Source organism: Orcinus orca, chromosome 2 (genome assembly GCF_937001465.1).
Source record: "Orcinus orca chromosome 2, mOrcOrc1.1, whole genome shotgun sequence".
Lineage (NCBI taxonomy): Eukaryota > Metazoa > Chordata > Mammalia > Artiodactyla > Delphinidae > Orcinus > Orcinus orca.
Genome location: NC_064560.1, coordinates 189095070 through 189348229, shown reverse-complemented (window position 1 = coordinate 189348229; position 253160 = coordinate 189095070). Strand labels below are relative to the sequence as shown.

Below are 253160 nucleotides of genomic sequence, written 5' to 3'. Positions count from 1 at the left end.
CCTCACAGATAGTAAGTCTGGGGATAAGGAAGGTGGGTAATATTTTCTTACTCATAATGATGTAGTCGTATAGTGATCTCTCAGCAAGGTGCCTAATACTGTACACTTCCTAATACTATACACTTTTTCTTTTTACATAAGACACCTTGTCATAATTTAGATTTCCTTCAGAGAAATGTATACAAAATACTTATACTATCCTTCCCTTTCCTCCTTTCCTCACTCCCCTCCTTCCTCCTTCTCTCCCCCATCTCCGCTGTTTACCAAAACTCATGCTCAATTTTTGCTCTTTTCATAGAAAATCTGAAAACTAATTTGGTCAGTGATAATAAAATCATCGACTCTTGTGTCTGGACAAGACCTGAGGAGTCCTCTAGTGTAAATTCCCACCTACCTAGAATATAGGGATGTTTATTCAACAAATATTTGTTGGATAACTACCTTGTGCCACTCATTTTTAGATGCTGGGAATACACCTAATAAACAAAAACTGCCTTTATAAAGCTTATATTATAGTGAATATATCAGAACACACAGAATATTTCTGAGTAAAATTTGATGGATTTCAGTCAATGAATGAGCAAATACAAGATCAGAAAATCTGTTCCTGGTCTTCCTTCCGTATGACTCTTTCATATACTAATTGTCATCATTTAATTTCCTTCTGTCTTAGGTTACTTCAAATGCTCATGTTCATAATATATTGATGAGTTATCTGGGGTTTTTTTTCAAAAGAAGTACATTCGGAAGTATTATTTTCCTTGAGCTACTCTGAGCTAAAACAGGATGTACGTATATATCAAGTGACCATTTGAAAAGAATTACCTCAGAATTCTTAACCTAGGGAAGTACTGTGGTTATTGTAAGAACAATACCACTTGCAAATCAGTTTTTATCTGGGTTACTTGTATATTTGGGTTTTCCTGGCTTTAAAGATAGTAGAGATGAGGTTGATTTTCTTTCTTTCTTTTTAAAATAAATTTATTTATTTGTGGCTGTGTTGGGTCTTTGTTGCTGCACATGGGCTTTCTCTAGTTGTGGCGAGCGGGGGCTACTCTTCGTTGCAGCACGTGGGTTTCTCATTGCGGTGGCTTCTCTTGTTGTGGAGCACAGGCTCTAGGTGCGTGGGCTTCAGCAGTTGTGGCACGTGGGCTCAGCAGTTGTGGCTCGCGGGCTCTAAAACGCAGGCTCAGTAGTTGTGGCGCACGGGCTTAGTTGCTCCGTGGCATGTGGGATCCTCCCAGACCAGGGCTCGAACCTGTGTCCCCTGCATTGGCAGGCGGATTCTTAACCAGTGCGCCACCTGGGAAGCCTTGAGGTTGATTTTCTAAATGTGAATTTTTTTTTAGTTAACTTTAACCAAAAAAGACAATGGACGTCTTTGTATTGTAAGAGATTATTTTTAGAGTATCTGGGAAAGCCAAAGAGAAAGTATGCTCAGTTTTCTGCATTTACTTTCTCCGTGTGTGTGTGTATTCATACTTATACTCCCCAATGTAGTCACATATGTTAATTATTTTCTGTCTTTTCAGACTGGAAAACGAAGGAGAGGCAAAAGGCATCAGAAACATTTTCTTAAAATGTTAAAACTAGATTGTTTATTAACTAAGCACAGTTTCTTCTCTGGGACATTGAAAAAGTAGTCTTTTCTAAAAACATTTTATTTCTTTTTTTTCTTAAAGATATTTTTAATTTTTTGAAACATGGACAAGGCAAAAGGAAGAGTGGGCTAACGACAGGGGGCTTTTTCAGGGAAATAGTGTTATCGAGAGTCAAGAGAGTAACATTAAAATGGTAGGATTTGCCTTAAACTGTGTGTGTGTGTCCATGCACGCAACACACATGTCCTTTCTCTTGTAGAATTAGAAAAATGACATCTGTTTTCTTGAAAGTGAGGGGAATAAATGATTACAGCAGGGCTGGAAGAGTGATGGAAACATTATGACAGATTTGATCACAGTCAAGTTTGTTTCTTTTCCCAGTCCAGAAAACACTAAGCTTGAGAAAAAACAAAGGGGAAAAGTTTTCCTTTTCCTAGTCCAGAAAAAAGTAAGTTGCAGAAACAACAAAACAGGAAAATGTTTGGAATGATGTCATTGTTTTTTGGCTCAGAGTGTACAGTTCTAAGAGGCATGAGTGCTCCGTGTGTCTAGCATTTTGTCTCTGCTGTGGAGATAATAAATGCTCTGGGGGTTCCTATTCCTAGTTCTTTCTTGAAAGCTGACAGAATTTAAAAATTTTTTTTCCTAATGATATTACCTGGGTATATGAAACAAGATAATAGTTTTCACTTTTTTTCTTCCCCGGCATACCTGAGGGGTTTAACACACTTCGTCAGTAGCAGTGAGTCACAGTGGCAATAATTTGCATCCAGGTTGTGAATCTTGGCAGGGAAAAAAAAACCTCTAGGTGAATTTGTTATACCTATTATAGAATTTTAAGGGAACAGATTCTTTCACTCAGTGCTGTCTTTACCCGTTTTGTGGATTGAAAGTTACTGGAAAACAATATATCATCCACAGCATTAACCAATATGGCAGGGTAGTCATCACCAGTTTAGTATACACAGCATTATTTGCTAGAGAAGTTACAAATCCTTAGAGCTAAGCTACTGAGGAATTTACTTAATCTGAGATTAACCTTTCTGCTTACTGTCTCTAGGATATGGTCACAGTTACAGAAACCATCAATAAAATTTTTTGAAGGGAGGAGGGTTACTATAGTGTACTTATAAAAAACATCTGGAAGCTTACATTTATGGAAAAGACTATATCTGCTAAGATTCCAAATAATTTCGTCATAGATGTGGAGTGATAATGAAGAAACAAATACGTAGAAACAAAGTTCTAGTTTCCAAGCATGGAGGGAAAAACAGGAATAAAACATGACTTACCATCACCAAGCCAATTGGTCATAAGTGTAATCATGTCCATTTGAAGAAGTTCATATTCATACCCAAAGAAAATTATAAGCACATGAGAAATGCTTTATCTTATGCAGGTAAATGACTTAAGTAAATGTAGCTTTCAAATCAACTGTGGGTACAGGGTATCGATTATATGTGGGTTCCAGAGAAAACTGTATTTCTGTATTTTTTTCTTTTTTATAATTAAATCTGTGTGCCAGTCATTTAAATTTTTAACTTTTAATTTTTTCAGTGTGTGTTTATATATACTGCCTCACATGTATGTCTATGGGAAAGTGGTGGGAAGAAGTGCTCAACTGATTTTTGTGTAACTGAATGACCATTAATGGTTGGATGTCTTCCAAATTGAATCTGACTCAAGTTAAATAGCAATAGTTAATATTAACGAACAGAGATAAATTACATGCCAGAAGTCTCCTGAAATAGTCCTGAGAAAAAGAGAAGTAATTTGATGATATGTAAATCTATGGTCCTTGGGAATACTTATTTCTCCTTTTCTCAGGATACAGAGTAAGAGACAGACTCTGATAAAATCTCAATACCTGGTATCGTTAGCTTAGGTCTGGGGCTTTATGTGGGTGTCTCATATACATTCTTGCCCTCTGGAGCTATGCTCATGTTGTTTTCCTTTGCCTAAAACACTTCAGTCAGTGCCTTCCGCTTTCTTTCCCACTTCACCTACCTAATTTCTACATATTGTGAGTGTCTCAGAATCATTTTCTCAGGAAACCTTCTGCTTTAGTGTTCTCTAGAGAAAAAGAACCAATAGGATATGGAGATATAGAAATACATATTCATAATAATTTATCATTATAAATTAATTTATAAAATATATAATTATTTAATGTAATTAATATATTTAATAATTTTAAAATATGTACATACATATGCACACACAAACATAAATTGTAAGGAATTGGCTCACACGATTTTGGAGGCTGAGAAATCCAAAATCTGCAGTGTGGGCAGGCAGGCTCGAGCCCCAGGAGAGCAGATGGTGCAGTTCCAGTCCAAAGGGCAAGTAGGCAAGGACCCAGATGAGGTCTGAAAGTCACTGCTGGAGAGTTCCCTCTTGCTCAGAGAGCTTGGTCTTTTCATTCTATTCAGGCCTTCAGCAGATTGGTGAAGCCCACCCACATTAAGGAGGGCAATCTGCTTTACCCAAAGTGCACCAATTTAAATGTTAATCTAACCCACAAACACCTTCCAAGTTGATACATAAAATTCACCATCACACCTTGCCTCTTCTCACCCTAACCCAAGTTTGGGTTTAGGGCCCTGGATGCCTGAATTAATAATTATCAGTGCTATGCAACTTTTGCTTTTGAAGAAACATTAAAATAATTTATTTTATAAAATTAAGAAATTGCAGCATTTCTGGTTTGCAGTTAATACTAAATGTTCCAGACATGATCTGACCAGCTCATAGCACTTGCAAAAAGATGATTCCCTTCTGTGGTCTAGCTGCTATACTTCTGTTACTGTGACCCAGGATTTCATTCATTTTACCCCATTTTATCACTCTTTGGATTTGCAATAAAACCACTAAGTCTTAGGCCAATTTCCTTCCTCCTCTTCCAATCCTATTTTATACTAATTGATGACATTTAACATGAGGTATGTATTTTCAAATTATTATTCCTATTTTAATATATTAATAGCTACTTAGCCCATCTGATTGATCTTAGAATCATAGAACCTTAGAGACAGAGTGAACATTTTATAAAAAAAAGACTGGGATCTAAAAGTAAATGTTGCATAGATTTATCAGCTAATTTGTGACAGAGCTGAATCAAGTATTCATGTTTCCTGAAGTCTAGTCTGGTGATCTTTGACTCAACAAACATCAAGTACTTGTTACATCCCCAGGTAATGTGTTAACTGCCATATTTTGGCTAAAATCATTTTAGAATATATAATAACTTTATAACATAAGTTACTGCCCATTTTAGTTGTAGAAGAAATATTGAGATATCAAATATTATCCAGGTAATAAGCCTATGTCTTTGTATAATTCAAAATTTAAAAATCATTTTGTTATATCTTTGTGCCTTAGTTATTGATAAAGTTTTTAAAGCGGCCAAGGTAGAGATGTTGCTCAAATGTTTGCCACTAGGAGCTGTTCCTCTAATATGCATGTTTTAAGTATCATTGATTTAACCATTATTTAACCAATTAGAGATCTACCTAGTTGAATTACATTCATTCCCTTCTTTTTTTTTAAATTTTATTTATATTTTGGCTGGGTTGGGTCTTCGTTGCTGCGCGCAGGCTTTCTCTAGTTGCGGCGAGCGGGGGCTACTCTTCATTGCAGTGCGCGGGCTTTTCATTGTCCTGGCTTCTCTTGTGGAGCACGGGCTCTAGGCGCGCGGGCTTCAGTAGTCGTGGCACGCGGGCTCAGTAGATGTGGCACACGGGCTTAGTTGCTCCGTGGCATGTGGCATCTTCCCGTACCAGGGCTCGAACCTGTGTCCCCTGCACTGGCAGGCAGATTCTTAACCACTGTACCACCAGGGAAGCTCTGTCTCTTCTTTTTGAGTAATGAAATGGAATTATTTTGGCATGACTGGAAAGGAAACATAACTTACTATAAGCTTGTCCTTTGCCTTGACTTCTTGTTGTTTTTACATCAAATATTGACAAGTCAAACTGTGAAGAAATAAAGGAAATCTAGTTTTTGCGTTTATTATTATTTCTTAAATACCCCAAGTGGCCGTAAAATAGCCTTCATTTGAATTAGTACCCTCAGTGGCCTCCCTGCCTTTAAGAATAAGTGCATTTTGTAAAACATATTGGAAAATTTAGAGTTGAATCTCAAATGTTCATTCCATTCTCTCTGATGATATATAGTGTCCCCATGAGATGAAAGGTTATGGTAATTTGGGTTAAAAAATCATTGCTATTTCGTTTTTTAAGTTTTGCATTTAGTAACTGTTAGTGTAAATCACAGCTTTAAATGTTTGCTTTGCTGCTGGCTAAAACATGGACAGTTGTATTATTGAGAGTAAAGTCTCAGCTTTGAGACCTTAGATCTGAAAAGTCAAAACTCTGCGTTTCTGTTAAACATGTATTGGTTTGGCCATTGACAGCAGGTGTCAAAGTGCCTTGTGGTGTTATTGTGGTAGACAGAATCTAGGCCCTTCTAATGGGATCAATATGCCTCTCCTTGCCTGACTCCTGATGGGCAAGACTTAGGTGAAGTGCAGGGTGCAGGACATCCACCTTCGGAGCCAAGTGAAAACTTTGGGCTCCTTCTCAACTGTCACCCTACCTTGCAATTGACAGCAGCTAGTCTTTCAAAAATTTAAGCACCTTAGAAGCTTTTCTGATGCATATTTCAGTATATTATTTCAAAGATGAGAAAGAATTCATTATGTCAGACCTACTTCAAAAATTTTAAGTTTGTTCCTTAAATCACTTTCAGAGAAATAAACAACCCAGGAATGAATGTGTTCATTGTAGCCTACCTATTGTGGTGACTGGAATAGGGCACCTAACTAATAATGAAACTGAGAAACACTTTCATTCCTGGAACTTCCTGTTGGGAGTGTAGAGTTTTCTGAGCAATATGTAACATTGGCTAGTTATACAATATGTTGGATTTTACTGCCAGCTCTTTGTTTTAAAAGGGCGTGAGAGGTTTGGGCCAATAGGAATGTCAAGTCAAAGTTAAGTATGGAGTCATCGTACCACCTGTCACATGAATAGACCCGGATTCGTAAGCAAATATGTTGTACACTTAAATTTTTATCAACTCAGATAAGCCCGCTGTAGAATAATTAGTTTTCTCTAACTCTTACCTATGTATGATTTGGGGAAACTTTTTCGCTCTAAGAAAATGTTTAGAGGAGAAAACTCAGCCCCCAAGGTTGTATCCACAGGTTAATGGACACTTGAGGGAGGTTTCTTTGGTGGTTGCAGGGGAGAGGGATGCATAATCACAGAATATTTAAATCCCAATATGTGACTGAGAGTTGATTCTTCAGAATAATGTCCAACTTGCTGAGATTCAGGCCCCAGCTCTCCTCTATCTAGCTTCTTGGATAGGTGCTTAGTTCTGTCACATAACATTTCAAGATCTGTTTTGAATAAGCCCATCCAAATCTTAAATAGAAAAGAAGCTATAGTCTATGCTATTTTTAGGGATGTATTTAGAGACTATGCTATAGTTTCCTTCAATAACACATTGCCTCGTCTAATAAAGTCTAACAATCAGGAATGCCTTAAGTTTCCTAACTTCTCAGTGTCTTTTCCTACCATACCCCAAACCATGCTGGTTTGGCTTTAACATACTCGAACTCTCTACTTATGGGTATGTCCAACTACATGGGTTCTGTTAGGGCAGAGCCAACCATTTAGTAACCTACCCCATAGTGTGTACATAAAATCTGTAGTTATCCTTACAACTTGTACATATTGTTTTGGGTTGTTTTCCCAAAGTAACCCTGAGATGAAGACTTGTGTAAATGGTTTATCAGGAAATATTCTGTGGAAAGGGCAGTAGGGCAGTGGGGAAATGGACAGGGAAGAGAAAGAAACCAAACAAGGATACAATAGCAGGCAAACTTCCAAGGAGGTAATTTTAAAAATATTTTTTAATTTTATTGGAGTATAGTTGATTTATTGGAGTTTAGTTGATTTTTGTGTTAGTTTCAGATGTACAGCAAAGTGATTCAGTTATACATATATTCATTCTTTTTTAAGATTCTTTTCTCATATAGGTTATCACAGAATATTGGGTAGAGTTCCCTGTGCTATATGGTAGGTCCTTGTTGGTTATCTATCTTATATTTAGTAGTGTGTGTGTGTTCATCCCAAGCTCCTGATTTATGCGTCCTGTCCACGTTTCCCCTTTGGTAACCCTAAGTTTGTTTTTGATATGTATAAGTCCAAGGAGGTAATTCTAGTTCAGTCTCACAGGAGTGCTCTGGAGACAGCATAGGTCATATCTCAGAAGTATCCAAATCAGGTCCAAGAGAACGGGAGTGTTTATACTTCCCCGCCAATCAGTCATTGTTTAAGGTGGAGTTTCTGATAGTTCTTTGTTGCAAGGGTCTGTCCTATGCAGTGTAGGTGTCCAGCAGCATCCCTGGGCTTCTACTTGCTACGTGCCAGTAGTGACACCCCCTTCCCTACCCGGTAGTGACAACAAAAACTGCCTCTTAGACAGTTTGACCCCTGGAGGTCAGAATTGCCCCCAGCTGAGGACCACTGGTTTAAGTGTTGCCCCTGAGGTATGAATTCCCAGGAACCTCAGGCTGTCAGGCAAAGTGGTCTTTGCAGCCTGAGAGCAGCCCTCAGACAGAGACACAGGTGCTGGCTGTGGAAAGTGAAAGCCCCCCAGGAGCCAGTGTGCAGGAAATGTAAAAGTATCGCCACATTTAGATAGGAAAATTCAATATCATCATCATATTGATTTTCCATAAGTTAATCTGACTAACCCCAGGAGGGTGTTTTTGTTGTTGTTATTTTGTTTGGAATTGGACAAGCTTATTCTAAAAATCATGTGGAAAAATTAAGAAGTAACAATCACAGTAAGTCCCCTACATACGAACCTTCAAGTTGTGAACATTCAAAGATGCAAACGTGCGTTCGCATGTCCAGTCTCGTAAGTTAGTTCACATGTCTGGCATACATTGTCATGTGTGTGCATCCTCCACAAGTGGTTGTGCTTTTGTGTACTTTACTGTACAGTACTGTGTAGAGTACAGTAGTACAGTATCTTTATTTCAAGCCCAGGATGTGAGTGAGTGAAATTGCAGCTTGCCCTCCATCTCCTATCGCTGATGATCCTTCAGCTCTACCGTCTCCCACCTCCTCTCCCTCCTCCAGTCAGTAACTCTTCTTGCCACTCGATGCCAGCCCCTCTGTGCCAGCTGTTGTACTGTACTACTGTACTTTTCAAGGTACTATACTGTAGGGTTAAAAATGTGTTATTTTTTGTGTTTGTTTTTTGTGTATAATTTGTGTGAAAAGTACTATAAACCTATTACAGTACAGTACTGTATAGCCGATTGTGTTAGTTGGGTACCTAGGCTAACTTTGTTGGACTTATGAACAAATTGGACTTACAAATGCGCTATTGGAATGGAACTCGTTCATATGTAGGGGCCTTACTGTACCAGGAAAGTTCTGAAAAGAGAAGATTAATGAAAGGGCACTAACTGTACTAAATATAAAAACTTATTCTGCAATAATAAAAACAATGAGATACTGGTACATTTGTGAATCAACAATTCAAAAACAGACTAGAAAACCCAGAAACAGACCCAAAATATATACAGCAATTATATGAAGGTTTTATTTCAAAACGGTGGAGGAAAAGAGGATTATTCAGTAAATGGTGTTGGGACAACTGAGTAGCCATCTGAAAAAAAAAAGTTGGATCTCTACTTCACAGATTATACCAAAACGATTTCCAGATGAATCAAAGAAGTCATGTTAAAAAATGAAACCATAAATTACCACAAGATAAAAGAGAAAATCCATTTATTTAACTACAAAAAAATCATGTCACCATAAAAAAGACAAAGGACAGATGGAGGAAATTCTTTGTAATTCACCTCATAGACAAAGGGCTAATTTGCTTAACATATAAGAATGCTTACAAATCAGTAAGAAAGAGATCAACATTCCAGATAAATGGGCAAAACCTCAGAAAAAAGAAAGTATATACTATGAGAAATGCAAATACCGTGACAACATGGTATTTTCTGGGACATAATAGCTTGTGGTCAGTGAGGGTGTGGAGAACTGGCCCTCACGTGCTGTTGGTAAGAGTGAATATTAATTTCCACATCAGCAGTGATGGACGATTTGATAATGGTATAATTTTAAAAGCACTTTTTCTTTAAGCCAACAATTGCATTCCCAGAAACTTATAGCCATATTTACACAAGTGTGAAATGACATGTGGGTGAGAATATTCTTTACAATAGAAAAAGATTGGAAACAACTGCAATGTCTATCATAGGTAGCTGGTTATATAAATTATGGTACATCCACACGATGAAATAAACAGCCATTAACAAGGAATGGGGCAGCTATAAGGAAAAAGCTTCAAGATGCATTGTTAGGTTCAAAAGTATAGAACATAACAGGGTGTATAGGAAGATACTTTACAAGGAAAAGCAGAAGTATATGTGAAAACACACACTCACATACTATGTGAGATAAGTAGTAGTATTATCCCCGTTTTTCAGAGATGGAACCTGAGGGTTAGAGGGGTCAGTAACCTTTTCAAAGTAGCACAGTTAGTAAACACCATAGGAATAAGAGTCCAAGAAATCTAACTGCAGTCTCTTCTCTTTACTAATCTATATTGTCTCCATTGGGGAGGAAAATTTTATACACACACACAGAGATTTTTTTTTTTTTTTGCCAAACTGCACAGCATGTGGGATCTTAGTTCCCTGACCAGGGATCAAACCTGTGTCCCTGCAGTGGAAGCACGGAGTCTTAACCACTGGACCACCAGACAAGTCCTTTTTTCTTTTTTTTTTTCTACTTTTTCTTTTTTTTCATATATTTTTAAAAAGCTGTCCAAATGTTGCTTTCTTTTATTTAAAGATATACAAATATGTGGTAACAAAGTAGCACCAAAGAAATAATGATGAAAAGCAATAGTTTCAGGCTCCAGTCAGTTCTTGCCTTAGTCCCCCCTCCAGAGACATCTTTTCTCATAGTTCCTGTGTTCGTCCAATGATTATCCCCTATAACTTTACAAAATATGATTCCTCTATTTTTTGATTTGCCAACCTATGCTTTTTCAAAAAGTTCAGTTTAAACGTCAGAAACCAGTCAGTAGCATTTATTATGATTGTATTGGAGTTCAGCCAGAGAAGCAGAACCAGAAGGAGATTACCTCTCTGTCTGTCTATCATCTATCTATCATGTGTCTTTGTATAGAGACATATATGTGAATGTGCGCGCACACACACACACACACTACTTTGTTTATTATGAGGGAGTGGCTTATGCAAATGTGGGGGGCTGGCCAAGCAAGCCTGGTGTCTGTAGGGCAGGCAGTCAGAAAGGGAAGGTCGCAGTCAGCCTGGAGCCCAGGAGCAAGAGCTGAAGCTTGAAGCCTCTGAATTGATCAAGTTAGGTCAATCCAGGATAACCTCCCGTTTCGGTTAGGGTCTTTGCACCTGCAAAATCCCTTCACAGCAGTACCTAGATTAGTGGTTGAATAACTGGGAGAAGGTACATGGACTCTACAAAATGGCTGTGGCTTTCTGTTTGTCCTCCAGCTAGTGAGAAAATATCCCTTGTAGCCCAACCTAACTAGAAACGTGGTAGAAGGAGAATTCCAAGGAATGTAGCCAAGCTGACACATCACAAAGCCATCACAGTCTACCCCTTGTCCACTTGGCTTTCATACACATTTGCTTAAATCATACTTAATGTCCAAATAAAGACATAACAGAGTCATATTTCTGCCTCACATAATGCAGTTCTGCCCAGCACAACTGAAACAGGCTAACCTTTCCCCCAGAAGAGGACAGAGTCCTTCAGTGATTGCACTCTTCTCCTTTGCTATCCTGTAACTTAAGTACTGAGATGTAAAATTAACCTGCTAGATGATAAGGGGATGAGAGAGGGAAAGCACGAAAATATTTGGAGATATATATAATACTTGGATATATATATATTTATATATGTAAATATATATTTACACATATATATATACACAAACATTCATATTAAAATTAGGAGGAAATACTTATGGCTATTATCATCTTTGTTTCTATAACTGGTCATGTGGTCATTGTTGGTATGTATAACTACCTTCTTCACTCATTCCATATCTCCTTTGCCCTCAGCAAGCATCTCAGCTGACTGTACTTTTCTGCCTGGTGGTGTGACCCTACCTTCATTCCTGAAGGGTCTGGCCTATTAGCCATCCTGCCTGAATTGGGTTGTTGTACTTTTCCACTGACTCTAATCACAGGACATGAAAGTGCTAAAAGATGCTCTGGGGGATTCTCCTGTAAGCCATACATACCCCTGCTTACTCGCCTTTCGTAGGGCCAACTTGATTTCTGCTTGGTAGTCAAGATCAATCACCCCAGCCAGTAGACTAACCTCCTTCTTCATCTGTTGATTTGGAGGCAGAAGAACCTGGAGTGGCTGGGTAGCAGTCTCTACTTGCAGGTCAATGAAATCCTTGTTGTGACCTGTACTAATTCTCCACTGCTGTGTAACAAAGCACCACAGACTTAGTGGCCTAAAACAACACATATTTATGACCTCACAGTTTCCATGGGTGAGGAGTCCAGACACAAGTTAGCTGGTTCTCTGTTTAGAATATCATAGGGCTGCAATCAAGGTATTGGCTGGGCTGATTTTTCATCTGGAGGCTCAACTGGGGAAGAATTTTCATCTTAGCTCAGATTGTTGGCAGAATGTCTTTCCTTGTGGTTGTATAGTTGAGGGCCCTTGCTTCTCACTACCTGGGGATACCCTCAGTTCCTAATGGCTGCCTGCAGTTCCCTGCTGCATGGCCCTTTCCAGCGACTCCCAACATGGCTATTCACTTCTTCAAAGCCAGCAGGAAGATCCCTCCAGCCTGTTCAGTCTTCTTATATAATGAACCATCATCCTGGGAGTGACATACCATCACCTTTGTCATATAATGTAACCTAATCAGAGGAGTGACATCTCATCATCTTTGCCATATCCTATGGGTTAGAAGCAAGACATGGGTCCTGCCTACACTCAGGGAGAGGGGATTATACAAAAACATGAATCTTTGTGGGTCACCTTAGGTTATGTCAGCCACAATGATTGTGTAAATACTGTTCATTTCCAGTCCTGGATCTAGTGGGTCCAATGTCAACCTCTAGCCCATCAAAGAGAATGTTCCTAGATGGATGTTAACTAAACTTACTGTGATCATTTCACAATACAGTATACACAAATCAAATTATCATGTTGTACACCTGAAACTATCTAAATTTTAAAAAAGAATGTGCCTATCATCAAAATCAAGTGGATTTCTTCTTTACTACCCTCCTTCAATTCTTTAAATTCATGGCACATTTAGGATTGCTGTTCATTGGTTTTGAACACACATATTTACTCTCACTCCTACCAAACTGAACACTAAAGGGATTTCCAAAATGGCATAAACCCATAGGGACAGAGAGAACTGGAGAAATGACTGTAGGAACAAAATTTAGAAAGCTGCAAAGCAGATAGATAAATGGTAACTGAATTAGCAGACCTAGGAAAGCTAAATCCTAAACTGGCGTGGAGGCAAGATTGGAAGCAATGGGGTTTATACTGCAGGACCCCCAAAGGGCTCAGGACTTGTAGCAACAAGTACCTCTTGAACTGAAGATGAAAGTGGGGCTAAAAGTAGGATTGTTTAAATATACATGGAAGGAGTTTTTAGATCCTCAGTATTCTGTACCCTAGCAGCTGCCCTTGCCCACCCAGCCAGTGGCTGGAGGTTTATTCTTGGGAGAGGGTAAAGCAGAGGGTTGCTGGACTGATCGAAATCAATTTGAGAAAGGGGGAGGTGAATGCTTAAATACTAAATACACCCCAGAGTGCTAGCAGCCAGGCTTGTACTCTTTAGAAAGAAGATGGGAAGACCAGGGGAAATTTGAGAAGCCAAAGAGAAAAGAGCTAAAAACATTGAGATTGTTCCCAAATGAAACAACTTCTCCAGAACATGCTACTCTTTCTTATCTCTTTTCACAGTCGATAGGCTATTCTCTTGGATCCAGAACTTCAAGTAAACTTCTTAGTACCGGCTTTTAAATCTGAGAAAACAACCAAGGATCATGAAGAATGCTGGGAAAGTCTCAAAACTGAAAGACTTAGACCAGAAAAAATTAAAAGAAAAAAAAATGACTTGGAGGAATCTAGCTATGCAAAGAGATTATACAACAAGCAAACAAACACAGACACACCCTATCATTAATAGCCTCAGAAAAGAGAGAATGTTACATAAATGAAATAAGAATAGAATCTATGGAAAGGAAAATTCTGAGAGTAAAACAATTATTAGAAAATAAATATAGGAATTGTAAAAAAATTAATATAAAGGCTTTGGAAGACAAAATTTAGAAAACTCATAAAATTCAACAAAAAGGCAGATAGGAAATAGGAGTGGAAAGAAAATTAAATAAACAGATCAAAAGATAGTTGGATAATGGAGGAATGGAAAGGGTTCATATGTGTTGGGAGAGTGGAGGAGAAGAGAGCCAAATCGCCCTCTTGCAGAGTGGAAAGCCAGTAGATAATGCCTAAAATGAACACAGAACAAAGCAAAGCAACAAAAGATTGAAAGTGATTGTCTCTGGGTGGAGAAAATGGAGTGGAGGATACAAGGAACTACTGTATTTTTGCAATAAGCCTTGTAGAACTATTTGTGTGTGTGTGTGTGTGTGTGTGTGTGTGTGTGTGTGTATGCATATATAACTGATTTTTAAAAAACAGAAAAGTAAAGCACCCTAGCTTTAAGAAGTGTCATCTTTTATTATGATTTGGAACATTGCTTTATTGTAGAGCATTTGGATTTTTCTAGACTTTCTTATTCCCTTTCATTTTGTTGTTATAACAAGAAAATAATGTGCCTTTAATACCTTCAAGTTTTCTTTCTGAGTCCTAGTTGTATCAATTAGATCCTACAGTATAAATAGACTTGTAACTTAATCAAAAAGGAATTTATTTGAAGGATAAGAGGGTGCTCACTGACTCAAAGGCTGATGAACCAGGATTAGAAAAGATAAAGGTTAGGCATCTCCAGGGAGGATTATACAAAAAGTGCTTATCAATCTGGTTTGGAACCTGCTTCAAGAATGGACTCCCACCATCACCAGTCTTTTTGTCATTCTGCTCATGATTCCTGGTCCAGGAAAGGAGCACCTGTTTGTCCTGGCTTGAGGCACGTGCTTGTGCTTGCTAAGAGGCTAGATCTTAATTATTCCAGCCAGCTATGGAAAGAAGGCAGGGGTTCTTTTTTTCTTTTTTTTTTTTTTTTACTTTTTAAAGAAATTATAGTTGCTTTACAATGTTGTGTTAGGTTCAGGTGTACAGCAAAGTGATTTGGTTATATATATATAATTTTTTTTCTTTTTCAGATTCTTTTCCCTTATAGGTTTTACATAATATTGAGTATAGTTCCCTGTGCTATACAGCAGGTCCTGTTGGTTGTCTATTTAATATTTAGTAGTGTGTATATGTTAATCCCAAACTCCTAATTTATCCCTCCCCCGACCTTTTCCCTTTGGTAACCGTAAGTTTGTTTTCTATGTCAAGGCAGTGAATCTTGATTAGCAGTCCCACCAGACTATAGAGATAGGGTAAGTTCCCCAAAGAAAAAAAGCTATTTTAGACTCCATATATATGCATTAGCCTACAGTATTTTTCTCTTTCTGACTGACTTCACTCTGAATGACAGACTCTAGGTCCATCCACCTCACTACAAATAACTCAATTTCATTTCTTTTTATGGCTGAGTAATATTCCATTGTATATATGTGCCACATCTTTATCCATTCGTCTGACGACGGGAATTTAGGTTGCTTCCATGACCTGGCTATTGTAAAGAGTGCTGCAATGAACATTGGGGTGCATGTGTCTTTTTGAATTATGCTTTTCTCAGGGTATATGCCCAGTAGTGGGATTGCTGGGGCATATGATAATTCTATTTTTAGTTTTTTAAGGAACGTCCATACTGTTCTCCATAGTGGCTGTATCAATTTACGTTCCCACCAACAGTGCAAGAGGGTTCCCTTTTCTCCACACCCTCTCCAGCATTTGTTGTTCGTAGATTTTCTGATGCCCATTCTAACTGGTGTGAGGTGATACCTCATTGTAGTTTTGATTTGCATTTCTCTAATAGTGACGTTGAGCAGCTTTTCATGTGCTTCCTGGCCATCTGTTTGTCCTCTTTGGAGAAATGTCTATTTAGGTCTTGTGCCCATTTTTGGTTTGGGTTCTTTGTTTTTTTAATATTGAGCTGCATGAGCTATTTATATATTTTGGAGATTAATCCTTTGTCTGTTGATTCCTTTGCAAATATTGTCTCCCATTCTGAGGGTTGTCCTTTCATCTTGTTTGTAGTTTCCTTTGCTGTGCAAAAGCTTTTAAGTTTCATTAGATCCCATTTGTTTATTTTTGTTTTTATTTCCATTACTCTAGGAGCTGGGTCAAAAAAGATCTTGCTGTGATTTATGTCAAAGAGTTTTCTTCCTATGTTTTCCGCTAAGAGTTTTATAGTGTCCAGTCTTACATTTAGGTCTCTAATCAATTTTGAATTTATTTTTGTGTATGGTGTTAGGGAGTGTTCTAATTTCATTCTTTTACATGTAGCTGTCCAGTTTTTCCCAGCACCACTTATTGAAGAGACTGTCTTTTCTCCGTGGTATATATCCTTGCCTCTTTTGTCATAGATTAGTTGACCATAGGTGCGTGGGTTTATCTCTGGGCTTTCTATCCTGTTCCATTGATCTATATTTCTGTGTTTGTGCCAGTACCATATTGTCTTGATTACTGTAGCTTTGTATTACAGTATGAAGTCAGGGACTCTGATATCTCCAACTCCGTTTTTTTCCCTCAAGACTGCTTTGGTTATTCGGGATCTTTTGTGTCTCCATACAAATTTTAAGACTTTTTTTTCCAGTTCTGTAAAAAATGCCATTGGTAATTTGATAGGGATTGCACTGAATCTGTAGATTGCTTTGGGTAGTATACTGATTTTCGCAGTACTGATTCTTCCAATCCAAGAATATGGCATATCTCTCCATCTGTTGGTATCATCTTTAATTTCTTTCAACAGTGTCTTATAGTTTTCTGCATACAGGTCTTTTGTCTCCCTAGGTAGGTTTATTCCTAGGTATTTTATTCTTTTTGTTGCAATGGTAAATGGGAGTGTTTCCTTAATTTCTCTTTCAGATTTTTCATCATTAGTGTATAGGAGTGCAAGAGATTTCTGTGCATTAATTTTGTATCCTTCAACTTTACCAGATTCATTGATTAGCTCTAGTAGTTTCCTGGTGGCATCTTTAGGATTCTCTATGTATAGTATCATGTCATCTGCAAACAGTAACAGCTTTACTTCTTCTTTTCCAATTTGTATTCCTTTCATTTCTTTTTCTTCTCCGATTGCCGTGACTAGGACTTCCAAAACTATGTTGAATAATAGTGGTGAGAGTGGACATCCTTGTCTTGTTCCTGATCTTAGAGGAAATGCTTTAAGTTTTTCACCACTGAGAATGGTGTTTGCTGTGGGTTTGTCATATATGGCCTTCAGTATGTTGAGGTAGGTTCCCGCTGCCCACTTTCTGGAGAGTTTTTATCATACATGGGTGCTGAATTTTGTCAAAAGCTTTTTCTGCATCTCTTGAGATGATTATATGGTTTTTATTCTTCAATTTGTTAATATGGTTTATCACATTGATTGATTTGCATATATTGAAGAATCCTTGCATCCCTGGAATAAATCCCACTTGATCATGGTTTATGCCTTTATGATCCTTTCAGTGTGTTGTTGGATTCTGTTTACTAGTATTTTGTTGAGGATTTTTGCATCTATATTAATCAGTGATATTGGTCTGTAATTTTCTTTTTTTGTAGTATCTTTGTCTGGCTTTGGTTATCAGGGTGATGGTGGCCTCATAGAATGAGTTTGGGAGTGTTCCTTCCTCTGCTATATTTTGGAAGAGTTTGAGAAGGATGGGTGTTAGCTCTTCTCTAAATGTTTGATAGAATTCACCTGTGAAGCCATCTGGTCCTGGACTTTCGTTTGTTGGAAGATTTTTAATCACAGTTTCAATTTCATTATTTGTGGCTGGTCTGTTCATATTTTCTATTTCTTCCTGGTTCAGTCTTGGAAGGTTATACCTTTCTAAGAATTTGTCCATTTCTTCCAGGTTGTCCATTTTATTGACATAGAGTTGCTTGTAGTAGTCTCTTAGGATGCTTTGTATTTCTGTGGTGTCTGTTATAACTTCTCCTTTTTCATTTCTAATTTTATTGATTTGAGTCCTCTCCCTCTTTTTCTTCATGAGTCTGGCTAATGGTTTATCAATTTTGTTTCTCTTCTCAGAGAAGCAGCTTTTAGTGTTTTTTTGTTTTTTTGTTTTTGGTACATGGGCCTCTCACTGCTGTGGCCTCTTCCGTTGTGGAGCACAGGCTCGGACACACAGGCTCAGCGGCCATGGCTCACGGACCCAGCCGCTCCACAGCATGTGGGATCTTCCCGGACCGGGGCACGAACCCGTGTCCCCTGCATTGGCAGGCGGACTCTCAACCACTGCGCCACCAGGGAAGCCCCAGCTTTTAGTTTTATTGATCTTTACTATTGTTTTCTTTGTTTCTATTTCATTTATTTCTGCTCTGATCTTTATGATTTCTTCTGCTAACTTTGGGTTTTGTTTGTTTTTCTTTCTCTAGTTCCTTTAGCTGTAAGGCTAGATTGTTTATTTGAGATTTTTCTTGTTTCTTGAGGTAGGCTTGTAGAGCTATAAACTTCCCTCTTAGAACTGCTGTTACCACGTCCCATAGGTTTTGGAATGTCGTGTTATCATTGTCATTTGTCTCTAGGTATTTTTTGATTTTCTGTTTGATTTCTTCAGTGATCTCTTGGTTGTTTAGTAACGTATTGTTTAGCCTCCATGTGTTGTGTATTTTCAGTTTTTTCCCTGTAACTGATTTCTAATCTCATAGCGTTGTGGTCAGAAAAGATGTTTGATATGACTTCAATTTTCTTAAATTTATTGAGGCTTGATTTGTGACCCAAGATGTGATCTATCCTGGAGAATGTCCTATAAATATCTATTAAGTCTATCTGGTCTATTGTGTCATGTAAAGCTTGTGTTTCCTTAGTAATTTTCTGTTTGGATGATCTGTCCATTGGTGTAAGTGAGATGTTAAAGTGCCCCAGTATTATTGTGTTACTGTCAATTTTCTCTTTTAGAGCTGTTAGCAGTTGCCTTATGTATTGAGGTGCTCCTGTGTTGGGTGCATATATATTTATAATTGTTCTATCTTCTTCTTGGATTGATCCCTTGATTATTATGTAGTGTCCTTCCTTGTCTCTTGTAACATTCTTTATTTTAAAGTCTGTATTATCTGATATGAGAATTGCTACTCCAGCTTTCTTTTGATTTCCATTTGCATGGAATATCTTTTTCCATCCCCTCACTTTCAGTCTGTGTGTGTCCCTAGGTCTGAAGTGGGTCTCTTGTAGACAGCATATATATGGGTCTTGTTTTTGTATCCATTCAGGAAGCCTGTGTCTTTTGGACGGAGCATTTAATCCATTCACATATAAGGTAATTATTGATATCTATGTTCCTATTACCATTTTCTTAATCGTTATGGGGTTTTTTTTGTAGGTCCTTTTCTTCTCTTGTGTTTCCCACTTAGAGAAGTTCCTTTAGCATTTGTTGTAGAGCTGGTTTGGTGGTGCTGAATTCTCTTAGCTTTTGCTTGTCTGTAAAGCTTTTGATTTCTCCATTGAATCTGAATGAGATCCTTGCCGAGTAGAGTAATCTTGGTTTTAGTTTCTTCCCTTTCATCACTTTAAGTATATCATGCCACTCCCTTCTGGCTTGTAGAGTTTCTGCTGAGAAATCAGCTGTTAACCTTATGGGAGTTCCCTTGTATGTTATGTGTTGTTTTTCCCTTGCTGCTTTCAATAATTTTTCTGTGTCTTTAATTTTTGCCAATTTGATTACTATGTGTCTTGGCATGTTTCTCCTTGGGTTTATCCTGTATGGGACTCTCTGCGCTTCCTGGACTTGGGTGGCTATTTCCTTTCCCATATTAGGGAAGTTTTCAACTATAATCTCTTCAAACATTTTCTCGGGTCCTTTCTCTCTCTCTTCTCCTTCTGGGACCCCTATAATGTGAATGTTATTGTGTTTAATGTTGTCCTAGAGGTCTCTTAGGCTGTCTTCATTTGTTTTCATTCTTTTTTCTTTATTCTGTTCCATGGCAGTGAATTCCACCATTCTGTCTTCCAGGTCACTTATCCGTTCTTCTGCCTCAGTTATTCTGCTATTGATTCCTTGTAGTGTATTTTTCATTTCAGTTATTGTATTGTTCATCTCTGTTTGTTTGTTCTGCAATTCTTCTAGGTCTTTGTTAAACATTTCTTGCATCTTCTCGATCTTTGCCTCCATTCTTTTTCCGAGGTCCTGGACCATCTTCACTATCATTATTCTCAATTCTTTTTCTAGAAGGTTGCCTATCTCCACTTCATTTAGTTGTTTTTCTGGGGTTTTATCTTGTTCCTTCATCTGGTACATAGCCCTCTGCCTTTTCATCTTGTCTATCTTTCTCTGAATGTGGGTTTTGTTCCACAGGCTGCAGGATTGTAGTTCTTCTTGCTTTTGTTCTATCCATTTATTGTTTAATGGGTACTTAGGTTAAAAACTCATTTAATTTTCCTGTAAGGCCTTGAAGGCATTGCCCCATTTTATTCTATTATCCAGTATTGCTGATAGGAATTATGCCATTCTGATTATCTCTTTAGTGAGAATTTCTCTGTCCTGAAATTTCATGAGGTGTGTCCAGATATGTGCCTGTTTTCATCTTTTGTGTTGGCATCCTGTGTCTCCTTTCAGTCTATATACTTGAGTGTTTCTTTTGCTCTGAGGAAATGTTAGATTTTCTTTACTTTTTCTCCAATGCTTTTACTATTTTCTTTATTTCATATTGTCCTCTCAATAGTTTTCATTCCTCTTCTCTATGACCCTTACTATATTTCTGGTCGAAACTATTTTCCTTTGGGCCCCTTGAAATTTAATCTTTAATTTCTGAGATTATTTTGTCGTTTTCTTCTATTTCCTGAGTTTGGTCAACTCTCATTTCACATCTTCCTGTATTTTCTCTCTTTCTAGTCTGATTTATTTAGAACTTATTACTTAAGGTAATTTTTGTTTCAATGTGCAAATCCTTGTTTCAACATTTTAATTCAGGTTAGAGTGTTGTGTTACAGTTTTTTCTGTTTTATAGTTTTTCTGTTTCTTGTTTGAGGCAGAGAGAATATTCTTATCTGCTGAAATATTTGAATTCACATTTCTATCTTATAGCTTTGCATGGATATTTCCTGCTATTTTGTGTTCATTTTGAAATGTCATATGTTTTTTTGTACAAGTCTGCAGGTAGGGGGCAAGGTTTGAGTATCTATGTCCCTTTTTTCCCATGTGATTCTTTTATTTTTTTTCAAATTTTTAGAAAAAAATTTTAGAGCAGTTTTAGGTTTTACAGGAAAATTGAGAGGAAGGTACAGGAATTTCCTGTATACTTCCTGCCCTGACACATGCATAGCCTCCCCTATTATCAAAATCCTCCACCAGAGTGGTACATGTGTTACGACTAATGAACCTACATTGACATATCATAATCACCCAAAGTCCATAGTTTACCTTAGGGCTCACTCTTGGTGTTGAACATTCTATAGGTCTGGACAAATGTAAAATGGCAAGTATCCATGATTATCATATGATACAGAGTATTTTTCACTATCACCAAAATCCTCTGTGCTCTGCCTATTGACACCTTCCTCCCCACTGCCAGCTCCTGTCAACTACTGATTTTTTTTTTTCTTTTTGGCTGCATTGGGTCTTTGTTGCTGCATGCAGGCTTTCTCTAGATGCAGTGAGCAGGGGCTACTCCTTGTTGTGGTGCACAGGCTTCTCATTGCAGTGGCTTCTTGTTGCAGAGCACAGGCTCTAGGTGCATGGACTTCAGTAGTTGTGGCACACAGGCTCAGTAGTTGTGAGTCATAGACTCTAGAGTGCTGGCTCAGTAGTTGTGGTGCACAAGCGTAGTTGCTCCACAGCATGCGGGATCTTCCTGGACCAGGGCTCGAACCCATGTCCCCTGCATTGGCAGGCAGATTCTTTTTTTTTTTTTAACATCTTTATTGGAGTATAATTGATTTACAGTGTTGTGTTTGTTTCTGCTGTATAACAAAGTGAATCAGCTATATGCATATGTATATACCCATATCCCCTCCCTCTTGCATCTCCCTCCCACCCTCCTTATCCCACCCCTCTAGGTGGTCTCAAAGCACTGAGCTGATCTTCCTGTGCCATGCAGCTGTTTCCCACTAGCTATCTATTTTACATTTGGTAGTGTATATATGTCAGTGCTACTCTCTCACTTTGTCCCAGCTTATCCTTCCCCCTCCCTGTGTCCTCAAGTCTATTCTCTACATCTGTGTCTTTATTCCTGTCCTGCCCCTAGGTTCATCAAAACCGTTTTTTTTTTTATATTCCATATATATGTGTTAGCATATGGTATTTGTTTTTCTCTTTCTGACTTACTTCACTCTGTATGACAGACTCTGGGTCCAGCCACCTCACTACAAATAAGTCAATTTCGTTTCTTGTTATGGCTGAGTAATATTCCATTGTATATATGTGGGCAGGAAGATTCTTAACCATTGCACCACCAGGGAAGCCCAACTACTGATATTTTTGTTGTCTCCATAGTTTTGCCTTTTCCAGAATGTCATATAGTTGGAATCATAAAATAAGTAGCCTTTCAGATTGACTTTTTTCACTAAGTAATATGCATTTAATTTTCCTCCATGTAAAAAGCTCATTTCTTTTTAGTGCTGAATAACATTTCACTGTCTGGATGTACCACGGTTTAGTTATTCATTCACCAACTGAAGGACATCTTGGTTACTTCTAAGTTTTGGCAATTGTGAATAAATCTGCTATAAACATCTGTGTACAAGTATTTGTGTGAACTTAAGTTTTCATCTCCTTAGAGTAAATCCCAAGGAGTGCAATTGCTGGATCATATGGTAAAGTATGTTTAGTTTTGTTAAAAACTCACCAGGGACTTACCTGATGGCACCACTGTCAAGAATCCGCCTGCCAGCACAGGGGACACGGCTTCAAGCCCTAGTCTGGGAAGATCCCACATGCTACAGAGCAACTAAGTCTGTGCACCACAACTACTGAGCCTGTGTTCTAGAGCCCTCGAGCCACAACTACTGAAACCCGTGTGCCTAGATCCCGTGCTCCACAACAAGAGAGACCACCACGATGAGAAGCGCACGCACTGCAATGAAGAGTAACCCCCACTCTTTGCAACTAGAGAAAGCCCGTGTGCAGCAATGAAGGCCCAGTGCAGCCAAAAATAAAAAGATAAATAAATAAAAATTTTTTTAAAAAACCTCACCGAACTGTCTTCCAAGTGGCTGTACCATTTTGCATGCTCGCACCATTGGTGCTGTCAGCGCTCCAAATTTTGGTCATTCTAATAGGTGTGAAATGGTATCTCATTGTTTTGAGTTGCATTTCTCTGATGACATTTGATGTGGAACATGTTTTCATATACTTACATGCCATCTATATATCTTCTTTCATGAGGTGTCTGTTAGGATTTGTGGCCCATTTTTTAATCGGGCTGTTTTCTTATTATTGAGTTTTAAGAGTTCTTTGTATGTTTTAGATAACAGTCCTTTATCAGGTGTGTCTTTTGCAAATATTGTGTTGGCCAAAAAATTCATTTGGGTTTCTCTGTAAGATGTTACGGAAAACCCCAAATGAACTTTTTGGCCAACCCAGTATTTTTTTTCTCCCACTCCATGTTTTTTTTTCTCTTGACAGTGCCTTTCACATAGCAGAAAACTTTACTTTTAATGAAATTTGGTTTCTCAATTCTTTTTTTTTTAATTTTACAAACATTTTGTAGTGACATTTATTGGTTTTCTTTCTAATTTTATAAGCAATACACATTCATTGCAGACAACTAGAAATACATAAAAGCATAAAGTAAAAATCAACAATCACCCATAACCCACCCCCCAGAGATAACTGTCATTAGCATTTTAATACATTATTTCAGTGTCTACATTTTTTTTAATTGAAGTGTAATTGACTCACAATATTATGTTAGTTCCAGCTCTATAACATGATGGTTCAATATTTCTATACATTACAAAATGATCACCATGATATATCGAGTTACCGTCTGTCACCATAAAAAGATATTACAATATAATTGACTATTTCCCTGTACTGTACCTTTCATCCCTGTGACTCGTTTATTTTGTAACTGGAAGTTTGTACCTCTTAATCTCCCTTACCTATTTTATTCATACCACCACTCCCCTCCCCTCAGGCAACCACCAATTTGTTCTCTGTGTCTAGGACTCTTTTGTTATGTTTGTTCATTTGTTTTATTTTTTAGATTCCACATTCCATATACACTGACATATAAGTGAAATCATATGGTACTTGTCTTTCTATGACTTACTTCACTTAGCAAAATCCCCTCTAGGTCCATTCATGTTGTCGCACATGGAAAGATTTCATTCTTTTTATGGCTGAGTAATATTCCATTGTACGTATTTATATACACACCGCATCTTCTTTATTCATTCTTCTGTTGATGGACACTTAGTTTGCTTCTATATCTTAGCTATTGTAAATAGTGCTGCAGTAAACATAGGGGTACAAGTACCTTTTTGAATTAGTTGTTTACATTTTCTTCATATAAATATCCAGAAGTGAAATTGTTTGGTTGTATGATAGTTTTATTTTTAATTTTTTAAGGAACTACCATAATATTTTCCATAGTGGTTGCACCAGTTTAATACATTCCCACCAACAATGCACGAAGGTCCCCCTTTGTCTACACCCTTGCCAACATTTGTTATTTGTTGTTTTTTTGATAATAACAATTCTTTCTTTCTTTTTTTTGGCTGTGCCATGCAGCATGTGAGATCTTAGTTCCCTGACCAGGGATCAAACCCACGCCCCCTGCACTGGAAGTGTGGAATCTTAACCACTGGAATGCCAGGGAAGTCCCTGATAAAAGCAATTCTGACAGGTGTGAGGTAATATCTCACTGTGGTTTTGATTTTTATTTCCATGATGATTAGGGGGTTGAGCATCTTTTGATGTTGCTGTTGGCCAGCTGCATGTCTTTTTTGGGAAATGTCTAGTCAGGTCCTCTGCCCATTTTTTAATTGGGTTGTTTGTTTTTTTATGTTGAGTTGTGTAAGTTTTTTGATTACTTTGGATATTAACCCCTCATCAGGTATATTGTTTGCAAATATCTTCTCCATTCAGTAGGCAGCCTTTTCCTTTTGTTGATAGTTTACTTTGTTGTGCAAAAACTTTTTAGTCTGATGTAGTCCAATTTGTTTATTTTTGTTTCTGTTTCCCTTGCATAAGGAGACAGATCCAAAAACATATTGCTAAGGCCAATATCAAAGAGCATACCGCCTATGTTTTCTTCTAGGAGATTGATGGTTTCAGGTCTTACATTTAAGTCTTTAATCCATTTTGAGTTTTTTGTTTTTTTGGTTTTTTTTTTTTTACGGTGTGAGAGTGTAGTCCAGTTTCATTCTTTTGCATGTAGCTGTCCAGTTTTTCCAACACCAATTACAAAGAAGCTGCCTTTTCCCCATTATGTATTCTTACCTCCTTTGTTGTAGATTAAATTGACCATATAAGTGTGGGTTTATTTCTGGGCTCTCTGTTCTGTTCCATTGATCCATCTGTTTTTGTGCGAGTACCACACCATTTTGATTACTATAGCTTTGTAGTGTGGTTTAAAATCAGGGAGCATGATATCTCCAGTTTTGTTCTTCTTTCTCAAGATCATTTTGACTATTTGAGGTCTTTTGTGTTTCTATACAAATTTTAGAATTATTTGTTCTAATTCTGTGGAAAATGACATTGGTTCTATCTAGGTTTCTTAATTCAAAAGCATCCTCTTCTGTTGCTAAAGGGAAGTTGAATTTTTAAGTAGATGGAAACTTTTGGGGGTGGGGTCAGTGTGTTTCCCGATTTTGTGGTTCTCTTTTGTTTCTGTAAGATCTTTAATTTCCATTGTTTGCTTTCTTTTTTCTCTTCACCATCAAACATCTGAGAAATTCCTCCCCATTCAGAGGCTACCCTTTCTTCTGAATGCTGCCTTCCTAAAACTGCAAGGAGATTTTCAAACGAGTGTTCTAATCTACCAGTTCTCAAACCTTTTCTCAGTATTTCTTTTCTCAGGTAGAACTCTATTAGAGAGGATTTCACCTGTATCCTACCACTGCTATACTCCTGTGAACCTCTCTTCTTTTCCACACAGTCTCTACCATACTTTGGTGTGGACTCTGGATTTGATCCTGCTGGGTTTAGATGTTTATTTTTCTACTTTTATGTAAATTGAAATTCTTAGTAATATCTGTGCAATGGTTGCTCTAGGGTTGTTTTATTAATTCTCCTCTTTATTTATGTGATTTTTTTGGTGAATATGTGGAGAAATACAGTTTTGAGTAGCCACAATGTATCTTCCATAAAGTTTATATATTTATATATATTTTAAGACTGGCCTAGCTCCCAAATTATGGTTTCTAAATACCATTTCCCAGTAAAAGGAATCAGAATTCCATACAGAAATGACTGATCCTATGTTTGGGACAGAAGTGTATAAAGTGAGCCTGGAATATTTTGTCCTAGAAGAAGGGAAGAAAGCAAGCAATCAAAGACTCAAGTAGAGCCATGTCAAAAGGACTCAGGAGCCAACTTTAAGAAGACCATACCTGCCAAAAATCGGACACTTTGAGCATCAGTACGGATAGTAACTGTAACGGATAGAAACACTGAAATATATTTAAACAGAAAGCTATGAGTTCATAATGATACTTAAAAATAAATCTTATTGTTTGCTTCTATGAGGATGCTAGAAAATCAATTCTAGGGAACCAATGCTAGGGAATCAAAACTGGTAAATGAGGGAAAAGAATGAAGCATTTATTTTGTCTTTCCTTAGGAAATATACCTCTGGGTAACCAAATAGTTGGTGAAGGAAATTTTATCTTTATAGAAGTATTCCAGTGAATGAATAAAGAATGAATGATAAAATATCACCATCTTGCAACCTCCAGTGAATTTAACAGATCTAGGCAATAAATGATTGCTGGTGTATCATGGAAAGAGAGAACCAGTCATTATGTACCTCCTGTTAGACGTATTCAACACCACCTATGAAGTGTCCCTGCCAAAAAAATTAGCCTGAATCTGATCAAGCATTTAAATCTACTTTGCAAATTACATGACAAATGAGATAAACTTACTGTGTAAAAGATACCACGATGATGCAATCAGCAAAATCTAGAGGAAAACATTAAAACGAACTACTTCTTCAACTAATAAGTTGCAAGGAAAAAGAGAGAGAAAATGGGGGTGAAAAGGAGAGTTATCTGTGGATTTAACAACTTCAAAAATATATCAACCAATTGCAGAGATGAACCCTATTGGATCTTGATTCATACAAACTATAAAAAAATTTAAGAATGGTATACTGAAGAAATGAAAACAGTCACTGGGTAGATATCCAGAAATCATTATTATTTTAAGACATGATATGGTATTGTGTTCTTTTTTGTTTTTTATTAATTTATTTATTTTTGGCTGCATTGGGTCTTCGTTACTGCATGCAGGCTTTCTCTAGTTGCATTGAGCGGGGGCTACTCTTCACTGCGGTGCGCGGCCTTTTCATTTGGATGGCCTCTCTTGTTGCAGAGCATGGGCTCTAGGCGCACGGGCTTCAGTAGTTGTAGCACATAGGCTCAGTAGTTATGGTTCACGGGCTCTAGAGTGCAGGCTCAGTAGTTGTGGTGCACAGGCTTAGTTGCTCTGCAGCATGTGGGATCTTCCCAGACCAGGGCTCGAACCCATGTCCCCTGCACTGGCAGGCAGATTCTTAACCACTGCACCACCAGGGAAGTCCAGTATTGTGGTTTTGTTTTATTTTAATAATGTCATTTTTGGACTTCCCTGGTGGTCCAGTGGTAAAGTATCCACCTTACAATGCTGGGGACAAGGTTTTGATCCCTGGTGAGGGAACTAAGATCCCACATGCTGTGGGGCAACTAAGCCCATGTGCCACAACTACTGAGCTTGCTCACCTCAACTGGAGAGCCTCTGTGCCTCTAACTACAGAGCCCACACACTCTGGAACCCGCGTGCCACAACTACAGAACCCACATGTCCTGGAGCCTGCGTGGCACAAGTAGAGAAGAGAAAATCAGCACACCACAACTAGAGAGAAGCCTGCACGCTACAACGAAAGATCCCACACGCATCAACAAAGATCCCGTGTGCTGCAGCTAAGACCTGAGACAGCCATAAATGAATGAATAAATAAATAAATAATAAATTAAATTGTCATTTTCTCTTAGAAGTATGTACTGAAATATGTATAAATGTCTAGGATATCTTCAAGATTATCCTGAAGGAGGATGATAAATGGGTGTGTGTATTGATGAAACAGGACTGAAGCTAGATGATGGATACAAAGAGGCTGATTGTACAGTCTTTCTTTTTCTTTTGTTTGGAATCTTTTTCTAATGTTGGAATATCCCATAATAATTTTTTTAAACTGGTAGTAATGTTAATCTGGGGTGATCAAAATGTCCTTGTTATTTTATTCTTTGAACGTTTTGAGTCTTTAAATTTTTTCTTTAACATCTTTATTGGAGTATAATTGCTTTACAATGTTGTGTTAGTTTCTGCTGTATAACAAAGTGAATCAGCTATATGTATACACATATCCCCATATCCCCTCCCTCTTGCATCTCTCTCCCACCTTCCCTATCCCACCCATCTTGATGGTCACAAAAAGCATAAGAAAAGTATGTCTCTGGATGGGGGTAGACTTTGAAACTATAAGGCAACAGAAACAAAGGAAAATACTGATAAATTTGATTGCATCAGATTTGAATTACTATGTATCAAAACCCATTGTAAACAAAATTAAGTGACTAATTGGGTTTAATATTCATTGTAAGTATTGCAAGAAATTCTTTTACCATTTCACAAGCAAAACACTAAAATTCCAACAGAAAATGGTCAAGAATATGTCCAGATAATTTATAGAAGACAAAATGGCTAACAAGCATATCTTAAATATTAAATTGCACCAATATTTTAAAAAGTAAAACAATGAGATACTTTTTTGCCTATCAAACTGTTACAGATTATATCTAATTCTCAGCACTACATTTTTTCTTAACTGTATGTCCCACAGGCATTTCTTTTTTTTTCTTTTAATTAATTAATTTATTTATTTTTGGCTGTGTTGGGTGTTCGTTGCTGCGCACAGGCTTTCTGTAGTTGCAGTGAGTGGGGGGCTACTCTTCATTGGGGTGTGCAGGCTTCTCATTGTGGTGGCTTCTCTTGTTGCGGAGCACAAGCTCTGGGGCACGTGGGCTTCAGTAGTCACAGCTCACGGGCTCACTAGTTGTGGCTTGCGGGCTCTAGAGCGCAGGCTCAGTAGTTGTGGTGCGTGGGCTTAGTTGCTTTGAGGCATGTGGGATCTTCCCAGACCAGGGCTTGAACCCACATCCCCTGTATTGGCAGGTGGATTCTTAACTGCTGCTCCACCAGGGAAGCCCCAAACACTGCATTTTCTGGAAAGCAATTTTCCAACATATACCAAGAATCTTAAATATATTTATATCCTAAAGAAATATATTTAAATGCAGGGAAATATTTTTGTTCAGGATTATTCAGTTATACTATTCATAACAGGAAAACACTGGAAACAACTGAATGACTTATGTTTAAATAAATTGTAGTTATTTTAGATATGTAATTGTGAAAAAAATTTTTAAAGTTGAATTACATGAAAAAATGGTCAGAATAACAATGACTGAAAGCTATATACTGAAGCTATATACAGAAGGATCCTATATGAAACACATAAATGTGTAGGGAACAGATTGTAGAAATAGGTCAAAGTGTTAATAGTGCTTATATCTGATTGTTGGTTTATGGGTAATTAATTTCTCTGTACCTGTTTGTATTTTTCAAGTTTTGCACAATGAGCACTTTTATAGTCAGAGAAAAATTGCAGAAAAAGTCAAAGTCATCCTTCCAATGAGCCCCTTTCCTTGTCCCCAAATTTCCTAACTAGATGCCCCGTGCCTGTCTTGTTTTCCAGGGAGAAGAACATTTTCATTCTACTGTTACAGATAAAAGCTCTGCTATGGGAGCTTTCCTTCAAATCAAAGTGTAATTCAATAGTAACTGACTGAAAGCAGATCCTTACCCTTAATAGGGGAGGAACTGAGTCTTTATTGGGAGAGAGATTTTGTTGAGTTTTGCACATTGTTGCAGGTTGAGGAGTAACTTTTTTCTTTCAGTTAAAGTCACCAGAAAATGTGAGAGAAAGTTTTTCTTACATGGGCTCTTTAGGAATAGGTAACCCAGATAACCAGCTATCTTTCATGATATGGGTATAAGCAGATTCTACATGGCCATTTGAAGGGACTTCTGAAGGAAAACATGAATGTAAAGCAGGTTTTATTATCATCATTTAAAAAATTATTTGTTAGCTTCTGTGACCTTGATGACTAGTTAGGGTGCTAAGTAAGAAAGGTTCAGTCTCAGCCCACTGGTCAAAGGCAGGCTGAGTGGGTATAATCAACCCCACCAAGGACATTTACACAAGAATGAACCTGAAGAGCAGATTGGCATATCATTTGGTCTTACTGATTCCCATGCACAAGTAGTTCATTCCTATCTTTTTGCTCTGTGTATTTAATTTTCTTGCTTACCCTATCAATAAGGTCTTCATTCTTTTAAGTCCCACTCTTCCTTCAGGACACTGATGTGAACACAGAAAATGATCTTTGGTGCTCTTTGAAGAGGCAGTTAATTGGAAATTCCAACTGCCTGTCCTTTAGATTTTTCTAAGCATGCTTCTATACTTGGTAGCAGCTGATTGGCTGTTACCAGAGTTAAGTGGACTACTAAACCAGTAAACTGTGAAAACTCAGCTCCCAGTTTTGGGTCTTCTTTCTCAGCCTGTATAGAAGAAAGCTTGGGAAAATATAAAAAAGAAAAGTGCAACTGGTTGGGCACCCCACTAAGAAGGAATTACAGTAAGAAATAAGGGCCCTACTATAGTATGAATTTACAGTGTAATCACTCTTCCATGATAACAGAGTAACTACGAATGAACCGGTAGGTTCCTCCTTTGGGACAATTCCCAATATTTATTTGATGCCAGAGAATAGAAAATACCCAGATATATGACCTATATCTGACCGTTACATGAAACTCATAAGCATTAAATGGGAATAGTAAGTGGGGATAATTTGACTGTTAAGGATGCATAGGAGAGTGTGATGAAGATAAAGAAGTTGCTTCAATGTATAAAGATATGGATTCAGAGCTAATATTTATCAAGTGCTTAGTTTGTGTAAAGTAGCTAGCTGTTAGATGTTTTAGTATATTATTCATTTAATTCTCACAACAACCCTGTGAAGTGTTGTCCCTATTTTACTGAATAGAAAGTAAACTTGAAGAAGTTAAGTAACTTTCCCAAGATCAAACATCTCAGTGGGCAGAGCTGATCTTAGGCCAAAGTCTGTGCCTTTTTTCTAACCATGAGATAATTGTTGAAAGAAGGTAGTACCAAATTGAGAAAGTCATAATATTGAAGAAGGAGAAGAATGAGACTAATGTATGTATGAAGCAGAATTATGGTGAACAAATTTAGCAGTTTTGGTGAGCGGTCAAATCTACTCAAGAATGTTATGTGGAATAAGTTTTGAAATTTTCATTTTGTGGCATCTTTTTACGCTGACTAGATCAATTCAATCAGGAAACCTTGGTTCTAAGCCCAACTCTGTAACTAGCTAGTAACGGACTTTGGACATGTTACTTAATGTCTCATATGTCAACTCTAAAGTAAAGTACATTTCATCTCTAAATTTAAAAAAATTATATATATAATTATATATATAAGCTATAAATATGAATTTATATATATGGGCTGAATTATTAGAGTAAGGGAATGTGCAGCTAGCACAAAGCCATGCAGTGTTCAAAGATCACTCCTTGGCTGTCTTGCCCGTAAATATGCTCTCTCGGGTTTCCTTTCCTTAATGAAAGCATTTAAAAGCCTTTCAAATTAAGTTTTTAGTTTTTGACTCAAAGACAGGTACAGTCAAATCCACTTAAATGAAATTAGAGATCTTCTTATATTTACTTGAGAGAACTGAATTGGAGCAACTTTGAAGATAACTTATTAAGAAGTCATCCAAACTGGGGTCCTGGAATATAATACATTTCAGACAGTATTTCAGGGATGAGGAAAGCTTATGGGTTCTAATAATGGTGTTATGTCATTTAATTTGAATGTTTAGCAAAATAATACAAGATTTGCCTGATAAGGGCACTATTTTCAAAGTTTGTCTCTGGTAACTTCTCCATTTAATGTTGAATTCATTCTTATACCAAAAATAATATTGAGCCTAGCACCGTGCAGATGTAATTTTGATGGACCATTTATTTCCTCTTACCTTGTGAAAACAAGTTGTTTTCTTAGATGACTAAAAAATGCACTTAAAAAACAATTCTCCCCTAACCATGTGATAAGGGTGAGGAATTCAAAATCCAACAAATGTTGAGCTTTCTACTGTCAGTTAAATGTATTGAATCAAGAAAATCAATTTTGAGGGAAGAAAAACATCAGTTAAATTTAATTTACTCAGCAGTTGTCAGGAACCCCAAAGGAGCTGGAATTTACTCTTCCTATAGCTGGCGAGTCAGTCTGTTACTGTTTCTTGGGTGCTGGCAAAAGATACAGACTCCTGGGTCAGAGATGTAGGACTTTATCACTCACAGCAAAAGCAGTAGTCACTGTCAACATGATGTTCACTCCAGTTCTTCATGTCCCCTTCCTCCCTCCCTCCTCCCACCCTAGTCCCATGGAGTCTCATGCTGTATTAGTTTACTAGAGCTAGCAAGGTACCACACACTGAGTGGTTTAAGCAACAGAAATTTATTGTCTCACAGCTCTGGAGTTTAGAAATCTGAGATTATCCCGACCCTGGATTTGGGTCGGTTTCCCTGATGTGCAGCAAAACCAGTCTGACACCGGGTTGTGGTGAAGGAAAGTACGTTTATTGCAGGGTGCCAAGAAAGGAGAATGTGCAGCTAGTACTCAAAGGACCTGAACTCCCTGATGGCTTTCAGGGAAGGGTTTTTTAAGGCACCATTAGGGATGTGGGTTGCAGGGTGCCTGGTCAGTTCATGGACATTCTTCTGATTGATTGGCAATGAGGTAACAGGGTGATGTTTCCAGAGTCAACATCATCAACTTTCTGATCCCAATTGGTCTGGAGTCTACGCACTTATGGTCAGCTGTTTCCATCTGGTGGGAGTCTAGTTTCTGTAAAAACAACTTAAGAATGTGCTTCAGACATTGTTATCTATGTCCTTCATGGACGAACTAAAGGTCCTGTGACTCTGCTGTTATGGCTGATCTTTTGTTTAAATTGTTACCAGTTTACTTTCCTGGCCCAACAGTTATTCTTTATTATTATATGTTCACATTTTCCTAATCATTAACTCTTTAGCCAGCCTTTTGAGACTCGGGAGAAACCTGAAGACGTCAGGAGAAACCTCTTTTACTTTAAGAGATGTGGGGCACAGAGAGTCCCAAACGAAGTGAGAGGGTACCAAAGGGTCCTGCTCAGTTTCAACATCAAGATGTTAGCAGAGCTAGTTCCCTCTGAGAGTCACGAGGGAAGGATCTGTTCCAGGCCTCTCTCCTTGGCTTGTAAACGGCTGCCTTCTCCCTGTGTCTTCATATCATCTTCTACCTGTACAAGAGAGTGTCCAAATTTCACCTTTTTATAAAGACACCAGTTATACTGGATTAGGGCCTACCCTAATGATTTCATTTTAACTTAATTACTTCTGTAAAGACCCTATCTCCAAATATGACCACATTCTGATATACTGGGGGTTAGGACTTCAGCATATGAATTTGGGAGGGGGGAACAATTCAGCCCATGACAGATACTTGCTAACACACATAGTGGTGTGCATTACAGGAGAAGAACACGGAGTTGGGAGATTCACCATGGAAACAATCCTGTGCTTGTCCAGAGGATGTTACCTCATGCCTCAAGGTTGCTTGCTGCAAGCACAACTCTGAGAAAAGGGCCTTGCATTCCTGGCACACAGCAAGGATGTACAGGGGTGCTCAGGACTCACATGGATTGTCTCTCCCAAGAGCAATACTGTCACAGTCTCAGATCAAGGTACAACTGTACCATCCTGAGTCTTTATCAAGTCAGGTTGTGTTTTACACAGATGTAGAATTGATCATGCCTTTCTAACAGTTGCAGAAAACCCTGAGCCACAGCTCTTTAGTTTGCAATAATTATATTTATAAATATCTTTAATACCAGTTAAGGAGTAAGTGTAGAGCTTAGTCAATTGTTGTCTGCTTTTGTCACATAATGAGAAATATTTTTAATTCAAAGAAGAGATGATTTCTTTGCCATTGTTTATAGCAAAAGGAACTAAAAAATATCTTCAGAGTAATTGAATGGCAATAATTTTTTTCTTCCAACAGATGGAATTGCCACTTTTATATGTTATAATTTTACTTTTGAACATTTGTGATTTTTCATCAGGAATAACATATAATAAAGGTAAGTTTCAGACTCTTTTTACTCTCTAAAATAGAGAATATCTCTCAAGACTTCCCCTTTATATCCCTTCCTCACTAACAGTTAAAATATTTTTCTTTTAGTACTTCTTCTTTACTTTATCTTCCAGTTTTTCCCAGGTATTATCTATTGTACTCTGGTCCAGAGGTTTCTAATAATATCATTGTGTACATCGGGACTTTTCTTTTGTTATAGTATTTCATTACTTATAAGTCATAGAATATTTAAATTTTAAGGAACATTTTATATTTGCAAAACTTGAATTATTTGGATAGATCTTTTTGATTTTTCCTCCATGAATGTTTGCATGTAGGATGAATTGTAAACTGAATTATAGGCTAATAGACTGAGAATTTTCTGAAATTAATACATGGATTAAATTGCCCAATAGGACTTTCATGGTGTAAAACTTTACAAAAGGAATAAGACAAATCCACCTCCATTTGTGCAGATTGTATAGATTCTGTAGTATCCTGAACTGGATCTACCAGAACATAGTCGATGGTCAAAAAATTGTTGACTGAGTGGATGGAGAGACTCAGGGTCTCTTCTACACATGGGTGTGTTGCAGAATTGGGTGAGTTCTGGGATGAACCAGTTCTAATTCCTATATTCCACTAGAGAATATATTACACAAGTATGGACATAACCAAAGATTGGATAGTCACTGGCAAACTTATGAGATTTCAGAGAAGGGAGAATGTACTTCCAACTGGGGCAGGGGATGGAGTGAGTCAGAGAAAACACTGTATGAAAGGTATCAATCCATATTTGTCCCCCAAATGTCTGTACATGCATGGGGAAGAGCATCCTACAAAGACAACATCAGGTAAGTGATGAATAAAGTCGTAGAGGTAGGCAACCACAGAACATGAAGGGAGCAGTAAATAGTTCATTCTGACTTGAATGAAGGAATAGAAGAAGTAAAATATTTTGGAAAGATAGGAAACTGGCTTATATTATAGAGGTACTTGAATGCCAAGCTAAGGAATTTGGGCTTTAGTCTATATTCATTGGAAAGTCATTTAAGATGACTGGATAGGGGAGTAACATCTCAAAGCTACAGTTTAGGAAGATTAATGTGGCAGCATTATGTAAAGTAGATTGGTGAAGGGAAAGTTGGTAGGCAGAGAGAACAGACAGAAGACGATGACAGTAGTTTACACCAGATCTTCAGTCATGAAGTCAGTTTTTTGGTCATGCATTGCATCAGTTGGAAAAAAAAAAGTGCAAGCTTGGTTCTCCAATATTTTCTATTTATTTTTAAATTATGTACTTGTACTACTGTACTAATATATTGTGTACCTTGTAAACCTACACAAAAACCAGAAATTAAAAGGGGATGAAAAAGGATGAAATAATCTTTTTAAATTATTATAAAGTATACTGATCAACATCATAAAATTCTTTGAAATTTTAAGATTTTTGGTGAGAAAATGTGATGTAAATATATTTTTTTAAATCTTGGAGTCAAAGTTTATAGAGATTTGAATATCTGGCTCTAATTCAATTTATTTTGGTATTTAACTTAAATTAGCTATTATATTAAAAATATATCTCACAAATTTTTGTATATCTAAATGGGATAAATGCATGTTGGCTTAATGAATAAATCATGATACTCATTTTTCAATCCTATCTATCAACTTTGTAAAGGTTTTTATTGAAAAATTTTAGTAAGCTTTCAACTTTCTGTATGTCAATCAACTTTTTTCCATTTTAAGCAAATAGTTCCAAACTTCATTGAAATTCATTTGAAATATTTAAATCAAGTAAAAAAAATTTCCATTTTCAAGTTTCTAAAGTATTGCAGATATGACAGTTATTATAGATATATTTATGAGATTTCCAGTAACAAAATCACATACTAATGTGAACATTTCCAGCTGCCTATATTCAAAATGCTCTCTCCACAGCATGCATTTTTAAAGGTATTTAATTTAATGTTCATTGTTCAAATGAACCTTCAGTTTGAATGGATAGACTGAGTCCTGATTTACTTTTTGAAACTATGTGTCAGCATATTCCTGACAGCCATTTGTCATTTCAAAAAGATAAATGGAAATCAAAAAAGCTGGAGTAGAAATTCTCATATCAGCAAAAATAGACTTTAAAATAAAGACTATTACAAGAGACAACGAAGGACAATACATAATGATCAAGAGACCAATCCAAGAAGAAGATATAACAATTGTAAATATTTATGCAGCCAGCATAGGAGCACCTCAATACATAAGGCAAATGCTAACAGGCATAAAAGGGGAAATTGACAGTAACACAATAATAGTAGGGGACTTTAACACCCCACTTTCACAAATGGGCAGATCAACCAAAATGAAAATAAATAAGGAAACACAAACTTTAAATGCTACATTAAACAAGATGGACTTAATTGATATTTATAGGACAATCCATCCAAAAACAACAGAATACACTTTCTTCTGAAGTGCTCATGGAACATTATCCAGGATAGAGCATATCTTGGGCCACAAATCAAGCCTTGGTAAATTTAAGAAAAATGAAATTGTATAAGTATCTTTCCCGACCACAATGCTATGAGACTAGATATCAATTACAGGAAAACATCTGTAAAAAATACAAACACATGGAGGCTTAACAATATGCTACTACATAATCAAGAGATCACTGAAGAAATCAAAGAAGAAATCAAAAAATACCTAGAAACAAATGACAATGAAAACATGACAGCCCAAAACCTATGGGATGCAGCAAAAGCAGTTCTAAGAGGGAAGTTTAGAGCAATACAATCCTACCTCAAGAAACAAGAAACATCTAAAATAAACAAACTAACCTTATACCTAAAGCAATTTGAGAAAGAAGAACAAAAAATCCCCGAAGTTAGTAGAAGGAAAGAAGTCATAAAGATCAGATAAGAAATAAATGAAAAAGAAATGAAGGAACCCATAGCAAAGATCAATAAACTAAAAGCTGGTTCTTTGAGAAGATAAACAAAATTGATAAACCATTAGCCAGACTCATCAAGAAAAAAAGGGAGAAGACTCAAATCAACAGAATTAGAAATGAAAAAGGAGAAGTAACAACTGACACTGCAGAAATACAAAGGATCATGAGAGATTACTACAAGCAACTATTTGCTAATAAAATGGACAACCTGGAGGAAATGGACAAATTCTCAGAAAAGCACAACCTTCTGAGAATGAACCAAGAAGAAATAGAAAATATGAACAGACCAATCACAATCACTGAAATTGAAACTGTGACTAAAAATCTTCCAACAAACAAAAACCCAGGACCAGATGGATTCACAGGTGAATTCTATCAAACATTTAGAGAAGAGCTAACACCTATCCTTCTCAAACTCTTCCAAAATATATCAGAGGGAGGAACACTCCCAAATTCATTCTACAAGGCCACCATCACCCTGATACCAAAACCAGACAGAGATGTTACAAAAAAAGAAAACTATAGGCCAATATCATAGATGAACATAGATGCAGAACTCCTCAACAAAATACTAGCAAACAGAATCCAGCAGCACATTAAAAGAATCGTACACCATGATCAAGTGGGGTTTATCCCAGGAATGCAAGGATTCTTCAATATATGCAAAGAAATCAATGTGATGCACCATATCAACAAATTGAAGGATCAATACTGTATGATCATCTCAATAGATGCAGAAAAAGCTTTTGACAAAATTCAACACCCATTTATGATAAAAAAAATCTCCAGAAAGTAGGAAGAGAGGGAACTTACCTCAATATAATAAAGGCCATAAATGACAAACATACAGCCAACATCGTTCTCAATGGTGAAAAACTGAAACCATTTCCTCTAAGATCAGGCACAAGACAAGGTTGCCCACTCTCACCACTATTATTCAACATAGTTTTGGAAGTTTTAGCCACAGCAATCAGAGAAGAAAAAGAAATAAAAGGCATCCAGATCAGTAAAGAAGAAGGAAAACTGTCTCTGTTTGCAGATGACATGATACTATACATAGAGAATCCTAAAGATGCCACTAGAAAACTACTAGAGCTAATCAATGAATTTGGTAAAGTAGCAGGATGCAAAATTAATGCACAGAAATCTCTTGCATTCCTATACACTTATAATGAAAAATCTGAAAGAGAAATTAAGGAAACACTCCCATTTACCATTGCAACAAAAAGAATAAAATACCTAGGAATAAACCTACCTAGGGAGACAAAAGACCTGTATACAGAAAACTATAAGACACTGATGAAAGAAATTAAAGATGATACAAACAGATGGAGAGATATACCATGTTCTTGGACTGGAAGAATCAACATTATGGAAATGACTCTACTACCCAAAGCAATCTACAGAATCAGTTGTATCCCTATCAAACTACCAATGGCATTTTTCACAGAACTAGAACAAAAAATTGCACAATTTGTATGGAAACACAAAAGACCCCAAATAGCCAAAGCAATCTTGAGAAAGAAAGATGGAGTTGGAGGATTCAGGCTCCCTGACTTCAGACTATACTACAAAGCTACAGTAATCAAGACAGTATGGTACTGGCACAAAAACAGACATATAGATCAATGGAACAGGATAGAAAGCCCAGAGATACACCCATGCACCTATGGTCACCTTATCTTTGATAAAGGTGGCAGGAATGTACAGTGGAGAAAGGACAGCCTCTTCAATAAGTGGTGCTGGTAAAACTGGACAGGTACATGTAAAAGTATGAGATTAGATCACTCCCTAACAGCATACACAAAAATAAGCTCAAAATGGATTAGAGACCTAAATGTAAGGCCAGAAACTATCAAACTCTTAGAGGAAAACATAGGCAGAACACTCTATGACATAAATCACAGCAAGATCCTTTCTGACCCACCTCCTAGAGTAATGGAAATAAAAACAAAAATAAACAAATGGGACCTAATGAAACTTCAAAGCTTTTGCACAGCAAAGGAAAACATAAACAAGACCAAAAGACAACCCTCAGAATGGGAGAAAATATTTGCAAATGAAGCAACTGACAAAGGATTAATCTCAAAAATTTACAAGAAGCTCATGCAGCTCAATAACAAAAAAACAAGCAACCCAATCCAAAAATGGGCAGAAGACCTAAACAGACATTTCTCCAAAGAAGATATACAGACTGCCAACAAACACATGAAAGAATGCTCAACATCATTAATCATTAGAGAAATGCAAATCAAAACTACAATGAGATATCATCTCACACCAGTCAGAATGGCCATCATCAAAAAATCTAGAAACAATAAATGCTGGAGAGGGTGTGGAGAAAAGGGAACACTCTTGCACTGCTGGTGGGAATGTGAATTGGTTCAGCCACTATGGAGAACAGTATGGAGGTTCCTTAAAAAACTACAAATAGAACTACCATATGACCCAGCAATCCCACTACTGGGCATATACCCTGAGAAAACCAAAATTCAAAAAGAGTCATGTACCACAATGTTCACTGCAGCTCTATTTACAATAGCCAGGACATGGAAGCAACCTAAGTGTCCATCAACAGATGAATGGATAAAGAGGATGTGGCACATATATACAATGGAATATTACTGTCAATGGAATATAGTCTGTCATACAGAGGAGTGAAGGAAGTCAGAAAGAGAAACAGATACCGTAGGCTAACACATATGTATGGAATCTAAAAAAAAGAAAAAGGTTCTGAAGAACCTAGGGGCAGGACAGGAATAAAGATGCAGACATAGAGAATGGACTTGAGGACATGGGGAGGGGGAAGGGTAAGCTGAGACGAAGTGAGAGAGTGACACTGACATATATACACTACCAAATGTAAAATAGGTAGCTAGTGGGAAGCAGCCACATAGCACAGGGAGATCAGTTTGTTGCTTTGTGACCAACTAGAGGGGTGGGATAGGGAGGGTGGGAGGGAGATGCAAGAGGGAGGGGATACGGGCATATATGTATAGGTATAGCTGATTTACTTTGTTATACAGCAACAACTAATGCAACAATGTAAGGCAATTATACTCCAATAAAGATGTTTAAAAAAAAAGGGTCAGAAAATTTAAAACACTTTTTAAAAAGTAATATAAAAATATCCCTAACTCATCTTTAGACAGTTTTTTAAGAAGTACTTTGCCATTGTATACCACCAAAACCCATGTTTGTTACAAAAGATGCTTGTAGTCACCCTTCATCTAGCCTTACGTCTGATGTCCTTCAGTACTTTTGCAGCATCTGGCTTCAACTTCATTGAGACATAGAAAACCAGAGCTGGACAATATTTAAAGCTGTAAAACTACAATTTTTTCAGGGACTGTTGCAATTGAGGAAAAAAGATCTCAGTATAGAACTAGTCTCAATTCCAAATACAACATAGGCAAGTGGGAATTTATAGCCAAGGAGCAGGTTCATTGTGGGGGAAATTGTGTCTTTGTATGGAAAATTACTAAGAGGAGACATCAAGAGTAGGGAGGATTCTTGCTCAGCTAACCAAACAGTATTCTTGCTGAGGGCAGGCCAGCATGACCATTTGGGTGGATGGTAGGGGATGAGGAATTTGAGTAGATATTGAGAGTGGTTAGATATCAAGGATGGGGCGGGCTTCCCTTGGTGGTGCAGTGAAGAATCCGTCTGCCAATGCAGCATACACGGGTTCGAGCCCTGGTCTGGGAAGATCCCACATGCTGCGGAGCAGCTAAGCCTGTGCGCCACAACTACTAAGCCTGTGCTCTAGAGCCTGTGAGCCACAACTACTGAAGCCTGCAACAAGAGAAGCCACCACAATAAGAAGCTTGCACACAGCAACGAGGAGTAGCCCCTGCTCACCGCAACTAGAGAAAGCCCGTGTGCAGCAACAAAAGACCCAATGCAGCCACAATAAATAAATAAATTAATTAAATAAATTTTAAAAAAAGGATGGGGGGCGTTTCTCTCTAAGATGACTTAGTAGGATTCTTGTGAAAATAGCTATACAGGTCTAGCAAGGGATAGGGCCTATCCTCTTCATCAAATCAAGTCCTGCCTTTTTCCAAGAAGGAGTCTGAATTTATGCCCCAGATTAGAGGAATACATATGACATTGATGAGTGGTCCCATCACAGCCTCTTTCCTCAAACTCAAGATAAGGAGAAGGGATAGAGGATTCTGGGAAGATGGCAGAGTGAGAAGCACAAGAAATCTGCCTCCCCAACTGGACAACAACTGCACTGGCCGAATCTGTCTGATACAACTTTTTTGGAACTCTGGAGTCTGCTGAAGGCTTAGAACTTCTAGGGGAAGGCTTGGACAGTAAGTTGCAGTTAATTTCAGTCATTGTCAACTCTTATCACAGTAGAAACTACCCATGCCCCACCCTCAACCTCATGGCATGCAGCTGTGCACGTGTTACTGGAGCAGTCACACACAACTTGCAGAAGCTAGGATGGGCAAAAAGGACCCTGTCTTCCAAATATTGAGAATCTGTACTCTGCTGCTTCTGATCACAGAGGTGCAAAGAGGCAGGCAGCCATTGTTGTTGTACCTCCCCTCATTGTTGCAAACTCTTCTCCCTCAGCTGAATAGATTTTCAAGGGACTTAAAGGACCAGTGCCCTTTTTACTCCCTTTTTCATTTTTTTCCTCTTTGGGAGCCAGACATTAAAGACTATCAAAAAAAACACAAACCAAAAAAACTGCATTTAAGGGGATAAATTACAAAGTGACAACACATGCCCAGGGAAAAAAGACACAGGCTCATAAAAGACCTAAGAAGACCTTAAATTTACACCTGAGGTTGATCCTTGATACAGAGACAGCCTACAACAATTTTTTAGAAATACGAAAGACAAAAACAGTAACAAAAAAAAGCAAATCCTGGGGAATGAGGAGAATCTAATTTCCAGAGTTACCACACTATTAGATTCAACTGTCCAGTTTTCAACAGAAAATTATAAGACATACAAAGAAACAGGAGAGTATGGCCCATTAAAGGAAAAAAATAAGTCACCATAAATTATCCTGAAAAAAGATTGGATGGCAGATCTACTAGACAAAGACTTTAAAACAACCATGTTAAAGTTGCTTCCAAAACCAAAGAAGATGTGGAGAAGGTCAAGAAAACAATGTATGAGCAAAATGGAAGTATTAATAGAGGAATAGAAAACCTGAAACGAAACCAAGAAGAAATGCAGGGGCTGAAAAGTACAATAACTGAAATGAAAAACTCACTAGAGGGATTCAAAGGCAGATTTAAGCAGGCAGAAGAAAAAAACAGCAACTTGAATGTAAGACAGTTGTAATTATCAAGTCTCAGGAACAGAAAGAAAAAAGGTTGAAGAAAAGTGTAGAGTGTAAGAGACCTCTGGGAAACCATCAAGTGGACCAACACACATTGTGGAGTAACAGCAGAAGAGAGAGAGAAAGGAGCAGAGAGACTATTTGAAGAAATAATGGCTAAAAACTTCCTAAATTTGATGAAAGGCATAAATATGTATAATATATATATATATATATATTCAGGAAGTTAAGCAAACTCCAAGTCAGATGAACTGACAGAGACCTACACCAAGACACACTATAATCAAACTTTCAAAAGCCAAAGAAAAAGAGAGAATCTTGAAAGCAGCAAGAGAGAAATGAATAACCACACACAAAGAATCCTCAATTAGATAATAAGCAGATTTCTTATCAGAAACTTTGGAGTCCAGAAGGCAGTGGACTGATATATTCAAATTGCTAAAAGAAAAACCAGTCAGCCAAGAATCCTATATCTGGAAAAACTGTCCTCAAGAGTGAGGAAGAAATTAAGGCATTCCCAGGTAAACAAAAGCTGAGGGAGCTTGTTACCACTAGATTTGCCATGTAAAAAATGCTCAAGGGAGTCCTGCAAGGTGAAATGAAAGGACACTAGACAGTCACTTGAAGCAGTAGGGAGAAATAAAGGTAAATATGTGGGTAATTATATTGTAACAATGGATTGTAACTCCACTTTTTATTTTCTACATGATTTAAGAGACTAATACATTCTAAAGAAAAAAATTGTTAGTACAAAAGTTACTATCATTGTAATTTTGGTTTGTAACTCCAAATCTTGTTTTCTACATAACTTAAGAGACTAATGCATTCAAAAGAATTATTAGTTCTTGTTTTGGGGGCACACAATATTTAAAGGTATAATTTTATGATATCAACAACTGAAAGGAGTGGGGATGGAGCTTTAAAGGAGCAGAGTTTTTCTATGTTATTGGAGTTAAGCTGCTATAAATTCAAATTAGGGTAGTATACCATTAGGATGTTAAATGTAATCCCCATGGTAATCACAAAGGAAATAGCTATAAAATATACATGAAAGGAATTTACATGTTTCACTACAAAAAGAAAATCAACTAAATACAAAAGAAGGCAGTAATGCAGGAATGAAGGACAAAAAAGTTATAAGGTATATAGAAAACTAATAGCAAAATGATAGAAGTAAGTCTCTCCTTATCAGTAATCACTTTAACTACAAATGGATTAAATTTCCCAATCAAAACTGGGAGATTGGCAGAATGGGTAAAAACACATGATCAAAAACAAAAACAAATAATCACACATGATCCAACTCTATGCTGTCTATGAGAGACTCTTTTATTTTATTTTATTTTATTTTTTTGGCCATGCCACAGCATGCTGGATCTTAGTTCCCTGACCAGGGAGCAAACCCATGCCCCCTGCAGTGGAAGCGCAGATTCCTAACCACTGCACTGCCAGGGAATTCCCAGAGAGACTCACTTTAGAACAAGATAAGAAGGAGGGATCTTCCTCCCAACACTCCCACCCTTTGGGGAGAGGAGTCATATCAGTAGCTCTCTATCAAAACATAAATTCACTCCAATCTCCAACTTCTGTCCCTTTTATATGTTCACCAAGGTTGAGGAGTTTAAGAGTGAAGAACTGGTTTTTGGCCACCTCTGAAAATCTGTATCATAGCCTAGCATGTGTTATATTTTATTTTAGTGCTCAGTCAAACCTTTCTTTTTAGTGTCCTGATATTGTATCTTTAAAATGAAAAAATAAAGTGGAAAATTTAAACTTTATCTAGAGTGATGTGAATTTAAAATATACAATTATAATTCTTATACTTTAAAAATATTTTCTGTTTAAAAAATATGGTTCTTTTAATGGGAATTCTTCATTAGTGACCTAAAAATATATATATATATGTTTGTGTTATTTAGGTGATACGGAGAAACGCTTTGCTTGTGCTAGCGAAGGATTCCCCCAAAAGAATGAAATAATCAAGTTGTATCTTTCCTCTGGTGACTTGGTAAGGTCCACTAATAGCATGTGCTACACGCCCTCATATTCCTTTTAAGTGCATAGGTGAAACCATTAGCACTGTATGCTCTTCAAATACCTTCTACTATTTTCAGACTTGGGGAGGTGAAATTTGATATAAATAATCCTTTCTATCCTTTCTATTTCATTCCACTTGGATCAAGTAAAATATTTCATTTAGCCATTGAACACCCTGGGTGGTTTGCTTTTTTTTTTTTTTAAGATGGCTCCATCCCTTTTTTAAAAAGACTGGCTGTAATGCTCTTCATTTTTTATGGTTCTGATCTGTCCATCTGAAGTTTGACAGATGTAGCCTGTTAGTGAAAGAACGTTACCTCACATGACCTTGGGAAAGAATCTTTCCCTTTTATAACAAGTACCACATTGTAGGTGTCATTTTGGGTAGGGGATTATTTGACTCCTTTGATTCAAATAATGGCAAAATTTTTAAAAACACAACAAAATAAGATGTACTGTTAAGATAGTCATGCAGCAAATGCTAACAAAAACATAAATTAATAAAAATTGCACAGATTGTCTAAAAGTCTATGATAAATATAACAAAACGAAGAAAAACACCCCATGAGGACAAATACATTTATCCTAAAGTCTGTTTTGACTTGGTTCCCGGTTCCTTCTTAATATGCCAAACGTATATTTAGTTTTTTATTTACAACTATTGTGAAGTGCAAGCCCTTTGAGTCACACGTGTCTTTCCTATTTGTGATTAAATATTATGGAAAAGGAACGGGCTCTATAGGAAGAGAGACCTACAGAGCTGGGGTCAAATTTTGGTTCTGCCATATATGGTATGTGTGCCCTAGGGCAGGTTACCTAACCTCTCTGATCCTCAGTTTTGTCCTTTTGAAAGGGAAGTATAATCTACTTTTTGGATAGTTGTGATGTGGTAGTTCTAGAAGAAGTACTAGTAGAAATAATAGCTAGCATTTATAAAGTGTTTGTCAGGCATTTTTCAAAATGTTTTATGTTCATTATGACATTTAATCTTCTGTAAGATAAGTACTGTAGGGGAGTACTGAACCTCCCCTCTTAGGTTCAGTGGCTGGAGCCTGTAAAACAAACTGACAAAAGACAGATTAAGCAGGAGATAAAAATGAAGTTTGGGAATTCCCTGGCAGTCCAGTGGTTAGGACTCAGTGCTTTCACTGCTGTGACCCAGGTTGAGTCCCTGGTTTGAGAACTAAGATCCTGCAAGCCTCACGGCACAGCCAAAAAATCCCTAAAAAACAAAAACAAACAACAAACAAAACAAAAAAAGCAGAGTTTATTTACACATGCAATGCACATACCCATGGGAGAACTCAACGATGAGTAACTCAAAGGGATCCTTAGAATTGGGAGCTTATATAATATCTTAACAAAGTGCAATAAATTGTGGAGAAGTTGAAGACAAAGGAAAAGGGTTTGAGTTTATCTCCCTGCCAAGCCCCATTAGAAAATAAGTTCCATTAGGTCAGGGGTTTTTGCCTGTTTGGTTTAATTCTGTTTCACCAGCACCTATAACACTGCCTGATTCATGCTAAGGGGTCAGTAAATATCTTTGGAATGAACATGTTTCCCCATTTTATAGATAGGGAAACTGAAATTCAGATAGGTAACTTGCCCAGAGGGATCTTAACTACTAGGAGAACTAAGTTAGATGAAGCTCTTCTTATCCATATTGGTTTTCAGGGAAATCCACCATTTGTGATTGCTACCTTTTCATATACCTTCTCAAAACTGGGAAATATTCAATAAAAATGCAGTAAAATGAGTTTTGCTTTATATATTTGCTTTTTTATTTAGACACAAAATAATGATTTTAATAAAATAGGAATTTCTACATGTGATAGCATGTGACTTTGAGTCTATGTTTGTTAAACATAATAACTCTATGACCATTTCTATGACAGAAAAGATTATTATAGGATGAATTGAAACCTATGATGACACTGGCATAATAGGCTGATGGGTTCTGAAAGTGTACTTTTCAAAATAGAGTTTTTTCCAAGTTAAAGACTAGAATTACTAGAGATAGCAATCTTCAGCAGCATCTACTTTTCATAGATTTCTCCTCACTTTCAAATTAATGTAAAATATGCTCTTCTCCATCAAATTGTCACTACTTGTTTTTTTTCTCTTTCCTGAAGAAAATCCAGTGTTTTTTCCAATCTGAAATTGAGCTTACTTCAAAGGAATTTCTAAGCGTGTTCACATCAGGAGGACTTGCTCCAAGCTTGGGAATCATAAATAGTACATATACGGGCATCTTTCACTTTAATTTAACTTTGGTAATTACATTTTATTTTATTTTGTGGTATGTTATTAACAAGAAGAATACTCTTCCTTTTAGTATGTGTTTTTAAAAACAGCTAGTCCAGTAATATTACATCTGTATGTGGTTTAAACCCAATAATACATTGTTATACTTTTTACTTTAAAGTCATTTTTTAAAGAAATTAAGAGAAGAAAAGAAAAAGATTCATGTGGGGTTTTTTTTTTTTTTACTTTTTATTGCCATCCAGTGTCTTCAGCATAAAGAACTTGTAGCATTTCTTACAGTGCAGGTCTGCTGGCAATTAATTCTCTGGAAGTTGTTTCCCCTTTATTTCACCTTTTTGTGTGTGGGGTGAACAACTTCATTAAGATATAATTTATATACCATACAATTTGCCTATTTAAAGTGTACAATTAAATGGTTTTTAGTATATTCATAGAGTGCAACCATCACTACTATCTAATTTTAGAACACTTTCATCACTTCCAAAAGACAGCCCATACCCATTGACAATCACTCCGCATTCTACCTTCTACTCCCCAGTCTTAAGCAACCACTAATCTACTTTCTGTCTCTGTAGATTTGCTTATTCTGAACATTTCATGTAAATGAAGTCATATAATATGCCGTCTTCTGTGACTGGCTTCTTTCGGTTAGAATAACGTTTTCAAGGTTCATCCATGTGATAGCATGTATCAGTACTTCACTTCTTTTTATTGCCAAATAATATCCCACTGTTTTGGTACCATATTTTGTTTATCCATTCATCAGTTGATGAACATTTGGGTTTTCTCCACTTTTTGGCTATTATGAATAATGCTGCTATGAACTTCTGTGTACAGTTTTTGTGTGGAAATTTTGGTTTTTTATTTCTCTTCTGTATATAAGTAGAAAATGGAATTGCTAGGTTATAGGGTAACTCTATATTTAACTTTCTGAGGAACTGCCAGACTGTTTTCCACAGTGGTTGGACTCTTTTACATACCCATCATCAGTATATTTGGGTTCAAATTTCCACATTCTCACCAACACTTGTTATTTTCTGTTTTTTGTTTTGTTTTGTTTTGTTATAGCCATCCCACTGGGTGTGAAGTGCTATCTCATTATATTTTGATTTGCATTTCCCTGATGATTAATGATGTTGAGCATCTTTTCATTGCTCAACAGTGTTTATTGGCCATTTGAATATCTTCTTTGTGAAGATATCTATATAGATTATTAATTGGGTTGTCTTTTTATTGTTGAGTTGTAAAAGTTCTTTATACATTCTCAATTCAAGTCCCTTATCAGACAAATGACTTGCAAATATTTTCTTCCATTCTGTGGGTGGATTTTTTATTTTCATGATACTATCTTTTGATGCACAAAAATGTTTTTGATGAAGTCTTAGGTATCTATTTTTTCTTTTGTTGCTTATTCTTTTAGTGTCATAAATAGGAATCCATTGCCTAATCCAGAGTAATGGAGATTTACCCCTATGTTTTCTTCTGAGAGGTTCATAGTCTTACCTTTTACATTTAGGTCTTTGATATATTTTGAGTTGAATTTTGTGTGTGGTGTGGGATAGGGGGGTCCACATTCATTATTTTGTATGTGGATATCCAGCTATCCTAGCACCATCTGTTGAAAATACTATTACTGTTTCCCTACTGAATTGTTTTGGCACTTTTGCTGAAAATCAATCAACTCTAAATGTGAGGGTTTATTTCTGGATTATCAAATCTATTGCTTTGATCTATACATCTACCCTTATTCCAGTACCAACTCTAAATGTGAGGGTTTATTTCTGGATTATCAAATCTATTGCTTTGATCTATACATCTACCCTTATTCCAGTACCAGTACCATGTTGTTTTGTTACTGCTGCTTTGTAGTAAGTTTTGAAATTGAGAAGGAAGAGTCCTCCATCTTTGTTCTTCTTTTTCAAGATTGTTTTTGCTAGCCTCCATATAAATTTCACTAGTTTCCATATGAATTTTAGGATAAACTTGTCAGTTTTTACAAAGAACCCAGCTGCAATTCTAATAGGGATTGTGTTGAGTCTGTAGATCAGTTTTGGGAGTATCACCTTTTTAGTAATCTTCCAATCCATGAATATGGGTTGTCTTTCCATTTATTTACATTTTCTTGAATTTCTTTCAACAGTTTTTCGTAGTTTTCAGAGTATAAGTTTTGCACTTCCTTTTTTTTTTTTTTTTTTTTTTTTTTGTAGTACTTGGGCCTCTCACTGTTGTGTCCTCTCCTGTTACGGAGCACAGGCTCCGGGCGCACAGGCTCAGCAGCCATGGCTCATGGGCCTAGCCGCTCCACGGCATGTGGGATCTTCCCAGACTGGGGCACGAACCCGTGTCCCCTGCATTGGCAGGCGGACTCTCAACCACTGCACCACCAGGGAAGCCCTGCACTTCTTTTGTTAAATTTATGTCTAATATTTTATTCTTTGTGATGCTGTTGTAAGGAGAATTGCTTTCTTATTCTCATTTCCAGAGTGTTCTTTGCAAGTGTATAAAAAATACACTTAATTTTTGTATATTTATCTTATATCCTGAACTTGCTGAACTCATTTATAAATTCTAGTAGTTTTTAGTGGTCACCTTAGTTTTTGAATGATTATTTTGTCAGATATAGAATTGCTGGGTGACTTCATTTGCTTTCAGCATTTTGAATATGTCATTCTGCATTTTGAATATGTCACCTGATACCATTGTTTCTGAATGAGAAGTCAGCTATTAATTTTATTATTGTCCCCTGTATGTAATGTGTTATTTTTCTCTGGGTGCTTTTAAGATGTTCTCTTTGTATTTACCCTGAGAGGTTCTCTGGGCTACTTGGATTGAATTTGGAAAGTCTTCAACCACTATTTCTCCAAAGAAATGTTCTACCCCTTTCTCTGTCTCTTTGCCTGACTGGGACTCCAATTAGGCACATTTTGGAACACGTTTTATTGACCCACAGATCTCTACGGCTCCATTTATTTTTCTTTAATCATTTTCCACCTTTTTCAAATTGAATAATTTCAATTGTTATATATCTAAGTTCACTTATTCTTTCTTTCTTTTTTTAAATAAATTCATTTATTTTATTTTTTTATATTTGCATTGGGTCTTTGTTGCTGTGCACGGGCTTTCTCTGGTTGCGGCAAGCAGGGGCTACTCTTCGTCACGGTGCATGGGCTTCTCACTGTGGTGGCTTCTCTTGTTGCGGAGCATGGGCTCTAGGCACGCAGGCTTCAGTAATTGTGGCATCCAGGCTCAGTAGTTGTGGCGCACAGACTTAGTTGCTCCATGGCATGTGGGATCTTCCTGGACCAGGGCTTGAACCTGTGTCCCCTGCATTGGCAGGCGGATTCTTAACCACTGTGCCACTAGGGAAGCCCTAAGTTCACTTATTCTTTCTTTTGCCATCTCCAATCTATTGAACTCATCTAGTAAATATTTTATTTCAGTTATACTTTTCAGCCTCACTATTTCCATTTCGTTTTATTGTTGTATTTTTCATTTCGGTGCTGGATTTCCTATCCATTCCCTCATTAACACATTTTCCTTAAATCCGTTTGCATATTCGTAATAGCTGCTTTGAAGTCTTCATCAGTATCTGAACTCATTCTGAGTCAGTTTATGGTTTATCTTCTTTTCCCTGAATATCAGTTACATGTTCTTGTTTCTTTCCATGTCTTGTCATTTTTGGAAGAAAAGTGGACATTGAAGATAATAAGCTGTAACAACCCTGGATTCTGCTATTTTCTTATAAGAATTTGCTGATGTTTTTGTTGGTGGTGGTCTAAAAGGCTATTAATTGCCCTGGCACAAATTGCAAAATGTCTTACCTATGGTTTCAGCAGCTGCTATCTCTGCTCAGTTCTACTAACTTCCACTGCTGAGTTTTTTTTTTCACATGGCCTTCTGAGGATCTCCCCTGCACTTGTGTTGCCCAAGGATATGGAAAGAGTTTATATTTAACTCTTAGATCATTATTTTTAAAGTTCCCTTGTGCCTGGGATTTTCCTCTTACATTCCTAAATTTTCTGTCAGCAGCAGGTTCTGTCCTCTGACACATCAAGCCAGTAATGCTTGAGCTTTGTGCTGTCTGAGCTTGGCTGTATGATATTCCATTTTGTGGCTATATTCTTACACATACCTGATGAATACTTTAGTTATTTCCAGTCTTGTACTATCACAAACAATGATGAAAAATATCCTTGAACACATTTCATTTCACACATATGTGAGTATAATGCAGGATAAATTCCCAAGAGTGAAATTGCTGGGTAAAGGACATATACATTGGATGTTTTTGTTTAATTCTCGTTTTTAAAATATAGGGTAGAATATGCCAAAATAAGTGTTGCTATTAACATTGTAAAACACTGTTTTCTGTTGTCTTCTTTGTTCAAGTTCAGTGATCGAGTTTATTGGTTGATTGATATTCCCAGAGAAAACATTACAAAAAATACAGGTAAGAATGATCTGAATTCACTATTTTACACATGGGTCTGGATTGACAAATTTACCAAATAAAAAACATTTATTATGTTAAAAAATTATGTTATTTCATGTTAATGTCTCCTGTGGTATTTGCGACATACATACTTACTAAAAACTAGTGATTCATCTGAAATTCAAATTTAACTGGACTTCCTGTATTTTACCTGGCAGTTTTATTATAGATAGATGGCTCTGACATACATAGCATTTATATTATTCTTTAGTTAAAGTAAACTCATTTTCTAGAACTTGAAATTCATAGTATTGAGAAAGTCAGGTACCAATTAATTTTAATGAAATGGAATCATTAATTTTAAAATGTAATATGTAGTGTATTAGTTTACTATTGGGTCTACTATTAAATGCTATGTGTCAGCCTAGTTTATATACTACTGTAAATACCAAGAAGGAAAGAGCAGGAAAGTCAAATTCCAGAAGGTGTGAGTATTGAGCTAGTGAACTGAGCTAGTAGATCTTCAGGCATGAGATACAGACCCATAGTTTAAAAATGATAAAGGGTATATTATTCTAATATGGTAGGTGCAAGAAATAGAAACCATCCTGACCTCGCTAAAGGAAAAAGACTAAATTTCTTTTTGTTGTGGAACCCAAAGACAAAAGTGAAGCCAGATTATAAGAAGGAATTAGAAGTAAGAAATGGAGAACCATCAAGAACCCAGGGAATAATTTTACCCTGTTTCTCTTATCTGTATTTTCTGTGCATCTATAATTATTTTTCCTTTTATGCAGACTAGTTTCCTAAAGCTGCCTCACTGCTGTCAAAGTTTTATATATATTTCCTAGGGGCCAGCCCAATTCCAAATCCCTAGGAGAGTATCTTCAATTGGCCTAGAATTGATCCTGCACCCACTTGTGTGCCAGTCAAATGTAGCAGGTGATGATGAATTGGGACAGTGAGATGGTGGGATCATACAGGCAAACCCCTGTAAGTATGGGAATGTTAAAGGACGAACCAAATTGTGGGTCCTACAGAGTAAACGGCAGGGGGAAAGTGAGAATAAGGCAGAAAGGATAGAAAAGACTCTATATAAGGAAGCATCAAAGATAAAAACTGCAAAAGAAGCCCCAGTATTTATAACAGCTAACATGGATTATATCACTATTTTTATCCTTTATTTATCTCAATTTTTTCAAATTAATCTATCGGAACTTTTTGTGATTTTTTTTCAAGGAATTCATCCTGAAGATTGTACTCCTTTAAAAAAAAAAAAGGGAGTACAGTCTAAAGATGGATTGTTCTAGCTGCTTGCCTAATATTGACATTAGTTTGACAATCGAAGAAGTGAAGATCACTTGTTATTTTCACTTCTTCTATTTATAAAATTTAATTTCAGAAATGCATTGATTCAAAGATCACCCAGGCAAGAACAAAGGTGATCTGAAAACTTAAGTATTTTATGGAAAGAGACCAAATTATCTCTGCCTATCTTGACACAACTTCTGGATTGAGTAAAAAGAAATATATTTGAGCTTATAATGTAATAGAAGAGAATGGTCTAATGTTAGTAATATGCTAGAAATCATGAAAGAAAATCTTAAGGGGGAAGGAGACCATATTTGCTCATTCACTTTTTACTCCTTAATCGTATCTTATTTGCTGCCATGCCATGAATTTGAGTATTATGTATCTGTAAAATCTTGGGAAGGGTAGTTTACGTAACATCAACAGCAAAGGTAGCAAAATAATCATCGTAATAGTAGTAGAACTTGCCGGTAGCATTTACTGAATTCTTATATTTTTAGCATGACTCTAAACACTTTACCTAACTAAATTCATTTATTACTCCATGTGTGTTAGTTACTATTGTTAGCTCCATTTTCGAATGTTTTAACTGAGGCCTATGGAGCCATATGGAGATTTGGTGATAGCTAGAAAGTGGTGAAGGCAGTTTGAAGTTTGAACTACCTAGAACTGTTGAAGGTAAAAAGAGTCCCTCCTTAATTTATACTTCACAATTTGTTCTTTTTTCATTTTAAAATAAGGTATAATTTACATTCAGTAAAATATACCCTTTTTAGTGCCTAGCTCTATAAGTTTTCACAGATGTATACAATTGTGTACTCATGAATCGAGATTTAGAACAATTCCATCATCCAATAAAATTAACCCCACCAGTAGTGAACTCTCTGTCTCGTGAACCCCAGGAACCACGGATCTGTTTTCTGTTCCTATTATTTTGTTTATTCCAGAGTCATATAAATGGAATCATCAAATATGTAGTCTTTTGAGTCTGGCTACTTTCACTTAGCATAATTCATTTGAGATTCACTATGTTGTAGTTTTTTCTGTTTTCTTACTGGGTAGTATTCCACTGTATGGATGTACTATAGTTTATGTTGTTGCAGGGCATTTGGATTTTTTCAGTTTTTGGCAATTATGAATAAAGCTGCTATAGGCATTCTCATACAGATTCTTGTGATGAACACAAATTTTTGTTGCATTTGGCTAATACCAGATAGCAGGATTACTGTTTCATATGGTAAGTGTAAGTTTAACTGTATAAGAAATTATCAAACTATTTTCCAAAGTAGCAGTATCATTTTGCTTTCTCACCACCAGGTTATCTGGATCCATGCCAGCACTTAGTATATACAAGTGTGTGTGTATGTTTGTATACATGTATACATATACATTTATACATATATGTATATTTATACAATATGTATATATGTATACTTATATATAAATATATTTTAATATGTATAAATATGTATGTTTTCATTTAGCCATTCTAATAGGTGTAGAGTGCTATTTAATTATGGTTTTAATTTGCATTTCCCTAATAACTAATGACAACGAACAACCTTTTTTGTGCTTATTTGCCATTTGGCGAATTATCTATTCAAACCTTTTGCAAGTTCATTGTATGTTCTGGATACAACTCCTTTATCAGATATATGATTTATAAATATTTTCTCCTAGTCTATGGCTTGTATTTTTAATCTCTTAAGAATGTCCTTTGTAGATTAGAGTTTTTAATTTTGATGAAGTCTAATTTATCAGTTTTTTATTTTATCGATTGTACTTTTGGCATCGTACCTAAAAAATCTTTGCCTAACCAACAAAAAAGTTCTCCTATATTTAATTCTAGAAGTTTATGGTTCTAGGTTTTGTATTTAGGCCTATGACGGAATTTAAGTTAGTTTTTGTACATTATATGGACTGAGGGTAATTTGGGGGAAATATGGTTATCCAATTATTCCACCATCTTTGTTGTAAAAGCTATTTTGTGTCCACTGAGTTGCTATTTCTGGGCTCTCTATCCTTTACCAATGCCACACTTGATTACTTTAGCTTTATAAATAATAAGCTTATAATGAGTAATACTAACCCTTCAACTTTGATCTTTTTCTTTTGTTCTTTTAGTTCTTTTGTCTCTCCATGTAAATTTTACAATCAATTTGCTTAGTTCTACAAAAAATTCTGCTGTGATTTTTTAAATCTCAATCAGAATTGCATTGAATCTATAGATTAGTTTAGGGGGAACTGACGTCTTAACAATATTGAGTCTTCCAATCCATGGACACGGTATATCTCTCCATTTATTTACATCTCCTCTGATTTATTTCATCAGGGTTTTGTCGTTTTCAGCATAGAGATCTTGCATATACTTTAAGAAATTTATATCTAAGTATTTCATGGGTTTGATGTTACTTTAAATGGTTTTTTTTGTTTTTTTTTTTCGGTACGTGGGCCTCTCATTGTTGTGGCCTCTCCCGTTGCGGAGCACAGGCTCCAGATGCACAGGCTCAGCGGCCATGGCTCACAGGCCTAGCCGCTCCGCGGCATGTGGGATCTTCCCAGACCAGGGCACGAAGCCGTGTCCCCTGCGTCGGCAGGCGGACTCTCAACCACTGTGCCACCAGGGAAGCCCTAAATGGTTATTTTTAATATTTTCATTTCTAATTGTTCATTAATAATATGTAAATATGTAATTGATTTTTGTAGATTGACCTTATATCTTGCAACTTTGTTAAATTCACTTATTAGTTCTAGTAGTCTTTTGTATATTCTTTGGGATTTTCTACATGGATAAACATCCATCTAGAAATAGAGATAATTTTATATATTTCTTCCATTCTAATATGATTCATTTTATTTATTTATATATGTATTTACTTACGTACTTACTTGTTTATCTTTGCCTTATTGTGCTGGTGGGATCTCCAGTACAATGTTGAATAGGAATGGTGAGAGAGGACATCTCTGCCTTGTTTCCAACTTTAGGGAGAGAATATTCAGCCTTTCCTCATTAAGTATGATGTTATCTGTAAGTATTTTGCAGATGCCTCTTATCAGGTTAAGGAAGTTCCCTTCTATTCCTAGTTTGCTGAGTTCAAGAATTGGTGTTGAATTCTGTTAAATGCTCTTTCTGCATCTATTGAGATGATTATGAGGATATTCTCCTTTCATCCCATGATATGAAGAATTCCATTGATTCATTTTTGAATTCTCAACCAGCCTTGCAATCCTAGGATAAACAACTCTTAGTTACAATGCATTATCCTTTTTGTGTATTGCTGGACTCATTTGGCTAGTGGGTTCTTGGGGTTATCAGTCTGGAGTTTTATTTTCTTGTAATACCTTTATCTCGTTTCGGTATCAGGTAATGCTGTCTTTATCAAATGAGTTGCTTAGCTGCTGCTGCTGATGAACGCTGGGGGCGGTGCTCAGCTTTAAGCTGAAAACCAAGGGCACACAGGGCTTTGGGCAGGAGTTGAGGGAGCCCAGCACAGGTGATACCAGACTTGAGTTCATACTGAGCTTAAGAAACTTTAGAATCTTCATTGCCCTGGGGAACCTTCCATGAGTCCCACAGGATCCTGCTGTTGGCTCTTGAGCCCCAGATATGGAACCCGGAAGACACGCGCTTCAGACACCAAGTCTCCATTCCTCTGTTCCCTACGAGTTCAAGAATGTTTTTGATGGGAAAGCCAAGCCAGTGACCTTTTCAGAAAACCCAGGCTCGTGGTGGGTGGGAAAACGTTGATGCACATGGTTTTCCAGCCACATCACTGTTTTCATTTCAAAGGTATTTCCACTTTGATTTCTGAACTGAAATGCTGTCTATAAGGAGTATCAGGAGGGCTCGTGTAAGGGGCTGATAGCACTGCATTCTCCATAGACAAAAGGAGTTATCTAGATCGTTTTAATCGTATTGGAATCCGTCTTCCAACAAGCTTTTACTAGAAAGTTGTTTCTATTTCTTGATTTTCTTTTAAATAATCATCTTTTGGTCTGAATTACACAGATTTTTAAAAATCGTTTTTATCCAGGAATCTGAGCAGAAAATTTAGTTTCTGAGTTTCATGGTAGCCTCTTTATTGGACAGTGTTTATGAGTAAGGAACAAGTTCATTGTTTCTGGGTCTGACAGCAGTGCTGGGACCAGCAAGGATCCCTTTGTCTACATTCCTTCCTGGTGGGATCTGGCTCTGCTTGCCAGGTGGGGTCGTCTCCAGGACTTTAAGAGTGAAGTATTGCTGATTCCCACGGAAAACAGTTGGCAGATGCAGACAGGGGTGTTTTGAGAAATTTTGCCTTGCCTTGAAGCCCTCTGTTAAATAAAGGAAATTTGGGGGCTATTAGCTATACAATTGCTAGAATGAAAGTGACTTATGTGGTGATATTGGGACTGAGTTCTAAAAGCTGGGGTTTCTGGATCTGCTTTTTAAGTGGGTGAATTCAAGATGGGAAAACAATGAGCCTCATTCTAGGAAATAACGGCGTTTTGCACAGAAGCTTCTTTCAAAGGGAGTCCTGGTTTAATTGCCAAAATGAAACGAAGGTGGGCGCTGTCCATAATCTCAAAGGTGTTTGATTTGCTTGTGGTTTTTGAAATCCTGACTGGTAGGTAAACCTGGTCAGAGGACAAAGTAAGTATGTAGGCTTTTAGATCTAAATTGCATTGAAATAAAGCTCATTTCTAAAAAAGGGAAATACATAAATAAATATGAGTTGAGAAGAGTTCCCTCCTATATTATGGAAGAATTTTCGCAGAATTGGTATTTTTTTCACTAAATGTTTGGTGGGATTCACCAGTGGAGTTTTCTGGGCATGGAGTTTTCTCTGTGGGAAGGATTTTAACTACAAATTCAATTTCCTTAATAGATACGGGAATATTCAAGTTTTCTGTTTTTTCTGAAGTGATTTTCGGCAGTTTGTATTTTTCAAGGAACTTCTCCATTTCATCTAAATTGTTGAATTTGTAACTTAGGTGTTTTTGTGATATTCTTTTATTAACCTTAAAGGGTCTATAGTGATGTGCCCTATTTCATCTTATTGATGTTTGCATCTTTATTTCCTTCTTGATTCATCTGGCGGAAGCTCATCAACATTATTGATCCTTTCAAAGAAGCATCTTTAGATTTCATTGATTGTGATTATTGTTTTTTTGGTCTTCATTTCGTTGATTTCACTGTTTCATCCTTCTACTTCCTTTGGGATTCATTTGCTCCTTTTTTTCTAGTTTCTTAAGTTGGGGACCTTTAGATCAGCGGGTGGCAAACTACAGTTTGCAGACCAAATTTGGTCTGCTGCCTGTTTTTGTAAATAAGTTTTATTGGAGCACAGCTGTGCTCATTTATTTATGTTTTCTATAGCTGCTTCTTGGCTACCATGGCAGAGTTGAAGTGTTGAGACAGAGACCACATGGTCCACAAAACCCCAAATATTTACTATTTGACACTTTGTAAGGCCAGTACTATCTTTTAATCCCTGCTTCAGATAATTGATTTGAGATCTTTTTAAATATATTTTACTACTATATATTTCTCTTTAGCACTGCTTTATCTGCATCTCATAAATTTTTATGTGTTTTCATTTTCTTTCAAAATATTTTCTAATTCCCCATGCCACTTTCTCTTTGACCTGTGGTTATTTAGAAATGTGTTGTAAAATGTCCATATATCTGGGGATTTTCCAGATCTTTCTGTTACTGATTTTTCTAGATTAATTCTATTATGTTCTGAGAACATATTTTGTATGATCATTTGTTAAGATGGTTTTTATGGCCTATTTGGTGAATCTTCCCTGTGCACTTGAAAAAAATACTTACTTTGCTGTTTGTCACTGGAGTGCTCTATAAGTGTGGATTGGGTCAGTTGGTTGATAGTGTTATTCAGCTTTTCTATATCCTCACTCATTACTCAGTTATTTAGAGAGGAGAGTTGAAATATCCAACTATAATTGTTGATTTGTTTATTTCTCCTTTTAGTTTTATTAGGTTTTTGTTTGTTTGTCTGTTTGTTTTGGCCATGCTGCACGGCTTGTGGGATCTCATTTCCCCAACCAGGTATCGAACCTGGACCAATGCAGTGAAAGCCCGGAATCCTAACCACTAGACTGCCAGGGAAATCCGCAGTTTTATCAGCTTTTGATTCATGTATTTGGAAGCTCTGTTAGGCATGTGCACATTTAGGGCTGTCATACCTTTTCAGTGAATTGATCCCTTTATCATATGTATTTTTCCTCTTTATTCTTGATATTACCTTGATCTGAAGTCTCCTTTGTCAGATACTGATATAGCCATTACACCTTTCTTTTGATTAGTATTTGCATAAGATATATTTTTCATTCTTTTACCTTTTTTCCCCAAGACAACTTTTAGAATGCATTAAGCAACAGAATAGAAGTAAACAAGTGAATTTTAAAGTAAAATCAGTGCATCAATGAGTGCGATCTAACACAAAAGTACAGATGCCTCACAATGGTGGAGGAAGGCATAAATCTAAACCAGAGATTGGAGGAGAGATGCATATAAGGGAGGAAGGACCTTGGCATACTGACTTATCAAGGTAGATTCAACTGATGTCTTTAACTTCCAAATACCTTGGTCCCTAATTGGTAGTCTGAGATAAGCATGATACTTGGTCACAAAGAGCAACAGTAGGTATCTGCTGTGTCTGGAAAGGGGAAGAAGTTCAGAATCCTGAAGAGACTGTGGACACTCAACTCTATAATAATGAGGTGGAGGGTATGAGGCTACAAGAACCATAGGGAGACTGCGCTCTTCTATGTCAGGCACTAACCACACTGCAGCAAGGTACAATGAAAAGTTACTCAAGTTACTAGTTTAATGGAAGAACAGGAGTAGCTGTAGGAAGGACTCCATGGAAAACGTCCAGCTGATATAGAGAAAATAAACATTCGGTCAGTGGAATAACTATGGTACTATTTTTCAGAATAGGTACCATCACCTTAGTCACTGATCTAATGGATGTGTCTTCTTAACCCAAAGTAACAAAGGTTTTAACAGCCAGATAGCCCTCTTTTCTGTAACTCTTGGTGCAGTTCTATTGTTGTTCTCACTGAGTTGTTAAATAGCATATGAAACAGATATGAGATCACATAAACTACCTGAATAGGTTTGCCTGGAGCTTTGGCATTGACCTCTTCAACTTCCAGCTCTGGGTCTACCAGTTGACACTATCCACACAGTCTCTTGGCTGCTTCATATACATCTTTCACTGTATGAGCCACATTACAGGTGGGATTAATATTTCCTGTGTGTTTAGGATGAGCAGGGTTAGTATCACCACCAAACAGAAGTGTGTGCCAGTTAATATGCATGTGGAAAGAGATACAGTTGGTATAAAACCAATCCAGAAAATATTGGCTCTTACTTGCTGTTGAAACCCATACTTTCCCTTACATTCGATCACTCCATGTACCATTATAGGAACCACATTGTTGTTTCTATTTGTGATTTTTATCAAGACTTGTATAAAGTTATGCAAGACCTGTGGATTCTCAGTGCCCTTATTTTCATATTTCAGAAGTTCAAGAAAGCTATGCCTATACCAACTTTGAACCAGGCACAATGAAGGCCAGTTGTTACCCATCAGAAGATTGACTTCTCTCATTGTGCTGGCCAGTTGTGCAGGAAGCTCTTTTTGTAGAAACATATAGGATATTTTCTTATACCATTATCTTTCCCCCAATCCAGGTATTGCTTGATAAAGAGCAGTGACAGCAAGAAGCATAAATAGCACTTGATCTACTTATTTAGCTGTTTAAGCAGCCACTAGAAGAGCCATATCCTCGCCAGGGTGGTGCACAGATCCACCTAGAGGCCTGGATGGACATGAGGGCTTGTGTAGCTGAGTGTTCGGGTCAGGCATGTTCTTCGTGAGCACGCCCTGGTTTCAGCCTCGACTTATGGGTACAACTACTGCAGCACCCAGGCTGAGTTCATCACCTTGGCTTCCCCAGGCCCACCCATTCTTTAACTTTTAACTCAGTTATGCTTTTGTATTTAAAGTGGGTTTCTTAGAGTTAGCATGTCTTTCAGTCTTGATTTTCACATCTAATCTGGAAATCTGTCTTTTAATTAGTATTTTTAGGCCATTTACATTTAATGCAATTTTTAGTATGGCTGTACTGACATCTACCATTAGGGTTTTTTCTATTCTATCTCTTCTGTTTTACTTTTCTTTTTCTTTCTTCATCCATATTAATTATTTTTTATGATTCTGTTTTGTCTCAACTATTGGTTTATTATTCTTTAAAGAAATTTTTTGGTGTTTGCCCTAGGGTTTATACTATTTATTTTATTTATTTATTTTTGGCCATGCCATGCAGTTTGTGGGATCTTAGTTCCCTGACCAGGGATTGAACCTGTGCCCTGGGCAGTGAAAGCGCAGAGTCCTAACCACTGGACCACCAGGGAATTCCTGATATACTAAATATTTTAATTAATCATGGTCTACTTTCAAAAAATATTATACCACTTCACCTGAGTGTCACAATCTGCTTCTTACCAAGCTACAAGAGCTCTCAGAGAAAAATTATAATCTAAAATATTATTGTCTGGGTTCATTGCTGTGTTGGTAAGATCACTTCATAATTCTTTTTTCCTTATTTTATCATCAAAATGTTTGCTGGGAAAACATATATAAATGCAATCAAAATGATTGGGAAATAAAAGGTAATTATGGTTGGTAATGTTCATATAGTCTTAAATTTCACCAACGTGACATACAAAAAAATAGCTGATTGTTTGCCTTTTGTTTTCAAACAGATATTGCAGCTGTAGAAGAATGGTTAGTAAGGATCACTTTGCAACATGGATTAAATATTTATACTACTGAAGGAACACTATTGGATAGTGTTCGAGGTAAATGCCAGTAGATAAAAGTGAAGTGAAAATTTGTAATATTCTTTCAACAAACCTTGTAAGCTATGACACGCCAGACTCTGTGCTAAGTGCTGGAGATAGATAAATAAGAGATGATCATGACTCTTGAAGGGCTTACAATCTGATGAGGCAAAGAATTAAATACACATGGGTAATTGTTAATAGAGCTCAGTAAAGAGTGCTATAGAGGGCTTCCCTGGTGGCGCAGTGGTTGAGAGTCTGCCTGCCAATGCAGGGGACGCGGGTTTGTGCCCTGGTCCGGGAGGATCCCACATGCCGCGGAGCGGCTAGGCCCATGAGCCATGGCCGCTGAGCCTGTGCGTCCAGGGCCTGTGCTCCGCAATGGGAGAGGCCACAACAGTGAGAGGCCTGCATACCGCAAAAAAAAAAAAAGAGTGTTATAGAAATATGGAAATATATGTTTTCTATAGCCATATTGGGGGGTCATCATAAACAATGGCTTTATAGAGTTAGTTTTTGCATCTTCTGTAAAGATGTTATAGAAGATATTGTTTATTGCATCACAGTCTACTTTATGAGGGCCATCAAGCAAAAAGTTTTGCTCAGTCTTAGTAAGAACATTTGTATTTCTTCATAAAAAAATTGGTTGTTTTAAGGTTATGAGCACTGAGGCATATAACTGACTAGGCTTTTCTTTTTCAATTGTCTGATCTATAGCCCAATTTTTGGGTCAGCCATAGTATATAGAAAAAAACCTCCATCCTGGAGTTTGTATTTATTCTCATTTTCCTCACCTTCCCTTTTTACTTTTATTCTTTTGCACCCACTTTGATATGGTGCTATGTAGAAGCCAGAGTAAAAATAAATATTTCATCTTATGGAAAGAAACACCTGGGTAGCTTTAAGAAAATAATGATTATTCAGGGCCAAAATGGTGAAGTAGGAAGACCCTGAACTCACCTCCTTCCATAGGCACACCAGAATTACAACTATTTACAGAGCAACTATCTATGAGAATGACCAGAAGACTAGCAAAAAAGATTTCCCGCAGCTAAGCAAATAAAGAAGGAACCAAAATATAATGAGTGGGAGGGGTAGAGACACTGTATAGTCAAGACCAACATCCCCAGGTAGGCAACCCACAAATGAGAGGATAATCACACTTTCAGAGGTCCTCCCTAAGGAGCAAGGGGTCCAAACCTTACATTAGGCTCCCTAGACCAGGGGTCCTGCACTGGGAAGACAAGCCCCCGGAACATCTGGCTTTGATAGCTAGTGGGGCTTGTGTGTGGGAGAGCCAGAGAGCTGTGAGAAACAGAGACTCTGCTCTGAAAGGGCACACACGAAATCTAACATGCTCTGAGTCTCAGTGCAGAGGCAGTAATTTGAAAAGAGTCTGGGTCAGACTCACTTAAGAGATCATCAACTTAAAATAATCATGTATATTATCATGTAAATAATAATGTACGTAGGTTGTTATATATGAACCTCGTGGTACCCACAAACCAAAAACCTATGATGGATAAACAAAAAAGAGAAATGAATCCAAATATAATACTAAAGATAGTCATCAGGCACAAGGGAAGAGAGCAAAAGAAGAAGAGAGGAACAGAAAAAAGAAAAAAACCCACAAAACCAGAAAACAACGAACAAAATGGTAATAAGTATATACGTTTCAATAATTTTGCTTTAAATGCAAATGGACTAAATGCTCCAATAAAAACACAGTGGCTCAATGGATTAAAAAACAAAAACACGAGAATTCACATTGTTAAAATGACCATACTGCCCAAAGCAATCTACAGATTCAATGCAATCACTGTCAGAATACTAATGGTGTGGGGGAACTTCAAGACAGAGGAGGAGTAAGATATGGAGATCACCTTCCTCCCCACAAATACATCAAAAATACATCTACATGTGGAACAACTCCTACAGAACACCTACTGAACACTGGCAGAAGACCTCAGACTTCCCGAAAGGCAATAAACTCCCCACGTACCTGAGTAGGGCAGAAGAAAAAAGGAAAAACAGAGACAAAAGAGTAAGAATGAGACTTGCACCTCTGGGAGGGAGCTGTGAAGGAGGAAAAGTTTCCACACACTAGGAAGCCCCTTCACTGGTGGAGATGGGGGATGGGCGGTGGGGAAGCTTCGGAGCCACGGAGGAGAGCATAGCAACAGGGGTGCAGAGGGCAAAGCAGAGAGATTCCCACACAGAGGATCGGTACCGACCAGCACTCACCAGCCCAAGAGGCTTGTCTGCTCACCCGCTCGGGCAGGTGGGGGCTGAGAGCTGAGGCTCGGGCTTTGGAGGTCAGATCCCAGGGATAGGACTGGGGTTGGCTGAGTGAACACAGCCTGAAGGGGGCTAGTGTGACACAGCTAGCCAGGAGGGAGTCTGGGAAAAACTCTGGACTGCCCAAGAGGCGAGAGATCATTGTTTCAGGGAGCATGAGGAGAGGGGATTCAGAGCACCACCTAATGGAGCTCCAGAGATGGCACGAGCTGTGGCTATCAGTGCAGACACCAGAGATGGGCATGAGACGCTAAGGCTGCTGCTGCAGCCACAAAGAAGCCTGTGTACAAGCACAGGTCACTCTCCACACCTCCCCTCCTGGGAGCCTGTGCAGCCCGCCACTGCCAGGGTCCCGTGATCCAGGGACAACTTCCCTGGGAGAACGCACGGCACACCTCAGGTTGTTACAATGTCATGCCAGCCTCTCCCGCCACAGGCTCGCCCCACATTCCATACCTCTCCCTCCCCCAAGCCTCAGTGAGCCGAGCCCCCTAATCAGCTGCTATTTTAACCCTGTCCTGTCTGGGTGGGGAACAGATGCCCTCAGACGACCTACACGCAGAGGCAGGGCCAAATCCAAAGCTGAACCCTGGGAGCTGTGCGAACAAAGAAGACAAAGGGAAATTACTCCCAGCAGCCACAGGAGCAGCAGATTAAATCTCCACAACTTCATATACCCTGCATCTGTGGAATACCTGAATAGACAACGAATCATCCCAAAATTGAGGCAGTAGACTTTGGCAGAAACTGTAGACTTGGGGTTTGCTTTCCTCATCTAATTTGTTTCTGGCTTTATGTTTATCTTAGTTTAGTATTTAGAGCTTATTATCATTGGTAGATTTGTGCATTTATTTGGTTGCTCACTTCCTTTTATATATATATATTTTTTCCTTTTTCTCTTTTTCTGAGTGTGTATGTGTATGTTTCTTTGTGTGACTTTTGTCTGTATAGCTTTGCTTTTACCATTTGTACGAGGGTTCTCTCTGTTTTTTTTGTTGTTGTTTGTTTTGTATAGTTTTTAGCACTTGTTATCACTGGTGGATTAGTTTTTTGGTTTGGTTGCTCCCTCTTTTTGTTTTATTACTTTTTAATTTTTTTATCTTTAACAATATTTTTTATCTTAATAACTTCATTTTATTTTTCTTTCTTTCTTTCTGTCTCTTTTTTTTCTCCCTTTTCTTCTGAGCCATGTGTCTGACAGGGCCTTGGTCCTCCGGCTGGGTGTCAGGCCTGAGCCTCTGAGGTAGGAGAGCCGAGTTCAGGACATTGGTCCACCAGAGACCTCACAGCCCCACGTAATATCAAACAGCGAAAGCTCTCCCAGAGATTTCCATCTCAGCACTAAGACCCAGCTCTATTCAATAACCATCCAGCTACAGTGCTGGACACCCTATGCCAAACAACTAGCAACACAGGAACACAACCCCACCCATTAGCATAGAGGCTGCCTAAAATCATAATAAGTTCACAGGCACCCCAAAACACATCACTGGACTTGGTCCTGCCCAACAGAAAGAAAAGATCCAACCTCATCCTCCAGAACACAGTCACCAGTCCCCTCCACAAGAAAACCCATACAACCCACTGAACCAACCTTACCCACTGGGGGCAGACACCAAAAACAACAGGAACTACAAACCTGCATCCTGCGAAAAGGAGACCCCAAACACAGTAAGTTAAGCAAAATGAGAAGACAGAGAAAGACACAGCAGATGAAGGAGCAAGGTAAAAAGCCCACCAGACCAAACAAATGAAGAGGAGATAGGCAGTCTACCTGAAAAAGAATTCAGAGTAATGATAGTAAAGATGATCCAAAATGCTAGAAATAGAATGGAGAAAATACAAGAAATGTTTAACAAGGACCTAGAAGAACTAAAGAGCAAACAAACAATGATGAACAGCAGAATAAATGAAATTAAAAATTCTCTAGAAGGAATCAATAGCAGAATAACTGAGAAAGAAGAGTGGATAAGTGACCTGGAAGATAAAATAGTGGAAATAACTACCACAGAGCAGTATAAAGAAAAAAGAATGAAACGAATTGAGGACAGTCTCAGAGACCTCTGGGACAACAATAAATGCACCAACATTTGAATTATAGGGGTCCCAGAAGAAGAGGAAAAAAAAGGGACTGAGAAAATATTTGAAGAGATTATAGTTGAAAACTTCCCTAATATGGGAAAGGAAATACTGAATCAAGTCCAGGAAGCACAGAGAGTCCCATACAGGATAAATCCAAGGAGAAACACTCCAAGACACATATTAATCAAACTATCAAAAATTAAATACAAAGAAAAAATATTGAAAGCAGCAAGGGAAAAACAACAAATAATATACAAGGGAATCCCCATAACGTTAACAGCTGATCTTTCAGCAGAAATGCTGCAAGCCAAAAGGGAGTGGCAGGGCATATTTAAAGTGATGAAAGGGAAAAACCTACAACCAAGATTACCCAGCAAGGTACTCAGATTAGACTGAGAAATTAAAACCTTTACAGACAAGCAAAAGCTAAGAATTCAGCAACACCAAACCAGCTTTACAACACATGCTAAAGGAACTTCTCTAGGCAGGAAACACAACAGAAGGAAAAGACCTACAATAACAAACCCAAAACGATTAAGAAAATGGTAATAAGAACATACATATTGATAACTACCTTAAATGTAAATGGATTAAATGTTCCAACCAAAAGATATAGACTGGCTGAATGCATACAAAAACAAGACCCATATATATGCTGTCTACAAGAGACCCACTTCAGACCTAGGGACACATACAGACTGAAAGTGAGGGGATGGAAAAAGATATTCCACGCAAATGGAAATCAAAAGAAAACTGGAGTAGCAATTCTCATATCAGACAAAATAGACTTTAAAATAAAGACTATTACAAGAGACAAAGAAGGACAGTACATAATGATCAAGGGATCAATCCAAGAAGAAGATATAACAATTGTAAATATTTATGCACCTGACATAGGAGCACCTCAATAAATAAGGCAAATGCTAACAGCCGTAAAAGGGAAAATTGACAGGAACACAATCATAGTAGGGGACTTTTAACATCCCACTTTCACCAATGGACAGATCATCCAAAATGAAAATAAATAAGGAAACACAAGCTTTAAATGATACATTAAACAAGGTGGACTTAATTGATGTTTGTAGGACATTCTATCCAAAAACAATAGAATTCACTTTCTTCTCAAGTACTCATGGAACATTCTCCAGGATAGATCATATCTTGGGTCAAAAATCAAGCCTTGATAAATTTAAGAAAATTGAAATCATATCAAGTATCTTTTCTGACCACAACACTATGAGAATAGATATCAATTACAGGAAAAAATCTGTAAAAAATACAAACACGTGTAAGCTAAACAGTACACTACTAAATAACCATGAGATCACTGAAGAAATCAAAGAGGAAATAAAAAAATACCTAGAAACAAATGACAATGAAAACATGCCAACCGAAAACCTATGGGAGGCAGCAAAACCAGTTCTAAGAGGGAAGTTTATAGCAATACAATTCTACCTCAAGAAACAGGGAAAATCTTAAATAAGCAACCTAACCTTACATATAAAGCAATTAGAGAGAGAATAATAAAAAATAAAAGTTAGCACGAGGAAATAAATCATAAAGATCAGATCAGAAATAAATGAAAAAGAAATGAAGGAAATGATAGCAAAGATCAATAAAACTGAAATCAGGTTCTTTGAGAAGTTAAACAAAATTCGTAAACCATTAGCCAGACTCATCAAGAAAAAATGGAAGACTGAAATCAACAGAATTAGAAATGAAAAAGGAAAAGTAACAACTGACACTGCAGAAATACAAAGGATCATGAGAGATTACTACAAGCAACTATTTGCTAATAAAATGGACAACCTGGAAGAAATGGACAAATTCTCAGAAAAGCACAACCTTCCGAGACTTAACCAGGAAGAAGTAGAAAATATGAACAGACCAATCACAAGCACTGAAATTGAAACTGTGATTAAAAATCTTCCAACAAACAAAAACCCAGGACCAGATGGATTCACAGGTGAATTCTATCAAACATTTACAGAAGAGTTAACACCTATCCTTCTCAAACTCTTCAAAAATATAGCAGAGGAAGGAACACTCCCAAACTCATTCTACGAGGCCACCATCACCCTGATACCAAAACCAGACAAAGATATCACAAAAAAAGAAAACTACAAGGCTTCCCTAGTGGTGCAGTGGTTGAGAGTCCGCCTGCCAAAGCAGGGGAAACGGGTTCGTGACCCGGTCTGGGAAGATCCCACATGCCGCGGAGCAGCTGGGCCCGTGAGCCATGGCCGCTGAGCCTGTGCGTCCACAGCCTGTGCTCTGCAACGGGAGAGGCCACAACAGTGAGAGGCCCATGTACTGCAAAAAAAAAAAAAGAAAGAAAGAAAACTACAGGCCAATATCACTGATGAACATAAATGCAAAAATCCTCAACAAAATGCTAGCAAACAGGATCCAACAACACAGTAAAAGGATCATACACCATGATCAAGTGGGGTTTATCCCAGGAATGCAAGGATTCTTCAATATATGGAAATCAATCAATGTGATAAACCATATTAACAAATTGAAGGATAAAAACCATATGACCATCTCAATAGGTGCAGAAAAAGCTTTTGACAAAATTCAACACCCATTTATGGTAAAAGCCCTCCAGAAAGTAAGCATAGAATGAACTTATCTCAACATAATAAAGGCCATATATGACAAACCCAGAGCCAACATTGTTCTCAATGGTGAACAACTGAAACCATTTCCACTAAGATCAGGAACAAGACAAGGTTGCCTACTCTCACCACTATTATTCAACATAGCTTTGGAAGTTTTAGCCACAGCAATCAGAGAAGAAAAATAAAAGGCATCCAGATCGGAAAAGAAGAAGGAAAACTGTCACTGTTTGCAGATGACATGATACTATACATAGAGAATCCTAAAGATGCTACCAGAAAACTACTAGAGCTAATCAGTGATTTTCATAGAGTTGCAGGATACAAAATTAAGCACAGAAATCTCCTGCATTCCTATACACTAATGATGAAAAATCTGTAAGAGAAATTAAGGAAACACTCGCATTTACCACTGCAACAAAAAGAATAAAATATCTAGGAATAAACCTACGTAAGGAGATAAAAGACCTGTATGCAGAAAACTATAAGACACTGACGAAAGAAATTAAAGATGATATAAATAGATGGAGAGATATACCATTTTCTTGGATTGGAAGAATCAACATTGTGACTTTGTGAAAATGACTATACCCAAAGTAATCTACAGATTCAATGCAATCCCTATCAAACTACCAATGGCATTTTTCACAGAACTAGAACAAAAAATTTCACAATTTGTATGGAAACACAAAAGACCCTGAATAGCCAAAGCAATCTTGAGAAAGAAAGACAGAGCTGGAGGATTGTGGCTCCCTGACTTCAGACTATACTACAAAGCTACAGTAATCAAGACAGTATGGTACTGGCATGAAACAGAAATATACATCAATGGAACAGGATAGAAAGCCCAGAGATAAACCCATGCACCTAAAGTCACCTTATTTTTGATAAAGGAGGCAAGAATATACAATGGAGAAAAGACAGTCTCTTCAATAAGTGGTGCTGGGAAAATTGTACAGCTACATGTAAAAGAATGAAATTAGAACACTCCCTAACACCATGCACAAAAATAAACTCAAAATGGATTAAAGACCTAAAGGTAAGGCCAGAGAGTATAAAACCCTTCAAGGAAAACATAGGCAAAACACTCTATGACATAAATCACAGCAAGATCCTTTTTGAGCCACCTCCTAGAGAAATGGAAATAAAAACAAAAATAAACAAATGGGACCTAATGAAACTTAAAATCTTTTGCACAGCAAAGGAAACCATAAACAAGATGAAAAGACAACCCTCAGAATGGGGGGAAATATTTGCAAACGAAGCAACGACCAAAGGATTAAACTCCAAAATATACAAGCAGCTCATACAGCTCAATATCAAAAAAAAAAACACAACCCAATCCAAAACTGGGCAGAAGACCTAAATCGACATTTCTCCGACGAAGATATACAGATTGCCAACAAACACATGAAAGGATGCTCAGTATCACTAATCATTAGAGAAATGCAAATGAAAACTACAGTAAGGTATCACCTCACACTGGTCAGAATGGCCATCATCAAAAACTCTACAAACAGTAAATGCTGGAGAGGGTGTGGAGAAAAGGGAACCCTTTTGCACTGTTGGTAGGAATGTAAATTGGTACAGCCACTATGGAGAACAGTATGGAGGTTCCTTAAAAAACTAAAAATAAAGCTACCATATGATCCAGGAATCCCACTCCTGGGCATATATCAGGAGAAAACCATAATTTGAAAGGATATATGCACCCCGATGTTAATTGCAGCAGTATTTATAATAGCCAGGACGTGGAAACAACCTAAATGTCCATCAATGGAGGAATGGATAAAGAAGATGTGGCACATATATACAATGGAATATTACTCAGCCATAAAAAGAAATGAAATTGAGTTATTTATAGTTAGGTGGCGGACCTAGAGTCTGTCATACAGAGTGAAGTAAGTCAGAAAGAGAAAATCAAATACCATATGCTGACACATATATATGGAATCTAAAAAAAAAAAAATGTTTCTGAAGAACCTAGGGGCAGGACAAGATAAAGATACCAATGTAGAGAATGGACTTGAGGACACGGGGAGGGGGAAGGGTAACCTGGGATAAAGTGAGAAGAGTGGCATGGACATATATACACTACCAAATGTAAAATAGATAGCTAGTGGGAAGCAGCTGCATTCACAGGGAGAACAGCTTGGTGTTTTGTGACTACCTAGAGAGGTGGGATGGGGAGTGTGGGAGGGAGATGCAAGAGGGAGGAGATATGGGGATATATGTATATGTATAGCTGATTCACTTTGTTATACAGCAGAAACTAACACACCATTGTAAAGCAATTATACTCCAATAAAGATGTTTAAAAAAAATAGTTAAAAAAAAAAATAGTAATGGCATTTTTCACAGAAGTAGAACAAGTAATTTTAAAATATATATGGAAACACAAAAGACCCTGAATAGCCCAAACAATCTTTTTTTTTAAACATCTTTATTGGAGTATAATTGCTTTACAATGTTGTGTTAGTTTCTGCTTTATCACAAAGTGAATCAGCTATATGTATACATATTTCTCCATTAAAACAATCTTGAGAAGAACAATGCTAGAGGTATCATGCTCCTTGATTTTAAATTGTTGTACTGTAAAGTTATAGTAACTAAAACTGTGGTACTGGCTCAAAAATCAGACACATAGAGCAATGGAACAGAATCAAGAGTCCAGAAATGAATCTACACTTAGGCATTCAATGCATCTACCGAACAAAAAAGGAGGCAAGAATGTACAGTGGGGGAGAAGACAGCTTCTTCAATAATTAGTTTTGGGAAAATTGGTAAGCTACAGGCAAAAGAATCAAACTGGACTAATTTCTCACACCTTATACAAAAATAACTGAAAATGGATTAAAGACTTAAATGTAAGACCTGAAACCATAAAACTCCTAGAGAAAAACGTAGGCAGTACAGACTTTGACATCAGTTGTAGCAGTCTTTTTTTGGATCTTTCTCCTCACACAAGGGAAACCAAAGCCAAAAACAAATGGGACCACATCAGCTATTGTAAAAGGCTTTTGCACCGTGAAGGAAATTATCAACAAAACCAAAAGCCTACTGAATGGGAGAAGATATTTGCAAATGATATATCTGATAAGGTGTTAACATCTAAAATATACAAATAACTCATACAGCTCAACATAAAAAAAAAATGAAAAACCTGATTTTAAAAATGGGCAGAAGAACTGAACAGACATTTTTCCAAAAAAGACATGCAGATGGCCAACAAGCACATGAAAAGATGCTCAACATCATTGATCATCAGGGAAGTGCAACTCGGAACTACAGTGAGCTATCACCTCACACCTGTCTGAATGACTATTATTGTAGAGTCAAGACGTAACAAGTGTTGGCAAGGCTGTGGAAAAAAGGGACCCTTGTGCATTGTTGATGGGAATGTAAATCGGTCCGGCCACCGTGGAGAATGAATAATTCTTAAAGGTTGCAGCTGCAGAGAGGAGGCCAGTGTCGTCGGGGCACAGTAAATGACAGAGTGGTGTGGGGTGAGTGTAGAGAGACTGGCAGAGACCACGGTAAAGTGTGGATTTTATTCTAATTATAATGAAAAGCCACTGGAGTATTTTAAGCAGGGCAGTGATAAATTCCGACTTCTGCTCTATGAAAAAGATCACTTTGGCTGCTGTGTAGAGAACTGACTGTCGAGGAAGGAGGAGAAGAATGGAATAAAGGAAATTGATTGGCAGCTGTCACCACGGTCCACGCAGGAGATGGTCTGCGGTACTTGGGCTGTGGGACGAGCAGTGGAGATGGTGAGAAGTTAGAGTCTTCAGGATAGAAGTAGAGCTGATATGACCTCTGGGTGGACTGGGGATGAAGGACACAGATATTAAGGATGAATCCTAGATTTCTTACTTGAGCAATGAAGTGGATGGTGGTATCATTTTCTGAGATGCTGAAGACATGAGGAGAAAACATTGGGAAGTGGCAATCAAGCATTAAGGTTAGAGTTACAGTTGGGAACCTTTCTTCATTACCTATCTCAAATGAGATGTTGAAAAATATTGTCCCTACTTCCTCATCTCTGATCCGGAGTCCAGACTACTCCACTAAAATTGCTCTTAATACAATCACCAGTCACTTTCACATTGGTCACTTTTCCATCTCCTTTGTAGCTTCTCAGCAGCCAAGACTTTTGATCACTCCCTCATTCTTAAAACGTTTAAAATAGACCACATGGGTAAAGAGGCATTTTCGATTCAGTGCAATCATGTCCCAGATACAAGCTCAAATCTCCCTGTCCTTTAAGATCTGGTCATTAATTGTACACATATGCTATACCCTGGAAAGTCAACTGCCTTACCCCAGATTTCTTTGAATTTCAGAGTGAATTAGTTTGGTTATAAATTGTTTCTCTTCTTCTTCTTGGCTGTCACTGTGCTACACTATGTCAACCCAGATGGAAACTTAGCTCCTTTTCTTGCTTTGCACAAAGGGAAGCATATATCACCTAAAGTCTTTGGCTTTGTAGCAGATTTTATTGAGAGTTTGATGAGGAGATGGAGGAGATTCACGATGCAGAAATGTAAACAGCTACAGAGTGATTGTGTCTGTATTCTTAAAAGTCCTTTGACTATTTTTGAAATTCAGACAACAGTACTCTGTCAAACTGTCCTTGCTTACTTTTTGTATTCTCTTTTCTCATTTTTTCAGAAAAAAAAAACCTCCCATTTCTCATGCTTTAAAATTTGACTTTATCCAACTCCAACCCTTTGTATATCTAAGAGTAGATTGCTGCATTGAAGGGTTGGAGATGTCCTACCTCTGATTGGTTTTTCCTGTTTGTCCCTCCCTAACTCCTTTGTATCTTCCAGAAATCCTTCTAAGTGTCTTGGCCACTGATGACAACTTTCCCTGTTCCCTATTGCTTTTCTAGATTTATTCTTTTATATATATATATATATATATATATATATATATATATATATATATATATATATATATATATCCTGCTCTCTATGGGATTGGGAAAGTGAACAGAAAGTAAATGTGTGGCCTCTCAAAGCAGAAGTTATTCTCTATGCTATAAATGTGCAAACCCTGTGGTCCAGCAACTCCATTTCTAGAGATAGATCCTGTGACCAATTGTATTTTCCAAAGATGTTCAAAGCAGTATCTCCCACCTCACCTGCTCTTCTGCAGTATGACCTTGCCAGGCCCCCTTCAAGGAAATTAGACTTCATTCCTCCTACTCTGGAAAATAAGAATCAACAATCTATTTTTAACTGATGAAAAGTGAGGTAATACACCCATTTTTTAAAACAATGGAACAGTTCCTTTACATAGTGCCTTTAAAACCCATAAAAGAAAGCAGTTATGAATTATCAGAGAAATGCAAATCAAAACTACAATGAGGTACCACCTCACGTGGGTCAGAATGACCATCATTAAAAAGTCTATGAATAACAAATGCTGGTGAGGGTGTGGAGAAAAGGGAACCCTCCTACACTGTTGGTGGGAGTGTCAGTTGGTGCAGCCACTGTGGAAAACAGTATGGGAGTTCCTCAGAAAACTAAAAATAGAACTACCATATGATTCAGCAGTCCCACTCCTGGGCATATATCCAGACAAAACCATAATTCAAAAAGGTACACGCACCCCTGTGTTCATAGCAGCACTATTCACAATAGCCAAGACATGGAAACAACCTAAATGTCTGTTGACAGATGTACAGATAAAGAAGATGTGGTACATATATACAATGGAATATCACTTAGCCATAAAAAATAACGAAATAATGCCATTACAGCAACATGGATGCAACTAGAGATTATTGTACTAAGTGAAGTAAGTCCAACAGAGAAAGACAAATATCATATGATATCACTTATATGTGGAACCTAAAGTATGACACAAATGAACCTATCTAAGAAACAGATCATGGACATAGAGAGTAGACTGCTGGTTGCCAAGGAGGAGGGGGGTGGGAGAGGGACGGATTGGGAGTTTGGGATTAGCAGATGCAAACTGATATATCTAGAATGAATAAACAACAAGGTCCTACTGTATACACAGAGAACTATATTCAATAGCCTGTGACAAACCATAATGGAAAAGAATATGAAAAAGAATGTATATATATGTATAACTTAGTCACTTTGCTGTACAACAGTAATTAAGACAGCATTGTAAATCAACTATATTTCAATTTATAAAAATTTTAAAAAAACTTTTTAAAGATAAAAACAAAAAAGAAAACAGTAGTGTTCTATTTTCAAGAGTGCTGCCACAACTTAAACACCAAAACTTGATTTCCACAGAACCTATTCTTCAGTGGAAACTTGGGACTATAATGACAAAAAATGACATCAGTAAATTATATCCACATGTGGTAGATCTCAAAACAGCAAAGTGCCCATGTGCCAATGATGTAGTGTTACTTGGCTTCATTATGAACACAACACTTGATGGTAAGTTTGCAGCTTTATTCAAATTTGGAGGTGGTGTTTTGTATTTTATTACAGTGATGTTTAACTGGCAGTACAAGTTAAACACAGAGGCATGATGGAGTGAAAATGTCTCCAAAAAACACCTAAGAACTTACTCTTCATCACTTTCCCTTGTCTACTTGCTAGTGTGATAAACTTTTTTCTCTGTGACTTTTGCCATGTTACTAGTGACTTTAGTGTCTCTCCAAATTTCCTTGATACTCTGCCCTCTGTTAATATGTTCCTCCCTCCCAGAGATTATTCACTGCATTTCTAATCCATCTTCTATGCCTGCCATACGTGAATAGGTAAAGTTGTTCTAAGGTATCACATTATTTTATTTGTTACATATGTGTTTTTCAGTTACTATTGTAATATTTAATAGCATCCTTACACATTTCAATTACTAATCATCTTGTTCTAGTTTGTTTTTCTTAGGTGATTGATGAACTCCTAGTCCCCAAATCTAATAAATATGAGTGAAAAAAAGAATTAAAAGATAAGAAACAAAATTTTATTACTCATAGATTATATGTGTATCTATATAAATATCCAAAAGAATCAACAGACTATCAGAACAAATATGGGAGTGCTATGGAATTGAGGAACATATCAACAATATACAAAAACCACTCCACCAAAGAGTAATTAAAGATTATAATTTTAAAAATCCTATTCAGAAAGTAATAAACCCCAATAGGGACCTAGAAATAAACAAAAAACGACTTGCAAGGCCTTTTGTATAGAAATTATAAAACTTTAATGAAGGCTATAAAAAAAGACAAAAAAGATATTTTATGTTCATGAACAGGAACTTCTGGTATTGTAAAGATGTTAATTCTCTCCATGTTTATCAATCAGTTTGATACAAGTCCAAGCAAAATTACAGCAGTATTTTGTGTGTGTGGAAATTGATAAACCAATCCCAAAATTCAGGTGGGAGAATAAAGCAACATGAATAACAAGCATAATTTTAAAGAAGAATAAAAAGCACAATAGGTTGCCTACCATGACTTATTATAAAGTAATAGATTCAAGCAGTATGCACTGGTATAGGAATAGACAGATAGCCTTGCCCCAGATTTCTTTGAATTCCTAATGTCTTGTAGTCTTTTAGATACCTCTAGCTTGGAGTGCCTGCTTGTGCTGAATTAGTTTAGAGAGCCTGTGTCTCTTTTTCCTCTCTCTCAACCAGATGGAAACTCCTTTTCTACCTTTGTTCCATGGATGCCAGGCTAGGGCCCCCTCCTCCTCTCGGTCCAAACCTGCCTTACTTTTGTGAGTCACAGGAAAAGAGCCAGTCTCTGCATCCTGCCACACCCCTGAGAGTCATAGGAGAGAAGGGGCAGTCTCAACTCCTTGGGGTCTCACTCACCCGATCGCTTCAACGTCTCAAGAAAAGAAACAGTTTGGAAACCTGTTTTTAGATGAAACCACCTTTTCCCCCAACTGGCCCCCACTGTGCTGAAGCAGAAAGTAAGTTCCCACAGTATCAAGCCTAACTAGCAGTTTCTTTATGAGGCCCTGGTTTGTCCACACACTGTGTTTCATCCCACATGGAGTTAATGGTGGGAACAGGTATCGAGGAGCCCCGTGTGTTCCAGTTTCGACTTATTACCCACCTTTCTCCTCTGTGACACTCCTAACGCCATCATGACTCTCACCCAGTTCTATGTCACCACCAGAAACCTAAGTCTCCAGGTCACTTATGGTTACTCTATCCCACATACTGTTCTGGACTTCCTTTAAATTCACCCAAACTTCTGTCCCTCTCCATCTACCCAAATCCATTCATTGGAATTTGTGGTCTGTCATCAGCAAATTCCCCTGTACTACTAATCGTTTCTCAGAATGGTCCCTTAACTTTCTTGCCATAAAGAATAATCTGGCCACTCCCAGTTAACATTCTTTCCCCTGCGGCCCTCTCACATGTCACATGCCTGAGTCTCAAGGGGCATTGTCCTTGTTCCTTAAGGGCTACTTATTAATAATTACTCCTGTCTTCTCATTCAGAATGCCTAGTTCCTTTGAACTCAAACTTTACTCCCTCTAACTCTTCTTGGTTGGCAGCCTATGATGACCTTCCCATCACTCACACTCATGGATGAGTTTAGCGTCTGGACCCCTGCCTTCCTCTGCACCTTATTTTTGTCACTATGTTTGGTGATTTCACCACCCATATGGACCCATGCTTTCACGACCTCCTCTCCTCCAATGATCTTTCCCCCATCTTACTTCTGTGGTCATTTTCTTGACCTTGTTGTCTCTGATGTTACTGTCTCCAAAATCTTCACTACAACCATCCCACGCTCTGCCCACTACTTTCTATTCTTTCAGTCTACCCTAGTACTCACACTCTGACATCTCTTTGATTTCATGGAGACTTCAATATGTTGTTTCTACCACTTTTTTCACTCCTCAACATCCTTAACTTTTTCACCATAATTTTCATAGTCTCTCCTTATAAATACTTCTGTAACTTCTTTGCCTGCACAATCCCAACTCTCCTTAAAACCACCTCTATGCCACTGGAATAGCAGAATATTACTAGAAAAAAGTTGCATACCAGTCTCACTTTAAAATTCCACGAAGTGGTCTCACTATAAATTCATGATCACAAGTCCCAAGTGGGTACTCAGCACTGCCCAGAAATCTTATCTCTCTTCCCTGGTATGTTTATTTTCCCACTCTGCAAAATGACCTTGTCACACCTCTTCCCACTCCTCAAACACTCTACCTCACCTCCTTTCCTTCTCCGGTCTCAGCTGTGCCTTTAATACTTGATGTAGAAGACTAAGACTGATCGCAAGGCACTCCATCATCGCTCCTGTGCGCATCTGCCATCCTACTTGCCTTTGTACTTGCGTGCTTTGCCTTCTTGCCTGTTGCATCGTGAGAAGTGTCTCTGCTGCTACCAAAGGCCACTCCTCACCCCTCGTGTCCTGCATCCCATTCTCCCCAGTCATCTGGAGAACCTCGCTCCTGCATCTGTCCCGCAGTTCTCACCTTTCTGTCCCGTATCATCATGCTTTCCCTCTTTACTGACTTAGAGGCATTAGCATACAAACATACCCTAAAATCCCCCATCTTAGCCAAAATCTTCATTTATCTCACTTTACCACTATCCCTCATCCCTCTGTTCTCCTTCAGACAAAATGTATGGGAAGAATTTATTGTAGGTGGTGCTACATTTTCCACCTCCCATTTTATCTTCGTTTCACTGCGTATCGGATTGTTGCCATCACTGTTCTGAAACAATTCTTCCCAAGATCGCCTGTGATCTCCATGTTGCTGATTCCAACAGCCAATTCTTTATCCGCATTCTACTTTCCCTCCCAGCAGAATTTGACACAGTTAACCACTTTATTTCTCCTCAAAACACTTTATTCTCTTGGGTTCTTGACACCACCTTCAGTTACATTTATCTTACCTCATTGATCACTCCTTAGTTTTCTAAGCCTGCTCTTTTGTTGTGACCTCTGAAGTGTCGATGAAATGGGGCTTTGTCCTTGACTCTCCTTCCTTATGTAACCAGATTCTCTCTGGGAAACTTAATCCAGTCCTCTGGTAATAATGCCACCTTCAGGCTAATGATCCCTGAATTTGTATTTCTGGTGCTGACCACTTCCTTGAAGCTAAATTCCTATATTCAGTTGTCTGTTTTACAATTCCCCTTGATGCCTCTCAGCTATAACAAGTCCAAGCCAGAACTCTTGATTCATCTCCCTCTAAAATCTGTTCTCCTCCAGTATTCTTCATCCCAATTCATATCCAATTACTCAAAAATAAAATCTAGCGTACACTCTTGACTGTTCTTACTCTGATGGCATTCCAGGACGATGCCACATCCAGTGTCTATCCTCAGTGTGACCACTTCTCTCCTCTGCTAAAATCTTTGTCAAGTCAGCACTGGTTTTCCACGAGACTAATTCACAGCCTCTTAAGTGGTCTCCCTGTTTCTAAACCCGGTACAACTCACCCTCCATATAGCCACCACAGTGATCTCAAGTGTAAAACAAATCACATCATTTTCCTGCTTCAGACATTCCAGTGGCTTCCCTTTGCCCGTTAGAATAAAATCCAAAATCTTTGCAAAATCTGCATCAGCTTCTGTAACCCTGGGATGCAATTGTGGCCAGTGTGTCATAGAGAGTGGCCTATAACTTAATTTCAGGCTAAAATATCAACCAGAATAAAGCATTTATTTTACTGCTTACTGCTCCATTAAATATTTCTAGACTCTGCAGGAATCCGGTCATGTGATATGCTGGATACCTATAATCATCCCCACTTAGAATATAGTGTAGTGTTATCTGCAGAACTAGATTTCATGCTTAGAAAGGCACAAGCTTGTCTTTAGCTTTCCTCTTTCTGGAAAAAGTGGATGATGATAACATTTCCTTCTACATCTTTCCCTACACAGAAAAGAGCTGGGAGTTAAAACACACACTTCACAATACGAGTGATCCTACATTCATCTTTTGGAAACAAAGCATGTGCATTGGATTATCAACTCTCTTCAGGCTCCCTCTACCCTCCACCACCCCCACAGTTATGCCTGTTGACTAGACTTCAGATTAATGTTCTGCATTTAAAACACAAAAGACTCGGAACTTCCCTGGCGGTCCAGTGGCTAAGACTCCGCGCTTCTACTGTAGGGAACGTGGGTTCGATCCCTGGTGGGGGAACTAAGATTCTGTGTGTTGTGTGGGCGGCAGAGCCAAATAAATAAATAAATAAAACCAAAGAACAAATATTAAAAAAAAAAAACTAGGTAAGAATTTAAAAAGTAAATAAAACACAAAAGACTCTAAGCATTCCTAGCTATGGCCAAGGAAAGGTGAGACCAAGGAGCAAAGCGCTTTCGCTATTTCCAACATGCTCAGCCTCCTTTTAATAAGTTCTCATAAGTTTTAATAGGTTTAATATTCTCATATTAACAGGTTTTTTTTCTATTTTTAAAATCACAAATATTAAAGTAAATCACTTTATAAGTAAATCAAACATAGTTTCTTCCCTCTTGGGGTTCACATTTTAATTTTCTTCTTTGGAGTTTTTGTACTGTTGACTATAATTATATTCTTGAAATAGGAACATATTTTTACTTAGAAGGATATTCTCAGGGAGGAAAAGCTCTTCCTGTACCCTCTTAGGTTATGATTGGGGGCCTACCAATTAACCAAGACATTAGCAGGAGAAAAGACATGCAATTTTTATTAATATTTATATTCACAAGAGTTCACAGAAAAGAAATTCAAAGAAGTGGTTAAACTTGGGGACTTATGTACCATCTTAACAAAGGAAAGGGGTCTAGGCCTCAAGGGACAAGAAACTGTGGAGAAGTGACAAGGAAATATGTGGGTGGACTAATGGGAGATAAGAGTTATTTTAGTAAAGTCTGTTTATGCAAACTCATCTTGGTGTCAACTCCCTGTCTCTGGTGATAAGATTGCTCTCTCTTCTCTTCCTGATACAGAGTGAGGTGGTTAGAAAATGCCCTGCTTTTAGGCAGGCAAGGGGAGGCACAGAACTCTTCCTGCATCAGTTGATTCTCAGTTGCCTCCAGCTCAAAATAATCCTTCTGCCAAAGTGCCATATTCTGGGGGTGGCATATTCTGATCCCCTTCAATACAAAACAAAATCCTTAATAATTAGATGGTTGGCTAAACTCCTGTGGTGTAACCCAAGTTACTTTATCTTCCAGTGCTGGGGGAAGTGAGATTCAAACTGAAGGAGGGGAGTTGAGGCAGGGGTGGAGAGTGAGCTGGAAGGTGGAGTAGATGCAGGCTCTGCCCACTAAAGACCTAGCACCTTAGGAGTTGGTTATTCACTTTGCAAAGTTGTGTTGCCTTAATTTCCCTTTTCTCTCATGGTAGGTGTTTACATAGGCCTCAGCTTTTCTGGATTTTGGAATTATGATGATACCACGTGGTATAACCTGACAGACATGGTCTCTTCCCAAGTTGGAGAAGGTAATTCCTCTAACAGTGCCTTCATCGTCAGCATTTCCTTTACATCAACACTTGATGGATATTTATGAAATGTCTTTGCTTTGCTGAGGACGTCACTTTTTCCTTACTTTTTAACCCATGGTATGATTTCTTCCTTTAGAACGCACAGAGCTTTCCATGGTGGATATGGTTTTAACAAATCATTTTTTAGTTATCCTCACCTCTTTGGGTCTTTTTATAAGTGGAGATCTTCGCTATCCATCCTCCTCTGTCTTAATGGTAGGTGAATTGCTCTGTAACTAATAACCTTAAATATCTTCTGTGACATAAAGTAGAAATAGTGGATACTTGAGTTATGTGTGGTGTATCTTAGAACTAAAATGCTTCTTCCTTTTAAAAAACGTAAGAGCGTAATATAGTGACATTTTCCTTTGCCTTATAGTGTTGAATACATCATTTGGAAATGGTGCTAGCTTTATTGCTATACAAATTTATGAGGCGTTTCAAATAATTCATATAGAAAATACCCTATATACTTATAAATAGTCATATATGTTCCCAAAATGCTTTAAGGTACATAAAGCCAGATATAATATTACAAAATAACATAAATTAAAATTATGTCCTTCTGATGAGTTTTCTCTTTTTATTCTTAACTGGCTGTATCAAAGTTTCGATACCATGTTTTTTGTTTTAAAGCACTTCCTCAGCTTCTGCTTTGTCACTCCCATCTGCTCCAAAATAAGGCATTGAAAAGAGACATTAATTAATAAATAAATAAAGTAATTAAAAGTAAGTTTTGGGATTGAGAGAAGGAAAATCAATTCTTAAATATGTTAATAAATAGCTCTCAAAATTACCTCAACAGAAATAAGAACAGTAATAAAGACTTAGGAACAGTAGGAGAAAAGATTGGGGAAGTGTAGAAGGGATGATTGTATTGGTTAAGAAGTAGTTATTTCTTATACATGGTAATTATTACCTTTTTTCAGGTTTACAAATATTCACAACCTTCCTTCTTCCTCATTATCTCTAAGAAAGTATCATTTGTTGCTCAGACAACTAATAGATCTGGCCTTTTATGTGCTTATCATGTGGTTGCTAAAGAAGAGAGTTGAAACAGCCAGGAGCAGTGACCTGAGGTCAAAGCACAGAGAGTTAGGTGTGGGCTGTACATCCTGAGGGCCTGGTCGAGGAGCTGCACTGGGCTGGGCAGAAGACAGAGTGGCCATGGAGAAAATAGTGGGATAAGGATGTGCCTTCCTAAACCCCAGTCGGTGGCCGACCTAGTTTCTTCCTATACACTTCTTAACTCCTCCATTTAAATCATTAAAAGGTGGGGTTTTGAACTCAAATCCTTTCTGGAATTAAGTTAAAGTATAAATAAATTAATCAAATGGTGGAACAAGGCAAAGACTGAGGGGGAAATCTCCAAGATACCCTGCAAACTACTTAAGAAGCTGGTTTTAGTGTTTGATACTCCTAACTGCTGGGATGTAAAAAACGTCATCTCCTTTAGTATAATTTAAATTGCTGTTTTGTTATGCCTTCCGATTTACAAGCAAAGATTAAAATTCCTTTTTTTCTTTCTTCTAGTTTTCAAGGGCAGACTTTTGTGGTTTCGAAAGGGTAAGAAGCTTTCAATTTCCAAGGGTTGGTTAAAAGATATGTTTCCTTGGTGACCTAAGAGATGAGGTACAAGACAAGAATTCATAATATAGATTATTATTGCTGATACTATAATATTATTTACAGTTTGAACTAAAAAGATGTATTTCCAGTAACCATTAAGCAATGATACCCCCTTCTGTTTCAAAGGAGGAAATGCCCCCTCTTTGTCTCTGAGGTGGTCCCCATCCCATCTTTATATGTTCTGTCCAGGATTGCTGTGGTTGTTCAGTGCGTTCTGCACAAGGACACCCAGCTGAAAAGATAGTGAGAGCCGAAATATGGCTAACACTTGACTCCCCAATCCGCTTACCCCCCACCCCCGTGTGGGTCTGTGCCTACCTTATCTTTCTTTTTTTTTTTTATAAATTTATTTATTTTATTTATTTATCTTTGGCTGCACTGAGTCTTTGTTGCTGCGCGCGGGCTTCTCATGCGGTGGCTTCTCTTGTTGCGGAGCACAGGCTCCAGGCACGCGGGCTTCAGTAGTTGTGGCGCACGGGCTTTAGTTGCTCCGCAGCAGCATGTGGGATCTTCCTGCATCAGGGCTCAGAACCCGTGTCCCCTGCCTTGGCAGGCAGTTTCTTAACCACTGCACCACCAGGGAAGTCCCGGGGCACTCTTTCTAATTTGATACAAGTACCATGTAAACTCTGATTCTACAGCTCTGATTCTGGATTTTGTTCCATCAGTTATCTCCCCTCTCTGTTATGAGGTCAAGTTCTGAGATTCAACTAAGTCATTCCCATCAACATATAAGCATGCTTTAGTTTGGAAAGCACAACAAAATTATGAGCATTTCTAGCCTTTTGCCATGTCTCCTCCCCATCCTGTCCTCATACAGGCCTGTGGACACACACCCACCTGTGCATACACACGCACACTCACTCACACTGTCTAAAGCAAAGGGGCACTTATTTCTCAGGAAACAAAAGGAACTGACTTCTTGCTGTATTGATTGGAAGAAACGTGAAGCTGAGAACTGGGAAGGCCAGGTAGGCAAAAGTGATTTACATCAGAAAGAGCAAGGGGGAAAACTGTCAAGAGAGAATTCCAAACCTAGCTAAACTATAACATTCAAGAATGAGGGTGAAGAAAAGAAATTGTCACAGATAAGGCATCAGGAGAGCTTACTATCCAGAGACTCCCGTGAAGGAGTGGGATGCCAGAAATAAAGACAGACCTAGAAATGTAAGCTGTAAGTGAGACAGGAACCTTGTTTGTGCTTTTTACCAGACCTAAGCCTGCCCTTCTTTTTTTTATAGCTGCAAATATTCCGTTGTGTGAACTTAACCAGAGTTTACTTAGCCTGTCTCCTATTGATGGATACTTGGGTAGTTTTCTAATCTTTTGCTTTTGTATTACAAACAATGCTGCCATTAATAATTTATACCGAACAAGTTTGTACATGTCTGGGTATATCAGTACAATACATTCCTGGAACTTGGATTCACACATCAAGGAGTAAATGCTTGTGCAATATTAAAAGACAATCACAAATTGCCCTTCATAGAGGTTTTTACCGTTCACAAGGATATTAAAATAAATCCTCGTGAGCTAAAATGTTTCAGCAAAACACAGGGGTTTCTGGTAGTGATGAGGGAGAGGGGAACTACAAGTGTCCCAAAGATAGTGAGGTCGTGTGGCAGGGGAAAGAAAGGGGGAAGTGAACTTATTCTTAAAAGTGTAGGGATTTACCTTTGGGAAAGACATCTTCTAAAATGATTGAAGGAAGGATAGTAAGAATGGGGTGTATGTGGCTGTCCAGCCAGGAATTTGAAGGAGTTAATACTTGGTGATTTATTCATTCACTTATTCATCTATTCAACAGATGTTTGTTGAGCCAGGCTTATTTAGACAAAGAAGATTCCATAGTGAGCAAGACAGATAAAGTCCTGACTCTCCTGTAGCTTCCCATTCTCCTGAGGGAGCTAGACCATGAACAAGTACACAAATATATGCAGAATATGATTGTAGAGAGTAACAAGGGTTTATTGAAATTAAAGCAGGAAAGAGAAGTAGAAAGTGAAGGGAAGATAATATTGTATTTAAGCATGGTGATTATAGCAGGCCTCTCCAAGGAGGTGAAATTTAAGCAGAAACTCAAATGATTTGAAGAAATGATTTCGACAAAATATGTCCAGACAGAGGTGCAAAGGCCCTAAATTGGGAACTTTGCGTGAGGCAAAATCTGTTATACATCTATACTCAATGTATATTGAGTGCAGTATGCAGTCTCAAACCTCTCAATACCAATTGCTGTCATTTGTCACCCTATTTTATCCATTGAGCCCTCTGACTAACCTCACCAGACTTTAGGTTTTGTGTCAAGAACTATCCTATTTACTATTGTATGCTATTATTAGGCTGCCTTGTAGATAGGCTGTCTCAATAAATATTTGCAGAATCCATGAGTGAATAAATGAAGATGGACAGGAGTCCAATCTTGGATGAGCTTAGTAGCCATGCAGCATGGAACTTTGAGCAGTCATATACCTCTCTGGGCCTCAATTTCTTCATTTTAAAATGGGCATGACAATATCTACCTCTTAGAGGTGAAGTGATTAAATAACATTACATAAGAAAAACCTCAGCCCGGTTCACGAATCAAAGTAGCAACTTTAAAAAAAAAAAAAAAAAAAAGCTGGGTTTTCTCCCCAGACAGATAGTCAGAAACTTCTGAAGGCAAATGACAGAAACCAAACTAAAACTGATTTTAGCAAAGGAGAGGAAGTTGTTGGCTCATGTGAACAGGGAATTCAAGGAGTGAATGAATCCAGCTTCCAGACATGACTGGATTTAGTGCCTAACAGATGTCCGTCCAACCCTGTCTTCTCAGCATTTGAGTCTGTTTTCCTCTACATTAGCTTCATTCTCAGTGGGTTTTCTCCGATTGTCAGTAAGAATAGCCACCAGGTTTATGTGCCATCAGTTTAGCACTCCCCACAGGAATAAAGTATCTCTTCCCCGGTGGTTCCAGCAAGCCTCAGCGCCGACTCATTAACCTGACTTGGATATGTGTTCATTCCTGACCCGCCTTTGTGACTCTAAATCAGGCCTGGGGCATGAGCTCATCCTTGGAATAAAGTCAGCCTGATCAGATTAAATTATCCCCAAGGATATTCACTGGACTATTACGAGTTTTATTCCAGGTAGGAAAAAACAAAAAAAAGAAGGGATCTAAAGAGTAAAAAAGGAATCAGGGCCCGATAAAGATTCTATACTAATTGCCCAGCTATAATCATGATAGTTATGGCATCCTGAAAAACTGCAGATTAATATGAGAACTCAAAAGCTCATTGATATAAAACCATAGGTTGAAATTCAAATAAATTATTGTCCACTCCATTTTAAAAGGCTTTTTTGTTTGTTCAGTGGTTTTATCAATATATAATTCATATAGCATAAAATTCACCCACTTAAAGTGTACAATTCAATGGCCTTTAGTATATTCACAGAGTTGTGCAAGCATCACCACAATCTATTCTAGAACATTTTAAAGGCTTTTAATGCACAGATTATGCAGATTTTATTACTGGTCTTTAAATATGTAAGAAGGTCTTCCTTTTGTCTCAACAATAATATGAGAGTCAGAATCTTCCTATGTTGACCAAAAAAATACACAGGGCTTCCCTGGTGGCGCAGTGGTTGAGAGTCCGCCTGCCGATGCAGGGGACACGGGTTCATGCCCCGGTCCGGGAAGATCCCACACGCCGCGGAGCGGCTGGGCCCGTGAGCCATGGCCGCTGAGCCTGCGCGTCCGGAGCCTGTGCTCCGCGATGGGAGAGGCCACAACGGTGAGAGGCCCGCGTACCGAAAAAAAAAAAAAAACACACACACACACAACCTAGAAGTTGAGTTATGTTTTATTCAGTGGACAAAACTGAGGACATAAGCCTGGGACACAGACTCTCAGATAGCTCTGAGAGACTACTCCTAAGAGGTAAGGGAGGAGGAGGATATTTAGGAGTTTTTGCAACAAAGACCAGGTAGTCAGAACATCAAAAGATTACTGTTAATTAAAGAAAACCAGATATCTCAAGTTAAGGAATTTAGTCCTTTTTCTATGTACGGAAAGATGCAAGAGTCTGGGCTCCCTGAAATCATTCCTTTGATGTGCACCTCAGCTATTTGGGGCCAGTATCCTGTGCTTTGTCATCCTGAGTCTCCTCAGGGTGCATCCTTGGGAGGTGGCTGCAGTGACTGAAGGCTTGGCAGTGGGCAGCTCATTTGTCTCCGTCCTGAGTTCCCTCAGGGCTCACCATCGGAGTGGCTGTACTGGCTTGATGGCTGCAACATCCTTTGTTTACTGATATGGCAGGCAACATTTTTTCAATGACACCTATAACAAAACCATCTCAAATTCTTGCATATAATTCATATCCAACATCTATAATCTTGCCTTCTTGGAAGCTTCTCCTGTATGACCAATTTTCCAAAACCTGTATTTTGTGGCTTTTTTTCTTATTGCTTCTTGCTGCTGTCAGGCCTCTGGGAAGTCTCCTTAAACCTAGCTCAGCTGAAGGAGAATAAAAGATAAGCATGTGGCCCATTTTAACTGTAATGAAAGATCAACAGCTCCTGAGAGCCTGGGAAAGACAGCTCATAGATAGTAGCATCTTCCATTAACATATGTCAATCATGCGAAATTTCTTTTTATTCCTTTTTTGTGTGTTGTTCAAAAAGCATATTCTTGTTTCTTGTCCTCATTCTACGAACTTTTATTTTGCTGGCATACAGTTTTCCTTTTTTTATTTGCCTCACATCCCTGAACTATTGAACTTTTAAAATTTCTTATAAGTTTTTCTATTTTTACATCTTAAGGCTACATATTGCCTAAATGACATTTTTGTTTATTTATGTAGGTTGACTACATCAAAGGAAAACTGTGGTATAATGAAAGATGTTTTGCTAACAGAGAACATTTTGAAGGTAAATTTTAGTTAAAGAACTATTAATAAGTTTTTTTCAACATAGCTAGCATATATAGATTAGATAAAATGAAATAAAATAAAAATAGAATTAAATATGAAGATAGGTTTGTTTTGTATAAGTTAATGGCCTAAAACTGGGGGAAAAATTAGTTTAAATCTGACACAATAGGCATGCCCTGTTGTAAGTGCAAGAAAATTGTATTGTAAATGATACAATTTAATTGTATCATTTAATTAGTGATACGTTTAAAAATATAGATCCTACTTATAATTTCTGTACCTTTATATTTTATAGTTGATTATGTTACTATCACCTTTGAGAGAAACAGGACCCTAAGTGAGGTATGGTATTAAATATTTCAAAAAGTAAGAAATTTTATGGTGCATGATTTCATAGGTTGTTATTTACCTAAAAAATGGCAATTTTTAGACTCAAAAGCTTAACAATCACTCTTTGCTCCCAGTGGCGCCTGTACTTAGATTTAATGGTAATTAGCTAATTATGTTAAATCTAGACCCACACAGTGGTTCTAGAAAAACAATCCATGCCAGAAAGGGATGCTTTACAGTGTTTTCTAGACTCATATCCCCCAGAAGAGAAACACAGGTATTAAAGATATATCACTATTATTTGTGGCCAGTCATGACAACACAATTAGTGTAGTTCATTAGTTTATTTGCCTGCAAGAACTAATTAGGACTTCTTTAGTTCAAGAATGGCATTAACTTTTCCTTTGTCTTTTTGTAGGCAAGCTCTTGTTTTTATAGTAAAGAACCATTTCTTGAATGGTTACCTTGCTTACCCCCCATTTCAAAAGGAATGAAAACTATTCTTTCAACTGTGGTAACATTTCTTGTTGACCAAGAGCAAAGTTCTGGAGTCTACCTCTTCCATAACCAGGTAGGCCTTATAGCCCAGAGGTGATTGCTGTTGACACCACAATAGTGAAAACTTACCTTTGCAAAACTTATTTCCAAGTTCTTTTTATCTTTGACAATAGAAGGTGATAAAATTGGCTACAGTGAAATTATTTATGGTTAACAATATAGTTTGATACTTCATAGATGTCTTGCCTCTTATTGTCATTCAGTTTGATGAAAATGGAAAATACAGAGCCGTTTGTGTAGTAATGCTTCTTTGCTTATTCTTCAGGAGAATGTAAGCTGAGTTTGGTCTATATAAATTTAAGTGTCTGTAGAATGGTTAGTTTAAATGAACAAAAAGTGGAACTAGCCCTACCCTCATGATTTTAGGGGAGAAAGAAAATAATTTTCCTCTGCCCTCTTATGTTCAGTTTTAGGGGCCCTGCAAATTAAACTGACAAAAGACAGATTAACAGGAGAAAAGAAAACAATTTCTTTATGCATGCAGGGCCCATACATGCGAGTGAAAGTCAGTGATGAATAATTCAAAAGGTAGTTAAAATTTGGAGGTTATATGCCATCTTAATAGTTTAAGGGGTTGAGTGAGAAAGGTACTTAAGGGAAAACAAATGAAAAGATAATGGTTTACAGGAGAACAAACAGGAGGTAAGGAAGTTTGTGATGTTTGTTTGTACAGGTATGCGTGGTCTTTCCGTCTCCTTCAGGGCCATGAAACTCCCCTGGAGAAGGGATTTGGGGTAGGTTTTGTTCACATTCTGCCTTCTGGGAGTAGATCTGCTCTGAAGAGGAATTAATGGCAGCCTTTTATCCCAGAAGTTGCTGCTTTTCGTCAGATAAGGGAAGGATTTTGTCTGCATCTCTTGAATCTCAAATATCTTCAGCTTAAAATAATCTTTATACCAAAGTGGCATGCCTTGGGGGTGCATATGCTGATCCCCTTCAAAATCATGATCTGACAGAATTGGAGTGTGGCCTAGGCATCCACACTTTTAAAAAGTAGTTTGACATTATAGTTATGAGCATGGGCCTTGGAGTCTGTTGAGTTCAGTAATGATTCTACAATAAATCCCCCCATGACATTTATTATTTAATAATAATAATTAAATTATTATTAATTAAATTATTATTATTAAATAATAAATGGGAAAATTATTTAATCTCCTTTACTTCATGTTCAACATCTATAAAGTAGACATGTATGGTGGGGGGAGGCAGAGTAAAGAGATACCAATAGTTGCTAATCCTTCCAGTTCTATGCTGTGTTAAGTGTTTTGTTGCTATCTTAATCCAAATCCAAGTAACAGGAAACTCTAAAAATTGTAACATAGACTAGTACTATTGGTGGAAAAATTCTTATGATTTGCTCCTGCTTTGTTTATCTATTTCTAGAAAAATACCACTGTCTCTGTGAGGATCCTAAAAAACAACAAACCAAGATTAATACAAAAATTTCCAATTTTCTTTTTTCCTTCATCATTCTCTTCTCCTGTTGGAATGACATTCCACCCACGAAGCCATTTTCTGTATGCTTATGGTAATCAGGTGTGTATGAAACTTCACACTCTAGTATAGATGTAGATCATTCACTTGCTCTATGCTGAGTGGTTATACATCAAGTAAAGAACAGGGTTGCTCTGATGGTCAGGGAGGTGGAAAGCCTGATGAAGAGAGAATGAGAAGAGAGGAATTAGTGACAGTGAATACAAACAAATATTTTGCAAAGTTTTGCTGAAAAGTGGAGCAGGGAATTGTGGCAGTGTTTGAAGAAAGAAAGGTCAAAAGAAGAGTTTTTTTAAAGATAGGAGGAATTACGTTGTGTGCTTATGGGACTTATTTGGTAGAGAGGAAAAGCTGACGATGCAGGAAAGAGAGGAAAGAAATTTCTGGAGTGACATTTCTAAAGAGGTGAGAGGAGATGAGGTCTATGAACTAGTGGAGAGATTGGCCTTAGGAGCACAGACAGTTGTTCTATAGTAACGGGAGGAAGGAAGGGTTTTCGGGTTCAGAAGCTGGTAGGTAGGTTGGTAGCTATGGTAATGGAAGTTGTGGGAATTTATCTTCTATTTTCTCAACAAAAATCAAAGTTATTGTTTACTAGTGAGGATGGAGGAGGAATGTTGAGGGGTTGAGGAAAGAGAGAACAGAGTAAAATAGTTGCCTAGGAAGATGGGAGAATGAACTGAGTAAGGTAATCCAGTATGATTGCCTGAGCTTTGTGCTCATGAATTCAATATGTGACCAGTTCAGCATTATCAAATGTTCTTTTCCACATTCAACTGTGGAAAAGGCAGGGGGTTGTATTAACCACAATACAACAGTTTCTTGGAGTTCTACCAAGAAACTATTAAGAAGTGAAAAAGCATACAGAGGGGAATGCAATAAGACAAAGGAAAAAACTTAAGAAATCAAAGGCATGAATTTTAAAAAGTAGCGAACAAAATCTATTGACTTGCAGAAAATCTGATTGTCTATATAGAAAATCTAAAAGATACATACAAATTACTAAAACAAGATGGGAGTTAAAGTTAAACTAGGCAGGAGGTAAAGTCGATTTCATTTCTGCACACGATCAACAATAAATTTGAAAACACAATTTTTAAGACACTATTTACAATAGCAGAAACAAAGCAAAACAAAACAGAAATCCACAAACAAAAACTCTAAGTACCTAAGAATTAATCTAAGAAAAGATTTCTAAGACCTATATGTAGAAAATTATAAACTTCACTGAAGGACATTTAAAACTTTATAAAGAAATGAACATAAACATGCTTGTGGACAAGAAAACTTGACTTATAATACCAATTCTTCCTTAAATTAATCTGTAGATCTAATACAACTCTAATCAAAATCCCAAGATTTGTTGTGGAGTTTAAGTTGAGTCTAAAATATATATGGTATATGTCAATTATACCTCAATTAAAAATTTTTTTAAGTAAAGCAAAAAGAAAAAAAATAATTATACATGGAAAAACAAAAGACCAAGAGTAACCAAGACACTTCTGAAGAAGAATAAGAAGGAGGGACTTGTATTACCAGATATTAACACTATTTTAAAAGTTGTAATAATTTTGGTAATGCAGTTTTGGGCCAGGAATACACAAATTGACCAATGGGATAAAATAGCCCACAAGTAGACCCATGCAAATCTAGAATATTGATAGAGGCCAAAGTGACATCACAGGGGGAAATAAGAGACTGCTCAAAATGGGATGGGAAGTTTGGTTATACATATGGAAACTGTTGAAATATATCCCCACACTGCAACATACATCAAGCTCAAGTTCTGACAGATTACTAATTTAAATATCAAAACTTTTAGAGGGAAAGAAATGAATATCTTTCTGAACTCAGTGTGGGAAAGCATTTTAAAACAAGACTAAAAAAACAATAACCACAGGGCTTCCCTGGTGGCGCAGTGGTTGAGAGTCTGCCTGCCGATGCAGAGGACACGGGTTCGTGCCCTGGTCCAGGAAGATCCCACATGCCGCGGAGCGGCTGGGCCCGTGAGCCATGGCCGCTGAGCCTGCGTGTCTGGAGCCTGTGCTCCGCAATGGGAGAGGCCACAGCAGTGAGAGGACTGTGTACCGCAAAAAAAACCAAAAAAAAACCAATAACCATAAAAGAAAAAGAGAACTTCACCTTCATTAAAAAGAAGAATTCTGGATCAGCAAGGTGGCAGACTAAGAAGCTTCAGGCCATTGCTCTTCCACAGAGACACTGAGTTAGCAACAATATACAGATCAGAGTACCTTTACAAGAACTTTAGAGACCAGTTGAGAAGCTACAGCACCCAGACCAACATAAAACCAAAAAAGGATTCTAACAAAGGGGTGGGAAAATTTGCAGTGTTTGCCCATCTGTCCTGCCCCCATTCAATCTGGCATGGCACAACCAGGAAGAAACCTCCCACACCAGGGATCCTCCCTTGGAAGAGAGACAGAAGAGTGGGCCTTGTGTCCAACATTCTGGCTTGTCTGGGGGCTGCTCAAGGGACTGGTTTCTGTCTTGCCTAACTCAGAACACTGATGCAACATGCAGCATTGTTTGGAAACTGCTGAAAAGGGGGAGTAATATTGACAAGATGGCAGGCTAGGAAGTTTCAGGCCCTCACTTTCCCCCAGAACCACAAAGATAGCAATATACAAACCAGCATACCTTTGCAAGAACTCTACAGGCCTGTTGAGAAGCTACAGCACCCAAACCAAGCTAAAACCAAGAAGGGATTCCAGCAAAAGGGATAGAAAAACTTGCAGCATTTTGCACATATATCCATGCCTCTCCTCCTATTTGGCTTAGTGCAGCACAGCTTGAAGGAAACTTCCCACACCGAGGAGTCTCCCTCAGGACAGAAACAAAAGAGCTAACAGTGCATCCAGTGTTCTGGCCAGACCAGGGGCTGCCTGACAGACTGGAATCTGTCTCACTTGACTCAAAGCACTGATGGAACTGGCAGCCTTGTTTGGAAACTGCTGAAAACAGATATGATCACTACAACATGTTAAAATTGCAGTTCTGCAGGCAGATGCCAGCGGCGGCAAGAGCTTATGGGCTTCTGAGAAGAAGCAGGGATAAGCAGTTTAGGGAATTTGAGACAACTAAAAGCACAGAACAAGCCAGAGAAGACACATCCTCAGAAAGGATTTCAGAGGTCCTAGAATCTCTAACTGGGCAGATTGGTAAAGGTCTGCATAAAGCCAGTCCATAAAAACTGGAAATGTGGTTGCTTTATCTGATGCCCAAGTCTCAAAACAACAACAGCAACATCAGAAGGCATACAAAGAAACAGGCATACATGATCCAATCAAAGGAACAAAATAAAACTCCAGAAAATGACCTTAAAGAAATGCAGATCTATGAGATGCCTGACAAAGAATTGAAAACCACTGTCATAAAGGTGCTCAATGAGTCAGACAAGAACACAGATAACTAAGTGAAATCAGGAAAATAATGCATGGACAAAATGAGAATATCACAAAGAGATAGAAATCATTTGAAAAGGTCAAACAGAAATTCCGGAACTGAAAAATACAATAACTGAACTGAAAAGCTCACTAGACAAGTTTAACAGCAGACTAGATCAAGCAGAAGAAAGAATCAGCAAATTGAAGAGAGGTTATTTGAAATCATCAAGTCAGAGGAGCAAAAAGAAAAAAGAATGAAGAAAAGTGAAGAGAACCTCAGGAATTTACAGATACTATCAAATGGGCCTACATATGCAATTATGGGAGTCCCAGAAGGTGAAGAGAGAGAGAGAAAGGGACACAGAGCTTATTTAAAGAAATAATGGTCAAACACTTCTCAAATTTGAGGGGGAAAATGGACATACACATTAAAGAAATTCCAATCAGAATAAGTCCAAAGAGACCAACACTGAGACACATTATAATCAAACTGTCAAAAGTCAGAGACAGGATCTTGTAAGCAGCAAGAGAAAAGTGACTTTGTCACATACAAGGGAACTTTCATAAAATTATCAGTGGATTTCTCAGCAGAAGCAGTGCAAGCCAGGAGGGAGTGGGATGATATATTCAAAGTGCTGAAAGGGAAAAAAAAACACAAAAAACTGTCAATCAAGAATACTGTAGGGCTTCCCTGGTGGCGCAGTGGTTGAGAGTCCGCCTGCTGATGCAGGGGCACAGGTTCGTGCCCCGGTCTGGGAGGATCCCACATGCCGCGGAGCGGCTGGGCCCGTGAGCCATGGCCACTGAGCCTGCGTGTCCAGAGCCTGTGCTCCACAACAGGAGAGGCCACAACAGTGAGAGGCCCATGTACTGCAAAAAAAAAAAAAAAAAAGAATACTGTATTTGGTAAACTGTCATTCCAAAATGAAGGGGAAATTAAGATTTTTCCCAGGTAAACTAAAGCTGAAGGAGTTCATTACAACTATACTTGCTCTGCAAAAAAAAAATGCTGAAAAGAGTCCTTCAAGACAAAACTAAAGGATGCTAGATAGCAACATGAAGTCACATGAAAATAAAAAGTTTTGCAGTAATATAAAAACATGGACAAATACAGTAACTTGTATTAATGTTATTTTGGTGCGTAAGTTCACTTTTAATTCTTGTATAGGATTTACATGAGAAAAATATTTTAAAAACTATAAATATGTTAACAAGTATATAATATAAAAGCATGTAATTTATGACATCAGTAACGTAAAGTGTGGGGGTGGAGCTGTATAGGAGGTGATTTTGTATGCAGTTGACGTTAAGTTGTTATCAGATTAAAAATAGAATGTGGGCTTCCCTGGTGGCGCAGTGGTTGAGAGTCTGCCTGCCAATGCAGGGGACACAGGTTCGTGCCCCGGTCTGGGAAGATCCCACATGCCATGAAGCAGCTGGGCCCGTGAGCCATGGCCGCTGAGCCTGCGCGTCCAGAGCCTGTGCTCCGCAACGGGAGAGGCCACAACAGTGAGAGGCCCGCGTACCGCAAACAAAAACAAAAACAAAACAAAACAAAAAAATAGAATGTAATATTTTATGTAATTGCAGTGGTAACTACAAAGAAAAATATATATGTGGAATATATACACAAGAACACAAGAAGGAAACCAAAGCATGTCACTACAAAAAAACACAAAGCAAGATAGTAAGAGAGGAAAGGAGGGACAAAAAGCTACAAGACATACGAAACAATAAACAAAATGGTAATAGTAAATCCTTCCCTGTCAGTAATTATTTTACATTTAAATAGACTAAATATCCCAATCAAAAGACATAAATTAGCTGAACTGATTTAAAAAAAAAAATGCAAAAAAAGGATGCAATTATATTCTGTCTACAAGAGACTCACTTTAGATCTGAGAACATAGGCTGAAAACAAAAAGGTTGAAAAAATATTTCATGCAAATGGCATCCAAAAAGCAGGGATGGCTATACTGTTTTGTAATCATACAAAATAGACTTTAAGTCAGAAATCATTGCAAGAGACAAAGACATTATATAAGAATAAAAGGTCAGTTCACCAAGAAGATATAACCATTATAAATATTTATGCATGAAACATCAGAGCAAACTTTGAATATAAATATGAAGCAAACTTTGAAAGAATGAAGGGAGAAATAGATAGCAACATAATCGTAAGAGACATCATACTCCACTTTCAATAATGGATAGAACAACCAGACAGAAGATAAATAAGGAAACAGAAGACATGAACAACACTGTAGACCAATTGCACCTAACCGATGTAATCAGAATACTGCACCCAGCAACTGCAGAATAAATTCTTCTCAAATACACACAGAACATCCTCTAGGAAAGATCATATGTGAGGCCACAAAACAAGTCTCAACACACTTAAAAAGATTGAAATTATACAAAGTATATTTTCCAATCACAGTGGAATGAAACTAGAAGTCAATAGAAGGAAAACTGGAAAATCCACAAGTATGTGGAAATTAACACATTCTTAAACAACCAGTGAGTCAAAGAGGTAGTCATAAGGGAAATCATAAAATACCTTGAGAAAGTTAAAATGAAAACAAGACATATTGCAGCACTATTTACAATAGCTAAGGTGTGGAAGCAAGCTAAATTTCCATCAACAGATAAATGAATGAATAAAGAAGATGTGGTGTATATATACACAATAAAATACTACTCAGCCATAAAAAATAATGAAATAATGCCATTTGCAGTAACGTGGATGGACCTAGAGATTATCATACTAGGTGAAGTAAATCAGACAGAGAAAGATAACTATCATATAATATCGCTTACATGTGGAATCTGAAAAGAAAAAAAAAAGGATACAAGTGAACTTATTTCAAAAACAGAGACTCACAGACATAGAAAACAAATTATGGTTACCAAAGGGGAAAAGGGGGTGGGGAGAGGGATAAATTAAGAGGTTGGGATTAACACATATACACTACTATATATAAAACAGATAAACAAGGACTTACTGTCTAGCACATGGAACTATACCCAGTGTTTTTTAATAACCTATAAGGAAAGAGAATCTGAAGAATATATATATATATATATATATATATATATATATATATATCTGAATCGCTGTGCTGTACATCTGAAACTAACATGATATTGTAAATCAACTATACTTCAGTAAGAAAATAAAAAATAATCTGTGAATAAAAACTTATGGGATGCAACAACAGCAGTACTAACAGGGAAGTTTATAGCTATAAACACATATTAAAAAGAAAAATCTCAAATTAACAACCTAATTTTACAACTTAAGGAACTAGAAAAAGAAGACCCACCAAACCAAAGCTAGCAGATGGAAGGAAATAATAAAAACTAGAAAAGAGATAAATGTAATTGAGAATAGAAAAACAATAGGAAAAAAAGCAATGAAATTAAGAGCTGCTTTATTGACAAGCCTTAGCTAGATTAACTAAGAAAAAGAAGACAACTAAAATTGAAAGAGGGGACATTACAATTGATGTCACAGAAATAAGGAGGATATGAGAATATTATGAACAGTTGTATGCAAACAAACTGGATAACCTAGAAGAAATGGGTAAATTCCTAGAAACATACAACCTACTAATTCTTAAATTGTGAAGGCATGGAAATCTGAACAGACCAATAACTAGTTAGGAGATTGAATCAGTAATCAAACCTCCCAACAAAGAAAAGCCCAAGATGGGATGGCTTCATTGGTGAGTTCTTCCAAATATTATATTTAAAGAAGAATTAACACTAATCCTCCTCAAACTCATACCAAAAAAAATGAAGAGGAAGGAACACTTCCAAGGTCATTCTATGATGCCACCATTATCCTGATACCAAAGCCAGACAAGGATACTACAAGAAAGGAAAACTAGAGACCAAATCCCTAGAAAACACTGATGCAAAAATTCTCAACAAAATACTAGGAAACTGAATTCAGCAGCACATTAAAAGGATTATACATACCGTGACCATGTGGGATTTGTTCCTAGAACACAGAGATGGTTCAACATATGAAACTGATCAATGTAATACACCTCATTAACAGAATGAAAGAAAAAAAAATCACAGCATCATCTCAATTGATACAAAAGAGCATTTGACAAAATTCAACATATTTTCAGGATAAAAATACTTAACAGACTAGAAATAGAAGAAAACTACCTGAACATAATGAAAACCATATATGAGAAACCCACAGTGAGCATTATGCTCAATGGTGAAAGACTTAAAGCTTTTCCTCTAAGATCAGGAAGAAGGCAAGGAAGCCCACTCTCAACACTTGTATTCAATATAGTACTGGAAGTTCTAACCAGAGCTATTAGACAAGAAAAAGAAATTTAAAAGTATCTGCATATAAAAGGAAGAAGTAAAATTATCTCTATGCACAGATGATATGATCTTGTATGTAGAAAACTCTGAAGATTCTACAAAACAAACAAAACAAAAACAAAAAAACCTGATTAGAACTAATAAAGGAATTCAGCACAGAAGTCTCATTTTAATATGGATAAGCACTCTCCTCCATATCCAAATACATCCAACACATCATCCTTTTATGAGCAAGGAGGACCAGTTGGGAGATGATGGAATAACTTTGTTCTTTGGTACATTCACAATGCATACTGTTTAAAACTGAAGACTGCCATGTACACTTTTGCACAAACTCTAGGAAGGAAATAGACGGTTGACCAAGTAGGTAAGGAGTCTGTCTGTACGTCTGTGTGTGGGGGATGGATGTGGGAGTATAGTCATGGTGCATGACTTTTCTTATGTAGGAAGATTAGGTAACTGATGACTGTTACATGGCAGCTCTTTAGTGAGGTATTATCTTTTTATTCCCTTAGGTATGGCTTTCAATTGATGGCGGCAACACCTTTGAATTAATAGCTGACTTTCATGATGATATCATAAAGAATACTTATCATAGTTTTTATACTTCAGCTATTACTTTTGTTTCCCGAAGTGGAAAGGTTTACTTGACAAAGGCAGGTGAGGAATTCACTTTTATTGGTATAAGCACTACCTGTGAGCCAGGGATTAGAAGATTTATTTTAAAATCTGCCATATTAATGAACTAATCCTAAGGTCACAGACCTATTAGGGGTGATGGATTTAAAAAAAAATTTTACTGTAATAAAAATAAACATAACAAAATTTACCATCTTAACCATTTTTAAGTGTATAGTTCAGTGGTATTAAATACATGCAAATATTCTGCAAGTATCTCCAACATCCATCTTCATAACTCTTTTCATCTTGAAACTCTATACCCTTTAAAAAATAAATCCCCACTTCCCTCTTCCCCACAGCCTCTCACAGCTACCATTCTACTTTCTGTCTCTATGATTTTGACTACTTTGGTACCTCATATAAGTGGAATCATACAGTGTTTGTCCTTTTGTGACTAGATTATTTCACTTAGCATAATGTCCTCAAGGGTCATCTATGTAATAGCATATGTCAGAGTTTTCTTCATCATTAAGGCTGAATAATATTCAGTTGTATGGTATATATGACATTTTGCTTGTCCCTTCATACATCAGTGGACAATTGGGTTGCTTCCATGTTTTAGCTATTGTGAATAGTGTTGCTATGAACATGGCTATACAGATATATCTTTGAGACCTGCTTTTATTTCTTTTGGGTATATACTCAGAAGTGGGATCGCTGGATCATATGATAATTCTATATTTAATTTTTTGAGGAACTGCAATACTGTTTACACAGCACTGTACCATTTTACATTCTGACTCCCAGTGCAAAAGAGTTCCAGTTTCTCCACATCATTGCCAACCCTTGTTATTTTCTGGTCTTTTGATGGTAATCATCCTAATGGATGTGAAGTGGTTTTTCATTATAGTTTTGATTGCATTTCCCTAATTATTAGTGATGTTGAGCATCTTTTTATGTCCTTATTGGCCATTTTTTAATCTTCTTTGGAGAAATGTCTTTTCAAGTCCTTTACCTGTTTGTTAATCAGATTGCTTGTTTTTAGTGTTGAGTTTTAAGAGTTTTCTATCTATTCTGCATATTAATCCCTTGTCAGATATATGATTTGCAAATATTTTCTCCCATTCTGTGGGTTACCCTTAACTAATTTGGTTATTTCTTAAGTAGTTTTTTGATGCTATTGTAAATGGAATTGTTTTCCTAATTTTGTCTTCTAATTATTCATGTTAGTGTACAGAAATGCAACTGATTTTTGAGTGATGATTTTATATCCTGCTATTTTGCTAAATTCCATTATTAGTTCTAAAAGGTTTCTTTCTTTCTTTTTTTTTTTGTAGAAACTTTAGGGATTTCTACATATAAGATCACATCATCTGTGAACAGAGATGATTTTACTACTTCCTTTTCAATTCTGATGCTTTTAACTTCTTTCTCTTGCCTAATGGCTCTGGCTAGAACTTCCAGTACTATATTGAATAGAAGTGGTGAGAGTGGGCTTCCTTGCCTTGTTCCTGATCTTAGAGGAAAAGCTTTAAGTCTTTCACCCTTGAGTATAATGTTTACTGTGGGTTTCTCATATATGGTTTTCATTATGTTTAGTTAGTTTTCTTCTTTTTTTATAATTTTTATTGGAGTATAGTTGTTTTACAATATTGTATTAGTTTACACTGTACAGCAAGGTGAATCAGCTATACATATACATATATCCCCTCTTTTTTGGATTTCCTTCTCATTTAGGTCACCATAGAGCACTGAGTAGAGTTCCCTGTGCTATACAGTAGGTTCTCATTAGTTATCTATTTTATACATAGTATCAATAGTGTATATATCTCAATCCCAACCTCCCAATTCATCCCACTCACCACCTCCCATAGTTTTTTTCTATTTCTAGTCTGTTAAGTTTTATCATGAAAGTATGTTGAATTTTGTCAAATGCTCTTTTGTATCAGTTAAGATGATGTTGTGGGTTTTTTTCTTTCATTCTGTTAATGTGGTATACTACATTAATCAGTTTTCATATGTTGTTTGCATTCAATGTTCCTTGCATTACAGGAATAAACCCTACTTAGTCATGATGAATAATCCTTTTAATGGGCTGCTGAATTCTGTGTGCTAGTATTTTGTTGAGGATTTTTGCATCATTACTCATCAGGGATATTGGTCTACAGTTTTCTGTTTTCTGTTTTGATAGTGTTTTTGTTTGGCTTTGGTATCAGGATAACACTGGCTTCATGGAATGAGTTGGGAAATGTTCCCTCCTTTTCAATTTTTTGGAAAAGTTTGAGAAGGATCAGTATTAGCTCTTCTTTAAATGTTTTGTTGAATTCACCAGTGAAGCCATCAGGCCCAGGGCTTTTCTTTGTTGAGAGATTTTTTATTACTAATTCAATCTCCTTACTAGTTTTAGGTCTATTCAGATTTTCTATTTCTTCATGATTTACTTAGTCTTGTAGGGTTTTTTTTCTAGGAATTTTTCCATTTTATTTAGCTTATCCAATTTGCTGGTGTACAGTTGTTTATAATACTCTCTTATAATCCTTTATACTTCTGTAGAAGTAGCAGTAATGTTCTCACTTTCACTTCTGATTTTAGTAATTTGAGTCGTCTTTCTTTTTTTCTCAGTTCATCTAGGTAAAGGTTTATTGATCTTTTCAAAGAATCAACTTTTGATTTTATTGATTTTCTGTCTTGTTTTTTGACTCTCTATTCCATTTATCTCTGCTCTAATCTTTATTATTTCCTTTTTCCTTGCTAGCTTTTGGTTTACTTTGTTCTTCTTTTTCTAGTTCCTTAAGTTTTAAAGTTAAATTGTTGATTTGAGAAATTTCTTGGTTTTTGTTTTAACAATTTTAATTGAGGTATAATTGACATATAACGTTATATTAGTTTTAGGTATACAACATAATGATTTTATATTTGTAGACATTGCAAAATGATTACCACAATAAGTCTGGTTAACATCCATCACCATACATAGTTACAGATTTTTTTTTCTTGTCATGAGAACTTTAAGATCTACTTTCTGAGCAACTTTCACATATGTAATACAGTATTATTAACTATAGTAACCATGCTGTACATTACAGGTATATGTAATTTTATTGTGCTTAGCTTTATTGCACTTTGCAATATTGCTTTTTTTTAACGAACTGAAGGTTTGTAGCAACCATCCATTTTCAGATGATGGTTAGCATTTTTCAGTGATAAAGTATTTTTAAATTAAGGTATATACATTGTTTTAAAGGCATAATACTATTACACCCTTAATAGACTACAGTCTAGTGTAAACGTAACTTTTATATACACTGGGAAACCAAAAAATCCATGTGACTTGCTTTATTGCAATATTTGCTTTACTGTGTTGGCCTAGAAACAAACTTGCAGTATCTCCTAGGTATTCCTGTATATCTCCATGACTTATTTATTTTATAGTTGGAAGTTTGTACTTTTTGGCTCCCTTCACTCATTTCTTCCTCTCACTGTTGTGGCCTCTCCCGTTGCGGAGCACAGGCTCCGGACGCGTAGGCTCAGCCGCCATGGCTCACGGGCCCAGCCGCTCCACGGCATGTGGGATCCTCCCGTACCGGGGCACGAACCCGTGTCCCCTGCATTGGCAGGCGGACTCTCAACCACTGCGCCACCAGGGAAGCTCTCTTCCTTATTTTTAATGTAAATATTTAGAGTAATAAATCTCCCCCTTAGCACCACTTTCACTTCATCCCATAAGTTTTGGTATATTGTATTTTCATTTTCATTTGTCTGTAGGTATTTTACAATTTCCCTTGTGATTTCTTCTTTGGTAGGTTGCTAGTTCAAATGAGTGTTGTTTAGTTTCCACAATTTTGTGAATTTCCAGTTTTCTTTGTTATTAATTTTTAACTTCATCTCCTTGTGATCAGAGGAGATACTTTGTGTGATATTTATCTTCTTAAGTCTGTTGAAACTTAATTTGTGGTATAACATATGGTCTGTCCTGGAAATTGTTCCACATGCCCTTAAGAAGTGTATGTACTGTTGTTGGGTGGAATGTTCTGTGTATGTCTATTAGATCCAGTTGGTTTACTGCACTGTTTAAGTACTTGATGTCCTTACCTATCTTCTGTCCGGTGTTCTGTCCATAATTGTGAGTGGGGTATTGAAGTCTCCAACTACTGTTGTTTCAGCTGTTGATGTCACAAAATTACATCCTTATACATTGTGTGCCTCCAAACATAAATTAGTAATTCTTTTAAATGCATAAGTCTCCTAAATTATGTAGAAAATGAGATTTGGAGTTACAAACCCAAGGTAACAGTAAGTAATACTAGCTTTTACATTAATCATTTTTTTCTTTAAATGTATTAGTCTCTTAAATCATATAGAAAACACAAGTACACTTACAAACCATTATTCACTTTGCTTCAATGATTTTTCTTTCTGTTCCTCAGACTCGCTAATTTTCATTGTCCTATTTTCAAATTAACTGATTCTTCTACCTTTCAATCCCTCTAGCAAATTTTTTTTTTTTTTTGCAGTACGCGGGCCTCTCACTGTTGTGGCCTCTCACGTTGCAGAGCACAGGCTCCGGATGCGCAGGCTCAGCGTCCATGGCTCACAGGCCTAGACCCGCTCCGTGGCATGTGGGATCTTCCTGGACCAGGGCATGAACCCGTGTCCCTTGCATTGGCAAGCGGACTCTCAACCACTGCGCCACCAGGGAAGCCCCCCTCTAGCAAATTTTTAATTTCAGTTATTGTGCTTTTTCAGCTGTAGAATTTCTTTTTGGTTGTTTTAGCTTTTCTATCTCTTTATTGATATTTCCATTTTGTTCATGTATTATTTTCTTGACTTTTTCCACATCTTCCTTTAGTTTTTTGAATATCTTTAAGATGGAACATTTCTGTTGATTTAATTTTTTCCTTTGAATGGGCTATATTTTCTGTTTTTTTTGTATGCCTTGTGATTTTTTTGTTGAATACTGGACATTTGAATCTAATAATATAGTAGATCTGGAAGTCAGATTCTCCCCCTTCCCCAGGGTTTGCTTTTTTGTTGTTAATGTTTTTGTTTTTTTATTGTTGTGGGCTGTCTCTGTGCCAAGGATTAGCCTGAGATGTAAACTCAAGACCTTCTTAGGTCTTTCCTGAGCCTGTACCTTTCCCCAAGTGTATGTGGTCAGTTTCTAAATTTTCCTTGTGTATGCAGTTGCTTTTGAATGTCCTAGTCTTTCTCCCCAGCTTTACTGAGATATAATTGACATAATATTGTGTAAGTTTAAGATGTACAGTGTAACGATTTAATATATGTATATATTGCAAAACGATTATCACAATAAGGTTAGTTAACACATCAGTCATCTTACATAGTTATAATTTTTTTGTGTGATGAGAACTTTTTAGACTTACCCTCCTAGCAACTTTCAAATATATGTATAGTATTGTTAACTGTGTCACTGTACTGTATGTTGCATCCTCAGAACTTATTCATCTTATAATTGGAAATTTGTCCCCTTCAACCACCTTTACCAATTACCCATTCCCCATTCCCCTGCCACCACACTCCTGGCAACCACCATTCTGCTCTCAATTTCTATTAGTTTGACTTTTTAATAGATTCTACATATAAGTGAGGTCATACAGCATTTGTCTTTCTTTGACTTATTTCACTTAGCATAATGCCTTCTGTTTCATCCATTGTTGCAAATGGCAGGGTTTCCTTCTTTTTAATGGCCAAATAATATTCTATTGTGTATATATACCACATTTTCTTTATCCATTCATCTGTTGGTGAACACTTAGGTTGTTTTCCTGTCTTGATTATTCTGAATAATGCTGCATTGAAAATGGGGATGCAGATATCTCTTTGAGATAGTGATTTCATTTCCTGTGGATATATACCCAAAAGTTGAATCACTGAATCATACGGTAGTTTTATTTTTGATTTTTGTGGAGTCTTCACACTGTTTTCCACAGTGGCTACACCAATTTACATTCCCACCAACAGTGTTCTCTTTTCTCCACATCTTCACCAACACTTGTTGCCTCTTGTCTTTTTGATAATACCTCAAATGTCCTAGTCTTTAATGTCTGGTTCCCAAAAGGGAAAAAAAAGAGACAAATGATGGGGTAGATAAGGGGGAAGGGCTCAGACCTTTAAATTCCCTGGAAGTCATTTCAGCCAGTGGGGAGTAGACTTGCAACACTGAAAGAGGTGCAACAAGAATGGCCACCCTCCTTTTTGTCTGCACCTCTGTGATAAGAAGCTGCAATCAGCAAACAGAGCACAGATCCCCAATATTTGGAGAACAAGGTCCTTTTTGCCCACACTGGCTCCTGCAAGCTGTGTGCAACAGCCCCAGGAACACATGCATGACTGCCTGCCCTGAGGCTAGAGGTGGAGGATGGGTAGCTTCTACTGTGCTAAGGGCTGAAATTAACCACAATTTACTACCCGAGTCTTCCTCTGGAAGTTGCAAGCCTTCAATAGACTCCAGAGTTCCCAAACTATTACATCAGATAGATTCTTCCAGTGCAATTGTTGTCCAAGTGGGGAGAGAGATTTCTAGTACATCCCATCTTCCCAAAATCCTCTGGTGGGGGGGGTGTGTGGTGATGATGGATTTTTAGGATCTACAAAAATAGGATCCTATGAACAACCCTAAAGCAGGGGGACTCTGAAACATCATGCTTTATTCTCATTTACAATTTCAGTGATTTTTTTTACCCTCCCAAAGACAAATAATAATAGCTCCCACTCACTGAGCTACTATAGTTGTACTCAGCATGTTACGAATATCATCTCATTTAATATTCACAACAACCAAGTTGAAATAGGTAATGTTAAATTACTTTTACAGTTTAAATTGATATGATTAAACTCACACAGCTTGGGCTTCCCTGGTGGTGCAGTGGTTAAGAATCTGCTTGCCAATGCAGGGGACACGGGTTCGAGCTCTGGTCCAGGAAGATCCCACATGCCACGGAGCAAGGAAGCCTGTGTACCACAACTACTGAGGCTGCGCTCTAGAGCCCACGAGCCACAACTACTGAAGCCCATGTGCCTAGAGCCCATGCTCCGCAACAGGAAACCACCGCAGTGAGAAGCCTGCGCACTGCAACGAAGAGTAGCCCCCGCTCACCGCAACTAGAGAAAGCCCATGTACAGCAATGAAGACCCAATGCAGCCATAAATAAATAAATAAATAAATTTATAAAAATTAAAAAAAATAAAGTCACACAGCTTGTAAGAGGTGGAGGTGGGTAAATGATATATGGCTCTCCATTTACTTGGTTTGGTAATTTTGTCATTGATGTCAAATTTCATCATTGATGTCATTGATCAAGCCTACATAGCTCCTCTCAGTTTGCACAGTTGAAAGGAAAAATTCATATTGATTGATCTTATTGACAGATGCCTCCCTGCTTCCAACACAGTTAAATTTTGTTAACCTGTCTTGGAGCCTAGAATGATAAAGGGACATGGCTCTCAATTTATTTCTCTATCTCTATGATCTGCCTTTTCATGTTGTCATTCAGTTATTGAGGCTTTGAGATCTTGTCTTGTTGAATCTATTATTTCATTAAAGTCTTTTGATGCAAAATACAGAGGAAATTTTACCTTATCTTGGGATATGCTTTGTCCGACTGGATTCTTTATATCTCTTATATGCTATCAGTGCCTTCCTATTCTGCCTTTTCCTCTCCCCTTCCCTCCCCTATTCTACCTTCTTCTTTACCCCTTTCCTCCCTCACATCTTCTCCTCCTTCTCTTCCTCCTCCTCCTCTTTTTCTCTGGTTCATCACTAAAGTGTACAGCACTGGTAGATCTTCAGTTTGCTCTGATGCAATGTGGGTAAATTATTCTTGAGACTGTTTGCTTCACCTCATCTAGGTAGCACTTGATTCATTCCCTCAACTCAGTAAAGGACCTTGGAAGGTGGTGAACCTGACTTCACTTAAGAGGGCTGGTTTTTCCCTTTGCTTTTCCTTTGGAAACCATCTCATCCACTGTCAACCTCTGTCTCCTTAGGAGGATATTACTGAGAGTCCTCAGGATTTTGTTGATTTACCTTCCTTCTCTCTATATTGCTTTAAAGGGTTAGACATAGAGTAGTGTGACCTGTTACATCAGAAGTTTCTCTTCCTTTCCTTAGCTCATACTTTTCTACCTTTTGGCATAATATGGTTCTTTTGTTGTTGTTGTTGATTCCTGCTGGTGGTTTTGTTTACTCCAATTTATTTATTTGTTAAAATATACACAACACAGATTTTAACATTTTAATTTCTTTTAGGGGTATGGCTCAGTAGCATTAGGTATATTCACATTGTTGTGCAACCATCATCACCATCCATCTCCCTCCAGAATGTTTCCATCTTTCTAAACTTAAACTCCATAGCCATTAAACAATAACTCTCCATTCTCTCTTCCCTCCAGCCCCAGGCAACTACTTTCTGTCTCTCTGAATCTGACCACTCTAGATACCCCATATAAGTAGAATCATACAGTATTTGTCCTTTTGTGACTGACTTATTGATTTAATATGCCTTCAAGTTTCATCCATGTTGTAGCATATATCAGTACTTCATTCCTTTTTATGGATGAATAATATTTTATTATATGGATTTGGCACATTTTGTTTATCCATTCATCAGGATATTTGGGTTGATGTACATTTGATGTTTTTTACACTGTTTTGGCTATTATGAATAATACTATTATGAACATCTGTGTACAAGTGTTGTGTAGACATATGCTCTCAGTTCTTTTGGGTATATACTTAGGATTCTCATTGCTAGGTCATATGGTAACTCTATGTTTAACGTTTTGAAGAACTGTCAAACTATGGCTGTACCATTTTACATTCCCACCAGCAATGTATGAGGATTATTTCTCTACATCCTCACCAACACTTATTATTATCTGTCTTTTTAAAATTTTAGTTACTGTAGTGGATGGGAAATTGTATCTCGTGGTTTTGATTTGCATTTCTCTAATGACTAATGATATTAAGAATCTTTCCATGTGTTTATTGGTCACTAATATATCTTCTTTGGAGAAATACTTATTCAAATCCTTTGCCAATTTAAAATTGAGTTAATTGTTTTTTTATTGGTGAGTTATAAAAGTACTTTATATATTCTGAATGTAAGTCCCTTAAGAGATATATGATTTGCATGTATTTTCTCTCATTCTATGCATTTTTTACATTCCTGATGGTGTTTTTTTGTGGCACAAACGTTTTAAATTTTAACTAAGTCCAATCTCTTTTTCCTTTTGTTGTTTGTGATTTTGCTGTCTTATCTAAGAAACCATTGCCTAATTCATGAGCATGAAGCTTTACTCTTAATGTTTTCTTCAGAGAGGTTTATATTTTTCATACATTTTAAGGTTCATTTTTTCAGGTGTTCATGAGATAATAAAACTACCAATTGTGAAAAAAATAATGCTGAAATTCAATAACTTAATAGGCAAGGAAGATCTACCTTCACTACTAGTCTCCTACTAGCCATCCATTTTACATTTGGTAGTGTATATATGTCAATGCTATTTTCTCACTTCATCCCAGCTTCCCCTTCCCCTAATAGGAAGCTACCGCATAGCACAGGGAGATCAGCTCCATGCTTTGTGATGACCTAGAGAGGTGGGATGGGGAGGGTGGGAGGGAGGCTCACAAGGGAGGGGATATGGGATGTTTGTATACATATAGCTGATTCACTTTGTGGTACAGCAGAAACTAACACATTGGAAAGCGATTATACTCCAATAAAGGTTTAAAAAAAAAAAAGAAATACAGTTTCCCTGAAGGTAGATCTCCCAATGTTCAAGTACACTTTTATAGATCATTGGGTAAGTTTGGAGATTGGGTAAACTTGGAGATACCTGATTAGGTATAACCAGAGTAGGAAATATACTAATTGTCTCCAAGACAAGAATGAGTCTGGGGGTTTTTGTTTGTTTCTTTGTTTTTAACATTGCCAGCATTCTTGACTGTCCAAGCTTAAAACCAGGTTCTTCTGGTCTTGTAAGTCTATGATATGATTCTAAACAACAAGCTTTCTAAAAGTTTCTGATATGACTTCATAAAGCATGGCTTCTAAGGCCTTGATCCTGTGTCCTTGATGCTCACCAGCAGGAACAGTTTTACCATCATAATATCTCCTCAATGGTCCTTCCTTATTCAAGGATAAGTAGAGAGCACAAAATTCTGATTCTAGTCCCTCAGATCTTCGCCACAATGTTTACTTATTCTCGTTTCTGTCAATAAAATTTTGTTCAATTTATGTTGGTATCAAGGTTAATCTTGTGGTTAATTTGTCTGAATCATTTGTTGAGACAGAAGGTGTGCAGTAGTAGCATTTAGAATTCTGACAATCAAGCATCCTGTGACTGTGAAATAAACAAAAATAACTATCAGTATCATTGGGAGGGGTTGGAAAGTAGAGCAAGCTATGGAACATTCCCAGTACTCTGGAAAGGTCCCACATGCCTTTTCTTATCAGTATACTTCTAAGGGTAGCCATTATCCTGACTTCTAATACCATAGATTAGTTTTGCCTGGTTGTGAACTTCATATAAATAGAATTATGTGGTATATATATATGTATATATATATATATATTTTTTTTTCAGTTCACGGTCCCTCACTGTTGTGGCCTCTCCCATTGCGGAGCACAGGCTCCGGAGGCACAGCCTCAGCGGCCATGGCTCACGGGCCCAGCCGCTCTGCGGCCTGTGGGATTTTCCCAGACCAGGGCATGAACCCGTGTCCCCTGCATCAGCAGGTGGACTCTCAACCACTGCGCCACCAGGGAAACCCCTGTGGTATATATTTAATGTCTGACTTTTTCCAGTCAATATTATGACTTTGAGATTCCTCCATATTGTTACAAGTATTAGTAATATGCTCTTTTTCACTGCTGCGTGGTCCTCCATTGTCTGAATATACAACAATTTATTTATCCATTCCACTGCTGGTAGGTATTTGAGTTGCTTCCATTTGGAGCCTATTACAAATAAAGCAGTTATGAACATTCTTGTATAAGTTTTGCTAGACAGAGCTTTCATTTCTGTTGGGTATAAATGTCAGAATGGAATTACTACATCATAAAGTATATGTTTGTTTAGTTTTTGTGAGAAAAAATATTAAATGCTGCCAACATTTTTCCAATGTGATTTTATCAATTTACTGTCCCACCAGCAATATGAAGGAATTCCAGTTGCTCCCTCTTCTGGCCAACACTTAGTATTGTCTTTTAAATAGTAAGCCATTATGGTGAGTGTGTAATGGTATCTCATTGAAGATTTAGTTTCCACGAACAATAATGTTGAGCACATTTTCACATGTTCACTGGCCAATCTTTTTTAAAAAATTTTATTTATTTTTTGTCTGCGTTGGGTCTTCGTTGCTGCACACGGGCTTTCTCTAGTTGTGGCGAGCGGGGGCTACTCTTCGTTGCGGTGCGCGGGCTTCTCGTTGCGGTGGCTTCTCTTTGTTGCGGAGCATGGGCTCTAGGCGCGGGGCCTTCAGTAGTTGCAGTGCTCAGGCTCTAGGGCGTGCAGTCTTCAGTAGTTGTGGCACGTGGGCTCAGTAGTTGTGGCTTGTGGGCTCTAGAGTGCAGGCTCAGTAGTTGTGGCACACAGGCTTACTTGCTCCACAGCATGTGGGATCTTCCTGGACCAGGGATCGAACCCGTGTCCCCTGCAATGGCAGGCGGATTCTTAACCACTACGCCACCAGAGAAGTCCCTCACTGGCCAATCTTTGTATCATTTTTTGTCAATTATCTCTTCAAGTCTTTTTAATAAAATTTCATTGGATTGCCTTTTTTCTTATTGATTTGTATGAGTTTTTAATGTATTATGGATATGAGTCCTTTTTTAGAAATATAATTTGCAAACATCTTTTCCCAATTAGTGGCTTGTAATTTTTATTCTTTTCATGGTGTCTTTGGATGAACAAAATTATTAATTTTTTTAAAAATAAATTTATTTATTTATTTTTGGCTGCACTGGGTCTCCGTGGCTAAATAGGCTTTTCTCTAGTTGCATCAAGCGGGGGCTACTCTTCGTGGTGCATGGGCTTCTCATTTCGGTGGCTTCTCTTGTTGCGAAGCACGGGCTCTAGGCGTGCGGGCTTCAGTAGTTGTGTCATACGGGCTCCGTATTTGTGGCTCGCAGGCTCTAGAGCGTAGGCTCAGTAGTTGCAGCACACGGGCCAAGCTGCTCCGCAGCACGTGGAATCTTCCCGGACCAGGACTCAAACCCGCGTCCCCTGCACCAGCAGGCAGACTCCCAACCACTGCGCCATCAGGGAAGTCCAAAATTATTAATTTTTAGATGATCAATTTCTCAGCCTTTTCTTTATAGTTAGTGCTTCTTGCTTTGTATATCCTGTTTAAGGAATCTTTGTCTATCCCAAACTTATGAAGATATTCTCCTGTTTTCTTCTAGGAGATTAATTATTTTAGATTGCTTATATAGGTCTGTTTAAAATTCCTGATTTTGTGTGTGGTGAGGTAAGGTTCCCTCTTCCCCATACAGCTGTCAGGTTCTCTACACTGGCCTTGAGCTGGATATTCAAGGTCATAAGTTTGTTGTTTTGTTGTTGTTATTGTTTTTGTTAAGCTTTCTAATACATCTAATAAGTCATACTAAAAACTATGATTGTTATTGTAATCAAGCACAGCCACCCGATTTGATCACCTGAAGTCTTGCCCTCCACAGACCTACTCCATCCAATATAATTTGAGTAATTGTGTTGCCCGTGCTTGGTACGGATTGCCAGTTCACAATATCTGCCAGGCATAACAAGACATCTTTGCATTCCTTAAATGTATAAGCTACTCAGTCCCAGAATCCCATTTTGATACTGTTTCTAGGGACATGTCTGGTAAAAAAAAAAAAAATACTGTATCAGTAATAATCCTGGCAAGAACCTAATACCACTCAAGTGTTTCACCTGAAGAGCCTTTATAAGGGAATTATTTGCAGAATGGTGGACAGAGTTAAAGGAACCAATAATAATATTAAAATACCCAGAGACTAGCAATGGAAGAAAGCCATTACAGTCCCTTTAGTTAAAGGGGTAATGCAAATAAATAGATGATAGATAGATTGATAGATAGACAGACAGACTTCTCTTTCCTTCCCTTGTTATTATCTCCTGCTAGTGCCTTTCACTGGCCAAACCCATTCAGAATCCAGCTGGAAACAGAGTGGAAGTATTGAAATACACAGGGGTGAGCCTTTCAGTGCACCAAATAGGGAAGAGGAAGTCTGAGAATGGATCCAGGGGAATGGGCAAATAGAGAATAAACACATATTATGAAACAGAAGTCAACATAGACTAAGCAAGATTACTTTGAAAATAGTAAAAATATTTAATACCTCAGAAAACTAAACTAAATTGGCAATATAAATTATTAAAAATTATAGATATAAACTATAGAAACATGTCCACATATAGAATGAATAAATAATTAGAAAGAATCTCGGATGACAAATATAGATGCTAAAGATTGAGAAATTGCAAGTGGTAGGGATTTTCAGTGATGAACAAAGGTGGTGGCTCTGTATTTCTCTTCCTGGCACATTGTGCCCCTCTGATATGAATGAATGGATGTATAAATACTGAAAATAGGAAGAATAAAGGAAACCAAAATTGATAAAACATTAATTTTTTTAACTAAAAGCAAAACCAATAATAAAAGCAAAAACACTTCTGAATTATTTGAAATAGAAAATGTAAAGCCAGGGACTCCCCTGGTGGCACAGTGGTTAAGAATCCGCCTGCCAATGCAGGGGACACAGGTTTGAGTCCTGGTCTGGGAAGATCCCACATGCCGCTGAGCAACTAAGCCCGTGTGCCACAACTACTGAGCCTGTGCTCTAGAGCCTGTGCACCACAACTACTGAAGTCTGCACGTTCTAGGGCCCATGAGCCACAACTACTGAGCCCATGCTCTGCAACAAGAGAAGCCACCACAGTGAGAAGCCCGCACATCACAACGAAGAAGAGCCTACACTCGCCGCAACTAGAGAAAGCCCGTGCACAGCAATGAAGATCAAATGCAGCCAAGAAAAAAAAGAATTTTTAAAGCACAGCAAAACATCAAGGCAGCCTTGGATTTTTCTGCTACAACAATGAATATCACATATTCTTTTAAAGAACTTTCAGAGAAAAATATTACCTAAGAACCAACTCAACTAGTTGTTCATATGCAAAACTAACAGAAGAATGTTGTAAACATATTTCATCAAATGTGAGCTTCATTGAGTGTAAGATGCACTTTGTTCTATTAACACAAAGAAAGGAAAAACTCTTCCAATTAAACTTTAACACAGTGTTTTAACAGTGATCGTGGATGATGCATGGACTGTGCTGACATTTCCCCAGCGTTCTGTGTGATAAGGCAATAATTTCATGTGTATCTCCATAGTAAAACATAATGTCATTTCATCTACTTGTAGGTTTCTTTTTTCTTAGGTCTTATAAAATACCTGGTGATTGTTCTACAAGAAAATATGGCAGTGTGGTAATTCTTTAGCGACTTTTGCTTTATTGATAAATCTATGCCCTGCTTTGTTTTTCTCTCTTGCTGAACCCATAATAATTTTGTTTCAATACCAGATTATAATGTAATATTTTAAGGCATTTTAAGCAGCATTAAAGCTCAGCATGTATTATACCAGTGATTCAGTAAAGTGATGACAGTATAAAGAGCGGAGACAAAGTATAATACATACATGTGTAGCCAATTGACTATTATGGCGTGAGTGCCACCTATTGGACAATGATTATAAGACAGATCAATTATAAAATATCTCCATTTCCACGATGTGAAAATGTGAAGGAAAAAAAAGTGTATCTTATGTTTATAGATGAAATATGGCATATTGAACCTTAACAATTGTAATGGTTAATTTGATGTGTCAGCTTGACTGGGCCAAGGGGTGCCCAGATTAAACATTATTTCTGTGTGTGGCCGTGAGGGTGTATCTGGATGAGATTAACATTTGAATCCATAGACTGTCCTCCTCAGTATGGGTGGGCATCATCCAATCTCTTAAGGGCCTAAGTAGAACAAAAAGGTGGAGGCAAGAGGAATTCACCCCTTTTGCTTCTTGCCCGTCAGCTTGAGCTTGGACATCATCAGTTTTCTCCTGCCCTCCCACCCCACAAACCCAGTTCTCAGGCCTTTGGGCTTCAACTGGGAGTTACACTATCAGCTCCCCTGGTGCTTGGGCCTTTGGTTCTCTACCTTACAGACAGCAGATCATAGAACTTCTCAGCCTCCATAATTGCATGAGCTCATTCCTCATTCTAAATTTCACAATAAATAAATATATATATTGGCTTGTCCAGGGTGATTGTGGTGAGAAGTGGCTGCATTCTATATATATATTTTTTGAGGCTGACGTCAGTAGGATTTGCTGATGGATTAGACACAGGGTGTGAGAGGAAGAGAGGAATTAAGAATGGCTGTATGATTTTTGGACTGAGCAGCAGGAATAACACAGTTGCCCTTACTGGAAATGAGGAAGGCTGAGGATGGAGGGGGTTTAATGTGAGGATTGGGAGTTCCGTTTGGGATGAGTTCCATGTGAGATGCTTGGCTGACATGCATATGGAGATGTCATTAGGCAGTTAGATAAGTCTGGAGTTCAGGGAAGAGAATGAGATGGGAGGTTTAAATTTGGGAATCATCCACATAAAAATGGATTTAAAATCCTGAAAGCAGAAATAGAGACACAGACATAGAGAACAAATTTATGGATATCAAGGGGGGAAGGGGAGGTGGGATGAATTGGGAAATTGGGATTGACATATATATACTACTACATATAAAATAGATAACTAATGAGAACCTCCTGTATAGCACAGGGAACTCTACTCAGTTCTCTGTGGCGACCTAAATGGGAAGGAAATGCAGAAAAGAGGGGATATATGTATACGTATAGCTGATTCACTTTGCTGTACAGCAGAAACTAACACAACGTTGTAAAGCAACTATACTCCAATAAAAATTAATTTAAAAAAATAAAGTAAAATCCTGGAACTGGATGAGATCTCCAGAAATAATGGTAGAAGATATCTAAGAACTGAGTCCTGGGGCACTCCAGTGTTTAGGGGTCAGGACAGGAGAAACTAGGGAGGATTAGGGAGCTTGGTGGGCGGAGGGGTTGGAAATCAACCTTTCTCATCCTGAAACCTCAGCGTTCACTCTGTCTCCATCCTCCATCCAGGAGAGGGGACACTTTCTTTGTCTGGATCAGTGTTTGGTTCAGTGAATGTTGCTGCATCACCAGATGACTGCCAGTTCCTCTCAACACGTTGCCCTAAGACACAAGAGAAACGCAAAACACCAAGTTTGGTTCAACATATTAATCCTAGTATACCTAATGACCCAGTGGTCTCTACTGATAATTCCCCCTTGCCTCCCCAAGGGTTATTTTCTCACTGCCTTCTACCTACTCAGGAGTCTGATTTCAGTGTTAGGAAGAGAACCCACTGCCGGAGGAGCTAACCTCTTTTCCTCTATACTTCTAGACACCCCCTCACTCTGTCCTTCACCTACTTCAGCAAACAGGTTCTGTAATGAAATGGAGCTTGAAAAAGACTTTCCAAGGACTTACCAAAGACTATCATGAATTTTGCTAATTCTGGAGTCTCAGAGCCCTTCTCCCACCTCTTAGTTTAAATAGAGTTTTTATAAGGTATAGCTTTTAAAGTTCTCTAGTTGTATCGTATCAATATCAAGAGATGTCTGTTCCTTTCCTAACAGGGTTAGGAAGATATAGTAAAATTGGATCTATTTCTGATAAAATTTTCACATTATACTATGACCACATGGGATTCATACATAAACTGACTCCGGATCATTTTGAAGCTGGTGGGTCACTTGCTGCCTTTGGAAATTCTAAAGGTATTTTTGGACAGGTCAGTGATATAATGCATTGAAACAGTTTGTCTTGTTTTAAGTGGAAATGGGAAAGTGTTTTCCTTACAAACTCTTATTAATGCTCTTTGCTCTATTTAACTAAAGGAAAAACCTCCATATATCAGGGAACATCTCCAAAATCTTTCAAGTCACATACAGAGCTATATAGATTTATATCCACCCAGAATATCTTCATATAAATGTCTTCACAGCAAACCACCAGATATTCTAAGCTAGATCCAACCCAGATCCATGGTGGGTTTGACTCTCTGCCTCTCAAGGTTGACCTTGAAGAAACATGAGTTCTGTTTTTTCCCAATATTTGACCTTTCTTCTTTCATATTAACCCTGCCCCCTTGTTTCTTCCTTTTCTAATGCTAACAGAGAAAGGTGTTATGTGTGTCACAGAAGATACTTCATGCAGATTTTTCTAATAATTTTAATGTATAATGTGCCGCTTATGAAGGTATATATGCCTAAGAACTCATCACGGGGCACATAATCATGAATTAATAATAATTAATAATGAATTTTCATCAATGTATCAGCAAAGAATCAAACCTATTTTTTGACTGGGACTTAATAAAACCTGCCCTTTGGCTTAAAGGAAACAGAATAAAGGAGGACTCAAGGATGACTGTTTTAACTGCGGTTCAGAACATGGTGTTTTAACTTCCCTGTCTGTCCGAGATATTTGTAGAGAGTAAAGTGGAACTTTCTAGTGACAGTAAGATGCCATCACGCGACTCCTTGTGTATTTATTTGCCCATCTGTTGTGTGGCTCTGCATAGAAATAAATCAAATCACGTGAGCGGGAGGGTAGCACTAACCACAAAAGCAGTTACCTCAATTTTCACTAACTTCACAATTTGTAGGAAATGTCTTAGTTCTCTTATGTGAAAGTTTAAATTATTAAATCAAAAGCCAGTGGGGGTTTTTATACTCAGGGCGAGTGAGTTCAAGGAACTTACTCTCAATATTACGACCTCCCTCTCCCTAAACACACTATACATATATTGTCTCTGGATACAAATGATCCCTAGACCTTATTTGGCTCTGACTAGGTGCCAGGCACTGTCATGAACACTTAATCTTTATAACAATTATTTACCCTCATTTTACCCATAAGGAAAGTGAAGTGCAGGGAGGCTAAATAATTCACCCCAAATTACACACATCACGGGTTAGTCACTGGAATCAGACATCGAATCAGGCAGCAAGCTTTCAGTCATTCTGCGGCCTTTCCCTGGACTTGCACATTCTTTCCATGGGATGTTCTTGGCACTCCCAGTCTAGAGTGTCATGCAGAACCCTTAAAGCATTGTCAGTAATTTTCAAGACTCCTTAAGCCATCTGTTCAGTCCCACATGTATTCTCCTGGCATCTGTTTCCCACTCTCTCTTCTCCATGGGTTCCCAACTTTTAGAGGCCAGAGGAAAAGGCATGACAGAAAATGGGTCTGGAAGGCACTACTTGATGGTGGCGTCCCAACCAGTCTGTACCATCTACCACCCCTCCTCCTGTCATAGCAACAAGGGTGACTCCAGCATCCCCCTGGGGGCTGGTCCCTACCTGTCTTCTCACCCCTGCAAGTTCCCAAATCTGGACAAGATCAGGATCAGAGAAGGGTGTGTTGGAAAGAAGACCTGTGGGTCAGAAATCTGGTCCAAAGGTGCCCGTGTTGACAGTGAGGGAAAGCCTTGTGAACCACCAGTGTTGGGGACTCAGCGGCAGCTGTGCAGAGTCACCAGCGTGAGATTGCGGGGCGAGGGGGGCAGCTCTCAAGTGACGAGAGGTTCTTCCCTGCCCCTCGCTTACAGAAAACTCCAAATAGGAACTGAATTCTAGAATCTGCGCCTCCAGACTCCTCCCACACACACAAGACAAGACATTCACATCTCCCACTGCAGTCTTCTACGTGGGAATCTTAAACTGAACTCAGAATTTCTTTTCCTCCTCAACAGAAAAGTGTGTTTTCCCTTGCACATGCGTGGACATTCAGACAGAATGTGTTGAACTAGTCCTCCTATTGATAAGCAAAGCAGTATTGTTTTGATGTGAACTGGAAGCAAATCTTATTTTCATTTTGCCATAATGGAAATTTAAACTCGTTTAAATTCAGTACTTTCTTTTTTCGTGTTCCAGGCTCCTGACATGGGCTTTGAGACTGTCCTTGCTCCACAGTATATCACCTTAAATGAAATGATCTTTTATGCATATGTGCCCGAGAATGAACCGAAGGAAAGTATATACACCAAGAAATTCAATGACATTCACCTTGGAAAATTGATACACTCCAGGTAGGTACTGATTATCTTCACATTTTACTTAGATTGCACACCAGTATTGATATTCTAAATTTTGAGCCTATCTTTTGGAGTAATCTTCCTAGTCAAGGAGAGTAAGTCTTTTTTGGAGACCTCGCAAGGCCAAATACATTTACTTATAGACTCTAAGGTGCCTTGCACTATGCCCCAGTTTGAGAAACATGGGGCCAGTTATGTCAGCACCATCTGGTCAGGCTAAAGAAATGTGTGTTTGTCGTCCTGAGTATCAAAAATGTCTGGGCTACACTGGATACTGCTTATCCTCTGAGTTCACTCCCATGGTAGTTGTCATATGTCCTAAAGACAAGCACATCTAACGTAGAGGAGGCCATTCTGCAAGAAATATTGCATGGCAAGATATGCAGAGTTCTGAGGAACGCTTACTTCGAAGATGTTGGCAAGAGCCAGGGACCCTGAAAGCTTCCTTTAAGGCCTGAAATCTTTCTTTGGAAAACAATATAAATTCTATAACCCCTCACCCCCACATCTAACAACCAGAAAAGAAACAGTTTCAGATTACCAGAAACTCACCTGTCTCCAAAGTGGTTAGCCCTGTTCCACCAGGTTGAAATCTATTATACATGCTTTGGGCTGTCAACTAGGATCTTGTCCCATAGCCAACAACTCCAGCTCTACGGGACAGCTCACTCAGAGGTAGAGATGGGGAAAAGAATCAAACATAATATAGCAAATGCTGGCATTAGGGTTTTCTTCCACAAAGACTGTAGAACCTTCAGCCTCTGAGAAAAGTATCTGTGATCACCTAGAACTATTTGTTTTTGATGGCTTTTGGATGTGTGATATTCCAGATCAATTAGTGCATGTTTACATAGGTAGGTCCTTGTAGAAAACATAGAGAATCACTCTTTAAAATTAACATATGATTAACATCATCTCAACATTAATATCAATTTCTTATATCCTAATTATTTTTAAAAGCATATGATAATTCTCTAAAGAATCAGAATATTTGAAAACCAGCACAGCATGTTCTGTGATCAAATTCAATAACTGTGCTCCACTTGCACAGAAACTAGAGAATGAGCATCTCCGAGGAAGGAAATGGGAGCAAAGAGCCAGGATCAGGGAACTGGAAGCAAGTGGGACTTCAAGCAGGAAGGTCAAGGTTGTGGGAGCCGGAAGTTATGAGGTCAGCTGTGGGCCAAAGGCAGATATCTAGATAGTCAGAAGGAGAAGCAGGGTGAACCCTTCATTCTTCTCTTCCACAAATAGTTATTTAACAAGGTACTCTGGAAGGTGCTATGATAGAGAGTGAGGAAGACGTTCAAACCCATGTACTCCTGGAACTTGTATTCTAGCACAGGACATAGACAGTTGTGTAATTACTGTTGATGTAAGTCTGCAACAGAGGAGCATGGAGCATTGAGAGAGTGAGTTCCGGGGGGTTGAGCCCTTATTTGGAGGATCTTGGAAGGTTTCCCAGAGGCAGTGGTGCTTATGATGAGATCAGGAAAATGAGGATGAAGGAAGGGGATCGGGTAGGGGGAAGGTTCCAGCCTGAGAGCACAGAGTGGAAAAGGCCCCCAGGCCAAAAGGAGCATGACGTGTGCTTGAGAAGCCCAAGAAAAACCAGAGTGACTTCAGTGTTGTGAGCCAAGGAGAAAAGTCATTCGAGACCAGGTCAGGTGGGGCCTTCTGAGTCCCAGTAGGGAATGTGGATGTTATTCTAAGGGAGGGGGAAGCATTGAAGGCTTCAAATTAGGTGAATAACCAGATCAATTATGTGTAATTTGTTTACTGAATCAGCTGGATGTCAACTTTTTTTTCCTCCTGTCTCTTCAGACCACCTCTGTGGACCTATTTCCTTTCTGCCTCTAGATGAAGTATCAGCAAGTCCCATAGCTTTTCCCTTAGAGAGTAAATAAATATTTCCTTAGCTTAAAAAAGTCTAAGTCAGTCAATTACCACATGACTCCGTTCCTGCCCAGTGTTTTAAGAAACTTAAAATCCTTATCCAATTTAAGTTTGTTTTACGACCCCTGTTTTAGCCGGACCCAGCCTGGGGAGTCTGGAATGTGGGGAGGTGGAGAATTTCCTCATTCTTATTATTTTTAGATTCATATCCCCCCTCCCTCATAGCTGATGGTTTCCAGCCCCTTCTGGAGTTTGGGTGAGAAAATGGAGGTGAGATAAAGGGACAAGAGGTCTGCTGATGGGGGTGACACTTCTACCTGGAGACAACTGCCCCTGTCACCTCTGGGCCTCGGGAAGTCTTCCACTCTTTTGGGGCCCCTGCACCCTTCCAGCTGTGCTTCTGTGTAGTTTTCCTTTGCTTTGCTGCCTCTTCCCCACCCCAACACTCTGCCTCCTCAGAAATAAGCATTACCTTGAATTTTGTGTAAACATTTTAAGAAATGTTTCTCTATAGCTTTAACATATATGTGTATTAAAATATATTGTTTAGGGCTTCCCTGGTGGCGCAGTGGTTGAGAGTCCGCCTGTTGATGCAGGGGACACGGGTTCGTGCCCTGGTCTGGGAAGATCCCACATGCCACGGAGCGGCTGGGCCCGTGAGCCATGGCCGCTGAGCCTGCGTGTCCGGAGCCTGTGCTCACAACGGGAGAGGCCACAACAGTGAGAGGCCCTCATACCGTAAAAAAAAAAAAAAAAAAAAAAAAAAATATATATATATATATATATATATATATATTAGTTTTGCCAGATGTGTTACTTAGCAATGTATACCTTTTCCTGTGACTTGCCTTTTTCATACAACCTTATGCTTTTTAAATTACCCCATATGCTTTAAAAATGATTTGGTATTGATGTATGTGTCTGTATTCACTCATATGAATATACCACAATCTATTTAGCTATTCTCCTATTTTGTCTTATAGTTTTTAACTTTTGCTTTGTATTTTTAAGTTTTTAATCTGTCTAAAATTGATGTTGAGTGTAGTATGAAGTGGGAATCTGATTTCTTTCTTTTTTTATATATATAGATAACCACTTGTGCAAACAAGACCCATCTTTCCCCCTGATCTGCAGTGTCACCCCTGTGATATATCCTAGTTCCACATGTACATCAATCTGTCTCCGTCTCTCTTCTCCTTCGTTGCTGTATTTGCCCTTCCCTAGATCACAATGACAAAATTTCTCTAACCAGGTAACTCCTATGAATAGCACCCCCTCTTGGATTTTCTTGGCCTTTGTTCTTGCATTTAAATGTTAGATTCAGCTTGTCAAGTTCCATTAAGAAAAAAAAGCACAACAACCTGTTAATAAAAATTACCTCTTGCAGCCAAATTCTGCCTTGTACCTGCAGTTAGATCTTAGGTGGAGATTTCTGATTCTTCCTGCAGCAGGATAACTCTATTTGTTCTCCTAGAATTTTAGGCCCAAGACAGCTCCCTGACTCTCCATAAGGATAGAGAGTTATCATTTTAGCTTCCCTTATCCATAATGTGTCTTTGCCTGTGCCCCAGTGATGGGTGGCTTTGCTTCCTCTCTCTCAGTAGCTTCAAGCTTCTGCTGTGTAGGGGATAAGAGGGAGGGAGGGAGCCAGGGCTTCAGTGCCAGCACCCCCCAAGCACTTCCCCCCAGCATGGATCACCTCTTTTGAGACCTGTGTGCAGCTGTTGAATGCCCAACCTCCTGTAGCTTAAGACTTTTGCTTCTTATGAAAGAAGGTTCAGGGAAGCGAGTGATGCTTGCTCCCATCCTCTCCACCCACTCCCCACAGTGACCCCTCCCACACTCCCTTGATGCCTGCACCACCAGCAGGGACTGTCTGGTCTATTCCCTGCCCCATCTTTCTCCTGAGCGTCCAGGGAAACCCATGGGAAGGAGCTTGCAAGTGAGTACAGGCTCCGTTTTGAAAGATGCCCCAGCATTTCCAGACTCACATACCAGCCCATACTTGGCCTTTGACAGTTTTTTACAATTTTAGCTATTTCTTACTTGCTTCTTTTGTGGCAGCACTGTTTCTCCCTCTCATGCTCTTCCATAAGTGAGACTGTTCCTGTGTTCAGATTCTCCTCAGAATGGCTTATTCCCTTGGATTTCAGGTTAGTTGGTTATCTTGTGACTTTAGTTATCTGATGGCTTAAGGAAAATGATGACTTAGTGATTTATCTGTTTTGTTTCTTGTTAGGTTGCTTCTTTCTGCGTTGAAAGCAAAAACAGATGTCTTGTAATTGACTTTTGTGTAACAATCTTTTTTTTTTTTAATTATTTCGTTCATTTATTTTTGGCTGCATTGGGTCTTCGTTGCTGCTCATGGGCTTTCTCTGATTGCGGTGAGCGGGGGTACTCTTCACTGTGGTGCGCGGGCTTCTCATTGTGGTGGCTTCTCTTGTTGCAGAGCACGGGCTTTAGGCATGCGGCCTTCAGTAGTTGCAGCACGCGGGCTCAGTAGTTGTGGCTCACGGGCTGTAGAGCACAGGCTCAGTAGGTGTGGCACACGGGCTTAGTTGATCTGCGGCATGTGGTATCTTCTCGGACCAGGGCTCAAACCCATTTCCCCTGCATTGGCAGGTGGATTCTCAACCACTGTGTCTCCAGGGAAGCCCTTGTGCAGCAATCTTAAATGTTTCAAATTTGCTACATTCTTTTGATGATTCCAGTACTTTTTCTATATATTCTTTTGGATTTTCTGAGTAGAGGTAAATATTTTTCTAAGCAGATAATCACATCACCTGCAAATAATTTGTTTCTTTAACATTTCTTAGCATATTATACATTTTTTTTTTCTGTCACAGTATCTAGGAGCTCATTAAATAGAAATGAAGATAGTGGGTGTCAGTCCGTTCAGGCTGCTATAATCAAATTTCAAAGACTGGGTGGCTTATAAACAACAGAAATGTATTTCTCATAGTTCTGAAGACTGGAAGTCTAAGATTAGGGTGCCAGCATGGTTGGGTTCTGTGCAAGCTCTCTTCTGGTTGTAGACTGCCAACTTCTTGCCCTGTCCTCGCATAGTTGAAGGGGGCAGGGGATTGCTCTGGAGCCCCTTTTATAAGGGTAGTAAACTGATTCACAAAGCCTTCACCCTCATGACCTAAATCACCTCCCAAAAGCCTCACCTCTGAATACCATCACTTTGGGCTTTAGGTTTTCAACATAGGAATTTTAGAGGGATACAGACATTCGGACCATAACAGTGGGCTTCCTTGTTCCTGACTTTTAAAAGAATTTTTTAAACATTTCACCATCACGGATTATCCTTTCCATAAATTTTTAAAACGCTTCTTCATTTATAGACAGTTATCTTTTTTCAGTTTAACAGGTGTTTTATTTTTGTTTTTAAATGTTTCTTCTATATCTATTGAGCTTATCTATAGATTTTTTTCCTTTAACTTTTTACTTAATGTTGTAAATTATATTATGGATTTATTGCTGAACCAGACTTGAAGTCATGGAATAAACCTATCTTGGTCATTGTGTATTATCTATGTTTATACATTTCATACATTGTTGAGTGCAATGTTAGTATTTATTTGTTAGATTAATCTTGTTAATTGTGATTTTTCAATCTTCTGTATCCTTACTGATTTTTTTTCTGTGTGACCTATCAATTATTGAGTTATGTTAAAATTTTCTGATGTGATATTGAATTTGTCAGTTTCTTTTGTAGTTCTGTCAATTTTGCCTTATATATTTTGAGGCTGTTATTAGATACATATAAGTTTAGAATTGTTACATCTTCTTGATGAGTTGAACATTTTATTGGTATTTAATTATTATTTTTATATTTTAATGCTCTTTTGCATTATAGTACTTTGGTTGTAGTAAAATATGCATAACATAAAATTTACCATTTTAACCATTTTTAAGAGTGCAGTTCTGTGACATTAAGTATATTCACATGGTTGTGCAACCATTGCCACTATCCATCTCCAGGACTATCTCATCTTCCCCAACTGAAACTCTGTGCCCACTAAACAGTTCATTCCCCATTCCCCTCTCCCCACAGCCTCTGGCAACCTCTGTTCTACTTTCTGTCTCTGTGAATTTGACTATGAACAATTGTGGATACACCTAGATCAGTTACATAGGTGGAATCATACAGTACATATCTTTTGAGACTGGCTTATTTCAATTAGCATACTGTCCTTAAAGTTCATCCATGTTATAGCATGTGACAGAATTTCCTTCATTTTTAAGACAATAATATTCTGTTGTATGCATATGCCACATTTTGCTTATCCATTTCTCTATTGATGGGCATGGGTTGCTTCCACTTTTTGGCTATTCTGAATAATGTCGCTATGAACATGGGTGTGCAGCTATCTCTCCGAGACCATACTTTCAGTTATTTTGGGTATACCAAGAAGTGGAATTGCTATATCATATGGTAATTCTATATTTAATATTTTGAGGAAACTCCATACCATTTTCCACAGCAGCTGCACCATTTTGTATTCCCACCAACAATGTACAAGGGTTCTAATTTCTCCACATCTTTGCCAACATTTTTTATTCTCTATTTTTTTATTTTATAATAGCCATTCTAATGATATCTTGTGGTTTTGATTTCCATTTCTCTAATTATTAGTGATGTTGAGCATCTTTTAATGTGCTGATTGGCCATCTGTATATCTTCTTTGTAGAAATGTCTAATTAAGTCCTTTGCTCACTTTTCAATCAGATTATCTTTTTGTTGTTACCATGGTTTTTGTTTTATTTTTGTTGTTTTTAATCTGTTATTCATGTAGTTGCACTAGCCTTCTTTGGGTAATATTTGTCTAGTATATGATTTTGATTCTTTTACTGCCACCTTCCTTATGTATCTCTCATAAAAAACATATATAGGTTTTGTGGGCTATTTTTTAGCCAATCTCTGTCTTTTAATTGGAGAGTTATGGAAAAACCCGAATGAACTTTTTGGCCAACCCAATGTATTTGAATTTATTTGTACCATCTTCTTTTTAAACTCATAAACTCCCATTTATCTCAAATGGCCTAGCTTTTGTTTAGAATACCACTCTGCTGAGGTGGGGAGAAGGAAGTAGAGGGTGACAACTGTGGATGCACTGAGAGCAGTTAGAAGGATTTTGCAATAGTATAGGCTAAAATTTTTCGTGTTTCAGTCTAAGATGTTGATAGTAGAAATGGAGAGGAATGGATTGATTTGAGAGATATTTGGGAGGTAGACTCAACAGGGCAATGGATCCAGAGTAATTTCCATTCCTTTACTCTATTGCCTGGCTCTTTGCTTTATAAAACACATCTATGCTTGTCTCCTGTGTGCCACATCCAGCCACATCTTGTCTTATTATTGTGAGGGAATCTGAGGTTCTCATATTGTGCTTAAGAAGACAGGTACTTGTGGTAGACAGACTGTTGGGTGAGGAATCATGCAGTGTGGAAATGACAGTCTCTTGGAATTCAAAAGAGGAAAAGAGGAATAAGAGGAACTAAGGTTAGATGATGGAAACAGACAAACAACAAGAACCTACTGTATAGCACAGGAAACTATATTCAATATCTTGTAATAACCTATGATGGAAAATAATCTGAAAAAAAAACATATATATATATATATATATATATATATATATATAAAACTGAATTACTTTGCTGTACCCCTGAAATTAACACAACATTGTAAATTAACTATACTTCAATTCCTAAAAATGGTTTAAAGAAAGATTCAATGGTGGAACACAAGGGATTCAGAACATTAGCAAAGATTTTGGATTTTGGGGGCACTACCTACGAGATGTTGGATACTGAATCAAAATCCTTTCCACAGTGGGAGTTGATTATATACTCACAGATAAAAAATCTATATCTGCTTGATAATGGGAAGTATAGTCGTTCCACAAATGGTGAAGTATTGAGAAGGAACTTCTCTCATTTCATAACAAGGTCAGTTGTTTTTAAGAATCTCCACAAAATCCTAAAAGTGATAACTTAATGTCAATAATTCTACTAAACTGCTCAGAAAGAAAACAGCATCAACATTTACACAAAGTTTTGGTAAAGCTATTTGTTAATTCCATGAATATTATTGAGTGACTATTTCACGTTAAGTCTTATGCTAAGACCGGGAATATAGTGGTGAATAAGATAGACAAGGTCCTTGCCCGCATGGAGGTGACATTCTAATGAAGAGAGACAGATGATAAACAGGTAAGCAAAAAACAAAATAGTTTTAGATCTAATACATGCTATGAAGAAAGTAAACACGGTGAGAGAGGGAGTGAGAAGGATAAGCAAACAGCTGAGAACAAAGAACGAAGAGCTTTCCAGGCAAAAGAAATTGCAAGTGTAAATGCAGTCAGGCAAGAAAATACGTGGGTGTATTTAATATACAGGAAGGAGGCTGGTGTGGATGGTGCAGAGTAAGATGGTGTGGTGGAAGGTGAGCGAGGGGGTAGGTAAGTGCCAGACCATATAAGGCATCGTGGGCTGCATGAGGAGTTTATTCTTGGTGCCAGGGGAAGCCATTGGAGAGTTTTACATAGGAGAGTGAAATTATTTTTATTTTCGAAAAGATCACTCTGCTGTGAAAAGTATAGGACAGAATGAGAAGTCAAAGTTTCCAGGCTATTGGAAAGCTATTGAGGTAATACAGGTGAGAAATGAAGGCAGTTGAAGCAGGTGCACTTGAGAAAAGACAGGATTTGATGACAGATTGCCTGGTGTGGGTATTAGCAAGAGAGCAATCAAGAACTATTTAGGTTTTTGGTTTGCAGCTAGGTAGATCATGCTGTCATTTTATGAGACGAGGAATGCAGAGTTACTCAGGGTGAGTGAGAGTTCCATATTAGAAATATTAATTTTGAAATGCCTGTTAGGTACCCAAGTGAAGATGTGAAGTTGGCAATTGCATGGATGTACTAATGCATAGCACACAGGGTCAGAGCAGGAGCTCTTCATTTGACAGTTGTTCCTGTATAAATGGATGTCTGTAGGGAAGAAAAGGCCTTGGGCACTCCAGGAAGAGAGATTAGGCAGAAGAGGAGGCCCCAGCCAAGAAAACCAAGACGGAGCAGCCAGTGAGATAGGAGAAAAACCAGGGAAATGTGGGATCCTATAAGCCAAGGGAGGTGGGTGTTTTGGAAAGTATGGAGTGCACCACTGTGACCCATGCGGCTGAGAGACTGAGTAAAATAAGAACAAAGAAGTGAAGTGACCTTTGGATGTGGCAACATTCCAGGCTGTAGTAACCTTGATTAAAGCAGCTTCATTGGCATGGGGTGAGGGCAGTGGGCTGGGGAAACAGCATGGGTACTGGAATGGGAGCTTAGCATTACAGGCAGTTAAGTTTGATGGTGATTGTCTTTTTGCAGTGTTTTCCCCCCTCAACAGATATTCCTCTCCACCTCAGGAACTCCCTAACTCCTAATTTTAAGCCCATCCTTCATTGCCCAAACCCCATTCCCTCCTTTAAAAGCTGACTTCTTACCTCTCCTGGAAGACTGGAGCTTGATTACCCCCCAAAGCCATCCTAGACACTTGAGTACAAGAGGCTCATTTACCTCGCCAGTGGTGAGAGAAGTGGGAAGACAGGTTCAGTAATAGCCTGGCTATTGGTCAATGACTTCAGATACAAAGAGGTTAATTTTTTTAAATTACGGTAATAAACTTTACTTTTTAAGAGAAGTTTTAGGATCACAGCAAAACTGATCAGAAAGTAGAGTTCCCATATACCCCCTCTCCACACATACCTCCCTCACTATTGATGTCCTACACCATAGTGTAGGACACTATACTATAATATAATGTAGGTACATTTGTTACAATCCATGAACCTGTACTGACACATCATCAGTCACCTGAAGCCCATAGTTTACATTAGGGTTCACTCTTGGTGTTGCACATTCTATGGCTTTTGACAATTATGTAATGACACGTATCCACCTTATACTATTAATATCATACGGAATACTTTCACTGCCCTAAAAGTCCTCTCTGCTCTGCCTATTCATCCATCCATCCCCACTAACCCCTGACATCTATACTGTCTCCATAGTTTTGCCTTTTTCAGAATGTCATACAGTTGGAATCACACAGTGTGTAGCTTTTCAGATTGGCTTCTTTCGCTTAGTAATGTGCATTTCAGCTTCCTTCATATCTTTTCATGACTTGATAACTCATTTCTGTTTACCACTGAATGACATTCCATTGTCTGGATGTACCACAGTTTTTTTATCCATTCACCTACTGAAGGACATCTTGGTTGCTTCCAGGTTTGGGCAATTTTGAATAATGGTGCCATAAACATCCTTGTTTAGGTTTTGTGTTTAACTCATTTGAATAGATACAAAGGAATTTGATTGCTGGATCTTAGGGTAAGTGGCTTTCAAAGTGGTTGTACCATTTTGCATTCCCAGCAGCAATAAATGAGAGTTCCTCTTGCTCTACATCCTCACCAATATTTGGTGGTGTCAATATTTTGGACTTTTGCCATTCTAATAAGCGTATAGTGGTATCTCGTTGTTTTAGTTTGTATTTCCCGATGATATATCATGCATATAAGCATCTTTTCATATGTTTATTTGCCATCTGCATGTTTTCTTCAGTGAGGTGTCTATTTAGACCTTTTGCCCACTTTTTAACTGGGCTGTTTCTTTTCTTACTGTTGAGTTTTAAGAGTTGTTTGTATTGTAGGGGATTGGCATATGGCAATCCAAAATATACCACTTTGGCATAAAGATTATTTTTAGCCTAAGGCAATTAAGAAGAAGCAGACATATGAAAAAATCCCTTGCCTTCCACCTCTCTACCAAGAAAGGCAGGATGATTCCTAATCACCAGAGACAACTGGAGACTCTTACCAGTTCAGAGACACTGAGAGGAACCTGCATAACAAGCATTACTAAAAACAACCTTATCTTCCAATAGTTTCTCCCATATATTTACTTTTTCACTGTTTGCCACCCCTAAAAGCCTTAGCCCCTTTTTCTTTGTCTTGTCACTTCTCCACAAATTTATTGTTCTTTATTAAGATGCTAGACAAGCTCCAGGTTCCAACCACCCCTTTGAGTTACTCATCACTGAGGTGTCTCCCCTGTGTAAGCATGACACACATTAATCAAGTGTTCGTTTTTTATTGTTAATCTGGCTTTCATCAGTTTAATTTCTAGGGCCCCAGGCACAGAACCTAGGAGGGTAGAGGAAAAAGAGGTTTTATTCTTCCCCTACAGTTTATTTTGGATAACAGTCCTTTGTCAGATATGTTTTTCACAACTATTTTCTCCCAGTCTATGGCTTGTCTTCTAATTCTCTTGACAGTGTCTTTCACAGAGCAGAAGTTTTTAATTTAATAAAGTATGGCTTGTCAATTTTTTTCTTTCATGGATTGTGTCCCTAGCATTGTATCTAAAAAGTCATCGCCATACCCAAGTTCATCTAGGTTTTCTCCTATGTTCTCTTCTAGGAGTTTTAGAGTTTTGCATTTTATGTTTAAGTCTGTAATTTATTTTGAGTTAAATTGTTTGTGAAGGGTGTAAGGTCTCTGTGTAGATTTATTTTTTGCACATGGATATCTTAGCTTAACGTTTTAAAAATGGATGTTTTTTCTTGATTATAAAGAACATGCTCACTGTAGAAATTTCCTAAAAGGCAAATATAAAGAAGACAATTGAAATCATGACTGTTAACACCTTGATGAATTACTGATTAGTCCTTTTCAACATGCATTTCAACATTCTTCACTATGCTTCTTTCATTTTGACATTATAATGTGACCACTTTCCTTAGGTAATTAAAAACTCTTTGTAAGTAGCATTTTAATAGATGTATTTTGCCTAGGTAGATCAGGTATTATCATTTACTTAATTTTCCTATTGTTGGCATTTTTATTTCTAGCTTTTATCATAATGCTGTGATGAACATCTTTGTATGGAAAGCTTTTCTCCCCCTCCCCCTCTGTGTTTCAAGTTCTTTCCTTAGGATAGAGAACTATCGGTAGATTTATGGAATCAGAGTGTGAAAAAAATAATATTAGAGCTCTTAATGCATAATGTCAAATTGCTTTCTAGGAATCTTGTACCAGTTTACAATCCCATTAGTGCCTATCTCCACTAAATTCTTACCACTATTAAACTCTGCCTTTAAAAAACCTTTCCTAATTTGATAGGTGAAAAATCATATCCCATTGCTGTAATTGACATTTCATTGATTACTAATGAGGTTGAACAAATGTTACTCAAATATTCATTTGTTAGCCATTTGTGGTAAATTTTATTTATAAATTATATAGTTATGAACTTGTTAATTTAAGCCACTGTTTTACCCAAGTTGCATGATGTTTGTTGGTTTGTTTTTAGGAAAACTGGAACAGCTTACATAAGAAAGATATTGCAACATAACACGCCTAAAGGATTTTTGTCGTCAGTTATTGCAGAAATTATAGACCCTTTTGGAATAGAGGAAGTGAATGAAAGCTCTTGTTTGTCTAGTTCCCTTTCCATTAATCAAGCTGGAAATTTCTCCTATAAGCTTACTCTTCAATTACAAAGTAAGTGTAGTAATATATCTCTCTGATGGCTGGGGAAAATGAGAAATTATCTTTTGGGAAAAGTGTTCATGCTCTTTTATAGAACAATAGATTTCAAAATTTAGTCCAATTGGTAATCTACAGAAGTCTACATATACTTAGATTCCTGGAGGAATTCTTTATTTCTAATATAATGAAACCTAGCTATCACTTCATTGATATTTCATCAATAGTAATACCTATCATTTATTTCTATAATATGATGTTATTTTGTCTTTAACAGTGCTCAGGAACAGTGAGAAAAGTCAAGAAGTCCAGACTTTACCCTACGTAATGAAATAATTTTGAATCACTGTCATGTAGCATATTTCTATTTCAAAGGATTATATGATAGATACATAGCAAAAGTTAGTATAGTTTATTATAAGGATTTGGGTTTTACTCTGAGTAAATGGCAAGGCTTTGGAGTGTTTTGAGCAGAAAGTGACATGATTGAACTAGCTGCTCTGTTGAGAACAGACTGGGCATGTGACAGAGAGGGCAAGAAGGAAAGCAGAGAAATCACTTAAGAGGCTATTGCAATAATCAGGTGAGAGATCCTATTAAATATAAGATGTCTGTTACTCATCCAAGTGGAGAAATAAGGTAGATATATAGAAAGACAATTCTGGAGTTCAGGAAAGACCTCTGGACTGGAGAAATACATTTGAACAGTCAGAAGGAGAAGAGAGAGAGAAAGGAGCAGAAAAATTATTTGAACAAATAATGGCTGAAAACTTCTATAACCTGGGGAAAGAAACAGACATCCAGATCCAGGAAGCCTATAGAGTTCCAAATAAGATGAACCCAGGGAGACCCACACCAAGACACATTATAATTAAAGTGTCAAAAGTTAAAGACCAGAAGAGAATCTTAAAAGTGGCAAGAGAAAAATAACTCATTACCTACAGTAGAACGCCCCCATAAGACTATCAGCAGATTTTTCAACCGAAACTTTGCACATCAGAAGGGAATGACATGATATAGTCAAAGTGCTGAAAGAAAATATTGCCAACCAAGTATATCTATCTACCAGCAACTTTGTCATGGAGAATTGAAGGAGAGATAAAGAGTTTTCCAGACAAGCAAAAACCAAATGAGTTCATCATCCTAGACTGGCTTTACATGAAATGTTACAGGAATTTCTTTAAGGTGAAACAAAAGAGAGCTAATCAGTAATAGGAAAATGTGTGAAAGTATAAATTTCACTGGTAAAGGCAAATATATAGTAAAATTTAGAATAATCTTATGTTGTAAATGTGGTAGTTAATCACTTATAAAGCTAGAATGAAAGTTAAAGACAAAGGTAGTAAAAAAACTAACTACAATGATTAGTTAATGGATACACAAGATAAAAATATGTAAATTGTGATATCAAAAACATAAATTGAGGGGGATAGAAATGTAGAGCCCTAGAATGCATTCAAACTTAAGTTGTTATCAACTTAAAATAGACTATTATAAATATAAGTTGTTTTATGTAAGCCCAGTGGTAACCACAAAGCAAAAACCTATAGTAGATACACAAAACAAACAGGAATCTAAGCCACTACAGATAACCACAGAAAATCATCAAATCACAAAGAAAGAGAGCAAAAGAAGAAAGGAACAGAGAAAGTATAAAACACCTAGGAAACAATTAACAAACTGCCAATAAATACATACCTATCCACCTTAATACATAAGGTGGTATGTATTCGGCCTTAACATATACATTCTTTGGTGCAGGTATGTATTTATCCACCAGTAAATACATACCTTCACCTTCCCTGGTGGTGCAGTGGATAAGACTCTGTGCTCCCAACAGGAGGCCCAGGTTCGATCCCTGGTCAGGGAACTAGATCCCACATGCATGCTGCAACTACGAGTTCACATGCCACAAGAAAGGAGCCCCCATGCCGCATCTAAGGAGCTGGTGAGCCACAACTAAGGAACCCTGGAGCTGCAACTAAGACTCAGTGCAACCAAATAAATAAATATTAAAAAAAAGACAGGAAATAAAAATTGTTGGGGAGGATGTGTAGAAAAGGGAATCCTTGTGCACTGTTGGTGGGAATGTAAATTGGTGCAGTCACTATGGGAGACAACATAAAGGTTCCTCAAAAAATTAAAAATAGAACTACCATATGATCAATCAATTCCACACCTGAGTATTTATCCACAGAAAATGAGCATGCTAACGTGAAAAGATATATACTCCCTCTTGTTCATTGCAACATTATTTAGAGTAGCCAAGATATAGAAGCAACCTGTGTCCATTGATAGATGAATGGATAAAGAAAATTGGGGGCTTCCCTGGTGGCGCAGTGGTTGAGAGTCCACCTGCCGATGCAGGGGACACGGGTTTGTGCCCCGGTCTGGGAAGATCCCACATGCCACGGAGCAGCTAGGCCCGTGAGCCATGGCCGCTGAGCCTGTGCGTCCGGAGCCTGTGCTCTGCAACGGGAGAGGCCACAACAGTGAGAGGCCCGCGTACCACAAAAAAAAGAAAAAGGAAAAAAAAAAGAAAATTGGGTGTGTTCATATATATATACATTAAAATATTATTCAACCATAAAAAAGGAGGAAATCTTGCCATTTGCAACAACATGGATGAATTTTGAGGGCATTATTGTGAGATAAGTCAGACAGAGGAAGACAAATACTGTATGACGTCACTTATATGTGAAATCTAAAAACAAGCAAACAACAAATAAATAAACTCAGAATAGATTGGTAGTTGCCAGAGGTGGGGGTTCGGTGAAGGGATCAAAAGATATAAACTTGTAATTATAAAATAAATAAGTCTTAGGAATGTAATGTAAAACATGGTGACTATAGCTAACACTGCATTGTATATTTAAAAGTTGTTAAGAGAGTAGATCTTAAAAATTTTCCTCACGAGAAAAAAAGTTGTAACTATGTGTGGTGATGGATGTTAGCTAGATTTTTGTGGTTATTATTTTGCAATATATACAAATATTGAATTGTGTTGTACACCTGAAACTAATGTTATATATCAGTTATATCTCAAAAAAGGGGGGGGAATCAAGTGGTCAGCATATATGATAGTTAATGCTATGAGATCAGATGAGATCACTGGGAAAGCTAGTGTAGGTATAGAAACGAAAAAGTCTGAGGTCCAACAGTTAGTGGTCAGAGAACAGGAAGACCAGATGCTCTGCTAGGAGAAGAACTAAGAGAGAGCATGTCTCAGAAACCAAGTGAAGAAGGTACTTCAAGAAGGAGGAAATGATGATGCTGTGCTACATGCTGCCAAGAGGTGAGGTAAGATGAGGAGAGAAAAGTGCCCAATGGATCTGTGTCAAGTCATTGGTAACCTTGATAAAAGCTATTGTTGGGTGGAGTCTTGTAGACAAAAGTCTGATTGGGTTAGGTTTATAAACTTCTGAGAGGCGAGGAATTGAAGATAGTGAATAAAGGCAGCCCTTTCAGGGAATTTCACAATGAAGGGGAGGAGAGAAATGATGTGGTAGTTGGAGGGAATGTAGGAAAGGATTTTTGCTGGTTTGTTGAAATGGGAAAAATTAGAGCGTGTGTGCATAATAAAGGGAATTATGAGATTCTCTTCTGACTACTTCTACTTATTTTTTCAGAATGAGGTGAGTATCATTGTTGACATGTTTCAAAAACATTTAAAAATGATGACTTCCCTCTCCTTCAAACAGCCATCTTTTGGCTTCCCTCATATCCTCTCTGATGGATTTTCTCCAGTCATTTCTTCTTTGTCTCCTTTGTGGAGTTTTTTTTTCCTTCCCATTTTTACATCATGGTGTTCCTTATGGTCCTGCCCTCAAGCCTCTTTTCTTCTAAATCTTCATGCTCTTCTTAAGCAATCAATTATTCATTTATTCAACAACTATTTATTGAGCATCTGCTATGTAATAGGCAGATCTTTAGGCCCTAGGGAAAACACTAGCTACATTATCCTTCTCTTATAAAATCACAATAAAGACTCTGGGTTATTAAGGCTCTTACCAGTTCTATGGTAAAGAAATCAGATTTCTTATAATTACTTAGCGCTATGTGGTTTTTTTTCTGCTGAGAATTTTATAGAACTAGTTTCACAGTAAAAACTGTGCTTGGCATATTTGCAATACACTTTCTACAAAATAATTTGAATTATAACCTGAAATCTGGCAAATGTGTCCTCTAGCTAAGACCATAATTTAAAAACTCAACTAGTGTATTCCTCAGTTATGTCCACCAGTATTACTTGGAGAACATTGGCTGTTTTATTTTATACCAAATCATTCCTGTTTTAGCTTCAGGTGTTACTTCCTCATTTCAAGATTCGGATATAGAAAAGACTGTGGTGATTCCCGGTTACAGCAGCTTCCTGATCACAAGGATTTTAGATAATGAGAATGCTTTAGCTATCGCTACCATGCCTGAAACAGTACCCCACAATATGACCTTTCTACAAGGCTCTTGGTTCTTATACAACTTTGGGCAAAGGGATGGACGAACATGGAACATACGTTCAAAACCGTGTAATTACTGGTTTCAACAACGTGATAATTCACTATCCCTCAATGTCCTGAAATACATTGATCTGGGGAAATCTCATACTTTAAAAATTAAAGTCATACCTAATACAAAAGGTAAGTTTATTTTTATTGGAAAATATCAAAAGGAAATGTTATTACTTTTCTTGAATGTAAAATATACTCTTTGATATTTCTTTTATCTTTGGTTTCTGTAGTAGGTGGAATTCTACCAATAACAGTATTAGCTCTAATTATTGAGCACTTATGCAAAGCTCTGTATTAAATGATTTTTTTATTCATTTTAAAATTTAATGTTTGTAACAACCCTAAAAGTCTAGATTTTAATCCTTATTTTATAAATGAGCTTAAATTACCAGCCCAAATATACACAGGATTTTAGTTTAGATTTTTGCTGCCCTCTGAAAAGAAAACATTACAATTACCTTTGTGTTGTTATAATCATTTCAAGTATTTATTTTAAGCCAAAAAAAAGACTTTTAAATAGAATTCTATACTTTGCTCCATTTTTCAAGATATTTATTTATTACAAAACTAATATAAAACTTACTAAAAATGATGGGGAAATGGCATGCTGGAAAGAAATAAAACAAAAAATTTTAGTAAATTACTGAGCTAGAAATTGAGGGAAAAATATGGAAGGAAGGGGAGGGAAAAAAGAAAATCCTGTCACCAGAAATGAAAAGGGAACCAAAGTCGAAAAAATTAGCTAATATGTGGCTCCTGGAAGGTTTTGAGGCTCACACATAGGCCATATAGGCAGTGGGATGAATTTTAATGCCCAAGCATTAGTAGAAGATGTAGACCTTTAGACATTTCTACCTTGTGGTAGGAAGTTGGAAATGAGAACATTAAGTAAAGCTGGAACCATCAAATTGTGAAGGGTGAAGCGAGGATAAGGAAAATGCTACCCAACAACTCAAAGAAAGAGGTAGGGAGATTGTCATCTCCACGGAACTCAAAGAATTTCTTGTAAAAAACCCAAACTCCAAGACTGTGTAACACCTAGATACTACCCACCAAATACAAGAATCCCAAACTGAGACATCATTAAAATGCCTGGGTCCCAGCATAAGGAAGCACAAAACCCTCTGTAGGAATACTTTCATAAACAAGGTAACATGGAATTCCACAGAAAAATCAATCTTCATGAACATAAATTGAGGGAAAGAATTTTAAAACCATGTAAGGAAATGACCCAACATAAGAGAAGCTCAACAAGCATAGGAAACAAAGTTTTAATCTTGAGTTGATGGAAAAATCAGAAAGACACTATAAAAACAATTGTAAAGTATAAAATATGTAAAACTCTTAAAGAGATAAAAGAAAGCATATGAACCATAATGAAAGGACAAAACACTATTTAAAAAAAAACAAGCTTATTTGAAAAACATAACCAAGTGCAATTTATAAAAATAAAAATTATAGGCTTTGAAAAAAATTGGAGACAAGTATTTCTATTTCCGTCAGTATTGTGAACTAAATATTCTGAAAAAAACTTCTTTCTGAAACCCTTAGAATCCTTTCTGTTTGATTATATGACTAATTGTCCATATTTCCTTCAAGTAATTTTAGGGTTTTAATTTTATGGCTTTAACTTTCCACCTAATTATTTAATTTATCTACACTTTGTTTTGGTGTATTACAGGTGGTTAGGTAGTTGTTCCAACATCACTTATTGAATAATGTATTTTTTCTTCACTGATTTTTAAAAACAATGCAATTTACCTATTATTTTGACCATTTCTGGGTTTTAAAAATTCTGTTCCTTTGTTATTTCTCTGTATTCCAGTACAAATCCCAAATGTTCTAACTACTGTAGCTTTAATTGTATTTAACAACTAATTTGTTATATTTTAAACTTGTTCAGTTTGAAGAAACAAATAATAATCAGCAAATCAACTCAGTTGCCTCTTTGAAGAAAAACCTAGTCCATGCTATTCAAGATGTGGTTCCTGGACCAGCTTCATTGGCATCACTTGGGTGCTTGTTAGAAATGCACAGTCTTTGGTGGTTGCAAACAAATTTTAGGTTTTCTTTTGTATTTCTGCGAAAAATGCCAATGGAATTTTGATAGGAATTACAATCAATCTGTAGATTGCTTTAGGGGTATGGACATTTTAACAATATTAATTCTTCCAATTCATGAACATGAGATGTCTTTCAGCTTATTTGTGTCATCTTCAGTTTCTTTCACTGGTGTCATAGTTTTCAGTGTACATGTCTTTCACCTCCTTCGTTAAATTTATTCCTAATATTTTGCTCTTTTTTTTTTTTTTTTGCGGCACGCAGGCCTCTCACTGCCACGGCCCCTCCCTCCACGGAGCACAGGCTCCGGACGCGCAGGCCCAGAGGCCATGGCACACGGGCTCAGCCGCTCCGCGGCATGCGGGATCCTCCTGGACCGGGGCACGAACACGCGTCCCCCGCATCAGCAGGCGGACTCCCAACCACTGCGCCACGAGGGAAGCCCTATTTTGCTCTTTTTGATGGTGCTATAAATGGGGTCATTTTCTTAATTTCTCTTTCAGCTAGTTCATTGCTAGTGTACAGAAACACAACTGATTTTTGTGCATTGATTTTTTATCCTGCAACTTTGCTGAACCTTTTTATTCTAACAATGTTTTGATAGAGCCTTTAGGGTTTTCTAAATATAATATTCTGTCATCTGCAAACAGACACAATTTTACTTCTTCCCTTCTGATTTGGATGACTTTTTTCTTTCTTAATTGCTCTGGGTAAGTCTTCCAGTACTGTGTTGAATAGAAGTGGTGAGGGGGAACATCCTTGTCTTGTTCTTCATCTTAGAGGAAAAGCTTTAAGCTTGAGTATGATAAGTATGAGTATGATGTTAGCTATGGACTTGTCACATATGGCCTATATTGTGTTGACGTACGTTCCTTCTAAACCTAATTTGTTGAGAGTTTTATTCATGAATGGATGTTGAATTTTGTCAAATGCTTTTTCTATATCTGTTGAGATAATAATTTTTATCTTTCATTCTGTTAATGTGGTGTATTCGCATTAAAGACCCTGAGTAGCCAAAACAATGTTGACAAAGAACAAAGCTGGAGGAACCACACTTCTTAATTTCAAACTCTATTACAAAGCTATATTAACCAAAACATTATGGTAATGGCATAAAAACAGATGCATAAACCAATGGAACAGAATAGAGATCCCAGAAATAAACTCATGCATACACAGTCAACTAAGTTTTGACAAGGGAGCCAATGGAGAAAGAATAGTTTCTTCAATAAATGGTGCTGGGAAAACTGGACAGCCATGTGCAAAAGAATAAAACTGGACCCCTATCTTACACCACTCACAAAAATTAATTCAAAATGGATTAAAGACTTAAATGTAAGACTTGAAACCATTAAAATCCTAGAAAAAAAAAAAACATGAAGGAAAAGCCCCCTTGACATTGGTCTTGGCAATGACTTTTTTTTGGATGTGACACCACAAGCAAAGGAAATAAAAGCAAAAGTAAACAAATGGGACTATATCAAACTAAAAAACTTTTGCACAGCAAAGGAAACAAAAGACAAAATGCAAAGGCAATCTTCAGTAAGTGTGCTGGGAAAACTGGACAGCTACATATCAGAGAATGAAATTAGAACACTCCCTAACACCATGCATAAAAATAAACTCAAAATGGATTAAAGACCAAATGTAAGGCCAGACACTATCAAACTCTTAGAGGAAAACATAGGCAGAACACTCTATGACATAAATCACAGCAAGATCCTTTATGACCCACCTCCTGGAGAAATGGAAATAAAAACAAAAATAAACAAATGGGACCTAATGAAACGTAAAAGCTTTTGCACAGCAAAGGAAACCATAAACGAGAAGAAAAGACAGCCCTCAGAATGGGAGAAAATATTTGCAAATGAAGCAACTGACAAAGGATTAATCTCCAAAATTTACAAGCAGCTCATGCAGCTCAATATCCAGAAAACAAACAACCCAATCCAAAAATGGGCAGAAGACCTAAACAGACATTTCTCCAAAGAAGATATACAGATTGTCAACAAACACGTGAAAGGATGCTCAACATCATTAATCATTAGAGAAATGCAAATCAAAACTACAATGAGATATCATCTCACACCAGTCAGAATGGCCATCATCAAAAAATCTAGAAACAATAAATGCTGGAGAGGGTGTGGAGAAAAGGGAACCCTCATACACTGTTGGTGGGAATGTAAATTGATACAGCCACTATGGAGAACAGTATGGAGGTTCCTTTAAAAACTAAAAATAGAACTACCATATGACCCAGCAATCCCACTACTGGGCATATACCCTGAGAAAACCATATTCAAAGAGAGTCATGTACCACAATGTTCATTGCAGCTCTATTTACAATAGCCAGGACATGGAAGCAACCTAAGTGTCCATTGACAGATGAATGGATAAAGAAGATGTGGCACATATATACAATGGAATATTACTCAGCCATAAAAAGAAACGAAATTGAGTTGTTTGTAGTGAGGTGGTTGGACCTAGAGTTTGTCATACAGCATGAAGTAAGTCAGGAAGAGAAAAACAAATACCGTAGACTAACACATATATCTAAAAAAAAAAAATCTAAAAGTCTAAAAAATCTAAATTTTTAGATCTAAAAATCTAAAAAAAAAAAAAAAAAAAAAAAGGTCATGAAGAACCTAGGGGCAAGACAGGAATAAAGACGCAGACCTACTAGAGAATGGACTTGAGGACACAGGGAGGGGGAAGGGTAAACTGGGACAAAGTGAGAGAGTGGTAGTATATATATGGACATATAAACACTACCAAATGTAAAATAGATAGCTAGTGGGAAGCAGTCACATAGCACAGGGAGATCAGCTCAGTGCTTTGTGACCAGCTAGAAGGATAGGGAAGGTGGGAGGGAGGGAGATGCAAGAGGGAAGAGATATGGGATATATGTATATGTATAACTGATTCACTTTGTTATAAAGCAGAAACTAACACACCATTGTAAAGCAATTATACTCCAATAAAAACGTTAAAAAATAAAAAGGAAAGGCAGCATGTAGAGTGGGAGAAAATATTTGCAAACCATATATCTGATAAGGGGTTAATATCTATAATATAAAAGGAACTCATACAGCTCAATAGCAAACAAACAAATAATCCAATTAAAAATGTGTAAATGACCTGAATAGACATTTTTCCAAAGATATGCAAGTGGCCAACAGGTATATGGAAAGGTATTCAATATCACTAATCATCAGGGAAATGCAAATCAAAACTATAATGAGATATCACCTCACACTTGTTAGAATGGCTGTTACAAAAAGACAAGAGATAGTGAAGTGCTGTTGAGGATGTGGAGTAAAGGGAACCCTTGTGCACTCTTGGTAGGAATATAAATTTGTTCAGTCACTGTGAAAAATAGTGTGGAAGTTTCTCAGAAAAGTTAAAAATAGAGCTACCATATGATCTAGCAATCCCACTTCTGGGTATTTATCAAAATCAGTATCTTGAAGAGGTATCTGTACTCCCACTTTCATTGCAGCATTACTCACAATAGCCCAGGTATGGAAACAACATAAGGGTCCATCAACAGATGAATGGATAAAGAAATGTGGTATATATGCACAAAGAAATACTATACAGCCATAAAAAAGAAGGATGAACAACATGGATGAACCTGGAAGACATTATGCTGAGTAAAATAAGCCAGAGAAAGACAAGTAGTGTGTGATCTCACTCATATGTGGAATCTTAAAAAAAAAAAAAATGTCTAACTCATAGAAATAGAGTGCCAGTTGACAGGGGCTGGAGGATGGAGAAAATGGGCAGATGTTGGTCAAAGAGTATAAACTTCCAGTTATAAAATAAATGTCTTGGGGATATAATACATAGCACGATAACTATAGTTAATAATACTGTACTGTATAGTTGAAATTTGCTAAGAGAGTAGATCTTAAGTGTTCCCACCACACACACACACACACACACACAAAATGTGAGGTGGTGGCTGTATTAATTAACTTAATTATGGTAATCATTTCACAATGTATAAGTACAACAAATCTCCACATTATACACTTTAAAAATATACAATTTTATTTGTCAGTATACCTCAATAAAGGTATGAAGGGGACAGGATGTGGAATCTCAGCCCCCTCCTCAGAACTGTTAAATCAGAATTGGCATTCTAACAAAATCCCCAGTTATAGTTTAGGAAGCACTGGCCAGATCATTTTGGTTTAAGGGAAACAGCTAGAGCTGAGACTTAGGGCAACTTATTTACTACTCAGCTCTGATTTACTAATTAGTAAAGATGGCAATTAGATTACATGGTCTTCCAAATCTCTCTTTCCATTTAATTTCTCAGTATGGAGAGGTTGCAAACAGAGGCCCTGAAGGCAGGAAATGGCCTAATGACGTATTGTGTTAAATGCCTAGGGTTTTTCTCTTGGCAGCACCTGATTGACAGCCCTTTAAATTGAGCGTGTATTCTCAGTTTCTCTACTGTGTGGACCAAGACTATCCAAGTGACTGCCTTCGAGAATCTGGCTGAGGAATGAGGGGTGGAGGGGAGCAATATTTCTGTGAAAAAAATTAGGAGAAAATATTTGCAAAGTTAAATTTTTCTAAGAACTATTAAAGTTAACTCTGTATAAATAGATTCTGTAGATGTTCTAGAATTCTGATCAGCCAGTCATTATGAAATTGCTTAAAATTTTCATGTTCACTCTTGGCTTTGTTTCCAAAGGTGTTCAAACACTTGAAATCCCACTACTGAAAGTAGTCGTTGGAAACCCAAATTTGTTGGAAGTTAAAGTTGAAGGCCATTTTGATGACACTGATAGTTATCTAATGGAAATTTCTGCAGCCAGCAAAACTTTACGTCAAGTAAGTTTTTCTTTAATTATTAAAAAATATCTATGGATTATAGAAAATTTAGAATATAAGATAAGAAAAAGAAGGAAAATTTATGCATAATCCTACCTATCAAGGATGACTAAACACTTTTAACATTTTGGGAATTACGAAAAGGCTGTATGTCATAGAGATTAAAAAAGTGAGCTCTGGAAAAGACTACCTGAGTTAGTTTTCACTGCTGGTACTGTTTTTGTGAGCTTAGGAAAGTTACTTTACTCTAAGTTTCCTCATCTATAAAATGGAAGTGATACTAATAATACCTACCTCTTAAGATTGTTTTGAGAATTAAATGTGATAATTCAGGTAGGCCATCTAAAACAATGTCTGGCACATAGAAAATGCTCAATCACTATGAACTTACAGTATTTTCCTTTTTTCCCCCTAAAACTGGGAGAGCATTGTATATACAGTTTTAAAAATTTGCTCCTTCCACTTAATTATATAGTTTAATCCCTTTGTGTCAATAAATATTTTTCAGCAAATTCTACAATCTGTTTATCATGAAAAATTTCAGATATAGACAAAAGAAGAATTTCCATATACCTATTTCTGAAATTAAACAATAGTCAAGGTTTTGATACTTCTGTTTTATCATCTCTAATTTTTTTGGTTTATATTCTGACATAGTTTTAAATGAATAGCAGACATCATGTCATTTCACTCCTATATGCTTCCATACATATCTCCAAAAAATATGTGTATTATCTCTCACATAACAAGAATGCCATTATCATCCCTGAAATTTTTTAAACAAATTTTTTTTTGGTACCCTATAAAACCCAGTCCATAATCAAATTCCCGCAATTTTCTCAAAAAAAAAAAAGTTTAGGGTTGGTTTGTTTGAATTGGCATCCAAACAAAAGTCACACAGTATGTGGTTATTTATTAATCTCTTAAGTTTCTTTTAGTTTAAGGTAGGTATGACTCCATTTTCTTCCCCTGCCATTGAATTGTAGCAATTGAGTCAGTTATGTTGTAGAATCTCCAGTATTCTAGATTTTTCTGTTTACTTCCTTATTTCTTATTGAACTAGTGTTACCCACCCCAAATTTCCTTTAATAATAGAACCCTGCTTAGATTCTGGTTCAATGTGTTTTCACAAAAATTCATTAAAAATAGATTATTTTTAATGGCTTACAGAGTATAGAGATGGAGGCAAAACTACTAGAGCCTACTATATCAGTAAAATTATTAGTATTTCTACATTTTTTAATTTCAAGAAGTACTTAAAAATTTCAAACAGAATTTATCAAATTTTGTTGAATGTTTAATATCATGCAAGGTTCAAATATGGTTTTTGTACATAAATTTCTACTAAAAACATATCTTTGTGAAATACAGTGGTTGCTAAGTGAGTATCTTCTTTTCAAAATGTATACCAATGGAAGTTATTTTACTCATATTATCCAAGCAAATGTCAATGCTCATCAATGAATGAGGGAAGCCTTGCCATTCTAAGTTGGATTTACATCCAACTGCATCCAATAATAGTGTTTATTTAATAATAAACACTTGATCCTTGCTCATTTCCAAATGTCACCCACAGGCAATTAGATTGGAATGTATTTCTTCCTGGAAAAGAATATGTCTTCTGTTAAGATTTATCCTCAAACAGATCGTTATGATCAAACTTATGATTCTATTTCTGTTTTCTATTATCATTCTTTTTCTATTTCTTTTCATTTTCATTTTCTGTATTCTTTACTTGGGTACTGTGCTAGTTTGCCAGGGCTTCCATAACAAAATACTATGGACTGAGTGGCTTAAACAACAGAAATTTATTTTCTCACAGTTCCAGAGGCTAGAAGCCAAGATCAAGGCATTGGCAGGGTTGGTTTCTTCTAAGGCCTCCCTCCTTGGTCTGCAGATGGCTGTCTTCTCCCTGTGTCTTCACATGGTCTTCCCTCTGTGTGTGTCTGTTTTCAAATTTCCTGTTGTTATATGACACTCATCATATTGGATTAGAGCCTACCCTAATGATCTCATCTTAACTTAATTGCCTCTTTAAAGGCCTTATCTCCAAATACAATCACATTCTGAGATACTGGAGGTTAGGACTTCAACATATGGAGTAGACACAGTTCAGCCGATAACAGTTACTTTAAATAACCTTCATTTATTTGGATATTTCCAGGGTTCAACTTCACTGGCGTTTATTGTGTGGGGAGCATCGACTGAGTGTCTTGTTACAACATTCGTGCCAATGTTGAAAAGCAGCTGTAGTTATCTCAAGTCTATGCATCACATTCCTAGTGAAATTATCCCATTGGAAGACTGGATGAGTGGAGTTCACATGGACAGTCAGGGTTTTAATATGATCAAAGTTTTGCCAGTAAGAAACCTAAGCAGATTGTTTGAAGGGTACCAGTGATAGATTACTTTTGTATGATCGGCTGGCCATTCAGTCTTAGCATTTCTTTCCTGAAATGCTCAAAACACTCCAGTTATTTTTCAATCCTCATGTCATTTTGAGGATACGATGACTAAAATGTGAAAACTTTCTGAAATAATGATTTTTCTTGGTAACTTAGTCTTATCATTTTTAATATCACATTTTATGCTATATTATGGTGGCATAATCTTGGGCTTTAACAATATATACAGTTATTTGCCCTTAAGTTGACTCATTCTCATCCTGAGCTGATATATCTTACAGGTCCCATTTCAATATAATAACAATTTTAATTTTTGCCTTGTCAGACTCTGTGACTCTTTTTAAAATATCTTTGTTAACTTATTACTTATCATTTTCTTTGTGACAAAAAAAATAACCAAACTTGAAGAATTATTTACTAAATATGTCACTAAGCCTCTTTATAAGGTGTTTAAACTTTATTGCATTGACTTTATGACAGCTACTTTAGGTTCTAAAACATTTTTCACTTATTTACAAGGTCCAAGTTGTATTACCATGGGTTGAGGGAGTGCTGGGGAAAGAGAAATTTACTTAAATACCAGGAGCTGAAAGTGAAATATTTGTTTTGAAAGCTTTTCTGGAAAATCAAGATTTTTAAATGAAAGACTTAGTAAATAATAATGAATTTTACACTAACTTTGTTTAATCATTTTCAGATAAACTACAGGCCTCCCTCTAATATGGGAATAGCTATTCCACTTACAGATAATTTTTATCATGCAGATCCTAGCAAACCCATACCAAGAAACCTATTTCACAAGTCAAAGGTAAATATTTTTTCTGCAAATATACTAGTATTCATTTGAATTCAAGAAATCATTCAGTAAAATTACACGTGGACAGACCTAGCTGTGGAGATTAAATGAGAAGGTGCATTAAGCATAATCTGCCCTGATAACATCACTACTTCTTCTCCCCCTCCCTCTCCCCCTCCCCTTCCCTCTCCTCCTCCCTCATTACTACTACTACTACTACTAATACTACTACTACTACTACTACTACTGCTATCCCTGTTCCTCCTCCTACTGCTGTAGCCTTTTCTTCTCTTACTGCTACTCCTGGATACAGTTTTGGAACCAAGAAGTCTAAATGGACTCTTTCCCCTTGACCTCTCCCTAGCTCCCATTTGAATTTCAAAGAGCATAGATAGAGTGAGAACATGGTTTTTTAAATGAAAGGGGCCTCAGACCCATCTCACAGCTCTGTGAAAGGAATGATGTCCAAAAAGAGAGAAGAGTGTTTGCTCCAACATAGACTCATTTGAACTCCTGCCGAGGATCCGCCTAGAAAATAACCAAACCCCAGCAGCACTCTGCCTCTCTGGAGTCAGGGAGAGCAAGGTAGAACAGAGAGAAACCACTAGGCTCAAAAGAAGAATACTTCAGGACTTCCTTGGTGGTCCAGTGGGTAAGACTCCGAGCTCCCAATGCAGGGGGCCTGGGTTTGATCCCTGATCAGGGGAACTAGGTCCTGCGTGCAGGTCGCAACTAAGAAGCCCGCATGCATATGTAACTAAAGATCCCGCGTGCTGCAGTAAAGACCTGGTCCAGCCAAACTAAATAAATACTTCTTTTAAAAAGGAAAAGTACATCATGGGGTGGCTTCCCAAGGAAACCTCACAGATACCTGTAATATCTCTCTTGAGAAAAACACACCTAACTGCATATACATATGGACAAGCAGACATTCATATCCATTCAGGAACATACACACACACGCAAAGACAGAAAATCGTTGTTTCTTTTGTTCAAAATTCTTCATCATCTTCCCATCTCTTTCAGAGTAAAAGCCAAATTCTTACAATGGTTTATAAGGTCCTCTGTGGTTCAGCCTTAGCTTCATATCTGACCTGATTTCCCTCAGGTCACTCTGTTCTGCACACATTGGCCTCCTTGCTGTTCTTCAAGTATACCAGACATATTCCCACCTCAGGGTCCTTAAGTTTCAAAACTTTCCTCTGTCTGGAATGTACTTCTGCCAGATATCACATAGCGCATTCCATCACCATCTTCAGATTTTTGCTTAAATGTCACCATCATTGTGAGACCTTCCTTGGCCACTCTATTTAGGATTGTAACCTCCACCTCCACTGATGCCCACTCCTGTCCCCCTTCCCTGCCTTATTTTTCTTCACTGCACTTTTACAATTTTACATATTTTACCCATTTATTTATTGTATTTCATTAAAAGGTAAGCTACATAAAGCAGGGTTATTGTTGGGTTTTTTTAAAATCTATTCTATTCTCTACAATATCTTTAGTACCCAGAAAAGTGCCCGACATAGGGAGTGCTTAAAAATTGTTCAACAAATGAATAATACACATTTATACACATATGATTACACACACACACACACACACACACACACACACACTCACACACACACAAGGTTGACTTCTTGTTGAATCTTGGATTTCAAGGTAAGCAGCTCTGCTCCAGGCAATGAGCAACTCAAATATTGAATTCTTCAATTGCAGTTTCTTCCAAAGATAAAGTCTGATACATCACTAGATGCAAGCCTCATCTATTGAAATATGAGTTTAATATATTTACATGGAAATCCTTCGTTTGGATTTTTTTTTCTTCTGGATTTTCTTGGGAGTTGAATAGGAAATGTATCTAATTTACACATAAGTAAATAACAGGTTTGGGGGGGGCACCTTTTATACATTCAACAAATGTGAATTTCAGCATTTCCAGAGTTATCAGAAACTGTACAAACAGATATTCTCTGGGGAGACAACAGTGAACAAGATAAACATGACATCTTCGTGGATCTTTAATGGGGGAGAATAAGCTTTAAAAGTTATACAAATTAAATAGCATCATCTAGTGGAGCAGACTACTCAAAATTTATGTAATTCTGCCTCTGATCACCTCAAAATATAACAGCTGGGAAAAAAGTACATCTGAACCAACACTGTGACTTCTTGTTATGCTGACATCATCCCCTTACTAGACAATCATGTGTGATGTCATTCCACATACAGAGTTGGCAGTTAGACTCTCCAAGGATAAGCAGACAACTGTAAAACAACAAATATTTGAAGAAAACTTCCACAATAAAAAAGAAGCATAAATCTAAACAACTAAAAAACTCATGCCTTGGAAAACAGTATCATAAATACAAGCAAACTTTAGAATAAGCAAAATAATTATTTCAGAACAGTTTAGGTCATATTGCAACCATGAAAAAAAAAATTGGAGACAGACATCACACACAAAAAAAAGATGTCAGAAATTTAAAATGTAATCATGAAACAGTTCAAAAGATTGGAAGAGCTGAATAAACCTAACTAAGCAGCAAATTAGTTCTGAAATTAGATAGTGGTGATGACTGAATAACATTGTGAGTATACTAAGACCCACTGCATTGTACACTTAAAAATGGTAAATGTTATCTCAATAAAAAGAAGAAAAAAGAAGCAATGAGGACGAGAATGGTAATCTTAAAAGAAGTAGAAGGAAGAATAACGTTTTTAGAAATAGAGTTGATTATCAAAATCAAAAGCCAGTTCTTTGAAAAAATGAATAAACCAATAAAAAAACAAATAAAAACCAATAAACCAATAAACCAAGCAAGAGTGATCAAATGAAAAAATGAATGACAAGTGGATAGTTATAGCGGAGATTTTAAACAGCCTTAGTAACTGCTATGAGGAGAGATACGTACAAAATGGTAGGTTTGGAGAGTATCCATAGTCAGCAGCCCATCATATCAAGTCTGTTCTTTTAGGTCTCAGTTTCCATGCCAGCGATGGAGGTGGGCATCTTAATTACTGCATTCAGAAAGACACAGACTTTCTGGGTCCCATGCATGTTGACTATCAACTGCCCTGAGGAAAACTGGCAAGCAGCTGAGTGATACTTGGGTTCATTCCAAGCAAATAGACAAAATTCAGAAATACTGTGCTTTTACCTTATTATTAATGGATTTTCTCCCTTTTTAACTTCTCAGGGATTTTATTCATTCAGGTAACAAATATTTATTGCACATTTACTCAGTTTGCATAAATCCTGCCACCAAAAAAAGCATGTCAACCTATTTTAATTCTATTTGCAGAAATCTGGTAAATTCAAACAGTGTGCAAATGTGTCTACTCGGGAGGAATGTAATTGCACAAATGATCAGAAGTTTTCACATGCTGTTGCTTTCTCAGATTGCAGAGAAAAGGTAAGATAATCTTTAATTTCCTGAAGACAGTATTTTCATATTAATGACTTTGAAATGCACATTTTGGTTAAACATGAAAACTAAGACATAGAAATACTGTTTTATTATGACATAGAATTAAATATGACATAGAGCTAAAAATATTTGAATTTAAATGTCCCCAGACACAGTAATTAACCTCATCTGTAGAACAGAATAATATCTGCATTGCCTTATTCAGTTCACAGGTTCTTATAAAGATACACACACACACACATGCTTCTATCTATGTGAAAACAATGTATAACCTGTCAAACGTTACACTAGGTTATGGTGAATATTGATTCATTTTAAAAAGTATTGACTATCAAACATGTATCAGGTTCTGAGAATATAGAACTTAAAGCTCAAGGTACTAGTGACAAAATAGAAGACAGTATAATATGTTGGTTAGGAGAATGGGTTCTGTGTCAAATACTTCCTTCTGTTAGGCTCCAAACATTCAAACATGTATCAAGTTGATGTTGGTGTCTGCATTAGCTGACTTACCTGTGCACTTGGTATGACTTTCGAGTAGATCTATTTCAAAGGCCTTGTTGGACTGTATACAGCATTATTTTAAATGATTTTATACAAGGATAAAAATCGCTTACTATAATACTGGGCATAGAGTCAGCAGTCAATAAACTATGAGGGTTGCTATTGTATACCTCCACAACTCCACCCTTGTTGAATTCCAGTATTTCTTGAGAATTTACTGTCTACCATGTACTGCTCTAAGGCTTCTCCATAACTTGTCTCATTTCATTTGAGGCACAGAGAAGCCTGGTAATTTGCTAAAGACCACATCATTAATATGTGATGGAGCTAGATTTGAACTCCAGAGCCTGAGTTTAATGAGTTTGGTTGAAAGATCATGACTGGGAGGGCAGCCAGCAGAAGCAAGAAGAACTACAATACTGCAGCCTGTGGAACAAAAACCACATTCACAGAAAGACAGACAAGTTGAAAAGACAGAGAGCTATGTACCACATGAAGGAACAAAATAAACCCCCAGAAAAACAACTGAATGAAGTGGAGATAGGCAACCTTCCAGAAAAAGAATTCAGAATAATGATAGTGAAGATGATCCAGGACCTCAGAAAAAGAATGGAGGCAAAGATCAAGAAGATGCAAGAAATGTTTCACAAAGACCTAGAAGAATTACAGAACAAACAAACAGAGATGAACATACAATAACTGAAATGAAAAATACACTAGAAGGAATCAATAGCAAAATAACTGAGGCAGAAGAACGGATAAGTGACCTGGAAGACAGAATGGTGGAATTCACTGCTGTGGAACAGAATAAAGAAAAAAGAATGTAAAAGAAATGACGACAGCCTAAGAGACCTCTAGGACAACATTAAACACAACAATATTTGCATTACAGGGGTCCCAGAAGGTGAAGAGAGAGAGAAAGGACCCGAGAAAATATTTGAAGAGGTTATAGTACGAAAATTCCCTAACATGGGAAAGGAAATAGCCACCCAAGTCCAGGAAGCACAGTGAGTCCCATACAGGATAAACCCAAGGAGAAACACGCCGAGACATATAGTAATCAAATTGGCAAAAATTAAAGGCAAAGAAAAATTATTGAAAGCAGCAAGGGAAACACGACAAATAACATACAAGGGAACGTCCATAAGGTTAACAGCTGATTTCTCAGCAGAAACTCTACAAGCCAGAAGGGAGTGGCATGATATACTTAAAGTGATGAAAGGGAAGAACCTACAACCAAGATTACTCTACCTGGCAAGGATTTCATTCAGATTTGATGGAGAAATCAAAAGCTTTACAGACAAGCAAAAGATAAGAGAATTCAGCACCACGAAACCAGCTCTACAACAAATGCTAAAGGAACTTCTCTAAGTGGGTAACACAAGAGAAGAAAAGGACCTACAAAAACAAATCCAAAACAATTAAGAAAATGGTCATAGGAACATACATATTGATAATTACCTTAAATGTGAATGGATTAAATGCTCCAACCAAAAGACACAGGCTTGCTGAATGGATACAAAAACAAGACCCATCTATATGCTGTCTACAAGAGACCCACTTCAGACCCAGGGACACATACAGACTGAAAGTGAGGGGATGGAAAAAGGTATTCCATGCAAATGGAAATCAAAAGAAAGCTGGAGTAGCAATTCTCATATCTGATAAAACAGACTTTAAAATGAAGAATGTTACAAGAGACAAGGAAGGACACTACATAATGATCAAGGGATCAATCCAAGAAGAAGATATAACAATTATAAATATGTATGTACCCAACATAGGAGCACTTCAATACATAAGGCAACTGCTAACAGCTCTAAAAGAGGAAATCAACAGTAACACAATAATAGTGGGGGATTTTAACACCTCACCTACACCAATGGACAGATCATCCAAACAGAAAATTACTAAGGAAACACAAGTTTTTAATGACATAATAGACCAGATAGATTTAATCGATATTTATAGGACATTCCATCCCAAAAGAGCAGGTTACACTTTCTTCTCAAGTGCGCATGGAACAGTCTCCAGGATAGATCACATCTTGGGTCATAAATCAAGCCTCAATAAATTTAAGAAAATTGAAGTCATATCAAGCATCTTTTCTGACCACAATGCTATGAGGTTAGAAATCAATTACAGGGAAAAAATATGGAAAATACACAAATGCATTGAAGCTAAACAATACATTACTAAATAATCAAGAGATTACTGAAGAAATCAAAGAGGAAGTCAAAAAATACCTTGAGACAAATAACAATGATAACACGACATTCCAAAACCTATGGGATGCAGCAAAAGCAGTTCTAAGAGGGAAGTTTATAGCTATACAAGCCTACTTCAAGAAACAAGAAAAATCTCAAATAAACTATCTAAACTTACACTTAAAGGAACTAGAGAAAGAAGAACAAACAAAACCCAAAGTTAGCAGATGGAAATAAATCATAAAGATCAGAGCAGAAATAAATGAAATAGAAACAAAGAAAACAATAGCAAAGATCAATAAAACTAAAAGCTGGTTCTTTGAGAAGATAAACAAAATTGATAAACCATTAGCCAGACTTATCAAGAAAGGGAGGGAGAGGACTCAAATCAATAAAATTAGAAATGAAAAAGAAGTTACAACAGGCACCGCAGAAATACAAAACACCTTAAGAGACTACTACAAGCAACTCTATGCCAATAAAATGGACAACCTGGAAGAAATGGACAAATTCTTAGAAACGTATAACCTTCCAAGACTGAACCTGGAAGAAATAGAAAATATGAACAGAACAGTCACAAGTAATGAAATTGAAACTGTGATTAAAAATCTCCCAACAAACAAAAGTCCAGGACCAAATGGTTTCACAGGTGAATTCTATCAAACACTTAGAGAAGAGCTTACACCCATCCTTCTCAAACTCTTCCAAAATATAGCAGAGGAAGGAACACTCCTAAACTCATTCTATGAGGCCACCATCACCTTGATACCAAAACCAGACAAAGATACTACAAAAAAAGAAAATTACAGACCAATATCACTGATTAATATAGATGCAAAAATCCTCAACAAAATACTAGCGAACAGAATCCAACAACACACTGAAAGGATCATAAACCATGATCAAGTGGGATTTATTCCAGGGATGCAAGGATTCTACAGTATACGCAAATCAATCAATGTGATACACCATATCAACAAATTGAAGAATAAAACCCATATGATCATCTCAATAGATGCAAGAAAAGCTTTTGACAAAATTCAATATCCATTTATGATAAAAAAAAAACTCTCCAGAAAGTGGGCATAGAGGGAACCTACCTCAACATACTAAAGGCCATATACAACAAACCCACAGCAAACATCATTCTCAATGATGAAAAATTGAAAACATTTCCTCTAGATTAGGAACAGGAAAAGGATGTCCACTCTCACCACTGTTATTCAACATAGTTTTAGAAGTCCTAGCCATGGCAATCAGAGAAGAAAAAGAAATAAAAGGAATACAAACTGGAAAAGAAGAAGTAAAACTGTCACTGTTTGCAGATGACATGATACTATACATAGAGAATCCTAAAGATGCCACCAGAAAACTACCAGAGCTAATCAATGAATTTGGTAAAGTTGAAGGATACAAAATTAATGCACAGAAATCTCTTGCATTCCTATATACTAATGATGAAAAATCTGAAAGAGAAATTAAGGAAACACTCCCATTTACCATTGCAACAAAAATAATAAAATACCTAGGAATAAACCTACCTGGGGATACAAAAGACCTGTATGCAGAAAGCTATAAGACACTGATGAAAGAAATTAAAGATGATACCAACAGATGGAGAGATATACCATGTTCTTGGACTGGAAAAATCAATATTGTGAAAATGACTGTACTACCCAAAGCAATCTATAGATTCAATGCAATCCCTATCAAATTACCAATAGAACTGGAACAAAAAAATCTTAAAATTTGTATTTTTTTATGGAACTAGAACAAAAAACCTTAAAATTTGTATGGAGACACAAAAGACCCCGAATAGCCAAAGCAGTCTTGAGGGAAAAAAGCAGAGCTGGAGGAATCAGACTCCCTGACTTCAGACTATACTACAAAGCTACAGTACTCAAGACAATATGGTACTGGCACAAAAACAGAAATATAGATCAATGGAACAAGATAGAAAGCCCAGAGATAAACCCACGCACCTATGGTCAACTAATCTATGCCAAAGGAGGTAAGGATATACGATGGAGAAAAGAAAGTCTCTTCAATAAGTGGTGCTGGGAAAACTGGACAGCTACATGTAAAAGAATGAAATTATAACACTCCCTAACACCATACACAAAAATAAACTCAAAATGGATTAGAGACCTAAATGTAAGACCAGACACTATAAAACTCTTAGAGGAAAGCATAGGAAGAACACTCTTTGACATAAATCACAGCAAGATCTTTTTTGATCCACCTCGTAGAGTAATGGAAATAAAAACAAAAATAAACAAATGGGATCTAATGAAACTTAAAAGCTTTTGCACAGCAAAGGAAACCATAAACAAGACGAAAAGAGAACCCTCAGAATGGGAGAAAATATTTGCAAATGAATCAACGGGCAAAGGATTAATCTCCAAAATATATAAACAGCTCATGCAGCTCAATATTAAAAAAACAAAGAACCCAGTCCAAAAGTGGGCAGAAGACCTAAATAGACATTTCTCCAAAGAAGACATACAGATGGCCAAGAAGCACATGAAAAGTTGCTCAACATCACTAATTATTAGAGAAATGCAAATCAAAACTACAATGAGGTATCACCTCACACCAGTTAGAATGGACATCATCAGAACATCTACAAACAACAAATGATGGAGATGGTGTGGAGAAAAGGGAACCCTCTTGCACTGTTGGTGGGAATGTGAATTGATAGAGCCACTTTGGAGAACAGTATGGAGATTCCTTAAAAAACTAAAAATAGAATTACCTTATTGACCCAGCAATCCCACTACTGGGCATATACCCAGAGGAAACCATAATTCAAAACGACACATGCACCCCAATGTTCATTGCAGCACTATTTACAATAGCCAGGACATGGAAGCAACCTAAATGCCCGTTGACAGATGAATCGATAAAGAAGGTGTGGTACATATATACAATGGAATAATACTCAGCCATAAAAAGGAATGAAATTGGGTCATTTGTAGAGATGTGGATGGATCTAGAGACTGTCATACAGAGTGAAGTAAGTCAGAAAGAAAAACAAATATCATATATTAACGCATATATGTGGAACCTAGAAGAATGGTACAGATGAACCGGTTTGCAGGGCAGAAATTGAGACACAGATGTAGAGAACAAATGTATGGACACCAAGCGGGGAAAGTGGCGAGGGGGGGTGGTGATGGTGGGATGAATTGGGAGATTGGGATTGACATGTATACATTGATGTGTATAAAATGGATGACTAATAAGAACCTGCTGTATAAAAAATAAATAAAATAAGATAAAATTCAAAAAAAAAAAGATGATGACTGGCAGAGAGAGGGTCGTTAAGGGATTTGGGCAAGACCTAATTCATGCAGTATCTTAGGGTATATGGGTTGGCCGAAAAAGGGTGGATACTATAATAGCAAATTCCTGTGAGAAAAGGCCGACAGAAAGGCAGGAGTTTTGTTACCACAGTCTTTGTGCACTACTTTTGGAGTTCACAGCGATTCTACTATAAGACAGATTTTTTTTTTTTTAATGCTCTGTGAAGGCAGAAACCCTCAGAAGCACATTTCATATAGAATAGACAAATTCTTGGGAATACATCTATTCATTCTTTACCAGGAAATGAAGAGTTAGTATTGAATTTTCCAAATTTACCTTCATTCTTGGCATTTGCATTTTAGGTTCCTCGTTTTAAGTTTCCAGTTACACAATATCCAATTTCTTTGAAAATTTACAGTGAGGATGGACATATGCCAGTGGAAACTCCATACCTGGTTACTGTGACTGAAGTGAATAACAGGGAAAACTGGAACCTAAGTAAGGTTTGCTTTCTTCTACAATTATTACAGCTATGTGTACTGTTGTTATTATGTAGAGAAGTGGTTTACAAAACTGTTTACACAAAAGATAGTTGAGAGTTCTTTGGAAAAGAAGTCGAATCACTTGTCATGTTGCTGTTCACACTGCTTCTATCATCTCACACTTTTTTTTTTTGAAGTATAGGTAATTTACAATATCATGTTAATTTCAGGTGTACAGCACAGTGATTCAGTTATATATATATATATATATATATATATATATTCTTTTTCAGATTCTTTTCCCTTGTAAGTTGTTAAAAAATATTGAGTAGAAAAAAAAATATTGAGTAGAGTTCCCTGTGCTATACAGTAGGCCCTTGTTGGTTATCTATTTTATATATAGTACTCTGTATATGTTAATACTCACCTTCTAATTTATCCCCTCTCCACCTGCTTCCCCTTTGGTAACCATAAGTTTGTTTTCTATGTCTGTGTGTCTCACACTTATTTCATCATCACTTCCAGTGACCTGGACTCAGAGCCATTATGTAGATTAGCAGCAAAAATGATTGAATTTGTGCTACACGTTGGTCTGGTGTCTCCTTTCATTGCTTTTGCAGTGTTATGGAGGGAGATATAAAACGTGTTGCCAGATTATCTATAGGATCTATCTTCTAATTATATGAGAAAAGTTTCTTAAATATTTTATGGTAAAATAATTGAAAGGATGCAGAAGTATTTCTAAATAAGTAAAATAAAATCTACCACAATTCAATTTTACCTCAAATATATACTTCTTTGTTGCACATCTGTGTTTGTTCACGAATGCGTACTTTTAAGGAGATCAATAGGTAGATAGATTGATAGATCAATAGATAGAGTCAAATGAAATTTCCAAATGTAATCAAGCATCCAGACATTTGGTATTCAGTGAGAGTCTTACTCTGCCCAACATATGCATTTTTGAATTGAAAAACTGAGCAAAGAGAATTAGTAAATATTTTGCTTTAACTAACATCCTCATTTTCTATGGTGTGCTGGAGTCTGCTCTTTTTGAGCACTGATTGTTAAATATTCAAGCATATGGCATACTGGTTGTTAAACCATTCGTCGCTTAAAATTAGCCATGATGATATTCACATCCTGTATGGAGAAAAGGGAGAAAAGGGATACTCCTGAGAAGATGCAGTGTCAGATGTTTTTTCCCCTAAATATATTTCCCCTAAATATATTTTCCCTAATATATTTTCCCTAAATATATTCTCCACAGAGTCAAACAGAACTAAAATTATGTATAATTTAGCCATGTTATGGAGTGGAATCTTTCATTGTACCTTACTGTATTTAAGAAGCTTTACATAGAATGAGAAAATAGCATACATGTGCTTAAAATATACTTTGTGTAATTTTAGAACACACTGTGCCAGAAAATGTAAAAAAAATGAAAGACTACTTAGAATCGATTCTTCATGCTCCAGTGTATAATCCTTTAGGCCTCAACCTAAGTATAAAGGTAAGTTGACAGCATTTTTATTTTTCCTGTTTTGAGTTTAGATAAAACCTGTATGTCTTTGTCTTTAGTTTTAAAGGATAGGTATCCATGAATGGTGGAAATAGCATCACTATTTGGAGTTTATTTTTCCTCCATTTCCCTTGATGCTATTATAATATTTAAAGATATCTGAATGTTGAATTTAACATTAACTTACCATGTTTTGAGCTAAAATGCAAGACTAGTAGATTATCAAGGTGGAGCAGAAAAAGTGTTTCCAAAAGTTAGGGGGAAATGGGCTCAGTATTCTTCACCTGGACATGTACAGACACATGTCTTCTGGGTTCAGCTGCCCCTAAGAACACATCAAGTTGACATAATCTAGGTGATTGTTGTGAAAGCCAATAAAAGTTAGGGGACGTCTCAAAACCATGAATATGTGGATTAGCCCAAAGTACTCATCAAGGCCATGTTGGATTTTATGTTTCTGTTTCTTCATTCAAAAAGAAAAAAGTGTCAGCTATCGAATCCCTCTGTTTCTAACTCTTGTCCTTCTCCCTCCATTTTTATTTTGATACATGAAGTATATGCCCAAGAACCTTAGAAAAGAGGTTGGAATTTTTCTATGCAGAATCTGTAGGGAAAGTGGCCCCAGTGTATATTTTTACTTAAAAGAACATACATGTCAATGTTGCTAATGCCTGGTGTGTTTCTTCCACAGGGCTCTGAGCTCTTTCACTTCAGAGTGTCTGTTGTTCCAGGGGTCTCTTTTTGTAACTTAGGTGAAGAATTTCAGGTATAGTGAAGGCACAGGTATCCAGTGGTATCCAAGGGAGTGATGGCTGGGGACATAATATGACAGGCATCCATCCAGGAGACACTTAAGAGAAAAAAATGGGAGAATTTGTATGATAGACAAGGCCTGGAGATGGGGGATCCTGGAGACTGGTGGTGACATTATCAGCAGTGATGAAGTTAGGGCCCTTGATAGGTTGCAGGACCAATTAATGCTGGGAAAATTTTAATAAGTGCCTGTATTTGTTTTTGTTCCATCTCCACCTTCCATATTTAGCTTGGTTTTCTGACACCCCCCCCAACTCCCCACAGAGACCTATGTCTGTAACACTTTAGTTTCCAATATTATCCTCCCTTTGGTTATTTGCATTGTAACGGTAGAGTCTTAAATACTCCCAAAGCCGTCAAGATCCAAAAGAACTGGAAACCAAAGTCAGTCTCTCCAAATCACCCTATGATGTTCAATGACTCATTTTTGTTTATTCATGTAATGATATCTGCTGCCTGTGGCGGGTGGGATGGAATAAGGATTTGATTAAATTGATTAATGGCTCATTCATTGTCAAATACTGGTACCACATTATCAAAAACAAAATCTCTTTCTCTTTTTTCCTTTCTCTATCCTGGCCCTGCCTCAGTAATGAATCTGCACAACTGCGGTGATGGGTGCCATGGCAGCAGTGCAGACATCTAAGACCCTGAGAGAAAATCCATCCCACTAGATCTAGGAAAAGAAGCATCTGTCATAGGAGGAGCATGAGAGAAAATCCCCATTACCTTTCTCTCTTTTTCCTCATCTCTTTGTCCCAAGGTCAGCCCCAGTTTCATAGAACAGCACAGCAGTACAGAAGGCTAAAACTGTAATGAATCCCAGCTTTCTTCCCAGAGGCCTAAGGAAAAGGGCCTCTAGGAGTAGAGAGTGTGGGGGAAATCCCTAAGAGAAGAGAGCTGGAGGAGGAGATTCCTAATTGTGTATATGTACTAGCGCGAATACCAAGCAGCACACGAGTAGAACACACCTAAAGAAGCTTAGCAAAGGCTTCAAAATAAAACGACAATATAACCACCCACTTAAGTTCCCCTAAGTGGCAAAGGAGACAGGAAGACATGATAGCATAGCTAAGGCTTTTTTTGAAAACTGAGCAGACATTGGAGCCATACCCACAGACAGTAAGGCATTACTTGTGATCTGAATGCAACCAGTGTGATTGACTGCTGAAACAAACAAAAGATTCAACATTTTCCAGAGAATTTTTAACAGGACCCAAAGTCTCTAAACGTAATATCTTAAATATCCAGGATACAATCCAAAGTTACTCAGTATACCAAGAATTAAGAAAATATAAGCAATTCAGGGAAAGAAAAGACAATCAGCAAATGACAGCAAATGGAGTTATCAAGACAGGTATTTTAAGCCAGCTATTATAACCATGCTCTAGGTAAAGGCAAGCACTTCTGAAATGAATGGAAAGGGAAAGGAAGAAATTCTCAGCAGAGAAATAGAAGCTATTAAAAAAAAAAAAAAAACCCAATGGAAATTTTAGAACTGAAAAGTACAGATATTTAAAATTTTAAAATCACTGGATGGACTCAATAGCAGAATGGGTATTGCAGAGAAAAGAATCAGTGAATTTGAAAATAAATCAGTAAAAATTCAACCTGAAGAAAAAAGATTTTAAAAAGAATAGCCTCAAGGATCTATGCGACAGTATCAAAAGGTCTAACACTTATGTCACCAGAGTCCATGAAGGAGAGGAAAAAAGAGATTGGTACAGGGAAAAAACAGAAAGAAAAGCTGAAGAAATTAAGGCTGAAAATGTCCTAAATTTGGTGAACACAAAATTGACAAATTCACAAAGCTTAATGAATCCCAAACAAGATGAACTTAAAAAAATCATGCCTAAACACTACACCTGAATGCCTAAATCATAATCAAACTACTAAAAATCAAACACAAAGGAAAATCTTGAAAGCAGCCAGAGAAAAACACTACATGTAAGTGAACAACAATTTGAATGACTGCTGACTTCTCATCAGAAACCACAGAAGAAGAAAGTTGTACAACATCCTTAATGTACTGGGGACAGTTGTAGTGTAGGAAGAAGGACTGTCAACCCAGAACTCTATAGCTAGTGAAAATATCCTTGAGCAATGAGGGGAAAATAAAGGTCAATTTCAGATGAAGGAAAAATAAGATAATCCACTGTAGGCAGAACTTCTCTGAAAAAATGCCTAAGGAAGTTCTTTGGGCTAAAAAGAAGTGTCAACAGAGAGAAACAAAGCTTCAGGAACGAAGGAAGAACCACGACAATGAATAAAAGAAAAATAGGAAGTGATTGCACAGTTAATAAAGGAAGAGAATCATTAAGAAACAATAGCAAAATACAAAGGTTCCTGAAATCTACTTTTGCAAGTATCCTGAAACAATGGAATACAAAGCATGATCTTGGATTTTCTCTCATCCTAAAGGACATTATTGGAATCATTGATAAAATTTGAGTAAAACCTGGAGATTAGATAATAGCGTTGTCTCAGAGTTAATATCCTTGTTTTGATAATTGCACTCTGGTTAAGTGAATTCTTTGCATTAAAGAAGCACAAATTGAAGTATTTTGATGATAAAAAGACATTGTGTCTAGACATACTCTTTTATGATTCTGGAGTTCAACTTTTCTTTAGACATGGCATGGAATATTTAGATAATCATAGAAGATTGGGAGGGAAACATTTAAAGAAAAAACTGTTTTCAAGAACTTTAGAGATAGCAGTTTAGCTGGAGAATACAGGATTCACAGGTGATAGAGGTTTCTACTCTTAGAAATATAGTAGATGACTTAAGCAAGTGAAATTTTTATATTTTCTGATAAGGTGACTGAAATTTTGTTTTAGGCAGAAATGGGTAAGGAAGGCATTCTGGGTGGAAAGAATAACAGCAGCAAAGACACAGATATAGGAAGTCATAAAGCAATCTCTTCAATAGTAGATCCATTTGGCTGGAATGTAAGGTTATATATAAGAAAGTGGGTAGGTTAGGGTCCCATTGTGGGAGACCTTGAATGTCTGGATGAGAACTTTGGAACATTCCTGTCAACAATGAGAAACTATTAAATATTTTGAAAAGGGGTGTTCAGGGATGATCACATGATCTACGCCTGCCCAGTCAGAGTGAATCACAGGACTTTTGCTCAAAGTGCTGGGACATGGACTTGCTCTTTCTTAATGACATTGAACAAGGAAGTTTGCAGCCCCAGGAGCTACTGTCAGCCATAAGGACTGTTGGGACTATGGAGGGAGTTATCCAACACTGAGGAAGCAGAACGAGAAAAAGATAGATTATGATTACAGTGGGTAGTTTCCTCTGGCTCTTCCTAACTTTAGCATAGAAAAGAAAATTCCGTTTTGAGATTACATGTAGCGCACAATTGTCTCTCTCATTTACCACAAACAGACTAGATCATTCTTACAAAGCTTATTATCCAACCTCCTCTGATGGGCCACCTTTAGAAGAAAGATTTTTGGTATCTTGTAGCACCATATTGAAAAATACAAGTAGCATATCATATCCAATATATAATATGTGTCTATCAAGTCCCCAATAATTCCAGTAGCATTGGGCACATTGTCTGAGCCTCCAAGTACAATAGGACATGGTTAAACCAGCTGGTCCATTACCATGAAGATAATTATCTCCCAGATTGGAAAGCACAGTTTCTCACTGCTTTCCACACCACTTGGCCAGATCCACCTTCTGAATTCTGTTGCTTACAATACTCCATTTCTGGTACCAGTTCTATATAGTCAAGATTCTTCTCGTCACAAATGAAGCAATCTCTCTTTGTTTAAAAAAAATTTTTATAGACAGACTGATGTTTTACGAAGATTAATCTGGCAATGTTATTATGTCAACATGGACTGACAGCATGGAAAGCTGTTAGGGGAGCCTATTTATACAAAGTGAGGTATTAAAACTCACAATAGCGGTAACAAAAGTGGAAGAGAAAGAATGAATGTGAGAGAAATTATAAAAGAATTCATAGCTTATGGGACTGTTTCTTAAAAAACAGATACATCCTTAGGTCACTGGGAGGATGGAGATACCTTTATCTTGATCTATACCCTAAAGCAGCTTTTTAATCCTTTATCTTGTCCTGGCATTTTCCCACATTCCCGCCACATTCATCTCTACTTTCTTCTACCTCCAAACATGATCTTCCTTCCTACTTCACTGGGAAAACATAAGCTTGAACCACCTTATTCTCCACATGCCCCCACTTCTACTTGTAACGTCTATGGCACCCATCTTTGCCTCTAGTCTCAGATAAAAAGACGACTCTATGCCTCTGTCAACGATCCTGTCTCCCCTCTAGGAACTTGTTTTTATTAATTAGCCATTCAGGCAGAGGAAACATTTTGAATATACAGAAATTTCCCAATGTCAGCACTTGTACAGAGGATTTCTAAAGAGAAGATAGTTTGGAAGAGCCCATGCTTATTCCCTCTACCTTGAATGTACCTTCTCCTCCTTCTCTTATTCTTCAAGATCCAGCTCAGGAAGCACATTACCTGATAACTCTAAGCAGTTAGGCACTTCTAACCATGTTCCTGCAGCACTTTGCCTGTTCCTCTGTAACTGAACACAGAACGATTTCCTGCTGTGTAAGTGTTCTATCTGCCCACCTCTGCCACTAAAGACATAGGATAAAGGAATAGGATATAAATCGATTTCCTATTCCCTATGTATCATGTGGAAATTCACCACCTGTCAAATTGTCAAGAGACCGTTTGTAAGCTTTGTGGAAGCTAAATATCTATATTAGTCTGGACAGAATGTTGCTAAATGAGTAACAATGTCTCCACCACTGTGGGAATCATGTCAAGCTCAGGGTTTTGAATTACTGGGTTCAGAAAGCTTAAAGACTTTGCTTTTTCTGTTGCAGATTTATGTTGACGAAGCCCCTCTGCCATTTCCAGGACACGCACTTATTGCCCTCGCAACAGCTGTACTGCTAGGGGGATTAATTTTTATAGCATTTATGTTCCAAATACGTAACATCCACCCATGGGATACATGCAAAAAATTGATTAGGACAAACAATGTGAATTAAACAAATATTACTGCTAATTAGCTGGTTCATCGATTGAAAATCTGAATAGTGAACAAATGGTAATCATAATTTTCTCTTTATTTCCTAGTTTCATTAGACAACTCCTAGAAAAAAATATATTTAAATGTTAATGTAAAAACTCGCTAAAATACTATAGAATTACCATTTTAACTCAAATTGCTATTTGTCAACATGTTTACCATTCCATCCTCTTATATTGAATACATGGAAAATTTCTTATGTCAACACTTATAATAGAGGATTTTCCTTGAGGTTTTTAGAAAAATACAAAATGATAACCATCTCTGTGTGGAACGGGTTTTCTGTATTTTTCAGCTTTTGTTGACTGGAGCCCATTCTGGGCCTTGCCCTTTTCAGATTGGAATATGAGTAGAATGCAATCCTGCCAGGGAAGGTTGGGTGATAAAGGAGGCTCCTGTCCATGTGTGCTTTCAGAGCCTCATGGAAATTAAAGATGAAACCATTTGGGTTTCTTGAGGCAACTTCAAAACCAGACTGTAGCACCTAAAGAGAATGAATTGTGGCCCCATCGTGGGGTTGGATGAACACGGGGTCTGGGTGAGGTTCTTATTTACAAAACTACATGCAACATGTAGAATTCCAAAAGATTCACCTCTGTGTACTTTCAGAGCACCTGTCCACAGGTAGTCAGAAGATGGCCACTGCATTTGGAGATCAGAGAGTGACACCCTCCTGGAAAAGCTCAGGAGGAGCCGCAGACTGCTCTTGACAACATAGGGAGAGGCTAGGCATCCAGTCCAGGAGAGCCCAGCTCTGAGAACTGTAAACAGTGGCCGTATCTGTATATCATGAAAGTTCTTTTGAGAGGATAGTGGGCAAGGTAAATCCAACAATTAGACTCCGGAGCCAGACGTCCCAGGTTTGCCACTTCCTAGATGTGTGACCTGAGCACATTATTTAATTTCTGTGTGCCTAAGTGTTTTCACCTGTAAAATGGGGATAATATTAATACCTACCTAATAGGGCTGTTGTGAGGGTCAAATGAATTAATACATGCAGAGTAATCAGAAGAGTGCCTGGCTCTGTGAATACTGTAAGTGTTAGCTGTTGTTGTTAGGTTGTAAGTGATAGAAAGCCATTCTGTCTAATTATAATAAAAAGGGAAATTTATTGGAAGGATACTACAGAAAGCCAGAAAATCAAAGCAAAATCTGGACAATCAGTTCTTGTCCATGGGGAGGAATGAGAACCATTCTGGAGACCTAGGAAAACAGGAGTTTGTCAACACCTCAGAACATCACTTGGGCCAGGGCTCTAGAGATAAAACATGGCACAGAAGTTAGAAGTGTAAGCTCCAGAGTCTAACCTGTGTTTCTTCTTTTAATAAACTTTTTTTTTAGAATAGTTTAAGATTTACCGAAAAGTTGTGAAGGTGGCACAGAGGGTTCTCGTATAACCCACACTCATTTGTCCCTAGTATTAATGTCTCACAGCCTGGTTTTTATCTAGCTCCATCACCTACTAGCTGTGTGATCTTGGGAAAGTTATTTAACCTGAGATTCTGTACTATGGTCTATACACGTCATCTTTTGGCTATTTGAGCATGTAGATGCATGCCGTGTCCACATCTGTCTTCCTGTGTGTTCAAAGATGCCCCTGCTAAGATAATTCACTCTACATGTAACCACAAATTCATTCACCTCTTCCCCCAAAAGACACCACCCAAAGTCATATCTAATGATGGGGTCTAGAAGTAACGTCATAGAGCCACTGTTCTTGGGAGTCCAGAAGCTCTAGGTGCTATCAATTTCTCTTCATTTCTGTTGAAAAGGAGGAAATGGTGATGATTATCATACTTTAGCAAAACTCAAGAAATGTGAATTATTTGTGACCCTGTAACTAATGCTAAAGCTGGCATTAGATTTCTCTCTCCACCACACATTCCATGTGCTGCCCTGCCTCTGAACAGCACCTCACCTGATTAGGATCCTTTGCCCAGAAGAATGAAATGTCTTCATTTGTGAAGGATCCGAGCCTTTGGTAAACCTGCCCTTTGGTAATCAGATATCTATTACTCTGTAAGTTAGTTTCCATTGATCTTTATCCGGGGGTATTGGTAGTAGAAGTTTGTGGCCTTGGATCCACCCAATTGATCTTGGTCCTCAGTGTGTTATAGCATCTCTATTTTTCCTCAGTAAGGTTGATTATCCTCTGTTGTGCCTGTTTTCTTAATACACCAGGAACCAGAAATGGTTACATGGATGTCTTGGTTTCCAATTCAGTGGGATCATTATTGCTTTCACTGGTATTTCTACACTGGTTACATAGGCCACTTGATTATCAGAGCTCAAAGTTTAGAACACAAAAAAGCAAAACTTTTGGTAGGTTTATTAAGTGAAATCTAAAAATAACCATTCACTCTCCACCCCTTATTTCCCAGATTAATGTGTTCTAGCTAGCAAACATCCCTGTATACTGGGGATTTCCAACATGGAACGTATATTTCATCCAGCCAGAGAAATCGCAGTGTCCAAGAGACCACAGTGCATGAACGTTCAGTAGGCTTCCTTATATTGTAAGACCACCTGTTCTGGATGACAGAGTAACAGTAATGCAATGAATCCCCAAAGCATCCACCCATTGCCTCACACCTTTTCATGAAGTGAGCTGAGGATAGGGCCAGAGGCAAACTGTGAGGGATTAAACTGTTTAGAGTCCCAACGTGCTGAAAAGATTGTTCTGTCTCCCTATGGGTAATAAAAATTTAAATGTTTGATTATAACACAGCACTTAAATATACGTGGAAATTAGAATAACTTCTTTCCAGATTTTCTGATTGGAAAATTCTGAATAGGGCTTCCCTGGTGATGCAGTGGTTAAGAATCCACCTGCCAATGCAGGGGACACAGGTTTGAGCCCTAGTCTGGGAAGATCCCACATGCCACGGAGCAACTAAGCCTGTGCGCCACAACTACTGAGCCTGCGCTCTAGAGTCCGCAAGCCACAACTACTGAGCCTGCATGCCACAACTACTGAAGCCCGCATGCCTCGAGCCCATGCTCTGCAACAAGAGAAGCCACTGCACTGAGAAGCCCACGCACTGCAATGAAGACCCAACGCAGCCAAAAATAAAGATTCTAGTTCCCTAAGTTCAGGGTTCCTTTCAGGTAATGCAACTCACCATATGTGCACGTGTCATCTGGCCCGCTTTGTGTTACCCTGGGGCTCAGGGTGCTGCGAAGATGCTAATACTCTGGCTACTGCTGTTGTTGGAAGTAATAAACAGTCCTTTGTTTTGTCTCAGGTGGCTTTTGTCCTCACCCAGCATTCCCAGAACTACCTCATTAGTTAGCAAGTAGGATAAAAATCTCAGATCCTTCACAGTTCTTGGCACAAACAAGGCTTAAATTTGTTCACAGGTCTGCTGGGTCATGAGAGAAGAGTAACCAATTTGTACTGCAGCCTGAGTTGGGCTAGGTCCCACTCAAAGCTGTCCATCTTTGAACCAAAATTATTAGAGCAGGAATTCTAAATGGTATGCGGTATGTACGGCCTCACATTTCCAGGTATTGTTTGTCTTCATGGTAGGGAATGTGTGGTGCTCTGGCCTGTTCTTTACTTTGGAATGGGAGATCCTCACAGGCTCCAGAATACTGAATTAATCCAAACTTTGCTACAGCATATTCTTATCAACTTTGATCTTCTATTTCATCACACATGAATCTTACCAAGATGTCTTAGGAAGTTGTTTCTTTATGCTCTTCAGGTCCTTGCAACATAATATCCTATTGCATAATGAGGTGATCACCTTGCTCCCCACTGGACTGGGACACAGAGCCAGAGTGGCAGAATAGTAACAGTGTACTGCTACCCAGCCAGGGGAAGGCCTGTGCTTGACATGGAGCAATAGGCCAGGGCCCTCAATGGTTGTCTCTGTACCATGATTACTGTGCCCACTCTGCTGTCACTATAATGAGCACACAGGGTGTAGTCATCTTAGGCACCTCTCATTTCTATCAGTATCAGGGATCCAGTTTCCAACTGTGTCATCTTGAGAAAGTTATTTAATTTCTCTGTGTCTCAGTTTCTTTGTCAGTATAATAGTTGTTACTTGCCTCATTTGGTTGCTTGGGAATTGAAGGAGTTAATATATGTAAAGTGCTTCGAACAGAGCCTTGCCCCTAGAAAGTGCTGTGGAAGTGTTAGCTATTATACAGGGAAGGTCAGGGAGCACATCTTAAAAGATTCAGATGCTTCTCTTTTCGATCTGCCCCCTAATGACAAGAAAGGGGAGAGAGACTTCTGGGTGCTGTCCGTCTTTGAACTCTTCTCTCTCTGCTGGGTCAGGTGCTTTCTGGTCTTTCAGTGTCACCTAGCGTGGTGCAGGTATTGGGCCAGATTTGCATTAATCAGTCCAGTCCCTTAGAACCCCAGCCAGCAGCCTTAGCTAGCATATCAAATACAGTATCACTATGACAATGAATTGAGAATGATCACATATTATATTCTTCAATCTTTGGTTGAGCATATTAGTCAGTTTTTACAGCAGTATCAACCCTCAAATCTCAACTCTCAGTGGCTTGTGACCATAAGCATCTGTTTCTTGCTCACCGGTCTCTGGATTGGCTGTGCTGGTTCTGCATCCGCTAGATCTGCCCCACATGTCTGTCATTCTGGAACACAGGCTAAAGAGCAGGGCCCACCAGGGCAGCTCTTCTAATGGCACAGGTCCAGACACAAGAGACCCAGCGAAACCATCTGAACTATATAAAGCCCGTGAGGGATGGACATCATGTGTGCTCATATTCCATTATGAGATCAAATCACATGGCCAAGCCCAACACCAGCAGGACAGGGTTGGTTACTACTCTCATTCTAGATGTCAAATATTAAGATCTCCCTCTTACCTCATTGCTTTATCTATTGCTATGTAACCAACTCCACAATTTAGTGACTAAAATCAACCACCATTTTATTTGTTCAAGATGGTAGCCTGGGCTGGACTTAGCTGGGTGATTCTGCTGGTCTTGCCAATGGTCCCTCTTGCACATCCTTCAGCTGGCACGTTGGCTGGTGGCTGGGCTCAGCTGGGCACCTGATTTCTGAGCTTCTTTTAAAAATGCGAAAGTACCAACAACAGTGAATCAACAAGGTAAAACAGAAGCCCAATCTAAAAGAGGAAGAGAGAAAAACAAGCCTTGGCTGTGGCGGCGGAATTTCGGTGGGGGTGGAACCTAGGCAGGGGCAAGGTTTAGGGTGGGGTGGGACCTAGGCAGGCGGGGGGGTGACGTTTGCGCGTGGGGTGGGGCCTAGGCAGGGTGGCGTTCAAGCGTGGGGCGGGGCATCTGCTGAGGCCCTGCGCAGAAGGGGAGAGGCAGCATTTGGAAAGGAGGGCCTCTGGAGTGTGGAGTTCAGGAGTTCGGAGGTAAGGCCCTGGGTGAGGGTGTGTGGGTGGGGTTTAGGCCCGTTGTGTTGGAGGGGGACTCCGAGTGTAGAGGTGGGGCCCTGGGTGGGGGCGTAGGGGCGGGGCTTGGGCTCTGCATGGCAGGAGGGAGGCTCCGAGGGCAGAGGATTAGGCCCGGGAGCCCAATAGGCTCCCCGGTGCCTAAGTGGACAGGGAAAGCACTGGCCCCGCTCCCTTCTGTTCCTTTGTGCCCCTCCCCCACCATCTCCCCCAGGTTCTCCCCCATCGCCACTGGACCCCTAACCATGGGTGAATCCTGCTGGGTGTAGGAACTCCTCCCCTCCCCCAGCCACCCCTCAGGGGTGCAGGTCCCGGAGGTCCGGCCTTTACTTTTGCTGCCCCTCCCCTCCCTCCCGCTCCCTCAGGACCCACATGGCAGGAGGGAGCCTAGGAGGGCAGAGGATCAGGCCCAGGATCTCAACAAGCTCCTGGGGGCCCAAGTGGGCAGCGGAAACCTGGCCACGCTCCCTTTTGATCCTCTGCCCTCCCGATGGTTCCCCAGTTTCCCCATTCGGGCGTGGGATCCCTTCCCCTCCCCCAGCCACCTCTCAGGGACACCAGACCCGTCCCGCCTTCACTTGTCCTCCCCCTTCACTCCCCCTCACACCCCACGTCCTACCCGGTCACTGGGGACTCCTCCTGCCCCCTTAGGTGTCCGTGGTCCCCCACCGGTGCCTGGTAGGTGCCCTAGTTGTGAGGAGACATGAATCCCGCATCCTCCTAGTACGGCATCTTGACTCCGCCCCCCAAAAAGTAATTTCTTATACTTTGTGCTCAACGTAGTAACGAGGTGAAAAGGAGGTGTTATTGCAGCAGAGAGGAAGAAACAGTTCAGTGATGTTTGAATTGAATCTTGAAGGATGATAAAGGTTTTGAGAGGTCAAAAACAGAGCAGAATGCAGGCAGAAGATAGTAACAAAGGAGTAGAAGAAAGAAATTCAGGGAAATGAACATTGAGCAGCCTTGTGTAGTACAGGAGAGCATGGTAGGATGTGTGCAAAATATTTGAGGCTGTGTATGGATTTGAATCTCTTAAGGGAACGCTTGTGCACTGTTGGTGGGAATGTACATTGTGCAGCCACTGTGGAAAATAGTATGGAGATTCCTCAAAAAACTAAAAATAGAACTACCGTACAATCCAGGACTTCTATTTCTGCTACTTATTTGAAGAAAATGAAAACACTAATTAGAAAAGATATATGTACCCCTATGTTCATTGCACCATTATTTACAATAGCCAAGATATGGAATCAACCTAAGCATCCATCAGTAGACGAATGGATGAAGAACATGTGATACACAGAGACACTGAAATACTAGTAAGCCATAAAAAAAATGAAATCTTGTCATTTGTGACAACGTGGATGGATCTAGAGGGTATTATGCTAAATGAAATAGAGACAAACAAATACCATATGATTTCGCTTACATGTGGAATCTTAAAAAAAAAAGGGGGGGGCTTCCCTGGTGGCGCAGTGGTTGAGAGTCCGCCTGCCGATGCAGGGGATGCAGGTTCGTGCCCCGGTCCGGGAGGATCCCACATGCCGCGGAGCGGCTGGGCCCGTAAGCCGTGGCCGCTGGGCCTGCGCGTCCGGAGCCTGTGCTCCGCAACGGGAGAGGCCACAATGCTGAGAGTCCCGCGTACCGGAAAAAAAAAAAAAAAAAAAAAGAACAAAGAAAGCAAAACAGAAACAGACTCATAGTTACAGAGAACAAACTAGTGGTTGCCAGAGAGGAGGGGCTGGAAGGCAGTGAACGAAATAGGTGAAGAGGATTAAGAGGTACAAACTTCCAGCTCTAAAATAAATAAGTCATGGGGATGTAAAGTACGGCACAGGAAGTATAGTCAATAATATTGTAACAACTTTGTATGGTGACAGATGGCAACTGGTCTTATTGCACTGATCATTTCATAATGTATAAAAATATAGAATCACTATGTTGTACACCTGAAACTAATTTTATGTGGTACGTTAATTATAACTCAATAAAAATTTTTGATTAAAAAAAGACATTATTTACTTTCAGTTTGCATGTCTGCAAAAAGATGCCAAATGATCTAAGGTTTTCTGACAATGAAAACAGAAATAGGAGCTGTCCCCTGCTCCTATTATAAATGTAAACAACCTTGTGAGGACCCTTCTATGCCTCTTTTTCTGCTTGTGTATCATCCCACCAGCCCAGCATAACTGAGCTGAATGTCTTTGAAAGGAGTGATTGTGGGAGCAAGAGAATAAATGAATGCAGGCTCTGTTCTCAATGATCTTGTACTTTTTCCATGTCAATAAAAAAAAAATTGTACTCCAGCATCTGTTAGAATGCCGCTGTATCTTCCAGCTTTCACTTGAGGTGGAATGCCTTGACTTCAACATTTTTAGTAGGACCCATACATTTAAACCTCTTAATAAAGCGGCTGCTGTCCTACTCATAGAAAATATTCAGATTTGCCCTCAAACTGAAATCAGTTTTAACAAGTACTAATCACTCATTTGTGCATCCAGCACTAGTTTGGTTTCTGCAGGGAAAACTGAAGAAGTCGGTCACAGTCATTGCCTTTGAGGAGTTTCTTAGTTCATTTTTATGAATAAATTTTAGTTCATTCCATATTCTAAACAGGGCTGTTCTCATGCATAATTTTTTTTTGGTTACACACGTCATTCCAGGTAAAAGATATAAGCATCACTGGAACACCTTTAAAACCATAGAGGAAGCGGGATCAGGGACCCGCCGCGTGCGACCACATCTCTCCACTGGTAACTCTCCGCTCCACGCTCGGTGACCATGGCTGTACTGGCGGCCCTTCTGCGCGGTGGTGCCCGCAGGCGCAGCCCCCTGCTTCGGAGGTGGATGCAGGAAGTAAGATATGTGGAACGAAGTTATGATCAAAACCCACTTTGAATGAAGTGGTCATAGTAAGTGCTACAAGAACACCCATTGGGTCCTTTCTAGGCAGCCTTTCCTCTCTGCCAGCCACTGAGCTTGGTTCCATTGCAATTCAGGGAGCCATTGAAAAGGCAGGGTTTCCAAAAGAAGCAGTGAAAGAAGCATACATGGCTAATGTTCTACAAGGAGGTGGAGGACAAGCCCCTACAAGGCAAGCAGTACTGGGTGCAGGCTTACTTATTTCTACTCCATGTACCACTGTAAACTAAAGTTTGTGTCTCGGGAATGAAAGCTATCATGATGGCCTCTCAGAATCTTATGTGTGGACATCAGGATATGATGGTGGCAGGTGGGATGGAGAGCATGTCCAATGTTCCCTACGTAATGAACAGAGGAGCAACACCATATAGTGGGGTAAAGCTTGAAGATTTGATTGTAAAAGATGGGCTAACTGATGTCTACAATAAAGTTCATATGGGCAACTGTGCTGAAAATACGGCAAAGAAGCTGAATATTGCACGAGATGAACAGGATACTTATGCTGTTAACTCCTATACCAGAAGTAAAGCAGCATGAGAAGCTGGAAAATTTGGAAGTGAAGTTGTTCCTGTCACAGTTACAGTAAAAGGTAAACCAGATGTAGTGGTGAAAGAAGATGAAGAATATAAACATGTTGACTTTAGCAGAGTTCCAAAGCTGAAGACGTGTTTCCAAAAAGAGAATGGTACAGTAAGAGCTCCCAATGCCAGCACACTGAATGAAGGAGCAGCTGCTATGGTTCTGATGACTGCAGATGCAACAAGAGGCTCAATGTTAAACCACTGGCAAGAATAGCAGCATTTGCTGATGCTGCTGTAGAACCTATTGATTTTCCAGTTGCACCTGCATATGCTGCACCTAAGATGCAGGTGCATCTTAAAAGATGCAGGATTGAAAAAAAAGTATTACAATGTGGGAAATAAATGAAGCCTTTAGTGTAGTCATACTAGCAAACATTAAAATGCTAGAGATTGATCCCCCAAAAGTGAATATCAATGGAGGAGCTCTTTCTATCGGACATCCAGTTGGGATGTGTGGAGCCAGGATTGTCGTCCATTGGCTCATGCCTTGAAGCAAGGAGAATGTGGTCTTGCCAGTATTTGCAGCGGAGGAGGAGGTGCTTCTGCCATGCTGATCCAAAAGCTGTAGACAACTTCTGTTGTCTAAGGCAACAACCCTATGTAGCCAGAAAGGCCTGCTGTAATCAGGGTGACTGATTACCCTGGGTCAGCTTGTATGAAAATAATCTGTTTCACTCTTTATTATTTTCAACTCTTTTTAAAAAATAAGATAAAAAGATCAAATCCCAAAACCTGTTGAGATTACAAAATAATTTTTTCTTCTACTTTACAGTTTTTATAATCTTGAACACATTTTTGTTATAAAGCTATACTTTTAAAATACCATTGTGCAATATTAGTGACTTATAAGTAGCTAGAAGCTTCCATTTTAGAGAATAAATCTTAATTTACATTTTTAAAAAAACCATAGGGAACATAGATAAGTACTTAGTATTTAGAGACACTTAAACTTTTAGCATAATGGTAAAACTTTAGGGTCAGAACAGTAATGACATTAAGGCCCTTTGTTTTGATGATAGCTAACCTTATCCAGTTTGTGGCAACCAGCACTCTCCTTTCTAGAGTGGCCAAACATTTTTCCCTCTCTTCAATTCAGGACCTAGTGAATACATTAGTGTATCTAGTAGAGAGCTAGTGATCCTCAGGATCTCAGTATTTACAATGAGGGAAGCCTCCTCTCTGACCTCGGGGAGGTTACTAGTTAATTATGCTGACTGTAGTCTCTTGGGCATGTTGAAGAAAAGGTGTATTTTTCTAATGGAAAAGTTCTTTTCTGGCAGAGGAAAAATTATGGCCAGTCTTTCTGTCTTGTAGACTTGCAAACTGACCGCACGTGAACCCTTCTTGTGTTCCTTGATTGCTAACACACTGTTGAGTCTGGCTAGCTAATATTTTATTCTGGATCTTCACAACTATAAATGTAAGTGAAATGAACCTATTATTTTCTTTTCTGGTACGATCTGTATCTAGTTTTGGCATAAAAGCAGTTCAGTCATAAAATGAGTTTGGCAGTTTTCCCTCTTTTATGGAAGTGTTCATTTAAGGTACGGATTATCTGTTCCATTAAGATTTTATAAGCCCACCAATAAAATATCGATGGTAGGCCTCACTAGGCTTCACTCTTCTTTCTACTCTACACAACTTCCTGGATTGATTTATTTTTAATTTTACTAAGTACTATTTTTTAAATCCCCATTTTCTACTGCAGTGCCTTCTAGGAACGTTTCTTCTCTTGATCCCCTAGCTTACTGCTTTCTTCTTCAACTATCAGTTTGATCATTTATTCCCATTATATTGACTTTCTTGATTTGATATTATTCACTTATTTGACAAATATTTATTGAATGTCAGACACTGTTCTGGACACTCACTAATCTGTATAGACCTTTATAAGGACTCCAATAGATCTTTTTCCCTCAGTGACAGTAGTGACATTTTGTCCCTTGGTTGAGCCCCTGTTTTATATTAGAACAGATATGTTTCTTTGTAGTACTTCTGTCTTTAATTTTATTTTTATTCCATACTAAAAATACTTCTCTTTTTCCCTAATACAGTAATACCTATTTCAGGGTTGAAGTGCTCATTTTCTTTCATTTACTCGGAGTTTAGAAATAGCATATACATCATGAAGCAACAAAACTGTGGGATTCTGATAGTTTTAATTTTGTAAAATAATTTTCCTTTTGTTTTTTTTTCTAACTTGAGAGTGTTGATAACTACTTATTCACACATATCCATTCATTCGTTTAGTGATTCTTAATTTGTTTATCTAGCATGTTCTGTGTACCAGACCACGTGCTGGCTGTTAGGGCTATAAAGATGCTAGAAGCGTGTTCTCTTCCCTTATAGAACCTGGAATCTACTGTGAGGGAAAAACATATAAGTTTAACCAAAATATTCAGATATGATGCCATCATAAGGAAATTGAATAAGTTAAAAGGAAAGGAAGATTTCAAGTCAATAAAATTAGCCAGGAGTTTAGGTAAGGGAAAGGCCTTGCCCTGTCTATACTTGCCAGGGAATGGTGTGCATATGAGTTGGGTCTTGAATATGAAGAAGGAAGGGTATTGACACACGGGAAGAGTAAGTTATTGCATTGTTTTTACTTTCTCTCTATGGTATTTTTTTCCAGATTATGGTTAGATTTTGAATAATGTTTGGGCACTGCTAACCTTACTAGAAATAAAAAGACAAATGGAGTTAGAAGCCCTCCCATTCATAGCAATGCTGACCATCATCATGGCTCTCTAGGTCAGTTTTTATCAAAATATGTCCCTTCCCCACCCACTTTATACAGAACAAAAGAGTAATACGTGAAATCTGATTTATTTACTTTTAATATTGTCTATAACAGGTGCTATTAAGATTATAAACCCTTTTATGATGTGTCCTTTGTTAAAGAAAACCAATAGGAAAAGAAAAAAAGAAAACCAATAGGAACCCTCCTACACTGCTGGTGGGAATGTAAATTGGTGCAGCCACTATGGAGAACAGTATGGAGATTCCTTAAAAAACTAAAAATACAGCTACCATATGATCCTGCAATCCCACTCCTGGGCATATATCTGGAGAAAACCATAATTTGAAAAGGTACATGCAGCCTAGTGTTCATTGCAGAACTATTTACAATAGTCAAGAAGACATGGAAGCAACCTAAATATCCATCAACAGATGAATGGATAAAAAAGTTGTGGGATGTATATATACCATGGAATATTACTCAGCCATAAAAGAGAATGAAATAATGCCATTTGCAGCAACATGGATGGACCTAGAGATTATCATAGTAAGTGAAGTAAGTGAGACAGAGACAGACAAATATCATTTGATATCACCTGTTTGTGGAATCTAAAAAAAATGATACAAATGACAATTTGGGATCCACCCCAAAAAAATTAGTTTCAGAAGGATACTATCTGGTTTCCAGAGATTTTTTAATGTGAGAAAATCAGAAGAAAAGAAAAAAGAGTAACTCTCTGAATGTATGCTTAATCCAAGGTTAAAATCAGAGGATCTGTAACAATGGACGATCATTCAGCCCTTTAGAGAAATGCCTCTTATTTTTATAAGAATTGGGCAGCAGGCTGATGGCACCCTTGCTCAAAGGCCCTGGAATGGAGCTATGTTAGGCCAATGATTACACAGTGAGAGAATCCTCATTGGTCCAACTATCTCTAACATGTGCCTACATAGAAAGCCATCCCCTGTCCCCCACCAGACCCTGAGAGGTGAGCTAAGCCAGTGCTTGTGCACTGGGCAAGAGTTTCCTCAGAAAATAATACTTAACCTATGAGCAAATTATTAAAATTTGTTTTGAGGAATATAATTAATCTTTCCACAACATGAGAAATCAGCTATACTTCAATAAAATAAATTTAAAAAAATAATCTCTCAAATGCTGAAGGAAATGATAATTGCTTACAAAGTTTATTTAGTTCTAAAGGAGCAACAAGGAACAGAACACTTTGGGTATAAGGTGTTTAACTTGTCCGACTTTTTTTCAGAATGAAAGACAGTGTGGCAAAGGAGAGTGATCTGGACTTTGCCGTTTGAGGAAATAAGCATTTGGAGTTACTGGAGTGCTGAGATGTACAGAATCTTAACATTAAAATGTAACAAGGGCTTCCCTGGTGGCGCAGTGGTTGAGAGTCCGTCTGCCGATGCAGGGGACACGGGTTTGTGCCCCGGTACGGGAAGATCCCACATGCCGTGGAGCGGCTGGGCCCGTGAGCCACGGCCCCTGAGCCTGCGCGTCCGGAGCCTGTGCTCCGCAACGGGAGAGGCCACAACAGTGAGAGGCCCGCGTACCGCAAAAAAAAAAAAAATGTAACAAGAAATTGGTAAAGATCGAAAACATAATAATACCTAGTGTTAATGAGAACGGCTATCTGAGTCTAACTTGGTAGAATCTTACAGGAAGGTAAGTTGGCAATATATTCATACTGTTTGTCTCAGCAGTTCCACTTCAATGAATTTATCCTAATGAAACAACATTAACTAAACACTAAGAATTAGGTAGAAGCAGGGCTTATATTCAACCACTGGTAGTATAGGATCGCCAATCACCATGACCATCTATTAAATCAGAAGAGTTGCTGCTTGTAAACATCCACTTTTCTTATACCAAAGCCTATGAGCCAAATGTCAGCCTCTATTAGAGGGTGTTCACTGCAGGATTGTTTATAATAGTAATCAGTTAGAAACCACTTAAATGTACAGTAGGAAATTGGTTAAATTTGCTTTGATATGTCCATATGGTAGAATGCAACAAAGTCAGGTTTTGTTTTGGTTTTTTTTTGTTTGTTTTTGGTTGTTTTTTTGGTTTTTGCGGTACACAGGCCTCTCACTGTTGTGGCCTCTCCCGTTGCGGAGCACAGGCTCCGGATGCGCGGGCTCAGGGGCCATGGCTCACGGTCCTAGCCGCTCCGTGGCATGTGGGATCTTCCCGGACTGGGGCACGAACCCATGTCCCCTGCATTGGCAGGCAGACTCTTAACCACTGTGCCACCAGGGAAGCCCCAAAGTCAGGTTTTTAAGGAAAAAAATCACATCATAAACTCATTTAATACAGAGTTAAGGAAATAAAAAAATTATAAAATACTACATACTATAGACTCAAATATGCAATACAATCCAACTTTTATTTAAGACATTAAAAATTGAGAATATAGACCACAAAATTAATAGTGGTTATACTCTGGGTAAGAGGATACTAGCTGTTTTTACTTTTTATGTTTTATAAATTTTACAATGAATTTGTATTAATTTTATAAAAGACAAATGTATTTGGCCATATTATGAAAAGATACTTTTCATATTTTCTGTTTTTCTCTAAGTAATCAGCCTTTGTTTGCAGACAAGTCTGTTGCTCCCAACTAGTAGATAGTAATTCATATTATAAGTGTGCATTGACCACATTTCAGGTATCCATTTCCCTAATGATAAAATCTAGATTTCCTCCAACTTCCCCAACCATAAACACCACCATAAGAAGCACCCCAGTACGTGCCACCCTAAAGGCATGAGTGGAGGGCCATCACATATAGCCCTTGAAGTGGATTTGCTGGGTCAAAGAGAATTCACATTCTTAATGTCACTAAGGACCTCCAGATGATTATTTTTAGAATGACCTTACAAGTTTATACTTTCGTCAAAACTGCAAGAGTTCCCATCTTCTCCAACACTTAGTAGCAGACATCTTTTTTATTTTTGCCATTGATGGGTGTAACATGGTGTCTATAGTTTTAAAATATATCTCCCTGATTACAAGTAAGTTTGAGAACCTCTTCATATTCTCGTTAGCTGTTGAGGCTTCCCTCTCTATTTATTGCCTGTTCATATACTTTGCCCAATTTTCTGTTGAGTGTCATTATCTTTTTCTCAGTGATTTGCTTGAGCCCCTTAAATATTGAGTGTTTCACTGTTTTGATCATAATCAAAAGGAAGAAGTATATGTTATATCACAACCAACACACATTATATATAATATATAATACATTAATATATTAATATATAAGATGTATAGTTATAATCTTATAAGTATGCATATATACTTTTGTACATACATACATATATACATATATGAGTATACATGTTATATATCAATATATTGAGTATATATTGATTATATCAGTAATATATAATTATGTGTCTATTAAGTCTATATAATTAAATAGATGGTTAATTATTAATATGTATTAATGTACTATATATGTAAATATATATATTCCCAACAAATACACACTATTGTATATATGTATGTATTGCATATATTTTTAATTTTACATTTTCATTTACATGGTGTAAACAAAATGCTGATGAGTATTTTCTCCTAATACTTGTTATGCACTCTAATAGTTTCTATTCTTTCCTACTTTACTTTTTAAAATTATGCTTGCAATTCTCTAAGTTGAATTTATCACTCAGTAATGGTCTACAAATCATAATCTAAAATCAATTGTCCTTGATAAAATTCTTGGTCAATTATAGATTTGCAAACATCTCCTGGTTTGTCATGTCTCTGTTAATTTTGCCAAATGGGTACGTTGTTTATCAGAAATTTTTAATCTTGATGCAGTCAAATTTATTCATTATTTGAGTCTTGGTTAGGAAATTTCCCCCCACTTCTAGTTCACACAGATATTCTCCTACATTTTCTTAAATTAGATTTATAAATTTACCTTTTGAATTTAGGACTGCAGTCTGAGACCCACCCTTTTTATTTAATATAAGTTAAAGATTCAACTTTATTTTCTTTACTTTTCTCCATGGAGTGAGCTAATTTGCCCACTACCATCGAATAAAAAAATTTCTTTTGCCATTCCTTTGTGGTACCTTATTTATCATATATCAAATTTACACATAACAGAGATTGATTTCTGTTTCTTGGTCCATTTGATTTTGTCCTACTACTCTATTGTCTGTTCACTTTTAGTGTGATTTATATGAAAGACAGAAGTCAGTCAAGTAAGGAGATAGGTTGTTTTCAGGCAATAGGGGGAGCATCGAAGATCCAAAGATCTGAATGTCTCCGCAGGGTGATTCTGCCTTAGACTTTTATGGGGAGGAGTAAACAAGTTGCAGAAGGGATGATTTATACTTGGGGTTGTTTTTCCAGCAGAAGTCTCAGTCAATTGTGTGAAGAGGAAATGGTTTTCTCTGTGGTTAGCTAGTTTCAGGGGACAAACAATTTTAATCTTAGCAAATCAGTCATGAGACAGAGAATGGGAAATTGGAGGGTCAGTATCTGGCCTCATCAGCAGATTCAGGCAAAAGGGGAAAGGTCTGTATTTGGCCTTGTCAGTGCCCCCTCTTGCTCCATACAAACATCATCTGTCTTAGAACAATCTCAGTAATTTCCATGGGTTTTGGTCAAGGCTAAGTGAAATTGTCCACGGAGTCAGTAGTTTCTTGTTGGCACTCCCCTTGGAGCACTAGCTTAATCATCTGTTGAGCTCTGATGGTGGTCTGAAGCTGAGAAAGTGTTTTGGAGAAAAAGCACTTAATTAGGATACTTATAAAAGAGAGCAGAAAATCGATCATTAGAGGCTATGATAAGGAGTAAAACCAAGACCCAAGGCCAGCGAGAACCAGTCTAGTGGATTCCAGGAAATTGGTGTGGAGATCCTTCAAGGATGGGGTTAGGATTGTGGAGGCAATGCAGTGAATTTTTTGGTTAGCATCTCACATGTTCTTGCTTATGATGTAGAGGTCAGAGAGGTTTGGGGGAGCAAACGTGAAACAATTGGGGACCCTGCATGTCTGTAGATAAATGAGGAATAGAGAAGGAAATGGTAAGGAGGCCAGAAATGGAAAGGAATACGGGAGACATGGCTCAGGAAGTTCTGAAACTAATGGACAATAGAAAAATTAAAGAATGATGAGAAGGATACAAAGGAGGAACATGGAGAGCACTGGATAGGGGAATCCCAGGCAATTGTGTTCCAGCATTTTGGGTGGAAGCTGACCCCATTGTGATGCCATCTGCTTGTTCCAAAATTCATGAGAAAGCAGTTTGTCTCATGTCATCATCTGCTTCTGGGAGCTCTCAAGGAGCCTCAGTTTAAGGTCTGCTGCTAGGGTGAATTTTCCTAACTTCAAAATGAGACTTGTTAAAATATTAAAACATGAAAGGTTGTATTCCTTATAGTTTTGCAGCAGTACAACTGGTTAGGAAGACAGTATAAGGTTCCTTCCACCTGGGTTCAAGATTGGTCTTTTGATGGTATTTTTTTCCAGAAGACCAGGTCTTCAACATGAAGATCATGTAAGGTCTGAGGTGGGAGGTCTGGGGGAAAGGTACACTTGAACTATCAGTCATAAATATGAGTGTATTGAATGAGACCTTGGCAGTATTTAAGAGTACCAGTCTGGATCATATTTGAACCTCCTATGGTCTAACGAGAATAAGGAATCTTCATGGGCCTGCCAGTAATTATTTCATAAAGGGATAATCAATGTTGAGAGGAAAGTGAGAAAGTATTATCAGGGTTAATGGCAAGACTTCGGGTCAAGTTAGGTTGAGTTCCTCAGCATTTGAATAACTTGAGTGTTCCGTTGGCTCATTCTTTTTTCTTTTGTGGATTAAGGATGGTTAAGGACACTGCCGTTTTTGTGGGAGTGGAAGTACTTAGCAATGTGGTGAGTTCCTCTGTCGCTAGAGAGGAAAAGAGGGATTCCCCAGGTGAGAAAAATTCTAGCAACAATTTAGCTCAAGCTGTGGCAGTAGCCTATTTGCAGGGCAAAGCTTCCAAGCATTATTTTTAGAATGCAGACTATGGTTAGAACATATTTTTACCCATGAGACCATGGGAGTTTAACAAAATCCATTTGCTGATGGAGAAAGGGGCCTGAGGGAGCTGGCTGGCATCCTTGCCCCACCTTTACCTTTTTAACAGGATTGTGTTTCTGGCAGATGGGACAAATTGAGATTACCTGTTCAGTATGAGAGCTGAAGCATCCCCGCCAATCTTTGCAGAGGAGACTTAAGATTTCCTCTATCATGATAGGTAACTTATGGAAACTCTGGACCAATTTGGTAATGCTCACAAATAGAAGGAAAGCGCCTGAGCCACTGGAGCTAGAATGAGGTTAAAGTGCCCAAAAGGCCAATGGCTACCACTGAAATAAGACCAGAATCAGAGGATTAATTAACACCTGAGATTTATTTAACCAATAAGGAATAGATAATGTAATTCCAATGTTATTTGAACATTTACACACTGTAGGAAAAAGGTGGAAAATCTCAGATCTTTTTATAAAGCTTACATAACTTTAGTAACAAAAATGAGCAAATGCACTTTTGAAAGTTGATACAAAATTTTAAATAAAATATTAGTAAATAGAATCCAGTAGTATAACAAATGAATAGTACAACAAGATCACGCCGTATCTTCCAGGAATGCAGGGATAATTCAGTATCAGTAAGCTAATCAATATATTTCATTACAGATGCATCAACAAGTTAAAAAGAGAAAAATCGAATAATCATATCATTTCATCCTTAAAAACCATTGGATAAAATTTGGCAGCTCTCCCTTTTAAAAAATAGGAATGAATTGTTATGAAAAATCTATAGTAAACAATGTCTTTAAATGGAAAAACACTAAAGCCACAAGATGAAAATCAGAAACAACAAACATTTGTGGAACAAAGTACTCAAAGTCCCTCCATGGACCCCCTTCTAGAATGTAAACACCATGTGTCCAGGGACTTTTGTTTTATTCCCCAGAGTACTCTCAGACCCTAGGACACTGCCTGATTCTCAGCAAACATTCACTGGGTGTTCAATACCATCAGGAACAAAACAGGACTACATGCTACGACCATAATACTCAACGTTGTTTTGGAAGTTACAGCAAGAAGAGTAGGGTGAAGAAATGAAGTAACTGGTTTAACACTGGAAAAGCAGAGATAAAAACCAGCTATTTGCTGATGATATTATACCAAGGAAGCCTAAAAGATTCTAATAAGAAAATGCATTAGTATTAATAAATTTCATAAGGTGGTCTATAAGTACTAAAGTCAACAACTTTTCTCTATTTTAATAATAATTTCCTAGGAAAAGAATTGGGGGAATTTTTCCATTCATACTAGCAGCAACATCTGTCAAGTACTTGGAAATAAATTTAACAAGACTGGGATCTACATGAAGGAAACTAAAACCTCTTTGAGAGCCATCAAATAAGGTTTGAACAAATGGAAAGAGGCATCATGTCCTTGACTGGGAAAACGTAATTTTAAAATGTCGAGGATTGGTTCAAGATGGTGGAGTAGAAGGACATGCGCTCATTCCCTCTTGCGAGAGCACTGGAATCACAACTAACTGCTGAACAGTCATCGAAAGGAAGACACTGGAACTCACCAAAAAAGATACCCCACATCCAAAGACAAAGGAGAAGCTGCAATGAGACAGTAGGAGAGGTGCAATCACAATAAAATCAAATCCCATACCTGCTGGGTGGGTGACTCACAAACTGGAGAACAATTATACCACAGACGTCCACCCACTGGAGTGAAGGTTCTGAGCCCCACGTCAGGCTTCCCAATCTGGGGGTCTGACAATGGGAGGAGAAATTCCCAGAGAATCAGACTTTGAAGGCTAGTGGAATTTGATTGCTATTTGACAGGACTGGGAGAAACAGAGACTCCACTCTTAAAGGGCACACACAAAGTAGTGTGTGCATCAGGACCCAGGGGGAAGGAGCAGTGACCCCATAGGAGACTGAACCAGACCTACCTGTTAGTGTTAGAGGGTCTCCTGCAGAGTCGTGGGGGTGGGGGGCGGCTGTGGCTCACCATGGGGACAAAGACATTGGCAGCAGAAGTTCTGGGAAGTACTCCTTAGCTTGAGCCCCCTGGAGTCCACCATTAGCCCCACCAAAGAGCCTGTAGGCTCCAGTGCTGGGTCACCTCAGGCCAAACAACAAATAGAGAGGGAACTCAGCCCCACCCATTGGCAGACAAGCGGATTAAAGTTCTACTGAGCTCTGCCCACCAGAGCAACACCCAGCTCTACCCACCACCAGTCCCTCCCATCAGGAAGCTTGCACAAGCCTCTTAGATAGCCTCATCCAACAAGGGCAGACAGCAGAAGCAAGAAGAACTACAATCCTGCAGCCTGTGGAACAAAAACCACATTCACAGACAGATAGACAAAATGAAAAGGCAAAGAACTATGTACCACATGAAGGAACAAGATAAAACCCCAGAAAAACAACTGAATGAAGTGGAGATAGGCAGCCTTCCAGAAAAAGAATTCAGAATAATGATAGTGAAGATGATCCAGGACCTCAGAAAAAGAATGGAGACAAAGGTCAAGAAGATGCAAGAAATGTTTAACAAAGACCTAGAAGAATTACAGAACAAACAGAGATGAGCTATACAATAACTGAAATGGAAAATACATGAGAAGGAATCAATAGCAGAATAACTGAGGCAGAAGAACGGATAAGTGACCTGGAAGACAGAATGGTGGAATTCACTGCCATGGAACAGAATAAAGAAAAAAGAATGAAAAGAAATGAAGACAGCCTAAGAGACCTCTGGGACAACATTAAACACAACAACATTCACATTATAGGGGTCCCAGAAGGGGAAGAGAGAGAGAAAGGACCCGAGAAAATATTTGAAGAGATTATAGTCGAAAACTTCCCTAAAATGAGAAAGGAAATAGCCACCCAAGTCCAGGAAGCGCAGAGTCCCAGGCAGGATAAATCCAAGGAGAAACACACCGAGATACATAGTAATCAAATTGACAAAAATTAAAGACAAAGAAAAATTATTAAAAGCAACAAGGGAAAAATGACAACATACAAGGGAACTCCCATAAGGTTAACAGCTGATTGCTCAGCAGAAATTCTACAAGCCAGAAGGGAGTGGCATGATATATTTAAAGTGATGAAAGGGAAGAAGCTACAACCAAGATTACCTGGCAGGGATTTCATTCAGATTCGACGGAAAAATCAAAAGCTTTACAGACAAGCAAAAGCTAAGAGAACTCAGCACCAGCAAACCAGCTCTACAACAAATGCTACAAACTTCTCTAACTGGGAGACACAAGAAAAGGAAAGGACCTACAAAAACAAATCCAAAACAATTAAGAAAATGGTAATAGGAACATATCGATAATTACCTTAAACATGAATGGATTAAATGCTCCAGTCAAAAGACACAGGCTCACTGAATGGATACAAAAACAAGACCCATCTATATGCTGTCTACAAGAGACCCACTTCAGACCTAGGGACACATACAGACTGAAAGTGAGGGGATGGAAAAAGATATTCCATGCAAATGGAAATCAAAAGAAAGCTGGAGTAGCAATACTCATATCAGATAAAATAGACTTTAAAATAAATAATGTTACAAGAGACAAGGAAGGACACTACATAATGATCAAGGGATCAATCCAAGAAGAAGATATAACAATTATAAATATATATGCACCCAACATAGGAGCACCTCAATACATAAGGCAACTGCTAACAGCTCTAAAAGAGGAAATCGACAGTAACACAATAATAGTGGGGGACTTTAACATCTCACTTAAACCAAATGGATAGATCATCCAGACAGAAAATAAGGAAACACAAGCTTTAAATAACACAATAGACCAGATAGACTTAATTGATATTTATAGGATATTCCATCCCAAAACAGCAGATTACACCTTCTTCTCAAATGCACATGAAACATTCTCCAGGATAGATCACACTGTGGGTCACAAATGAAGCCTCGATAAATTTAAGAAAATTGAAATAATATCAAGCATCTTTTTCGACCACAGCACTATGAGATTAGAAATAAATTACAGGGGGAAAAACGTAAAAAACACAAACACATGGAGGCTAAACAATACATTACTAAATAGCCAAGAGATCACTGAAGAAATCAAACAGAAAATCAAAAAATATCTAGAGACAAATGACAACGAAAACACAATGATCCAAAACCTATGGGATGCAGCAAAAGAAGTTCTAAGAGGGAAGTTTATAGCTATACAAGCCTACCTCAAGAAACAAGAAAAATCTCAAATAATCTAACCTTACACCTAAAGGAACTAGAGAAAGAAGAACAAACAAAACACAAAGTTAGCAGAAGGAAAGAAATCATAAAGATCAGAGCAGAAATAAATGAAATAGAAACAAAGCAAACAATAGCAAAGATCAATAAAACTAAAAGCTGGTTCTTTGAGAAGATAAACTAAATTGATAAACCTTTGGCCAGACTCATCAAGAAAAAGAGGGAGAGGATTCAAATCAATAAAATTAGAAGTGAAAAAGGAGAAGTTACAATGGACACCAAAGAAATACAAAGCATCCTAAGAGACTACTACAAGCAACTCTATGCCAATAGAATGGACAACCTGGAAGAAATGTACAAATTCTTAGAAAGGTATAACCTTCCAAGACTGTACCAGGATGAAATAGAAAATATGAACAGAACAGTCACAAGTAATGAAATTGAAACTGTGATTAAAACTCTTCCAACAAACAAAAGTCCAGGACCAGATGGCTTCACAGGTGAATCCTATCAAACATTTAGAGAGGAGCTAACACCAATCCTTCTCAAACTCTTCCAAAAAAATGCAGAGGAAGGAACACTCCTAAACTTATTCTACGAGTCCACCATCACCATGTTACCAAAACCAGACAAAGATACTACAAAAAAAGAAAATTACAGACCAATATCACTGATGAATATAGATGCAAAAATCCTCAACAAAATACTAGCAAACAGAATCCAACAACACATTGAAAGGATCACACACCATGATCAAGTGGGGTTTATCCCAGGGATGCAAGGATTCTTAAATGTATGCAAATCAATCAATGTGATACACCATATTAACAAATTGAAGAATAAAAACCATATCATCTCAATAGATGCCGAAAAAGCTTTTGACAAAATTCAACACACATTTATGATAAAAACTCTCCAGAAAGTGGGCATAGAGGGAACCTACCTCAAAATAAACCCATATATGACAAACCCACAGCAAACATCATTCTCAATGGTGAAAAAGTGAAACCATTTCCTCTAACATCAGGAACAAGACAAGGATGTCCACTCTCACCACTATTATTCAACATAGTTTTGGAAGTCCTATGCACAGTAATCAGAGAAGAAAAAGAAATGAATACAAATTGGAAAACAAGAAGTAAAACTGTCACTGTTTGCAGATGACATGATACTATACATAGAGAATCCTAAAATGCCACCAGAAAACTACAGAGCTAATCAATGAATTTGGTAAAGTTGCAGGATACAGAATTGATGCACAGAAATCTCTTGCATTCCTCTACACTAACAACAAAAGATCAGAAAGAGAAATTAAGGAAACAATCCCATTCACCATTGCAACAAAAAGAAGAAAATACCTAGGAATAAACCTACCTATGGAGGTAAAAGGCCTGTACTCAGAAAAATATAAGACACTGATGAAAGAAATCAAAGATGACACAAACAGATGGAGAGATATACCATATTCTTAGATTGGAAGAATCAATATTGTGAAAATGACTATACTACCCAAAGCAATCTATAGATTCAATGCAATGCCTATCAAATTACCAATGGCATTTTTTACAGAATTAGAACAAAGAGTTTTAAAATTTGTATGGAGACACAAAAGATTCCTAATAGCCAAAGCAATTTTGAGGGAAAAAAACGGAGGTGCAGGAATCAGACTTCCTGACTTCAGACTATACTACAAAACTACATTAATCAAGACAATATGGTACTGGCAAAAGAAAAAAAAAAAGAAATATAAATTGATGGAACAGGATAGAAAGCCCAGAGATAAACCCACACACCTATTGTCAACTAAGCTATGACAAAGGAGGCAAGGATATACAATGGAGAAAAGACAGTCTCTTCAATAAATGGTGCTGGGAAAACTGGACAGCTACTTGTGAAAGATTGAAATTAGAACACTCCCTCACACCATACACAAAAATAAACTCAAAATGCATTAGAGACCTAAATGTAAGACTGGACACTATAAAACTCTTAGAGGAAAACATAGGAAGAACACTTTTGACATAAATCACAGCAAGATCTTTTTTGACCCACCTCCTAGAGTAATGGAAGTAAAAACAAAAATAAATAAATGGGACCTAATGAAACTTAAAGGTTTTTGCACAGCAAAGGAAACTATAAACAAGATGAAAAGACAACCCTCAGAATGCAAGAAAATATTTGCAAAAGAATCAATGGGCAAAGGATTAATCTCCAAAATATATAAACAGCTCATGCAGCTCAATATTAAAAAAACAAACAACCCAATCCAAAGATGGTAAGAAAACCTAAATAGACATTTCTCCAAATAAGACATACAAATGACCAAGAAGCACATGAAAAGCTGCTCAACGTCACTAATTATTAGAGAAATGCAAATCAAAACTACAATGAGGTATCACTTCACACTGGTCAGAATGGCTATCATCAGAAAATCTACAAACAATAAATGCTGGAGATGGTGTGGAGAAAAGGGAACACTCTTGCACTGTTGGTAGGAATGTAAATCAATACAGCCACTATGGAGAACAGTATGGAGGTTCCTTAAAAAACTAAAAATAGAATTACCATATGACCCAGCAATCCCACTACTGGCATATACCCAGAGAAAACCATAATTCAAAAGGACACATTCACCCCAATGTTCACTGCAGCACTATTTACAATAGCCAGGTCATGGAAGCAACGTAAATGCCCGTCAACAGATGAATGGATAAAGAAGATGTGGTACATATATACAATAGAATATTACTCAGCCTTAAAAAGGGACGAAATTGGGTCATTTGTAGAGATGTGGCTGGACCTAGAGAGTGTCATACAGAGTGAAGTAAGTCAGAAAGAGAAAAACAAATATTGCATATTAACGTATATATGTGGAATCTAGAAAAGTGGTATGGATGACCCAGCTTGCAAGGCAGAAATAGAGACACAGATGTAGAGAACAAACATATGGACACCTAGGGTGGAAAGTGTGGGGGTGGGGATGAACTGGGAGATTGGGATTGACATATATATATATACTAATATGCATCAAATAGATAGCTACTAAGAACCTGCTGTATGAAAATAAAATATTTTAAAAAAAGACGAAGAAATTCTGCCTATGGATAGCAGCTTCAGACTGTGCAGGAGAGCCCCAGCCTGCCCTTCCTGATGGCCTGCCCTATGTATTAGTGCCCTTATAAGAAGAGACGCGTCCTTTATATGAGAGAGAGAGAGAAAGAGTACTTGCTTTCTCTTTCTTAGGAAAAGTGCTCTCACCAGAATCTGACCCTGCTGGCACTCTGCTCTGGACTTCCCAGCCTCCAGAATTGTGAATAATTAAAGTTTGTTGTTTAAGAAAAAAAAAAAAAGGGAAAGTTGAACATTTTGAGTATATTAAAGTTAAAACCATGTCTAGGAAAAATACCATAATCAAAGTCTAATAATTTGGAAAAATATTTTTAAATCAGAAAACAAATTTAAGATTTCTGATATATTAGGAACTCTTATATTTCAATAAGAAGGGATTAGACAGAACAGTGGAAAATTAGGTTGTCCTCAGATAAGAAAATCCAAATGAAAACAAACAAAATCTCAGTGGTAGTCAAGGAAATACAAACTAAAATGATAGTGAGATAGATTACTCTCTTACTAGCATCCTGGCAAAAATAAAAAAGACATATAACATCTATTCCTTATAGGGACGTGTGTTAAGAGTACTCTCATATGCTGCTGATAGAAATGTCAGCTGTTAGAGACCTTTTGGGAAATAATCTGACAACAGCCAGCAGTCCCTTTCCTGATGACCTAGCTGACAGAAATAAAGGAATATATGTCCTATGAACTTTATTGCAGCATTATTTGTTCTATCAAAGTGAATGTTTGTCAAGAAGGAAATAGATACACCCCCCCCAACTATGGAATATGACACAGCTATTGTAAAGATTGAAAGATTGGGTTAGAGACACACTGGTTGACTTGGATGAATTTCCATGAGATATTGTTGAGTAAGAAAAGCAAGATGGAGATAAGAATGTTTAAGATTCTAGTTTTGTAAAACAATATATGTTTATGTGCATGTGGGTTTTTTAATATGATTAAATAAGCATAAGGAAAAGATGGAATGATGTCAATTAAGTTAGCAACATAAATTACCCTGGGGGAGGGGTGAAAATAGAGGAGTATGTAATAGAGGAGAGGAAGGAGGATGAAAAGGGGAAGGAACCAAAACGCTAAAGGAAAAATTGCATTAAAAAAAGGTACAGGGGCTTCCCTGGTGGCGCAGTGGGTGGGAGTCCGCCTGCCGGTGCAGGGGACGCGGGTTCGTGCCCCGGTCCGGGGGGATCCCGCATGCCGCAGAGCGGCTGGGTCCGTGGGCCATGGCTACTGGGCCTGCGCGTCCGGAGCCTGTGCTCTGCAGCGGGAGAGGCCACAGCAGTGAGAGGCCCGCGTACCGCAAAAAAAAAAAAAAAAAAAAAAAGTACATATGTACTTTTGTAAAATTATGTGTGTGCTTGTTAAGTTTACATACAGCCAATCCTCATTATTTGCAGATTCTGTATTTTTTAATTTGCCTACTTACTAAAATTTATTTGTAACCACAAACCACTATTTAGAACACTTTCAGGTCGTTCAGACACACAAATGCTCAGACCAGGGAAAATGTTTGAGTCACCGAATGTGCACCTTCCCAGCTAGGGCAGAACAAGGTGACCCTCTGCCTCCTGTGCCAGCTCTCAAAATGTCAACAAATGTCCTTTTCACAATCTATTTAGTGCCATGGTTTTCACATTTTTGTGCTTTTTGTGGGTGATTTTGCTGTTTAAAATGGCCCTAAGCAGAAGTGTTGTCTAGTGTTCCTAAGTGCAAGGCTGTGATTACCTTACAGAGAAAATATGTGTTAGGTAAGCTTCCTACAGGCATAAGTGACAGCCTTTTATTAAATTAAAAAATTTTTTTTATTCTGGCTGTGCCGGGTCTTAGTTGCAGTGCACGGGATCTTTGCTGTGGCATGTGGACTTCTTAGTTGTGGCATGCAGGATCTAGTTCCCTGACCAGGGATTGAAACTGGGCCTACTGCATTGGGAGTGTGGAGTCTTAACCACTGCACCACCAGGGAAGTCCCCTGAGTGACAGTGTTGTTGGCTGTGAGATCAGTGTTAGTGAGTCAACACTATATATTAAATAAAGTGTCTTTAAACAGAAACACACAACAAGCAAGGTCATATATTGATCAGTCGACAAAAATGTTGTGACCAGAGGCTCACAGAAACCCATCCCTGTGTTCCTCCTAGAAGCAGTGGTTCAATATTCACTAAGTCAGAGTTCGTGGCAACTTTATAGAACTTAACTACCACACATAACAAGAACCAACTGTATTTAGCACACATTTTTAAAAAGATGAGGTGAAACTAATACAATGTTGTAAATCAACTATACTGCAATTAAAAATATAAGATGAGGTGAGGGAGAAATTATCTTGCTGAAATACTAGAGCATTATTAATAGCTACATTTATCGATTCACAGTCATTTTATTAAATCTTCTGATTAGTTCTGATAGTTTGCTAATTTGTTTGGATTTTATACCCTACGATGATGTCACATTTTAGCTTCATCATTTCCAACAGCTGCTTCTTGGTATTTTTTTCATGCCTTCATATATTACCAATACTTTTTAAAAATAGGGGGAAATGGTGAAAATGAGCCTACTTATAATATTTCTGAATTGAAAAAGAATACCTGGAGCACAGGTCACAAACTCTAGTGCCCTGTAAAGCCAGGCATGTCATTTAACCCAGTCAAGTGTTCTGGAAGCGCCCCCTTGTGGAGGCTGCACTATAGTATTGTGATTTTCAGTGCTTGCAACTACGGTAATTCAAAATTTTTGAATACAGTGTGTGGGACAGATATAGTAGTAGGGCTACCAGTTTATGGCCTCTGCTCTAGAATTTTGCCACCGAGTATAATGTTGACTTTTTAAAGACATAGTTTTTCATTATCTTGCCAGGGTAACGTTAATAGTTGTTCTTCGTCACAGGAGTGGCTACCGACGTGTTGTATGTACCATTTATTCAAGTGTTAGTTGTAAATCTGGATGTGCTTGAAATAAAAATCAAAAATTATCGGGATGATATACACAGCTACACAGTGGAAATAATAGCTTCTAGTAAACTCCAAGCAGGCAACATGCCTGCGTGGTTCACAGTTCAGTATGTTAAATATATATATATATATTATTAAGCACTTTAGAAAGAAAAAATAGCCTTGGTAAAGTTTTTATTAGTTTGGTTTAATTCTTAGTTTCAGTTACATTTTCCAATGTCTTTAGCAAAAGAAAGACAGATAGATATATAGATGATAGATAGATAATAAATTAACTAATGAAAGAATTAAGGAACTTCAAAAGTGATATAAATCACATAACCTAGGGAAATCTTTCTTCTTTTTAAGTCTGTTGAATGTTTGGGATTTAATTTTCTTGCAGTTATACTAAACACACACACACACACACACACAAACTTTCAAAAACTGTTCCACTGGCTCATCTATATAAAATGTAGTTATCTGTCTCCTCGGCAGCAAGGCACTTACTGATCTGCTAAGAACAGTCAGAAACGTAAGGACCTGCAGGAGCCAGGCATCAATAAGGAAGCAGGAAAAGTAAAACCTGATGGGCACGGTACACATAGTAGCTGACTGGAGCTGGGATGTCCTCTCCAAAGCCAGTTTCTACTGTGTATCACCAACCCATTGTTGTCCTGTGGGAATGTAAGCAATGTGGTCAGATTTCCCAATCCCTCAAGAGAAGTCAGAAATCAAGATTTTTATGTAAGTTTTCCCAATTTTTAAACTATTCAGGCAAACTTAATAGGTCAGTGAACTGGATTTGACCCTCAGATTAGCAGTTTGCAACCTCTAATCAGAGGACAAAAAGTTTCTCCTGGTAAGGGACCTAAGAGGTTAAGCATGCAGAAATCAGAAGCATGTTGATTACTGGAACGTTAACTGATACTAGTGGTCCAACGCTATGAAATCTCTTTTCCTTTAGAACCATAAAGATAGTCCCAATTTCAAATGTCTTCTAAAAATGCAGCTCTCTGCCAAGCAGTCTCACATGTAGTTTATCAAATGAGCCAATATTCATTTAGTGCTTGTTATATTATTTAATGTTTTAAAATTCAAGAAGTCAATGCCATTATGAATTTTCAAAAAGCTGACTCCCTAATTCCAAAAGAGAACGCTGAACTTCCTGGGTCAGGAAGGGGCGGAGGGGTGACTTCTCTAATGAGAACCATCTCCACCTTCTGGCTCAGATGGGAAATGCAACAGAAAACACTACGGAGCCACTTTGGTGCCAAAGCACTCAAGGACTGAAGGCTTTTTGAAATGACTATAAAATTGGAATTTTAGTATGTATACTTTTTGACTAACTATATACATAAAATGTTCTTAGGTTCATATGTAGGGGACTTATTGTATGTGTATCCTTAGAACTCTATCCCTACTGTGGAAAAGAGGAAACTCTATAATTCATGTCCCACACGGTTCTAATGTTAGTTTGGTAAACACCCAAAAGAAGCAAGAAGAAAACATAAAGGATGGATGCTTGCAGTCTGTAATACGGGAGGGTACTCAATGTATTCTGAATACGTATCCAGTTCTCCCTAGAGCAATCACTGCTAACATTTCAGAGTTAATATGCCCAGTTTCCATGCAGCCTTAGATATTTTTGTATGGAAGACAAACACACATGTAACCACTTTCTTTTTTAGGTAACTGGATGTGAGAGGAGGATATGACTGTCATGATTTAAGTAAGAGACACTAAGGGAAGGTGGAAGAATGAAAAAAGTATAAAGAATAAGTTGGACACTCCAAATTTGACCTGGAGCAATATTCAAATTTATTTCTTAGCAACTATTATTCATCTTAACAAGATTTTATCACAACAATAGCTATATTTAATTTTGTTTTGCATCATTAGCACCTGTAGTGGACTCAGTGGTGGCCCTTAAAAAGATAATCCATGTCCTAATCCCTGGAACCTGTGAATGTGACCTTATGTGGGGGAAAAAAAAAGCCTTTGCAGATGGAATTAAGTTAAGGATTTAGGGATGGGGAGATTATCCTAGATTACGTGAATGAGTCCTAATGCCATCACAAGTGTTTTTGTAAGAGAAAGGCAGAGGGAGATTTGATAGACACACAGAAGACTCAGAAGAGGAGGAAGCCATGTGACCATGAGGGAGATTGGAGTGAGGCGGCCACAAGCCAGGGACACCTGCAGCCACTAGAAGCTAGAAAAGGCCAGGGACAGATTCTCTCCGGTAGAGCCTCTGGAGGGAGCACCACCCTGCTGACACCTTGATTCTGGACTTCTGGCCTCCAGAACTGTAAGAGATGAGTTTCTGTGGTTCTAAGCCACACAGTTTATGGTAATTTGTTCTTAGCAGCTCTAGGAAACTAATACATTACCTTAGTTACACTTTCTGATGTGTTTCTAGAACTTCAACTGCTTTTAAATTTCCTAGTCTTCCATTGTTGCTTATATTTATTTGTTCTACTAATAGAAACTTAAAAGAGCACTCAAGAGAGGACTATTATGTTTTGGACCCAAAGATGTTTTAATCTATGAGGAGAAATCATAATGCTTCCTGATCTTATCAAATGAAGTTTTAACTGTGGATTTTTTTTCTTCAGATCCCATTCTTTAAATTTAGAACTTTGTAGCTATTAAGAACTTTATATAACTGACAAAAGAATATACCATATGTCATCCTGTCATTGAAGGCTAATTTATATGGTGAAAACAACAAAAAGTGTGGGTAAAACATTTTTAAAAATCTTAATATCATGAAAATATAATAATACAGTAAGAAATTATGAGGCCAAAAATGAAGAGAAATCATTTATCCAGAATAGAAGGACAGAATCAAGCCCAGGACATTAGCAGGGAGTCTAATAAGACAGGATGAACCAGAAGTACAACAGCCCTCACAGAATTATGGCCAGTTTTCAAATCACCTGTCTTGACAAGGCTTAAACTTGCTTTAAAGTGATTCTGAATTAGTAGTAACCCAGGAATCTGGCAGAGGCAAGTGCAACTCTTCTCTGAAGTAAAGCACCTCAATTCTTGGCCTTAACGTATTTCTACAAATACTTTTTCAAATACAATGTCCAAACTGTAGCCAAAGAACCCTCTCCCCGCCACATCGGACTCTATAAGCAAAAGGAAGGAGAAATAACAAACCAAACCAGACCCACAGCATCTGCAGGCATTGGATTTAACAGGTACATACTATAAAACAGCTGTGCAAAATAAGTTTAAATAAATGAGAAACAAGTGTGACGATATAGCTAGGAAAAGAAAGGGTTAGTTAACTGGATCATAGGTTGTTATAACTAAGCAATCCAGTTAGAAAGAAAATAATGTCAGACTAGATTAGGAAGACAAAAAGATAGAAAATACAGAAGATATGGTAGACTTAGAAGAAGCAGTATGAAAATCTAAAATACAATCGATGGAGTCCCCCAAGGTGAGGATAAGAGGGCAGAGGGCAATACTTGAAGAAAGGATGGTTGATGTTGTCAAGCAAATGATGAAAAACAGGAGTTCTGACTCAAGAAGCTCAACACATCCCAAGCAATACAAATAAAAGTGAAATAAATAGCGAAACTAAAGAAAACCAAAAAATTAAGTGTTAAAAATTGGCCAGAGAAAATGAAATATATTATCCTCAAAAAGGCAACCATTAGTAGCAATCAGAAATTATCTGATTTCTTCATCAAAGCAACAGAAGGCAGAAGACAATGGAAAAATATCTTTAATATAGTTAAAAGAAAATAACCATCAACCTAGAATTCTACAGCAACCAAAAATATCTATCAGGGATCAGGAAAAAAAATTTTTTTCAGACAAAAACTAAGAGAGTTTGCCAAGAGCACAGTCTCACTATAGGAAATTATAAAAAGGTGCCTTTTAGGCAAAAAGAAAATGATCCCAGATGGAAAGTCCGAGTTGGGAGAAAAAATAAAGGGTAAAAAGCTAACACGTAGATAGGTAACTCCAAATGTATTAAATAATAAAAAGAATGTCTTGTAGGGTTGTGAATAGATATACTATGCAAACGTTAACAGTAAGAAGGCTGGTATACTGTATTAATATCAGATGAAATTGACCTTAAGGCAAGAATCAATACTAAATTAATGACAGCCACTTTACAGTAATAAAAGGTCAATTGACCAGGAAGCTATAGCCAGTTAAAATGCGTAAGCCCTTAATAAGATGACCTCAAAAAAAGTGAAAGCTGAGAAACAGAGGAATCCACCAGCATAATGGGAGATTTTTAAGTCTCAGTAATTAAAAGAACAGCAGACAAAAATCTGTAAGAATATATGATTTGAATGGCAAAATGAGAAAAGTTGACCTAATGGTCATATATAAAATACTGACCATAACTACTACCATATTACAAATACTTCTAAAGCACATACAGATAAGTTATGAAAATTGACCATATACTGGCTATAAAGCATTCTCAGCAAATTTAAAAGGATTGTAATTAATCAGACTCTGTTCCCTCACCACACTGCAGTTAAATTAGAAATCAATTACAAAACAACAACATAAAAGTAAATCCTTGTGTGGGAGTCAAAAAAGAAATCATAAGGCTTCCCTGGTGGTGCAGTGGTTGAGAGTCCACCTGCCAATGCAGGGGACACGGGTTCGTGCCCCGGTCCGGGAAGATCCCACATGCTGCAGAGCGGCTAGGCCTGTGAGCCATGGCTGCTGAGCCTGCGCGTCTAGAGCCTGTGCTCTGCAACAGGAGAGGCCCGTGTACAGCAAAAAAAAAAAAATAATAGTGATCTTATAAGATGTTTTTAACACAGTGATAATGAAAATACTTCATATCAAACCTGGTTGGGGATGCAGCTAAAGCAGTATTTAGAGGAAAACATTTCATCTTAAAAGTGTATACTGGCCTTTGAAAAGGACAAAGTCTACAAATAAATGAGATAAGCATTCATCTCTTGAAGTTAGAGAGAGAACAACAATGTAAACTCAAATAAAATAGAAGGAATGAAAAAACTAAAAAATAAACAGAAATAAATAAGCCAGGAAGTAAGCATGCAGTAAACAGGAAAAACAAAACAAAACAAAAAAACACCACACAGGAAAAACTCTGCTATCTTGGAGGATGCAAACTTAGGTGGTAAAACTATAAACATAAGCCAGAAAGTTAGTACCATAAAAAGTCAAAACAGAGGTTACTTTTAGGGGAAGGAGTAATTTTGAATGGGATGAGGTGGGCAGAGGGCTTCTGAGATGCTGGCCAACTATATAGGGTGGTTACACAGTTGTTTGCTTCATAATAATACTATTACTAAAATTTTTATTTTGAGAACACTATGGATTTACATGTAGTTATTATAAATAATACAGAGGGATCCTAAGTACTTTTTACCCAGTTTCCTCTAAGGAAACAACTTGTAAAACTACATATAGTGCAATACCACAGTCGGGATATTGACATGGATACAGTTAAGATACAGAACATTTCCGTCGCCACAAGGATGCCTCCTGTTGCTCTTTATAACCACACCCACTTCCTTCCAGCTCCACACATGCCCACCTCCTCAACCCCTGGCAACCACTAATCTGTTTTCCATTTCAATCATTTTATCATTTCAAGAATGTTATGTGAATGGAACCATAGAGTATGCATCCTTTGGCTTTTTTCACTCAGCATAATTCTCTGGATATTTATCCAGGCTGTTGTGTGTATCCGTAGTCCATTCCTCTTCATTGCTGCACAGTATTCCATGGTATACCCTGGAAGTTTCTAATTTTTCTAGGAAGTTTCTAATTTTGAAGTCCAATTTATAGATTTTTCTCCTATGTCTTTTGCTAGAAGTTTTATAGTTTTACATCTTACATTTAAGTCCCTGATCCATTTTGAGTTAATGTTTTAATAAGGTATGACTTGGTTTTTAGACAGATTTGAGGGTTTTTTTTAAAAACTATAGTTTGTTTAACCATTCACCCATAAAAGTTCATCAGGGTTGTTTGAAGTTTTTAACTATTACAAAGAAACTTCTATAAATATTTGTGTACAGGTTTTGTGTGAACATAGGTTTTCAATTCTGTGGGATAAATGCCCAGGAGTGCAATTGCTGGGTCATATTTCATTTTAGTATTTTAAGAAAATGGCAAACTATTTTCACTAGTAATATATGAGTGATCCTATTTCTCTGCATCCTCACTAGCATTTGGTGTTGTCACTATTTTTTAATCTTAGTCACTGTTAGGTGCACATGATATCTCATTGTGGGTTTAATTTGCATTTCCCTAATGGCTAATGGTGTTGAACATCTTTTCGTGTATTTGCCAGCTGTATATCCTCTTTGGTGAATGTCTGTTCATATCTTTGGTCATTTTCTAAGTGGATTGTGTGTGTGTTGTACTGTTGAGTTTTGAGCATTCTTTGTATATTCTAGAAAAAAATCTTCTGTCAGATAACGTGGTATGCAAATAAATCCTCCCAGTCTGTTGCTTATCTTTTCATTCTGTTAACAGGATCTGTCACGGAGGAAGTTCTAATTTTGATAAAGTCTGATTTGTCCACTTTTCCTCTTATAAGCTGTGATTTCGGAGTTGAGTCCAATAATTCTTTCCCTTCTCCTAGGTCCCAAATAATTTCTCCTATTTTTTTTTGCTAAAAGCTGCACAGTTTTACATTTTAAAGTACAGGATCTATTTTGAGTTAGTTTTTAATAAGGTGTGAAACTTGGAGAGAGGTTCTTTTCTCCCCTCATGGATGTTCTAAATCTCCAGCGCTATTTGTTGAAGTGGTTTTCTTGCTTTTTGTATAACATCAGTTGAGCTCATTTGTGTGCATCTGTTTCTGGGTTTTCTGTTCTGTTTCATTGATCTTTATGTTTATTTCTGCATCAATATCACACATCTTGATTACTATGGCTATAGGTAGTAGGCTGAATGGTGGCTCCTCAAAATATGGCCACATCCTAATCCCCAGAACCCATGAATATCACTTTATATGGCAAAAGGGTGAATATTATCTTATATGCCAAAAGTTGTGATTAAGTCAAGGCTCTTGAGAGGAAGTTTCCAGTGAACCCCTAGTTTCTTGGGTTGAAGATTTCTTTTTGAGGAGATTTTAATTACAAGTTCATAGGGCTTAATAATCATAGAGCTATTCCAATGATCTGTTTCATATTGGGTGACTTTCTACTTTTTCACTTGTACAAGTATGTTTGTAATTGCTAGTTCAGGCATTTTTATGATGGTTACTCTATAATCTTTCTCAGATAATTCTAACATCTCTATCACCTTGGTATTAGCATCTGTTGAATGTACTTTTTCATTCAATTTGAGCTCTACCTGGTTCTTGGGATGACAATGACTTTTCAATTTAATTTGGGACATTTTGGTTAACATGTTAAAGAACTCTGGATATTCTTTAGGCCTTCCTTTTGGCTGCTTTTTTCTGACTCCACTCCAGGAGAAGGAAGGAGTGGTGCCTTGTTACTACCAGGTGGAGGTAAAAGTCCAGGTTCCCACTTGGCCTCCTCTGACATCCAGGCTGGGGTACTCCTCATTACTGCTGGGTGGAGATGGGAGTTCCAGCCTCCCTACAGGCCTTCACTTATACCTTCCTTCCTGGGAGTGATAGGAGTACCTGAAATCTATTCCTTCCCCTCTATACTCACCAGAACTGCTTTAATTCTATAATTTGCCATTTCTTGTCTGGTCTGGGACAGTTACTTTATAAATAGGAACCCCCCCTTGGAATTCTTTCATAAATCCCTGTACCCTTCAGAATAAAATCCAAAACAAATAGAGGCCTTCAGGATTTGGGTCCAACTGAGTTTTCCGGCACCATCTCAGTCCACTATATATCTCTGTACTCCATCCGCAACAAGCCATTTTTTCCTGGGATGTGGGGCCTGACAGAACTGAGGCCACGAGGCAATAAGAAAACAAGAGAAAAAATAACACATTCACTTTTTCCTCGCATCTCCTCCCCCTCAACAGTCTCTTGCCATTCCTCCTGCGGACTGAATCCAACCAGAAGCAAGAAGCCAGAGGGCAAGAGAGCCTGGTAAAAAACTCCATGGAGATCGGCCCCCCAGGCCACAGAGCAGGGAAGGGAAGGGTAAAGAACGGATGTGGCTGGGAGGAGCAGCCAGATGGAGAGTAACCAGCACACTGAACTTCAAGTCAATGTAAGTTTTAGAGCAGCTATGAGCCAAAAGTCTCAAATTGCCAAAGGCCATTCTTATCCCTCAAGATAATAAAAGTTTCTAACAGAGTTCATCAGTGTGTAAATACCAGCATCCCAGGTCTCAATTCAAATGTAAGGGCGTTACGCAAAATTCCCCTTTCATTGTATGGGTAGCATCATTATTTTGCTCTCTATGCTTTCAAAATTCTTCATATCTCAAAAAAGAATTAAATAATTATACCCATAATCATAATCTGGTTAATATAATACAGTTGGTTAAATACATACCCAACTATTCTCACTGACCAAAACATCTTCTCATGCCGCTTACAATAGCCATTTCCTAGGATGTAGAATGTTTTTTGTTATTTTCAGGGAAAACATTATTCTTCAGCAGAATCATTTAAATCCACCCAATGGACTTTTAAACAAATAGATAATCTTGTCATTATATGTGGTTAAATGCTGCACAATACCTGCTAGAATCCATAAGTAGAACAGCTTGTACTATATATTTTGGATACTAGGTGAATATTAAAAATGAATTTTTAAAATGAACTTTAATATTTTAAGAGTGAAGATTAAGCACTTACACTGTCAATAAACTTGAAAGCAATATTAGACTAATCACAATTGAATAACAGGGGATTCCACCAAATAGACATTTAGTAAATAACTTCACAGGTAATTTCAGATGCCCATTTCTTTTCCCTTAGAGGCAACCACATAAAATTCTTTTAGCTGTGTGAATATTTACCCCCTGTATTTCTAAAAAACCTGCTTTTATTGCCACTTTTGTGTTTTTTTGACTGCACCCGCAGCTTGTGGGATCTTAGTTCCCTGACCAGGGATTGAACCCAGGCCCTCAGTAGGGAAAGTGCCAAGTCCTAACCATGGGACCACCAGGGAATTCCCTATTTCCACTTTTTAAAAAGTTATAATCTATTAACTTTCCACCAGTGGAAAAGGGGGTTTAGCTTTCTCATGAGCCCCACCATGACCACCATACATTAACACTCACTCTTCCCACCGCCCACTATAGTTTTATCAAAATTTAGTCAGATCATTATTCACTGTTTACATTACTTGAACAATGTAAACCACTTTCACAACTAAGCCATGTTTCTTTTCCTTCTCTGAAAATCTTTTTGTTTTTCTTGCTTTTAGTTTTCTTATTTTTTAAGATTTTTAAAAACTTAATTTATTTTTTATTTTTGGCTGTATTGGGTCTTTGCTGCCTGCACACGGGCTTTCTCTAGTGGCGTGCGGGGGCTACTCTTCATTGTGGTGCGCGGGCTTCTCATTGTGGTGGCTTCTTTTGTTGCGGAGCACGGGCTGTAGGTGCGCAGGCTTCAGTAGTTGTAGCACATGGGCTCAGTAGTTGTGGCTCGTGGGCTCTAGAGCACAGGCTCAGTAGCTGTGGCACACCGGCTTAGTTGCTCCACTGCCTGTAGGATCTTCCTGGACCAGGGCTTGAACCCATGTCCTGCATTGGCAGGCTGATTCTTAACTACTGCACCACCAGGGAAGCCCCTGCTTTTAGTTTTCGATGCACGTTTCACTATTTTATCCCCATAACCTCCCTTTGCTGGATCTTCTGTTTCCTGGCTCCCATATATTCCGCTTTATTAGTTTAATACCTCTTTTTGGTGGGGCACATCTTCCAGTAGCTTCCAGAGAAAAAATATATGGGTGGCCAATTTTCTGAGATCTTGCATGTCTGCAAGTGTCTTTATTTACTTTCCACCTGATTGGCTAGGTATAGTATTCTATATTAGAAACCATTTTTCCTCCAAATTTTGAAAGCATTGCTCTACTGTTCCCTAGTTTGCTGTATTGCTGTTGAGAAGTCGAATGCCATTATTTTTCCTGATTCTTTTGTGTGGGAAGATTTAAATATCTTTCTGTTGTCCCGAGGGTTCTGATATTTTGTAATGATGTGCTTTGGTTTTGCTCTATATGCATGTTATGGGTCAGACACCGTGGTGGGCCTTTCAGTCTGGACACTCATGTCTGTCAATTCTGGGAAATCTTTTTGAATCAATAATCTTAATAATTATTTTCCTTCCATTTTCTCTGTTCTCTCTGTAACTCCTAATATTCACACTTTGTTCTTTCTGGAAGCTCCTCCGATTTTCTTATCATTTCTTCCTATACATGTTCTTTTGATCTACTTTCAGGAGATAGTCATAACTTTTCTTTCCCACTCATCTATTGAATTTTTGTTATTATACTTTGTTCTCTGAATGTTCCTTTTTACAAGCACCCCATTTTTGTCTCATAGGTGCCACATCCTCTATCTCTGAGGATATTAATAGGTTTTTAGAAATTTCCTGTTCTAAGAATAGTTCCTGTTTCCTCCAAGTTGCTTTTCCCTGCTTGCTTGTTGTTTCAGCATCCGTATGCCATGTTATGAGCTTTTCTCTTGTGGGCCTAAGATCTCTACTCATATTTAAGAGTAAGAAACTAAAAAGCTGTTTGGAAATTATGCGAATGGGTTGGGTTTGTCAACTGTGGATGCATTGTGGAATGACCTAGCTAGACCATTTTGTTGAAAATCCCAGTGATTTAGCATCTTTAAAATTTTTCCCTTTATGATCAGATTGTGCAGAGAAGTCTGCCACCTCTTGCCTAGAAAGGGGGAAAGTCTTCTCAGGGGTCTCATGATTCAATATGAAAACTTCCACTTATTAACTATGTTTTCAGATTAGTCCCCCCTCCCCGTCGCATACTCTCATACTCATCTCTCTCTTATTCCAGGCACTACTGTGGTGACCAGTGCTGCTTGGGCACTCATCACATTCCCACAGATGCAACTTAACAGCCTCACCATAGCCCTGTACCATATGCTTCTCACCTCCCTCCCCGGGCCTCTCTGATGCTGTAACGTGGGGATGTCATGATGACCTGCTCTATGCTCATGTAGGCAAAACCCAGAAGTGTAGGGGAATTAACACTCCATGGGGTAAAGTTTTGACTGAGGGACAGGGGAGCTAATGAATAAATGCTTTCCATCTCTCCCCTCAGACTAATGGCCCTGTAGGATCAAGCAATCATCCACGCACAGCAGTGGCCATGTTGGCTAACACCTCCCCATATTGGCTTCGCCTCCTTTTCTGCCTTGTACCCCTCTTCATTGCTTTTCTCCGTGAGATCACACTTCCCAACAAAATACTCATTCCCAAGTCTTTGTCTCAGACTCTGCTTTCTGAGATACCTTAGCTAAGACACCTCAGCTTCAACTATCCTTCAACTCTCCCCTTTCCCACACTGATCTTGCTAGCCCGGGCTCTCAGTTTTAATCAGCCTGAGAAAGTAACACTGACTCTTAACTGCCATTCAGAGAAAACACAGTGTTCTCGTTTAGTCATTGATCACAGGAAAGTCCTATTCTCATTCTTTATCATATTTATTCCCTTCATTTTTTTCCTTTGATCCAACTTCAAATAGAAATATAATAATAATACCTGTATAAATAAAAGTTAAGTTTAACTAAACAGAAATTTTGAGACCACCTAAGGGGGGAAAAAGATACCACAGAATTTCAGTATAGTATAAAATATCTATACAGTCCCTATAAGGTTGGTTTAATCAGATCTGATACATATTTCCCAAATCAAATCTCGGAACCAGAGTCAGACGTTTGAGATGTAGACTGTGCTCAAAAATCCATTTCATACAGTGACTGTATCTACTTAAGTAAAGAGTTCTTCCATAAGAGATAAGAAGCATATCAGAAGAAGGTTTTTTAAAAATGCAAAACTATTTCAATCCCATCTATTCTATCCTTGGAAAATATACTACTACCCCCATCTCTTTGAGCTTAGAATCAATTACCCAAGCAAATACATGTCCTAATTACTATTGCTATGTAGCAAATTACCTCAAAACTTAGTTGTGCTTCCAGAGAGAAAAAAATACAAAGCATTAGGAATCAAAATGGCTCCAGACTTTGCAACAGTTGCACCAGAAACAAGAAGACAATGGTGAAACACTCAAAATTCTGAAAGAAAATTACCTCCAACTTGGAATTCGATACTGAACTAAACCTTCAAGTAATATTGAGTCAGATATGCAAAAGTTTCAAAAAAGATTCCCTTCCCATGAACTTTTTTCAAGAAGCTACCGAAGAATGTGGTCTACCAAAACCAGAGGGTAAAACAAGAAAGAGAGGGCATGGATACAGGAGGACTAGAGCTAGACCATAGTCTACTTACGAGCAGAAAATGACTGTGCTCATGTCAGGCATCAGTACCTGGCCCCTGCTCAACCCCACCAGATGCCCCCCAAATGGAAATCTTTCATTTCCCGGAATCGTTCACAGCCTTGTTCCCTGAATTCCCCAAAAGGGCCTTTCTGAATTTTCAGGAAACCTGAATCCATTTAATGCCCGCAGACTATGATGACCTTAGTCTGCTCGGGCTGCTGTAACAAAATGCTATAGACTGGGTGGCTTCAACAACAAACATTTATTGCTCACAGTTCAGGAGGCTGAGAAGTCCAAGATCAAGGTGCCAACAGATCCCTGTCTGGTGAGAGCCTACTTCCTGGTTTGCAGATGTCTGGTTGTGTCCTCACATGACAGAGAACAGAGAGAGAAAGCAGGCTCTCTCTTGTGTCTTCTTATAATGGCACTAATCCCACCATGAAAGCCTCATTTTAACTACCTAATTACCTCCCAAAGGCCCCATCTCCAAATACTGTCACACTGTGGAGGTCAGGGCTTCAACATATGAATTTGGGGGGAACACATTTAGTCCACAGCAACGACTGAGTCTAACAGTGGCACTTTTGTCCTCTTTCTTTGCACAGCTAAATTTGTGCTGCTTACTCAGTTTTCAAATCTAAACAGCATATTGCTTAGAAATCCGTACATTGGAGGTAAAACTAAAAAGAAAAGCAAAGGAACAAGTCATCCTCCTGAGGGAAGATGGAGGGGGAAGGTGACACAGAGTATTTCTGAGATCATTTTAGATGGTGGTACAGTTTTCATTTTATTATTACTCAATAAACTGTATATTATGTTTATATACTTTTCTGTATGTATGATTATCTCATAATTTAAGTAATATAGAATTTAGACTCATCTGATAAAGCTCTTATCTCTTGTACCTCGGATGTCATGAAATTTAGTGACAGAAAGAACAAAACGTGGCAAAATGCAGTCCAAATCTGGAACCTGGCTCTTAGCCACATTAATGAGCGTTGGTAGTACAAATAAACCAGAACAGAAAGAGTTGACCACACTGCATCTAGATAAAGGGGCAAATGATTGCTTTATATTCCTTTAATTTAAATTGATTTCATATTGTATAAATGACACAAATACCTATCAAATTTTCTCCTGCAATCCCTTTCCTATCTTCTTATTGTCATATGACCTAGAAACCTTGATAATCCATAACTCATCTCCACCTCAGTATTCAGTTAGTGTCTAACTCCTATTGATTGTACATCTAAAATAGCCCTTGTAACTACCCTTCTCTTTCCATTACTCTGCCCTGGTGCTGATGTAGACCCTCCTGAGAAACTCTGATTGTTATTATATAATCTGCAAGCAGGCCTCCCAGACTCCAGTTTTTACCTTCTTCAATCTATCTTCAACAGTGCCACCAGAATTCAGCTTCTAAACTGTAGACTTTTTTTATTGTGGTAAAATATATGTATCATAAAATTTTACTATTTTAATCATTTTTAAGCATACAGTTCAGTGGCATTGAGTACATTAATTGTTGTGCAACCATCACCACCATCCATCTCCAGAAATTCTTCATCATCACAAACTGAAACTCTGTACCCAATAAACAATAACTCCCCATTCCCACCTTCCCCAGCCCCTAGTAACCACTACTCTACTTTCCGTCTCTATGAATTTGACTATTCTGGGTACCTCATACAAGTGGAATCATACAATATTTGTCCTTTTGTGTTTGGTTTCTTTCACCTAGTATGATGTCCTCAAGGTTCATCTATGTTGTAGCACATGACAAAATTTCTTTCCTTTTTAAAGCTGAATAATAGTCCATTGTATGTGTACACCACATTTTGTTTATCCATTTATCTGTCAATAGACTTTTGGGTTGTTTCTACCTTTCGGCTATTGTGAATAATGCTGCAACAAACAAGGATGTATAAATAGTTGTTCAAGTCCCTGCTTTCAATTCTCTTGGGTATATACCTAAAGTAGAATTGCTGGATCATATGGTAAATTCTTTGTTTAATTTTTTGAAGGACATGCCATTCTGTTTTCCATAGCAGCTGCACCATTTCATAGTTCCACCAGCAATGCACAAAAGAGTTCCAATTTCTTCACATCCTGGCCAACAAGAGCCCTCCTAACGTGTGTGAAGTGGTATCTGATTGTGTTTTTTTTTTTCTTAACATCTTTATTGGGGTATAATTGCTTTACAATGGTGTGTTAGTTTCTGCTTTATAACAAAGTGAATCAGTTATACATATACATATGTTCCCATATCTCTTCCCTCTTGCGTCTCCCTCCCTCCCACCCCCCATCCCACCCCTCCAGGTGGTCACAAAGCACCGAGCTGATCTCCCTGTGCTATGCGGCTGCTTCCCACTAGCTATCTACCTTACGTTTGGTAGTGTATATATGTCCATACCTCTCTCTCGCTTTGTCACAGCTCACCCTTCCCCCTCCCCATATCCTCAAGTCCATTCTCCAGTAGGTCTGTGTCTTTATTCCTGTCTTACCCTTAGGTTCTTCATGACATTTTTTCCCTTAAATTCCATATATATGTGTTAGCATACGGTATTTGTCTTTTTCTTTCTGACTTACTTCACTCTGTATGACAGACTCTAGGTCTATCCACCTCATTACAAATAGCTCAATTTCATTTCTTTTTATGGCTGAGTAATATTCCATTGTATATATGTGCCACATCTTCTTTATCCATTCATCCGATGATGGGCACTTAGGTTGTTTCCATCTCCGGGCTATTGTAAATAGAGCTGCAATGATTTCCAGTTCCCTATTGATTAGTGATGTTAAGCATCTTTTCATGTGCTTATTGGCCATTTACATATCTTCCTTGGAGAAATATCTGTTCAAACCCTTGCCCATTTTTTTTAATATCATGTTTTTTGTTATTGTCGTTGAGTTGTAGGAGTTCTTTACATATTTTGGACATTAATCCCTTATCAGATATGATTTGCAAATACTTTGTTTCATTCTATGGGTTGCCTTTTCACTCTCTTGATAGTATCCTTTGCACAAAAGTTTAAAATTTTTATTAAGTCTGATGTATCTATTTTTTCTTTTGTTGTCTATGCTTTTGATGTCCAAGAAATCATTGTCAAATCCAATGTCATGTCCTAAGTTCTTTTCCAGGAGTTTCAGTTTTAGCTCTTATGTTTAGTCTTTGATCTATTTTGAGGTAATTTTTGCATATGGTGTAAGGTAAGGGTCCAACTTCATTCTTTTTACATGTGGATATCTTTTTACATGTCCAACTTCATTCTTCTTCATTTGTTGAAAAGACTGTCTCCCACCCTGCCATCCCCCCACCCCCCCATTGAATGGTCTTTGCATCCTTGTTGAAAATCACTTGATCATATGTGCAAGAGGTTATTTCTGGGCTCTCTATTCTATTCCGTTGGTCTGGATGTCTGTCCTATGCCAGTACTACACTGTTTTGATTACTGTAGCTTTGTAGTTAGTTTTGAAATAAGGAAGTGTGAGTCCTCCTACTTTATTCTTTCTTAAGACTGTTTTGGCTATTCAGGGTCCCTTCAGCTTCCCTATGAATTTTAGGATGGATATTTCAATTTCTGCAACAACAAAAAAGGCATTAGAATTTTGATAGGGCTTGCATTGGACCTGTAGATTGCTTTGGGTAGTATTGTCATATTAACAATATTAAGTCTTCCAACCAATGAACATGAGATATCTTTCCATTTATTTATGTATTTTAAAATTTCTTTCAGTAATATTTTGTAGTTTTCAGTGTACAAGTCTTTCTCCTCCTTGGCTAAGTTTATTCCTATTTTATTCTTTTTGATGCTACTGTAAATGTAGTTGTTTTTTCAAAGTGTAGATTTTTATCCTGTCACTTTTCTGCCCCAGAAACTTTTCATGTCTCTCCATTCATCTTCAGAATGGCATCCAAACAAATATCCAAATGACATTTCAGGCTTTCACAATCTTGGCCCAAACTCCCTTTTCTGCTTAATTTCCTAGTTTCCCTCAGTTTGGGCTCCCCAGCCATGCTGATCTGCTTACAGTTTCCTGAATTTCCATACATGTTCATATCTCCTTGCTGTAAATATTTTTTCTCTTAATCCTGCAGCCTCAGATGCTATTTTCCCCATTCTTTTGACATCAAACTCTTCAAATCTCATCCCAATGCTGCCTCTCCCACAAAACTCTTCTCTGACCCCTGCAATCATCAATTTTACCACAACTTCTGTGTTCATTCAGCATGACCTTTGCCTTAGTTTAACACTTATTTTCTTGTAGCTAATCTGTGCTCAATTACTAGGTGACCTTCCTAATTAGACAGTTTAGCATTCAGTTCAACAAATATCTACTGAACATTAACCAAATTCCAGGCAATGTACTTGACATTGAGATACATAAGAATAAGAGAAAGTCCTGCCTTCAAGGAGCTTCACAAGCTAGTAGAAGAATCAAGCATGTTAATAAACCAATAGTGCACAGGTGATAGTTTAAGTATTGAAAAGACACAGAGTGTTATAAAAGAGAGGATGGCTAAGGCTGTCTGGGATGGAAGCTGTCAGGGGAGGTCTAACAGAGTAGGTGATACCTATACAGGATTTAAAAGGAAACAAGATGGAAAGAACATTCTCGACAGAGGCACAAGGCTTAAGACACAAAACAAAAACTAATATTTAGGGAACTAGAAGCAGTCACCATCCCTGGAGTGGTGTTAAAATTCAAGGGGCAGGAGATGGAAACAACCTAAGTGCCCATCATCGGATGAATGGATAAAGAGGATGTGGCACATATATACAATGGAATATTACTCAGCCATAAAAAGAAACGAAATTGAGCTATTTGTAATGAGGTGGATAGACCTAGAGTCTGTCATACAGAGTGAAGTAAGTCAGAAAGAAAAAGACAAATACCGTATGCTAACACATATATATGGAATTTAAGAAAAAAAAATGTCATGAAGAACCTAGGGGTAAGGCAGGAATAAAGACGCAGACCTCCTAGAGAACGGACTTGAGGTTATGGGGAGGGGGAAGGGTGAGCTGTGACAGGGCGAGAGAGAGTCATGGACATATACACACTAACAAACGTAGTAAGGTAGATAGCTAGTGGGAAGCAGCCGCATGGCACAGGGATATTGGCTCGGTGCTTTGTGACAGCCTGGAGGGGTGGGATAGGGAGGGTGGGAGGGAGGGAGACGCAAGAGGGAAGAGATATGGGAACATATGTATATGTATAACTGATTCACTTTGTTATAAAGCAGAAACTAACACACCATTGTAAAGAAATTATACCCCAATAAAGATATTAAAAAAAAAAAATTCAAGGGGCAAGTAACAGATCATGAAGGGAGATGCTGACTGTTTCATCCTTTGAACTTTTAGGCAAAATAGTAACCTGCTGAAGAGTTTCCAGCATATCCCATATCAGCGGTCCCCAACCTTTTTGGCACCAAGGACCGGTTTTGTGGAAGACAGGTTTTCCACGGGCAGGGGTGGGGGAGGGGGGATGGTTCAGGCGGTAATGCCAGCGATGGGGAGCGATGGGGAGTGGCAGACGAAGTTTCGCTCACTCACCCGCCGCTCACCTCCTGCTGTGCAGCCCGGCTCTATACTGGCCTGCGGCCCAGGGGTTGGGGACCCCTGTTATATATCACTGTATATAGGGATATGTATATCAAACATGTAATTCTGGTAGCAGGGCATTCCCTGGATTCGAGTGAAGGGGGAAGCTTTGAAATTAAAAAGTACCCAGGACTTCCCTGGTGGCCCAGTAGTTAAGAATCCGCCTGCCAATGCAGGGGACGTGAGTTTGAGCCCTGGTCCGGGAAGATCCCACATGCTGCGGAGCAACTAAGCCTGTGCGCCACAACTACTGAGCCTGCACTCTAGAGCCCGTGTGCCGCAACTACTGAAGCCCGCGCACCTAGACCTCTTGCTCCACAAGAGAAGCCACCACAATGAGAAGCCCGCGTACCACAATGAAGAGTAGCCCCCACTCGCTGCAACTAGATAAAGCCTGCGTGCAGCAACGAAGACCCAACACAGCCAATAAATAGAAATATAAAATTAAAAAAATAAAACGTACCCAAATATTTAAGCTACCCATCTGTTCATTTTAATATATATCATTAGTAAAATAATGACTTCTATTTATCCTGCTTATATTATTATTCACTGGGGCACACACATAAATGACTATTTCTAGGACTAGACTGATACATTTATTGACAATTGAACGTGAATGAAGCTCTTGGTTGGTTAATAAAAATTAAGCAACATCACAGATTTTTGCTCCTTTAATACAGATCTATGTCAATGAAGTACCAATTGGGTTTCCAGCAGGAAAGCTTATCTTGCTACAACAGCTGTACTTCTGGGAGGGCTTGTCTTTATCAAATTTTTGATGGAAAGGAATAATAAACACATATGGAATTCATGTTAAAAGCTTTTCAAGAGAGAGGACAAACTACCTTCATCTTTCAAGATTTTTTAAATGATCCCCAAGCATGCTAATTGAATGACAGACTTAGGGAATTTTGTTTTCAATTTAACTTGTTCTTTGTTAATAAATTTAATAATTGTTTTGCTTGTTAACCCATGAAGAGTTGCTATTCAGTATTTTGTGAGGTAGTTTTTATATTTAAAGAAATGAATTGTGGGTGGTAGTGAGTTCTCAGCTGGTCAAAGTCTGTTGTTGCTACAGGGTTTATCTAAAATTACCTTCATTTTCTGATTTGTTCATGATTACATTATGTTGAGGGTAGGATACAAGAAACTAATTTTTTTTCAGAAGTATTATATAGCAAATTAAATATTTATCTAACTTATGAAAATAGTTTAGAACAAAATGGATGACTGATGGAACATTTTTCTGCTGAGTGTTTTTTCTGATTATTTTCAGCTGTTTATATTACATGGTGCTAGTAATAAAATGCTCATGAATGTCATGAAAATGCTTATGTATGCTCATATGAGCATCTGCATTTATGGGGAGAATTTTTTAAAAAATTTATTGAAGTATAGTTGATTTATATATTGTATTAATTTCTACTGTACAGCAAAGTGATTCAGTTATATATATATTATTTTTTGTATTCCTTTCCATTATGGTTTAGTACAGGATATTGAATATAGTTCCCTTGTGTTATACAGTAGGACCTTGTTCTTTATCCATTCTATACATAATAGTTTGCACCTGCTAATCCCAGACTCCCAGTCCATCCCTCTCCCACCCCCCCTTGGTGAACACAAGTCTGTTCTCTATATCTGAGTTGGTTTCTGTTTCATAGGTAAGTTCATTTGTGTCATATTTTAGATTACACATATAAATATCATATGGTATTTGTCTTTCTCTTTCTGACTTACTTCATTTAGTATGATAATCTCTAGGTCCATCCAAGTTGCTGCAAATGACATTATTTCATTCTTTTTTATGGCTGAGTAGTATTCCACTATATATATATATATATACACACACACACACACACACACACACACACACACACACACACACACACTCACCCCACATCTTCTTATTGCCTTTATGGGGAGAATTTAATAATTTCTATTATTCTTACCATCATTGCTCCACACTTATGGAATTTGAAAGCTAGAAGTATCCTTAAAGATCTTCTCATCGGAATTAGAAAACTGAGGCCCAAGGAGGTTAAGTGTCTTATCCTAGGCCACCAGTTTATTGGCTGAACCACAATTAGGGTTCAACAATTCCAGCATTGGTGCTGTGCCCTTCCCCCCACACAGACACCATTATCTTCATGGCCTAACATGGGGGTCATCTATAGGGATGGAGCATTCTGGAGTTGGGCAGTGCATAATCCAGCATCCTTGTCCGTTCTCTCCAGGGTTTTTAGTTTAAAGGAAGTAACACTATAAAACTAATGACTGTGACATGGATAAAGGTAAGTAACATAGAGTAGGTATAAATATTGTGCAATGAATAGACTCCACTGCGTATTTTATAAATTTATGTTATGTATGTAGGTGAAGGTACAGGGTTCAGGGGAAAAGCTTTACATTTAGAGCACAGGAGGAGTCAGTATCTTATTTAATCCATACAACAACCTTAGAAGTTATTATTATTCCTATTTTACAGGTGAAACAAAGGAGGTAGAGAGGTTTAGAAACTTGCAAATATCACATTGCTACTAACAGGCAGGACCTCGACTCACAATCCAACACCCACATCCTTGACCACTATAATGTATCTCAACCTTTTGTGATTTGCAACCTCCCATTAGGAATTTTCTTAAATTGTATCACCATTTGCACATGGCATATGATTAAGTGATTATAAATTAAGGTATTTATTTATTACTGTGATGGTTAGTTTTGCTGTCAATTTGGCTAGGCTATGGTACCCAGTTATTCAGTCAAACACTCATCTAGGTGTTGCTGTGAGGGTACTTTTTAGAGTGATTAACATCTACAATTAGTTGACTTTAAGTAAAAGAGATTATCCTCAGTAATCTGGGTGAGCCTCATCCAAATCAGTGGAAAGGCCTTAACACCAAAACTGAGGGTTCCCTGAGGAAGAAATTCTGTGGTTTGCACTTGTCAGCTCCTGCCCAAGAGCTTCCAGCCTGCTGCTGACCTGCCCTACGTACCTCCAGACTTGCCTAACCAGATCCCACCACCATATAAGCAAATTCCTCGAAATCTCTTTCTCCCTGTAGATGTATCCTACTGGTTGTTTCTCTGGTAGACCCCTAATACAACTCAACTGTTACTTAAGATTATATTAAAAAGTTCATTTAAACATAATTATTATTAGTTGTATATATAATTTAAATTTTTTGCCATTTAATAAACCCTGCTGTTTAATTTACCTTAAAAAGATATTATAAAATAAAGTATGTTTTTTTCTCCCCACAAATTACTTCATGTTTGGTTTGGGGATCGAATAAGTAATAACATGTGAATACATTTAAAGATGTCTGTGTCAAAAGTAGACATAATTGCTGTCATGCCCATATGCTTGAAATTATTGCATCTTACTTTTTAGAAAAAAACACTCTGTTTTTATAATTTTCCAGCTTTTTTTGTAAATGATGAAAGCCTCAGGCTGTTCTTTGTAAGCACTTCTTTGTATTTGACGTGGTAGGGGAGGAAGGTTCCAACTTCTGTCTGAATAGATGGGTATAATTCAAAATACTGTACATTGCAGGTTTGGCAAGATTTCTGATAATATTAAGCACGTGAACCTGCCAAAATGGTAGCCAGTAGCCACATGTGGGTAATGATGCCAAAAACTCAGTCTCTGTGCACTGGTGCCGAATCAAATTTCAGAGACAGAGTTTTGAGTGAAGTAGAAAAGGATAGCTTTGTTGTTTTTGCCAGGCAAAAGGGGACACAGTAGGCTCCTCCCCTCGAAAACTGTGTGTCCCAACCCGGGAGGATTTGGTGAGGAGTTTTATAGCAATGGTTCAAAGATGGGGTTGCTGATAAGATTAGGGTGTGTGCAGGAACTGCACTCCTTTCATCTGGTCTCAGGTAATCTCTTGATGAGCTTTTCTGGTTCCTTTAATCTGGCCTCAGGTGGTCTTCCGTGGAATGAAGAATCCTGACATCTTCCATTTGTTAGGGGTTTTAGATCTATAAAGAGCTTAAAGATATTGTTATGTGCATCCCTTGAAGAACCAGGATCCTGCCCCAAGGCTGCACTATTCTTTCTCGGCTGTTCTTCCCTTGTCTCTGCATCCCCTCCCTTCCCTGATTAGCAACTGTTTGAATCTGCCCTTTGGGACTCAGGGAAGATCATAGAACCTGGGGTCTGTTCCTTACAAACAAGGAACGGGGGACACAGAAAGGCTTCTGTGGCCAGGAGCCCCATAGGGTCCTGCTCGGTTTCAGTACTAAGGCCTGGAAATGTGGCTAGTGGGACTGAGGAACTGAATTTTAAACCTTACTTAATTTTAATTAAAGTTTAATTAAAGTTTATTTTTGGAAAAAAGGTAAGTATATTTCAAGTAACTTTAATATGTGAATCTACTTTTTCAAGTGTAAATTTAGTGAAACCTAAATACGCATCAGGTATTTCCAATGAAAATTCAGCATCCAAATAGAAATTTACACTAAAGGTAAAATACACATCACAGTTTGAATTTAGTATGAAAAAAAGTAATTCAAAATATCTCATTCATTTTATATTGAAGATATCGCATTAAACTGTCAACTGAAATAAAGAGGCAAAATGTAAAAGTTGTGAGTTAAGTTCTGTTCTGGGACCTTACTGAGGGCTATAGCCTAGGAGACAGCCTCTCGGATAGCTCTGAGGAACTGCTCCATAGAGGTCAGGGAGGAGCCAGGAATATATACGAACTTTTTTGCTGTGAAAAACATTTGTAGTCAAGCATGAAAAGGTTACTGCTAATCACAAAGAACAGACATCTCAATGATTTTAGTGCTTTTCTACGTTTGGGAAGATGTTAGAATCTCGGGGTCACTGAAATTTTTCCTTAGCTATGTTTCTTATTTTTCCAGGGGCCAGTTTATCCAAAGTACAGAATGCTTCCTGTTTTTCTCCTTCCTGAATTCCCCTCAGGGTGCACTGTCCGTGAGCCACTGCAGTGGCTAATGGCTGGAATCTTGTAGAAGTGGAATGGCAGGCAACATTTTTTTCTAAACACAACAAAATACATTATAAAAACAAATTTCAGCAGTTTCTTCAAACATTTTAAAGAAGCGGCTACCATAAATGTAAAATTACATACGCGGCTCACATTTTGTTTCCAGTGGCCAGCAATGACCTAGACGGCGTGGCAAAGAGTAAAAGCCCCCCAAATGGTGGCTATCATTTGTGTGATAGGAATGGGAACGACATTCCTCTGTGAAGATTAACAGTGCTTAACAGTGAACGTTGAGAATTTATACAGTACCCCGTTGGTTTTTGTAAGCCCCTCAAGTTCTTTTTGCAACATGAAGAGCTAGAAAATAACAATTCTGGAGGAAAAAGAGGTAGCAGCTATTTTAAGGAGAGGTTTTAGATTCGTCACTTCAGGCTTGGTACCACGCTCAGAAATAGAAAACTGTGCCAAGTTTCCAGACTCCCATCTCGGTGCGTGCCCTATGGCAGCTCCCAGGACCTGCGGCCAAACCTGCGGTCTTTCCCGAAAACTTCTCAATTTCTTCCCAAAGGAGAAAGGCCTGAGTCTGCGAGGCTCCGGCGCCACCGACCTCCGCGCTCCGGGTGCCCAGTCCAGCCCCAAAGGCGGCTCGAACAGCACACTCGCGGAGGCGGGCGCGCCGCAGGAAAGCCCCAGGCCGATGCCGCCCGACGCCTGCAGGGAGCGGCGGCTGGACAGCGAGCCACCCGGGTAGGCGGCGGGCGGACCCAGAGCCGGAGACGCCAAGCGCCCGGCGCGCAGATACCAGCTCAGGGATCAGCAGCCGGAGGCGGGCTCCACTCCCCTTTCGAATCCCGAACGGTGCTGATGACGAACACAGGGAGCGACGGACGTACACACGCCCCGCGCTCGCACGACAGTACCGTGCAGGGAGCGGGAGGGAGCCTCGGTCCGTCACCGGCGCGACCAGCGTTTCGCGTCCTCCACTCCCTGCGCTCCCGCCACTTCGGCAACCCGACACCCGCCTACCGCCTCCGTCCGAGGCCTCCGCCGCTGCGAGGCTCGCGGCTTCCCTCCTGTCTCTTTAAATGGTGGGGCCAATGGGCCGCCCCTGCAGCTGCTACCGGGGTGGCCCCGCGCGCCGCTATTGAGGGGCGAACCAAGATGGCGGCGGCTTTGGCTCCGTGAGGAAGACGGAAGAGGCGACGGAAGAGGCGGCGGCGGCAGCGGAAGAGGCGGCGGCGGCGGCAGCGGCGGAGGGAAAAGGACTCCCAGTAGCCAAGAGCGCTCGTGCGCCAGGGGGCTCTCGGAGTCTCCCGCGTAGTGGTGGCAGCTGCAGCAGGACCAGGCGCCGGTCGGCTTCGGACATTTGAAGCAGGGGAGCGGAGCGCAGTCCCCGGCTGCGGTGGCAGGGCCAGGTATAAGGAAGGAAAACATGGCGGCGGCGGCCTGAGGAGGCGGCGGCGGCGCGGGAAGCAGCTTCACGGAGATCATGGCGGAGGCGGGAGCAGGGCAGTGAACGGCGCCGCGAGTTCCTAGCGCGGCGGGGCGGGAGGCTGCGAAGCGCTGCGTGGCCCCCTCGGGGCGGCCGGCCTCGCCGGGCCTGGACAATAGCGCCGAGGAGCCGGAGGCGAGGAAAGGCGGGGGCCAGAGCTCAGGCCCGGCGGCGGGCCATGAGGGCGGCAGCGCGGCCCCGGGGCGGCCAGCGGCGGCAGTGAGGCCGGGGAGCCCTCCGCTCGTGGGCGTCCTCTCGCCTCGGCTCCCGCCTTCCCCGGACCCCCTTCCCGGGCGACTCCGGCGGGGCCTTTGCCCCGGCCCCCGGGCGGCACGATGACCGACACCCGGCGCCGGGTGAAGGTTTACACACTCAACGAGGACCGGCAGTGGGACGACCGGGGCACCGGGCATGTGTCGTCCGGCTACGTGGAGCGGCTGAAGGGCATGTCCCTGCTTGTCAGGGCCGAGAGTGACGGTGAGTGAACCCCTCGCGGCGGGACCCTCGCCTCGCCCGCGCCCCTGGGCCACCTGCCCGGTCCTGTGGGGCTAGCGGTCCTCTGCCTGAGAAGACGGAGGGAACGGAGGCGGCGGCTTGGGCCGCGGCGGCCGCCGCCTCGGGGGAGGACGGGCCCCCGGCCCCCCTGTCCTCCCGGAGCTGCCCGGAGAGCGCTCCAAGTGTTTCTTTCTCTGAGTGCCCCGTCGCACTTGTGCGGGCACGGGCGGAGCCAGGCGCGTCTGAGCGGTGCCGCCGGGGCGTGTGCAGAGGTCGGGGGCCTGGGAGCGGGAGCCCGGACCGTGCAGTTACTTTGCACAAGAGTGACCTTGAGAAAGCTACTGATCAAACCGATCTTCTGCCTTAGTTCAAGCGTCTGTAAAGCAGCCATGAAACTTTTCTCGGAGCTGAGAAAGTTCTTAGCTGTTTAACTTTTTGGAGCATAAACATTTTGTTGTGCTTTTCTTCTTCTTTTTGTTTGTTTTTTAACGTATCATTGCTGCATCTTTCCGATCCTGTTGTAGGTTGGCAACCCTGGTTCTGGATCTGGCAACTCTGCACTCGGCAGAGGAAGTGCTTCTTTGCCGTGGGAAGAGAGATTTGTGTTCCCGCAGCGTTAGTTGTCTTTTTCATTAGAAGTGCAGAACTTTGTGTGTAGTTTCACTGGGTAAACGCCCTGCAAGTTTGGAATCATTTTATCCGAGCATTTTATCCGTTGCTTAAATGTATATTCATAATTTGGTTCAGCTAACAGGTGGGGAGAAGTTGGCAGAAACCTTTAAAACCTTTCGAATCTGCCCTAGGGATGCATGTGTTTCACATATTTTGAAACAGCCCTTCAAGTTCAAAGACCACGTTGATTGAAGATAAGTGTTTCACATTTTTAAAGACTTAACGCAGTTTAGGGATTGCCACTTCCTCCGGTGGCGTACTATGAATTTCCCTTAAAATGTTCACATCAAGTAAAACTTTTTTCAAAATAGTTCCTTCTGAATTTGAAAATCTGCCTTGTAACGATAGCCTATAATTTTATGGTAGCTAACTGAGTTTATTACGATTGTAGGTCTGTATCTAAATTACTACAAACTCATTTCAAGGACCTTTAATTGGACTTCCTACCCAGAACTCCAATTCCACGGAAAACAAATAAGACTCACCATTCTGTAATTGAAGACTGTAGGGACATTGCTTTTCAATTTGAATTGAAAGAAAAATGGTAACTTGGAGTATATTACCCACAGATTACTTTATAAGCCTCCCCAAAATAACTTAAAACTGGAGAAAAATTATTTTTCCTTGGAGGCATTTAAAGGGTTTTGAACACATTGGGCAAATTTTTCTGAGGCCTATATTATTTGTCTCTTAAAATACAAGTTTGAATGTGAAGTGTTAGTGTACTTTTCTGTATGACTATCATATAGTAACCAACTATTCTAACTTCTATGTTTTTGCTTGTTTGGAAAACTTTTTACATAGTGAGTTGGAAAGTATAGGCTTTATAGGTTCGGTTAATCGTGTAGATGTGAGATGAATTCTTTGAAACCTCATAATAATTTGAAATAAGACATACCTTCACATCACGTGTTTAATTGGACTCATTATACAAAGTCCTTTGTTTAAAGTATTTTTAAGCATTAAGTCTTAACGTCATATTGTCATAGGGAATCATACTCTTCTAACACAATAATATAGGAATCCGGGTTTTTTCCATTTTTATCTAATAGGGAAAGAGCTGAAATAAACTGACTGTCCCCTTGTTAAATTTATAAGTTGTTAGGAAAACTAAATCCAAAGAGTAGGCTTAGAAAATTCCAGGATACTTGTGAAATACTTTGTAAATAATCTTTAATTTGACGATTTATGGGGTTTTTTTTCCTAACAGGAAAACTCCAAATAGGAATAATAGTCAAAATTTATTGAGTGTCTACTGTGTGCCGGAGATTCTTCACTTGTATCCTCTGGTGTCCTCTTGGTGTAGGTACTGTTACTAGCCATATTTATAGATCAGGAAACTGAGGCTCAAAGAAGCTAAATAACTTAAAATCACATAGCTAGGTTAAAAAGCAAGGAAGATCAGTGTTCGAACTGAGGTGGGGGAGAGGTGTCAGGGATTGAATAAGACTTCTAGACTATGACTTGAAACTAGTATTATGAATTACTTAATTAACATCATTAACTGTTAATAGTGTGTTTTAAACCCCCATATTATTGTCTACTTGTATTTGCTGCTTTATACTTAGATTCAAGTTTTATTTCAAAGAAAATGAAAACAATTTTTAGCCTAAAGATATTTAAAATTATAGTTTATCTCCAAGCCACATGTGGGAGTTTTGTATTGGCTGCTAGCTTGGATTATCCATTGTTGTGTGCTTCCCTCATTTTCCACTACAGGATAATTGAGAATTTTCTTTTTATTGCGATGAGCAAAATGGAAAGTTGTTTCTGGTTTTCCATAAAATGAGTCATTTATCTTGTTAGAGGAGCATATACACTTATCTAAAAATCAGGAACAAAATTTCTGAATGGAAGTATTTGTGTCTTCCCTGTTACAGGGCATAGCTGTCTGGGTAAGTATGCCCTTCCCCTCTGGAGCTGAGTGCTTGGCAAATCTGTAGCTCTCCTAGCCTTGGAAGAGAGATGTCCCACTAAGTTACTGAGCCCATTTTCTGGATTGCATGCTTATTCAGTAGGTTCCTACTGGCAGATATGTTGTAGGAACATATCTTTTTTTAAAAACGAAGGTAGATTACCTCATTACCTCATAGCCATGTACCTGCAAAGTTCCATCCTCCAATAAAGATTACTTAGTATTGTTTTTTTTCTTCTCCCAGTTTATGCTGTCCCTGTTAGGTTGGTGAAGTGAGGGTAATGATGTCATCCTTTACTTACTCTCTCACTTTATGTTCAAATCATTCTACTTGTTTTCTCCGTTATTATTTTTACCACCTCCACCTGCCAATTTTAGAATTGATAAAGTAAAGAAATTGGAATTTCTCCACACACTGAAGGATGTCTTTGAACATAAAATCACGTCTATACTCTTTATTCTGGATTACTTTGCCAATCATCAAGAATAGTGTTCTTGGGGCTTCCCTGGTGGCGCAGTGGTTGAGAGTCCACCTGCTGATGCAGGGGACATGGGTTCGTGCCCCGGAGCGGCTGGGCCTGTGAGCCATGGCCGCTGAGCCTGCGCGTCCAGAGCCTGTGCTCCGCAACGGGAGAGGCCACAACAGTGAGAGGCCCGCGTACCGCCAAAAAAAAAAGAAGTGTTCTTATATTTGGTTTTCACTTTAAGTTTTATGAAGTATATTTTACGTTTCATAATGATTTTAATTCTGACTTGTCTAGTCAAAGTTAAAAAGATTTCATTTTCATTGTTATTTGAGGCATGAAGAAATGAGACATGAGGAAATGTTTTGTTCAAGGTAGTGCTGCTAGCTAATGGTAAAAACTGGAATCCTGTGCTTCTTCCTCTTGGTAGAACTTGGTTGTAGGTAGATCTGCCTCTACTCCTACTATAAATAGAAAAGGAGGTCAACAGTTTGGGTAGGAGAGTCTGTTTTGTTTTGTTTTGGCTGCGGTGGTGAGAAATAAACAGAGATAGCATCAGCATTTTTTATGTTATTCTTATAAATCAGTAAGTAGTATATAATCTTGCATATAGTAAGCACTCCAAATTTAGCTACCAAGAAGAACCCAGTGTCAGTACTGGGAGAAATATTTCACTTTGAAAAGTTGATATAAATGTGCTTTTTTTCTCCTGTGTAGACCTACTTTGTGGAAAATTAATAGGCTTAGGATAACCAAACCCTTATTTTCATCTGTTGCATGTGATAGCTTTTGAAAGTTTGAGGGCCATTGGCTACACTGGGTATACCTGATGGGGTTGGAGTGTAGTGAAGGCTTGACACAGGGGTGGGACCTTTTAACATAATGCTACCAAGTTTTTTTTTTCCCCAAGCCTTCATTTTAGGTTTTAAATGCCATGTGTAATCTGTGGTCCACAAAATTGGGAGGGAGGGACCTGGAACACAGACCTGCTATAGGTTTGAAACATACACTAGTCTCCTATCATCATGAGATTTTGGACTTCCATTAATTCATTTTGATGGTGTTTTCTTTCTCCTAAGGAAGCATAGTACCTAAGCTCTTGCCCTTAGCTTTGACCGTTGATAATCTCAATATACTGGAAAAGCCAGTATATTGCCAGTAAGATTGAACTGTTTACTTAAGAGCAGCAGACCTGGAAGCTCTTCATTCTGAAATCCTTAAGTATTTATCCACATCTGAACTGAGGTCAGGATCTAAGTTTCTTAACTGCAAACCAGATACTCCCGTATTACCCGAATCTGATTGATTGGTTGGTATTGAAAATAAAGCCATAAAATTATAGAAAGTATAGTATTATCATTTCTCCAGTGAAGGGAATTGATATCTTCTGAACAAGTGAATTTTCCAGCTAAATTAAACTGTGTAAACAAGGTTAAAAAATCTCAACAATTTTCATGGAATATTTCCTAAATACTATATATTAGAAGGTTTTTCTTAGGCAGTCTAATGAGCCTGTGTTGGTTAGCCTTTTATTTGTAATGTGTTTCTGGATCATTGTTATCAGTACTAATTTTTCTACTATTCAAGATTATAGTGATGCCAGGGAAATGATATTCTGATCATGCTGTTAAAGAAAAGTATTGAGTGCTGGTTATGTGATAGGTTCTGGGGTAGGCGCTTTAATATAAAATTTCAGTTAATATTCAAAAGCAACCCTAAGAGGTATTATTTTTTTCTAACCATAAGTCTTGGTGCATTGATTCTTTGATTGGATAGTTCTGGGGTCTTTTTTTCCTGTACCCAGCCAGAAATCTAGACTTTTTTTTTTTTTCCAATGTAAAATCTTTCCATTATAAAAGATTTGCATGAATTTAGTGTATGAGTATGTTTGTTAGAACTAGGAATCAAACAAGCTGTCTGCTGGCTGGATCTATACTACAGGCACTAGTTTTAAGTTCTCCGATTTCAACTCTTCAGATGAGACTTCATTCTGCATGTACTAACTACCCTCCCCCATCCCTGGAGGTGTTTGTTTTGTTTTGATAGGGGTGTATTGGGGGTTTGCAGCAGGATACTAGAAAAGTTCAAGAGGAACCAAGATGTGAAGTAGTAGGGAGGGAACGTTTTTAATGACCTAATTGTTTATACCCATAATTGTACTGTTTGTTTTATTGTCACTTTTTCTTGCTATCAGTCTATGACAGCTTTACCTGTAGTTGTCTTGGTGATGTTATGAGTGGCATTTCCCCTTCTTTACCATTGTCCCCCCATTTCCTGAGTGTACAGATCTCCTTGTTATCAGTATATTTGGGGCCTCTGTTTGTGTCAGGATATACAGATCTATCTCATCTAAAACTAGCGTAGTATTCCACTGTATATATTGAATTCACACAGTACAGTGTTGGTGGCATAGAGTAACATTTCTCAGATTTTTTCCCTCAGGATACCTTTATAGTACTAAAATTGAGGATCCCTAATAGCTTTTGTTTGTTTAAATAAAAAATATCTTTTGATATTTAGCATATTAGAAATTAAAACAAGACTTTAAAAATCTTTTCTAAAGCAAGAATTCAGTGACAAGAATGTCACTGTTTTACAGTTTTACAAATCTCTTTATAATGTCTGGTTCAATTTTTTTTTAAGTGTTCTTTTCTGCTTCTGCATTCAATCTGTTGCACTATCAGTGTAGACACTGTGAGAAAAATAAGAATGAAAATGGCAAATAATGTCTTAGTAATATTATGAAAATAGTTTTGATTTTTCTAGGCCTCTTGAGATCCCCACACTCTCCAGCTGGCTCATACATTGTTTCTAGTTTTTTTTTGCCTTTACAAACACTGCTAATGACATCTGTATTCATATACTTGGCACCTGTATGAGAGTGTAGGATAATTTCCTAGGATTGTTGGACCAAAGAGTAGTATGTGTTTAGAAGCTTTGTAGATAAAGGCAAATGACCCTCCAAAAGGGTTGTGCTGATGTTCAGTTTGGGTAATAGTAAATGAGAATTAAGGACCCTCTTTATTTTTTGAAGAAGTATATGTGCAAATATGGCCTTGCACGCCTGTCAGAATCTTGGGGATGGACTCTGACAAGCATTTGCTGTGCAGGAGTATTTAGTTCACCTGAGCGTGGCTGATTTTGCTAGTGGTCTGAATGATAGATTCTGCAGTGACAAACTTAATTACATGTATTGATGCATTCCCCTTAGCTACATCAATCTCTCGATTTTTGTGTTTCCATATTTCCTTCCCAGTCATTCAGGTGGGAAGTGGGAAGACCTTTCTCAAGTCTTGATATTGGGGTTTGCTATGTAGGCTTGTCTTTCTCTTGTCTGTGTGAGTGTCTTTCTCAGATGTGTGAGGAGATGGTGTCATGGTGGGGGGGGGGAATGAATTCCTCTTGGAGGATAAAGGCATCTATTTCATTGGATAGGATGAATGTGTTCCTCAAATAAATTGGGGTGGGGGGCTGTTTTACGTATGTGTTTCAGTTACTAAGATATACTGGATCTACCCATTATCAAAAGCATTGTGTTCCCCTTAATGAGAACTTTAACTCCCTTGATGTCATTTAAGGTCTTCTATTAAGGAAAATTTTCCTCATTTCTCCCCTTGTTATCTCTGCTACCATGATAAATGCCTCACACCTATAGTTGAACTCTACATCCCCTTCCATACCCACTTATTACTGGGATGGAACTGCTGTTCCCAGTACTGTAGCTGTAGCAATTGATAACAAATAAACTTGTTGGGGGGAAGGATTGTGTAAATGCATATTAACACTCAGCTGGATCTTTTTCAGTTGATTGGATAAGTGCTTATAATTTTATTCAGTAGAAACTATGAGATGGGAGTGGGGAACCTAATAGATGGACTAGGAATAAAACTAGAAATGTGTCTTTTCATTATTATCTTACTTAGCCCCCCCAGTTAAAAGGCTGTTTCCCATATTCCAGCCTCTACAGCCTACTGACATCTTGGGGAACATGGTATTTGGGGACCAGAGCTGGACTTCCTAAAGTTATATCTTAGACTAAAACCATTGGATATGGCTGAAATGGTTTCAGGAGAGATGCTTCCCCCTGACATCTTGAATGGCCCAGGAAAAAGAAAAACTTACCAGAAGCTTCTAGTATGTGCTTATTCTTGTTTTCACCAGCATTTCGGAAGGGAACACTTCATACTTTGAATTTGTGATTGATTTTTCCTTTTTAGTCATCCTAACACTGTAACACTACCGAGTTTTGAAACAAATGCAAAAAAAAAAAAGGCAAAAAAACTTGTACTCAAAAAATAATAGTTGGTGTTGGTGTTTTGTTTTAGCAGTTGCCAAGTCAGGTGTGTGGGTTTTTTTGTTTTATTTTTAAATTATTTATTTTTGGCTGTGTTGGGTCTTCGTTGGAGTGTGCGTGCTTCTTATTGCCATGGCTTCTCTTGTTGCAGAGCACGGGCTCTAGAGCGCAGGCTCAGTAGTTGTGGCGCACGGGCTTAGTTGCTCTGCAGCATGTGGGATCTTCCCGGGCCAGGAATTGAACCTGTATCACCTGCATTGGCAGGCAGATTCTTAACCACTGCACCACCAGAGAAGTCCCAGGTGTGTGTTTCTTGAAATCACAACTTGAAGTGATAGCTCCAGCCCCTATGCTGTGTGTCATTTTACCCCTTCTCTTAAACTTAAAAAAAAAAAAAAAAAAAAAAAAAAAACTTTTAAAGTATAATACATCAAAAAGGTACACAAATCTTAAGTATTCAGCTTGATGAATTTTTCACAAAATAACCAGCACAAAGACGAAGAAACAACATAACCAGCACTCCGGAAACCTGCTTCATGTCTCTCTTCAGTCACTCTCTCTCCCCTTCCCCTCAACAACCTAACTTCTAACACCATAGATTAATTTTTGCCACTTTTTGAACTTCATGTAAATGGACTTATGGTATATACTTTTGTCTGAGGCTTCTTTCATTTATGTTTGTAAGGTTCATATACATTTTTGCATTTACATATATTTGGTTCATGCATTAACATTGCTGTATGATATTCCATTGTATGAATATTTACACTTTAGCTTTTTTTTAACAGAATTCACATGCCATCTCATTCAAAGTGTATATAGTTCCGTATTGTCTAGTATATTCACAGGGTTATGCAACCATCACCACAATGAGAGACCATTTTGTCCTCTAAAAGAAATCGTGTACCCATTAGCAATCACTACCCATTTGTTCCCCCTTCCTCGCAGTCCTAAACAGCCACTAATCTACAAATCCTCTAAATTTGCAAATTCTGGACCATTCATATAAATGCAGTCCTAAAACATGTGGTTCTTTGTAACTGGCTTCTTTAACTTACGTTTTCAAGGTTCAGTTACAGCATGGATCAGAACTTCATATCTTTGTATAGCCGAATAGTCTTTCATTTTATTTACCCATTCATCAGTTTTTGGACATTTGGATTGTTTCCACTTTTTTGCTGTGTGTACACAAATTTGTGTGGGCAAATGTTTTTGTTTCTCTTGTATGTACCTAGGAGTGGAATTGCCCGTAACTCTCTTTTTGAGGAACTGCCAAATTTTTCCAAAGTGGATGCCTTTTTATATACCTACAAGAAAAATGTATGAGGGTTCCAATTTCTCCACATGGTTGCCAGCTCACGTCATTGTGTGTCTTTGATTATAGGCTTCCTAGCTGGTGTAAAATGGTTATCTTTTTGTGGTTTTGGTTCGCATTTCCCTAATGACTAAAGGTGGTGACCTTCTTTTCATGTTTATTTTCCATTTGTATATCTTCTTTGGAGAAATATCTACTTGGATCCATTGCCCATTTTTAAATTGGGTTATCTTTTTATTATTGAGTTGTAAGAGTTCTGGATGCAAGTCCCTTATCAGATATATGATTTCCAAATAATTTTGCACATTCTGTGGGTTCTTTTCACATTCTTAATGGTATTGTTTGTAGCATTTTTTATTTTTGTTTTTAATTTTGATTATGTCCAGTTACCATCATTTATCAATGATGTCTGATTTTTTTCCTTTGTGCTTTTGTGCAGTTTGACTTTTAAGGTGGCATTACTTACTTAGTTTGGTTCTATGACATTAGATCTCTTGCATCTTCTGAAATATGTTATAAAGTAATCCATTTGTTTCACTCTATTATTTATGTAGTTTTCTGCGGATTGATTGTTTTTTGAGGACATGATATATTTCAAAGTAGGGTGTTTGGAATGTATTTTCTCATAGAAACATGTTTTGAATATGATTATATGCCATGACTCATCTTTTAAAAGTTTGATCCATAATGTACTTGACATACTTTGTGATTTCATTGGGAAATAATAGGGTGCAATTTTTGTTCTAGTAATTAAACAACAAACAGTGAAAGAATATTTACAGAGATAGTTGGAAATTTTAATACTTTTAAGGGACTCTAGACATTGAGTTCGTTTGCTTGCTGCTTTTTCTTCTTATAAATATATCACTAGACAGCTCTTAGTAATTACCGAAATAAAAATTCGTTGATTGTGCATAAAGAAAATTAAGGGGCACTGGAAAATTTATTTTGATTATTGTGGCAAAAGTTGGAAAAATGGGAAGAAGAGTAATCAGGCTTCCTCCAGAATGTGAGAATATTTGTCTGAACCTCAGTGAGCCAAAAATAGTAAAAAGAAAAGAGCTTAAAGAAATGGGGTGTTGGGAGTACAGGTGGAGAAAATAGGGAGACTGTTTAGTTACCTTAAGTACAGAAAGGGTAAGAGACAGATTTTGGGTTAAGCAGTTCACCTGTGCTATACACTGGAAAGATTCAAGTAAAGTGGGAAGCTTTCTTGTGCACAAGGTGTTTGCAAATTAAGTCACTGCAGCTTGGCAAATGCTGGTATTTTACTATATATATTCAATATCACTGAGCATCATTATGATCAGTAAATTACTAACACGGGGCAGTATCATAAACTTAGTAAACAAATTTTAACATAAAGGCAAAACTAGTCAAATTTGGAAATGTTAAGAGTGCCCTTTTCTCAAGTGTCTAGCCACTATTTGGAATGGATAAAGCAACTGTTTAATGTAATATGAGAAGAGTTGAAAGCTTTGGATGAGAGACAGCTGCAGAGGAAATGCTTTTTCTCAAGTATTTTGGGTCAGAACTTGGCTTTAAACTGGAATTGGTTGAGGAGGGGAGAGGTATACATTTAGTCTTAAAATTTGCTCTTTGTGGAGACATACAGATGGCCAACAGGCACATGAAAAGATGCTCAACATTGCTAATTATTAGAGAAATGCAAATAAAAACTACAATGAGGTACCACCTCACAGCAGTCAGAATGGCCATGATTAAAAAGTCTACAGGGGCTTCCCTGGTGGCGCAGTGGTTGAGAGTCCGCCTGCCGATGCAGGGGACACGGGTTCGTGCCCCGGTCTGGGAGGATCCCACGTGCCGCGGAGCGGCTGGGCCCGTGAGCCATGGCCGCTGGGCCTGCGCGTCCGGAGCCTGTGCTCCGCAACGGGAGAGGCCACAACAGTGAGAGGCCCGCGTAATGCAAAAAAAAAAAAAAAAAAAAGTCTACAAATAACAAATGCTGGAGAGGATGTGGAGAAAAGGGAACCCTCCTGCACTGTTGGTGGGAATGTAAATTGATACAGCCACTATGGAAGACAGTATGGAGGTTCCTTAAAAAACTAAAAACAGAGTTGCCATATGATCCTGCAATCCCACTCCTGGGCATATAGCTGCAGAAAACTAATTTGAAAGGATACATGCCCCCCAGTGTGCATAGCAGCACTGTTTACAATAGCCAAGACATGGAAACAACCTGTCCATCGACCGGTGAATGTATAAAGATGTGGTACCTGTGTACAATGGAATACTACTCAGCTGTAAAAAAAGAGTGAAACAATGCCATTTGCAGCAACATGGATTGACCTAGAGATTATCATACTAAGTGAAGTAAGTCCGACAGAGAAAGACAAATACCATATGATATCACTTATATGTGGAATCTAAAATATGACACAAATGAACTTATCTATGAAACAAACAGACTAACAGATATAGAGAACAGACTTGTGGTTGCCAAGGGGAAATGGGGTAGGGGAGGGAATGAGGGAATGGATTGGGAGTTTGGGGTTAGCAGGTACAAACTATTACATACAGAATGGATAAACAACAAGGTCCTACAGTATAGCACAGGGAACTATATTCAGTATCCTGTGATTAAACCATAATGGAAAAGAATATGAAAAATCTGTGTGTGTGTGTATATATATATATGTATAACTGAATCACTTGGTTGTACAGTAGAAATTTAACACAACATTGTAAATCAACTATACTTAAATAAAATTTTTTATTATTATTTTGCTCTTTGTCACAAAGCAGTAGTTATTTTCTAATACCTTGAGTCTTACGATACTGCCGGGGAAAAACAGAAATGTGCAAATTAGCTTATTCTGAGAAGTAAATTGATAATTTGAAGATGGAGAAGTGTGATTTCTGTATTAAACAGAAATATAAGACTTTCTGAAGGTGAATCATAATGTGGGGATGTACTTGGGCAATGGATCATATCCTTGATGTTTTCAGACTTTTACCAGTGAATTCTTATTTTCAGTCTTGAGAGAGACCAGATTTTATTTATAATGCTTATTTGCATGTTTTAAGTTATTTCTCTAATAATACTGTATATTAGAGATTTAATCCCAGATCATCTGGCTTCACACTGTGCTGTTTCACTACCTTCTGCTGCCCAGGAGTTGTTAGATTTCTCTTACCATCTAGTGCTCGCTCTTTAGATGATCGTGTCTGTTTTGTTAAAAGTAAACATGTATAAAGCAAGCATTTCTTAGGTTACAGGCTATTATATTTAAATTTGTATTGTTTTAAAATAATATTTCCTCAACTGAAGTTGTATGTGCATCAGTCCTTCAAAAAAGGAAATGTGTGTGTATGTAAGGGAATATAATTTTGCTGCTTTACAGTTACATAATGGAATGTGTTTGTTTTTTCTTTTTCCTCTTTCCTAGGTTCTCTACTTTTAGAGTCCAAAATAAATCCTAATACTGCATACCAGAAACAACAGGTAAAATTTTGAAGATGTTCTTTATCTTGCATATTATCCTCTCGATTTGGTGATTAAATGAAAATTTGCCATCTGATTCCTTACAATGAAAATTTTGGAGTAGATTATAAGATGCTTTGCCAGTATAATTCTAAAATCCAGTTCTACCAATCTCTGTATATATAAAGCAGTCATTTTAAATTAAAGAAAAACTTGCTTCAAGTTAAGCTAAGTTCTAGATATTTGACTAACTGAGCCTTATTCTCAAAAGTTAAAACCTAAAACGACACAGTTTTCTTGTTTCTACCTAAAGAGAATTTAAAAAGTGACCACTGATGGAATAATCAGCTACTAACACAACTAAATGGTAGAAACTCCTTCCTTCACTGTTGTAAATGCTAGTGCAGGAGGAACATTCATATCTCTATACAGCAACTCAGTATAAATACGAATCTGATTTCTTATATAGCCTGACTGGGACCTTATAATGATGTAAGTTTTTTAAGAACTTTCAGTTTGAGTACACTCTCTTTCTTGTACCCTTCTGATGCAAGAGATATCTGAAAGTAAATCTCTCACTTAATACTTGCAAGCACTGTCATCAAAATTGGTATTTATTTCAGAATATACCCATGTAGATAATACTGAGTGCTTTACAAAGCCAAGGAAATCAGTATCAGTTCCCTCACTGCCCTGAAGATGCAGATATAAAATAACTTAAAATACACTACCAACACATTTATATTACTTTATAAATATATAAATATATAACTTTATAAAGTGCTTTGCTTCATCATTGACTATTAAAATACTACTAGAGGCAAGTTAGTTTTATTTTGCACATAAGATGATGCCTGAAGATTGTGGCTTGCTTGAGGTCACACAGATAGTACCTAGGAAATCGGATATTTACTCCTAAATTTATATAACAGTGATTTATTTGTCCAACAGGTATTGGTACAATATGAGATATTTTCTTGATGGTTCAGTGGTCTGTTAAATACACTTTGTTGCATTTGGTGTTCTTAAGAAAACCCTCAGGTTAGATTGCAATGGCTGGAGACTAGAGTATTATTTGGTTTTGATATTCTATACATAAATTAACGTTTTGAGTTTTCAGTCAGCTGAAGAGTAAAAGCACATCCTAAGAAAAAGAAAAGATCAAGTCTCTTTTGAGGATGAATGAACAAATCTATATGTCTTAATCTATAGGCTGTTGGATGATAAGCAAGCAGGATGATTTGGTGAAAATTAGGCTCTTCAAGGAAAACAGAAGAGTAATTCCTAAAAGTTTTCAAACTTATGAATTTGTCAAATGGATAACTAAGAGCGTATTTCTATCTGTGCCCTGATTTAAGCCTCCAAATGATTCTGAATATACATTGTAACAGAGTAGTTGCTTACAATTGTCTTAAACTTACCTTATTACTAATGTGATAGTGGTTTTAGACTTCTTCCAATAGATCTTACCTTATTACTGGTTTTCAAAACAGTATGATCCCATTTATTTAAAGACGAAACTGAGGCCAACTGACTAATTTCTGACATGTTGATCTTACAATGTTAATGTAAATTATTTTGAGCTGGAACAGCTACTCAGTCACTGGAACAGATTGCTTGCCTGGGATCTATGATCTCTTGACGTTCTTGAAGATAATAAAAAGGGGTCTTTGAGCTCTTTTTTAGAATTCTGAGTAAGATTTGCAGATTTATCCTCTTAGTAATGCTGCACAGCCTAATCAGAGGATTGTTTATTTACTTCTGGCTGGCATCACTTTAGTTCAGTAAGAGACTATTGGTCTCATGATTGACAGTTAAATAATTGACTGAACAGAGTAAATATGCAATTTAGCAGACAAAGTTTTAAACATGGGATCCATTTGTGTACAATAAGTGGTGTCCTTACGAGGTACTGAAAAGTATTAGAAATTACATAGATCTTTTAAGATACCTTAAAATATAGTCATGTTTCCTCCTCAATACAGGAGCTTTTATCATTTCAGTAGATGCTCAGCCAGCCTTGGCTTGGCTCCTTTCAGTTACTTATTAGATTAAATTAGTTTTCTTTATATTGTGTTCACATCTAATTTCTACTCCTAATTCGTCTCTTTGGACCAGTTTGAAAAAGGCTACATGGTAGCTGTTACATTAGGCTTCGTTTTCAAATGTAACTCTCCCTAGTGCCATTCACAAATTCTTAATGTGATTCATAGATCCCTCTGGAAGGCTCTTTTTTGAAATGGTTAATTGCTGTGAAACAGTGTATGTGTTTATTTATAGTCAGTAATTTCAAAAAGATACCTTAGACCCTATAAATATACCATGCATATTGTAGAATACAGACTATTTGTACTACAGGAAATATAAAGTGGTCTCGGTATTATAATTGTAGTGTCTTGCTGAGATTACATCTTAGTAAAAACTGTTGAACTGTTTATTAAACTATCATTAAAAAAACAAAAATTGGTATGAAATGAATAAAAGGGTGGTAGGTGGTAGGAGCATCTTGCTTCTTGAACTTTGGTGAAAGTTAAAAAACCTCTGTCCAGGTAAATGCTCACGTTACAAATTTAGCCAATAATTTCAAGGGCGTCATGGGCCTCAAGTGCCCCAGGTAAAGAACACCTGATACTGAAAGTTAGAGAGGAGGAGGAGCAGCTATGTTTATTAATCACATCCTCCTGACATGCCCTTGCTACTGAATACTCAGGACTTCCTCTTTGAGCGTTTTGACTAGAGCATAAAATGTAACTTAATGTGCAAGCAAAGGATTGATATAATGTTTAGTTTGTATCTTTTGATATATTTAGATTATGTGCTCAATTTGTAGTGCTTTTCATATATTGGTTCAACTTCTCCTTAAGGAGAATGTTTTCATTTTATAGATTGGATAAAGTGAAGTGCAAAAAGGCATTGGAAATTACTGACATCAGTGTTACAAAAAGTAAAAATGAGTACCGTTCTCAATTCCCTATTGCTTTGTTCATTTGCCTTATACTTTGAAGTAGTTTGTGATAATATACGTTAATCATTCAGACTTCTTTTCTCTCAAGGACACTTTGATTGTGTGGTCTGAAGCAGAAAATTATGACTTGGCCCTTAGCTTTCAAGAAAAAGCTGGATGTGATGAAATTTGGGAGAAAATATGTCAGGTAATTTTAAAAATCAGAAAATCAACATGCTTTCTTTTTAAGCATTTTGTTTTTTGCTGTGCTTTATGCTAATGCCCCAAATTTTAAATAGAGACACATTTCATATAGATCTTCTAAATTCACTGCTGTCTGTGAAAAAGCTTGATTTATAGGAAAGTACAGTTTATTGACATTAATCTACCCAGCCCAGACCTTTTCTGAACTCCAGAGTTTTATATCCAGCTGCTTTTGAGAGCTCCTCCATGAGTGCTAACTAGCATCTCAAATTTAATAGTCTAAGACTGAACGTAATCTCACCGAGATTTGTTCATTCTCCTAGCTATCTCTCTCATCTCAGTAAATGCCACCCAGTTGCTGAAGCCAGAAACGTGTTTATCCTTCCTTCATCTTCTATATCCATTCAGTCCCTCAATTGTAAGTCTTAAATGCATTCACTTATCTTCATTTTCATTGCTGTTAGTTTACTAAGCCACCATCATTGCTTGCCTGGTTCATTGCTTTCATTCCCAAATCTGTACCACAGCTGGAGTGATCTTTTTAAAAATGCAAGTCTGATCGTGTTACCCCTTGTTCAGTAACTTCTTATGGCTCTTGACTGTCTCTTCAGTGTCATCATGCATGTTCTCAATTGATTCTGGAATTCCTTAATGGTTCTAGTACCTCAGTCTAGTGATAAAATCTCCACAGTCTTTTGAGAATGGTCATTTTTTATGCGCTCTGATGGCTAAAGCCACTGGTTCTTGTTATGGACTTATTTAGACCATTACATCCTAAGGATGCTTTCTCTATCTTCATGTTTATTTTATCTGGAGAATAAATAACTTTCAGGAGATTCTTTAATTCATTGGTTCTCAAGGTGTGGTCCTCAGACCAGCAGGATGAGCATGACCTGGGATCTGATAGAAGTGCAAATTCTGAGACCCCCATCCCAGATCTACTGAATCAGAAACTATGAGTAGGTACCAGTAATTCTATTTTAACAAGCCCTCTAAGTCAGATTTTCTCTGTAAAGGGCAAGATGGTAAATATTTTAGGGTTTGTGGACCATACAGTTTAACAGCTATTCTGTTCTGCTGTTGTACTGTGAAAGTAGCTATAGATAACACATAAATAAATGGACATCGTTCTCTTCCAGTAAAATTTTATTTACAAAAACAAGTGGTGGTCCAGGTTTGGCTCGTTTGTCAATGCCTGCTTCAGGTGATTCTGATGCAGCCTGAAGTTTAAGAGCCACTGACTTAGGAGAAGCCACAGTGCTCTTGAGGCACAGTTTCTCCTTAACTTGCAGGATTTATTTCTGCTATATAATTCTACTTAGCTGTGTTTTTCATAAATTAACCTGCCTGTTAAGCTGTCCCTTTCCTTCTCTTAACATGTGAAAAGCTAACATGTTTTTATGCTTTCTTCATGTTTTCTTTGCTTTCTGTCTCATACAGTTGTTTTTACAGCATGTTCCTCTAGATTTTTGTCATGTGGAGTTCTTCCATAGAAAGAGAAGAGATTAATGAGCTCAGGGTGGTGCTGAAAGCACCCGTTATTAAGAAAAATCTTGTTCTCTTTCACCTTTCTAAGATGAACAGTCCCACCCTGGACACAATCTTTTATTGGGTCAATATTTAACTCAGACCTGGACTCAATCTGTTAACCGTCATGCCTGGCTCTCCTTTAAAATTGTTGGGGCTTTATTATGCTTCTCCTTAGTCTGTAACACCATAAATTTTTCCGTCATTTTCTCTTGGGGCACGAGTAGTAGTACTTGTATACTTTGCTCTACAATAACTTTCCTGGGAATCACTGCCTACTTTGTTGTTCCTTTCTGATCTTCCCCTCCCAACTTTTACATAGTTTATGTTCAAGATGTCATTTCTCAATGACTCTTATGATCCTGGCTGTACTTCTCAATTAATTTCTGGATCCTGGCTTATTTTAGGGAATTTACTGTATTTTGTTCTCTGAGATCTTATGTTTCTCTATTTCTTGAACTCATCATTTTTTTATCTAGAAACAACTAAAAAATCTCCACATTATCTAGTACTCTCCTTGATAGCAGTTATGTCTGGGTGCATCTCTTTTTCCTTTTTATATCTTTATGATCTTCACATTCTCATTTGCTTCATATCTGTCCAGATTGACTTCTGAGATTTATCCTTTCTCATAAGGAAAGCTCTCTCTTCTAGCTTAGTCTACTTTCCTTTTTAAATTTTCATTCTTCTATTGCTTCTCTTCTGAAAGTAAGACTGAAACATATTTGTCAGATTATTACAGTTTCACCATGTTTCCCTGAGAAGATCAAATTCCTAAACACAGGTCTTTTTGATTACCTGTTCAGCCTTCGTATTTGCAAATTAACTCCAGAAGATGGCATTTTTCATTATAATAAGGGCTCTCATCCCTTATCATTGGTTTTGTAAACAAACCCCTACCATTTTTCTATAGGTAGAGCCATAGCTTGAATACTAGGAGTCTAAAGCTGTGATGAGATCTTACGTAATTTAAAAAAATCCAGGGCCAACTTGAGACCATTCCAGGTAAAAGCTGTGAATGTGCCTAGCCTCCTTTTAGTGGTGCTGCCCACTGGGTTAAGGTCAAGACGGTATTGCCTTGCAGCATTTTTCTAGACTTAGTCCAGGACTTCTTCCCTTCTAGTATCCATCAACATCTCTTAACCATGCTAAGCAATTTAAGTTTGTTGGTCATTTCATATAAGGCCTAAGTTTTCCATCCCTTTGCCATTCATCTTGGCCTTTTGGGCTGGTTTAGTGGCAGTGTCTCAAATTACAGGGCCAAGATAGCAAAACTCATTTCATTCCAAAATACGTCTTTGACCTTTTGTAAAAATTTTCTTTTACCTTAAAGTGTATTTAATTGTGAAGACGTATAAGTTATCTTTTTATAATTAGAGCCCCTACACTGACATACAGTTGGGGTTTATGACAAACTTTAGAGCTTCTAGGGGATCGTGAGAGGTATAGGTTTGGGTATGTAGAAAGGAGAACTTCCATGGTTTGGTTACTTAACTTTAAGCAGGTATTCCTAGGGGATAGCTCTGCTACACATAGGTTGCAGTTACTTTTTATGTGGTTTTATTTTTGTGTGGGTGCACTTGTTTCCCACTCAGTTTTTCTTAATCATCATTTTGGGCTACCAACCAGCGTTTTCATACCAAATCAGTGACCTACTTTGGTCCAAAGCCAATTTGTAAATGCTCTTGGCCCTTGGTTTCTAAATTAACTGATATTAAATGTTTTTCTTATTGCTTACAATTATATATTTTTTCTATGGTCACAGTATTTGTTTGAATTTTACTTAAACTTTGAAGAGTTTTGTGGCTCTACCAGAGCACAGTGCTAGGAGTGTCTCTGAGATTTGCCCTGGTCTGCTGGAAAAGAGGCCATGGATATAAAACGTGAGTGGATGTTTTACCACTCTATATGTTATACGTCTGCAGGGCACTGTAAGTCACAGTCACAGTCAGTTTAGTGGATCTTTAGAATGTTTCCGTTGCTGGCAAACCTTGTACTTACAAGAAAGCTTATTCCATTTCTGAACTTTGAACTTCCTTCCTTAAAATCGAAAGTGTATGTTATTTGTAGAAATGTGTAGAAATGTGTTCAGGAAAGTAGGCAATTGTGTCGAGCTTTGTTTCTTTTTAACATCTTTATTGGAATATAAATTGCTTTACAATGGTGTGTTAGTTTCTGCTGTATCACAAAGTGAATCAGCTATACATATATCCCCATATCCCCTCCCTCTTGCATCTCGCTCCCACCCTACCTATCCCACCCCTCTAGGTGGTCACAAAACACCGGTGTCAAGTTTGAAGACTTAAAGTTTGTCTAGTCTTAAACTTGAAAATTACCATTAATAGTTTTCTTATAACATCTCTTGTATCTAAGAATACCATTTAGATTTGCTTTGATTATACTTTGTCAGCTATCATAAATCTTGTTTACTAGGTTCAAGGAAAGGACCCATCAGTGGACATCACTCAGGACCTTGTAGATGAGTCTGAAGAGGAGCGTTTTGATGATATGTCATCGCCAGGTTTAGAATTGCCATCTTGTGAATTAAGTCGCCTTGAGGAAATTGCAGAACTTGTGGCATCATCTTTACCTTCCCCCCTGCGTCGTGAAAAACTTGCACTAGCACTGGAAAATGAGGGTTACATTAAAAAGCTCTTAGAGCTTTTTCATGTGTGTGAGGATTTGGAAAATATTGAAGGACTGCACCACTTGTATGAAATTATCAAAGGCATCTTCCTCTTGAATCGAACTGCTCTTTTTGAAGTTATGTTCTCTGAGGAATGTATAATGGACGTCATTGGATGCTTAGAGTATGATCCTGCTTTATCACAACCACGAAAACATAGGGAATTTCTAACAAAAACAGCCAAGTTTAAAGAAGTGATTCCCATATCAGATCCTGAGCTGAAACAAAAAATTCATCAGACATACCGAGTTCAGTATATACAAGACATGGTTCTACCTACCCCTTCAGTCTTTGAAGAAAATATGTTATCAACACTTCACTCTTTTATCTTTTTCAATAAGGTAGAAATTGTTGGTATGTTACAGGTGAGTTAGATCATTCTTTTTTTTCCTACTTAAAAAGATACTGATTGCCTTCAGCAGAAATAATTTTCTGTTCCTTTTAGGCACACAAATTGAATTTTTAATTTTTGTCTAAAGGTATGTATTTTGGTGATATTACAAGAGATTATAATATATAATACTGTGGGACCAGAAGGTTGTGTTGGATTAGGGGTGATAAATGTAATTTAAAAAAAAAATCTAGCTTGAAGAAATAGGAAAAGGATCTTAATGAAACACTTGAATGTGGAATTTTAGGGATATTAATCTATCAGTTATGCATAGAACAGAATAGATTGGAAGAGGAAAGAAAAATAAAAGAGAAGCCAAGAAATATGTCATTAAATATAGAATACAAATTCTATAGCATTTATACAACTCCCAGTAATTATTTATTAGAGGTACAGCAGATGTTGGCAAGTTATAGCTGCATGTCTCCCTACCAAGAGGCATGCTTTTGTAATGGATGAGAGTGTGGGGAGGTTAGGCTAGAGTATGAGTTTCAGCTCTGCCTGTCACTTAATAGCTATGTGGCTTGGGCAACTTTCTTAATCTCTTAAAGCTTCAGCTTCCTGATCTTAAGGTTGGTGATATTAGTACCTACCCTATAAGGTCATCTGAAGATTAGATCAGATGCATGCCTATAAAGCATTGAACATGATACAAGACTCCTGAGTATTATTTTAAAGTATCTATTAATAATTGCCTATTAAACTCCAGATTTTCTTTTTAGAGTATGCCCAGTCTCTCGGGTGTGGTGTGTTAGGGTGCTTGCATCAGAACTGCCTAGGATGCATCCTGGATTCTGCACATAGCACACAATCCAAATGTCTGAGCTGGCCGGTAATCTGCATTTGTAACACCCCCAAAGTCAGAGAATCTCTCAGTAATTTATCCCATGGTGCATGAATTAGTCTAGTCCAGTTGAAATATGTTTGCATAGTGCAAAGATTTGTGAGTTGCACACTTCCTGTGTGTTTTGTTTCTTCATGCTCAAGATGTTGTAACAATAACAGCTGTGTGATATGATTTGAAAGCTATTGTAAGACCTTACCTCAGATCTACAAATAAAATAATTATTTGAAACCTGGATTTGAATTTAAGAAAGAGGCAAATAAATGTCAGAGCTGCTTGGTAGCACATGTTATGAGTAAAACAGTAAATTTAATTTTTGTCTATTCCTTTTTAGAAAATTGCTGTATTTTCAGTGACCCTGGTTTTATCACCTTAATATATATATATATATATGAATTTAGATAGAAAAGTCAATTTTACCAAAACTGCTTTCCTGAAGCTAGTGATAAGTCCAGTTCACGTTGATTAATTTGACATGTTTTCCATTCATTTAAGACAGACAAATAACATAGGCAATACAGTCTGGTAAGTACAACAGTATTCCTTGACATAGTGTATTGTGATTGATAATGGAAGAAGAAGGGTGTTCTGGTACCAATTTTCATTTGTTCTTTGCTAAGGAACTAGTTTTTGCTAGCTACCTAATAGATCCTCTGTTCTGGTCTAGTTCTGATTTCTGGTCTCCTTGGATAGTCCTAAGCACTGCTGGTCCCTTTCTTCAGCTCCACATGGTTCTCATTTTGTTATATAGGGATTTGTCACTTCTTTGTTTTCTTGGTCTTCAGACCTGTAAAATGCCAGTTTTACTCATTAAGTATGAATAATTTCAAGTTGTTAAGTCTTTGTTTCCCTACAATACGCTCTGTAAAATGCAGGCTGCCAGTGCTGTAGGTCTTTCTGTTTCTCTTGATGCTGAGCATTTATATTGAAAGTGCTGCTATGAAGGAAGGTGAGTTTTACACATTTTTTGACAAGGAGTAATTAAAGCAGGTTCTTACCTTGTACACAGTCATAACCCTTACTGTTGACTGATTCTTTGTAATACTGTTGAACCTTCTTAATTCTCTGTACTTCACAGAAGTTCAGAGAATCTTTTTTAATCATTTGATTTCCATTTGGTGGGATATATTATGTCTGAGATGGATCTTGATATTGGATGCCATTTGAGGTGTGGCCTATTTGTACACTGCAGAAAAAGTAAAGGTGGAATAGCCAAACTAATTTGGTGTCACAGAAAATGTTTCTTGAGCACCTGCAGCAGTGAATAAGGGGTTTATAAACTAGTGGGAGATACACACATACATACATACGTACACATACATATACATGTATATATATATATACACACACACACATACATATATACATTTAGACTTAGGCATGTCTGTAGGGCATGTAGTTTTGAATTTATTTCTACTAGCTGAGGTAGTATGGAATTAAAACAAAATCTTAACTAAAAATAGTGACAAAAAATTGAACAGGCAGTCAGGAAGGCTCTACCACCTACCTGCTAACTGTGATTGGGCATTGGGTAAATTTCTTAATCTGTCTCAATTATAAAATAAGGAGGTAAGATAAGATAACATATGAGGTTATTTCCAAGTTCTATACTCTTAACTTTTACATGCCCAGATGAGTATCCTATGAGAGATCTTTTGAATCATTTCTAAAATAATTTAATACAATTTAACATAGAATAATTTAATAATTATTGTTATATGTCTGTAGGTGGATAGCTTCAAATAATAGATGTTTCTTTAAAAGTTCTGAATTTAGCTTTTTACATAATTGAATCATTTCTGGTTTTAAAACATGAAGGAAGTTTTATCTTTATTTGAGTGGTTGTAGAACCTTAACTTCTAAAGTTAAGATTATGAAACCCTATGAAAATCATGGGTCTACAGACCATGTTTGTTTTTGTAAATAAAGTTTTATCTGAACAGAGCCATACTTGTTCATTGACATTGCCTGTGGCTGCTTCCTACTATAACAGCAGAATTGAGTAGCTGTGGTGGAGTCCGCAAAGCCTAAAGTGTTTATAATGTGGCCCTTAACTAGACTTAAGAAATAGAGCCTTGCCGAAATATAAAGGATAATCTTTGTACAAATCCCCAATTTATCCTTTCATAGTTTTTTCCTTCTCTTTTAAAAAACAGCATTGCCAATACCATCTTCCCCTTTTCCAGTTATTGCGATTTATATCTTCTGTATTAGCGTTTTGAAAATATATTACACTGTTACTATTAGCATAATTAATTTATCCTTTGATTTCACAGGAAGATGAAAAATTTCTGACAGATTTGTTTGCACAGCTAACAGATGAAGCAACAGATGAGGAAAAAAGACAGGAATTGGTAAGAAATTTGGTATTATGGAGGGCATGAAGCTAAAACAACACACCTTTTATATTCACTTATCCTTTTTCCTAATTTCAGGTTAACTTTTTAAAAGAATTTTGTGCGTTCTCCCAAACGCTACAACCTCAAAACAGAGATGCTTTTTTCAAGACTTTGTCAAACATGGGTATATTACCAGCTTTAGAAGTCATCCTTGTAAGTTTGTTTCTCCTTATACTTAATGACCATCATATTTTTAATCCACAAAATAGTATATTTCTTATGTAGCATGCAACTGTTTGATTATAGCCAATATTTAATATCAGTTGTGTATTACATAAAGTTAAAAAGCTATAAAATTCTAGTATTAGTCCTTACAGAGAGTACTGAAAGGATACATACAGGAATTTTCCATATTTTTAATATCGATAATTTGTTAACTTTGCAGCCTATTAGTTGAAATGTTAAAGTAGAAAAAAAAGGAGTAAAAGAAAGTATAACTTTATCCATAGAAAAAGAATTTTACATAAGCAGAATTTCCTTGACCTCTCTTTTTTTATTCAAATGTTCTCTTATAATTTGTTAGGTTTTGGATTTATATAGCTTCAAGTTCCATATTTTTGTTATTATAGGAGAAGTAAGTGCTTTTTATCTGCAGGGCATGGATGATACACAGGTGCGAAGTGCTGCTACTGATATATTCTCATACTTGGTTGAATATAATCCATCCATGGTACGAGAGTTTGTCATGCAGGAGGCACAACAGAATGATGATGTAAGTAAGAAGTTAACAGAGCAAAAAATAACCAACAAGGTAAATATTATTTGCACTAACAGTAAGTATTTATACATGGGAAGCTATAACTGTATTTATTATTCATTTCTTAAAGATTTAAATAGTTGATGTTTGAGAAGAGTGTAGCCATAATATCATGGCTTATTCTTCCCTAACTGGCTCCTGTCTCAGTTTATAAATTGTCTTACAGCAGTTGTTAATGCTCAACTTAAATTTCTTTAAAAATTTTTGAGATCGGGCTTCCCTGGTGGCGCAGTGGTTGAGAGTCCGCCTGCCAGTGCAGGGGACATGGGTTCGTGCCCCGGTCCGGGAAGATCCCACATGCTGCAGAGCGGCTGGGCCCGTGAGCCATGGCCGCTGAGCCTGCGCGTCCGGAGCCTGTGCTCTGCAACGGGAGAGGCCACACAGTGAGAGGCCCGTGTACTGCAAAAAAAAAGAAAAAAAAAAAATTTGAGATTAAGTTTCTTAATTCAGAAGTTAATGTGCTATGTAGTGTTGTTTAAATCATTTAATCAATAAATTGTTCTTCTATATGTGGAATTATGAATAACTTCCCTAGGAAAACATTGGCTTTGCTAGGGATAGAGTCTCAAAATCATCAAGAATGATGAAGCACATTCCTTTGGAAAGTGTTTAGGGTGCTTTCTTTACTGCCTAACCATAGGGAACAAGCTGTTGTGTACACACACACACACACACACACACACACACACACACTCACTCACATTCACTCACTCACTCACTTACCCATCAATTTCAGAGTCGGTGAGAGAATGTATCCTGGTGATGTGAAAGGTTCTCCCAGAGTCTGTGGTACATGGCTTATGTGGAAGCCGTAAATGTTTGTGCTCTGTTTTCTTTTCAGATAATTAAACCAATCATCCTGATTTTTTATTTTCTCTTTCCCCCATAAAATCTTGGAAGTAACTTTTTACTTAAGAATAAACTAAGATATTCTGCCCTCAGAGAGGGTAAAAAGACAATCTCTTAGAAAAAAATATATGTAGAATTCCAGCCTATCATATTTTTACAAAATGAGGAAATAGACTTTTTAAAGAGATCGTAATGTGTTGTGATGTCAAAATGAAGTGGAATGCCTAGTAACTTCTATATTTAACACTTGTTTACAAAATTGTAATGTCAGGGTAGGTGCAGGAAGTGCCAGTTTGAACTGTTGAATATTATGTCACATTTTGCTTTTATAAAATAGTCCTATCTTGAAAGCCTGTGTGTGTGTGTGTGTGTGTGTGTGTGTGTGTGTGTGTGTATAAAATAAAGGCTATTCTTGTTGGCGCTGTAACCCACTAGTTGAACATACATTGATGTACTTCATTCATACGCAGTCGTCTTCTTGATTCCCAGTCTTGATTCGTTATTTCCATGTATGTCTGCATTTTCTCTGTCTATCCTACCATTGCATATATAGGCAAGAGCAGGGATTTTTCTCACTGAATGCCTCTCAATTTTTCCTCTTCAGCCAGGAAAACCAGTCATAGTAGAGCATCAGGAAAACTAAGTCAATTTTGTATGTCATTTGGAATATCTATAATATATTTGTTCTCCTGTGTGCTCTCTAAATAACGTAATCTTGTTTCCCCCAATTTCAGACATTCAGGTACCAACTAATTTTTTCTTAAATTTATTTTAAATGGAAACTTTATATCATTTCCATAAATGGAGAATAGGTACAGTTATCATCTGCCATAAATAGAAGGAATCTATAAAAATGCAGTGAAAGAACAATGTTATAAATTTTAGCTAAACATTCTTACTGTTAAAGCCCGTTAGCTTTCTTCAGAAGGGAGATTTTGTTATCCAGAGGTGTAAAAGATCTGTTAGCACCAAACTGAAACTTTGTTTTTATTTTCATCGGGATTTAAAGATAAATCCCCTTGATTAAAGATAAATTCTTTTTGGTACTATTTGTGTAATGTGCCAATACCATACTTTTGGAAAACTGCTCTGTATCCATTAAAGAAGTCAGTCAAGCATTTCATTTTGTTTGCAGTTAAGATAGCCATAGCTAGGTATAATGCTGTAGCATGTCTCATAGTATATGCTTTTTCCATTCCCTCCTATAATAAGTGATCCTTACTATGTGTATTTTTCTCACCAGGATATTTTGCTCATCAACCTCATTATAGAACATATGATTTGTGATACAGACCCTGAACTTGGAGGAGCAGTCCAGCTTATGGGCCTCCTTCGAACATTAGTTGACCCAGAAAACATGTTAGCTACTGCCAATGTAAGCTACGGGCATTTTTCTCTTTTTCATACTAGTATAATTTTTATTGCTGGTAGGAACCAATGCAGTTAAAGTTCATGGAAGTGTTTTCGATTCCTTAGAAAACAGAAAAGACTGAATTTCTGGGTTTCTTCTACAAGCACTGTATGCATGTCCTTACTGCTCCCTTACTGGCAAATACAACAGAAGACAAACCTAGCAAAGGTAAGGTAATACAGGTTGGTAGTTAAGTTCTTGGTTCTTGAATTCTGAAACTCAAAAAGTTGGTGTTAACCTAGAGGTTTACTAATATATTTTCAAAAGAGGTAATTTCAAGGTAAAATTTCTTTTAAAAGTGCTATAATCAGAGGTAGTAGAACTGTGAAAGAATATACTAGAGATAATTTTTTGCTTTCAGAATTTTAAAACAATATTTTTTGTTAAAGCAATATTTGTATTTAGTTTGCATTTACATGTATGAAACAAATAGAAGGAAGAAGCTATTAGAAGATTCATTTTAAGTTATTTGTACTCCAGGTGTGTAGATACAGAGCAGAGCTTGTGCTTAGTATTAAGCAGTTTTTCTTTGCATTGAGGATTATTCCAAAGTAGGATTATTTCTGCATTTTATTCCTTTAGCTTTGTGTGTGTGTGTTTGATTTAGAAAATAGTTTTAGGGTCTTCATTGGGAAATTCCTTATTGAAGCTTTGAGAATAAGTAAGTTATTTTGTCATATGAATTATCAATATAGTATATTTAACTTATGACACCACTTAGAATAAAATGTTAAATTTACCTTTTTTAATGACTCTAGAATCAAGTCTTGGAAATGTGATACTAATTTTTCTTGTCTACTTTATTCATAGTAGGTAAAGCTTGAGGCTTCTTTCCAAACCCACATGTTCAATTCATCAAACATTTATTTGAGAACCCATTGTGTGGAAGGCACTGTGCTATATATATAATCTTTAGGGGTTAAATGGGAGAAATAAAAAGTGAGTAAAATAGTTTTGGAGGCTTACTGCCTGGTGAGGAAGATAAGCCAGTAATTACAATTCAGCGTGGACTCATTATGTGTAAAAGGAGGCACAAAGTACATGAATCAAAGGAGCAGAGAGAGTAGTTCCATCAAAGCCAGATGATGTGTGGTAGGAGGACCTCCTGTGATATCTGTATATCCGTTGAGGGACATAAGACATGGTAGAGCATTCTTGCCCTCTAGAATGAAACAGATCTAATAGATTTGTATCCCAGTTTGCCTTACTAATATTTCACACCTGGGTCTTGTGACACTAATTCTTCACAGAGTTATTTAAATTAAATGTGAAAAAATGGAAAGCACAGTTCTTGGCACATGGTAGGCATTCAATAAATGTTAGTTCCCTTTTCCTTAACTTTAACATATTTGGGTTAATAGAAGGGATTTTACTTGATTAGAATTCGGATTCTTAATTTGGGGAGGAAAAGAATATAAGCCATTAAATATAATTGTGTTTTGTTTTGTTTAGATGATTTTCAGACTGCCCAGTTGTTGGCACTTGTATTGGAATTGTTAACATTTTGTGTGGAGCACCATACCTACCACATAAAGAACTACATTATTAATAAGGACATTCTCCGGAGAGTGTTAGTTCTTATGGCCTCGAAGCATGCTTTCTTGGCATTATGTAAGTGTTGCTTCTGGTAGAATTACTTATTGTCTGTGTATTATTATTGTTATTTCGGTGTTATTGCCTGAGAAGAAAAGATCACTGATTGCAGGAGACCGAGGTTCTAATACTAAACTACACTGATAATGTACTTTTGCCATATTTTGATCAGGTGATTTTCCTGACTCTTCTTTCTCAATATACAGTAAAGGGGTTAGAGTGTACCTACAAAATGTATTAAAGTATTATTAAAACGGCACCTTAAATCATTTTATTTGCCGTATTTATTTTTGACTTTATATAGCATGACAATCACAAATTGGACATTCTTGTGAGACCAGAGTCTCACACTGAGTCATGAAGAATACATTTGTAATTTGGAAAACATAGCTAATAGCACCGAGTTTCCAAAATACATTTTTTCTAAATTACAGAATGCCTAGCACAAATGCCTGCAGATGGTCTGTTCATTAATTCCACAAATATTTTTCCCCCAGCTTTACTGAGACATATTTGACATATGACATTGTGTTACCTCAGATACTTCAGAGAAGGGGTGACAGACCACAGCTGTGGCCAAATCCAGTCCATGGTCTGTTTTTGCACAACCTGGAAAGTGAAAAGTAGTTTCTGTGTTTTTAAAGCATTGTTCAAAAAAAAAGCTACAGAGACCATATGTGGCCCACAAAGCCTAGAATATGTATTCTGTAGACCTTTATGGGAAAGGTTTGTCACCTCTCGTAGAGCAACAGATAGTCTTTTAAAAAGGCTGTTCTTAGTTATACATGTTTTTCAAAAGTTGACTTTCACTGTATTCTGAAGACCCTAGTTTACAGAAGTAAAACATGTTTCTGAATTAGAAATAGGTTAACCCAGAATATTCTTGATCATGTAGCAGTCAGCCTTCTTTGGTAAGTTGGCGGCACACCAGTTTTAAGAGTACCCTAGAGGCTCAATAAGAGATGTCTGTTGGTAACTAACTCTTTTTGGCCTTTTGGTTTTTATGGGTAGGTTTGGTTTTGTTGTTGTATAAAGGCATCATAATCATCCAGTAATTAGAAGCCTGAACATATACATCCATTTTTGCTGTCTTTTTTTACTTCATTTTAAATCATTTTGCTTGGGAATTCCCTGGCCGTCCTCAGTGAGTGGTTAGGACTCTGCACTTTCATTGCCGAGGGCCTGAGTTCATTACCTGGTTGGGGAACTGAGATTCCACAAGCTGTGCAGCGCAGCCAAAAAAAATGTTTTGCTTAATTGACTTTTAAAATATCCTTAAATTATGAAAACATTGTTTGTAAGGATATTTCTGACATTGATTTATTCTGTCAACATTTTATCTTTAAAATGGTATTCAAAATAGAAAGTCTAATGAATTTTTCTTAGAAGGAAACCTATTAGGGTGACACTTGTTATAGTTGAATTAGTTTTTCAGTCTGGTGTACACACTGCAGTATGAACTGAGAATACATGTGGTCAGATGCTTTTCAGCCAAAAGGAATATTGCATATAAAGGGCTCTTAAACTCATATTCATTTTCCTTATAAACCTATCATAGCAAAAGTGAGAGTCCCAAAGCAAGTTGAGAGGAAGTTAATAATGAACACTTCTTTGATTTGTTCTTTCATGTCAACATAGAAGGTTTTGTTTGAGTGTAGGAAAGGGAGTTTGAGCAGATGGGACAGAACGGGAAAACTGAATAAATTTAAAAATTAGTTTTATTTAAATAAATTTAACACCTACTACCATGTTTTATTCTAAGATATGCATTTATCATCTCAAATCAAGGTGAGTCTTAAAATTAATGGCATGTCATTATGATTGGTAGCTTTTTTTCTTTGTTTTGTTTTCTTAGTAGTAGAAAGGAAGGTTTTTTGCGATCAGTGGCATCTTACATTTGATGAAGTATGATGCATACCTAGTATTAGGAAAAAGATGATTGACCTGAAGTCAGTTGTCAAGTGGCTCAGAGTTCATTAGGAGGAGATAGTCTGTAAATACCAAAACAACATCAAAAGCACTATATCGAGGTGTGTTTGGATGTATAGTGGAAATGACTTATTCTCCCTGAATGAGGCAGATCAGGAAAACCTTGCAAAAAGAAGTAAAGTAAGTTGTGTCTTGATCATGGGAGAGTGTGAAATTCTTGGTTGAAAACACAATTAAGATGAACAAATGTGAAAGTGTGGTATGTTAGAGGTTTGGTATAGGTAGAACACATGAGTCTAGTGGGAGAGTGGCAGAAAAGGGAAAGGCCTTTTCTAAGAGTCCTTCATCTCATTTTGCTTACAGTATTGCAAAGAAAATTTCTCACAGTTCAGTGAGAACTATGAAGAGAATCATGACAAATTAATGAGTTTATATTGTAGGAAATTATCATGCTAGCAAAAATCTTAGTTATGTTTTATTATTTTAATATTTTTCAAACTAAGTTAGGTTATCATTAATTAAACCTCACTCTTTCTCAAATGATTCTCACTCAGTGTGGCTCTCTTCCCAGGATTGAGAATGAGTGGCTTCTGAAAGAAGATGTCAGTCATTAGGAATGCACTCTTTAGGACTGGCTATACAGTAGGAGTTTTAATCAAGGATTTCTAAAAGAACTAAGCATAAATTTGCAGAGATTTACTATCTATTCAGTCTTAGGAAAGAGTACATTAAAATATTAAGTATAGTTTTTTTTTTTAAGGGAGATTTTATAAGTAGATTTAGATGTCCACTTGTAAAGACAAAAGATTGGTTAAATGTACACAGTTTGGGGACTTTGAATTTTTTATACCTGCTGGTTCTTAATTATTATACTTGTATCATATTTAAAGACGACGTAGTCAAGTCTGTGAGTGAGAACAACAATCCTATTTAGTCTTTATAGGTTAGATATGTATGTGTATAAACACACAGACACACACACAGTTTTATCATTCTTGGCCTTTACCAGATTCTTGGATCTTAAATTGTAGCTTTTTAGTTCCTACCTATATGTTGTCTGGCTGTTTTTTAAAATACGGAAATCTATAAGAAGAATGAAGTAGAGAAGAATTTTGTCGTAGATGCTTTTTTTCAGCTATCATTAGTTACATATGCAGCAAAAAGTTTCAGACTTACATAAAATGTCATGTTGTGTAAGGTAAAGATTTATTATTTGTTTTAGAGATGATTGAAACTAAGCGTAAGAGATTCCTGGCATGTTAATAAAGGTTAGAGATGTGAGTGGTAGCAGAGTGCACTTTTACATTGAAAATCCTACATTTGTGCTAACTTGACCTATCGCAAAAGCTTTCTCTAACCTCCTTCGAGCAACTTGACTTCATTAGAACTCACTGGTAAATTTTTGAAAGTAACTTTATTCAACAGCAAGAATAGTGGTTGGACATTTTTCATGCAAGTTTCTTTTTGGGGAGAGGTTTGGGTGGAAATGACACGATTCTTGATATAAATAAATGAGGGCAAATGAGGAGCAAAACAAAACAAAAGCCCATTAGAATTACCTTCTGTCTACCTTGGCAGTTTCTGAACAAAACTGCTCTTGAGGAGATGGCAGTGGTGCCAGCTGCATACTCTGGTCTTAGCGAGTTCTAGGAAGGGAGTTTTCTTTTCACTTACCCGGGAACTGCATGCAGACCACAGGGTTCAATTAGTGTGTGTTATGGTAGGACACAAGTCTTCACAAAGCCTGCAAAGTTGGAGTAACAATTTTTAAAATAACAGCACTTGCCTTAATTACTAAAAGCTTAAAATTTGGCCTATTAGCATGAGCTCTAAAGTATTGATTTTTATTCTAACAAGTGGAACTGCCTAAGTTCCTTTGTCAAGTAACATTAAAAAACAAAACAACAACAACAAAAAAAAAAACAAGCTCTCAAATCATTGTTTTGGGAAAATAAACCCTTATTAGGCTTTGACTTATCACAAAGAAAGATGATGCTTATTGTTTAAAATGTATTATTTCACCATGCTTATGTATTTGAAAATACTCAGTAGTTTAAAAAATAAAATGCAATTACTCTTCTATAAACTATTTTGAACTCCCTGCCCACAGTGTCTCTTTAGTAAGAGACACTGTTAAATAAGTTGGATTGTTAAGGCAGTTTATAATCAACTGTACCTAATTGGGCATTCACTTGTGGACCTCTTTTCTGCCAACTAAAGAAAAATTGAGCTGCTTTACTCCTCTGCCTTCCTACCCAGAAACCGTGTCAGCATGGTTGCCTGGCTACCTGCTCATGAAGGACTTGATTAATAACAAATTGGCAATTTAACGAGCCACTTCCATGATCTCCAAAGAAACCAAAATACAAACACAATATTTAATCTTGCCAACCGAAGACGATGTGACTGCATGAAGTGAGTATGCTTTTTTGAACTGTTTACAATAACTGGGGCATTAACTTACTGATAATTCCATTTAGGTAAAGAGGGCTTGTTGAAGTCTAGCTGTCTGAGTATATTTGGATCTTGACGAATGGTGACTTAAGTAACTCCCCATACCTCAAGATGTAAATATACCTTTTAATCTGTAAGTTAAAGCCTAATTAATTGTAAAAAGGAAAACTAGGGGAAAAAAATAAAAAGCATACTCGCTGCAGTAAGCATAGAGGACCACATTTTAAAAACATCCTCTAAACTGATTCCTAAACTCTGGGAAGGCAAATTTTGGGTCATGCAGATTTCTGTGGGTTTACGGCATTTCTACAAACACATCCAAAAACAAATCAATGTAAACACCATTAACCCTGATAAGAGTGTCCAAAAATAAGGAAGATCAAATTATAGAGTGGATTGCCCTAATAAAACAATGTTTTTTCTGTTGTTTTGAAGGTATATACAAAAGGATATATTTGGAATTTTCTCATCTTAAGTAGTATGATAGGTTAATTCATTTATTAGCCCTAGCTTAGCTCTAATTTCAGATGTAAAGTACATTTTGGTAATCAGTAACTTATTTCCAGAATTCTTCTGGCTCTCTAAGACTTGTGTTCTATGGTGACATACACTGCTTTTAGAATACATTTTTCTGATAACCTTTTTGTAATCCTTATCTTTAGGTTCATACTTCTGGAAGCAGTAACTTATTACTGCATGAAGAACTATGTTTATTTAACAGGTTTTTTTGTAATTCTAAAATATGAAGATATGGTATGTAATTTGAACAACAATGCCTCTGTGTTTCAGGTGCTCTTCGTTTTAAGAGAAAGATTATTGGATTAAAAGATGAGTTTTACAACCGCTATATAATGAAAAGTTTTTTGTTTGAACCAGTAGTCAAAGCATTTCTCAACAATGGATCCCGCTACAATCTGATGAACTCTGCCATAATAGAAATGTTTGAATTTATTAGAGTGGTAGGTTCTATACTTTTTAGTTAGAATTTTGGTTTTGTTTGAGCAAATCAAATATGCATTGTTGGTATTTTGGCTTATTTGAGATTATTATATTTGGAGAGAATTTTTGAAAGAAAACCAGTGTTACCAAAAGCTTATGAGAGATTCAATTTGAACTAACAAAAACCAAAATAATCTCTCTCAGCAGCTAGTTTCAAACTATCTCAGGATAGTTTGAAAATTGATTTAACGCTGTCACGGTAGTCATTTTAAGAAAGTAAAATTATAGTTGGCATAAGTATTCAGATGTGTTTTTTGTTTTTAACTTGGAGGTTTTTTGAATTTTCCTTGACATTCCTCCATATGTCTCTAAAGAGTAAATTTCATTCTTTAATGATACAGTAGGCTGGTAGTTCTCAAACATTGGTGTGTCTCAGAATTATCTGTGGCATGCTTTTTTAAAATTTCGGTAAAATAAACATAACAAAATTTGCCCTTTTAACCATTTTTTAAAGTGTACAGTTCACTGGCGTTAAGTGTATTCACATTGTTGTGCAATCATCACTGCCATCCATCTCTAGCACTTTTCTGTATATATGCCTAGGCACCACCCCAGACTTACTGAATGAGAATCATCTAGGGTAGGACCTGAGCATTTACTTTGGAAAGAGCCATGGATAATTCTGAGGTACACCAAAAGTCAGGGGCTATTGAAGTAGCCAGTATTTGTTATGCCCATTTGCATTTTTTTGTCCCTAAGATTGGATAATAATTTTAAGAAATTAAACCATTTTGGGCGGGTTTATGAGTTCACTACAATTAAGCCTCATATTTTGCTAATTTTTCCTATCATTTTTTATTATAATTCTTTTTTATAGGAAGATATAAAATCATTAACTGCTCATGTAATTGAAAATTACTGGAAAGCATTGGAAGATGTAGATTATGTACAAACATTTAAAGGATTGAAACTGAGATTTGAACAACAAAGAGAAAGGCAAGATAATCCCAAACTTGACAGGTAGATTACCACATATTTGAACCTATTCATTCAGTGACAAGTTTATGATGGTAGCTCTTTTTTGCTTGTTTATTATTTAGCTTGGCAGCAGAGGGGGAAATAAGCAGATGGAGGTTGTAGTTTTCTCTAATGGTCAATGTAAATGTTTTCCTGACGGTGTTAGGTGGGTATCAGTATGATTTGTAGACTTTTCTCAGGCATATATCAAGTTAGATAATGCAAAAGAAAAAAAGCAAAACACTGATATGGCAATAAGGCTACTTTTGTGTCCAAAGTAAAATCAGAATATTACTGTATTTGCTTTGCTTTAAGGTTACAAATTATTTTAATGCAATTGTGTACATTTTTTTCTAAATACCTGAGTTCACATACTTGTGGTATATTTTAAAATCCATAAATTAAGACTTGTTAATTCGTAGTGTTAGCAAGTTTAATAACTGATCTGTAACAGTACAATTTTGATAATGGGAATTTTGATTCCACTACTTAACACTAGATATGGTGGAGTGTAGTTTTTTGTTATATGCTAGGTAAAATCTGTTTTTTTTCCCCCCACCTCTGTGTGTATAAATCTGTATTATTCCATTTATCTATTAAGACTGTAATTTGGGATAATATTTGAAGACAAAAGTCTTTATATGAGTCTATTAATTCTACTTTCTTCTCTTTACTCATAGTATGCGTTCCATTTTGAGGAATCATAGATATCGAAGAGACGCCAGAACACTAGAAGATGAAGAGGAGATGTGGTTCAACACAGATGAAGATGACATGGAAGATGGAGAAGCTGTCGTGTCTCCATCTGACAAAACTAAGAGTGATGATGACATTATGGATCCAATAAGTAAATTCATGGAGAGGAAGAAATGTATGTTGAAAAGATGGGCAAGGAAATATTGAAGGCTTTCTCACTCTAGGTTTATCCTTTTTTTCTTGACAGAATGATTAGTATCTACTTTGTGTCACAACAGATATTAAAATTAAAAGACTCTTGCTTTATAGAGTGTGAATTTAATAGCTCTGTTGTGAAGGTATAGACTAAATTTTCCTAATTTGTCTTGAGTGAGATATTTCAGAAGGGTAGGAACACTGACTATAATACTGAAGGTCTCCTTCCTTCTCAGTAGTAAAGTCCTGTGGATAAGGATGCTTAGTATTTTGCTAAGCTTTGTTCATAAACTGAATTTCAGTGTCGCTCTCTGGCAAAGGAGTAAGCTAGTTAATTGTGTTTTTAGTGCCACCTCACTTGGAGGTTTTTGAAAAGATGAGTATGGGTGACAATTATTGACAGTATTCTCATTTTTAGTAAAAGAAAGTGAGGAAAAGGAGGTGCTTCTGAAAACGAATCTTTCTGGTCGGCAGAGCCCAAGTTTCAAGCTTTCCCTCTCTAGTGGAACAAAGACTACCCTCTCCAGCCAGTCACCTGCAACAAATCTGCCTGGTTCTCCAGGCTCACCTGGATCCCCAGGATCTCCAGGCTCTCCTGGATCCATCCCTAAAAATACATCTCAGACGGCAGCTATTACTACCAAGGTATGTTTTTGACTCCCAGACCTACCTAATTTAAGCTTTCCCAACAATAAAATTGTTGTGACTAGTAGTCCCTTTGGTTACTGTCTTTTGGAACTGATTTTAACATTTGTGAACTAGGGAATAATTCTCCCACCAGCAGTTGAGAAATTTCTGAAAGTTTTTATGACCAATTCAGAAGTTTGAATATATTCTTATTTTGGTTGTTTGCATTTTAGCACCTTAAGTTCACATTTGTATGTGTCAAAACATTTACAGAAATTTTAAAGTTAAATTATTATTTACTTTTTTTTTTTAACATCTTTATTGGAGTATAATTGCTTTACAATGGTATGTTAGTTTCAGCTTCACAACAAAATGAATCAGTTATATATATACATATATTCCCATATCTCTTCCCGCTTGCGTCTCCCTCCCTCCCACCCTCCCTATCCCACCCCTCCAGGCGGTCACAAAGCACTGAGCTGATCTCCCTGTGCTATGCGGCTGCTTCCCACTAGCTATCTACCTTACGTTTGGTAGTGTATATATCAGCTTTCCCAATTAATACCCAGATAAAGACTTCGTAGGAAGAATATAATCTAAATATCTGGACACTCCTAACTTAATTTTGTCAAGCAAGGTTTATAAAAAAGAATTAACTGTCTACTATCACTAACATTTCCTTTAGGAAGGATCACAATTTTACCACCAAAAATGTAGGAAAGACATAATCTCAGAAAAAACCAATTCTTTTGGCTGCCTTATGTTTCCCTGGACTAGCAGTTAACAGACTGGCATTTGGGATTCATTGATCTACATCAAGACTAAAGTGAGCTACAGTGGTTTCTGGTGAAGGAGCAGGGCTAAAAGGAAGAAGCCTGGATGAAATAATGAGGAAGGGACAGGGCAGAATCACTTTCCTAGCCTCCGATAGTCTGTCCACCCTCATTTCTAGTGGTCTGTTTATTTTCTGTGGTTTTAATTTTGATGCTGTTTAGACTCTGTTAAAGAAAATTTTTTTAATGCATAAAGTCTTAAAACTTAAGTTTTGAATTTTAAATTCAGTAATTAGTGTTTATCTACTGGGTGTTTTGCAAGGATCATAAACTGCTTAAAATTTTATCATGGAAAACTTGGGAAATATGTAATGAATTTCAGCTGCATACAATCTCACCTCCCAGAAATAACCAGTTAGTATATTGGGGTGGGGGTATATCCTTTACCAGACTTAAGACATATGTATTTGAAAATGTAGTGTTTTCTTAAAGTAATCCTTATTTCCGAACAGGGAGGCCTCGTGGGTCTGGTAGATTATCCTGATGATGATGAGGATGATGATGAGGACGAAGACAAGGAAGACACGCTCCCTTTGTCAAAGAAAGCAAAGTTTGAGTCATAATGGCAGCTGCCTGTGATCAGTACCTGTTGAGAAAACTGGTTCTCTACCCCTCCCCACTACAAATCTATAACAAAGCAGTGGCCTCTTGTGAATGACTGATACAGCTCAGCTCGCACACTTGACTTCTGCTCATCAAGTGCCAATTCAGTGGAGCAGGAGGAGGGGATAATTACACATTTAGGGGGAAGACTTACACCTTCGAGGTCTAAGCTTGGACCACACATTGCCCTTTTCTCAGGGAAGGAAATGGAAACGAAAAGCCAACAGGGCAGGGGTTTTGTAAGTGGAACTCTGGATTGACTGGTCAGTTGCTACAATCAGAATATGCTTTCTCGGACCATGTTTGAGACTCAGAAGAATAGGCTTTTCTGCCCTAATTCTTCACTAGTTAAGAATGCCAGCAGTTTCTTTGTATAAAGAGACCTGCCTTTAAAATCGTACATTCTGAACATTTTAGTCAAGCTACAGCAGGTTTGGAAAAACCTCTTTGGGGGAGGGGCGAATATGAGGTTTCCTCTTTTTTAATCTGTTCCCTTTGCCCTTCAAACTGCAGATTTTTTTTTTAAGTGGGGATTTGTCCCTACTTGATTAAAGATTGAGTGGAATTCTAGATGTGGTCATTTGTGTCATAATTTTTTTTGTTTCATTTTGTTTTTGATTTTTTTTTTTCTCCTGAGTGTATCCTTAGTTGTTGAGTATATATATTTGGGACCATTAAAAACTTTTTTGATGTAATATAACCTAACGTTGTGCTGGTACCTGTTTTACCATGTGTAATTTTTGTTCTCCATCACAGTTCTTAATTTGTTTAGAGTTTTATGAAAGATGGAATAGTTTTTATTGACAAAAGCAAAGTAATCTTACAACTATGTGCATACAAAAAGCAATACTATTTTGTGACTAAATATTTTATATTAAAATTTACATCAGCAACTGTCTTGAGAATTCAGGGAAATAGAGTGGAATTTAAAATTTCAGCAGTTTTGTTAAACCTAGAAACATAAAATTAGTATTCCAAAGAGATTCTGAAATTTCATATCTTGGGAAAATGATGGTACATTAAATCAAAATTGAGGATGAATAATTTAAAAATAACGTATTTGACTTTTGAGTAATAAAAAAAGTGAAGAGTAAGAGAAATTGTATTAGTTGTATTTTTTTTTTCTTTTTTTTTTAATTACTCCCTTTGGAATACCAGTTGGAGTTGTAAGCGGTGGTTCCTAAATAAATACCTGGCCAGAGGACCATCAGATACCACTTCATTAAAACAGTATGTTTAAATAGGTTCTTTTTATTGTCTTAGGTGTGCTAAAATTCTTTTAAGGAAACGAACATAAATATCTC

The 253160-nt window shown here is 37.7% G+C and overlaps 2 protein-coding genes, 2 long non-coding RNA genes and 2 pseudogenes across 6 annotated transcripts; 4 read left to right on the top strand and 2 right to left on the bottom strand.

Moving 5' to 3' along the window:
• The first annotated feature begins 32148 nt into the window (after nt 1–32148).
• Nucleotides 32149–163360, top strand: CATSPERB (cation channel sperm associated auxiliary subunit beta). The gene is given in 26 exon segments (XM_049706594.1): nt 32149–34370; nt 44541–44629; nt 46791–46931; nt 51313–51373; nt 61445–61540; nt 74805–74954; nt 80849–80944; nt 81084–81202; nt 82520–82552; nt 87457–87523; nt 87821–87867; nt 88274–88426; nt 89800–89952; nt 98180–98324; nt 115048–115202; nt 117349–117503; nt 129773–129963; nt 134247–134585; nt 141223–141362; nt 143527–143724; nt 144465–144575; nt 147872–147982; nt 154377–154512; nt 155909–156009; nt 156710–156784; nt 161721–163360. Coding segments are annotated over 26 exon segments (3381 nt in total). The 5' UTR covers nt 32149–34264; the 3' UTR covers nt 161934–163360.
• On the bottom strand, nt 59493–60646 carry LOC105747933 (pyruvate dehydrogenase (acetyl-transferring) kinase isozyme 3, mitochondrial-like; annotated as a pseudogene).
• A 6743-nt stretch (nt 163361–170103) lies between the features above and the next one.
• On the top strand, nt 170104–171577 carry LOC101287934 (acetyl-CoA acetyltransferase, mitochondrial-like; annotated as a pseudogene).
• A 39470-nt stretch (nt 171578–211047) lies between these two features.
• Nucleotides 211048–212229, top strand: LOC125963638 (uncharacterized). Its single transcript, XR_007475864.1, has 3 exons — nt 211048–211260; nt 211706–212022; nt 212054–212229. It is a non-coding gene; the product is annotated as an uncharacterized LOC125963638 (long non-coding RNA).
• A 1462-nt stretch (nt 212230–213691) lies between these two features.
• PPP4R3A (protein phosphatase 4 regulatory subunit 3A) lies at nt 213692–252556 on the top strand. 3 transcript variants are annotated; one of them, XM_033418852.2, is made up of 16 exons: nt 213692–214835; nt 226924–226979; nt 230012–230110; nt 234067–234684; nt 237831–237908; nt 237990–238106; nt 238549–238704; nt 240803–240934; nt 241036–241138; nt 242423–242581; nt 247736–247905; nt 248763–248905; nt 249583–249773; nt 250212–250438; nt 251106–251246; nt 251706–252556. In XM_033418852.2, exons 1-15 carry the CDS (start codon nt 214694–214696, stop codon nt 251202–251204), a joined length of 2490 nt encoding a protein of 829 aa, XP_033274743.1. In that variant the 5' UTR covers nt 213692–214693; the 3' UTR covers nt 251205–251246; nt 251706–252556. The 3 variants fall into 3 exon arrangements, with proteins under 3 accessions (XP_033274743.1, XP_033274748.1, XP_033274736.1); XM_033418857.2 differs by lacking the exon at nt 251106–251246 and having other exon boundaries at nt 213694–214835; nt 238549–238665; XM_033418845.2 differs by lacking the exon at nt 251106–251246 and having other exon boundaries at nt 213694–214835.
• On the bottom strand, nt 238792–246249 carry LOC117199401 (uncharacterized). The gene is made up of 3 exons (XR_004480640.2): nt 246167–246249; nt 243099–243172; nt 238792–239109 (listed from the first exon to the last, which is right to left on the bottom strand). It is a non-coding gene; the product is annotated as an uncharacterized LOC117199401 (long non-coding RNA).
• Nucleotides 252557–253160: the final 604 nt, after the last annotated feature.

Excerpts from the sequence above, each read along its gene's own strand:
- PPP4R3A (XM_033418845.2), top strand. The coding sequence starts at position 214,694 with ATGACCGACACCCGGCGCCGGGTGAAGGTTTACACACTCAACGAGGAC. Across the intron at positions 234,685-237,830 it reads AAATTGTTGGTATGTTACAG|GAAGATGAAAAATTTCTGAC; the intron begins GTGAGTTAGATC and ends TTGATTTCACAG. Across the intron at positions 238,705-240,802 it reads AGCAAAAAATAACCAACAAG|GATATTTTGCTCATCAACCT; the intron begins GTAAATATTATT and ends TTTTCTCACCAG.